The sequence below is a fragment of the Heterocephalus glaber genome, unplaced genomic scaffold, assembly GCF_053883595.1.
Source record: "Heterocephalus glaber isolate CG9 unplaced genomic scaffold, H.glaber_assembly_v1.0 deba00001613, whole genome shotgun sequence".
Lineage (NCBI taxonomy): Eukaryota > Metazoa > Chordata > Mammalia > Rodentia > Bathyergidae > Heterocephalus > Heterocephalus glaber.
Window position 1 is genome coordinate 19021724 of NW_028258384.1, and position 288358 is coordinate 19310081.

At 35.7% G+C, this 288358-nt stretch overlaps 3 pseudogenes; 1 reads left to right on the plus strand and 2 right to left on the minus strand.

Annotated features, from left to right (window-relative positions):
- Nucleotides 1–1708: 1708 nt before the first annotated feature.
- LOC101710928 (eukaryotic translation initiation factor 5 pseudogene) lies at nt 1709–2974 on the minus strand (annotated as a pseudogene).
- Nucleotides 2975–27417: 24443 nt separating this feature from the next.
- LOC101717645 (N-terminal kinase-like protein pseudogene) lies at nt 27418–178530 on the minus strand (annotated as a pseudogene).
- On the plus strand, nt 178529–179382 carry LOC101717984 (cell cycle checkpoint protein RAD1 pseudogene; annotated as a pseudogene).
- Nucleotides 179383–288358: the final 108976 nt, after the last annotated feature.

The window sequence follows — 288358 nt, forward strand, 5'->3', positions numbered from 1 at the left end:
GGTGGGGTGGTGGATAATCACAGTATGTCTGTGCCTTTACTTCCACTGAAATTCAGACTGCTACTGGTTTCTGGCTGTGAGGCTGGGACATGAGTTGTTCACCCTACAACACTCCAGGTACTTCCTGCCAGTTTGAACTCAGCTTCCTGATTTCTGCTCCTTTGAACTTGGCAGCACCTCACCCTGACAGTGGGAGTCACTACATGCAGCCAACTCACAGCTGCTCTGAGTTCTGAGTTCAATTGGTCTCATTCCAAAATGGCAACTAGTCAATCACTCTCTCCTTGTGGACATCTGAACTGTAATAACTCATGAGCCCCTGCAGTACACAGTGTCCACTACTCTGTTCCATCAGTGCTTTTCTCTATGGAGGCCTCTTAGGTCACCAGTAGTCACTGTGCATCTGCTTCTTTGAGCCACCCATCCCATCCTGTAAGCCAGGGCTCAGAGAGAAAGTGATGCTTGTCATCAACCCCTTCTGTGTTGATGTCCCTCTCTTTGTTCTTCCTGTGGGCTCCAGTTATCACTTCAGATCCTTTCTGGGACCCAAGGACCCACTTCCCTCCTTTTACTCTTCCTCAGCATGCTATATTTCAGCATCTGCACTCCAATTCTCATATAGGCTGTTTCTGTGCTGCTCACCACTCCATCATCTTCCCGGAAGCTCCAAAACACAGAATTTTAAAAGCAACCAGAAAAAAATAAAGTATCAAATATAAAGATAAACCAATTTGAATCACAGAAGTCTTCTCAACACAAGCCCTAATGGCCAAAAGAGCTTTGAGTGAAGTATTTCAACCCTCAAAAGCAAATAATGTCCAACCTAGATGAACCTATCCAAGAAAGCTACCTTTGAAAATAGATGGGCATATAAGGTATTTCCATGAAAAAGTGCAGCTAAAAAAATATATACCTACAAAAGCAACTCTTCACATCATTCTCAATGGAAATAATGAAATGAATACACCTAAAAGCACAGAGGAATCTAGTGAGGTCAATGGATAAACAGCAAAACATAAACATCAGGGAAAGTAAAAAAAGGATTCAACAACAGATAAGGCAGTGATAGTAAATAACTAACATATCTCAGTAATATCTCTCAATGCAAATGATATCAATTCCCCTTTCAGAAGACACAGATTGGGAGACTGGATCAAAAAGCAGAATCTATTGATTTTTTTGTATTGTTCTCATAGTCTCCATCGCATTGATTTCTGCTCTGATCTTTATAATTTATAATATTTAACAAGTAGTGCTGGGAAAATTTGTTATTTGTTTGCAGAAAAATGAAACTGAACCATTATTACAACATAGCAAATTAAAATCAAAATTTCTTAAATATCTAAAATTTAAAACAGAAACATTAAAGCTACTGGAAGATAAATAGGTAACAATTTTTTTTGAAGAATGACAAAAATCAAATTTTTATTTTTTTATCTGTATAAATGTGATCCAAATATATCCACCACTAGTTTTTCCAAAAGAAACATGCTATAAATAAGCAAACTACATCTGGTCACTGATGTGTATGGACTCCCTAGATGTCTCACTGGGCTTAATTACAGATCACTCACAGTAATAGATTTTTAGTATAAAGTGCAGCATGATGTTAAGCCATTTTAGCTTCTGCACATACATGTTGCACTTCTGGCTGATAATGAAGAACAATTTGTAGCATTACACTGTTAGCTAGGTCACTTCTTTCCTTTTAAATGGCATCTATGTCAATGTCATCATCCTTGTTGTCAGACTTCACAGTTTCAACTTTCGGTACACTGGCAGTCTTCAAATAAACCACCTCACCAGAAGACTCTTCCTCTGCCTCCTTTAACCATTTTATAAATGGCTCTGCTTTGACAGGAATCTCTTTGGCAAGTTCTTTTGAAGTGCACTACTTATAGGCCTTTTCCAACCAGCTGATGATGACCTCCTCTTCCATAAGGTCTGCATCATACATCTCCTTCAAGGTATGCAGGATCTTGGAGCAGAGCTGAGCTTGATTTTTCACCACCACACATTCTAGACCATGAAGAAGATACCACTGAGTGTTTTTGTTGTTGTGACAGAATCATAGGAAATAGTGCCTGTATTTCTTAATTTCTTCTCTAATTTTCTCATTAAAAAGAACTTCAATCAGAACAAGAGGGCCCATGGCTTTTACATCTAGTCTTTCTGCATCAGCAACAATTTCTTTGTCAGATGTCAGATGAGTCAATAATGCCCTCTTCTATCTTTTTCTTAACAAAATCAAACAGGATATTCACACGCTCTTCTACAGTTCTTTTCAAATCATCACTGAGTGTCAGAATTTTTGCATGGTTGCTGATTTCATCTATTCTGTGCCTCTGAGCTTCCTCAGTTGTATCCTCCCCACAGTCTACATCTTCCTCCTCTTCCACAGCATGTTGGGGATGACTGATTTTGTTTGGGAGTGTTTAGGGTGGTGTCTCACTGCTGGATACAGAGCCATTTTCCTTGTCTTTGCCCTTTCTATTTTTCTTTCCTTTTCTTTCTTTCCTGTATCATTGTCACTATTCTCAGGTGGGTTTTTGAGACTGAAAGTGCAGAGTTTATTATGTGTGTCAAGCATGCCTCGAGAGCCACAAGCTTTACAAGAATTACCTATTTGCTTCTTCGGATTCATATGCAGATCTGTTTCAGGATTCTCACACTCAGGACAGAGAACACATTTTTTAATGAATCCATCCAACATGTCTTGCAGCTTATTCACCTCATGAGATCCATTGACAATGTAACGGTCATTCTTTACATCAAACTCGGTCTGTGCTCCCAGCTCACAACCAAAGTATTTGGTGGGATACATTGGAGGCCGATTAAGCGCCTTTGCAACATCAACCATGTTGACTACAACTGCCTTGATTCCATTTCCTTTGCCCTTAACCTTGGCAATCAGACGGGGCATCTTGTAGCAATAGAACTGGTCTGAAATGCTGCCATTGACGTTGACAGACATTTTTGCTTATTAGTGACTTTATCAATAAGATGAGATTTTTTATTGTAACTTTTTGGTATCCTCTGTCTGGAGAAGAAGGGATGACATAAACAACTGCAAGAGTTCTCGGTCTCTGACATGAAAATATTTTTGCCACTGAGGCTGTAAGCTTCTTTCCTGTATGCTGTTTCCCCAATACAGGTACCAATAGCTGCTCAACATCTTGTTTTCATCAAATAAAGACATAAACGCAATGCGGCTCACCCTGGACTGGGAGGAAGAGGTGCTAGAAACCTGTCTGGAGCAGCGGGGCGGGTGGCAAGCAGAGGGGCAGCCGCCGTCCGAGCAGCAGGAGGGGCTGTACCAGCGATGTCCATCCACACTGGCAGCCCAGAGCCTGGCAACCTCTGGAATGTTCTCGCTCTGACTGAACAATGCTACTGCCACACTCATGCTACACTCGTCGGTGGGCGCCCACCCGCCACGGTGGGCTGCGCTGCCTAAATAGGTAAAATTTTAAAGACATACATGTAGGAAAGGATTTTCAAAAAGTACCTCATTTGCACAAGAAATAACAAGAAGAATTAACAATGGGATTACATCAGACTAAAACGCTTCTACAACAAGAATCAGTCAGTACAGGGAAGAGACAGCCTACAGAATGGGAAAATCTTTTTTTCCAGCTACTACTTATACAGAGGACAATTATCTTGAATATATAAACTTCTCAAAAAAATTAAACCATCTAAAATTAATAACCCAGTCAAGAAATGGGCAATTAAGTGAATAGACTCTTCACAGAGGAAGAAATATAAATAGCAACAAATATATGAGAAAATATTGCACATCTCTGGCCATTAGAGTAATGCAAATTACAGCAATGCTGTGATTCCATTTTACTCCAAAAAGAATGATAATCATTAAAAAATCAGACAATAACAAATGCCAGCATGGCGTGGTGAAAAAGGAACCCTCTTTCACTGTTGGTGGGAATATAATCTAGTACAATCATTATGGAAATCACTACAGAGATTTCTTAAAGAACCACATTTTGTAATTCTATATGACTCAGCTAACCCCTTCCTAGCTATTTTCCCAAAGAGCTTAAGTCATCACACTACAGTAATACATAAATACCAATGCTTATAACAGCACTATTTGTAAATAGCTGAATCCTGGAAGCATCCTGTATAGCCACCAACAGATGATTGGTTGAAGAAAGTATGGTATCTATATATAATAGAAAACTATTTGGCTATAAGGAAGGACAGACTTGAGACATTTGTAGGAAAATGGATGCAACAGGAAAATATAATGTTCAGTGAGCTAAACCAGTCACAGAATTTTAAATATTGTGTGGCATCTCTCATTTGAGTGAGGCAAAGTACAAATGAAGAGAATGATAAAAGATGGACTGAAGGGAATAAGGGGATGAATCTGTTGCAATAGGGAAGTAGACCAAGGGAAAAAGTGTGAGGGGTGAGGAAGAAAGGAAGAACTATATCCCATAAGGTATGACATGTTCAGGAACCTAATAAACTCAATTATGGTAAACATTATATGCCATAATGCAAACATAATATATCATGCTCTTAATATCAGCAAAGTGAAAAATGAAATAATGGAACTGGAGGAGGATGGAGGGAAGTAGTGAAGGGGATTAAAAAAATCTGTAGTTTGAACCTACTCCCCAAGGCAATCGGGTTCATAAACAGCTAACATGTACTGATAAAAGAAACAAACAAACAAACATCTTAGGGATATTGTGAGCATTAAAATGGGTGAATACTATACATCAAAAGTGTTTAGAATGGTAGATGTCATGGTGTAAACACTCAGTACATATAAAATATTATTATTGGTATGAGTCTTCTATGAGCATTATATTAGAATTACCAATCTGGAAATTCATATACTTTATAGCTGACAAAAATTAACTAAAAAATTAGTTTTATAATTTTTCCTTTTTATGCTTCTCATTCTGTCTCTGTCTCTATTTCATTTGAACTAACCTCTAATTTCTTTATCATCTATTTATCATCTCTTTGTTTATTTCTCTCTTTTCTGGGATGCAGTCTAAATTTTATCTTCAGACCATTTATTTGAAGATTCTTTTTTGTTTTTTAGCTTGCTTGCTTTCATTTCTTACAATATAATTTTAATTTCATATACTTTTTAAATTTTTTCTGAAAGTTTTACTTTTACTCAATGTTCCTATAGCCTGGGTTTCAGTTTTCTTCTCTGTTCATGATCTTTGCCAAAGAATTTAGTTATTACTTAATTTTCTCTTTGCTTTTTTTCATCTCATGCTTCAACCTCTTTGGTTTCCTCAAATATCTGTCAATATATGCTTATATTTAAGAATGGGACACTTAGAAGTTGATTAGAAATTTTGTACACAAGATTAGAGATTTTATACTGTGTTCTTCAGCGATGGTCATCACTTTAAGCCAGGTATCTATAGGAAAATCCATTGTTAATAACAACAGGTCTCTTTTCTTTGTTGATCAAATCCTCCAGTGAGGAATTTTCAGTCTGTTTTGTACATATTTCCCTGGCTGATACGATTGTGGGGGAAGAAGTTGGAAGTCTCAGCAGTTAGTTAGTATACTGCTATTTGCATTGAAGATCCTGTGAATTAAACTATATTAAGTGCACCTCAGTCCAACTGCCTTTTATTTCATTTTTCCAAAGAATAAAATTTGAGTCTTTTTCTGTAAATGGGAAGAAAAAGTTTCTCCTTTTGAAGAATAGGGATGGGAATTTGAAATTTTTGTAGTATTTCAATCTACCTTTCTGTTATGGTTTAGACCTTAAATGTTCCCCCAAAAGTCTCACATTTGGAGGTGGAGACTCATCAGTAGTGGAGAGAAAGTTGGATGACTTGGAAAGGTGTGTTCTCATTCTATCTACTTCATTCCATCACTGCTTTCTGGTCCTCTTGGGTTCATCACTTTCCTCTGCCATGCCATACTTCCCTGCTGTTTCTGTCTTGGAACCAGCTGACCACAGATAGACTCCACTGAAACAGAGCCTAAATAAATCTCTCCTACTTTAATTTGTGATATCAGTGATTGTGTCCCAGCAATTGGAAAACTAGCTAATAGAGAAAATTGCTGCCAAGAGTGGGTTAATTACTGTGACTGTACCTGACCATGTGGTTCAGACACATTTGAAACTGGTTTGCAGGAGCATTTTAGAAACATTTGGAGATACAGGCTAGGGATGTCCTAAGCTGTTGTGAGCAGTTCTCAATGTGTGATACTGATCAAAACTCAGAAGACCAGAATGATGGTAGGAATTAAGATAGTAAAGGTCAGGCCCAAAAGTTTTCAGACAGGAATAAGGATTTTACTGTCAGACAAGAAGTAAAGTGTGTTACATTGTGGCAGAAAATTTTTGTATATTTTGCACTTATCCTGTGACATTGTAGCAGACTGAGATCACTGGTGGGAGACTAATAAATCTGGTGAGAAATTTCAAAGCATCCCATCATCCAGGCTGTGTCATGGTTACTGCTGGATGACTTTAGCCAGATCTATAGGAGAATCAGGAGCAAATGGCAGAGGTGAAAGATATGAAATTTTTGGTTTCACCAGAAATGAAACTGTCATAAAGTTGGAAAAAAAGGAGTGTGGTTGCTGAAAATGTTACCATGTCAAAGAAAAGAAATACTTTGTATAGAGCCAAGAAGAAATAAACTTTGAAGGCATCTCATAAATCAGTCAGAACCCAGCCAATACAGGCTCAAGGATATAAAAATGTAAACCTTTTATTTGAGAGGACATTCCCTTGAATGCCTGCATTCAGGGCTGCAGAAGGAAGTATATCCCTGAATTCAGCAATCTGGGCACAAAAACCATGATCCAGGGAGGTCCAGCTAATGTTCAGGATAGTAGATGATTTGGTATCATTCAACTTGAGCTAATTTTTTTTAGAAATGCAAAATTAAAGAGTTATTGGGTCATGGAGGCTTGAGACAGGCAAAACTATATGACAGGGTCCCAGTTCCTGCCAGGAGCCCACTAGATTATAGTGTGACAAGTGGTGACAGTGAAACTGAAGGATCACTGGAGACCAAAAAAAGTTGGAGATATCAGAAATGTAGAATGTCTGTTGATGAAAGCACAGGCAGTAATCAGAGCTGCCCAAAGAAAGGTCATGTCGATTACAACAAAGCCACAGGGGAAGTGTTGCCCAAACATTCTGGAGTTCATGTCTCAACAAGACCTGCTCCTGATGCTTCATAGTTTATGTTTGCCCTTCTGGTCTCCAGGCTTGCTTTGGTCAGATTCCTTTCTATCACCAAATTTCTCTCTTTAGGAATGACAATGTTTATCCTGTGGCATTGTATTTTGGAAGTGATTATTCTTCTTTTTGATTTTTTAAAAGAGACTTACAGCTAAGAGTTTGACCTCAGTTTTAGAGTAGGCTTTGGACTTGGACATTTGAGCACTGATGAAACTGTTAAGATTTTAATGACTCTTAGAGATAAACTAAATGCTTTTTGTATAATAACATATACATGAGCCATTTGGGGCACAGACATGGAATGTTATTATTTAGATTTAAAATTTCCCCCAAAGTCTGATTTGAAGCTAAGTCTTGCTTGGAAAAAGCAGATTACACAGGGCTTAACTATGAAAGATTTATTCTTATTGTTATCCCCTCCTTTCCCTCTCTGCTTCCTGACTTCCATGTGGTGAACAGCTTTCTTCACCATGCCATTCTGAAATGACACTTTGGCCCTGGAGGAAGTCAACTATCTGCTAAAACCACTGAAGGCATGAACCAAGATAAATTTCTCCTTAAGCTTTTGAGTATTGGATGTTTGGTCCAGCCATGGAAAAGCTGAACAATATGCCTCACTCTTCCCCCTAATGCCATGGGCAACTGGTCAACAATTTCATAGCTTTGGGAATATACCTCAAATTTTCTAATTTCCACCTTAATTCAATTTTCTTGTATTTGTTACAGTAGTTACCATAATCCATGTGATTTTCAGTTCCCAAAGTTACTTTTCAGTATTTTTGCTTCATCTATCTTTAACTATGAATGTGTGACATAAAAATTACCTTGTACATCTTTTTAGTGGGAATTTGGGAAGTAGTAAGTATAAATGGATATGTCCTGATTACCAGTTTCATTTTAAGACTCCTAATACAATTTTCACATAAAAATTTTATCTAAGAATTTTACTTTTTATTATATTCAATATGTGGAAAGACTTTAAGTACATGCTTCGGTAGAAATCTATAATAGAGTGTGCCATTTAAAACCTAGATTAGCCCATTTCCTGTGACGTGTATGGTAGATAAATGTTACCTTTTCACCTAAATAACATAGGTTATGAACTACATTGCTCAGAATTGAGAACTCTAATTCACAGTAACAATATTGTGGAGAACTATCTATATAGATTAAAAGAGTAGTACATTTACATGAATTAATTATATAATATTAGTATTAATTAGTTAATAAATTATACAATGCTCAAGAATCACTTTACTATTAATTCCTTGCAAGTGAAAATACTAGCACTTTTAAAGTTATATTTTATTTTTATTTTTATTATTATTTTTTAAATGTATTAAATTCTTTTATTGATACCTTGTAGGTATACAACACAATTACATTTCTCATTGGTAATTGTACCTTTACATAATGCATCTTGGTTCTTATTTTTTCCCCATTCCTAGCCCTCCCTTCACGCCTTCCACCCTTCCCTATTTACAAAGACTTTATTTCCATTTTTTCCATTTCTCATCATTTTTCCTTTCCCTTCTTTCCTTTCCCCTGCCCCTCCCACTACCCCTACCCCTTTGGACCTTTTCTTCCTATTTTACATTATTGATTTTTCATTCTAATCATTGGTACATTTTAGGTATACAATATAATGACATCCATCATTGGAAATTTGCACCTTTACATAGTCTCTCTTGGTTCTCATTTTTCACCCTTGCCCAGCCCTCCCTTCAATCTCTCCAGTCCTCCCTATTTACAAAGATTTTGTTCCTATTTTTCCATTTTCTCACATTAATCCCATTCCCTTCTATCCTTTCCCCTAGCCCTCCCACTTCCTTCCCCTTTGCCCCTTTTCTTCCTATTTCACATTACCTATTATACATTTAGTCCTTATTTACACTTTCAGTTTCTCACACCAGAGAAACTATTTGGTATTTATACATGTGTGTCCTATTTATTTCACTTAAGAGTATCACCTAAATGTGCATCCACTTAGCTATAAATGTCTCTAATTTCTCATTTTTTATGGCTGAGTAGTACTCCATTTTGTTAAAAAAAACATATTTTCTTTATCCAGTCTCTAGTTGACAGGCATTTGGGCTGTTTCCAAGTTTTAGCTATTACAAATTGTGCTGCTATGAACATGGGTGCACATATATCACTGTGGTATAATTCTTTTAGTTCTTTGGGGAAGATACCAAGCAGTGGAATAGTGGGGTCAAATGGTACTTCTAGTCCTAGTTCTTTGAGGTATCTCCATACTGATTTCCACAGTGGTTGCATCAGTCTACACTCCCACCAGCAGTGGAGCAGGGTTCCTCTTTCCCCACAGCCCCACCGGCATTTGTTATTGGTTGATTTCACGATAGCAGCCATTCGTTCTGGAGTGAAGTGGAATCTCAGCTTTGTTTTCATTTGCACCTCTCGAATGACTAGTGATGTTGAACATTTTTTCATGTATTTATTTGCTATTTCTACTTCTTTGTCTGAGAAATGTCTGTTCATTTCAGATGCCCATTTTTGGATTGGGTTTTTAAATTTGGGAGGTCTGGTCTTTTTAAGTTCTTTATAGATTCGAGATAGTAGACCTTTGTCTGAGGAAGAGCAGGTGAAGATTTTTTCCCACATTGTGGGTTGTCTCTTCACACTGCTGGTGGTTTCTCTTGCTGTGAAGAAGCCTTTTAATAAGAAGAGATTCCATTTGTTGATTGTTTGTGCTAGTTCATGGGCAACTGAGGTTTTGTTCATAAACTCTTTTCCTACACTGATGTCTTCAAGGGCTCTACCTAACCTCTGTTCCAACTGGTTCAGAGTTTCTATTTTAATATTTAGATCTTTAATCCATTTTGATTTTAGATTAGTGCATGGTGAGAGATATAGTTCTAGTTTTAATCTTTGGCAAGTTGAAGCCCAATTTTTCCAGCACCATTTATTAAAGAGGCTATCTTTCCTCCAGTGAGGGTGTTTGGCTCCTTTATTGAAGATGAGATGGCTGAGCATGTGTGGCGTTGTTTCTGCATCTTCTAATCTGTTCCACTGGTCCTCAAGTCTGTTTCTTTGGCAGTACCATGCTGTTTTTCTCACAGTACCTTTGTAGTATAGTTTCAGGTTGGGGATTGTGATACCCCCTGCCATGTCTCTGTTACCTAGAATTGCTTTTGCTATTCTGGGTCTCTTCTTGTTCCAAATAAATTTTTGGATTGTTTTCTCGAGGTCTATGAAGTATGCTGCTGGGATCTCAATTGGAATTGCATTAAATCTATATAGCAGTTTTGGAAGTATGGCCATTTTCACTATATTAATCCTTCCTACCCAGGAGCAGGGGATGTCTGTCCATTTTCTGATAGCATGTTCAATCTCTCTTTTCAGAGTGCCATAGGTTTCAGAGAAGAGGTCTTTGATTTCCTTCATTAGGATGATTCCTAGGTATTTCAGTTTTTTGGATGCTATTGTGAAAGGAATTATTTGCCCTATTTCTCTCTCAGTGAGTCTGTCATTTGTGTAGAGGAAAGCTCTTGATTTTTGTGTGTTGACCTTGTAACCAGCTACTTGCCTGAATTTGGTTATTAAGTCTAGAAGACTTTTGGTGGAGTTCTTGGGGTTTTCTATATAGAGTATCATGTCATCTGCAAATAATGACAATTTGACTTCTTCATTTCCTATCTTTATTCCTTTTATTTCTTTCTCTTGTCTAATTGCCATGGCTAATGTTTCCAGAACTATACTGAACAAGAGTGGTGATAGTGGACATCCTTGTCTTGTTCCTGATTTGAGTGTGAAGGATTTCAGTTTGTGACCATTTAGTATGATATTGGCTGTTGGTTTTTCATAGATGGCTTCTATCAGTTTGAGGTAGAGACCATCTATTCCAACTTTTTTTAGGGTTCTTATCATAAATGCATGTTGGATTTTGTCAAATGCTTTTTCTGCATCTGTGGAGATAATCATATGGTTTTTGTCCTTGGTTCTATTGATATAGTGTATTACATTGATTGATTTGTGTATATTGAACCATCCCTGCATCCCTGGGATGAATCCCACTTGATCAGGGTGTGTGATCTTCTTGATGATCTTCTGCATTCTGTTTGCCAGTATCTTATTATGGATTTTTGCATCTATGTTCATTAGTGAGATTGGCCTATAGTTCTCTTTTTCAGTTGGGTCTTTCTGTGCTTTGGGGATCAAGGTGATGCGTGCTTCCAGGAATGAATTTGGGAGTATTGCTTTCCTTTCAATTTCATTGAAGAGTTTAAGCAGTAGTGGCAGCAGTTCCTCTCTAAATGTCTTGTGGAATTCAGCAGTGAAGCCATCAGGGCCTGGGCTTTTCTTAGTTGTTAAGTTTTTAATTACATTTTCAATTTCATTGGTTGATATTGGGTTATTCAGAATTTTTAGGTCTTCTTCGTTCAATTTTGGTAATTCATATGTATCTAGGAATCTGTCCATTTCTTCTGTGTTGTCCATCTTATTGTCATATAGGTTCTGGAAATAGGTATTGATGATTCTCTGGATTTCTGCTGGGTCTGTTGTCATTTCACCCTTTTCATTCCTAATTGCATGGATTTGGGCCTTTTCTTTCCTTTTTTTGACAAGGTTGGCTAAAGGTTTGTCAATTTTGTTGATTCTTCGAAGAACCAACTCTTGGCTTCATTGATTTTTTGTATTGTTCTCTTAGTCTCCATTGCATTGATTTCTCCTCTGATCTTTATTATTTCCTCCCCTGTATGAGCTTTGGGGTTGTCCTGCTCTTCTTTTTCTAGAAGCTTGAGGTTCAGCATCAGGTTGTTTAATTGAGCTCATTTTGTTTTCCTAATATGCATATTCACTGCTATGAATTTCCCTTGTAAGACTGCTTTCATTGTGTCCCATAGATACCGATATGTTGTATTGTCATTGTCATTTAATTGAAGGAACTGCCTAATTACTTCTTTAATTTCCTCTGTGACACACTGGTTATTCAGAAGTGTGTTGTTCAATTTCCACATGTTTATGAAATTTTTTGAGTTTCTTTTGCTATGGATCTCCAATTTCATAGCACTTTGGTCTGATAATATACAGGGGATAACTTCAATTCCTTTGCACTTACTTAAACATGTTCTATGTGTGAGTATGTGATCTATTTTGGAGAATGACCCATGTGCAGCTGAGAAGAATGTGTATTCTGCTTTTGTGGGGTGGAAGACTCTGTAAACACCTGTTAAGTTCATTTGTTCAAGAGTTTGATTGAGTTCTTGTATTTCATTGCTTATTTTTAGTCTAGTTGATCTATCTATTTGTGACAGTGGGGTATTGAGGTCCCCCACTTCAATTGTATTAGTGCATATATGAGTTTTCATGTCTGTTAGTATTTGTTTTATATACTTGGGTGCACTAATGTTTGTTGCATAGATATTTATGATTGCCATCTCTTCCTCTTGGATTCTTCCCTTTACAAGGATATAGTGTCCTTCTTCATCTCTCTTAATCAGTGTTGGTTTGAAATCTACTTGATCTGCAAAGAGCATAGCTACTCCTGCTTTTTTTCAGATTCCTGTCACGTGGAGTATTGTTTTCCACCCTTTAACTTTCAATCTGTGAGTTTCCTTTTGAATGAAGTGTGTTTCTTTTATGAAGCATATTGTTGGATTTTGCTTCTTGACCCATTCTGCCAGTCTATTTCTTTTGATTGGTGAATTGAGACCATTAACATTGATGGTTATAACTGAAACGTATTGACTTGTCATTGCCATGACTTTTTCTTTTTGTTGGGTTCTCCCCCTTTACATTTAATTTCTTGTCATGCCAGATGGGTTCATTCTGCTTTGCTTCCTGGGGTTGTGATCCTCAATGTCTCTTAAATTGTGTAAAATTCTTTGGAGTGCTGGTTTGGTATTCACGAAGTTCCTAAGGTGCTCTTTGTCATGAAAGTATCTTATTTCTCCATCCTTCTTGAAAGATAGTTTTGCAGGGTACATCAATCTGGGTTGGAGGCTGTCTTCTTTTAGGGCTTGGAATATGTCACTCCAAGCTCTTCTTGCCTTGATGGTTTGTGTTGAGAAGTCTGCTGTGATTCTGATGGGCTTTCCTTTGTATGTGATTTGTTTCTTTTCTCTGACTGCTTGGAGAACTTTGTTCTTCTGTTGTGTTTCTGGAATCTTAACAATTATATGCCTATGTGTAGATTTTTTTATCAAGGCTATTTGGAGTCCTATATGCCTCACTTATCTGTATGTCAAGCTCTTTTCCCCTGCTTGGGAACTTTTCTGCCATTATTTCTGTGAAGAGATTTTTTATGTCATCTCCACTCTCTCCTGTTTCTTCATTGAGCCCAATCAGTCTTATGTTATTCTTTTTTGCATCATCTAGCAGCTGCTGGATTGATTTCTCATGCTCCCTTATAATTTTGAAGGAATTTTTCTTTTCCTGGTCACTAATTGCAATCTTATCTTCTATATGTGAAATTCTGTCCTCACATTGGTTCATTCTGCTGTGTAGACTTTCAATGGAGTTTTTCATGTCCTGGAAATCTATTTGCATCTGTTTTATGGATTCCATTTGTTTCTTATGTGGGGATTCCATCATGTTCCTCAGCTCCTCTCTAGATTTCTTAATTATGTCTTGCACTAGGGGCACAATTTCTCCTGCTATCTGAGAAATTATTTCTGATTTCATTTTTTCCAGATCCTCCCTTTTCGTTGCCAGTTCAGTGGGTCCAGTTGGTTGCGTATCAGAATGGTCCATCTCATTTCCCTTTGTGGTTGCTGTAGGTGATCTGGAAGTCTGGTTTTGAGACTTATTTACATGTTTTCTCATTTCGACTGGGGCGGGGGGCTGTTAGCACCTGCCCGGATTACCTCTTCTGAGCTGGGTGAGGTGGGACAGGGGCAGGGAGCAGCAGTAGGGATGGTAACCCTAAAGCCCTTTCCTATTGGCTGGGAGCAGCAGGAGTGCTGGTGGCTGGGAAACCCCTTCCTCTGAGCCAGGAGCAGTGGGATGGTGGCTCAGAACCCCTCCCTCTGTGCCGGGAGTGGTGGGAGGGATGGTGCCCTGGAAGCCCCTTCCTCTGGACCAGGAGCAGTGGGACAATGGCTCAGAAGCCCCTACCTCTGTGCCGGGAACAGCAGGACTCAGTACCTTGGTCTGGTGGTCTGGTGTCCTCTGTGTCTTTGTAGTGTGGAACCAGGTGGCTGCCTGTCTGCGGCGGGGTGACCCAGTGTCTTCCACATGACTCAGGACCTCGGCAGGGCATGCACAGACCTTCCTGTGTGCAGTGGGATGATTCGGCATGTTCTGTGTGACTCAGGACCTCGGTAGGGCATGGGGTAAAGTTATATTTTAACCTGCATATTACAGCTTTCAGATTAACTACAGTAATAATATTCCAAAATTATTGTCATGTTTTATGTTTTTGACAAGTAAAAGAAAATTATGGAAAGATTAATACAGTGCAGCAAAGGAGGCACTTGCAAAATTATGTATTGATATGAATAATGATGTTGTTTCTGAAAAATTTAAATGAAATGACTAGGTAAAGGTATCAGTTCTAAAAAATATAGAAAATATATTTCAATAAAAGTTATATTACCCTTCCACTATTTAATTTTAAGAAATCATATACATCTAACTCTTTGACATGTATTCCTCTAATTTTTAGATACTTCAAATGCTGTGAAAACTATAATATTAGTTCAAAATTTTTTGTAAATTAATCAAACTTTGAAACTAAAGTTTAAAAAATGTTATTTCTCCTTATTTTTTTTCCATTAAGTTTATTGGTACATTTTAGGTATACAATAAAGTTACATTCATCATTTGGATTTTGTACCTTTACATGATGTATCTTGGTTCTTATTTTTTACTCATTCCTGTGCCCTCACTTCACCCTCTCCACTCAAATTATTCCTAAAAGCAACCCAAGCAGATAGGTTTCTTTTTGCTGTTATGTAACAATGTTAAGCAAAGCAAAATGTATATCCAAGTCAAAATTATAAAAATTACTGGTATGGGGCCACAACAAATTCTATTCAACTGTTACATGCCATCACTATTAACTAAATATTAGCTATGCAGAAAATAATAATCTGTGTATATTTGCTATCAATATTAATGATAAAATCATTAACAAAGAGTAAAACTTTAAATATTTATTAATGTACAAGGAACGTATTAACTTGTTAACAACAAAAATTGTAAAGTTAATTTCCCATATATTGTACAAAATTATTTCTTTTAATCTCAATTTGGTTTGAAGATGCAATTTAATATTACAAGCTGTTAGAGGAATTGCTATTGTTCTATAACTAAATGTTGAAATATGTTGAAATACTGGTTATTAATTTCTCACTAATTTAGTCTTTTCTCATTGTAAAAAGTTAAACAACTTTTCACTTTTTTCTGTAAATACATATTTGGATGCTTATGGAAATCTTTTATGGCTTTGAATTCTATATTTTAAATTCAGTTTAAATAATATAAAAACTTAATTGTGACTTATAAATGAGTTGAGAACATTATATTTTATTTCAAAATTGAGGTGTATAGAATGAATCATTTATATCCTTTGAACATTTTGTCCTAAAGCCTAGTTTTGAGATATTTATAGTAGCATTATCTACTCTTCCTCTTCTGTGCATAAAGTTTCTTTAAGTATCTTCTATAAGGCTGGCTTAGAGGTCAATAATTTTTTTTTCTATTCAGGTTCTACTTATTATAGAAGTTCTTTGTATCTCAATCCTGAAGGGTAGCATGGCTGGATATAGAAACCTGAGCGGGCAATTATTTACTCTCAGGGCTTAAAATTCACCATTCCATGTCCTCACAGACTTTGAAGTTTCAACTGAAAAATCTGTTATACTGATAGACTTTATAAATAAATTTTTGTTTCTCTCTTGCAGCTTTCTATATTCTTTCTTTTTAGTACTTTTGGCAGTTTATAATATGGAGTGGAGAGGTCCCTTTCTAATCATATCTCCTGATGTTCTAAATGCCTCCAGCATCTGAAAACCCATTTATTTCCAAGATTTGGAAAATTTTCTGTTATCTTCTCATTTGTAGATTTTTTTGGAGATTCTGGCTTAATTCATGTAGTGCAATGTCCTCCAAGTTTATTCATGTTGTCAAGTCATTTTTTTTTCTTTTTAAAAGCTAAATTATATCTCACAGTTTATTTCTCCATCCATTAATGGCCAGTTGGCTGGATTCCACATGTTGGTTTTTATAAAAAGTGTTTTCTTTTGGGTACTGGGGATCAAACTTGGGTCCTTTCACTTGCTTAGCAGGCCGCGAAACCACTGAGCTAAATCCCTAGCCCCTGTAAATAATGTTGCAGTAAACATGGGACTGCAGATATCTGCTTGACATCTTGATCTTCATTTTTTTGATATATATTCAGAAGAGGGAATTCTGGGTCCTATTTTAGTTCTATTCTTTTATTTTTTGAAGAACATCCATACTGCTTTCCTCAAAGGCACCTGATTATACATTCCAATCAATGGCATAGAGCTGTTCCCTTTTATCTACATCCTCTTCAACTCATCATCTCATTTTTTTAATAATATAGCTGTTGGCCATTTATATGTTTTCTCTTTTAAACATCTTTTTAGGTCTATTGCCTATTTTACACTTGATCTTAGCCAAAAGGCCAAGAAGAAATGTCTATTGCCTATTTTAAATTTTTTTTTTTTTTGCAATTGAGTTGTTTGAATTCCTTGTATATTCTGAATGCTAACTCAAGGTGTATAGTTTCCAAATATTTTCTCTCAATCTGTAGGTTGTCTCTTCACTCTGTTTATTATTTTCTTTGCTATGCAGAAGTTTTTTAGTTTGATGAACTCCTATTTGTCTGTGTTGACTTTTGTTTCCTGTGCTTTGGGAGTCATATACAAAAATCTTTGCCCAGACCAATATCAAGAGGCTTTTCCTCAATGTTTTTATGTATTAATTTAAAAATTTCATGAGATTTTAAGTAATCCATTTTGTGTGTTGATTTTTGACATTTCTTTCTTTCGTTTTCTTTCTTTGTTTTTTGGTACCAGGGATCGAACTTGGAACCTTGCACTTGCAAGGCAGGTGGAGGAACCACTGAGCTGAACCCAGTGTGTTGATTTTTATATGTTGTGAAATAAGAATCCAATTTCATTATTATGTTAAAAATATCTAGTTTCCAAAAACCATTTTATTGAAGGAATTGTTCTTTTCCATTTGTGGTTCTTGCCAGATTTGTAGACTAAGCTATAGAATATGTGTGAATCAATTAATTAGCTCTTTATTCTGCTCCATTGGTTTATATTTGTATTGTTTTACCAGTATTGTGCTCTTTTGATTACTTAGGTTTATAGAAAAATGGAGCATAACATTCAGAATTACAATCTACTCCAATTCCCTTTACAATTTCTTCTATGATTGGTATCATACATTTGCTGAAATTGATAAAAAAACACACGCTATATTATTATTATTAACTAAAGTTAATAGTTTGTATAAGGGTTCAGTCTTCATGTTTTACAATTCCAAGTATTCTGGTAAATGTATTATATCACATATCCACCATAACAATATCATTCTGAAAAGATTCTCTGCCTGCCTTGGAAATTCCTAGTGTTCCACTAATTCATCCTTCCCTTTCTTTCTCCAAAATATGAACCTGAAGAAATGATTCTTTTTTTCTGCCTATATTTGTCTTTCCAGGATATAATATTATTTTAAATATAATGTGTAATCTTATCAGACTGAATTATTTTTGCTTAGAAATATGCATTTATGTTTCTTCCATTTCATTTTTGTGACTGAATAATTTTCTATTTTATGGCTGTAGCATGGTTTTCCATTAAAATATTGAAGCACTTTTTTGTGATTTGCATTGTTTGGCAATTTTGTGTGTGTGTGTGTGTTACTGGGCATTGAACTCAGGACCTTGCACTTGTGAGGCAGGTGCTGTGCCACTGAGCTAAATCCCCAGGCCTTCTTTGACAATTATGTCAACTTTCATGTGCAGTATATTCAATGGACACAAATTTTCAATACAGTTGGATAAATACCTAGGAGCATAACTTCAGGATTTGAGAGTAAGTCTTCAAGTAACACTGTAAAAAGGAGCTAATTATCTTCTCATGGTTCATTTTTGAACAAAGATAATTTCTCCCCCTATATGAGATGCACACCTTTTGTTTCTTCTTAATGCATTGGCTGAGGCATCCTGTTCAATGTTCAATACAAGTTGGTAGGAGGAGATATCCTTATTTTGTTTCCAATCCTAGGAGAAAGTCTCTGGTTTTCACCAATAAATATGTTATCTGAGGGAATTTTGTGGGTTTTTTTCTTCTTTCTTCTTTGGTTTTTTTGAGACAGGGTATCACTATGCAGTTCAGCTTGGCCCTAAACTCACTACGTAGCTCAGGCTGACCTCAAACTCATGGCGATTCTCTGCCTCAGCCTCCAGAGTACTGAGATTACAGTTGTGCACCACCAAGCCAAGGGAATTTGTAGGTATATTTGAAATGTCCTTTCTTAACAAATATCCTTTGTGAATGTTCTCTCTATTCCTAGTTTGCTGAGAGTTTTCTTTACTAATGGGTATTGTACTTTGTTAAATGTTTTATCTGCATAAGTTGGTGTAATTATGTGACTTTTCTTCTTTAGTTATTGATGTGAAGGATTCCACTAAATTATTTTAAAATGTTGAATCAGCATTTCATAGCAAGTATGAATCTACTTGCCTGTGATTTATAATTCATTTTACATATTTTTGAATTCAATGTTTGAATATTATGTTGAGGATTTTTTATTTACTTTTGTGTAGAATATTATTCTGTAATTTTCCTTTCTTGCATATCTTTATCTGTTTTTGACATGAAGATAATAGTTTTATTGTAGGAGCTAGGGAGTGTTCCATTTCCATCAGTTTTCAGGAATAGATTGAAAAGAATTAGTATCATTTCATTCTTAAATAATTGACAGAATGCACCATTATAACTAAATGACATTTGTGCTTTATTTTGGAAGAATATTAATTAGTGGATCAATTTATTTTGTAATATAGGCATTTCATATAGTCTATTTTTCCATGTTTTGATAGCATGTATCTTTTGATGTCCATTTTGTCTATGTTATGAAATTGGCAGTCATAAAGTTTGTAACAATATACCTTTATTTCCTTCTTAATATCTATGGGAGCAATGATGTTTCCTGTTTTAGTTCAAGTAATACTAATTTATACAGAGCTGTGTTGATACGGTCCTATAGACTCAGTCATTCAAGGTGCTAAGATATGAAGATCACCCATGCCCAGAAATTTGAGACAAGCCTAGGCAATATAGTCAGACCCTTTATCAAAAGAAAAAAAAAACTTTGTGGACCTCAGCATGGAGACATTCACCTGTATTCCCATCATGCAGGAAGCTGAGGGAAAGAATTGTGAATTTTAGGGCTAAGAGCAAGTTCAAGGCCATTCTGAACTATACAGTGAGGCTCTGTCTCAAAAAACCCATCAAAATCAAAAGAAGCAAGGAATAAAAAAGAAATAAAAGTGTGTAAGTTAATTTCCAAATATTGTGGTTTTCTTTCTTGGTAAATGCCTTGTGAGAGGTAGAGAAGAATAAGAATACTGTTGGATGCAGAATTTTATGAATGGTAATTAGATCTAGCTGATACCTAACAATAATACTGGAAATGTCTCCCTGTCCCTATATTTCACATACATTGATATTCTGTTACATTATAAATGACCAACGCATCCCTGATTATTTTCCTTGCTCTGAAGTCATCATTCTTAAAATGAAAGAAGGTTCCCCAGTGTTCTTCAATTAATGTCAATATGGTGTATTTTTCTCCATTTTTAAAAATTTTAATGGGTTACATCTATATTTAAAGTGGGATTCTTATACACAACCCATAATTATTTTGTTTCATTATTTACATTTGCAACCTGTGTTTTTTATTTATATCATTCAAGTTTAAAGTGTGTATTGTTTGATTTATATCTACCATATTTATAACTGCTCTTTATTCTTTGCATTTGTTCTGTTTCTTCACTTTCATTGTTGTTATTGTTACTCATATTTGGAAGATTTTGTTGTGTATTTCTACTAAGCTCTCTTTTTTCACTTCAAGGACTTTTATCAATACGTATTTGGAATACATCATGATTACAATCACCTTAGAGTGTGGGTACATGTATTGAAAAAGGTTGATTCTTTTTAATTCACTTTCCCTTCCCCATCCAGCTCCCTCCTTCTCTAGAACACCTTTTTCTATTTAAATTATGCTTATTGTTGTTACTATTTTTGATCATTTGTTCATGACATATACAGTCATTATGAGTAGTTGGTACATGTACATTATGCAACTTAAATTATTTACATGATTGGAGGAGCAGAGCTGGCTGCAGCTCAGAGGAGGTAAACTTTCCTGGCTGCTGTGCCACTGCCCCCAGTGCCTAGGAGGCAAGATGCACAGGCGCCACCAGCACACATCCCCCCTCCCCCTCCCAATTGAAATGAGAAGACATGAAAACAAGTCTCAGAACCAGACTTCAAGATCACTGAGAGCAACCCCAAGTGGAAACAAGATAGAACAATCTGATGCTCAATCACCTGGACTCCCCTAACTGGCAACAAAAGAAGATCTGGAAAAAATGAAATCAGAAATAATTTCTTATGTAACAGCAGAGATAGTGCCCATAGTGCAAGACATGATTAATAAATCTAGAGAGGACATAGATTAAAAAAAAATAGAGGAGATGAGGAACATGATGGAATCCTAACAGAGAAAACAAATGGAATCCATAGAACAGATACAAATAGATTTCCAGGTGATTAAAAACTCCACTGAAAGTTTAAGCAGCAGAATGAGCAAATGTGTGGACAGAAGTTCAGATATAGTGGATAAGATTGCAATTAGTGACCAGGAAAAGAAAAATTGCTTTAAAATAGTAAGGGAACATGAGAAATCAATCCAGGAGCTGCTAGACAATGCAAAGAAGAATAACATAAGACTGATTGGAGTCAATGAAGAAACAGGAGAGTGTGCAGATGACATAAAAAAACTTCACAGAAGGGATGGCAGAAAACTTCCCAAATAGGAGGAAAGAATTTGACATACAGATAAGTGAAGCATATAGGACTCCTACTAGCTTTGATAAAAAAATCTACAAATAGGCATATAGTAGTTAAGATTCCAGAAACCCAACAGAAGAACAAAGTTCTACAAGCAGTTAGAGAAAAGAAACAAATCACATACAAAGGAAAGCCCATCAGAATCACAGCAGACTTCTCAACACAAACCCTCAAGGCAAGAAGAGCTTGGAGTTATGAATTTCAAGCCCTAAAGGAAAACAGCCTCCAACTCAGATTGATGTACCCTGCAAAACTATATTTCAAAATTGATGGAGAAATAAGAAGTACTTTCATGACAAAAAGCACCTTAGAAACTTCCTGAATACAAAACCAGCACTGCAAACAATTTTAGACAATATCCTAGGAAAACACAAGGATCACAGCCCCAGGAAGCCCAGCAGAATGAATCCATTTGACATGACAAGAAATTAAATGCAAAGGAGGAGAATCCAAAAGAAAAAATTGTCATGACAATAATAAGCCAATATGTTTCAGTTATAACCATCAATGTCAACAGTGTCAATTTACCAGTCAAAAGAAATAACTGCCAGAGCTGGGGATTTAGCTCAGTGGTTTCATCACCTGCTACACAAGCACAAGGACCTGAGTTTGGTCCCTGGTACCAAAAAAATAAAATAAAAGAACTAACTGCCAGAATGGGTCCAGAAGCAAGATCCAACAATATGTTGGATACAAGAAACACACTTAATTCAAAAAGAAACTCATAGACTGAAAGTTAAAGGGTGGAAAACAATACTCTGTGTGACAGGAACCCAACAAAAAGCAGAAGTAGCTGTCCTCTTTGCAGATCAAATGGATTTCAAACCAACACTGATTAAGAGAGACAAAGAAGGACACTACATCCTTGTAAAGGGAATGATCCAAGAGGAAGAGATGACAATCCTAAATATATATGCACCAAAAACTAGTTTGCCCAACTATATAAAACAATTACTAATGGACATGAAAAATGAAATAAGGACTAATACAAGAGTAGTAGGGGACCTCAATACCTCACTGTCACAGATAGATCAACTAGAGAAAAAATAAGCAATGAAATACTAGAACTCTATAAAAATCTTGAACAAATGAACTTCACAGATATTTACAGAGTGTTCCACCCCACAATATCAGAATGCACATTCTTTCCAGCTGCACATGGGTTATTCTCCAAAATAGACCACTTACTCGCTCACAGAACATGTTTAAGTAAGTGCAAAGAAATTGAAGTTATTCCCTGTACATTATCAGACCAAAGTGCTATGAAATTGGAGATCAATAGCAAAAGCAACCCCAAGAATTTCATAACCAAATGGAAATTGAACAACACACTTCTGAATAAACAATGGGTCACAGAGAAAATTAAAGAAGAAATCAGACAGTTCTTTCAATTAAATTACAATGATAATACAACATATCATAATCTATGGGACAAAATGAAAGCAGTCTTATGAGGGAAATTCATAGCAGTGAATACTCATAAAAGGAAAACAGAGTTGAGCCCAATTAAACAACCTGATGCTGAACCTCAAGCTTCTGGAAATAGAGGAGTGTTACAAACCCAAAGCTCATATAAGGGAGGAAATTTAAAAGATCAGGGCATAAATCAATGCAATGGAGACTAAGAGAATGATACAAAAAATCAATGAAGCCAAGAGTTGGTTCTTCGAAAGAATCAACAAAATTGACAAACCCTTAGCCAACCTTATCAGAAAAAGGAAAGAAAAGGCCCAAATCCATTCAATTAGGAAGGAAAAGGATGAAGGTACAAGGGACCCAGCAGAAATCCACAGGATCATCAATACCTACTTCAAGAACCTATATGCCAATAGGAAGAAAAATACAGAAGAAATGGACAGATTCCTAGATAAGTATGAATTGCAAAAGATGAATGAAGAAGACCTAAAATTTCTAAACAACCCAACATCAATCACTGAAATTGAAAATGAATTAAAAATATACCAACTAAGAAACTCTGGTTCCTGATGGCTTCACTGCTGAATTCTACAAGACATTTAGAGAAGAACTGCTGCCACTACTGTTTAAACTCTTCAATGAAATTGAAAGGGAAGCAATACTCCCAAATTCATCCCTGGAAGCAAGCATCACCTTGATCCCCAAAGCAGAGAAAGACCCAACCGAAAAGGAGAACTATAGGCCAATTTCACTAATGAACACAGATGCCAAAATCCATAATGAGATACTGGCAAATAGAATACAGAAGATCATCAAGAAGATCACACACCCTGACCAAGTGGGATTCATCCCAGGGATGCAGGGACGGTTCAACATATGCAAATCAATCAATGTAATACACTATATTAATAGAGCCAAGGACAAAAAATATATGATCATCTCAGTAGATGCAGAAAAAGCATTTGACAAAATCCAACATGTATTTATGATTAAAACTCTACAAAAACTTAGAATAGATGGTCTCTACCTCAATCTGATAAAAATCATCTGTGAGAAACCAACAGGTACATCATGGTAAATGGTCAAAAACTAAAATCCTTCACACTGAAGTCAGAAACAAGACAAGCATGCCCACTATCACTACTCCTGTTCAATATTGTCTTGGAAATATTAGCCACAGCAATTAGATGAGAGAAAGAAATAAAAGGAACAAAGATAGGAAATGAAGAAGTCAAATTGTCATTATTTGCAGATGACAGGATACTCCATATTGAAGACACCAAGAACTCCACCAAAAGTTTTCTAGACTTAATAACTAAATTCAGTGAAGTGGTTGGATACAAGGTCAGCACACAAAAATCAATAGCTTTCATGTATATCAATAACAGACTCACAGAGAGAAACAGGGCAAATAATTCCTTTCACAATAACATCCAAAAAACTGAAATACCTAGGAATCAACCTAACAAAACAAATCAAAGGCCTCTTCTCTGAAAACTATATCACTGTGAAAAGAGAGATTGAAGATTATATCAGAAAATGGAAAGACATCCCTTGCTCCTGGGTAGGAAGAATCAACATAGTGAAAATGGTCATACTCCCAAAACTGCTATATAGATTCAATGCACTCCCAATTGAAATCCCATCAGCATACTTTATGGACCTTGAGAAAACAATCCAAAAATTCATTTGGAAAAAGAAGAGACCTAGAATAGCAAAAGCAATTTTAGGCAACAGAAACATGGCAGGGGGTATCACAACCCCCAACTTGAAATTACACTACAAACCTACTGTGATAAAAACACTATGGTACTGGCAAAGAAACAGACCAGAGGATCAGTGGAACAGATTAGAAGATGCAGAACCAACTCCAGATACACTCAGTACCTCATCTTTGACAAAGGAGCCAAACACCTTAACTAGAGGAAAGATAGCCTCTTCAACAAATGGTTCTGGAAAAACTGGGTTTCAACTTATCAATGATTAAAACTAGACCTATAATTCTCACCATGCACTAAACTGAAATTGAAATGGATTAAAGATCTAAATATTAAAACAGAAACTCTGAACTGGCTGGAAGAGAGGTTAGGTAGAACTCTTGAAGAAATTGGCATAGGAAAAGATTTTATGAACAAAACCTCAGTTGCCTATGAATTAGCACAAACAATCAACAAGTGGGATCTCTTCTCATTAAAAGCTTCTGCATAGCAAGCGAAACCACCAACAGTGTGAAGAAGAAATATTGTGGGAAATATTTTTCACCTGCTGTTTCTCAGACAAAGGTCTACTGTCTAGAATCTATAAAGAACTTAAAAAAAATCAGACCTCCCAAATTGAAAGACCCAATCAAAAAGCGGGCATGTGCAATGAACAGACATTTCTCAGACAAAGAAGTAGAAATAGCAAATAAACATATGAAAAAATGTTCAACATCACTGGTCATTTGACAGATGCAAATGAAAACAATGCTGAAATTTCACCTCACCACAGAAAGAATGGCTGCTATCATGAAATCAACCAATAACAAATGCTGCCAGGGCTGTGGGGAAAGAGGATCCCTGCTCCACTGCTGCTGGGAGTGTAGACTGGTGCAAGCACTGTGGAAATCAGTATGGCGATACCTCAACAACTAGGACTGGAGGTCCCATTTGACCCAGCTATTCCCCTGCTGGGTATCTTCCCCAAAGAATTAAAAGTATCATACAACAGTGATATATGTGCACCCATGTTCATAGAAGCACAACTTGCAATAGCTAAAACTTGGAAACAACCCAATTGCCCATCATCTGGAGACTGGATAAAGAAAATGTGGTTTTTAATAAAATGGAGTATTACTCAAACATAAAGAATGAGAAACTAGAGATATTTATAGCTAAATGGATGCACATTGAGGCGATAGTCATGTGAAATAAATAGGACACAAATGTGTAAATACTGAATAGTTTCTCTAGTGTGGGAAACTGAAAGTGTAAATAAGGACTAAAATGTGTATAGATAATGTGAAATAGGAAGAAAAGGCACAAAGCGAAAGGGGAAGTGGAAGGATGGGGAAAAGAAAGAAGTGAATGGAACTAATATGAGAAAATGAAAAAATGGAAACAAAGTCTTTGTAAATAGGGAGGGATGGAGGGCTTCAAGGGAGGGCAGGGGAATGGGGAAAAAATAAGAACCAAGATGGATTATGTAAAGATGCAAATATTCAATGGTTAATGTCATTATATTGTATACCTAAAATGTATCAATAAAAATAATTAAAAAACCAAATTATTTACATCATTTTCTCTGCCAACTCCCCCATCATTGTCTTTTTTTCTTTTTTTGTTCACTAATTTTATCAGTATATTTTAGGTATATAATATGATGACATTCATCATTTAGAATTTAAACCTTTACATGCTCTATCTTGGTGCTTATTTTTCCCCATTCCCTTCCCCTCCTTTCAACTACTTCACCCCCCTATTTACAAATGCTTTGTTTCCATTTTTTCCTTTTCTCGTATTTATTCCTTTTCCTTCTTTCTTTTCCACAACCCCTCCCACTCCCCCCTCCCCTTTGGACCTTTTCTTCCTATTTCACATTGTTTATTTTTCATTTTCATCCTTAGGTACACTTTCAGTTTCTCACACCAGAGAAACTATTTGGTATTAACACGTCTGTGTCCTATTTATTTCACTTAAGTGTATGGCCAAAATTTGCATCCATTTAGCTATAAATGTCTCTAGTTTCTAATTCTTTGTAGCTGAGTAGTACTCCATTTTATGAAAAACCCACGTACTCTTTATCTAGTCTCCAGTTGATGGGCAATTGAGCTGTTTCAAAGTTTTAGCTGTTACAAACTGTGAAGCTATTAACATGGGTCCACATATATCACTGTGGTATGATGTTTTTAATTCTTCTGGGAAGATACCCTGCAGGGGAATTCCTGGGTCAAGTGTGCCCTATAACCTACTTTTCTGATGTAGCTGCATACTGATTTCCACAGTGGTTGCACGAGCCCACCAACAGTGGTGAAGTGTTTCTTTTTTCCCACAACTCTGCTGGCATTTGTTATTGGTGGATTTCTTGATAGCAGCCATTCTTTCTGGAGTGAGGCGTAATCTGAGTGTTGTTTTCATCTGCATCTCTCAAATGACCAGTGATGTGGAACATTTTTTCATATGTTTATTTGCTATTTCTACTTCTTTGTCTGAGAAATGGCTGAGCATTTCAGATGCCCATTTTTGGATTGGGTCTTTAAATTTGGGAGGTCTGGTAAATATTTTTCCCACATTGTGTGGTTTCTCTTCACAGCATTGGTGGTTTCTCTTGCTGTGCAGAAGCTTTTTAATAAGAAGAGATCTCACTTGTTGATTCTTTGTGCAAGTTCATGTGCAACTGAGATTTTGTTCATGAAATCATTTCCTACCCCAATATCTTCAAGAGTTTTGTCTAACCTCTCTTCCAGACAGTTTAGTGTTTCTGTTAATATTTAGATCTTTGTTTCATTTTGATTTTAGTTTAGTGCGTGGTGAGAGATTAAGGTCTAGTTTTAATCTTTGGCAAATTGAAACCCAATTTTTCTATTACCATTTTTTTTTTGGTGAAATAGAATTTATTGTGGCTCTGATTATGTACATGTGAGGTATGCCTGGCAGGCTGGCAAGGCTCACATGGTTTGTACAATAAATACATTGCTGGGACTGGTTTCTGGCTGAAATGGCCCTCACCAAGTGTTCAGTCCAGCTTCTGGGCTCCCAGCTTCATGGGGACCTTTGCTGCCTTCTTTGCACATTTGGCCTCCATCTCCCACCTCCATTCCTCCCACTTTTTTCCTGGCAAGCTCATCCTTTGCCTGCTGGCTCTCAGTCTTCAGGCCCTTCCAATTGTCCTCAGACCATGAGTCCATAAGTCCATATCTGGCCTGGGCTGGGCACTGCAATGCACAAACAGGGAAGCAAAGGGGTCAACATTGTCACTGGGTTTGGGCCATCCCAATTATACTTATTGGCTAGCCTCATGCCTTCAGGGGCTGGCTCTGAGGAGACGGACTCTTACCAGCCCTGCTCCCAGGAGTCCTCAGCTTCCCAGGTGCTCCAGTATGATTCTGGGGAATTGTGCTCCAGGTGGCTGACCTGCCTAGTTCTGCTATCATGGCTCCTCAAATTCCAGTAATCCTGCTGGGCCTACACAGGCTCTGCCTTCTGCTCCAAGGTGCTCCACGCCTCATTATCCCATCTGTCAGCAGTGTTGCTGTTCTCTGCTTCATCTTTGTCCTTGTCCTCCTCCTGTGTCTCTGAATCCCTTGAGATGTATGGATAGCAGGGACAGTGGTGGAGGCCAGGGTAGGATGTCCCTCAGGTGGCAGTCTCTGGGTCACATGGGTCCCAGATGGTGTGGCAGTGGGATGTGCATGGATCAGCTTGGAGGTGAGTGAGGAGACTCTAGTCACAGCCCAGCCTGCCCAGCTGGCTGCAGCTCCTCCCATCCCAGGGCTGGAGGCCCACATGAATATCTTTCCTTACTTCTGCCAGCTGGGTGGGATCCTCTGACATGACACAGACTCCAGTTTGGACAAGAAGCTTCAAATGGCTTTGAAGGCCTGCACCTGCATGGATTTTTCAGGGTCTACAATGAGGCCACAGAGCACAGGCAGGATCTTGTGGGCTCAGTCACTCATTGAGAAGAGGTTTTGGGTGGCAGCAAAACACAGGACACTGGTGACCAGGGATGGGGCAAATGGGTCTTTTGTGGAGCAGCTGAAGGCAGAGATGATGACCCTGTGTCTGGTGCAGGCACTGAGGTAGGATCTGATTTTGCCCAAGCAGACCATGGTGTTGCAGTGGATGGGGCCCTGTTCATCCTTGGTCTGCAGCCATGTGAAGTGCTTCATCAGCTCCACATTGAGGTTGGTCTCCTTCAGCTTTGGGGCCAGGAGCAGCATGGACTTAACTGTCTGCTCCCAGATGGCAGAGTTGGCAGAAAGCCATACATGCTGTGGGGAAAGATCTGGGTGTTCACTGTTGGTTCATCAAGGTATTGGATGAACTGCTCCATCTGCTGCAGGAGGCGGATGTGAATGGCATGGTCAATGGATGAGGATATCTTGACCACCACAGGGATGATCTTTTGCTGATGCTCCTCAGCACTGAGGAACTTGATCACCTTGAAGAGCAGCATGAGGAACACAGCTCCGGCATTTATTAAAGAGACTATCCTCCAGTGAGGGTGTTTGGCTACCTAGTCAAAGATGACATCCTTGAGTATTTGTGGAGTTGTTTATGCATCTTCTAATCTGTCCAACTGACCCTCAGGTCTGTTTCTTTGCCAGTGCCATGCTGTTTTTACCATAGTAGCTTTGTGGAATTTTGGATTGTTTTCTCAAGTGCTGTGAAGTATGCTGTTGGAATTTCAACTGGGATTGCATTGAATCTCTATAGCAGTTTTGAAAATATGGCCATTTTCACTATATTGGTTTTTTCTACCCAGGAGCAAGGGATGTCTCCATTTTCTGAAACCATCCTTAATCTCTATTTTCAATGTGCTGTAGTTTTCAGAGTAGAGGACTTTGATTACTTTTGTTAGGTTGATTCCTAGGTATTTCATTTTTTTTGATGCTATTGTGAAGGGAGTTGTTTTTCAGTTCCTTTTTCAGTGAGTCTGTTCCTGTGTTTGACTTTTGTGTGTTGACCTTGGAACCAGCTATCTACTGAATTTGGTTATTAGGTCTAGAAGATTTTTGGTGGAGATTTTGGGGTCTTCTATATAGAGTACCATGTCATCTGCAAATAATGACAATTTAATTTCTTCATTTCCTATCTTTATTCAATTTATTTCTTTCTATTGTATAATTACCGTGGCTAATGTTACCAAAAACTGTATTGAACAGGAGTGCTGATAGTGGACATGCTTGTCTTGTTCCTAATTTTAGTGTGAAGGATTTCAGTTTTTGACCATTTAGTATGACATTACCTGTTGTTTTTTCATAGATGGCTTTTATCAGGTTGAGTTAGAGACTGTTTATTCCAATTTTCTGTATGGTTTTTATCATAAGTGGGTATTGGATTTTGTCAAATGCTTTTTCTGCATTTATTGAGATGATCATATGGCTTTTTTCCTTGGCTCTGTGAATGTAGTGCATTAGATTTATTGATTTGCATATGTGGAAACATCCTTGAATCCCTGGAAGGAATCCCACTTGGTTGGGTATATGACCTTCTTGATGATATTCTGCATTCTGTTTGCCAGTATCTTATTTAGGATTTTTGCATCTATATTCATTAGAGAGTTTGGTCTGTAGTTCTCTTTTTAGGTTGGATCCTTTTCTCCTTTTGGGATCAAGGCGATGTTTGCTTCCAGGAATGAATTTGGGAGTGTTGCTGCCTTTTCAATTTCATTGAAGATTTTTAACAGAAGTGGCAATAGTTCTTCTCTAAATGTCTTGTATAATTCAGCAGTGAAGATATCAGGACCTGGGTTTTTCTTTGTTGGTAAGTTTTTAATTATTTTTTTCAATTTTTTTGATTGATATTGGGTTGTTTAAAATTTTTATATCACCTTTGCTCAACTTTGGTAATTCATAGTTATTGAAATCTCTCCATTCCTTCCATGTTTATCATCTTATTGGTATATACATTCTCAAAGTAGGTATTGATGATCTGGATTTGTGCTGGATCTGTTACCATTTCACCTTTTTCATTCCTCATTGCATGGATTTTGGCTTTTCCTTTCCTTTTTGATGTTTGGCTAATGGTTTGTCAAGTTTGTTTATTCTTTTGAAGAACCAACTCTTTGCTTCATTGATTTTTTTTTTTTTATCATTCTCTTAGTCTCCATTGCACTGATTTTTACTCTGATCTTTATAACTTTCTCCCTTGTATGAGCTTTAGGTTTGTCCTGGTCTTCTTTTTCTAGAAGCTTGAGGTTCAGCATTAGGTTTTTTATTTGAGTTCTCTTTGTTTTCTTAATGTGATTATTCACTGCTATGAATTTCCCTTGTAAAACTACTTTCATTGTATCCCACAGATTCCAATACTTTGTATTGACATTTTAATTTTTTTGTAGAGACTGTGTGATTTCTTCTTTAATTTCATCTGTGACACATTGTTGTTCAATTTCTCTGTTTTTATGAAATTCTTGTGGTTTCTTTTGCTATTAATCTCAAATTTCATTGCATTATGATCTGATAATACACAGGTGATAACTTCAATTCCTTTGGACTTATTTAAATATGCTCTATGAGTGACTACGTGGTCTACTTTGGAGAATGATCCATGTGTAGATGAAAAGAATGTGTATTCTGATTTTATGGGGTGGAACACTCTTTAAACATCTGTTAAGTTCATTTGTTCAAGACATTGATGGAGTTCTAGTATTTCATTGTTTATTTTTTGTCTAGTTGATCTATCTGTTTGTGACAGTGGGTTATTGAAGTCCTCCACTACTATTATGTTAATGCTTGTTTGATTTTTCATTTCCATTAACATTTATTTTATATAATTGGTTGCACTAGTATTTGATGCATATTTATTTATGATCATCATCTTTTCCTCTTGGACTGTTCCCTTCACAAGGATACAGTGACCTTCTTTTTCTTTCTTAATTATCATTGGTTTGAAATCCATTTTATTTTGTATATAGGTTAGCTACTCCTGGTTTTTTGGGGTTCCTGTCTCTTCAAGTGTTGTTTTCAATCTTTTAACTTTCAGTCTGTTTCTTTTTGAATTAAGTGTTTTTCTTTTATGCAGCATATTATTGGATCTTGCTTCTTGACCCATTCTGCTCATCTATTTATTTAAATAGGTGAATTGGGGCCATTAACATTGATGGTTATAATGAACAGGTATTGACTTACCCTTGTCATGACTTTTTCTTGTTGTTGGATTCTCTGCCTTTGAACTTAATTTCTTGCCTTGCCTGATAGATTCATTCTGCTGGGTTTTGGGGTTGTGACACTCATTGTCTTTTCCTAGGATATTGTTTAAAATTTATTGTAGTGCTGGTTTGGTATTTGTGAAGTTCTTCAGGTGTTCTTTGTCATGAGAGTATCTTATTTCTCCATCAGTTTTAAAGATAATGTTGGAAGGTACATCAATCTGGGTTGGAGGTTGTTGTGTTTTAGTGCTTGAGATACTTCACTCCAGAATCTTCATTTCCTGAGGGTTTCTGTTGAGAATCCTGCTATGAATCTGATGTGCTTTCCTTTGTATGTGATTTGTTTCTTTTCTCTAACTGTTTGTAGTATTTTGTTCTTCCATCAGGTTTCTGGAATCTTGAGTGTTATATGCCTGGATGTAATTTTTTATCACAGCTAATAAGAGTCCTATATACCACACTTATCTGTATGTCAAATTCTTTTCCCCTACTTGGAAAGTTTTCTGCCATTACTTCTGTGAACAATTTTTAAATGTCATTTGTAGTATCTCCTGTTTCTTCATTGATTCCAATCAGTCTTATGTTATTCTTCTTTGTATCATCTAGGAGCTGCTGGATTGGTTTCTTGTTGTCTCTTACTATTTTTATGAAATCTTTCTTTTCCTAGTCACTAATTGCAATCCTGTCTTCTATATCTGATATTCTGTCCTCACATTGGCTCATTCTGCTACATAAACTTTCAATGGAGGTTTTACTTCCCCGGATATCTGTTTGCATCTGTTTTATGGATTCCCTTTATTTCTTATGCTGGGATTTCATCGTGTTCCTCAGTTCCTTTATTTCTTTATCTGTGTCTGCTCTAGAGTTATTAATCATGTCTTTCACTGCGGACACAATATTTGTTGTTATCTGAGTAATTACTTCTGATTTTATTTTTTCCAGATCCTCTTTTCTTGTCAATTCAGGGAGTCCAGGAGGTTGAGTATCAGATTGTTCCATCTCATTTCCCTCAGACTTACCTTTAGTGATCTGTAAGTGTGGGTTTCAGTCTTGTTTATATGTCTTCTCATTTCAACAGATGCAGTCTACTGTGCCTGTTAAGCTGATTTTTTCCTCATCTAGTGGGCTTCAATTATCAGCCATCTTCAGAGAGGCCTTTTCTCTGCTGCTCACCACTGGGACAATTCCTTGGATTCCCCAGCTGTGCTATTGTTCAGGCTGGCCACTGGGTTGGGCCTGGGAGCCTGTATAACTGTTGTCAAATGGACTTCTGACTGTGGTCCACATGCACTTAAAAATGGTATCTGGGCAGGGGTTTGGTTGTGGCTGTGTGTCTGAGCACCTGTTGTCCAAGTGAGCCTTTGGCTGGGGCCTGCATGCCCAAGCCACTGGTGTCTGGACAGGTACCTGGCTGAGGCTTGCACACCTGTGGTGCTGTTGTCAGGTGGGCTTCAGGCTGGGATCTGTGTGCACTTATGGATGATGTCTGGACTGGTGATTGGCTGGGGCCTGAGTGCCTTTACAACTGTTTTTCAGGCAGGTCTTTGGCTGGGACCTGAGTGCCCAAGACTCTGGTGTCTGGATGTGGCCTTGGCTGGGGCCTTTTCACCCACACTGCTGTTTTCAGATGGGCTTTGGCTGGGGTCTACATGCACTTGCTGATGGTATCTGGGCATGCATCTGGCTGGGTCCTGATTGCCTGTTCAACTGTTGTGCAGATGGTCCCCATCATTCTCTTAATCCCCTTTCTCTTTGCCAAAGATCTAACTCCCAGTTTACTTTTATCAATTATTTTATTCTTTGCTTGTACTTTAGATTACTCAAATGAAACAATATGATTTTTAAACTTGTGTGTCATTTATTTCACTTAACTTTATGTTTTGCAAGTGTCTCTGTTTTCCTAAAAATGTCTTATATTTATCCTGCTTTATAGTGCAGTAGAATTCCATTATGTATGTATACTACATTTTCTTCATCTTTCCATTCATTGATGAACATATAGGCTGCTTTCAAGATTTAACTATTATGAATTGTGCTGTTATAAACATTGGTGTGCATGTATTTCTGTCATATGATGTCTTTAGATCTTTTGGGAAAATTTGTAGAAGGACAATAGCTGGGTTAAATGGAATTCAAATTTTCAAGTTTTTAAAATCCTCCATATTGATTTCTATAATGGTTGTACCACAATGCATTCCTACTAGAAATATTCAAGTGTGCCTTTTTCACCAAAGTACACCAGCATTTATTCTTTTTTTTTTTCACCAGCATTTATTCTTATTTCATTACTTGGTGATTGTCATTCTGTCTAGAATAAGATGAAACTGTGTTTTTTAATACAATTTGTAATTTGTATTCCTCACTACCAGGCTGGTTTGATTTCAATTCTATTGACTGATAAATTTTAAGATTGCTTTTTCTAGTTTTGTGAGGATGCTGTTTCTATTGAGATTCCATTAAATCTATATACCTGTTTTGGAAGAATGACCATTTTGATAATATTTATACTATTTATCCAGGAAAAGGGAATATTTTTTCATTTTCTGATGTCCTGTTCAATCTCCTTTTACAGAGTATTGTAGTTTTCATTGAAGAATTCTTTCACCTCTTTGGTTAGGTTAATTCTCAGATATTTAATTTTTATTGATGCTATAATTAATGATATCATTTTCCTAATTTCTTTCTCAGTGAGTTAATTATTGTTGATAAGAGAGCTATTGATTTTTGTGTGCTGATTTTGTATTCTGCTACATTTTTTAATTTGGTTATTACCTCTAAGAGAATTTTGAAGGACATTTTTGTTCTGTGTAGTTAATCAAGTCATGTGCAAATAATAGTAATTTAACTTCTTCCTTTTCTATGTGCATCCCTTTTATTTCTTTCTTTTTCTGATGGCTCTAGCTAATATTTCTAGCAATGTGTTCAACAGAGGAGGAGATGAAAGCACCCTATTTTGCTCCTGATTTTAGAGAGAAAGATTTCAATTTTCCTCCATTTATATGATGTTGGTCATTGGTTTGTAGTAAATGGCTTTTATAACTTTTTTCCAGGTTATTTTAAAAAATCATGAATAGATGTTGAATTTTGTCAAATTCCTCTTCTGCATCAATTAATATGATCTTTTCACTCTTGTCTTTCTGATTATATGGCATATTATATTTACTGATTTTCATGTTTTTGACAATTCTTTTTTTTTTTTTTTTTTTTTTGGTACCAGGGATCTAACTCGGGTCCTTGTGCCTGCAAAGCAGGCAGTGGAACCACTGAGCTAAATCCCTGGCCCAACAATTCTTGTAAATCTGGAATGAAACTTACTTGTTCATGAGGTATGATCATTGTGATGATTTGTTGCATTCTATTTGCTGATATTTTATTAAGGATTTTTGTTTCTATGACCATAAAGGAGATTGGCTTGTAGTTTTATTTTGGGTCTTTGTCTGCTTTTGCCATAAGAATAATTTTGGTTTCCAAAAGAGAGTTTGGAAATACTTCTTTCCTCCAATTTCATTGAAGAGTTCGAGGAGTTTTCATGTTATTATGTCTTTAAAGGTCTCTTAGTGTTCAACAGTGAGTTCATCAAGTCCTGGACTTTCCTTAGTTGGTAGGTTTGTTACCACTGCCTCAATTTCATTGCTTATTATTGGATTGAACAGAACTTTTATGTGTTCTTGATTATTTTTAGTAATTTATATGAGTCTAGGATTCTGTCCATTTCTTCGATATATTGCAATATATTTTAATACTATTTTTTATAGTAGCTTCTGTCTTTTAAAATTTGATCAAGGATGGCAGGCAAGGACTGGCTGCAGGAAGCAGGTTTGCAGTGCATTCTCGTGGACTTAAGGCTGGGGTTTGGAACTTCTGTGGTAATAAATGAAACCAAGAGAGATTATAATGGCACTATAGCTACAGAAGACTTACCTCATGCCAAGAAAACTTGAAAAGGTCAGAGACAGAGAGTGAAAAAGGAGCCTGTGGCTGGAGGAAAGGCTGATAAGGGCAGGACAGAAGACACACAAGAATCTGTGAAGTCATTGCTATTAAATGGCAAAGCTCCTGTGTACCCAGAGAGTACAGCCATGGTGGGAAATGCTCATGTGTATTGTGAAGGAGATGATGTCTATGATGTCTTGCCAAATCAATGGCACAGTGTGACCAGCCAGAGCTAGGTGAGGACCCAGGCAGCTTGAAGCCCCTGCTCCATCCCAGGCTCTGCCCACCATGACCAGAAGGCACAGGGTGAGGACCATGGTGCAGCTCAGAGCCCCTGCTCTGTCCCCACACTCTGCACAATGCAACCAGCTTAGCCATGCAGGTGCCTGCAGGGCCAGGTTCCCCCCTACCTCCTAGTTCTGCTGCTAACTGGTTCCACACTACAGAGACTCAGGGGGTCATAAAGGCCATTGTCCTGTGCTCCACCAGAAAGAGCAGAAGTGAGCAACAGAAAGAGGGCCTCTCTCAGGCTCCTCAATGAAAACTGAAACCCAGTGGGCTAGTGAAGAGAATCTCTGCAATAAATGCACACCAGACCATGATACTTGCTAAGATGGAGGTATCATAACCTCTCATTGGAACCTGGACTATCTTCAGGGAAAGGTCAATGGGAACCTGCAGTAGAACCTTGCAGAGTTCAAACCTGCAGGAGGACAGGGAGCTCAAATTGGGACTAGCAGCTAGAAATCTTCCTGAATCCCACAGGTCTGCTAGTGGCTTGCTGAGACTCATTGACTTATATGTGCACACGGCTGCCCACAATATCTATTATGACAGCACAGACACACCCTGAAGTAGGCGCTACATTTTTATTTTTTATTTGAAAAAAATTTTTTTCTCTTATTTTTAATTCTTAATTTTTATTTTTTTCTACTCTATTTAATTTTTATTTTTCTCTCCTTTCTTTTTCTTTTCTCTTTTCTTTCTCTTGCTCTCTCTCACTCATTCTCTCACTGTCCCACATTGCTCTTCATCTCCCTTTTTGTTCCTTTCTGGACCTAATTCGTATTTCTCATTTATTTTCTTTTCTTCTCTTTTTCCTTCTCTCGAATATCATTAATTTTTTTTTAGTTATATTGGTACATTTTAGGTATACTATATAGTGACATTCATCATTGGATAGTTGCACCATTACATAATCTCTCTTGGTTCTTATTTTTTCCTCATTCCCCTGCCCTCCCTTCAATCCCTCCATCCCTCGCTATTTACAAAGACTGTTTCCATTTGTTCATTTTCTCATATTAATTCAATTCCCTTCTTTCCTTTCCCTTACCCTCCTACTTCCCCTTCCCCTTTGCCCCTTTTCTTCCTATTTCACATTATCTATTATACCTTTTAGTCCTCATTTACACTTTCAGTTTCTCACAAGGTTCTGTATATTTGGAAAAAGTAGTGTCACAACCTAGGCTACTTTGGAACAAATTATATCACATGACTTGATGATGTAGTTATAGGAAGGAGAGCAGGGAGAAATTAAAGCACACATTAGTAAAGAATGGAAACAAATGTTTTCTAATGAGAATTAAATTCAGATGGAATTAATGAAACAGAAAAGAGTTTGGATTGGCAAGAGTTCTCTGGCTAGTTACATGCCTCCTCAGGAAGATGGTAGGATAAGCTATAGATGTTGTAGGAGTCTGGCTCCAAAACTTTGCCTATAATTAAAAAAATAATTTTCTGTAATTATGAAATCATATGTACTTATTATAGAAAACTTGCAAAACAGATAATTAGGGAGATGAAAATGAAAAGCCACATATAAAAGTTCTACTCCCTAGAGTCTGCCATTCTTGACATTTTAGAATGTTCCCTAATGACCTTTAGAAATTTTTATTTTTTTTATTTTTAAATTAATTTTATCAGTACATTTTATTGGTGCATTTTAGGTATACAATTCATTTACATTTATCATTGGATGTTTGTACCTCTACATGATATAACTTGGAATCAATCTAACAAAGGAAGCAAAATACCTCTACACTGCAAACTACAGCACTCTGAAAAAAGAGATCAAAGAGGATACAAGAAAATGGAAAGATATCCCTAGCTCCTGGGTAGGAAGAACCAATATAGTGAAAATGGCCATACTTACAAAACTACTATATAGATTCAATGCAATGTCAATTGAAATTCCAGCAATATACTTCACAGAGCTAGAGAAAACAATCCAAAAATTCATTTGGAACCATAAGAGACCTACAATAGCTAAAGCAATTCTAAGCAACAGAGACATGGCTGGGGGTATCACAATCCCCAACTTGAAACTATACTACAAAGCTTCTGTGATAAAATCAGCATGGTACTGGCAAAGGAACAGACCTGAGGATCAGTGGAATAGATTAGAAGATCCAGAAACAACTCCAGCCATGCTCAGCCACCTCATCTTTGACAAAGGAACCAGCCATCATCACTGGAGGAAAGATAGCCTATTTAATAAATGGTGTTGGAAAAACTGGATTTCAACCTGCCAAAGATAGAAACTAGACCCATAACTATCACCATCCACTAAACTAAGATTGAAGTGGATTAAAGATATAAATATTAAGACAGAAACACTAAACATGCTGGAAGGTAAGTTAGGTAAAACTCTTGAAGACATTGGCATAGGAAAAGACTTCATGAACAAAACCTCAGCAGCATGGGAACTAGCAGAAAGAATCACCAACTGGGATCTCATCTAATTAAAAGGCTTCTGCACTGCGAAAGAAACCACCAACAGAGCTAACAGACAACCTACAATATGGGAAAAAAATTTTAGCAGCTGTACCTCAGACAAAGGACTACTATTAGAATATATAAATAATTGAAAAAAATCAGACCCCCCAAATTCAAAGATCCAATTCAAAAATGGGCATCTGAAATGAACATACATTTATCAGACAAAGAAGTAAAAGCAGCAAACAAATATATGAAAAAATGTTCAACATCACTCATCATTCAAGAGATGCAGATGAAAACAACCCTGAGATTCCACCTCACCCAAGAAAGAATGGCTGCTATCAAAAAATCAATAAATAATTGATTATCATTAGTTTTAAAGAAAAGTAAATACAGTATCAAGCCTCCCTAATGCTGTTAGGTTGTTCTGTTCACATCCTTGTCCTTTCATTCTGCCTTTTACTCTTGCCTTCAATAGTTTCTTAGAGTTTGCATGATCTTCCTGTGCCTTCTGGCCTCACTGCTAACCTTTCCTGATCCTTCTACCTATCTGTCCATCCCTCCCCCACACATTCTAACTCCCCATCTGGGAGGGAAGCCCAGGCAAGCTAAGACACTAAAGGGAAAGGGGGAAAAATAAGAAATAAAAGAGCCAACAAAAGTAAAACATCATGACAAGGATGAGTCAAGATCTATCAATTATAACTATCAATGTTAATGGCCTCAGTTCTAATTCAAAAAAATAGACTGACAGAATGGATTAAGAAACAAAACCCAGAAATATGCTGTATAGAAGAAACACATCTAACTCAAACGAAAATTCATAGACTGAAAGTAAAAGGATGGATAACATTTTTCCACATGACAGGAACCCAAGAAAAAAGCAGGCATAGCAATCTTATTTGCAGGCAAAGTAGATTTCAAAGCAAAACTAATTAAGAGAGACAAAGATGGTCACTACATCCTCATGAAGGGAACAATCCGTGAGGAAGGGATGGCAATCGTAAATATATATGCACCAAATATGAATGCCCCCAACTATACAAAACAAATATTAATGGACGTGAAAAACCAAATAAGCACTAATACAATTGTAGTGGGGGAACTTAGTGCCCCACTATCACAAATAGAAAGATCATATAGACAAAAAATTAACAACAAAATGCTAGAACTGAACCAAGCTATTGAACAAATGGACTTAATAGATTTTTACAGGGTGTTGCACCCCACAAAATCAGAATACACATTCTTTTCAGCTGCACACGTGTCATTCTCCAGAATAGACCACATGCTAGCTCATAGGACATGTCTAAGTAAATGTAAAAGAATTGAAGTTACCCCCTGTATATTATCAGACCATAGTGCAATAAAATTGGAGGTCAATAACATAAGACACCTCAAAACTCCCACAAACACATGGAAATTGAATAACACCCTCCTGAACAACCAATGGGTCACAGAGGAAATTAAAGAAGAAATTAGACAGTTTCTACAAGTAAGTGATAATGCCAGTAAAACACACAGGAATCTATGGGACACAATGAAAGCAGTTCTACGCAAGAAATACATAGCAGTGAATGACCATATTTGGAAAACTGAGAGAACTCAGATAAATAACCTATTGCAGAACATCAAGCTCCTAGAGAAAGAAGAGCACAACAAACCCAAAACTTGTACAACAGAGGAAATTATAAGGATCAGAGCATAAATTAATGCAATGGAGACTAAGAGGACTAAACAGAAAATTAATGAATCAAAGAGTTGGTTTTTTGAAAGAATAAATGAAATCAATAAACCTTTAGCCAACCTTACCAAAAAAAGGAAAGAAAAGGCTCAAATCTAAACAATTAAGAATGAAAAAGGTGAAGTCACAAAAGACCCAGCAGAAATCCAGGGGATCATCAATACCTACTTTGAGAACCTGTACTCTAATAAAATTGAAAACACAGAAGAAATGGACAGATTCCTAGATACACATGAATTGCCAAAGTTAAATGAAGAAGATACAGAAATTCTAAAAACCCCAATTCCAATGAGCGAGATTCAAAATATGATAAAAAAAATTTACCAAGAAAAGCCCAGGTATTGATGGCTTCATTACTGAATTCTACAAGACATTAAAGAAGAACTATCACTATTACTCTTTAAACTCATCAAGAATTTGAAAGGGAAGCAAGGCTTCCAAACTCATTCCTGGAAGTAAGTGTTACTTTGATTCCAAAACCAGGGAAAGACCCAACCGAAACAGAGAACTATAGGCTAATCTCCTGAATGAACATAGATGCAAAAATCTTCAACAAAATATTGGTAAACAGAATACAGAGGGTCATCAAGAAGATCATCCACTTTGACTATGTCGGATTTATCTCAGGTATGCAAGAATGGCTCAACATTCATAAATCAATAAATGTAATACACTATATTAATAGAATGAAGGAAAAAATCCACATGATCATCTCAATAGATGCAGAAAAGTCATTTGACAAAATCCAACACCGATTCATGATAAAAACACTACAGAAAATTGGAATAGAAAGTCTTTATTCTAACCTGGTTAAGGCTATCTATGAAAGACCAACAGCCAACATCATATTAATGGTCAAAAACTGAAAACTTTCACACTAAATTCAGGAACAAGACAAGGATGTCCACTATCACCACTCCTGTTCAATGTAGTTCTGGAAACATTAGCAGCAGCAATTAGAAAAGAAAAAGAAATAAAAGGAATAAAGATATGAAAGAAAGAAGTAAAACTGTCATTATTTGCTGATGATATGATACTTTACATAGAAGACCCAAAAAACTTGCCCAAAATACTTCTAGACTTAATTGACAGATTTAGTATAGTAGCTGGATATTAGGTCAACACTCAAAGAACAATAGCTTTCTTATACACAAATAGCAGACTCACTGAGAGAGAAATTAGGGAAACAATTCCTTTTACAATAGCATCCAAAAAAATGAAATACCAAGGAATCACTCTAACAAAGGAAGCAAAAGACTTCTTCACTGAAAACTACAGCACTCTAAAAAAGGAGATGATATAAGAAAATGGAAAGGCGTCCCTTGTTCCTGGGAAGAAAGAACAACTATAGTGAAAATGGCCATACTTCCAAAACTACTATATAGATTTAATGCAATGCTGATTGGAATTCCAAAAATATACTTCACAGAACTAGAGAAAACAATCCAAACATTCATGTGGAACCAGATGAGACCTAGAATATCAAAATCAATTCTAGGCAACAGAGACATGGCTGGGGGTATCGCAATCCCCAATTTTAAACTATACTACAAAGCTACTGTGATAAAAACAGCATTGTACTCACAAAGAAACAGACCCGAGGATCAGTGGAATAGATTAGAAGATGCAGAAACCACTCCAGACATACTTAGCCACCTCATCTTTGACAAAGGAGCCAACCACCCTCATTGGAGGAAAGATAGCTTCTTTAATAGTTTTGAAAAAACTGAATTTCAACCTGCCAATTATTAAAACTAGGCCCATTCATATCCTTATGCACTAAATTAAGATCAAAGTGGATTAAAGATCTAAATATTAAGACAGAAACACTAAACTTGCTAGAAGATAAACTAGGTAGAACTCTGGAAGTAATTGGCATAGGAAAAGACTTTATGAACAAAACCTCAATAGCAAGGGAAATACCACAAAGAATCAACCACTGGGATCTCCTCTTATTAAAAAGCTTCTGCACTGCAATAGAAACCACCAAAAGAGCTAAGAGACAACTACAATGTGGGAAAAAAATTTTAATAACTGTACCTTAAACAAAGGACTACTATCTAGAATATATAAAGAACTGAAAATAATCAGACCCCCCAAATTAAAACACCCAATTCCAAAATGGGCATCTGAAATTAACACACATTTCTCAGACAAAGAATTAAAAGCAGGAAATAAACATATGAAAAAATGTTCTACATCATTGGTCATTCAAGAAATGCAGATGAAAACAACACTGAGATTCCACCTCATCCCAGAAAGAATGGCCACTATCAAGAAATCAACCAATTACAAATGCTGGCGTGGGTGCGGGGAGAAAGGAAACCTTCTCCACTGTTGGTGGCAGTGCAGACTAGTGAAACCACTGTGGAAATCAGTATGGAGATACCTCAAAGAACTAGGGCCAGAGGTCCCATTTGACCCAGTTATTCCTCTGCTGGGGATCTTCCCAAAATAATTGAAAAGATCATAGCACAGCAATATTTGTGCACCCATGTTTATAGCAGCACACTTTGTAATAGCTAAAGCTTGGAATCAGCCCAAGTGCCCTCCAACTGGAAACTGGATAAAGCAGATATGGGTTTTTTTTTTTTTTATAAAACAGAGTACTACTCACCCATAAAGAACAAGAAACTAGAGACATTTATAGCTAAATGGATGCATATTGAGGCCATACTCACAAGTGAAATAGGACACACATGCGTAAATACCGAATAATTTCTCTAGTATGAGAAACTGAAAGTGTAAATAAGAATTAAAATGAATAAAACAAATAATCGATAATTTGCAATAGGAAAAAAAGGTCCAAAGGCGTAGGGGTGGTGGGAGGGGAAGGGGAAAGGAAAGGAGGGAAAGGAAAAATTGTGAGGAAAATAATGGAAACAAAGTCTATGTAAATAAGGAAGGTTGGAGGGGGTGAAGGGTGCACAGGTAATGGGGAAAAAATAAGAACCAAGATACATCATGTAGAGGTACAGGCACCCAATGATAAATGTAAATGTATTGTTTACCCACAATGTACCAATAAAAGAATTTAAGGAAAAAAAATTAAAGTTGATCAAGTTCGTTGTGATTTTGACTTATTCTTTTTTGTGCATTAAAGTGAGTCTTTTTTCTCTTTCATTTGATGAGTTTGGCTGATAATTTATTTATTTGTTTAATCTTTAAAATAACCAGCTCATTATTTTGTTGATTCTTTCCATTGTTTTCTTGTCTTTAACTCAGAATTTTTCTCTGTGTTTTGTATGATTTCTCCCAGTAAATTAGGTTTGCATTTGCATTGCTGTTGAATTTTGATTATTGTGGTTTATCATTACATTATTTGAGTTCACTCAGAGTTTTACTGTGAGCATTGGCTGTAATAAGCTTCTCTCTTAAGACTGCTTTCAGTATATCCCATATGTTATGATGTATTTTAGTGGCATTGTTGTTTGATTCCAGAGATTTTTTAGATTCTTCCTTGATTTCTTCTGTGACCCTCTGAGTGTTCAGGAATGTGCTATTACATTTCTAAATGTTGATAAATGTTCCGTGGTTTTTGTATGATTAATTTCCATTCTAAATGCACAATGATCTGACTGTAAACATGGAGTAATTTCAATTATTTGGTATTTATTTAGGCATGCTCTCTGGACTATTAAGTGTTGTATTTTGGAGAAAGTTTCATGTGCTGCTGAGAAGAATGTGTATTCCTCTGTGTGTGTGTGTGTGTGTGTGTGTGTGTGTGTGTGGTTTTATTTTAGGTGATGTAGGTTGAGGCCAAATATAGTGAGGAGAGTTTGTAGTTGATATGAAGATATTTGTATGCAATTATGCCTTCCAGTGATATGTTTTGGGCTTTATTTGTCCAGAAATAGTATCTGCTCCTTCAGCTATTTAACTACTGGTTAAATACTACTGGTTATAATAGCATCAACATATCAAATCATGGATCATGTATATGTGTTAAACCTTGCATTTTCACTTTCACCTTTCATCAATACCTTTACAGCCTATATTCTATTGTTATTTGCAGTCTGTGATACAAAAGAAGAAGAGTAGAAAAGAAATGGAGAAATGAGTGAAAGACAAGTGTAATTTAGTAGAAGATGTAGGTAGGACAAAAAATAATGGGCAAAAAAATCTAATAGGGAATCAGGTGGTATTGCACATATTTTATAGTTGGAGTGAAGGGTTATTGTGAAACATTTTCAGAAGATATTTGTGAAGGGAAGGACAAAATTTAGGAAAGGGGAAGTATAATTTGGAATTGAGGAAAGCTACGAGGTTGTCAGAACCTGTTGATATATGTATGTACTCATAATGTGGAGAAGAGACAAGGGAAGACACAGTGCTCAGTAAGATAAGAAGAGCAAAAAGTACAGAATAGAAAGAGTAGAATGTTAATATGAGAGAAAATAGGGCTGGCTGTAAGAAAGCAGCATACAGAGGGAAAAATGACAAGAAGAACTTAAAAAGTGGGAGAAATAAGTAAATAATAAGACAATAATATTGCTACCCATGCTAGAATTGAAGAAATGACATAGGAAAATGAGAAGAAAGAGAGAAAACAACAACTAAATCAAAGTTTAAAAATCTGGCAAGAACCCAAATCAAACACTCCAACTAGAGAATGTATATGCAATATCTATGTGACCTGTATGTCATAAAGCCTGAGGATCCATACATTTTTCTTCTTGTCTTACTTGTGTTCTGATTGCGGGCAGCCAAACCAATTTCCAGTTTTTCGCTTGTTCTCAAATCCCAAACTAACCTATACTCGAGAATTCTGCCTCCAGCCAACAGGCAGAATCTGATGCTATCCCTGGGCTTGGCTTAGGGATTCTTCTTCCCCAGTCTTGATGGCAGTGTCTGCATGTGCTGGTGGGAGTGGGCAGGAATTGATTGGTGTGGGCTCTGGCTCATGCCAGTGGGTGTCATTCATGTATTTATTTTCTCTCTGCCCAGAGTGGGGTTGGGAGGATTCCACTGTTCATAAAGAGCACTTGTGAGGATGCTGCTTGGCTGCAGTATTTCCCAGTGTTTGGTGGGTTAATGGAGGAAGGGTCCAGTGTTTGCAGAGCCTATCCCAAGTATCTAGCCTCTACAGTGCTCATAACTTCTTTCAGTCTATTTGGAATGTTTTCATGATGGCTGACCCTCAGAGGTCTGGGGGCTAGGGTGAAGCAAACAGCTATAGCAATGTTGTTTTCCTTTTCGACCATCCAGATATTTTGTTTTATCTATATGTATCATCTTTCCAATTAATTTTCCAAAATATGCCTATGTTTCAGGGTGTCAGTTCTTCCCTTACTTCAGAGAACCTATGTTATCAATGAATCTTCTCCGAATATATCTGACCTAACTCCTATTCATGTCAGCCATTTTGGATCTCCTTTTCCTTAACCTTTTATAGTGTCTGTTCTGATTTTGAAATTGTATATTATTTTTGACTCTTCTTTCAGCATATCAAATATACTAATTTTGAAAAACAGTAAAGGTTGCAATGGAATGTGTCATATTTTTCTTTTTATATCTATTTTGCTTTCTATTTAAACAGTCTCTCAAAATGAACCCAGGAAATTGCATATGCTAGGCAAGTGCTCTACCCATGAAATCTACCTCCAACCTTGATATGCATTTTCAACTAACATTTTTCCACTATTATGGAATAGAGGGAACATATGACAGAATAGTATTGTTGCTGGGGGGGGGGATTTTTCAAAAGCTTGAATCTGGGCTCTCACTATCTGCACTTGTCTACCTACATACCATCAAGTACACAAGAAAATCCCATAAAATGGGGAAACAAAGAATTAAACACAGTTTGTTCAAATTTAAAGGGGAGTTATTTCTTCCCCTTTGTATGCACAGAAGTACTCCAATTAGTAGAAAGGGTAGAACAAAAGGCAGGAAATATGTATATGTAGACTTATGTAGGCTTTGGTCCACCAGAGGGGCCTAAAGAATGCTGATTCCTTCTTGGTGTTGGGGCTGGAGTGTGGCAGTTTCCACTCACAGCATGAGGAAGCTGAAGAAATATTCTATCTTTAAAAAACAAATCCTAATTTTTAAAGATTTGTTTAACCTCTCAGTTTGTGATAATTAAGCTGAATAGTCAGCTGGATTAGCTTGGGAGCTGATCAGGGCATTAGGAAAGTAGCCTTCTGGGTGTGTCTGTGTGGGTTATGAATATGTGACTTTGGACTCTACATGTGGTCCCTTATCCCTTCCTCTCTGATGCCCCATTTTTGCTTTGCTCCCCAGTTGTTATGAACTGTACAGCTCTGTTACATGACAACTTTGTAACCATGATGTTTCTCCTTTGAAGTTAGCCTACCATAAACTAAATCTTGTAAAACCATGCACCAAGTATACACTTACTCCTCTAAGTTTTGGTTATTGGGTAATTTTCTCAAGCAACACAAAACCTGACTAATATAGTTACAACTTCCATGGTGGTTTAGTCCATCCAACAGTTTTGAGACACTAGATGTGTTGTGCCATGTACTTTTTTGATGCATAGGTTTCATCAAAGGCATTTCATCAAATGCACTACTTATCCATAAAAAGTTCTCAACCAAGGGGTCTCATGGTATCTCAGTTTCTCGGATCCCTCCAGACTACTTGAGCCTTTTTTCTTCTTATGTTTTCAATAAACACTTCCATTTTAATATCCTTTCTCTTCAGAATTTCATTCTTCAAATTTGTGAGACAATAGCTTGTTTCCAGTTTATAACTCTGTATAAAATATACAACTTTAAAAATATATTTCAGTGAAATCTTTGATACTGAATATATTTTGAGGTGAAAGTGAAAAACCAAATTGTTCCTTACCAACTAAGAGGACTGTGGCTCTTGACAGCTAAACTACTATAAGCAATACACAAAACAGTGACTCAACAATAAAATTTACTTAATTTGTAGCATTTTTTTATTCATTAAGTTTTTTAGTACATTTTAGGTATACAGTATGATGACATTTATCATTGGGAATTTGAACCTTTATATGATTTGTCTTGGTTCTTATTTATTTCCCCATTCCCCTGCCCTGCCTTCAACCCCTATACGTCTCCCAATTTACAAAGACTTTCTGTTTTTTTTTTTTTCTTTTATCATATTTATTCCTTTCTTTTCCCCAACCCCTACAAATTCCCCTTCTGCTTCCCTTTCCCCTTTGGGCCTTTTTTCCCCTATTTCACATTACCTGTTATACATTTTGACCCTGATTTGCACTTTCAGTTTCACACTCCAAAGAATTTGGAATTTACAGGTGTGTGTCCTATTTATTTCACTTAAGAGTATCACCTCAATATGCATCCATTTAGCTATAAATTCCTTTAACTTCTCATTCTTTATGGCTTAGTAGTACTACATTTTATTTGAAAAACCCACATTTTCTTTATCCAGTCTCCAGTTGATGGACAGTTGGGCAGTTTCCAAGTTTTAGAGATTACAAACTGTGCCACTATGAGCATGGGTGCATATATATCGCTGTGGTATGATTTTTAAAATTCTTTTGGTAAGAAAACCAGCAGGGGAATAGCTGGGTCAACTGTAACCTCTAATCCTAGTTTTTTGAGGTATCTCCATAGTGATTTCCACAGTGGTTGTAGCAGTCTGCATTCCCACCAACAGTGGAGATGGGTTCCTTTTTTCCCAACCCCACCAGCATTTGGTGTTGCTTGATCTCTTGATATCAGCCATTCTTTTTGGAGTGAGATGGAATCTCAGTGTTGTTTTCATCTGCAACTCTCGAATGTCCAGGGATGTTGAGCATTTTTTTTCATATGTTTATTTGCTGCTTCTACTTCTTCATCAGAGAAATATCTGTTCATTCCAGATGCCTATTTTTGAATTGGATCTTTAAATTTGGGGTTTCTGATTTTTTTAAAGTTCTTTACGTATTCTAGATAGTAGACCTTTGTTTGAGGAATAACTGCTTAAAATTTTTTCCCTCATTGTGAGTTGCCTGTTCATGCTGTTGGTGGATTCTCTTGCAGTGCAAAAGCTTTTAAATAAGATGAGATCCCAGATGTTGATTCTTTGTACTAGTTCCTGTGCTATGGAGAATTTGTTGATAAAGTCTTTTCCTATGTCAAAGTCTTCAAGAGTTGTACCTAACCTATCTTCCAGCAGGTTTAGTGTATCTGTTTTAATATTTAGATTTTGATCCACTTTGATTTTAGTTTAGTCCATGGTGAAAGATATGAGTCTTAATCTTTGGCAGGTTGAAATTCAGTTTTTTCAGCACCATTTATTAAAGAGGCTATCTTTCCTCCAGTGAGGGTGTTTGGCTCCTTTGTCACAGATGAGGTGCCTTAGTATGTCTGGTGTTTTTTCTGTTCCATTGATCCCTGGGTCTGTTTCTTTGACTGTATCATGCTATTTTTATCACAATGGCTTTGTAGTGTAGTTTCAAGTTGGGCATTGTGATACCCACTGTCATGTCTTTGTTGCCTAGAATTGCTTTTGCTTTTCTAGGTCCCTTCTGCTTCCAAATGAAATTTTGGATTGCTTTCTCTAGTTCTGTGAAATATACTGTTGGGATTTCAGTTGGAATTGCATTGAATTTATATAGCAGTTTTGGAAGTATGGCCATTTTCACTATATTGGTTCTTCCTAAACAGTAGCAAGGGATAACTTTCCATTTTATTATATCCTCTTTAATTCCATTTTTCAGAGTGCTGCAGTTTTCAAGGTAGAGGTCTTTTACTGACTTCCTTAGATTGATTTCATCATTTTGGATGCTATTCTGAAAGGAATTGACTCCCCAAATTCTCTCTCAGTGAGTGTGTTATTTGTGCACAAGAAGGCTACTGATTTTTGACTGTTGATTTTGTATCCAGCTACTACAGTGAATCTGGCAACTAATTCTAGATATCTTTTGCTGGAGATTTGGGGGTCTTTTATTTAGAGTATCATGTCATTCGCAAATAATGACAACTTAACTTCTTTGTTTCCTTCCTTTGTTTCTTTCTCTTGTCTAATTGCTGTGGCTAATGTTTCTAGAACTATATTGAACAGGAGTGGTGATAGTGAGCATCTTTGTCTTGTTCCTGATTTTAGCGTGAAAGAGTTCAGCTTTTGACTATTTAGTATGATGTTGGCTTTTGGTTTTTCATAGATAACTTTTGCCAGGTTGTGATAAAGACCATCTATTCCAAATTTTTGTAGGTTATTTTTTCATAACTGGGTGTTGGATTTTTTCAAAGGGATTTTACTGCATCTATTGAGATTATCATATGGTTATTGTCCTTGGGTCTGTTAATATAGTGTATACATTTATTGATTTGTATATGTTGAGCCATCCTTGCACAGCTGGAATGAATTCCACTTGGTCAGGGTGTATGACATTCTTTTTTTTTTTATTAAGTTCTTTTATTGGTACATTGTAGGTATACAATACAATTACATTTCTCATTGAGAATTGTACCTTTACATAATGCGTCTTGGTTCTTATTTTTTCCTCATTCCTAGCCCTCCCTTCTTTCCCTCCACCTTTCCCTAGAAACTGAAAGTGTAAATAAGGATTAAATGTATAATAGGTAATGTGAAATAGGAAGAAAAGGGGCAAAGGGGAAGGAAATGGGAGGGCTAGGGGAAAAGATAGAAGGGAATGGGATTAATATGTATGACATTCTTGATGACCCTCTGTATTTTGTTTGCCAGTATCATATTGAGGAGTTTTGCATCAATGTTCACTAGGGAGATTGGCCTGTAGTTCTCTTTTTTGTTGGGTCTTTCTATGCTTTTGGGATAAAAGTAATGCTTGTTTCCAGGAATGAATTTGAGAGTATTGCTTCCTTTTCAATTTCATTAAAGAGTTTGAGAATTAGTGGCATTAGCTATTCCCTTATAGTCTTGTGGAATTTATCAATGAAGCCATCAGGACATGGGCTTTTCTTTGTTGTTAAGTTTTTAGTTACCTTTTCAGTTTCAATGATTGATATTGTGGCTTTTAGAATTTTTGTAACTTTTTCATTCAACTTTGGTAATTCCTATGTCATTTGTACTTTCTCCTATTTTTTTGACTCTGACCAGTCTTATGTTATTCTTCTCTGTGTCATTTAGCAGCTGCTGGATTGATTTCTCATGATTCCTTACTCTTTTTAAGAAATCTCTCTTTTCATAGTCGCTAACCATAATACTATTTTCTACATTTGATATTCTGTGTTCACATGGGTTTATTCTGCCGAGATTACTTTCAATGGAGTTTTTAATCTCCTGTGTATCTGTTTGAATCTGTTTCATATATTACATTTTTTCCCTATGCTATCTTTCCCTATGTTCTCTATCTTATTGACCTACATTAGGTGTAATTTTACTTTGATGAAAGCATTCATTTCTAGATACTTTTTCTCCCTTTGAATAGTTATTCTCAAACTTAACAAAATGTCAGGTATCTCTCAACACTATTCTTATCATTTAGAAATGGCTCACTAATGAAACATATTCCAGGTCCTTTTTGCCTCAAAGAAAGTATTGAATGAGATAAGCAAAAAATTTATTTGCAAAGTTAGGGAGGAAGGTGTAAGGAAGAAACTGGCTCTCCAGAGCAAACTTGGGCCAAACAAAAGTAGAAAAAGAGCAAAAATAAAAATACATTCTGGTCTAGAGGACACAGCGTGTCCTTCCTTCCATGATGGAAGACTCCTCATGGTGTCTGGTCTCTTTTTGTGTCTTTCATACCTATTGGGAGACCATGAGAAGTTCTACATCGGGTGTCCTGAGAGTTATTTGGCACTGTCCTGGCATCTTATAATTGAAATTGACAGGTAATTCTTATTTCCCCAACCAGCTTTGCCTAACACTACCTCCTGTCTCATCACATCACAAAGCATATATATAATCCAAGAGTACCCAAATATACATTTAACAAATGATTTTAGTATTTTAGCTTAATTACAAATAATTAGATGTTTTACATATATCACATATATTTGTAACTTTCATTCAAACCCATCCAGTTTATTTTTTAACAGTTATCTCTAGGTTACCCACAAAATCTGAGGCAGCAGGCAAATACAAGTCTATGATCCAAAGAATTTCCTTTTCAAAAGGAAAAAAAAGAAAAACTCTGAAAATTGCTGTATTTAAGACATAAGAGGCATTAGATAATGCATGTCAAATGCCTAAAATACAATTCTGTTTGCCTAATAAATCAATTATAACAGTTTAATAATTCTGAAGGCAGCTTTATTTTCTTTGGGCAAGAAATTCAAATTCAATTATTTGTTTAAGATTTACCTAAGTAATGTTCACTAAAATGCTTTCAGGATGATTATATGAGCAGTTAAATAGAACTCTGGAGGATTTCTATCTTGTTGACATACATATAATTTGTACTCAAAGGTGGCACACAGAGACATATGTACATATTCATCAAGATCATATAAACTTTATGATACTAAACTTTAAAATTCTTACTTTCAGGTTTTGTGCAAGCTATGAGCCAAGTTGTTTTTTTTTTTTTACCTGAATTTAACACTCATCTCCTTCTTTTTAATTCTTATTTTAACCTTTGCCTTTTAGACCAGGAATGGATTTGATAATTTACAATCAACCATGAGTAACTACCTGGTTTTTACAATAATGACACCAGATTTTGTTAGAGGTTTATCTGTTGACTAGAGCCAGAGTTTCTGCAAGGGGAATATGTGGTGTTAAAATTTGCTACTTATGGGGATTTCCTTTCAGTGTCACTAATAGACTGGACATATCCTTTTACATTTCACTGAACCCCCAAACATGTAGGGGTGTTGGTTACCTCAAAATTTGGGGGAAGATTACCCTCCCTCATTTGCACCAATTGCAGGAAGATATTAGATTTCCTTGTAACCCAAGAATAAAATTTATTCTTGTTAAATTGAATTATATGACTGGACATCATGGTGTTAGTCACCACTAACACATCCATTAAGACATCAGTCATGGATAGAGGAAGCTTCCGGGTAGGCGTGCCACGGCTCTGAGCCCAGAGACCTCCAGACCAGTGCACCATGGCTCGAAGGTAGCAGGAGGCTTCTGGGTAGGCATGCTGTGGCTCCCAGCATAGAGGAAGCTTCTGGGTAGGCGTGCCATGGCTCCAAGTCCAGAGGAGGTAAGCCACGTGGGTGCCAGGAACACGGACCCACCCTACACCACCCCCACCCACCCCTCATGCATCAAAATGAGAAGACAGGTAAACAAGCCACAGAAACAGACTTCCAGATAACCTACAGCAACCCCAAAGGGAAATGAGATGGAACAATCTGATACTCAACCACCTGGACTCCCTGAACTAGCAACGAAAGAGGATCTGGAAAAAATGAAATCAGAAATAATTTCTCACATAACAGCAAAGATCATTGCCATAGTGCAAGACATGATTAATAAATTTAGACAGGATACAAATAAAAAAATAGCAGAGCTGAGGCACATGATGGAATCTCAACATAGGAAAGAAATTGAATCCATAAAGCAGATGCAAACAGATTTTCAGGAGATTAAAAACTCCACTGAAAGTCTATGCATCAGAATGAGCCAATGTGAAGACAGAATTTCAGATATAGAAGATAAGATTGCAATTAGTGACCAGGAAAAGAAAAAAATACTTTAAAATTGTAGGGGACCACAAGAAATCAATTCAGCAGCTGCTAGTTGATGCAAAGAAAAATAACATAAGACTGATTGGAGTCAATGAAGAAACAGGAGAGAGTGCAGATGACATAAAAAAAACTGTTCACAGAAGTGATGGCAGAAAACTTCCCAAACAGGGGGAAAGAATTTGACATAAAGATAAGTGAGGCATATAGGACTCCAACTAGCCTTGATCAAAAAAAAATCTATACATAGGCATATAATTGTTAAGATTCCAGAAATCCAACAGAAGAACAAAATTCTGCAGGTAGTTAGAGAAAAGAATCAAGTCACATACAAAGGAAAGCCCATCAGAATCACAGCAGACTTCTCAGTGCGAACCCTCAAGGGAAATCCTAGGAAAAAACAATGAGGATCACAACCCCAGGAAACCAAGCAGAATGAATCCACAGGGCAAGACAAGAAATTAAAAGCAAAGGGGGAGGATCTGACATCAGTCATGTAGGGCCACCTAGAGTAGACCAGAGGGAGGGAGCTGCTGCCTCTTCTTTTCAGAGTCTGTGGACCCTCAGGTACATGATTTAATGGAACTATAGCTTGCAGTCTTCAGACTTTTAGCCTTTATCAAGTCAGTTATAGAAAACATACAGTACACTAGAATTCTCCCTAGAAGGCAATGAAAATGAGTGTTTTTCATTCCTATGAAAATAAAGATGATTCACTCTTGCTTTTCTGTATCCTTTTGTCTCTTCCCTAACAGTTAACAACACAGAATATATAGGATTTAAGTTTTCCTGCCAAATGTTCTAGAGGAACAAATGTGAGCCCTAGCTTCTAAGAAGAAAAAGAGGAAGAAAAATAAAAAAGAATTTTATATGGGTAGAAAGGAAAGAAAGGGAGAAAATGGGAAAAATACTTTTAATAAAAGTAAAAACCAGTAGCTTCAGTGGTTGTAGTCTAGAAAACCTCATGAGGCCCCAGAGGACCTTATCATCTGTGATGCAATGTGCCTGTTGGATCTTTATGGCTTAAGGAGTTCCTCAGAATCCCTAAAAGTAGAGCTGTTGCAAGCCAGGTGGATCATATATATGCCTTCTTATTTTAGAAATAAAATATTTGTCATAGAGAGAGAAGAAGGAATGGATATTAAGGAGGAGAGAATGGAAAGGAGACAGAGAGGGAGAGAGAGAGACAGAGGAGAGAGAGAAGGAGGAGATATATATTTATATCATATATATGATATTTCTCATATATATACACATATATGTATATATATACATATATATACACATATATGTATATATATACATATATATATATATATATATGAGAAAGTAGAAGTAGAAGCAACATAATAAGGAGAGCTTGCCCTAGGGTTTAAACATTCCCCCTTTGCATCACAATCCAAATTTAAATATGGTTATAGAGAAGTTTTGACCATTTATCCGTTTCTCTATTGCCCAAGACTTCTAGTTTAGTTTATATTTTAAAAAATTAGAAATATGAATTGCTCACCATTAAGGGAAAAACAAGGCCACATCATCCTTAGTCAAATTTCCTTAGTTTTCTTAAATTCTTGTTAGCTGTGGTTAAGTCAGAAAATGGAGTAGTGTCAGGAGAATAAGTCCAATTGCTAGAAAACAAAGTTCAGACAAATAATTTTAAACAATGATAGGATTTTAAATACAATAATAAATTCAAATTAAAAAAAGGACTGCAAAATAAAGGGAAATTCAGACTAAGGAAGACTCACCAATATTTATTTAAACTCTTTATTTTGTCCCATAGTTTTGGTGGGTTAAGTCTGTATTTGGCTCATTCTAAGGCAGTAACAGCAGGCAGTGGAAGGATTTGCCATGGGAAAATTGTTCACATCATGGCAGAAAGGAAGCACAGAGAGAAAAGAGGAGCCTGGAACAAGAATGCACAATTCCAGTTTATGCTCCCAGTGATCTGCCTCCTCTGATCAGGCCCCAACTTCTAACAGCATGTTTAGCTATGAACTCATCAGTTTATTAATGCACTGATAAGTATTGCACCCTCATTATTCAATGACTTTCCAAATATGTAACACTTTTGCAAAGCATTTTAGATCCAAACTGTATCAAATTGGGTAACAGTAATATTTCACAATTGTTTTTCTTTCTGTAAGACAGAACTAATTAACAATGTCTAAATAGTATTTTTGCTCATCTCCTAATCAGTTTATGGACCATTTTACTTTTATTAATTATTTATTTTTATTAGTATGTGTTCATAATACATAATAATTACATTTATCATGGAGAATTGGTACATATACATATAGCATCCTGATCATTTTGCCTCTGGCCCACACCTCTATCTCCTTCTGCAGATCCCCTACCCAGGTTCACAATGTACACCTCCGTTTCCTACCATCTGTCTTTTATTTGCTGTTCAAATTATTTATATTTGGGGTCTCTCTCTCTCATGTTAGAGAAACTGTATAATATTTACCCTGTATTAGATTTATTTTTCTTAGAATTATGATCTCAAGGTCCTCACATTTTTCCTACAAATGACTCAAATTTATTCTTCTTCATGGCTGAGTATTAGTCCATTGTGTAGATATATCATGTTTCTTTATTTACCTGTTAATGGGAATATAGGCTGTTTACATAATTTACCCATTGTGGACTCAACAATATTCACCAAAGAAGGCTGCACAGTGAGCAGAAAAAGCTCGTGATGGTACCTGGTCCTGATGCTGGTGACTCCTTCAGTAAAGATGGATCATCTTTCAGGTAGCAAAACAAAATATATAATTTAATCACACTGTTGTAGTCTGGATTTGCAAGGGAATGGATTAAATATAGGACACATAATTTATATGATTATTTTATAATAGTCACCCTAAAACACAAATGAAGAATAGTGCAAGAAATTTGTCTGCATGTTACAGACCCAAAGAATCCAGCTGAGGGCCTGGATCCCATGACAATGTCCTATGCAAGTCTGTTTCAAGGATCTGCACTAAAGGCCAGTGGTGGAAGTTAGAAAGTCTGCACTAGTAGGATAAAGGATCTGTTTCACAAAGCTGAGGGATATGCACTGGAGCCAGGAAGCAGCACTCCAGGCAAAGACCAGAGCTCCCCTGAAGAGACTAGCAGCCATCCCCAGGAACAGCAAGACCCGCTCACCTCTAACTATGAGAACAGCCAACAACTGAGTTCATAGCAGAAAACCAGCCACCACAAACTCCTCCAGGAAAATCAACAGCATGCAATCTTCCCCTCCCATTCTACTTTTATATCATTTTTGTAACAATTCTTAGGTAGGTTTTCCACTCCCAGAACCATGCCGACTCAGTTTAGCTGGGCATTCAAAGTTTTTTGTTCCACATGAAAAAAAAAAAAAATGAATTCACTCTTAAAGACACATGAATTCAATAGGGAAGTAAATATTCAGAACAGTTACATTATATCAGAGTGCATTTTTCAGTTATGTAGCGCATATTGTACCATAATAGATTCATCTGTTCTTATGTCACAGGTAACCAAAAGTTGTCTAGGGAACTCCATGTTGGAATACACTTTTCATTGCCCAGCAAATAATGAAAGGATATCTCAAACACATTATCATTTCTCTGACCTCTTATTCTTTCTGAGCAAACTGCCCACAATCCAAATCCAAATTCATTGTCAGATAAATTGTTCATAAAATGTGGATCTCAAATTGCCCCATAAAAAGCCCCAGATTAGCTCATAAGAAGCTCAAAGATGATTGAAAAGAAGGATGAGTCTTCCCATGCACTGGCAGTGAGAGTACCAGGAGTCTGCAAACCTTAGGGCAATAGATGCCTAAAAATGTATATTTTTTACTTTTCTAAAAGCACCAAAGTACAGCTGACACTGGCTCTTTCAAAGAGCCTTGGTTTAAACCACAGCATCACTAAGTGGCATCGATTTCTTTCTGATTGCCATTTTTTTGTATTTTAGAAGGCTCAGTCAAAGGCTTGAATTTGGGTTACAATCAGGATTCACCATTTATCACAATCAGAAGTATAGAAAAAAAAAAAAAAAAGGAAAACAGTGAGTTTATTCTCACTTTGACTAAATTGGGAGTACACCAAGTCTATCCTCCTCAAGGACTTAGAAGTTTTCCAATTTATAGAAGGAATAGAACAAAATACAGAACACATGCATATGTAGATTTAGCCAGACAATGGCTTACCAGAGGTTCCCAGAAAATGTTGAATCTTCCTTGGCACCAGAGTTAGAGGTGGTGTTTACTGTTCATAGCATAAGGAAGGTGGAAAAAAATGCTTATTTAAAAAAAAATCCTAATTTCTAAAGATACATTTTTATGTTTCATTTACAGCTCCATGAAATAAATGTGAAAAAGTGCCCATCAAAAAAATTCTTCATTTCTCATACAATTTTTATTTCCAGAATTTTTTTCACATTTGTCTTAGTGTTTTCTTCTCAATATTTATATTATCCATGTGTTCTGTCATGAATGTCACATTTTATTAAAACATATAGCATAATTGAACAAATTATGTTATTGAAAACGTTTTTAGAATTTTACTGTTGTATAATTGGCAAAGAAAAGTAGCATGTACCAGGGGATTTAGCTCAGTGGTTCCGCCTCCTGCCTCACAAGTGCAAGGTCCCGAGTTTGATCCCAGAACCAAAAAAAAAAAAAAAAAGAAAAGAAAAGTAGCATGTACCTAAGGTAATATGATATTTTGTTATACATATAAATGGTGAAATAATCACCACAGTGAAGGTAATTTATATATATCACCCCACATAGTTACTTTTTTTTTGGTTTTATGGTGATAACACAAGATAAATTTTCTTAGGAAATTTCAATATATTGTTATTAAATATAGTCATCATGCTGTACATTAGATTTCTAGATTGTGTTTATTCTGTATACAGAATGAATGTTTCTACACTTTGTCCAATAACTCTATTTTTTCTACTTCTGAGACCATGTCAAACACTATTCAGTTCTTTGCTTTTATGAATTCAACTCTTTTAGATTCAAGATATAAGATATATCATGCAATATTTTTCTCTCTTTGGCTTATTTTACCTAGTATAATATTTATGACAAATTGATAATCCTAGAGCACATTATAATGATGGACATCATAGTTAATTTAAATTCTCAATATCATCATTAGAAATGTTTACCAAATGTGAATCTGGTAGTGATGCTTTCTCCACTGCAATTTTTACCCTTACAATGCTTTGTAAGTTTCTGTTGGAAGCTGGATACTATGTATTGGATAAAAGTAACTGAGGTAGATAAAACTTCAGTGTAAAGCTTTGTGAATATGACTAGGAGTTATGTAGTGTTTAGTGGTTTTGCTAGCTTGATATCCAAAGCTAGAATTCCTCTAGTTTTCCTAGTTTTTCATTTTCTTTTGCCTATAAAGTCTGACAATTGTAGTTCTTTTAATTGTAATCGCAGTTACTATAAAACATTCCTATTAGTATAGAGAGGAAGAATATATTATATAGTCACATGATTGGGTCTCAGTCTTTTAAGGAGCCTAAAGTTTTGTAGAGATGGTCCCTGACTCTCAATGTATCAATTTATGATGTTTTGTCTTTATAATGGTGTGAAAATAATATGTATGTAGGAGAAACCATAATTTCAACTGTCAATTTTAATTTTTATAGGCTAAATATATGTAATATGTTATAGCAAGTCACAACTTCCAGTCGGCCAGACAATCAAAACAATAAATAACTGCTATTGTATAATATTCTATATTGCTAAGCTATGATGTTAGGTAAGTTATCAGAATATATCTCCATCTTAAGCCATGAAGGATCTATATCCCCCTATCCCAATTTAAAGGCCCTAAGTAGGGTTGTGCTGGGTAATTCGTTTCCTTCAATTTGTTAAACTTAGGGAAAATTTCATTTACAAAATCTATTACCTGAACTGACTAAAACAGTTCTCTATCGTACACTAATTTTAGCTCCAAACTTCACCTCAGGTTTAATTAAGTATTATCCTCATTAGCCATTGCTACTTGAACCCTTAGTATCCTTTCATTTACAAGTCAGAATATTATCTCAGTCCATGATACTTTATGTGACATAAATAGTACGGATGTAGGAAGAATGTGGTTTATTAATTCAGCAGCTTGCCAATATCAGGGCTACACATTGGTTTCTCTGCAGTGATATTAGCTATTTTATCATGGTTTAATGATGACAATTTCACCTAACTCATTGCATTTTAAAACATCAACACCAAAAGAATGAGACAACAGTAGAAGTTTTATTTGAATTTTTTTTTTATCCTGGAAGAAAATATTTTCTTGAACAGTCCACCCTACAATATTTCCCCAATATTTCCTTTAAGTATAATTTTATCATATATTCTATAAGGGAAACTAGATAAGTACCTGGCATTTTAAAACTTTAGCATAATAGGTAGTCTCTGCCAAAAAATAAATAAAATTGAGACAATGGTTGTTGGGTAAGCACAATAGAATGCCTTGGTTTAGCTACATAGCCTTCCTATACAACATGCCTCTCACTTAAAAACTTTTAAAAGTGATTTTATCTATATGCAATGTACTTACTGCCTCCTTGAAAGCTGATTCAGGTAGACAGGGTTGAAATATTATTTCCTTAGAAAAGTCACGTTGGTGCTTCAGAAATTTATATTCACTTTTTGTTTAAAGTTTATTCTGTTTTTATTTAGTTTTTCTTAATTCCTTTCATGTCTTTCCAAATCTTTGATGAACAATGGCTTTAATAGGAAAACTAAGGAATTGTGACATGTATTAATCAGGAAGTCTGAACAAGTGTTTCCCATTTTTTATTATGAACTGTGAAATAGCAAGGTGCAAATTTATGGAATTCTAATATAGTCTGAGTTTTATGATGTCTTCAAAGTAAAGTCATTTCTTTGCATATATATATATATATATATATATATGCATAATAACTGAGACTTTGGTTTAATGGAAAGTTAGCCTTTATACGCATTATCTTATATCTTGCTATGTGATAGATGTGACTCCTTTTAAATTTCAAATGCTTTTTAGTATGTTTCCCTAAAGAGCCCCTTATAAAAGCCCTATTTGTTTCTAAGACAATGAGAAAAATTCTAGAAAATATTTAAGCAAGAGAGTACTTCTCACAGGGGCCATTAAATACATACCCACTAGTCTCGGGTATTTCCTTTAAAAATTGGTAGCCAGTCAAAAGTATTCCAGTTCCTTCTTATCTCAAACAAAGAATTGGAAGAGACAAGCCAAAAATGGTAACATAAGTTTATTTGAAAGGTGTGGGTTGAGGGAGTAAGGGAAGAACTAGCTCTGCAGGGAGAATTTAGGCCTAACAAAAGAAAGAATATAAGGTTTCGCCACCTGCTGTGCAGGCGCAAGGACCCAAATTTGATCCCAGGTACCAACCCTCCCCCGCAAAAAATAAATAAATAAAATAAAAGTGCACTCTGTGTCACAGAGTGAGCTATTGTGAAGAGTCATGATAGTGAGTTCCTTGTGGCAAATGCATCTTTATATGCAATCCACATCTCATGGGAACCCATGAGAAATTCCACATATTTGTGTCCTGAGAATTATTTGGCACTATTCTGCGATCTTTTAATTTACAAGTCTCACTTATTTCCCAGAATCAGCTTTGTCACACCCTATCTTTATGTAGTGCTGAAGGAGTGTTGGTCTCTGTCTTCTAGAGCTTCTCCAAGCTGCAAGGGACCATAGACCCTACCTATTATGGATTATGTACTCTGAACTACCTTGGAGTGTTTTGGCTTGTGGATGGGTTGAAGGAAGAAAATCTGTCATAAAATAACAAGAAGAGAGTTAGTGACTACTGAGATTCCTTTTTGAAAAAGAAATTTTACTATTAGCCCAGACTTGAGAAGCAGGTCAGACTTGCACACTTCCTGTAGAGAAGAATGTATGTTAGAGAGATATGTCCTATAAATTATCAAGAGTCTGAAAGCCATAGTCTTATTGAGGTCTCATTTACTTATCTTTAGCAGCACTGGAGGTTTGCTTTTTTTGAAAAAATTTCAAGACTTTGAGAGCCTCAGAGGAGTAACTTTTTCCTTTTTGGTGATCTTGTTCTTTAGACAGTTCAGATGGGACTAGCTTTAATCTAGAAAGATGAATCCAATTATTTATTTCTGTCACCTTACTGCAGTGGGTGTTGCAAGGATCTCTGAAAATAGGCTTTTTCTTTTTGGCTTTAACTTGTCTGTCAGTGTTTCCTCTCTCCATGAATTTACAAGCTCTTGGTCTCCAGAGGAGACACTAGGTTGTTCAACCTGGGACAGGAGCTGGCAGGACTCTGTTCTGGTATATTTGGAGAGCCTCATGTACTTGATCAAGATTGATGAGATATTGTAAGAATTTCAAAGTCTGTGGGTCTACTATCATATCAGATCCTAAAAATGGCCTTCTATATAACATCTCAAATGGGCTCAAACTTATCCCAGTTTTGGGCATGTTAGGAACCCTTACAAGTGTGATTGGTAGCAATCAGAACCAGGACTCAGATGTCTCTTAGCAAAGTTTTCTCTGAGCTCACTTTGGGGTCTGGTTGGCTCTCTACCTTTCCAGAAGATTGAGGCCACCAAGTGGAATGAATGTGGTACTTTATTTCTAAAGGCTTTTTTACTTCCTGAGTTATTTGAGGGGCTAAAAAGGTCCACTGTCACTCTGGAGAGATTGGCATAGTCCAAATATGGGGATTATTTCTTTAAGAAGCACCTTGATTACTTCAGTAGCCTTTTCTGAATAGATAGAAAAGGGTTCAATCCAACCTGTAAAGGTGTCAATTAGGACTAGCATCTGTTTAAATCTCCACATGTGAGTAAAGTCTAATTATCTATTCTTCCCAGGATATGTTCCTTTCCTCTGTACAGGTTCTAACAAAGATGGAAGTTTGGGCTTACAGAATTGTTGTAGGCACAAAGTAGGCAATCTTTGCAGACCTGTTGGGTAGTTGTTGCTAGTCCTAGTCATGTGAAAATTTGAGTAACAATTTCCAGTGTATCATAGCATCTCTTACCATATGAAAGGAATCATGGAGTGTTTTTATAGCTTTCCACTGTATCCCTTGAGGAAAAACCAGTCTGTTTCCTAAAGACCACCAGATTCCCCTTTTAATTCCTGCTTGTACTAAAGATCATTTATTTTCCTGATGGGTATAGACTAGTTTTAGGAGTTTCTCAAGAACTGGAAATAAGGCTATGTTCTTAAGGGGCTATCCATTAGGAATGTCCCTTTTGCCTCTCTATCTTTTGATTTTCCAAGGAGACTTCAGACATGTCTATTTGGTGTTCTTTACAGTGCATGACTGTGACCTGCCCTGGAAGATGGACTGCCTCTAGGAGTTGTAGATTTCCTTCCTGTGCTTTATAAATGATTGTTTATTTGTCAGTAAGTACTTTTCCTTCCAGATTTCTGCCCAGGTTTGTAGCAAGAGAAAGGTATATCTGGAATCTGTATAGATGTTTAACCTTCTGTCTTTTCCTCATATCAATTCCTAAGTAATGGCTGTTAGCTCTGAGCTATTATTTTATATAATAGCTTTGCTATATATTTTGAGCAAAGGTTCCTAGAAGAAGAGATTTAGCTTCAGTGAGCTGCTGTGAACTGACAACTACATAACCTGCCTTTTGATATTCTTCTTGGACAAAGCTAGTTCCATCAGTGAAGCACACCCCTACAGTATCTTGGAGGGGAAGGTCACTGCTGTCCTAACTAATAGCATAGGTCTGAGAGATGACTTGTTCACAAGAGAAGCTAAGTTCTGGGCCTGTAGGCATCAAAGAAGCAGGGCTAATAGTAGTACAAATTTTTATAGTAACCATGGGTTTGTCTAACAGCATGGCCTGGTACTTAGTGAGCCATTCTCCTGTTAACCACAAGTAAACTTTTGTTTCCAGAATAGTTCTGACCTGATGCCGAGTCAGGACTTGTAGTCTCTCTCACAAAGTCAACTTGGCAACTTCTTCTGTTAGTACAGCAGTAGCTGCTACTGCTACCAGCAGGGTGATCATCCAGCAGCCATTCCATCTTACTTTTTGAAAAGTATGTCACCAGATGGAGTTTATGTTGTAGACTTTGGGTCAAGATCCCCAAAGTGATTCCTCTCTTTTCTGATGCATAGAGAAGGGAAGGTTTTCTTAAATTAGGTATTCCCAGTGCTGGATCTTGAGTAAATGAGTGCTTTATTTTTCTAAAGTCATTGTCAGTCACTTTTGTTCATCCTAGGGGTACAGATTCAGGGCCTTTGACAGATTCACATAAAGGTTTTTCCATTAGTCCAAAATTAGGTACCAAGATCCTACCAAAGCCTGCCATTCCCAGGAAGGAACAAAGCTGTTGTTTGGTGACAAAAAGCCAAAGATCACAGATAGCCTGGATCCAGTCCCTAGACAACTGTTGTTTTCCAAATGTAAGAATATATCCTAGATACTGAACTGTTATGAGGAACACCTGAGCCTTTTCTTTGTAGATTTCATATCTCTTCCTAGTTAGAAAGAGTTTGTACAGTGTTATGGTTAGATAGTTCCTGAATTGGACTGCAAATTAGAATATCATCTATACACTGTAGTATGGCTCTTTATTCTAGTTTTAAGTCTCTCAAGTCATTTTCTAGTCCTGGAGCAAAAAATGAAGGCTGTCTCTAAATACCTATAAGAAAACCATTCAAGTATATTTTTACTTTTCTCTTGTAATGGGATTTTCTCATGCAAAGGCAAACAGAATCTGAGTGTGGATGCAGTGTGATGGAGATGAATAAATCTTTAAATCTAAGGACTGAGTACCAATTAGTATCCCCTGGAATATTGATAGAGCAATACTATACGATAAGACAGGCCCTTGCCTTGCCTCCATGTTTTTTCTCCACAGAATGCTTTGTTCCAGAAATGTAACTGTTAGTGCTGCTGGGCAGTGCTCCTGCCCAATGTATCAAAATGTTTTGTAACTGTTTGAACTTTGTGACCTCTCAGGAATGTTCTGGTATCTCCACTCCTCTCATGAATCCTCTGTTAGCTCCACCCCTTTCAGGAATATTCTGTCAATACACCCCTTAGCTGTGACCATGCTCACCCACTAAGCCTTTCAGTAACGTTCTGTAACTCTGCCCTCTTCCTTCAGTGACCATGTTCACCTACCCAGTAGACCACTATATAAGGAGGTTCCCATTTCTAGTCAAGCACTCAGACTTTGAGAACAAACTCCACTGAGCCTGCTGGCATAATAAAGGTTTTTCTCGACCTCTTCAAGTGATTCTCAGATTCTTGAATCTTCGAATTATGGGAGCTGTAACACTGAGCTGTAACATTTGGCGGTGTCTCAGAGCTGTAAGACTTGGCTATAGCACTGAACTGTTCCACTTTGCCACAACAATATGAGAGAGAATTGTATATATATCTGCCACTAGAGGATGGATTGGAATAACAGTCTTGTTAATGAGTCAGAGGTCCTTTACCATCCTGTATTCTCCTGAGGGCTTTGTTACAGGGAGAATGGAAGTATTCCAATGGGACTAAAAAGGTTTCAAAAGGCTGTATTTGAGAAATTTCTCTATAAGAGGCCGGAGGCCTTTACATTTATATTCCTTGATTGGATACTATTTTCAATTAGGAAATTATCTGGGGTCATTTAATCTTAAAATTACTGGCATAGCTGAATTTGCCCTACCAGGTATTCCCTTATACCATGAAGCAGGATTTACTTCTTGGTTAATTTGGTCAAGGAGATTTGTTTTAGTCCCAGTGAGTATGTTCTGCTTTGGCCTTAGCCAGAATTTGAGAAGTGCTTGTTAATAAATCTCTTCTAGAAAGGGAGTAGGACACTGTGGGACAATTAGAAACTTATAGTTTAATTTTTGACATTTAAAGACTCTTCCATTGGAGGAAGAGTGAAGAATTTCTGACTAGGGGTTCCTTTGATCCAAACTATAGCTATAGACTTAGAGGAGAGTTTTCTTTCCAGAGATGGAAATCAAAACAGAATGAGCTGCCTCTGTATCTCTAAGGAGTTGAATTGGCTCACCTATGATGTCCAGGATTACCCAGGTTCCTCAGTGGAGATAGTGATGGCCTTGGACAGTGCATTGCAGGTTCCCCTGGACCTCCCCATTCTTCAGAGCAGGAAATGAGGTTTGTAGCTGGCCTAACCCCTATAGGGGAACAGGGACAGTCAAACCTCCAGTGCCAGAAGTCAGGCACATTAGCTGCCTCACATACAGAACAGGTCCCAGGTGGAGGTTTGGTGCAATCTCATGTCCAGTGTCCAGTTCTTTTACACTTGAAATAGGACCCCTTTCCTTGTTTGTCCCTGGGTTTTTTCTTAGATGGCCTGGGTGGGTTTAAAGCATTAACATTTGCAACAGCTATAATCTTAGGCTTTCTCTTTTGTCTCTCCTCTAGGTTTAAACTGTTCCACACAGAAAAGGCTATGATCAGCAAAGGAACCATAGATTCTGTAGCCCCATCTAATGATTTTGTAACTTATGCTGGATATCTAGGGATGATTGAGAGATGAAATATTGTCACATTAGTGCCTCTTTCTCCCTGGAAGATGGATCTATATTAGTATACTTGTGGAAAGGCTCTACTGATTAAAAGCTGGATATTCCTCTGCACCCTGTATGACTCCTCTCACTTTATCATAATTAACAGACTTTTCAGTGTACCTTTTCTTCCCCATAATAAGAGCAGCTAGCACACTAGATATCATTTCTAGCCCATTTTGAATATTATAGTCCTAGTTTGGCCCTGTGGAAGAGAGAATAGATGTTTTAGGATGGGCTCCTTTTCTTTTTTAAAGCATATTATCCATCTGCACAGTTTCTAGCCTCTTGTAGAATTCTGTCTTTTATCTGAGGTTCAGGAAGTGGCCAAGATGAATTGAGAATCTCACCATGATAAGTCAAAAGGAAGCATCAAAGTTTGGAATCCATCAGCAAACTTACTAGGGTCTTCTGACAGTTGGCCTAATCATTCCTTGCACTATTTAACAACTGCAATTAAAAAAGGAACATTTACTTGAGTATTTCTTTCTACCTCTGAGATTTCTCTTAGGGACAATACAAATTGTGAGTCAGAGTATTAAGAAGCATCACTTTGGGCTTGATCTACAGAACATAGAGCTGTCTGTGTGTGTGCTGTTGGACTTAGGGATGTCTGAGGAGGCTGCTGAGAGAGCTGAAGAATATTGAGTTCCTTTGGGGCACTAGGCTTTAATGGAGTCCCTTGTTTACTTGGAGGTGATAGACCTGATTTATGATCTGAATATTATAAGGAGGAGGTCTTGGATAACCCCCAGTGTGGTTACATTCCCTAAATAGATCAGCAAGACAAAGATCTCCTTAAGAGACAAACTGGAGTATTAGAACAGGGTCATCCAGGATATCTGTCTTCCTCAGGGCCTGCACTAAGTATCATATTCCTTGAGCATTTCCTTTGATAAAGAGTCACAAAAGCCTGAACATAAGGCATTTCACCCCCCACTTTTATGTTCCAAGCAGAAGCACTGTAACAGGAGAATAGTCTCATAGTTTAAAGTTCTATCCCTTATCCATCTTCTGCCACCTCCCAGTTTATATTGAATATAGACTGCATTGCAAAAGTAGATAAACTGTTCTTTTTTTAAAATGTCATGATCAAACATACCCCATTTATCAAGCATATGTCCTAGTGGTAAAGTTGATGGAATATGCTGTGATGAGATCCCATAGATTTCCCATTTGCTTGTTTTGGGGCCTATAGAGAGAAGAAACAGCTAGGTCTGCACTCCTTAAGATGGCATCCATTACATAACAAGGAGACCTGAAGTCCACAAGGATGATTTTACACAACTCGGGCAGACATTGCTATCCAAACCTTAGGGTGATGGCAGTATAATTTACTACAGAAGAAAGTATTTGTCTCCATATTGCAACCCTTTAGCTCCTTAAGGACATGGAGGTTGGGCCATTTGTTGGCCTGCCTAGTCCAAACTCCCATGAGATACTGGCAGAACTTTCTCAAGCAAAGTTCTTTTAACCATCAAGTCAGACTCCTTGATGGCTCACCTTATGTTTATTCTAAGCCTCTTGATGGCTTAGCTGGTATTTCAAGTCACTTATGACTCTACTTAACTAGAGTGAAACCATGTGGGAAAACATCTCTTGCATTTATGCTCATGGAAAAAAGGTACTAAGAACTGGGATGGCTATTTTCATGTATTCAGTCACTTTAATTAGTTTTTAAATACTAAATGCTTTTCTCTTCAGGCATCAGGCATAGGTCTTTACCTTATCTACATTTAAACAGGGAAGCACAAAAGCCACATGGTGATGGCCTCCAATAGGCTCTTGGATCTTCCAGTGCAATGTTATTGGCACTGGCTTCTGCCCAAAAGCCTTGGGCATTTTAAAATGGACAAGTTATTTCCTCTAACATTTACATTTAACCCTAGAGCCAGGTAAGATTAGTTATGACAATACATATGATTCATGGTTTTTTATGCATATATATTCATGCCTGGCTTTTTAATGTATCATTGTTTCAACAGGATAAAATATAAGAGACCCATGATTTCATGAGTTTTTTATTCTGTGGAGACAAAGGTTCACACTCCCAAATTAGGAGAATATAATAATGCAGCACATTTCTAATTTGGTCAGGCAAAGTCTTTTGAAAATATCAAAAACTGTACCAAGAAAGAATATTTTTAAAGAACTTAGGAAAATTAAATACAGTAATAAAAAGTTATTTATACTTTAATATTTAGTACAGAAAATTTCAAAGTTATCCATAAGTGGAGAAAACATAATGAATCCTCCTGTATCCATACCAAACTAAAATAGTTAGCAACTAATAGATAATACTGTTTCATCTATATCATTAACAATGAATCCATTCCTCATTTTAATGAATTGTTTTTAATAAGATACTAGACAGCATACCATTTAATAAAAATATTTTAGTACATACATCTAAAAGATAGGTGTCTTTTTAAAGCCTACTCTATTACAATAAATTCACCAAAAATATCAATTCCTTACTATTACGAATAATCCAGTCAGTGTTCAAATTTCTACACTTGATCCTAGCCAAAAGGCCCAGAAGTGATTCAAATTTCTTCTATTGTTTGTAGTTTTTTTTTCCTGCACTGTTTATTCAAATCAGATGTTAAAGATTAGAAAGACCTTATCTCAATCTGATAAAAGTCATTTATGACAAATCTATTGCCAATGTCATACATGGGAAAAAATTGAATGCTTTCTTTCTAAAAATCAGGAACAAGACAATGATTTCCACTATCACCATTCTTGTTCAATATATTACCCAAAATTTAAGCCAGAAAAATTGTACATGAGAAGGAAACAAAACAAATATATATGGGATAAGAAGAAACCAACTACCCTTATTCAGAGATGACATGATTCTTTACATACAAAAAACAAAAATTTCCATAGACCTAATAAACAAATTTAGCAAGATAGCAGAATCCAAAATCAACAAACAAAAATTGATAGCATTTCTGTACATTTTTAATGAACACATTGAGAAATTAGGAAAACACCTTTCACAATAGCTTCAACAAAATTAAATACTTTGGAACAAACCTAACAAAAAAAGTTTTTGTTCTACAATAAAAACAACACTACTCTGAAAAAGAAGATAAAAAAGACATCAGAAAGTTAAAAAATATCCCTTTTTTCCTGAATAGGCAGCACCTATATTGTCAAAAGTCCATACTGCCAAAACTAGTATATAGATTTATTGCAATCTCAATCAAAATAGAAACAGTATTCCTCACAGAACTAGAAAAAAATTAGAAAATTTACATAGACCCAAAAGAAATCCAGAGCACTAAAGCAAGCCTCAGGGAAAAAAAAAAAAGATATCACAACCCCAGATTTCAAGTTATATGACAAAGCTACATTGATAAAGAAAAACAGGGTAATACTGACACAAACTCAGATATAGAGATAACTGGAACTGAATAGTTTCCAGAAACAAGCCCAGGTACATTCAGCCATCTGATCTTTTACAAAAGGGCCAAAAATACACTGGAATAAAGATCATATTTATAAATTAGGGTGCGGTTCTGGGTTAAAATGGCTATCCACATGCAGAAGATTTAGATCTAGACCCATATCTCTTGCCATGTAATAAACTAAAATCAAAATGGATCAAAAATCTATTCTATTAAAACAGAAACAAAGTGATGGGAGATAAAATAGGTAAAACTTTTGAAAATATAGGTCTAAAGAAGTTCTTTCTGAGCAGAACTCCAATTGTACAAGAAATAACATCAAGGATCAACAAATGGAAATATATGAAACTAAGGTTCTGCACAGCAAAGGAAACAGCCAATGGGCAGAAGTGACAACCAACAGAATGGGAAAATAATTTTCCAAATAATCCTTGGGCGTAGAACTAATATCTAGAAGGTATAAAGAACTCAAGAAAATTATATCCCCAAAATAAAAGACCCAATCCAATAATGGGCAAGTGAATTGAACTGAATAGACACTTTTAAGAAGATGTACAAAAGGCCAATAAACATATGAAAAAAAGTTCAACATCTATGGTGATTAGAGAAATGTAAATTACAATAATATTGAAATTTTACTTTACTCAAGAAAGAATAGCTGCCATCAAGACATTAAATAATAAATACTGGTGAAGCTGGGGAGAAAAATCACTTCTATATTGTTGGGAATGTAAACTAGGACAATTACTATGGAAATCATTGTGAAGATTCCTCAGAAAACTAAAAACAAAAATTCCATTAGATCCAGATTTTTCCCTTCTTGGTATTTTTCTAAAAGAATTAAAGACATAATAATAGAGTGATACATCCATTTAAATATATATTACTGCATAACTCATAATAAATTTTCAAATTGGCACATAAGCCCAACAACAAACCAATATATAAAGACAATGTGTTATTTTTTATATAATGGAATACTACTTAGCTATAAAGAAGGATAAATTTGAGTAATTTATAAGAAAATAGGTACACTTTGAGACTATAATTTTAAATAAAATAAGTTACAGAAACTTAAATATCACTTGTTTTCTCTTGTATATGCAAAACTCAAAGTATAAATAATTTGAAGAGTAAAATAAAAGTTAGATAACAGGAAACAGGGAAACAGATCTGTAAATGAAAGGGATCCAAGAGATAGAGTCAGGGGAAGAAGGTTGTGGAATTAGAAGTAAAAAGGTTTAAGGTATATTATGTACATGTACCAACTAACTCTCTATTTGTTATTGATTGCAAACATATACAAATGAGAATAAGTAAACAAAATTAAATGTCTATGTTATAGTGCTTTATTATGTTTCTAGTATTTAAACTTGAGATACTCTATTCAATTTCATGCATCTTTGTAATTTCTACTTTGAAAAATCCCCTCATTTCCATATTAACCTCTTCCTTTAGGTATATTTCTGTCATTTAAAATGTCTCTATGTCCTTTATAATTACTACAAGGTATTAACTGAAACTAGAGAATTGCTTACATACAGGTTCAGGATTATGGCAAGAATACTTCCTACATGGAGAAGTGTATTTTCATTAAAAATTTTGCAATGATCAATGCCCCTGTTTTTCCATTGTTTCATACTAATTGTACACATTAGTGGACAATTATGTATATATTATATATAAAATATGTAAATATATAATGATAACTTTCAAAATCTTCTAGCTACCTTTAAATATAAAATGGATTGTTCTTTACTATATTCACTCCAATGTGCCCTAAAACACAAGACTATATTCTTTCTATTTAATTATAATATCACACCCATTGATCAACTTCTCCCAATTTCCCTTCTTCTACACTTTTTCCAGAATGTTAATATTCCACTTTCAGCTTTAATGAGATCATCATTTTTAAAGCCCACATATGAACAAAATATAGTGTTTGACTTGTTTCACCCTACTATAGGTAGTCATCTTTGTGTTGCTGTAACAACATAGCCAAAAGGCCGGGCCTGGTAGGACATGGCTGTATTCCCAGCACTCAAGAGGCTGAAGCAAGAAGAGCAGGCCCACCTGGACTACACAGTGGATTCAAAGCCAAACTGAACTACACAGCAAGATGCTGTCTCAGAAAAAAAAAATCCGAGGAAAACAACTTAAAGACATAAATATCTACTTATTTTGGCTCACACTTTTAGAAAATTTAATTAATGATTGATTGGCTCCATGGCTCTTAGACCTGTAGTGAGGCAGAATATCATGAAAAGGGTATAGTGAGGCAAAGCTATTTACCTCTTTGTGGTCAGAAAGCAGAGAGAAAGAAAGAAGCCAGGGACAAGATTTATCATTCAAAGGCACATGCCAAATGACCAACTAAGCCATACTTCCAAGTGGCCTCTTAATCTATGAAGTCAACAATAGGTTAATCCCTTGATGTGTTTAGCATCTTCACAATCCAGTCTCCTGTCTAGGCTCTATCTCTGAACAATGCTTTGTTGTGGATTAAGCCTTAAACATGTGATTCTTTAGTGGACTTTCCAGATCCAAATAAAAACACATAATGTTACCCAGTTTCATTTAGACTGTTGCAAAAGATAAGATTTCATCTATTTTTGTTGTTGAATCATATTCCATCACATTTATATATCACAATTTCATTATCCATTTATCCACTGCTGGTCAAAAAGGTTGATTCCATATCCTGCTTATAATAAATAATGTTGCAATAAATGTGAGAGTGCAAGTATATAGAGGAACATGTCATATGCAAATAATGACAATTTGACTTCTTCGTTTCCTACCTTTATTCCTTTTATTTGTTTCTCTTGTATAATTGCTGTGGGTAAAGTTTCCAAAACTATATTGAAAAGGAGTGGTGATAGTGAATATCCTTGTCTTGTTCCTGATTTTAGTGTGAAGGATTTCAGTTTTTGATCATTTAGTATGATATTAGCTGTTGGTTTTTCATAGATAGCTTTTATCAGACTGAAGTAGAGTTCATCTATTCCAATTTTTTATATTGTTTTATCATCAATGCATGTTGGATTTTGCCAAAAGCTTTTTCTGCACCTATTGAAATGATCATATGTTTTTGTCCTTAGTTCTATTAATATAGTGTATTATATTTATTGATTTGCATATGTTAAACCATCTCTGCATCCCTGGGATGAATACCACTTGATCAGGCCTTATGATCTTCTTGATGGTCTTCTGCATTCTGTTTGCCAGTATCTTATCACAGATTTTTGCATCTATGTTCATTAATGAGATTGGCCTATAGTTCTCTTTTTCAGAACTTCTCTTTTTTTTCGGTCTTCCTCTGCTTTGGGGATTAAGGTGATGCTTGCTTCCAGGAATTAACTTGGGAGTATTGCTTCCCATTCAATTTCATTGAAGAGTTTAAACAGTAGTGGCAGTAGTTCCTCTCTAAATGTCTTGTAGAATTCAGCAGTGAAACCATCAGAACCTGGGCTTTTCTTATTTGGTAAGTTTTAATTACATTTTTAATTTCATTGATTGATATGGGGTCGTTTAGAATTTTAAGGTCATCTTCTTTCAACTTTGATAATTCATACTTATCTAGGAATCTGTCCATTTCTTCTGCATTTTCCATCTTATGGGCATATAGGTTCTTGAAGTAGGTATTGAAGATCCTCTGGATTTCTGCTAGGTCCATTGCAATTTCACCCTTTTCATTCCTAATTGCATATATTTGGGCCTTTTCTTTCCTTTTACTGATAAGGTTGGCTAAGGGTTTGTCAATTTTGTTTATTCTTTTGAAGAACCAGCTCTTTGCTTGATTGATTTTTGGTATTGTTCTCTTAGTTTCCATTGCATTGATTTCTGTCCTGATGTTTATAATTTCCTCCCTTCTATGGGCTTTGGATTTGTCCTGCTCTTCATTTTCTACAAGCTTAAGGTCAGCATCAGGTTGTATAGTTCAGGTTGTATAATTCAGCTCGCTCTGTTTTCCTAATGTGAATATTCACTGCTATGAATTTCCCTCATAAGCCTGCTTTCATTGTGTCCCATAGATTCCAATATGTTGTATTGGCATTGTAATTTAGTTGTAGAAACTGTCTGATTTCTTTTTAATTTCCTGGTGACCCATTGCTTTTTAAGAAGTGTGTTGTGCAGTTTCCATGTTTTTATGAAATTCTTGCAGATTCTTTTTCTATTGATCTCTAATTTCATTGCACTATGGTCTGATAGTATACAGTGGATAACTTCAATTCCTTTGCACTTACTTAAACATGTTCTACAAGTGAGTATGTGGTCTATTTTGGAGAACAAACCATGTACAGCTGAAATGAATGTGTATTCTGATTTTCTGGGATGGAACATTCTATTAACATGTGTGAAGTTCATTTGTTCAAGAGTTTGAGTTCTAGTATTTCATTGCTAATTTTTTATCTAGTTGATCTGTTTGTAAGAATGAGATATTAAATTCTCCCACTACTATTGCATTAGTGCTTATATGATTTTTCATGTCCATTAGTATTTGTTTTATGTAGATGGGTGCACTATTGTTTGGTGCATATATGTTTATGATCGTCATCTCTTCCTCTTGGATTGTTCCCTTTACAAGGATGTAGTGTCATTCTTTGTCTCCCTTAATCAGTGTTGGTTTGAAATCCACTTGATCTGCAAAAATGATAGCTACTCCTGCTTTTTTTTTGGTTCCTGTTGCATGGAGTATCGTTTTCCACCCTTTAACTTTCAGTCTATGAGTTTCTTTTTGAATTAAGTGTGTTTTTTGTATGCAGCATATTGCTGGATCTTGCATCTTGACCCATTCTTCCAGTCTATTTCTTTCGATTGGTGAATTGAGACCATTAAAATTGATGGCTATAATTGATATGTATTGACTTATCCTTGTCATGACTTTTTCTTTTTGTTGGCTTCTCCCCCTTTGCATGTAATTCCTTGTGCCTGATGACTTCATTTGCTGGGCTTCCTGGGGTTGTGATCCTCATTGTCTTTTCCTAGGATATTGTTAAAAAAATTTTGGAGTGCTGGTTTGGCATTTGTGAATTTCCTAGGGTGCTCTTTGTCATGAAAGTATCTTATTTCTCCATCAATTTTGAAAGATATTTTTGCAGGTTACATCAGTCTGGGTTGGGGGTAGTTTTGCTTTAGGACTCCAAATACATCACTCCATGCTCTTCTTGCCTTCAGAGTTTGCATTGAGAAGTCTGCTGTCATTCTGATGGGCTTTCCATTGCATGTGATTTGATTCTTTTCTATATCTGCTTGTAGAATTTCGTTCTTCTGTTGAGTTTCTGGAATCTTAAATATTATATGCCTATGTGTAGTTTTTTTTTTTTTATCATGGCTAGATGGAGTCCTATATGCCTCACTTATCTCTATGTCAAGTTCTTTTCCCCTATTTGGTAAGTTTTCTGCCATTACTTCTGTGAAGTTTTTTTTATGTCATCTGCACTCTCTCCTCTTCTTTCCCTGATACCAATCACTCTGATGTTATTCTTTTTTCCTTCATCTAGCAGGTGCTGGATTTATTTCTTGTGGTCCCTTATTATTTTTAATGAATTTTTCTTTTCCTGGTCACTAATTGCAATCTTATTTTCTGTATCTGAAATTCTATCCTCACATTGGGTCATTCTGCTGAGTAAATTTTCAATGGAGGTTTTATTTTTATTTTTTTCCTTAAATTCTTTTATTGCTACATTTTAGGTATACAATACATTTACTTTTATCATTGAGTACTTCTACCTTCACATGATATATCTCGGTTCTCATTTTTTCTCCATTTTCTGTCCTACCTTCACCCACTGCACCCTTCCTTATTTACAAAGACTTTGTTTCCATTTTTTCTTCTTCTCATATTTTTTCCTTTTCCTTCTTAACTATCCCCCACCTCTCCCAATTCCCCTACCCCTTTGGACATTTTCTTCCTATTTCACATTATCAATTATTCATTTTAATCCTTACTTACATTTTCAGATTCTCACACCTGAGAAACTATTCGGTATTTACACATGTGTGTCCTATTTATTTCACTTAAGTGTATGTCCTCAGTATGCATCCATTTAGCTAAAAATGTCTCTTGTTTCTTGTTCTGTATGGCTGAGTAGTACTCCATTTTATAAAAAAAACACACTTATCTTCTTTATCCAGTTTCCAGTTGATGGGCACTTGGGCTGTTTCTAAATTTTTGGTATTACAAACTGTTACACTATAAACATGGGTGCACATGTATCACGTGGTATGATACTTTTAATTTTTGTTGGGAGATACCCAGTAGGGAAATGCCTCAGTCAAATGGGACCTCTAGTCCTAGTACTTTGAGTTATCTCCATACTGACTTCCACAGGGGTTGCACCAGTCTGTACCCCCACCAAAAATGGACAAGTTCCTTTCTGCCCACAAGCCTGCCAACATTTGTTATTGGTTGATTTTTTGACAGCACCATTCTTTCTGAAATGAGGTGGAATCTCAGTTTTGTTTTCATCTGCATCTATTGAATGACCTGTGATGTTGAACATTTTTACATATGTTTATTTGCTATTTCTGCTTCTTTGTTGGAGTAATGTCTGTTCATTTCAGATGTCCATTTTTGAATTGCATCTTTAAATTTTGGGGTCTGATGTTTTTAGTTCTTTATATATTCTAGATAGTAGTCCTTTGTCTGAGATACAGGTGTAAAAAATCATTTCCCTCATTGTAGTTTGTCTCGTATCTCTGTTGGTGGTTTCTCTTTCAGTGCTGAAGCTTTTTCACAAGATGAGAACTCAGTTGTTGATTCTTTGTGCTACTTCCGATGCTACTGAGGTTTTCTTCATAAAGTCTTTTCCTATGCCAATCACTTTGAGAATTCTACCTAAGTTATCTTCCAGCAAGTTTAGTGTTTCTGTTTTAATATTTACATCTTTAATCCACCTCTATCTTAGTTTAGTGTATGGTGAGGGATATGGGCCCAGTTTTAATCTTTGGCAGGTTGAAATCCAGTTTTTCCAACACCTTTTGATAAAGAGGCTATCTTTCTTCCAGTGAAGATGGTTGGCTCCTTTGTCAAAGATGAGATGTCTGAGTATGTCTGGAGTTTTTTCTGGATCTTCTAATGTATTCCTCTGATCCTCAGGTCTGTTTCTCTGCCAGTACCATGCTGTTTTTATCAAGTAGCTTTGTAGTATAGTTGGAACTTGTGATAACCCCTGCCATGTCTCTGTTGCCTAGAATTGCTTCTGGTATTCTAGGTCTCTTCTGGTTCAAAATAAATATTTTGATTATTTTCTCTAGTTCTGTGAAATATATTGTTGGAATTTCAATCAACATTGCATTAAATCTATACAGCAGTTTTGGATGTATGGCCATTTTCACTACATTTGTTCTTCCTACTAAGGAGCAAGGGAAGTTTTTAAATTTTCTTATATCCTTCTACCTCTTTTGTCAGAGTGTTATGGTTTTCTGTGTAGTGGTCTTTTGCTTCCTTCAGTAGACTGATTCCTAGATATTCCATTTTTTGGATGCTATTATAAAAGGAATTGATTCCATAATTTCTCTCTCAGTGAGTCTGTTATTTGTGTACAAGAAAGCATTTATTTTTTGAGTGTTGACCTTGTATCCAGCTACTAAACTGCATCTGTCAATTAAGTCTAGAAGTTTTTTGGCAGAGTTTTTGGGTCTTCTATATAGAGTATCATATCATCAGCAAATAATGATAGTTTAACTTCTTCCTTTCCTATCTTTACTCCTTCTATTTCTTTCTCTTTTCTAACTGCTCTTGCTAATGTTTCCAGAACTATGTTGAACAGGAGTGGTGATAGCGGACATCTTTATCTTGTTCTTGATATTAGCATGAAGGTTTTCAGTTTTTGACCAGTTAGTATGATGTTGGCTGTTGATTTTTCATATATAGCCTTAATCAGGTTGAGATAAAGACCTTCTATTCCAATATTCTGTAGTGTTTTATCATTAATGGGTGTCGGATTTTGTCAAATGGTTTTTCTACATCAATTGAGATGATCATATTGTTTTTTTTCCTTTGCTTTGTTTATATAGTATATTACATTTATTGATTTATGAATGTTGAACAACCCTTGCATCCTGGTGATATATCCAACTTGGTCCTGGTGTATGATCTTCTTGATGACCATCTGTATTCCTTTTCCCAGTATCTTGTTGATGGTTTTTGCATGTATGTTCAGTAGGGAGTTTGGCCTATAGTATTCTCTTTTGGTTGGGTATTTCCCTGGTTTTGGAATCAAAGTAACATTTCCTTCCAGGAATGAATTTGGAAAAATTGCTTTCCTTTCAATTTCACTGGAGAGTTTAAAGAGTAATGGCAATAGTTCATCTCTAAATGTCTTGTAGAATTCAGCAGTGAAAACATCAGGACCTGGGCTTTTCTTTGTGGTAAATTTTTAATTACATTTACAATTTCACTGATTGTAATTGGAGTGTTTAAAATATTTATATCTTATTCATTTTACTTTGCCAATTCATATGTATCTAGGAATATGTCCATTTCTTCTGTGTTTTCCATTTTATTATGGTGCAGGTTCTCAAAGTAGGCATTGATGATCATCTGGATTTCTGTTGGATCTTTTGTGACTTCCCCTTTTTTCTTCTTAATTGCATGGATTTGAGCCTTTTGATAAAGTTAGCTAAGGGTTTATTGATTTTATTTATACTTTAAAAAAACCAACACTTCAATTCATTGATTTTTTTGTATCATTCTCTTAGTCTCCATTGCATCAATTTCTGCTTTGATCTTTAAAATTTCCTCTCTTGTGTGAGCTTTTGATTTTTCATGCTCTTCTTTTTGTAGTAGCTTGAGGTTCAGCATTAGGTTGTTTATTTGAGCTCTCTCTGTTTTTCTATATGGGCATTTACTGCTATGAATTTCCTATGTAGAGCTGCTTTCATTGTGTCCCATAGATTACTGTATGTTGTACTGGCAATACCATTTACTTGTAGAAACTGTTTAATTTCTTCTTTAATTTCCTATGTGACCTATTGGTTTTTCGGGAGCATATTATTCAATTTTCATGGTTTTTGGGGGCTTTTGTAGTTTCTTTTGCTATCAATCTCCAATTTTATTGCACTATGGTCTGATAATATACAGGGGGTAACTTCAATTCTTTTACATTTACTTAAACATGCTCTATCAGCTAGCATGTTGTCTATTTTGGAGAATGACCCATGTGCATCCAAAAAGAATGTATATTCTGATTTTCTGGGATGAAACACTCTATAGCCATCTATTAAGTGCATTTGTTCAAAAGCTTATTTCAGTTCTAGAATTTCATCTTTGATTTTTTGTCTAGATGATCTGTCTATTTCTGACAGTGAGGGATTGAGGTCCCCCACTACAATTTTATTAGTTCTTATTTGGTTTTTCATGTCCATTAATATTTGTTTTGTATACTTGGGGGCATTTGTATTTGGTGCATATACATTTAGGATTATCATCTCTTCCTCTTGGATTGTTCCCTTCACAAGTGACCATCTTTTTCTCTCTTAATTAGTTTTGGTTTGAAATCTATTCTTTGTCTGTGAATAAAATTGCTACCCCTGCTTTTTTCCAGGCTCTATTTTCATGAAGAAGTGATTTCCATCCTTTTACTTTCAGTCTATGAATGTCTTTTTGAATTAGGTGTGTTTCTGGTATACAGAATACTGTTGGATTTTACTTCTTAATCCATTCCGCCAGTCTATTTCTTTTGATTGGTGAATTGAGGCCATTAACATTGATGTTTACAATTGATAAATACTGATGCATCCTTCTCATGATGTGTTGCTGTTTGGCTCTTTTATTGTTTATTTTTCCCCCTTTCCCTTTAGTTTCTTGCCTTGCCTTGTGACTTCACTCTGTTAGGCCTCAGGGAGTTGTGACTTTCATTGTCTTTTTCTAGGATGTTGTTTAGAATTGTTTGGAGTGCTGGTTTGATGTTCATGAAATTTCTCTGGTGTTCTTTGTCGTGGAATTATCTAATTTCCCCCATCGATTTTGAAAGATAGTTTTGCAGTATACAAGAGTCTAGGTTGGAAGTTATTTTCTTTTGCAGCTTGAAATACTTCACTCCAGGCTCTCCTTGACTTGAGGGTTTTTGTTGAGAAGTCTGCTGTGATTCTGATGGGCTTTCCTTTGTAGATGATTTGTTTCTTTTCTCTAAATGCTTGTAGGATTTTGCTCTTCTGTTGGGTTTCTGAGATCTTGACTATTATATGTCTATGTGTATCTTTTTTTTAATCGTGGCTATTTGGAGTTCTATATGCCTCTCTTATCTGTATATCAAATTCTCTACCTCTCTCTGGGAAGTTTTCTACTATTACTTCTGTGAACAGATTTTTTATGCCATTTGTACTTTCTTCTACTTTTTCGTGGACTCCTATCAGTCTTATGTTATTCTTGTTTGCATCATCTAGCAGCTGCTGGATTGATTTCTCAAGGTTCCTTACCATTTTGAAGAAATTTCTGTTTTCATGGTCACTAACTGCAATCCTGTCTTCTATATCTGATATTCTATCTTCCAATTCACTCAATCTGCTGTGGATACTTTCAATGGAGTTTTTAATCTCCTGAATATCTGTTTGAATCTGTTTCATGGATTCCATTTCTTTCCTATGTTGGGGGATCATAGTTTCCATTTCTTTCTTATGCTGGGCTTTCATGGCTTCTGGCATGGTTCTGAGCTCATCTATTTTTTTTATCTATTTCTGTTCTAGAGTCTCTAATCCTGTCTTTCACTCTGCTCACCACCTCTGTAGTTATCTGGGAAATTATTTCTCTTTTGAATTTTTCTAGAGCCTCATTCATTTGTTTTGTTACTTCCTGTGCTATCAGTTCAGGTTGTTCCGGTGGTTGATTATCATATTTTTCCACCTCCTTTCTCCCAGAATTTGCCTTTGGTGAGCTGGAAGTTGGTGTTTGTGTCCTTCCAAGTTTTCTTCTCATTTTTAATTCTGTTGTTGGTGCTGTTTTTTGCTTTCATTCCTGGGGTGATACTCCAATATTTCTTATTTTGAGTATCTTTATTACTGGTGTTTAGAGCCCCTATGGAGTGATTCCTTCTCACAGATATCTTCCAGGTATAGCTGGACATTTTAGGCTCTGAATCTGTAATGACTCTGAGGCCATCTGATTTTCGTACTACCAGCAAACACAACTGATTATATCACTCACAACACCTTACCCCAATTGACACAATCAGCATCAAACACAGCTTAGAAAATGACAATTTGTGGTAGCAGTTATTCTATCACCTTTAATCATGTGAGCTAGATCAAAATCTAGGGCCAGCCCAAAATATGTTTGTAGTGTGTAAACCCTTCAATATGGCAAATTTACCCTTTGGGATAAGGATTTAGCAGGGGTTTGGAAGGGAGGCATATAGAGATAGAGGGAGAGGGAATGGTTAGATGTGAGGCTAGAATGACGTTGCAAGATCACACAAATTGTGCGAATCTTTTGAAGATAGGAGGAAAAGACAGAGTGAAAGAACAGAGACAAGTGCAGAGCAAACTGACAATAGGGAAGCTAGAAATTTTATTCACTTTCCTATAAAAGTGACAGTTGAGAGGACAGAGAGAGAGAAAAATTCAGGATGGGACAGGAACAGGAACAAGTAGGGAGAGAAATATAGAGCCAGAAGGGATAGAGAGAGAGAGAGAGAGAAAACGAAAAGAAAAAGGAAAACAATAAAAAATAAAAAATATATAAAACACTACAAACAAACAAAAAAAGGTCTCCCTCAGAATATGTCTCTGCTGTCCTCATATGCAATGTGGGCCACAGTGTGCTTGTCTAAGTGGATAATTCTCAGCAAGCCAGCTGTAGTCTACCCAGATTAAGGCTGATTTCTGGCTGCAAGGTACAGTAGGTCCCTGACCTCCTGCAGGACTAAACTCTGAAAGGTTCTACTGCAGGTTCCAGCTGTCCTCCCCTCTATGTGAGTCTGGGTTTCTATGGGAGGTGCTTATCCTGCCAACTTACCAACCACAATGGTCATGTGTGCTTTTTTTGAATTTTTCTTCACTTTCCCAGTGGGCTTCAATTTTCATTAAGGAGCATCAGAAAGGCCCTCTCTGTTGTCCACTTTTGCTCTATCTTCTGGGGCATATAACTATGGCCTTTATGTTCCCCTTGGGCCTCTCCTGTGGGGATTCAGATGCTGTTTGGCACAGCGTCCATGCTGCATGGTCCGGTGGGGAGCAGCATCCACCTGACTCAGCTTGGGCAGTGAGGCATGGGCTGCTCTCAATGGAGTTTTAATCTCCTGGAAATCTGGCTGCATCTGTTTTATGGATTCCATTTGTTTCCTATGTTGGGATTTCATCATGTTCCTCAGCTCCTCTATTTTTTAAATCTGTTTTAACTCTAGATTTATTAATCATGTTTTGTACTATGGGCACAATCTCTGCTGATATCTGAGAAATTATTTCTGATTTCATTTTTTGCAGGTCCCCTTTCATTGCCACTTCAGGGAGACCAGGTAGTTGAGTATCATATTGTTCCATCTCATTTCCCTTTGGGGTTGCTTTAGGTGATCTGGAAGTCTGGTTTTGGGACTTATTTACATGTCTTCTCATTTCAAAAGATTCAGCTTGCTGTGTCTTTGTTGAGGAGACTTTTTGCTCACCCAGTAGTCTTGAATTCTCAGGAAACCACCAAGCAGCTTTTACTCTGCTGCTCAACGGTACACCAATTCCTCAGTTCAGAGTGGTGGTCTTCTAGATCCCTCAGTTGATCTGTTGTCTGGGCGGGCTTCTGGCTGGGGCCTGAGCACACTTGGGATGGTATCTAGGTATGCCTCTCACTGGGACTCCTATGTAGCTATTGTCTGGGAGGGCCTTTGATTGAGGGCTGTGCACCCCAGTTTCTGTTGTCTGTACAGGCTTTGACTAGGGTCTCCTTGAACTTATCAATGGTATTGGGGTAAGCCTCTGGGTATTGCTTGTGTGCCTGTAGAGCTCTTCTCCAGGTGGGTCCCTGGCTGTGGCCGATGGTATGCTGAGCCTCTGTCTGAAGCCAGTGTGCCCATGCAGCCCCTTTTTGGGCAGGCCTTTGCCTTGGGCAGGTATTCCCAAGCCTCTGGGGTTGGGGTGAAGCCCTGGCTGGGATCCACCCATAGTCATGCAGGTCTGGGCCTCACAGCTGCTTCCCAGGATCTGCCAGCACTTAGGGAAGGAATAGTGAGCCTCCACTGGGAGTCCACGTGCCTGTGCACCTCCTCTCTGGGCAGACTCCTGGACTGTGGGGGTGTGCCTGAGCCTCTGGTGTCCAAGTGGCACCCTGGCTGGGATCCACCTGCAGCCACACCGGTCTGAGCCACACAGGTGCTCCCCAGGATCTCCCCGCACTTAGGGATGGAACTGTGGGCCTCCAGCAGGAGCTCTTAGAAATTATTTCTGATTTCATTTTTCCAGGATCCTCTTTCATTGCCAGTTTAGGGAGTTCGTGAGGTTGAGTTTTGGATTTTTTCATCTCACCCCCTCGATTTCCTTTTGGTGATCTAGAAGTCTGGGTTTGCTTCTTGTTTAGGTGTCTTCTCATTTCAATTTTGTTTGTTGAGGTTTTTGATTTTATTTTCTGCTTTAAATTGCTTCTCTCAATTATCTTTATTGCTAGTATTTAGGGAATGAGTACTTCTTGGATTGTCTTCCTGGTATAGTTGTCCTTTGTGTTTTGAGTCTGTAATGGCCTTTAATCTATCTCAGTCTTATTATACCAGTAAAACAGCTGACTAGAGCAATCATGTTACTTTGGTCACAGTAATGCAATCAGCAATGACAACAGCATCAAACACAGCTTTAAAAATGACAAATTTTGGTAGCTATTATTCTGACACCTTTAACTAGATAAACTAAACTTGTGGTTACATGTTAATCTCAAGGACTAACCAGGAATATGTTTATAGTGTGTAAGCCCTTCAAAATAGCACCTTTACCCTCTAGGAAGAAGACTTAGAAGGAGTTGTGTGTGTGTGTGTGGGGGGGTGATAGAAAGATAGAAGGAGAGGTTAGAAGTAGGTGTAGAGGATAAAGGAGGGTCATGCAATCTTTGGGAAACTGGTGAAGACAGGAGGAAAAGAGAGAAGGAAGGACCAGAAACAAGAACAGAAGAAACTAACAGCAACAGGAAAACTAGAAACTGTATTCACACTACTCTAAGAATAAAAATAATCAAAAAATGAGAGAATGGGACAAAAACAAGAGTAAGAAAGGAGAGAAATTAAGAATAAAAAAGAAGTTAGAGAAAAGAAAATGGAAGAAACAGAAAGAAAGAAAGAAAGAAAGAAAGAAAGAAAGAAAGAAAGAAAGAAAGAAAGAAAGAAAGAAAGAAAGAAAGAGAAAGATCTCTTTTGAGGTGTGACTCTGCTATTGGTGGTATACAATGTGGGCAGCAGCAAGAAGAGCTGAATCTATTAATCTCAGCAAACTAGCTGTAGTCTAGTGAGATTCAGGCTGGTTTCTGGCTGAGGATCCAGAATTGAGCTTCCTGACTTCCTGTGGGTTAGAAGTGTACAAATTTTTACTGCAGGTTTGAGCTGCCCGTTCCCCACAGCAGGTCCAGTTTCTGTAGGAGGTGCTGGTCCCAGTAACTCATTAATTGTTGTAGTCTGCTCTATCTTTGCTCTCCCAGTGGACTTCAATTTTCAATAAAAACAAGCCTGGGAGAGACCCTCTCTGTGCTGAACACCACTGTGCCATCTTTCTGAGCTCATAGCAATGGCTCTCTGGCCACAGGTGCCTCTTCTGCATGGACCCAGATTGGACAGATCACCTCACAGGAGTGGGTAGATGCTCTCATGGGCACAGGGAGGCTGCATGTCTCTTGTTGTCTGGAAATGTGAGGCCTCACGTCTTGCAGGGTCTGGGATCCCACATGCAATATTTAAGGCTTCTCATTTCTCCACATCCTTGTCATTGTTTTTTATTTTGTTGCTTTGTGGTAATAGGCATTTTAGCTGTGATGAAATAATATCCCAAGGTGATTTTGATTTTCACTTTCCTGATGGTTAGTTATATTGAGCATTTTTTCCAACAATCTTAGGGTATACTGGACTAGAAGTATTAATTCCAGTGGGGGGAAAATTTCTACCAGGAGGCACAGAGATGATTTTAATGAAATGGGAGCTAAGTGTTCCCTTGTCGTTATGGGATCTTCTGAGTCAAGCTTACAAGTGGGTTAGGATGTTGGCAGTGGTGACTGATCCACTTGACAAAGGAGAAATTAGACTAATGCTCCATAATGTAGGTAAGGAAAAGTATATTTGGAGTGCAGATCCCTTAGAGCATGTCCTAGTAATTCCATGTCCTGTTATTAAGATCAATTAAAGCAAGCCAGTCCAGATTGGATTTACAAATGTCCCAGAACCTTTAGGAATTATGGTAGGGTCAACCCACAAGAACCAAAGCCTGCTAAGGAGGTTGCTGAAGGTAAGTGGAATACAGAATGCATAGAAGAAAGTAGTTATAAATACCAACCAAAAACGTGTCTAATTACAGAAATGGCAATTTGTAATTTTCATGAGTATTTCTTTCCCATTTTATTAATGTGATTATGCATATATACACATACGTTAAGCAAAACTCTGTTTTCTTTCTTTGTAACATAACATTGGTTGATTTAGTATCAGTACTTAAGCATTATTAAATCTACATAATATTTAAGTTAGGGAATGTGAGGGAAAGTGTAAGCATTACCAAGAGAAAAACTTTGCCTTTTATTCTGGGGAGTTAATTAGTAAATTACCATTCATACATAGGATATATGGATAATCAAGCATAATTATGAGTTTTTTATTGTATTTGGAGATTAAGGATGGTTTAAAGAGATGTGTCTGGTTGTCAGGTATACAAGGGGTAGATTGTGACCATTAATCATTATGTCTATTTAATTGCATTAAGACATGCCTAGAAGATTTGTAAAGCATGGTTATTAATTTGTCTGTTGATGATTGACATGTAGGCCAGCAAACTGAGGATGGAGGAGACCACATAGGGTGTGGGTAAAACCAACCAGCAGGATTATAGACTGGATGGTTTAAAAAGGGGAAGAAGAAGGAAGTGTTTATGTTTTGAAGAGATCCAGCCCTTGTTATTGCCTGTGCACATAGGTCTTCAAGTCTCTAGTTTCTTCAGCCTTCCAATGCAAACTCACACTAAGTTTGCAGACATTTGACTACAGACTGGCATTGCATCATTGACCTTTTCTGTTCTGCAGCTTACAGTTTCTTGGGATGAAAAGCTACTGGATCCTCTGGTTCTCCAGCATGCAGATAGTCACTGTGAAATTTCTCACCTCTGTTCCTGTAAGTCTAACTAATAAACCCATTTATATAACTGTACACATATGCCCATTGATTCTATTTCTCTAAAAATTCCTAATTAATACACATTCCTACTATCAATATTTAAGTGCTCCTCTTTCTTCATATGCTCACTAATTTTTTTAACCTTTCTGGTAATAGACATTTTAGCTGTGGTGAAGTACTATCTCATTTGGCTTTGATTTGCAATTCCCTGATAGTTACATTGAACAGTTTGCATATGCCAGTTGAAAATTTGAAATGTTTCTTCTGGTCTTTAACAAACCTATTAACTGGATTATTGGCCGAGGCCCCTGTAGTCCGGTTCCAGTACCCACCTGCCCAGTGTGTGATGCAGGCCCAAGAAAAAGAATACACTAAGAGACAGAACTAAGACAGAGAAAATAGGGTGCCAGGATGACCAATGCCGGTGCAACTGACAAAGGCACTGGACAGTCCGAGGCATTGACTTTTATTGGGAATCAATTGGGGTAAAGGCGATGTGTGGTTTCTATGGAAATTAATGTAAACAAGGCTCATAAAGGACAAGACAAATCATTCTCGAATTAGGAATAGAATAGACAAAATATATGATTGTAATTAGAACATTGTCCTTCTATCCAAAGGTTTTAATTGTAGGAACAGAATTTTGGTGTGAGTTACTCTGACCTTGGCATGTAGGCTTCAGCTAGATTCACTTCTATAAACTAGCCAATTGTGGGGTTAACTCTTTACGGCTGCCTTGTGTATAATCAATATTACAGTCATCTGCATCTCTCCCTTCTCTGTTTGAAAAAAGCAGCTGCATCAGGTCTGGTGATCTTTGTAGGTCCCTGGGCTGTCACAAGCAAGGGGAGTCACTCAGATGCAGCCTTCACATGGCTTTCAGCAGGGGTGTCACATCATGCTGCTTGTAGCAAATCTATCCTGTTTGTCCATGGTGGTATGTTCTGAGATGATGGCCACAGCATCTTTTTATTTTCTGTTGAAAAATAAACATAGCCTGGCCCCTATGTTATTAAATGCATTGAGCCATTTACCTTTCAGTTAGGACATACTTTGACAACACTAGCATCTAGGGCATGTCTGTAGATCTATCTTTGTATCAATGGAGTTTCAATGGGGTATATTTACCTTCCACAAGTGGATCTGAAAATGTTAAAATGAAAGTAACAAGATTTTATTGAGCTTGTGGAGGTAACTGTACTCCCCCTTTTTTGTTTATGTAATTTTGCCTCTAGGGAATGGTGAGTAGGTCCAACAATGGCTTGCTTGGCCCCATGAGTTATCCATTGCACCTATGTCACAAGGACTTATAATGTGACTAGATGACTTATCTGTCTATAATAATTCCCTTTATAAAGAGCTTCTCCTACTGTGGTTAGTGGAGAAAGGTCATAGTTTCAATCCAACTGCTTCGAGCTGAGAAGGGTCGATGTAGGGAAGACTGCAATTAGGGCCTCTCTTCAGGGAGCTAACTTGATAGGCCTTAAATAAAAATCATGTTGCAATTTAGCAATTAGAAACTCTCTATGTAAAGTCAATCTGGTGGATTTTGGTAAAAACATCTAGCACATTTGTTAAACTGCTTTTAAAGGACTAAAATATGATTGTAACCTGCTTGCTCTTAGACACTTTTACAAATGGAGTTTATCTATAAGTCTGATATTTTGTCATAATTTTTCTTTTTTAGCTGTAAAAAAGATTGAAAGTTTAATAATTTTTTTAAAATTTCAGCTAAAAAATTTGAAACCCTTGTTCAGGTATATAAATTTTACCAAGTTTCTTCTAATGACCCTTTATAGGGATGAGTCACCAGTGTAGTTGGAAACTGCCAGTAGGGGTCAGCAATTGGAGCTCCTTCTTCTTTTTTTTTTTTTTTTTTTTTTTTTGCACTTTATTAAATTCTTTTATTGGTACATTGTAGGTGTACAACACAATTACATTTCTCATTGGGAATTGTACCTTTACATAATGCATCTTGGTTCTTATTTTTTTCCCCATTCCTAGCCCTCCCTTCACCCCCTCTACCCTTCCCTATTTACAAAGACTTTATTTCCATTTTTTCCGTTTCTCATCATTTTTCCTTTCCCTTCTTTCCTTTCCCCTGCCCCTCCCACTACCCCTACCCCTTCAGACCATTTCTTCCTATTTTACATTATCAATTATTCATTCTAATCATTGGTACATTTTAGGTATACAATATAATGACATTCATCATTGGAAATTTGCACCTTTACATAATCTCTCTTGGTTCTTATTTTTCACCCTTGCCCAGCCCTCCCTTCCACCCCTCTATTCCTCCCTATTTACAAAGATTTTGTTCCTATTTTTCCATTTTCTCATATTAATCCCATTCCCTTCTATCCTTTCCCCTAGCCCTACCACTTCCTTCCCCTTTGCCCCTTTTCTTCCTATTTCACATTACCCATTATACATTTTGTACCAAATAGTTTCTCTGGTGTGAGAAACTGAAAGTGTAAATTTGAGCCCCTTCTTATACACAGCTTCATTACTATGGTCTTGACTTTATATATCTTTGGATTATACATTTCTCCGGGGTGTTTAAGAGCAAGTTAAGGTGAGACCTATATTAATTAAAATTAATCTCTTCATGTTCTGTTAAAAAAAAAAAACTTTAGTTTGCTCTAATCTCATTTGTCAACTTTGGTTTTTGTTTCCTATACAATTGGAGTCATTCCAAATGTATTATCCCTAGGACAATGTCCTGAAGTATTTCTCCTGTTTTCTTCCAGTATGTTTATAGTTTTGAGCCATATATTAATGAGGATTGATCAAACCACTGGTGAATATTTCAATTCAAAAATGTATTATGGTAAAAGGCACATTGCCATTCATCCTCCAAATAGTCTCCCTCAATTCAAACACACTTGTCCCATCAATCTTGTCACTTTCTGAAGAAGTTCTGTAAGTTTCTTTCATGAGAGTCTTTACAAGTTGTAATCACAATTATGGTGAAATCTGTTGTCAGGTGAGTCTAACAGAAAGGTCAGCTATTATAAATGGTGCAATTATAAATATGGGAATGCAAGTATTTCTTATAATATGCTCACTTTAAATCTTTGCATATAAACTAGAGAATATGATGTTAAGTGAAACAAGTCAAACACACAAGCTCAAATATTTCATTTTTTCCTTTATTTGAGAAACACAAAGAACAAAATAGAACAGACATAAATAGGAAATAAGGAGAAGTTCAAATAGTTACCCAAATTACAAATTTCATTGTTTTAAAAATATTTTAATATATATACTAGTTGGTTTCATTTATAATATTAGTTTATCTTAGTTCATTGAAAAGAAAGATTTGTGTTACTGTATGTTGGTTTCTTTTCTGGAAGAATTTTCTTTATGTTTTGCCTACTAAGTAATTACTTTGAAGATAACAATACATAGTGTAATAACTATTGTTATTTTCTTATTATTTGATCTTGAAATTTTGTTGCATTTATTTATTTTATTTATTTATTTATTTTTTGGTACAGGGGGTCGAACTAAAAATGATGCAAGTCACTTCTGTTCTCATCTGTACAGAAGAACAGAGTTTCATTTTTTTTTTTTGGTACCAGGGATTGAACTCGGGTCCTCACGCTAGTGCACTAGGTGGCGAAACCACTTGGCGAAACCACTTAGCTCAATCCCCGGCTGTTTTATTTTTCATAAAATAATTAAAAATAAACTAGTATATATATGCTATGAAGTGATAGAGCTGGATGGATCATACAGTAGTTCTGTTTTTGGAATTTTAAATCTCTACTGAATTCCAAAGTGACTGGAGTAATTTAAATTCTCACTAAACATTTATAAACATAGTGGTTTTTTTTTACCTGCATTCTCCACAACTTAAACATTTTTGTATTTGTAATGATAGCTATTCTGTTATTTAGTGGAATCTCATTGTGATTTTGATTTGCATTTTCCTAATGATTGAACATATTGATCATTTTTTAATTTATTGGCCATTTGTAATTCTTTTGAGAAGTGTCTTCAGTTCATTTTCCAATTTATGGATTGGGTTTTGGGTTAGTATTCATTTAGTTTTTGTCTTCTTTTTTAGTCTTTATGCATTCTTGATATTAATCCTTTGTCAGAAGAGTTGCTGGGAGAGATTATTTCCTATTCTGTAGGTGTCTCTTTACTTTGTTGGATTATTTCCTTTGATTTTTATATTTCCATGTATTTTGACTTATGTTGAAAATTGTAATTATTTATAATAGTAATATTGGTCATTGGGATTAACTTAATTCAGAACAAGAATTTCAATATTATTACTAATGTTATAATTACTAAAAATAAAGTATAATTTTGGCGTTTAACTTTGACCTCAGGATATATGTCATTGAACATTCATTGACAAGTTATTTAATTTAAATTTATTTTACATAAATTATTTTATGTCTTCAGGATACACTTCACTAGGGATGACCTGCTGAATAACAAGATTTTAAATCTGTTAGAAAATATTATTTTTACATAGGTGAAGAACCTAACAAAGATAATTTAATTTATTTCATTATAATTTCCAGTTTTACATTTTTCATTTTTTCAGACTTAATTAAAAGGTTTATGTGGCTTAAAAGACCAGTGTACAAAACAGATTCAAAATTGACTACCATTTATTTCTGATTCCCTATTTTCTCCTACAGAACATTTTAATTTTAATTTGTTCTTTCATGTTTTAAAACAAACAATTACACATATCTTATCTCCCCTTCTTAGTAAAACAGTAATGTGCTGTGCATAATTATCACCACCTTTCCTTCCATGCTTAACAATAAACCCTCCAGATTCTCTCATAGTAATAGGTATGCATAGATCATATTCTTTTTACAGCACCATTTACCTTCTGTGTGTGAATGAACCACAGTTTCTTTTCCCAGCCAAAAGTAGTCATTTAAATGAAACCAATTTTTACTTATAGAAAAGATGCTATGTTTTCCTTATTTTAAATTTCGAGGGAGAAACTTTGTCAGAGATGAGCAGGGCTTTGGGGAGCAGGATTTGAAAACTAGTGAGTAAGAATACCTTTTGATCTAGCTTAGGCTGCTAAATTTTGAGACTCAAACTGTTTGGTCAAATCTGAGTTTTTTAAATAGATGGTAGTACCCAACAGAAGAGTTTGCAAATGAGCAGGGAGTGAGGTAATGTATGAAGAATTGTGAATATCTAAATTTAGTGATAATATATTCTGGCACAATGTTTATTGTAGTAAAATTTATGTAACATTAATTTACCATTTTAACCACTTTAAGAGGCCAGTTCAGGGATATCCAATACATTCAAACCAGTGTATATCCCCTATCTATTTATAGAAGATTTACATCTTGAAAAACAGATCTTTATGCATTAAGCAATTCTCCATCCCACCGCCACACTCTGACAACTATTCATTTACTGCCTCTATCTGTGAATTTGACTACCTTACCTGCTTCATATAATTGAAATTATATCTTTGTCCTTTTGTGAAAGCTTTTTAATATTTCACTTAGTATAACATCTTTACAATTGCTTTTTTCTTGTATTGGACTGTGTATCTTTATGTCAATTATACACTGCCCTTAAGGCTATATCTTTATAATAAATTCAGTGTTGGAGTTATAACTCCTTTAGCTTGTTCTACTTCTTCAACATTACATTAGATTTTCTTTTTCTTTAATTGTCCTAAATATGTTAGAACTATTTCATCAATTTTCATGTAGAAATTAATGGAATTATATTGAACTTAGAGATCAAAATGGAGACATTTAATATTTGAAATATAACTTGTATAAGAATTGTATTTCTAAAACTATTTCTTTTGATATTGAACAGTTAATTATCTTAGCCTTTCTCTAAAATAGTAATAATAATAATAGTTTGTGACATCATAGCATTTCTGTGAGGATTAGATAACATGATTAATAAAATAAAGAACTTAGTGTAATATATGGTGCATATCAACTGCTCAAGAAATGGGCAAATTTAAGTTGAAACAAGCATAAGTATGTGAATATCTTTTGAAAATTCAAATGTGACTCTGAAAGAAATTTTGCACTATTGTTCACACTTATAAATTATGGATCATACTTGTGCATTTCAGCCATATTTAGGTACCAGTTTTATGTTATCAGATATTAAGTATCATATAGCATTTTCCTAAACTTCCTTAAAATAAAATCTTTTCAATATCTAGTTTCTACAATAATGAAAAAAGAGCTTCTGTGTACAAGAACAACTTCTCAATCATAGAAATTTTCCCCTAAGAGCAAATCATGAGTTCTCATATGATAAAAGAACAAATGTGGTAATTCTAATGTACTAGCTGAGGTTTTTGTATTAGATTGCTTACAAATAAACATTGCTGACTTGCTATTGAAGAGGAGGTATTCACATTTTGGATATTAATCATAATCATAATATTAAAGATTATACTTTTCTCAGCAATCCCTTGGTGACCTTAATCCATAATTCTTGTTGCTCAAATAAGTTTCAAAATATAAGAATCCTAATTTAAATTCCATGAATTGATTTCCTTCCAAAAAGCATCCTTGACATGGATGCTAATAAACCAGCCATATCTTTATACAAAAATTAGACAATACCAAAATCAAATTTCTATCTGGAAACCCATACCAGTTTAGGATACACTACATCCAAGGCTGATAATGTTATCAAAATTTATGTTCATTAAGTAGTTAATATTTATAAAGAAAGTTTAGGTTTTTAAGCTAAAATTTAGATTTTAAGTAAAAGCTTAGATTAGTTTAGGTTTTTAAGCTAACATAGTTTAATATGAAATATATAATATGAAATCCATGCTTTAAAACAAAATAAGGTTATTTAAAGGAGGAATTTTGGGGAAAAGTATATAAAATGGATTTCACTGTTCTATTATTTAAAATAATATTACAAATATCAAAAGAGCTAATTTTCAAAATTCTGAAAGCAAAAATGAATTTCCCTGTTTTGCCAGATTCTACAGTTCAAAAATATATGAAAATTAATTTAAAACTATTTTTTAGTTGAAAAAAATTGCTTCAATGTATCTAAGTATAGAAATCTAAAATAAGTAAATATAATCATATAACACTAAAATGACTTCAATTATAAGGCATTTTAATTACTACAGACTAGTATAGACTATACAAATTATATACATATGAGCTTTAATAATACATATAACTTTAAGAATAGGTGAGTTACTATACAAATCATAATAAAAGGGGAAAAATGGTTTCTCACAAGGCGAAATAAAACAAACTTGCCTGAACTAACCAAAGTGCAATGTTTGTAAATTCATTCTCTGAATAAAAAAATTATTCTATAAATTTTGAATAGCAGAGTTTCATTTTATCTATGAAACTTTTCTAGACAATTCCATCTATTTCTTCTTTAGATCTTTATAGCACTTAACTGTCAGTGAAACTCACTGTTGAACTAATTGTGTTTTCCTTGTATGTAATTTGTAAATTTCTCAGGTTTTTCTTAGTAGTTTGAATGTAGGGCACTTGCTTCTAAACTTTTGATGATTTTTATCAAAAAGGCTCAATTATAATCCTTTTCAACATAGTGACATTTTCAAAATATTCATTTTTATATTATTTCCATGGTTACATATTTGTCAAAGAAAATGTAAATATTAGAAAATTTTAGTATTACAAAGGGGTTCTTATCCTCATTTTTCTTTCTTTCCTAGCCCCTGCAATTTTCCCACCTTAAAGTTCAGTAGGAAGTACTTCCTTTCCCTCTGTTTCCTGCTAGAGATGATAAAAGTACTTGATGTGTAGACAAATATATAAATCAATATGTGATGTTTCATTATGCACATATATGCTTTTAAAATATATACATACTCATTCCTCCTCACATACATATATACCAGCACTTTGAATGCAAAGCATTGTATATTTTACATACCATTGTACATTTTAATATCTATGTTTCCTAAAACATACTCAAGAATGTATGTTGATTATCTTATTGATAGGAATACTGTTTGATAATTAGCTATTGTATTGGCCCTTGTTGAGTTGCAGCAACAAAATACTTGAGAGGGAAGCTTTATAAAAGTAAAGAGGTTAGTTTGGCTCACAATTCTGATGGATGAAAATGTCCAAACATCATATTGCAAGTGTGCTGATGAGGTGCCCCTTTGTTGCATCAGAACACAGCAGAGAAACATGAAATAAAACAGCCAGTGTTCACAGAAAAATCCAAGAACATGTAATGGCCTCATTTTATGACCACCCACTTTCATTAAAAGTCACTCCACTCCATAAGATGAGTATTAATCCCATAGAATGATGGTGCTCCCATGACTTAACTATCTTTCATGAGGCCACAGGTTTTCAAGGTCTTATTACTAACACCACCACATTAGGGATGAAGCTTCTAGAACATGAACCTTTGGTGACCAAATAACAACCAAATCATAGCATCTTATATAAGGGAAACATTTTTTAACTGAAGAACATGACATTTCCTCATTTTATTTGGTGCTTCAGAAGACTGCCTTTAATTTTTGGACCCCATTGCTAAGAAGTCATTGAAAAGGTAGTACACTTTGGAAATTCAGGAGAAGGGAACAAAAGTAAGTAATTGAGAAAATTCTTCCCCTTGAAATAGATGTATTGATCTCTGTAAAAAATCTAGAATGTGTTAATAATATAATAGAGGGCATTAAAGAAATGTGTTTATTTGTAAAGCAGATAGTGTTGGATGATTCTTTGGATTTGAGAGTTAATGAGACATGCAAGTGGGATTGTTCACAAAATAAAATTAATGAAGTAAATGCAAAAGGAGAGAAATTCTCACAGAATGAAGGGGAAAAGTCAATAGAAATCACAATAAGCAAAGGAGAAAAATAGAGAGATTTAGAGAATCAGTCCAGGAGATGTATGTATAATAGGAATACCTGAAACAGAGAACAAAGCAAATGAATTTGAAGCAATAATTAAGGAATTAATTGAAGAAAATTTTCCACAAAATGAAAAAATGTTCATAGGTACTATAAAATTCAGTGAAAAGAAAGCAACACATGGACATATCCTGGTGACTTTTTAAAATTTCAAATATTAAGAAAAAATATTTACAACTATCCAGACAGAGAAAGCAGGTTACTTAGAAAAGGGTAAATCTCATGATGACCTCAGATTTTTCTCTTCCAATTCTAAATACAAGGAGACAATAGAACTATATCTACAGTGTTTTAGTGGAAAATAATTTAAACCAAATTATGTACCTTGCCAACCTATTATTTCTGTATGATGGCACCAGGAAGGCATTCTCTATAACCAGAGATTATGAAAGTGTATAAACCAAAGACCTTCTCTGAAAAATTTGCTCAACATTTTAGTGTAGCCAACAGAGAACATGAATTAAAAATTACTACAGAGTAGGGAAGAAATTGCTTGGAAGTGTTAATGGTAAGAATTAAAACCAGTTAAGAAGCATGCAGTATAAAACTGTTACATATTGATTAATAAAACTAAAGGTAAAATAGATTTGTGAACTAAAATGTTTAGCTTATGTAGTTTTATTTTTTATTTACATATATTTAGAGTATATGATGTTTACATTCTTCTTAGTGGGTGGGTACATGTACTGAGTATATCTTGACTTTTCTTTTTCTGCTTCACTTCCCCACTCACCTCCTTCCCTCCATACCTAGATCCCCCTTCCTCATTTTCATTAGTATTGTTATTATCATTTTTAGTTCATGTTTATGCCATATAAAGTTTACATTCATTAAGTGTACTTGCTAAATGTATATGAACATCTGAAAACACTTTACATTCCTTTCCATTAACTCTTTCTGCACCCTCAGATTCTTAGTTTCCTTACCATTTACAAAAGATCTTTGCTCTATTTCTGTGTATTAATCCTTTGGTTTGCTCTTTGTATGTGCTTTGAGTTACTCAAATGAGAGAATGAGAGAATCCATATTAGGGTGGTAATTTGAATATTAACATTTGTGACTGATTTATTTCACTTAATATTCTGTTTTCAATGTGTATCCATTTTCCTATAAATGTCTCAAATTTATCCTTCTTTACAACCAAGTAGTATTCCATTATGTATAGATACCACATTTTCTTTATTTTTCATGTGTTGATGGACATATAGGCTGCTTTTAAGTTTTAGCTATTATAGATTGTGCTTCTATCAACATTGGTATGCAGATATGTTTGTAATATGATATCTTTAGCTCTTTTAAGAAGATACTTAGAAAGGAAATAGCTAGGTCAAATGGAATTTCTATTTTTAGTATTCTGAGAAATCGCCATACTAATTTCTATAATGATTGCATTAGTATACATATCCACCAACAATACAGAAGGGTTCCTTTGTCACTGAAGCAATGCCAGTGTTTGTTATTATCTGATACCTTTATGATTACCATTCTTCATTGAGTTGTGAACAAATATAGAATGTATATATTCTAAGATTTTAGAATTGAAAGGATATGAAAAACCAGAAAAAATAGCAAAAGAGAAAAGAAAAGAGGTATTAAAATTCACATAAATCAGATTGACAGGGCTAGAGGTGAATTATTACACATATAAACTGGTTAAGATTCCAATTAATGAGATCCAAATTGAGTCAAAAATCAATTTCTGAACCAAGATATCTTTATGTTTAAAAAACAAATTTTAAATGGGTTTAAAGGTAATAAAAACCCTTTAAGTCATACAAATAGCAACATTTTCATTAGGCAGAAATAAGGATTTACAAAGTATTTCCCATTTAAGATAATTTATGTGGAAAATAATATTCCATTCACATGAATAATCAATGTTCAGTATCTTGATGTGGGTGGTAGTTTTATTGCTGTAAACTAATATAGAAACTTATATTTTAAAATACATATTTTAAATTAGTGGATTTTATGTACTTAAAATTCATTAAGTATTCCTTTAATTAAAGAGAATATGCATTAAAACATGACTTTTTTTGTTTACGTGATTTATACTTACCATTTGAATCTTCTTAATTTTAATATTACACACAAAGAACTCTGTAGAATGGAAATTTTTCCAGCTACCATGCATTAGAGGCAATATAATTTGAAAGGTAATATTATGAAAGTAACATTATTTCTGTAAGACCTATTGGTCTTGCACACCATTAAGATCATATGCTCTCAATATGTAGTAATGCTTTCTGCCACAAATTTGTTGGTTTGTTATTTTGCTTTAGCAATCATTTACATATCTACATTTATAGGGAGAATTCAGACTAATGTTGTTGAAAAACAACAGGATTTAAAAATTTAAAGATATGGATTCTAGATTAGTGCTATAATTAGTTTTCTGCATGACCTTGGGTATGTCCTTTAAACTTGTATGTATTTCAAAGTTTTTTTTAAAAAATCACTCATTCAAGGACAATAAAATATGTCCTATCTCATGAGATTGATTGAACAAGTGAGATGATGTGTATAAAATTTTTTTGAGAGACTAAAACACGGTATAGTTTTTCTTTTCTCTTTTAGTATGAGTTGGCTTTATGGAAAACAGTATAATATACCCAAAATTAGCTTCAATGTAAAAATGGATTTTGGAAAAGAAAGATTAACTTTTTTGATAATTTTTCAAAAAGTACACAAATGAAATTTTCTCAGTAAACCAAATTTTAGCTTGATTATTGGTTTACATTGTTTAGAAATGGAGAGAAATGTGGTCTGTCTTCAATAAAATGTCATCATATGGAAACTAGATAAAGCTAATTTTTGTTGATTTCTCCTCAGGGACCCTAGGAGAGGTTTCTATATTGAATACATAAAATTTTACATAAAATTTTGGAGCAGACATAATTTTCTTTTTTTTTTCTTAAGTTCTTTTATTGGTACATATTAGGTATACAATTCATTTAGATTTATTATTGGGTGTTTGCACCTGTACAGGATGTATCTTGGTTCTTATTTTTTCCCAATTATCTGTGTGCCCTTCACCCCCCTCCACCCTTCCATAGTTACATAGACATCATTTCCATTTTTTTCTTTTCACATAATTTTTCATTTCCCTTATTTCCTTTCCCCTTACCCTCCCTTCACCTCTACATCTTTGGACATTTTTCCTATTTCAAATTATCAATTATTCATTTTAATCATTTTCATCCTTATTTACATGTTCAATTTCTCACACTAGAGAAACTATTCAGTATTTGCACATGTGTGTCCTATTTATTTCACTTAAGAGTATGGCGTCAATATGCAACCATTAAGCTATAAATGGAGTCCTCTGAAAAACACCAAATCAGCCTGCTGCAAGCAGGCAGGTCTGTGAACATGGTCCTGAGGTCGCCAGTCACAATGAAAACACTGAATCAGCCTGAGCCCCGGCAGCAATCCAATGGACCCCCACCACCACTCCTTTGGCCTCTTCTGTGTGCAGGCACCTGGTTCTACACCGCAAAGACACAGAGGACACTGGACCACCAGATCACTGTACTGGAGCTAATCAATTTCTCAGCATTTAAAGAATTCCTGCCAAGACGAAGGGGCTTCTGAGCAGCCATCCCACTGCTCCTAGTCCAGAGGAAGGGTCGTCCAGGCCGCCAAATGTCCCACCGCTCCCAACACAGAGAAAGAGGTTTTCAGGCCAACATCCATACTGCCGCTCCCGGCCCCTGGCCCACCTCTCCCAGCTCAGAGGAGGTGAGCAAAGCAGACACCAACAGCACTACCACTGCCCCCCAGTCAAAATGAGAAAACACAAAAGTAAGTCTCACAACCAGACTTCCACACTGCCTACACCAACCCCAAAGGGAAATGAGATGGAACACTCTGATACTCAACCACCTGGACCCACTGAAATGGCAACAAAAGGGGATCTGGAAAAAATGAAATCAGAAATAATTTCTCAGATAACAGGAGAAATTGTGCTCCTAGTGCAAGACATGATTAATAAAACTAGAGAGGAGCTCAGGAACATGATGGAATCCCAACATAGGGAGCAAATGGAATCCATAAAACAGATGCAAATAGATTTCCAAGAGATGAAAAACTCCATTGAAAGTCTACACAGCAGAATGAGCCAATGTGAGGACAGAATTTCAGATATAGAAGATAAGATTGCAATTAATGACCAGGAAAAGAAAAGTTGTTTCAAAATTATAGGGGAACATGAGAAATCAATTCAGCAGCTGCTAGATGATGCAAAGAATAATAACATAAGACTGATTGGAGTCAATGAAGAAACAGGAGAGAGTGCAGATGACATAAAAACACTCTTTGTAGAAGTAACACCAGAAAACTTCCCAAGGAGGGGAAAAGAATTGACATACAGATAAGTGAGGCATATAGGACTCCAAATAACCTTGATCAAAAAAAAATCTAGACATAGGCATACAATTGTTAAGATTCCAGAAATTCAAAAGAAGAACAAAGTTCTACAAGCACTTAGAGAAAAGAAACAAATCACATACAAAGCAAAGCCCATCAGAATCACAGCAGACTTCTCAACACAAACCATCAAGGCAAGAAGAGCTTGGAGTGACATATTCCAAGCCCTAAAAGAAAACAGCATGCAACTCAGATTGATGTACCCTGCAAAACTATTTTTCAAAATTGATGGAGAAATAAGATACTTTCATGACAAAGAGCACCTTAGGAACTTCATGAATACCAAACCAGCACTCCAAAGAATTTTACAAAATAGCCTAGGTACAGACATTGAGGTTCACAACCCCAGGAAGCAAAGCAGAATGAACCCATCTACCAAGACAAGAAATTAAATGTAAAGGGGGAGAACCCAACAAAAAGAAAAAGTCATGGCAATGATAAGTCAATATGTTTCAGTTATAACGATCAACATTAATGGTCTCAATTCACCAATCAAAAGAAATAGACTGGCAGAATGGGTCAAGAAGCAAAATCCAACAATATGCTGCATACAAGAAACACACTTAATTCAAAAGAAAACTCATAGGATGGAAGTTAAAGGGTGGAAAACAATACTCCATGTGACAGGAACCCGAAAAAAAGCAGGAGTAGCTATCCTCTTTGCAGATCAAGTAGATTTCAAACCAACACTGATTAAGAGAGACAGAGAAGGACACTACATCCTTGTAAAGGGAAGAATCCAAGAGGAAGTGGTGACAAACATAAATATCTATGCACCAAACACTAGTGCACCCAACTATATAAAACAAATACTAATGGACATGAAAAGTCATATATGCACTAATACAATTGTAGTGAGGGAACTCAACACCCCACTGTCTCAAATAGATAGATCAACTAGACGAAAAATAAGTGATGAAATACTAGAACTCAATCGAACTCCTGAACAAATGATTTTAACAGATGTTAACAGAGTCTTCAACCCCACAAAATCAGAAGACACATTCTTCTCAGCTGCACATGGGTCATTCTCCAAAATAGACCACATACTCACACATAGAACATGTTTAAGTAAGTGCAAAGGAATTGAAGTTGTCCCCTATATATTATCAGACCATAGTTGGATGAAATTGAAGATCAAGAGCAAAAGAAACTCGAAAAATTTCAAAAACAGGTGGAAATTGAACAACACACTTCTGAATAACCAATGGGTCACAGAGGAAATTAAAGAAGAAATCAGACAGTTCCTTCAATTAAATGAAAATGACAATAAAACATATCAGAGTCTATGGGAGACAATGAAAGCAATCTTATGAGGGAAATTCATAGCAGTGAATGCGCATATTAGGAAAACAGAATGAGCCCAATTAAACAACCTGATGCTGAACCTCAAGCTTCTAGAAGGAGAAGAGCAGGAGAATGGCAAAGCTCATACAAGGGAGGAAATAATAAAGATCAGAGGGGAAATCAATGCAATGGAGACTAAGAGAATGATACAAAAAAATCAATGAAGCCAAGAGTTGGTTCTTTGAAAGAATCAACAAAATTGACAAGCCCACAACCAATCTCATCAGAAAAAGGAAAGAAAAGGCCCAAATCCATGCAATTAGGAATGAAAAAGGTGAAATTACAACAGACACAGCAGAAATCCAGAGGATCATGAATACCTACTTCCAAAACCTATATGCCAATAAGATGGAAAACACAGAAGAAATGGACAGATTCCTAGATACATATGAATTACCAAAGTTGAATGAAGAAGACCTAAAAACTCTAAACAACCCAATATCAACCAATGAAATTGAAAATGTAATTAAAAACCTATCAACTAAGAAAAGCCCGGGCCCTGATGGCTTCACTGATGAATTCTACAAGACATTTACGGAGGAGCTACTGCCACTACTGTTTAAACTCTTCAGTGAAATTGAAAGGGAAGCAATACTCCCAAATTCATTCCTGGAAGCAAGCATCACCTTGATCCCCAAAGCAGAGAAAGACCCAAGTGAAAAAGAGAAACTATAGGCCAATCTCACTAATGAACATAGATGCAAAAATCCTTAATAAGATACTGGCAAATAGAATGCAGAAGATCATCGAAAGATCATACACCCTGATCAAGTGGGATTCATCCCAGGGATGCAAGGATGGTTCAACATATGAAAATCGATCAATGTAATACTCTATATCAATAGAGCCTAGGACAAAAACATATGATTATCTCCATAGATGCAGAAAAAGCATTTGACAAAATCCAACATGCATTTATGATAAAAAAACCCTATAAAAATTGGAAAAGATGATCTCTACTTCAAACTGATAGAAGCCATCTATGAAAAACCAACAGCCAATATCATAGTAAATGGTCAAAAACCGAAATCCTTCACACTAAAATCAGGAACAGGACAAGGATGTGCTCTATCACCACTCTTGTTCAATATTGTTCTGGAAACATTAGCCATGGCAATTAGACAAGAGAAAGAAATAAAAGGAATAAAGATAGGAAATGAAGAAGTCAAATTGTCATTATTTGCAGATGACATGATACTCTATATAGAAGACCCCAAGAACTCCACCAAAAGTCTTCTAGACTTAATAACCAAATTCAATCAAGTAGCTGGTTACAAGGTCAACACACAGAAATCAATCTTCTACATGAATGACAGACTCACTGCGAGAGAAATAGGACAAATAATTCCTTTACAGTAGCATCTAAAAAACTGAAATACCAAGGAATCATCCTAACAAAAGAAATCAAAGACCTCTTCTCTGAAAACTATGGCACTCTGAAAAGAGAGATTGAAGATGATATCAGAAAATGAACAGGCATCCCCTGCTCCTGGGTAGGTAGTATTAATATAGTGAAAATTGCCATACTTCTAAAACTGCTATATAGATTCAATGCAATTACAATTGAGATCCCAGCAGCATACTTCACGGACCTTGAGAATACAATCCAAAAATTCATTTGGAAGAAGAAGAGACCCAGAATAGCAAAAGCAATTCTAGTTAACAGAGACATGGCAGGGGACATCACAATCTCCAACCTGCAACTCTACTACAAAGCTACTGTGATAAAAACAGCATGCTACTGGCAAAGAAAGAAATTTAAGGACCAGTGGAACAGATTAGAAGATGCAGAAACAATGCTAGACACACTCAGCCATCTCATCTTTGATAAAGGAGCCAAACACCCTCACTGGAGGAATGATAGCCTCTTTAATAAATGGTGCTGGAAAAATTGGGTTTCAACTTGCCAAAGATTAAAACTAGACCTATATCTCTCACCATGCACTAAACTAAAATTCAAATGGTTTAAAAATCTAAATATTAAAATAGAAATGTTGCTCCGGCTGGAACAGAGGTTAGGTAGAACTCTTGAAGACATCAGTGTAGGAAAAGATTTTATGAACAAAACCTCAGTTACTCATGAACTAGCACAAACAATCAACAAATGGGATCTCTTTTTATTAAAAAGCTTCTGCACAGCAAGAAAAACCACCAGCAGTGTGAAGAGACAATCCACAATGTGGGAAAAAATCTTCACCTGCTCTTCCTCAGACAAAGGTCTAATATTTCAAATCTATAATGAACTTAAAAGATCAGCCCTCCCAAATTTAAAGACCCAATCTGAAAATGGGCATCTGAAATGAACAGACATTTCTCAGTCAAAGAAGTAGAAATAGCAAATAAATACATGAAAAAATGTTCAACATCAATGGTCATTCGAGAGATGCAAATGAAAGCAATGCTGAGATTCCACCTCACCCCAGAAAGAATGGCTGCTATCATGAAATCAACCAATAACAAATGCTGCCAGGTCTGTGGGGAAAGAGGATCCCTGCTCCACTGCTGGTGGGAGTGTAGACTGGTGCACACACTGTGGAAATCAGTATGGATATACCTCAAAGAACCAGGACTGGAAGTCCCATTTGACCTTGCTATTCCACTGCTGGGGATCTTCCCCAAAGAATTAAAAGAATCATACCACAGTGATATATGTACACCCATGTTCATAGCAGCACAGTTTGTGATAGCTAAAACTTGGAAACAGCCCAAATGCCCATCATCTGGAGACTGGATAAAGAAAATGTGTTTTTTAAAAATAAAATAGAGTACTACTCAGCCATAAAAAATGAGAAATTAGAGACATTTATAGCTAAATGGATACACATTGAGGAGATACTCTTAAGTGAAATAAATAGGACACACAGGTATAAATACTGAATAGTTTCTCTGGTGTGAGAAACTGAAAGTGTAAATAAGGACTGAAATGTATAATAGGTAATGTGAAATAGGAAGAAAAAGGACAAAGGGGAAGGAAGTGTGAGGGGTAGGGGAAAGGAAAGAAGGGTATTGAATTAATATGAGAAAACGGAAAAATAGAAACAAAATCTTTGTAAATAGGGAAGACTGGAGGGGTTGACGGGAGGGCTGGGCAAGGGTGAAAAATAACCAAGAGAGATTATGTAAATTGTTGTGCAAATTTCCAATGATGAATGTCATTATATTGTATAACTAAAATGTACCAATGATTAGAATGAATAATTAATAATGCAAAGTCAGAAGAAAATGTCCAAAGGGTAGAGGTAGTGGGAGGGGCAGGGGAAAGGAAAGAAGGGAAAGGAAAAATGATGAGAAATGGAAAAAATGGAAATAAAGTCTTTGTAACTAGGGAAGGGTGGAGGGGGTGAAGGGAGGGCTAGGAATGGGGAAAAAATAAGAACCAAGATGCATCATGTAAAGGTACAAGTTCCCAATGAGAAATGTAAATGTGTTGTATACCTAAAATGTACCAATAAAAGAACTTAAAAAAAAATCTTTAAATGACTCTAGTTTTTCATTCTTCATGGCTGAGTAGTACTCCATTTTATAAAAAACCTGCATCTTCTTTATTGAGTTTCCAGTTGGTGGGCACTTGGGCTGCTTCCAAGCTTTAGCTATTACAAACTGTGCTACTATGAACATGGATGCCCATATATCACTGTGGTATGATTCTTTTAATTCTTTGGGGAAGATCCCCATCAGAGGAATAGCTGGGTCAAATGAGACCTCTAGTCCTGGTTCTTTGAGGTATCTCCATACTGATTTCCACAGTGGTTGCACCAGTGGAGCAGACATAATTTTCTACCAACATAGTAGATCATCATTTGAGTTGTATTTCTACAATACTATTTGATGAAAACACTTGTTCCACATCAAAGTTCATAATAGCATATTCTTAATATGAGTTATAGTTGAAATAAAGAATGACTGTGTCATTCTTCACAATATTAACCTATTCGTAACAGTAGTCTTTTAAATAAAATAAACTGTAAGCTATGATCACTTTAATTAAATTATCCTTCTACACTTTCAGAAATAAAATGATCTCCTAAAACATACAATTTGAATCCTACCTTTAGCCAGAAATATATATAGTTTAAATTGAATTTACCTGTTTTTCTATACCTAACACTTTAACCTTGAAATAGAATGCTCCTGAATTATGATGCTTGGATTTTTAAATTTTTTAAAATTTTCTATTTTATTTGTATTATTTATTTAAAATACCTTTCTTTACAAGCATAATAAATTAAAATATCATATTTGGCTTGGTGAATGCTCACAGAAAGTAAGCTTATATGAATTTATGCCTTAATCTTGTGGAGAATGTGAAGACAAGTGCTGCAATGCTAATTATCTTCTTCACTAGTTAGTGATGCTGACTGTTTTAAACATATCATAGTCAGCCAAATGCTGACATAGGAGTGAGTGCTCTGGTTTCAGTGCAACAATAAAGAAGTTCTCAAAATGGAAAAATTATCCTAAGGCAATATTGCAGGATGTTTTCAAGCAACAAAAATATGTGATGAATGAGATATTTTAAAATGTCATCAAAGTTCTTTATATTTGTATTGTTCATTGATATAGTTTAGAAAAAGCATCAGTATTTACTGTTGAAAATCAGCAGAGAGAATTATGAGGTAGAAGGAAGGAAGTCATACCTGGGCTAAATCAATCATTCTGTATCTAGGAGGCTACAGAAGGACACTGATGATCATGATTCTTTGTAGTGGTGGTCACAAAATGTTTTAATTTATCACATCACTGACAAGGCATCTGTAAGTAAAAAAGAAACTTTTTTGTTGATTTTTGAGTTATATTTATATCCCTGTTTAGGGCAGTCTCCCATTTTCTGTGTTATAAATCCAATTGGTATTATTTAATAACTTAAAATAATATATGAACAATTTTAATGACATGAAAAATAACTAAAATACTATATTACTAATGGAAAAGCCTAAAAATAAAATTGGTACAATTGAAAAACATACACATGCATGTTACTTAATATATCTGCACATTGACTAAAATGAGCAAAACTGGGTAAATTATTGCCATTAATTGCTTTTCCATGGTGAGATGACATTCTATCTTTTCATTATACTTTTCTATGTTTTACAAATTTTCTACATAAAAATATACTACTTTAATAATCACAAATAAAGTATTAAAAATGGAAGCTGACAAGATTACAAACAAAATTTCCAACTTCTGAGCAGAATTCTGGAGATTCCTACAGAAATAAAATTAAGGTTTATGTATCATTGAGTTTATCATAAAATGTGGAAAAGCCTGGAAAGTTTAGGAAACTGAATCTTAGAGAATTTTTCTTAAAAATGGGCCTAAGGATGGAGAATAGGCTGAGTAGAGCTTTCTAATGTGATGTTTTTTCTCTGCAAATTTTTCATAAGTAGACCATACCCTGCAATAACATCATTCTGAACAACAGAAACTGGAAGGCCAGAAAAGCATCCATTGGATTCAGTGAGATTACATAAGAGCAGAACAAGAGGTACAGTGGGCATGTAAACAGATAACTAGGATGTGCTGGCATGAGGGCTAAGCAATGGGCACCCCTTCCTCCTTAATCTTCCATTCTTGTGCCACAGACTAAGTGATTACACCAAGATAGGCAAGGCAAAATGCAGGTTTCCAAAGTGGCATACTGAGAGACAGAAGGAGGGAAATTAAGCACTCTATATATGATTTCATAGCAATACACTTTCCCAGAAATCTCTAATCTAAAGTATATTTCTCACCTCTTCTTTTGATCTATCCATGCAGGAAGATACCTGAGGACATCTGAAGAAATATAACAATATGAATATATTCTAGAAATAGTAGAATTTGTTAGACCAGTGGTTAAAATAACTTAATAGCAAGTAATAATACTTTCACAAAAGTAGGGCAGAATATTAGAAAATGAAGAAAAAATAAAATTAATAAAAATGAAAAAAAGGGAAGGGTGGTGGGAGTGAAGGGTGCATAGGTAATGGGAAAAAAATAAGAACTAAGATACATCATGTTCAGGTACAAACACCCAATGATGAATGTAAATGTATTATATACCTAAAATGTACCAATTAATGTATAAATTTTTTTAAAAGTTGGAGTTTGTAGGTATGATAAAAATATATAGTTTTGGACACAAACTTAAAGGGTTGAATAGCAGAATGGATACAGCTCAGGGGGAAAAAAGAGAAATGTCAAATTATAAGATCAGGGTAAGGGAATATTCCAGAAGACATCACAAAGAAAAGGAAAATAAAAAAGGTACTTAAAAGACTTGAGAGATAGCAGCAGTAGTGTCTTCATTTACATAGTAGTAGTAAATAAAAGAGATATATAAATTACTAAGAATAAAAGATAAAAATATCAAATTAAAAGTGTATGTGGAGTCCCAAATATCAGAGATAAAACTTCTGTCTAATGCTTAGACATATCAAGTGCAAAGTTCTTAAACCTTCCAGAGGCTTATATCAGATCATTTACAAAAGACCAAAAAAATCAGGTACAGATCACATTTTATATGTGTATTTGAATTGCATACATAAAAGTCCATCACCATCACCACATGATGCCCTGTGTGTATTTCAAGGATACACAAAGAAATTTAAATATCAGACCCTTTGATACATAACAATCAGATAAATATCTGTACTCTGTCACACACAAAATATAAATATCAAAAGCACATACAGACAGAAACAATCCCCCACTAACATATATTGAACACATGAAAATAGTACCTATGGGAAACCAATGAAAGTGGGATTATGAGAAAAGCTTGGTGGAAAAGAAGATAAGAAAATGGTTACTTACAAAAGTATTCAGAATGAATTTAGAAAAATAAAGATAGCGATTTTGACCTCTTTGTTTGCAATTTAAAAATAGAGAAGGTCATGGTACACTCAATGTCTTTACTTGGCACTTTGAGATATTATCATAAAAGGCACCATAGAAAAAGATATTTAGGTTGAATAGAGGTCAAAATATTTATTTTGGGACTTTTCAGTAATCAAGCATTGTGACTCTCATCATTTTCACACCAAACCAAGAGCCCTTTAAGGTGCTGAAGGATAAGTGAGAATTCAAGTTTATCATCCAGGATACATATACGAGGTTTACAGGTTATAAATTCCTAGGTCATTTTGTCTCATTACTTTCTTTGTGTATTTATTCCTCTACTGTTACTTCATCTTCATTCCAATCATCTAGTTCTGCATTTTGGTTCTGAAATCCGTTTCTCTTTTATTACTTAGTAAGCTCACCTCAATTTTTTTCTTGATTGACTTATTTCAGTTCTCAAAACATGGCTCCACCTCCTTCCTTCCCAATCTTTCTAGCATGACATTTAAACCAAAACATGTGTTCTTTTTATAGACCTTTATTGTTCCTTCACTCTGAATCCAGATCCAGAAATAAATCAATACAATCTGAGAATAATTTTAAGTACATAGGTCTAAATCTTAGATTTAAGATCACGGGTGAAATACAGTCAAGAAAAAGACATTAAAAATATGGCTTTTGACAAGATAGATAGATAGATAGATAGATAGATAGATAGATAGTAACAAAGTACCTCTAAATAAATCAGACTATCAAAATTGAAGGGAGCATAAGATCAAACTCTTAATATACAGGGCATTTTCAAAATAATCAATAATTGCTATGGTGTAGATCTAAAATGTTCCTCTAAAATTTCAGATATTCAAAGATGGGTCTTTCAAAAGGAAATTGGATCATGGGGGTGCTATAATTATCAATAGATAAATCCATTGATGATTTTACAGCTGGATGTTCTGTTAGCAATGGGAACCTAATTGGCAGAGGTAGGGCACTGGGGCATGACCTAGATGGTTGTCTTCTTGTCCCTGGCTCTTCCCTTCTCTCTTTGCTTTTAACTTCCATGTGGTGAATAACTTTCCTTTACCATGCTCCTCCACTATGACATTTGTATCTTGAAACCAGGTAACCATGGACTGAACTCTCTGAAACAGTGAGGCAAAATAAGCCTTTCTGCCTTTAATTTGCAAGTGTGAGGTATTTTGTCCCAGTGACTAGAAAGTGACTAATACCATAGTCAATTTGAATGAAAAATCTATGAAAATCCATAAAACTCTCTTTAAATATTAATGCAAACAATCATAGATTTGATTGTTTGTGTTCTCAGATCCATTCTGAACATCTCTAATTCTTATCCATCCTATTATTAGGATAGATGACATCCATTCATAACAAATACTAGTTATTAATAAACAAATATTTGTGCATTTGGACCATCCAGCCAGTGATTCAGAATTTTTAATCACATTTCTGGAGAAATATCTAATCATTGTTGGAAATAATTGTGTTAAAGTCAATGTTTATATCCAAAGTAACATACATAGAATTCACTAAAATGAAACTTACTAAAAATAACATAGTATGTAATTAAATGCATGTGGCTATATGAGTAACTGATGAGTACACTTTTTAATGCATTAAAAACTTTGTTTCTTGTGAATATACCTTAAATTTGAGAAGTGATTGTTCTTTTAAAGTTGTAATTATGTCTATACCCACTCAAAACAGCCATGTCCACTGTTAAAGAAATTTAATTATTGGAAATTTCTTTCATATATACCAAGCCCAAATCTCTCTCTCTCTGCAATAATCATTCATTTATTCTAGTTCTGCTTTTTTATAAGTATACTAACAAATCTAATGCTTTTCTTGTATAAAATTTTTTGAAATATTTAAGTGCCATTTTCATGTCATTTTAAACTTTTTTGTGAGGTGAAACATCATTATTTTTAACTGTTCTTTCTTTAGTGTTTTAGTATATGTGCTGCCGAAGCGAGCACTCTTCCTTTAGTGTTTATCTGGTCTGAGGAACCAAAGGTATAAGTGTATACTCACTCCTTTTATCCTAAATGATGAATGCTCTATTTGTGTAGCCCATGGTAATAGGGGCTCTCCCTGATGCTGCCCTCATGTTATAAGTTGACACCAATTGACCAAACTTATTAAATGAAAGACCGTTTCAATTGGAATGACTATTATTATGGTCTAGTGTGCCCTGTGCTTGTACAATTGCATTTGTAATCTAATTGTAATACTTTACGTAAATTTCATTTACTATCACCTTCTGACCTGGAGTTCTTCATTCTAGCCTTAGAGTCTTATAGGAGGTTGATTTATTCTTCCAAATACATGACAACCCTATATTTAACAGGCTTGACTGCTTGATCCTCACATTTTTATTCCAATACACTTTTTTAAATGGCAAGTAGAACAGAATCAAAGACAAAGAACATGACTAGAAAAATCACTTGGTTGAAACTTATCTATTAATAAATGTCCTGGTGTCAGGAGCAATGCTACATAATTTTAGGGCTAGTTTTCCTGCCTACAGGCCAGCTATGGCATTTTGAGACATAATTCCATTTTGGCCCCCAGTCACAACTGGGACCTCAATGATCCGGTGATGCTGTGATGCTCCAGGACAAGATTACACCAGCTGAAGACATCCTGGGAGGAACAAAATCTTCATCTACTCGGTTCCTCATTGTTCTTGGATTGCTACACCTTGTTTACCCCAATGTACTGAACTCTGTGCAAGTCATTTGTTACACCTTGTTTATCAAAATATACTGAACTCTCTGCAAATCATTTGTTACATTTGCTTCTCCCGATGTACTGAATAAAATGTGCAGTAAACTGGGGGCTTTTGTCTTTGCTGCCCAGAGCAGCACTGATCAGATCCAAAGCTCAGCTTCTTTTCAAAGTCTCATTTTTCTACCTTCCCTGTATAATAAATTAATTCAACTTGTGCTGCCATGAATCACAGGAGACTAGGACTTACTGCGGAGGTCCTAGTAAAGGTCCCTTTCCCTGTTCCCTACATCCTGGGGCAGTGCTTCTTAGCATTGTTTGCACATTAGAATCATCCAGGGAGCTTCTTTGTTTCTTTGAGGTACCAGAGATCAAACTCAGGACCTTGTGCTTGCAAGGCAGAGGGGTGCCACTGAGCTAAATCCTGGCCCAAGAGGGCGCTTTTAAAAACAATTAATATGGATGCAAGGGACCCACTTCTGACAAATTATATGAGAATATCTGAGATTAGAGCCCTGCATTTAGTAATTATTTTCAAGGCTTCACACATAATTTTAATATCCAGCCTGGGTTGAGATGTTCTTATTAAGCTAATTTGTTCAGTTATTTTTTCACCATCCTTCCTTGAAAATTTATGTGTGAATTCTTTTCCTTTTTTCTTAGTATGATCATGTTTAAAGATTTTGATATGTCAAAAGAAAGTAGTTTAAAAATATCTAAATAGTTATTTCTTTACATTTATGTTCATGTATAGTAAATGTTTCCCTTTATACAATCTTATAGCTTGTATTATGGAACACAGTATCTGACAACCTCAACTTAATGGAGAAGTTTATTTTGGCTCATGTTTTCAGTCCCTGATCAGTTGACATCAAAACAGAAAGGGCATGGTGGTAGGGTCTGGCAGAGAAGAACTGCTCACATCACAGCCTCCAGGAGGAAGATAGGGCCGGGAGAAGATAAGAAGGGAGGTAATAATGTCCCAAGGCATGCCCCCAGTGACATGCCCTTCCTCCCATACCCCACCTCCTAAGTGCATATTCAGCTCTGAACTTCATAGTGGATTAATCCTCTGATGAGTATACCACTTCCATGGTCCAATCACATTGCAAAGCCCGACTTCTGAACACACAAGACTTTTGGTAGATATTCTAGATCTAAATCATAACAAGAAATATGCACACACATAGAGGCACATCAAGACACATATTAAACTCTCTTTCTACATAGCCCTCTAAACAGAGAACAGTGGAAAATGGAACTAACTATATAATAATTTATTGATGCTTAGTAAAATAAGAATGACTACAATTAGTGATGATAGTTATAGCTGCCATTTTCAGAGTCCTTACTACTTACCATGAACTCTCTCTCTCTCCACACACACACATACACACATACACACACACACACACACGAGTTATGATCAAAATATACAGCGAATGTAAGTTTTTTAAAATTTATAATTTATACAGTAAAACACACATTACCATTATCCCCCATCTTAGTTGTGCTGTCATGGCCATCTCAATGTCCTAAATGTCCTTAATTCATTCAAAATGTTTACCTTTCATGGTTATTTTGACTTTGTATAGTTCCAGATCTGGTGAATAAGGTGGATGAGGATCCACCATGTTTTTTTGAGCCTGCATTTCTTTTGTATGGCACTCAGAAGCAGACTCACCATATTTTGGATAGGACTTCCTGAAATGTTTTGTAAAGTGGCAGAAATGACTGGATGTGCATTTGAAGTGAGAAGGAATATTTTGAAGGGAATTAATAGCAATGTGTCTTGTACCATAATAAATTTTTAAAATTTAAAACTTTACCATATATTTTGATCACCCCGTGTGTATGTACATAGATAGATAGATGATAGATTGAGATAGATAGATGTAAGTAATAAGATAAGATCAAATGGGTAAATTATTTTCCTAACATTAAAGAAACAAATGAAATGGGACCAGGATGGGATCAGAGCATCCTACATTCTTAAAACCAAATAGTACCTCTTCTTATCATTTAAAGTAAGTAATCACTTATATTACTTATAATTTGTATATTTTAAATGATAAGAAGTGGTACTAATGAAGCAGAAATGCTTAAATTATTGTTTAATATGCTCAATTCCCTCAATAAGTCAAGTATATTCACATAGCAAAGTATAAGTAATATAAATACTTATTGAGATAATTGAGCATATTAAACAATAACTCAAGTATTTCTGCTTTGTTGCTTTTAATCTTCTCTAAGCATGATACATGAGATAAAAGTTAATTCCAATTATTATACTGATTTGAGAAGTAATTCAATCAAGAATACATGACAACTTAAAATATTAACACATGGAACTAACAATAAAGTATTTTAAATCAAGCATTCCTTTCTCTTTTTTTTGTACCAGGGATTGAACTTGGGACCTTGTGCTTCTGAGACAGGTGGTGGAACCACTGAGCTAAATACCCAGCCCAATCAAGCATTATTTTCAATTGAGTTAAATATTTTAAAAGCAAGCATCGATCTTACTGACCTGCTTAAATAGGAAATATGCACAATTTTTCCTTCATGATTTCATGTTGTCTCTCATGTAGACAACATTCTCAGACAAATTAAGAACATTATTTGTTAGCATATAATAATATATGTACTGCACTCCCAAAGCCACCTTATAAGTACCAAGATTTAAATTTTTATAAATCTATATGTTTCACATTGTTCTATATTTTCTGCATATATTTTTAATGGCCTTTTAAGCTTTGTAAAAATTTTAGTAAGTTCACAAAAAAGTAAAAGTGATAAACAGTATGACTTTATTATAGATTGCAATTATACTTTTGTAAAATATATAATTTTGTTATCTGCTTTTATTAAACCACTTTGTATTTTTTGGCAAACTGCATCAGACATCTAAAATAAAACAAATATGAAAGCATATCTCTGTATTTTAATGTGACAACCATTCTCTTTTTAAATTTCATTTGAGTTTTAGGAAAATGAGAGCATTTTCACTAATACTATGTTTGCTGCAGTGTGAAATCTTCAAGTATATGCAATTTCCATGGTTTTCTCTTACAGTCCTTGACTAAAATATTGGACACTTTAAAGAAAAAGAATATGTACTTTGGCATATGTGAGGATATGTAGTATGTAGAAGATTTCAGTACTCCACTTGAGTTCTAATTTTCTTACAGTAATTTGGCAAAGAATTTCTTTTCTTTGCATTCTTGATTGACTTAGCTCTTCACTCAAACCAAGACAAAGAGAAAGAATAGACACAATGTGTTTCAAAGCAGCTATTGATAAGAACAACGGAGAAGGATTGTTACTCTTATGCACTCTTAACAATAAAACCTACTCATCTATATAAACTGTAGTCATTAACTGATTCTTAATCAAAACTTGTATCTCCTGATGGTGATTCCTCAAAACAAGAGTGAAAATATGAATCTATACAAAATTATGAGACCTTATTTCCCTTTTTTAAAGATACCAGAATCAAATAAGTAAATCCTAAATTATTGCCTCTTTGGTAGTGAAATTTCATTTCACCATTGCTTCTTCCTTCTCTTCCACTTCGAAATATATACTTTCCTTGAAACCCAATCATACATGATACATAGTCCCCTTTCATTTCAAAGAAACAATGCATTTCATTTGTGTCCTGTATTTGAAATCTACATAATGAGCTTCATTTTCTAGCTACATTTTGACAGCGGTGTAGGAAGTGACTGCAGCTAGAAGTCAGTAAAGTGTCAAAATGTGAATACAAAAAAATGTACTTTGTGGTGCCCTCTTGATGCTCTCTGCATCGTTACTTTCACACATAATGTTACCACTATATGCACAAAATAATTTTTCATGGTTTTGTCAATCTCCATATGATTTATGAGAGTCCAGTTATAAGAATAAGTAAGCTTGTGATGAGTTCATTTAGGATCATAATATTACATTATATGACACAAAGGTTTGTTTTATATAAATAAAAATAGCAAAAATAATCTTCCACATTCCTGCCTCAGTTTGTGATAATAATGTTGCCCTTGCATGTTCCCTATGGATTCCAAAATTAAGCATCCAGTATAACTAAAAATATAAAAAATAAAGTTAGTTTTCTCATGAAATCTTCAATCTAGTCCACATGCAATCAATAACAGTATTTGTATAAGAATTTCATAGTGAAATCTATTATGGAAAAAGAGGTTCTAAGGTCTACACCCTTGCCAAAACATAATGCCCAAGAATATTTTAATAAGAAGTTGTATTTGTGCTATTATATGTTAAACAAGTGGGCTATGCATTGTCCTTACCTTTCTAGAGCTTACTTTACAGGGAACAGTTGACGTACATGGAACAATCCAAAGTGTTATGTTTAACTCTCATCATCAAATGCAGAGGAGCACCAAATATAAATGGACAAAGAGAAACCATTCTTGCTCCTACACTGTTCTCTTAGAAGTTGGAATATCAGCTCCCCACCTCCATCCCAGGCTCCTAGGGCACAGAAGCTCAGCCAGTCCCAGAACCCGGAAGGAAGCTCTCCCACCGCCATCCCAAGGTCCTAGGGCAGAGAAGCTGAGCTGGTCCCAGAACCAGGAAGGAAGCATCCCTGCCTCCATTCCACACTCCTACAGCAGAAAAGGTGACCTGAGCAGGTGCCAGAAGCACCCCCCCTCCATGGAAATGAGAAAACACATAAACAAGCCTCAAAAACAGAGTTCCAGATCACCTACAGCAACCCCAAAGGGAAATGAGATGGAACAATCTGATACTCAACCACCTGGACTCTCTGAACTGACAACAAAAGAGGATCTGGGGAAAATGAAATCAGAAATAATTACTCAGATAACAGAAAAGATTTTTCTCATGGTGGAAGACATGATTAATAAATCTAAAGAGGACACAGATAAAAAAATAGAGGATCTGAGGAACATGATGGAATCCCAACATAGGAAACAAATGGAATCCATAAAACAGATAAAAACAGATTTCCAAGAGATTAAAAACTCCATCGAAAGTCTGCACAGCAGAATGAACCAATGTGAGGATAGAATTTCACATATAGAAGATAAGATTGCAATTAGTGACCAGGAAAAGAAAAATTGCTTTAAAATTGTAAGGGAACATGAGAAATCAATCCAGCAGCTGCTAGATGATGCAAAGAAGAATAACATAAGACTGATTGGAGTCAATGAAGAAACAGGAGAGAGTGCAGATGACATAAAAAAACTGTTCACAGAAGTGATGTCAGAAAACTTCCCAAGGAGGGGAAAAGAACTTGACATACAGATAAGTGACACATATAGGACTCCAGCTAGCCTTAATCAAAAAAAAATCTACACATAGGCATATAATAGTTAGTATTCCAGAAATCCAACAGAAGAATAAAATTCTACAAGCAGTGAGAGAAAAGAAACAAATCACATACAAAGGAAAGCCCATCAGAATCACAGCAGACTTCTCAATGCAAACCCTCAAGGTAAGAAGAGCTTGGAGTGATGTATTTCAAGCCATAAAGGGAAACAGCCTCCAAACCATATTGATGGACCCTGCAAAACTATCTTTCAAAATTGATGGAGAAATGAGATACTCTCATGATAAAGAGCACCTCAGGACCTTCATGAATATCAAACCGGCACTCCAAAAAATTTTAGACAATACCCTAGGAAAAGACAATGAGGATCACAACCCCAGGAAACCCAGCAGAATGAATCCATTGGGCATGACAAATTAAACACAAAGAGGGAGAATCCAACAAAAAGAAAAAGTCATGACAAGGTTTTTAAAACTTTTGACTTCATCTCCCTAATGAGTTTATAATTCAATCTTGTTATTGTACTGATTAGTATTTTTCTGATTCTAGAGTTGTACACCATTCCTTGTGCTGTACTGGCTATTTATAATCTTCTTATGTCTGCATTTTAATTGGGTTGTCTATTAATGAGCTCTAAGAATTCTTTATATATTCTAGTCATAGGTAATATGCATTGTAAATATGGTCTGTTTAAGGACTACTTTTGTTAAACAAATTTCTGTCTATGTTCATACATTTTTCTTCTATTATCTTTATCCAGGTGTAGGATTAGCACAACGTTGAGTTACTAAAATGAGGGGAGAAGTGTTCCTTCCTTTTTCTGCTTTAATTGTTTGATATAATTTATCAGTTAAAATGTTTATGAGCCTGCTGTTGTCATATAGGTAGGTTTTCAAGCTAGGAATATACTTTCTTTAATAGGTGCTATTCAAATTTTCTATTTCCTCCAGAGTTAGTTTCATTAATTTGTCTTCCAAGTTACTTCTTAGAAGTTGTTGGGCTGGGGATTTAGCTCAGTGGTATCGCTGCCTGCTGCACAAGCACAAGGACCCAAGTTCGATTCCCGGTACAAAAAAAAAAAAAAAAAAAGTTGTCAAATTTATTTCAAAACAAATTTTTGAAATATGCTTTCTATATCCTTTTAAATTCTGTAAAATCTGTGGTAATGTCTCCTAGATCTTAATATTGTAAATTAAAATATGTATAACTGATATTGTGTAACAGGAAGAAATGGTCTAAAAGAGCAGGGGAATAGGGAGGGGTAGGGGAAGGAAAAAAGGGAAAGGAAAAAATATGAGAAGAGGAAAAAAAATGGAAACAAGGTCTTTGCAAATGGGGAAGGTTGGAGGGGGTGAGGGGAGGGCAAGGGAAGGGGAAAAAAAATAAGAACCAAGATACTCATGTAAAGGTACAAGATCCCAATGATGAACGTAACTGTATTTTATACCTAAAATGTACCAATAAAGTTAATGGGGAAAAAAAAGAAAAGAAAAAAAGAAAGAAGTTGCAGTATCATATATGGTTCCAGAAGACTATTTAGTATTTGTGGAAAAATTGGAAAAGTCTAGGAAGACCCTGTTTCACTGTATTTGCATCAGTTAGGATCTAAGTGCATCCTTAGTAGTTTAATTTTTTCTCCTATTTTCCTTAACTTCTTGTGGTAATCTCTTGTGTTCTAGGACAGAACTCATATTAGTGCTTTTTTTCATAGCACCCATATCTCAGATGTCTTAAACAAGGAAACTCATCAGTGAGATCTGCTAAACTCATCCAAAATTTAATGATTCTTTGAGGTGAATCTATGGCACTATGTGACTGAGTTTTCCATTTGTATGTCTCTCTAAAGAAGGAAATAGAACTACATTTTATTGGCTACCACAGATGGTTAGGCACTTCACATATTTCATTTTATCCTCACAGTCATACTGCAAGAAATGGACATAATTTTTTTTTAACTTTAGAAGGAGATAACCTGAAGTTCAGGAAAGTAAAACCATTTGCCAAGGTGTTGGAAGAGCAATAATTCAACCTCATCTAAACCTAGTATTACTAGTTTAATACTACTAATAATACTAGTATTACTAGTATTATTCAATCCATTGTCAATCAAATTGAAGATAATTTTTAAATTTCTATACTCCAATCCAAAAGTTTATATAGAATAGTTATATTCAATATCTTCCTGCTCTTACACACGTTTAAATGAAACGAACACTGGATTTAAATTTGAGAGTTAGACAAATAATTGACAAATTTTGAATCTCTCTTTACCTCTAAACTGGGGCCAGGTTAATTGCCCTACTTCCCTTATAGATGTATTGTGAAGCTAAAAGCAATGAATATGAAAATCCTTTGTTAATTATAAAATACTATCCAAATACAATCATGATCATAATCTTCATAATCATCATCACTGTAAACATCACCATTAGAGATGTTACACTGTTCTTTCCCAAATAAGAGAATTCCTTCACTCTCCCATGTTTACAATGTCCAAACCACAGAGACTAGATGACAAAAACGATAATGTTCTCACTTTTACTGAGTCCTTGCATTTCTTCAAACTGTAATAAACTTTTAGCAGAAAAGCCTTTGAAAGTATCTGATAACCTAGTTTCTCCCCCTGCAGTTAAGAACATAAGATTTTGTGGCATAAAAGCAAAATGAACTCACTTGAGATATTTTTCAAAAATATGTCTTTTAAATGAAGTTTTTATAAAGAGTTATCTGGGAGTTTATTGAGTCTCTTTTTTCTTTCTTTTTTTCTCTTTGTACTCTTGATCATACACTGCATTATTCTACACTTTCTGTAATAAAGAGCTAGTTCCTATTCCTTTCTTTTCTCTAGCTTTTTTACTAGATTATAAACACATGTGCAGAGAGGGCATATTAGCTTCTAAAGTAAATGTACATATTCTGTCATATTTTCTTTGAATTATAAATTACTTCTGGAATCCTGCTGCTCAACATAATGTGTAATGTAGACAGTATTAATAAACTCTGCAGTATATCTACATCTAAAAAAGAAAACTACTATAAATACTTATACTTGATTCAACTGCTTTCATTTTTCTTAGTATACTCAAAGCTCTAGGTATTCGTGCAAATCTCATAAACACAGAATAAAAGAAATATTTCTTTAATAAATGTTAACTAAACATTATATTATATATATATATTTGTATATGTAATATAGAGTATAATGCAGATGTTCCTCATTTAATGATCAAGTTTCTTTCCTGTGACTAGTTCGTTATGTGAATTCATAGCTAAATGAGGAATTGTGTGTAGTATGTAAATTAAAAAATCAGAAGAAAGAAATGATCAAAGGAAACTCCAACTTGATGAATTTACTTTTATTTGCATAGCTCATATGTTGTACTGTATTGTATAACAGAAAACAAAACTAAAGTACTGTACTGTACACTACAGTCTGCAAAGATTACAGTACTGTACTGTAGAAGAAGTCACCATAAGTTTGCACTGCCACTCACATTCCTTCAGCAAATGCTGGCCGTAAGTCTGAGAAGTGAGTTGAAATTCTGAAACGTCATTAAACAACTAGGTTGTTAAATGAGTTCCTAATCTTCTAGTGGTCTTACATATTCCAAAAATGCTAGGGGCAGAGTCTTCCAATTCTATTCATTATATTTTTTATAAGTGTGTACCAGTGAATTCATTTTTATAGAAAGAGCTATAGTTTTTCAACTTTTCAGTTTTATTTTTTATTGTTTAAAAGTAATGCATAGTTTTACACTTACATAAAACTGGTAAGTTTTGAGTTCAAATGTCAGAATTTCTTTCATGTTTACTAAAACAATACTAACTCTGTGGGTGTTACCAATATCCAAACAGTCCATTATTCCATTCAATGGCTTTTTTCCTGGAAAGGCTGTTTGATCAATACCATTCAATATATTAATTGAGACACTAATATGTAAATATAGTAGTAAATACTTCAGGGGATTCAAAATCTACCAAGTGAAACACAGTCCTGGTACACACAAAACTTCAACCACAATAGTGGTTTATAGATTTATAGATATAAAATATAAAAATAAACTAATTGTTTCAAGAATTCAATGTATTAAAAGGTGAGAAGATTTTGTAAATATACACAACTTTCCATAACAGCAAGAGAGATCTGAGCTAGTATATTTGCTGTGTCTCACCATGTAATATTATCTACATCATAAAGCAAGAATAAGGCCATTACTAGATTCTAAATAGATGTCAGTACCATGCTCTTGGAATGTTCCTCTTCAGAACCATAAGATAAATGTTATTTATAAATTTTATCATTTGGGAAAGAACAGTGTAACGTCTCTAATGGTGATGTTGACAGTGATGATGATTATGATCATGATTGTATTTGGGTAGTATTTTTTAATTAATAATATGAGTGAAAATAGATCAGTATGTATAACTACTTTATTGTCACTCAACATTAGCCTCTTTTTTAAATTTGCTCTTACAAATGTCAGTGTCATTAATATTCCTGCACATAAATATGAGTGCCTGTGACTATTTACTGAGCTTGAAGCAGTATATGTGATTTATGTGTCAAAAGGTGTCAGCAACTTTTTGATCCTTTATATCATGTCAAACTACTCTCTAGGTAAATTGTCTCAGCTCAGACTCCCCCCAACTCAAAATAAGTTGGTTCTATTGTGGATGAGTGAGTTAGAGCAACAGAGATGTGCCATATTCTGTGCTAGATTTGAGTTCATTTACTAAAACCAGTGGCTGAGGGGGCTATTGCCCAGAAAGTTCTCTTAACAACAGGAAGTGGTTTGATTTCTCCTTTTAAATCATGCTTTCAGTTGGGGAGGGCTCAGGGAACAGCAAGCAAAATCTTACAGAAGCAGAACCATGCCAGGTTAGTGTGTGTGTGTGGGGGGGGGGGGGGGTACAAGGAAGTTTCACACACTAGATAAGCTACAAAAAGTCTGCAACTGCAGCAAGTTTACTGTCAAACAGGATACAGGGGTTTGTGGTGCTTTTTTCAAGCACAAGCAATTTCTCCAAGCACAGGTACAAGCTGATGTCGAGGCTCAAGATGGAGTTGGATTGGCTATTACATTCCCAACTCCTCTAAACATGATGTCAAAGCATTGCCTCAATTAGAGCCTCTTGATTGGGCAGCACATTATACAAGGCATCTCATATACATCAGTTTAACATAGGTTATGTGCTGTTTTACAAAGTTGATTATTCAATGGAATTAATATGAGAAAATGAAAAAAAATAGAAACAAGGTTTTTGTAAATAGAGAGGGGTGGAGGGGATGGAGGGAGTGGAGAGGAATGGGGAAAAAATAAAAATCAAGATATATTATGTAAAAGTAAAAATCTCCAATGATGAATGTAATTGTATTGTATACTTTAAATGTACCAAAAATAATAATTTTAAAAAGTTGATTATCCAATGAAGAATACAGGGGCCAATTAAGAGCCTGAGAAAAAGCAAGATGAGGGGACCAGCCAGTCTGGTGATGAGGGTAGTTACCCAAGGGCTCCAATTGAACAGGTTATGATATCATGAGTTTTTATTTTTCCTCTCCTTCTGACATCTATCTAGGTTTTCCTTGACCTTTTGAAGGGTATCATGGATTACACCAGACTTGTTGGCATAGAAACAACATGCCTCTGCTAGAGCAGCACAGAATCCTCCTTGTGACAAGAGTACTAGATCAAGCCCCCTTCAACTCTAGAGGACCATCTCAGCTAGTGACTCTATTTGGGACTGAAGAGTCTCAAGGGCATATTACAGGCTTCCGAGGTTAGTGTCTACATGTTCTGCCAAAGCTGAGAGTCCAAGTTCCCCTATAGCCAATGAGGCAGTTCCAAGATCTACTGAGCCAGCTACCACCAATCCCAACAAAATTGGTATGACTATGGGGGTTGCTCACTTCTGTGTGTTTGGTAGTCCTGGGGGTGCTATGAAATCCCATCCCTGCCATCCTCCATACACACATTCTTGAGGAGGAAATTGGACCAGGATGCACAAGACTTCAAGCCTAGTATCTCCCCCAGGAGTTTTGACACACCTAGTGACCCCCGAGGTACAAGCTAGCCAAGTGCCATTAGGGGAAAAATAAGCCTTCAAGGTCTCCAGAGTCACAGTTTGGCTACACACAGCATGGAAAGGGGAGTTAGTCATATCATAAGAAGAAGTTTCCAGACAGGTAGCATTTCCATAAACCTCGGCAATTGTCAAGGGGGGCTTTGTAGAGGTGGACACTAAGGCAGTACTTAAGGCTTTGACTGGGCTCAAGGCTCCCACACCCACATAATAAGGAGGATTTGCTTTTAGAAAAAGCCAACAGTCCTGATCCAGGTCTGGTTGAGTCAGGTTTAACATAGTGTGGATGGCTCCCAGCATGGAGAATAGGGAGGGAGGTAGTACATGTGTGTGTGTGGGGGGGCTGCCTGCTTTATTAGTAGCTAAGTGCAGATTCTGTGAGGGAGGGATGATAGGGTGAGGCTCAAGTAAGGGGTTCTTTACCTTTATTAAGGGTTCTATTAGTTGCCTCAGTGCTTGGCTTAGCAACTGGGTTTGATAGGTAATGATTTCCCCTGGGTCAGCAGTTAGTCCTCCAGGGAGCCAAAAGTAGAAGCCCCAATTCCATCCCGCAGCCCATTTAGAGTCCTAGGGCCTTTGTATTAGAATCATGACTCTGCACCCATGTTTCCAAACTGTGATATCATTAGTGACATTTGGTCCCCAGCTATAGGAGGCAATCTTCACACAGCCTCAGTTAGAGCAGTAGAAATCAATCGGAGACCCACAACACTGCTGCCCAAATAGATTGAATCCTGGGGACGCCTAAAAAATCACCACATCCCAGGTTTATAAACTAATAGTTGTAGCTCCCCAATCTCTCCTAACTATTTTACAGAGATTGATCTCAGGCATCCTGAGAGGTTGTTGGGAGTGGATGGTACCAAAAGTAACATTAACTAGAACTTCTCCTGAGCTAAAGGAGGTGAGGAGAAAGGAGTACAACTCTCCTTGTTGCATTTCCCCAGAGTTCTGCCTCTTCAGCCCAAAGACAATAAGGACAAGCATCACAATCATGATCAGACTAATTTTAGCTTTAAAGGATTGAGTCCCAGTTTAGCAGCCCACTGTTTTGCCAGCTTGATGTACAAATGGTGAACCCATTTCTAGATTCCATCAACAGTAAGAGAGAAGGGCATCATGAGGATGACTGTGTAGGGTCCCTTCCAGGCTGGAGTCAGTCTTTCACTCTGAAAAGCCTTGATGAAGACAGTATCCCTGGGCTGGAACAGGTGGCATAGTGTAGAGCTGGGAAAGGGATGAGTAGCTCATATCTAGGAGTGAACAGATTTCTGTACCTGTTGGAGAGACTGGAGATATTTTAATAGGGACTGGTTAGAAAATTCTAGTACCTCACTTTTGACATTAGAGAGCAGGAGGGGGTCTTCCAAACATAATTTCATAGGGAGTAAAACCTGCTTTATAAGGGGTGCACCTAACTTTAAGGACAGCCAAAGACAGGAGACTGACCCACCCTTCACCAGTTTCCAACATCAATTTAGTCAGAGTAAATTTTAGGGTCTGATTCATCTGTTCCACTTGCTCTGAGCTTTGGATTCAGTAGGCACAGTGGAGTTTCCAATTTATACTCAGTGCCCTACTGACTAACTGAGTTATAGAGGCAACAAAAGCAGGGCCATGGTCAGATCCAATGGACACCAGTCATCCAAACCTGGGAATTAATTTCTGAAGAAGTTTCTTTGCCACCAAAGTGTCAGTCTCCTGCCAACCAGCATAGACCTCTGCCCTACCTGAGAAGTTATCTATGAAAACCAAGAGGTAGTGATAGCCACCCACTGGTGGTTTGATCTCTGTGAAATCCACCTCCCAGTATTCTCCAGGATTACTATCCTGGGATCTGACCCCAAGGGGTGTGGATGGGCCCTGGCAGGAATTTACTTGTACACAGGTTGAGCACCTAAGAGAGTTCTGCTGGGCCAGATCCTGCAGCTTTGAAAAGCAGTATTTTGGAGCTAGAAGCTTGGCCATCTTGGAGTCCCCAAGTTGTGTGACTGAATGCACCTGCTGGGTGAGCTGTCATCCTAATGCCTGGGAAGGGTAGATGTGACCATCTGGACATTTCTACCAGCCTTAGGGATATTTATTTGCTTGCAGCTGGCTTGCTCCTTTGTCTTCCTCTTCATTGCAATTGGGGCTAGTTGGGGCAAAAGGGGAGGAAGACTCACAGTAGGCAGGATTACTAAGGGTTCAGCTGGGCTCAGGACAGCCTCCCTGGCTGCATGATCTGGAAATTGATTTCACTTAGCCTCCAGTGTATTGTCATTTTGGTGGCCCTGAACATGAATGGCAGCCACTTTCTTGGGAAGCCATATGACCTCTAGGAGAGACAACATCTTCTCTTTGCTTTTGACAGTCTTTCCTGTGGCTTTCAGAAGCCCTCTCTCCTTGTAGATGTTCATGTGAACATGTAGAGTAGCAAAGGCATACCTACTGCCAGTGTATACATTTATCTTCCTTTTCTTTCCCCATCTCAAGGCCTGGGCCAAGGATATCAGCTCTGCCTTTTGGGACAAGGTCCCCTCAGGCAGAGGCTGGGCCCAAATGACTTGATCAACTGTAATCACTACAGCCCCTGCCCTCCAACCCCAGCTTCTGACCATGTGCTTCCATCTGTGATGAGGGGGCAATCCACCTCAACCAAGGGGCTGTTGTTAACTCTGATCATCCCCCTGCCTGGGTCTCATCCAGCACCTCCTCACAATCATAAATTGGGATGTTGAAGTCATCATCTGGCATCAGTGTAGCCTGACTGAGAACCTGTCCTGCTGAGATTATGCAAGGCTGGTTGAGCAAGGGTCTTTGATACTGAGGTGGGCATTTCACATCCATTTGTTAGTGCCCTCGCCATGGCAGAGCCTCTATCGAGTGAGGACCAGTTAGGACTAGGTCCTGTCTGAGGATCAACTTATCAGCCTCTTAGACCAATAAAGCTGTGGTAGCTACCATGAAGACAGGAACGCCATCCTGAGGCCACAGGATCTAATCTTTTAGAGAAGTACACCACAGTGTGCTTCCAGGGTCCCAAGGACTATGTTAGGACTCCCTTAGCAATTCCTCTTCCCTCATGTATGAATAGATGAAAAGGCTTAGTAACATCAGGTAGTGTCAGAGCCAGAGCTGACACCAGAGCACTTTTCAGATTCTGGAAGGCTTTTTCTTCATCTATTTCCCTTTCTAGGTGTTGATTTCCTCCTGTGTCAGAAAGGAGGGACCTCATGAGTTCAGCAAATACAGGTATCCATATGCGACAGTATCCAGCTGCACCTAGTAATTCTTATACTTTTTTCCTGGTAGTTGGTATGAGTATCTGGAGGATGGCCCTTTTCCTGGCCTGTAACAATGATCTTCTTAATTCTGAGATATCATACCCCAGGTACAATATTTTAGAGGCACAGAGTTGTGCCTTCTTGGGCTAGATGTGGTAACCCAACTCCTCTAGTACCCGAAGAAGCTCTCGAGTCCCCTGCAGGCATTCTGAATAGCTAGTAGCAGCTAATGACAAATCATCCACATATTGAAGCAGGGTGAGGTTAAGGTAGTGGAATGGAAAACTCACCAAGTCCTTCTGGAGGGCCTCACTGAACAGGGTGGGTTCATTTTTGAATCCCTGAGGCAGTTGAATCCAGGTGAGCTGGCAGGCATCAATGGAAACTGGGTCAGTCCACTCAAAGGTGAAGATAGGCTGGCTAGATGGGGCAAGGGGCACATTGAAAAAAGCATCCTTTAAATTTAGCCCAGTATACACTTGGTGCTCAAGAGACAGCAAACTTAAGAGGGTATATGGGTTGGGGAGAGTAGGATGCAGAGTTACCACTGGCCAGTTAACTTCCCTCAAGTCCTGAACCAGCCTGTAATCTGACATCCCTCCTTTCTGTACCAACAGGAAAGGGGTGTTCCATGGATACTTGCAGTGAATTAATATCCCAAAATCCAGTAACCTCTTGATGTGAGGGTCTATCCACTGTCTGAGAGATGTGGTATTATTGAGGTCTGAGAGATGTGGTATTGTTGAGGTCTCATCCCAGCAAGGGGAATGGACAGTCCAGTATGGCAGCTTTGGACTGCTCCCATGGATCACTTGTTGAGAATTGATTGTGATGAAAGCTCTCCCATAGGAGTTTTTAACACTGACCTCTTGGCATTAGTGTCCATCAGGAAATCGATCCATTGGCCCCCTACTTCAACATTTACCATGGACTCCCAGGGATCAAGAGAGAAGGAGCCATGGGACCTTCAATCAAAATCTTCCTTTCCCCTGGATGTGGGGAGGGATAGTACCTTGGCCGAGGGCCTGTGGGTGCATTCATTTTTCCAGTGCTCTTCCTCCTTGCTATAGGCACATTGATTTCTTCCCAATGATGGGCATCCTCCTGGCTTTCTAGGCCCCTGCCCTTTGGGCATCCCAGTGTTAGGTCCAGCAGGGTCCCCTCTTATGACTGGTGCCAAGATCTTTGTCTATTTCTTGGCTGATCTTTCTGCCATAGCTGTGGCCTATTTTTGTTTTTCTGAATCCCTATTGTCAAACAGGTTTTCAGCTACTTCTAATGGCTGAGATGTGTTCATTCCTGGGAATCCCTCCAATTTTTGTAATTTTCTCCTAATATTGGGTGCAGACTGAGTAACCTAAGCCAAATTTATAGCTCTGCTGTTCTCTGGAGAAAAGGGATCATATGGGGTGTAAATACGAAAGGCCTCTCTGATTTTCTCCAGGAATGCAGTGGGGGATTCTTCTGGTCCATGTGCTATTTCAGTGGTTTGTGACAGATTTATGGTTTCTGAGCTGCTGCTCAAATTTCATTCAACATATTCTGGTGAAAAGTGATCAAAGCCTATCCCCTGCCAAAGAATTTGGATCCCATTCAGGCTGCTCTGAGGGAAACCCTTGCTTCAACAATTTTTGGGCCTCCTCCACTAAACACCCCACCAATAAAACCTTTCTAGCCTCAAACATAATCCTGTCCCTCTCTTCAGCAGTGAACAGGGTCTATAACAACTGCTGATAGTCATCCCAGGTCGATAGATGAGTCCTAAAGATCGACTCAATGTGGGAAATCAGAACCTGGGGCTTCTCACAGAATGGTGGATTCTGGGCTTTCCAGTTATAGAAATCAGAAGTGGAAGAGGGAACACATACCAAGAGAATCTCTGGACTGCACCTTCCCAAGGTGGTGATCTCCTGCTAGGATCACAGATCCTCTTGTATGTGGGGTGAGGTGGCAGGAGTAGAGGAAGAAAGGAGGGAGTTGGAGTCATGTGGGTCAGGATGAATAGGAGAGGGGGGAAAACTAGGGTTAAATGGAGGTGGATGGAGGAGGACTGCCTCAGCATCTGACTGCTGCAGAACTGGTTTCTGTCTCTCCAGAGTTCACCCAAGAATAGGACAACAGCTTTTGGGAAAAAGCAACTTTGGATAGGCCTTTGGAGTACAGGCACTTAGCCATGGAGGAAGGTGCTGCACTAGAGTAAAACAGGAATCTATGTAAGGGAACTAATCAGGGTTTCCTGGTGACCCAGTAACAACTTTCCAAACTGCTTGAACAAAGGCAGGGTCAAGGAATCTCTCAGAGGGCCAGCCCACACCAAAAGAGGGTCACTTGAGCTCACAAAAAGTGTGGAGTTTGTCCTTTGACATTCTCACTCCATAATCACCAGAAATCTAAGCATGCAGACCAGGGGTGTAACAGGTTGTGAAGATGATGACCCCATGCATGAGAGACTTAGGACAGGCAGAAGATACCCAAGAATAGGAACAGCAAGAACAGATATAAAGAGAAGATGTCTGAACACAGAGAAAAAAGCCTTAGTGTTTATATGGTGCACCTTTGAACGATGTTGCAACAAAGAAAGGTAGTGTTCCTCTGTGGGGAGGAACCACTCAGTCAGTTGACTGGCCATGGCCCTCTCAGTCACTTTAAGGACTGTCCAGGCTTTAGGGTGTATTTACCTCATTGCAAGAGCACCAACTTGGTCTTTCTTAGACATGTCCATGGAATCACAATATGACCTCATTCAAACCCCATAACTCTGAGGGGGAAAATCCCCCCTCTTTATTGAGGTGCATGGATGGAACAGTCTATATCATACACTGCCCATTACTAGTCATTCACCCATTCAAACATCAGTCATTAAGAGGCCAAAATCATTCCACACCCATCCCTGGGGATTTACTAGATTGGCTGACTTGCAGCCAGACCAGATCAAAACAGACCAGAGGGCCACCTCAGTCAGCATCCTGACCTTAGGAGGGGCCTGGGGAGTGCCTTTATCAAGAACTATTGTTCCCCACCAGAACCAGAAGGATCCTTACCTGTAGACCAGACCAAATGGACTCCAGGAAATTTGGAGGGTGTCTCAGGTATTGTGGTAGTCCCCTCAGTATCAGCAGTGAGACTAAGGGGCCCTGGAACATTTCAGGGGGCCCCTCCCCTATAGTTTGCTGCTACAGATTGGAGAGACCACAGAGAGGCCAGTCCAACCATTGTGGCCATCTCACTGGGTCCTTCAGCTGTTATGGATGAGCAAGTTAGAACAATAGAGACGGGCCACACTCTGTGCCAGATTTGACTCTGCTTATTAAATCCAATGGCCAAGGGGGACTAGTGCTCAGAAAGTTCTTTTGGCAATGGGAAGTGGTTTGATTTCTCCTTTTAAATCATGCTTTCAGTTGGGGAGGGCTCAGGGGAGAGCAAGCAGAATCTTACAGAAGCAGAACCATGCCAGATTAGTGTGTGGGGGGGTGGCACAAGGCTGTTTCACACACTAGGTGAGCTACAAAACTTCCTGCCACTGCAGAAAGTTTACTTCCAAACATGATGTGGGGGGTTTGAGTGCTTTGTTCAAGCACAAACACTTTGTCCAAGCACTGGTACAAGCTGATGTTGAGGCTCAAGGTGGAGTTGGGTTTGCTATCACAGTTCATCTCGCAGTACACCATTCCACATAAGATAATTGTTTTTCTTTCTGTCAAAATGACAGTCAAAACAGAATTACTTCCTTATTTATAAAAATATAAAAAATATGTTGTCAAAAAACATCAGTTTTCAGAATAACAGAATATTACATGTTAAATTAAGATAAAATGTGTCTTTAATGTAGCCTTTCCTCTTTCTGCCACTTTCCCCCTTACATACAACCTTTCTTCCACTATTTTCCCCCACATAAATCAACTTATCTCATTATATTGTAGTCTTCCTACTCTCTTTATAAAGATAAATTTTGATGCACAATATCTAAGAATGCTGAACCTACTATAATAAATGTGAGGTAAAATATTTGGAAGGATGTTCCCTTGATGTTCCTCCAAATCACAGCTATCTAAGCTATCATTTCTTTGCTTTAAACAAAAAGCTACGTGGTAGATTTCTACATGCAGGTGTATCTACCACTTGCCAGCCATCATCCTTGGATCAATACATGTTACTTTACTTAATCCCTAGCATAATCCTTTGAAATTAGCAATATTTTCTTCATAATATGTAGATCTGGAAAGTGTGGCACAATCAGGTGAAGTAATTTGCTTAGGGTCACATAGTTCTTAGGAATAAATTCTTATCATACTGGAGAAAATATATCTATCTCATTTCCCTCTTTGCCCCCACCTCTCAAACCCCTAATGCTAAATCTAACCACAATTATGTTTTAATTTTCTCAATATTCATTAATGTTCTCTGTTGGCTTGACTATTTGCATTTGAAATTGCATCCATAGCTCTCAATATCTTCATTTGGATCTCTCAAACTCTTCATTCTACAGCTTGTATGTATTTATTTATGTTTGTATTTTTTGAGACAGAAACTGTTGTTGTATTTCTGGCTGGACTTGAACTCACTACGTAGCTCAGGCTGGCCTTAAACTCATGGCAATCCTCCTGCCACAGGCTCCTGAGTGTTGGGATTTCAGATATGTACCACCATATCAGGAAGCAGTTTAATTTTAAAATGCATTTGCTTTGGGGAAGCCTCTCATACTTTCCTCAATGTAGATTAAATAGTTTTCCCACATGGTCTTAGAAAACACTTATTTGGTCCCTACTAAAACAAACATTACTATGGATCTTTGATGAGATGTTGAACCTTCCAACTGCCCTTCACAACAAAAGCACCCATTTTTGCAGCTATTTCCAAATATTGCTAACTGAGCCTTTACCTAAAGGCTAAACTTTCTTTCCTGAAGTATGCTACATTCAAAGACTAATAAATGTGTGTACATAAAAACCCAGCATCTTTGCCTCAAGGCTTTTCTTGACATTTCTTCTCAGTGCTGCTCCTTTGGCTCAATCTTACTGACTTCACAGGTGTAGATCCTGAAAGTGTACTCCTTTCCCCTGAACAACAACAACAAGAACAATAGGACAGGTGGCCAGCAAATCTATTTTTTGCCAGAAAACCTATATCACAGTTTGTTCTTAACAAAAAAGCCTAAAAATCTACTATTATAATTGTTTGTTTTCTATTTTCCTCAATAAACTATGAATCCCAAGAAGGCAAGATATATTTTTCTCCTCTATTGTATCACCAGAATATGTGGGACGATATCTGTTTCAAGAAATACTAAATGAATGAATATGAAAAAAGATTTCAACTCAAACATGCTGGTCTCAAATGTCTGAGTTACTTCCCCTATAAAGTGTAACATGGCCCTCATAGGGGAATGAGATACAAACAGGGAGGGACTTCTGTCAAGACTATTCAGTCTCATATCATGTAAAGTTAGAGGAAAAAATAAAGAGCAGAAAATAAACCTTTCAGAAAACATAGAATATTTCATTGTTTAAGCAATAAAGTCTGTGTGTAAGTGAAACATATTATTTCTTTTTTAAGCCAACCAGTCAAATTGTATAGAATAAAAATGTTGTGCATTGTTATTTTAATTGAAGAACTCAATTATCTTTTAGGTATGTTAAACTATGCAAATTTTATTTTTCTTTTTAATTCAGTTTTGCTACACTCCTTGAACTGATGGTAATATTTGCCTAATATGAGTCTATAAAAATACTAAGCACAATAAACATCTTAATTTCAAACCCATGACACATTTCCTTAATAATGTCCAAATGAACCTCAAAAACATTAAACTGATTAGGATAAAATAAAGTAATACACTTTAAAATGGATTACCACAAACCTAGCACTAAATTTCAGAGAAAATGTAATGTAAAAATCTCTACTACATTATGGACCCAAAGTAGAAATACTACTAAAAGATACATAAACTCAGTAGTTTTTAAATACACATATTTATACAAATAAAATTAAATTTAACACATCAGATGAAATTTATTATTGAATAAACAATTTCACTAACACTCTGAAATTTAATGTTTCTATTCTATAACAATGTATATATGGTTATGTGTTAAAATGTATTCATTTATGTACATTTAGACTAACAAAGAATTCTGTTTTACACTCAAGCATCAAGTGGAATCACTCACAATTATCTTAGATACTGAAGCCCAGCACTAAGTACAAAAATCATGTTCTTAAGGACAACAATGGGTGACATAATTTAATCACACATTTTTGACAAAGAAATCAAGGACAGTGTAAAGCAATTTTCTGAAACTTCACTGTACAATATTAATTTCATGACTGACTAAAATTATAGGTACTATGAATACTTGAAATGAAATGGTAATTATTAAAAGGGAATCTAAATCTTGCATTATTATGAACAAGATTTATATAATATGTGCTTGCTATATTGAGAAACAAATGGAATTCATATTAATATGTCTGGATTTAACATAAGAACAAGTCTTAATTTTAGTATGTCATGTTTATAAATATATAGACCAAATGCATTTAGGTAGTTTTATGTGTAAGAAGTTTAGAAATGTTCAAGAAAAACAGAAGGCTTATAATATTGAATAAATCCAATAAGTTTTAATTTCTAGTAAAAAGATCATATAATAAAGAGAAGTAATTGCTAGGAACAAAATAACAACAAAAATATTTGTTGTGTCATTCCTTTTCAGGTTTGTCACTTCTAAAATCCAAATTGAGTAATAAATTAATTCCATATGTAAATCTATCATACTATTAAAAATACTGGAGGATATTAAATATTTAATTCTCTTTAAAAAGTGGTGATGGAGTAATATGCATAGGTTAACATACCACTAAAATCAGAGCATCTTACATATTTGAATCTAAGGAAAATGAAAAGAATGCATTCACCCAAAAGCACATGCAAATGACTGAACTAAGAAGCCACTCATACCATTTCACCCCAGAATAAAAGGATAAATACAAATATCAAGGAAAAGAATTAAACTACAAATTTATTCGATGACTCTAACATTTATTTTTCTTTATTTTAAGGAAGTACACTGGAGCTTTCAAAACCATGCAAATACTGCAAAGCCCATAGTATTTGTAAGAATCTTCCTGATGCATCCTTCAGTAAGGTCACAGGTCATGCTAGAACCTCCATTCCTGAATATAAGCTTTAAATTGTGAGCCTAAAAGGCAAAAAATATACAGTGGCTAAAGTTTTATTTATCCCCTTGCCTCCTAATCTCTAAGAAAACAATTCCTTCAAGGAGAATTAGAATGTTAAAAAATAATTAGTTTATTGATTAATTAAAGCTAGAATCCATTGCTGTAGCAATTCAAGAAACTGTTTATGGATGAATTCACTGATTATATTTTCATTTCTATATATTTACTCAAAACATCTGAGTATACTTAATAGTTGCATTTGAAAATTCCTTCCACTTCAGAAGGAAATTTTAAAGAAAATGTGAATCTTGGTTTCACACTACTTAACAGAGATTCAAAAACTCCTTGTGGGCACATTTAACATATAACAATATCTAGGTATACACTAAAATGGCTACTTGACTAGTGAATTTAATTAAATTCTAATTTGGATTAAAACCTTAACATAGACTGTATCGGAGTTCTTCAAACTTTCTAGTCTCAGGACATGCTGATAATCTGAACACTACTGAGAATCTTAAAGAGCCTTTGTTAATTTTACATATACTTGTTGATATAATGCATGGTATTAGAAATTTAAACTGAGGTGTTTTAAAAAATCTTTCTTTACTAATTTAAACTTATGAATGTATTATGCAGTACATAAAGAACAGGGTTTATGAAAATATTTTATACAAAAATAGAAAATGGCTTTGTACTATGTTTTCCAAAACTATATTGGGCTTAATAAATTTCAGCTGGGTTCTTTTATGTGCTTCTGCATTCAATCTGTTAGATTGCTTTGTTGAACACATGTAGGAAATGTGACATCATAAGTACTTTTATTTGAAAAAGAAAGGAGAATTTTAATGATCTTTTTCAGTGAGTATTCATCTCTGATTTTGTATCAAATCCACTAAGTAAAGAATCCTTACAATGTGAAAATAGGAACCACATGGTTACATTAAAGTTCATTATTCTATTTTTCAAATTTAAATGAATCTTTTACATGGACATTATCATGCAGTATCATGCATAGTTCATTTGGAAAATATTGGTTCAATCAGTTACACAGAACATCAAAATATTGACACATCATACAATATAAAAAAGTAATATTCATGAACACCATCACAGTTCATCAGAAAAGTCTCTAAGTATTGAGAAGCTGTCAAGCTCACAATGATGGATGAAAGTTTTCAAAAACTTCAATTTTCACTTGAAAGCTCAAATCTTATCATTGGCAACAAATAATTTATTTTCTTGAAAACCACAATCTTACTTTTTCCATTTTGGGGGGAAAATGTTTGCCAATACTCATGTATGAATAATCATAATTTTTCTGTCAGTTATTTTTTAAAATAAATGTGGTTTTCTCATAGAAAGTCACTAGCTGACATTAAAACAGCAAAAATAGCTATTGTATAATTACTTTCTCTCAAGACAACTATCTAATTTCCATATTGAAAAATAAGAGTTTTACTCAAACTTCAAAATTTTTCAGAGAATATTTAAAAGACCAGTCCTCAGTCAAGATTTAACAATATAAATAATTTTTATTGCTTCATCAAGAAAATTTTTAGTAAGATGTATTTTTATTTCTCCTCTTCATTTAGCCATATGTCTTCCTACTCTGTGTTAGCCATGTAAAACTAAGTATTTCTATGTCTTAGAAGAGAATTAACCCTTTTATAATTTTGTAGTGTCCTTCTTTACCCTAATAATTTGTTTTGAAATAGGCTTTGTCTGAAATTATTATGGCTACTCTAGCTTTTTAAAATTATGTTTGCTATTTTATATTTTTACAGTATTTGATTGAGTTCACTTTTTTGAGTGAAAGCGTTTGTTGTTGTCGTTTTCCTTCTATGCTTACATATGGACAACATTGCTTTTGCACTATTAGTGCAAATATTAAACCAGTGAAAACTGAAATAATATCTTAGTGTTATGCCACATGCAAACACATAGTTCATGTATTCATAAGCGAGGTTTTTGAAGGTGACAGGATCATGGGGACACTCTTCTGATAAGTGGATTAATCCATTAGTGAATCTATAGCAGAATATCCTGTTAGGACGTGAGGCCTAGTTGAAGGAGGTTGTTCCCTGAATTTGTAACCTGGAAGGGTATATTCTTATGCCTTGCTCTTCTCTTCACTCTACTTTTTGGTTGCCATGGGGTAAGCAGCATTCTTCCACAATGCCCTTTCACCATGCCATCCATTTCTGCCTTGGAGCCAGTAAACCCTAGACCAAACCCACTGAAACTATAAGCCAAAACAAACCCCTTCTAAGTTGTGGATATTAAATATATTGTTCCAGTGACAGATAAGTGACGTATACAGCATCTTAAAGTTTATATGTGCAGAAATCTGATAGGGCACAGATAGGCTCTTGTTGGAGAGTTTGACAATGCTAACATCAGTGTATGTACTACGTTTGTGTTCCTTTCTGAAGGATGTGAGGAATAATATACTTACAAGTCCATTAAGGCTGTTGGCAGAATGCAATGTCTTGTGTTCACAGGATTAAGGTCACAGTTTTCAGTTTATGTTCAGTGTTTGCTCCTAGCAACTGGTCACATTCATTTTCATCATACCTTCCCTGTGGCTTCCTCTAGTAATAGTCAAGTCCCTATTATATTTGAAGACCCTACAACTTCTTCTGCTGCCATATATCTCTGGCAGTAGCCAGAGAAATTTCTGTGCTTGTAAAAACTTATGTGATTATGTTGGACTTACTTGGATAAACCCAAAATTTCTCCCTAATTTAAGATCATAAACCTTAAATAACATCTGTAAAGACCCTGCTGCCATGTAAAATATTCAGTGGTTCTAAAGTTGAGAGTGTGAGAATCTTTGGGAGTCCATTCTGCCTAAATAGACCTCTCTCTGACCCCCAGATTAAAAACTTTCCAAGTTCAAAATATACTTACAGCGTGCTTAGATTCCTAAATGTTTGATATCATTACAGTATCAATTTAAAGTCCAGAACCTTATCAACTCAAAAGTCCCAAACATCATCATCCAAAGTATCTATATTAATTAATATTTCATCCTGAGGTGCAGTATCTTCTCCATTTATGAATCTATTTAAAGAAACAAGTTAATTTTCTTACAAAAACAAGGTATAGCATGTGTAGGTTAATAGTTATAGGTATTCTGATTCAAGATTTAAACAGGTAGAAAACAGAAGGTAAAGCAGAGTAACTTTTCCAAAAGCAATTTGAAATTTAGCTGTGCAAACTCCTTTTGATATGAAGGGCTTGGAATGATTTCTAGGAATGTATTTCTAGGTCATCTGAAACATGATCATAAAAGGAAGTATGTGTTTGCAGTTTATCTTACTTAACTGATTTCTTTAAGTAGGATTTGGAATATGAACATCATTTCTCATTTCTTCTGTCTACAGTGGACCCTTGACTTATGAACTCAATTCATTTGCTAGGGCTGCTTGTAACTCAAGTTGGCCATTTGAAGGCTCAGGCTCCTCTACACAGTCTTTAGTCACTCTCCTGTATACAGGCAGATCTCAGTGTCTTTAGAGAGACATTGGCCCAGGATTTCTCAATTAACCACACACAGGAAAGGATGTTGTAATGTACCTTCCAGAACTTTTAAAGAATTAAATCTGTATTTTAGACCATCTGGAAACACAAGCAGCCATCATTCAAGTCATAACTCAAGATTTTGTCATAAATTAAAACTAAAATTCTGGCCATAACACAAGTTTGTATGATGGGCAGTCATAACTCGAGGGTCCACTGTATTTTAGTCAAAGATGTCAGTGTTTCTGCTGATTTAAATTCTCAAGTACTTTGTTGGTCTCTCGTGTATATCTTATATCTTATCTTATATTTACTCCATTAAACCAAATTTTCTCTATAGATTTTTATAAGACAGCCCCTTCTCTTCATGGTTTCTGCTGACATGACAAAGCAGCAGCACTCTTCAGCTTTGTACAAGTCCTATCTCTGGTCTAGCTGAAAGGATTTGTGAGTCACAATCTTAATGTCTTTGTAGTGTCTTTATTCTGACTGAATTAATATATTTTATATTTTTGAAATTTCTACAAAGGTCTGTAGGTACACCCTCAGTCTATTTTTTTCAAACACATTCCTCTGACAGTTAATTTATTATATTTAATATTTTTTGCAATATGGTTAGGATCAGTCTTTCCCAATTCATTGAGTCCTTATTCCTTTTTGTTTAACAATTATTGCTTTAATTTATCTTTCTCCACTTCCATTTTACTGTAAGAAATAATAAACCAGGCCACATCTTCAGTACCCTTCTGGTTAGTTAAATGAACAGGTTTGCAATTTTAAGTTTCCCTTTTCACACAACTGCAGGAAAATATTTCATGAACTTCTTTGCCAATGCATAATCAATAGCACTTTCTTCTGTTCCATGACAATTAGTGTTTTTCAAGTCTATATTTTTAGTAACAGTCTTTTCAGAGCAAACTAGAATTTTTCTTCCTGCCTCTGGTCATTACCCATATTTTTACAGCAGCACCACAAGTGACACCTTGGGAGAAAACATAATGTTTCAGGTAAAACAAGTAAATAATTAAAAACAGAATGGAAAACAATAAAAATATCATCTATCTATGTATTCTCTACTACAGATTTTTATAGATACAATGACAAATATGTTAAAAGTAAAAATATGCAAAAAATGTCCCATACAGGGAGAAACCAACAGAACTATAGTAGCAATATTAATAACATATAGATACAAAGAGGAAATCTATAATAAGAGACAGAATAAGATTTCATATAGTTATAAAAGGCTGTACTCACCAGGAATATATTACAATTATAAGCACATGTTCATGTAATAACATAACCCAAAATATATGATGGAAAAATCAGAAGAAATTAAGTTAGACCTCTACTATGATAGTTCAAGGCTTCAATGCTTCATTTTCAATAATGAATAAAACAGCTAGAAAGATCAATAAGGAAAATGAACCTGAAAATATCTTATTAACAGATTAGATATAACAGACAAACACAGGATGCTAAAACATACTATAGCAAAATAGATATTGTTTTGTTTTTATTTTTTATTAGTACATGATTGCTGTACATAATGATTACATTCTTTGTGGGGAGTTGGTACATGTGCATAACAGATCCAAATTATTTTTTCATTCACTTCCTCTCTCTTCTGTCCCCTTTCCCACAATCTCTTGATTCCCTTCCAATTTGAGAAAAACTATCTCCCTACTTCCTATTTTATAACTTTTACTAAGATTTTTATTAATATTTTGCATTTCTCATATAAGGGAAACCACACAGTAATTTAGGTTGTGTGTCTAATCTATTTCACTCAACATTATGCTCTCAAGGCACATCCATTTTTCTACAAATGACTCTTTTATTTTTCTTTATGAAAGAGTAGTAATCAACATGCCCCTGACACTATCTCCATGACAAATCATATTTTAGGCTCACAAAGAAGTTTCAATAAATTTTGTTATGATTTGTACTTGCATGTCCCCTCAAAGCCTCATGAATTCATAGATGGGGCCTTTGGGAGTGACTGGATCATGGGTTGTGATACTGGCTCAGTGCACTGGTTGGTTTAGCATAATTCTGAATGTGAGTGAAAGATTTACTAAAAAGGGAACACCCATCCTAGGTGTGGGTGACAGGAACCAATAGGGTTGTAGGCTTAATGGAATAAAAAGGGAAAACAGAAAAAAAACTGCTGGCTCCTGCATGCCATGCCATGCACAGTTTCTCCTCTTCCATGCCCTTCTGCCATGCCACCCTGCCATGGAGCCTGCCAATCATAGACTGAAACCTCTACAAACTCTATGAAAATAAATCCCTCCTCTTTAATTGTGGGTGTCAAGTATTTTGTCCCAACAATGAGAAAGTAACTAAGGCAAAGTTAATATTATAAAGTATCTTTTCTAAACATAAATGGAATTAAACTAGAATTCAATTGCAATATAAACTCATACATATATGTAAATTAAATGACACACTCTTAATGTTTCAGTGCAGAAATCAAAAGGGAAATTAGCTAATATTTTGCAAGAATATTAGAACCAATTTTTCCAAAAGGTATGGGATGTAGTGAAAGGAGTGCTCAGAGAGAAACTGGCAGTTTTAAATTCTCATAACAAAAGAAAATGATCTCTAATCAAAAACATAAATTTATGTAATAAAAACTGCAAAAAGAAGAGCAGAATAAATATAAAGCTAATATAAAGAATAAATAAATAAAACTGACAAGGGAAAACAATAAAGAAAGTAAATAAAATCAAAAGTTTGGGTTTTGAATAGATTGACAAAATTGACAAATCTTCAATGAGAAATAGTAATGTAAGAAGAAAAAAAAACACATTGCTAAAACTAAAACTGAAAATGAGGTCTTTAAAGGACTATTATGAACAATTGTATGTTAGACAACTGAAATTAAATGAAATCCTAGAAAGATACAAACTACACAAATGGGCTTAAAGATATGGAATATCTGATGAAACCTATATGATATTAAGATATTGCATCAGCAACCAAATTTTAAAAAAAGAAAGTCCAAGGCAAGGCAATATCAATAGTAATTTCTCCCAAACATTTGAAGTAATATTAAGAATAACTCATCTAAAACTACTACAAAAGTACAAGAGGGGGAACTATATCCGACTTGTTTTTGAGGCCTGAATTATCCTGATAACATTGCCAACAGAAATTTTGAAAAAAATATTAACCCTTTTGAACAGAGATAAAAAATTCCTCAACAAAACACTTTAAACCTAAAGGAACATTATATTAAAAGGATTATTGACATGATCTTGTAGGATTTATCCCAAGATGCAAAGATCTTTCAATAATGCAAAAGTTGATAACTGCAATATGCCAACATAATTGAATAAAGGAGAAACCCACGCAAATATCTCAGTTGATGAGATAATGCACCTGCAAAAATCCAACATGCTTTAATTTCAAAAATATTTGATATACTAGGAATAGAGGAAAAGTTTCTCAAACTAATGCAAGGTTTTTATGAAAAACCCTACCTAATATACTTAATAATGGAAAAGTGAAAGCATTTACCCAAGATCAGGAAAAGTATCTTTGTCCATTTTATCACTTCTATTTGACATTGTACTGGAGTTCTTAGCTAGAAAAACTAGACAGTAATTTTTTAAACTATCTAAAATAGAAGGAAAGTAATAAAATTATCACTATTTTTGAGATGGCAAAATATCTGATCTTCTATACATGAAGTCTCAAGAAATTAGAAAAAAATACTGTATCAGAGCTTAAAATATATTTCAAAAGCCCTCCAGAGACCACACAGCATGGACACCACATGCTGTGCACCATCTGAATCCACACAGCAAAGGCACCAGGGGGAACAAAAAGGCCATGGTTAGGAGACCCAGAAGATAGAGAAGAAGTGAACAACAGAGAGGAGCTTTCTGAAGCTCCTCAATGAAAATTGAAGCCCACTGGGAAAGTGAAGAAAAACTCTCAATGAAAGCACACTGGACCATCGTGGATGGTAAGTTGTTGGGATCAGCACCTAACATAGAAACCCAGACTCGCATGGGGGAGGACAGCTGAAATCTGCAGTCGAACTTTGCAGAGTTTAATCCTGCAGGAGATCAGGGACCTCAACTTGGACCTTGCAGCCAGAAATCAGCCTGAATCTCAGTAGACTACAGCTGGCTTGCTGAGACTTATTGATTTAGACCCACACACTGCTGCCCACATTGCCTACCAGGACAACAGAAACATAACCTGAGGGAGACCATTTTGTTTGTTTGTTTTGTTTTATATATATATTTTTTCTTTTCTATTTCTCTCTATATATACCTTCTGACTCTATATTTCTCTCCCTCTTTGTTCCTATTCCTGTCTCATTCTGAATTTTTTCTCTCCCTCTGTTCTCTCCACTGTCACTTTTATAGGAAGGTGAATAAAATTTCTCTAGCTTCCCTATTGTTGTCAGTTTGTTCTGTACTTGTCTCTGTTCTTTTGCTCTGTCTTTTTCTCCTGTCTTCAAAAGATCCCCACAATTTGTGTGATCTTCTTGTATTCTCTAGCCTCGCCTCAAACCTTTCCTTCTCCCTCTGTCTCTCTATGACTCCCTCCCCAACCTCTGCTAAATCCTTATCCCAAAGGGTAAATTTGCCATATTGAAGGGTTTACTCACTACAAACATATTTTGGGCTCACCCAAGATTTTAATCTAGCTCACATGGTTAAAGGGGACAGATTAACTGCTACCAAAAATTGTCATTTTCTAAGACACATTTGATGCTGATTGTGTCAATTTGGCTAAGGTATTGTGATTGATCTAATCAATTGTCTTCTCTGATATATTGAAAACTAGATAAATGGATTCATTAGAGACTAAAAACCTAAAAAGTCCATCTATACCAGGAAGATATCTCTGAGAAGCAATTACTCCATAGGGGTTCTAAACACCAGTAACAATGATACTCAAAATAGAAATATTGGAGAATCAGCCCAGGAATTAAAAGCAAAAAACAGAACCAACAACAGAATTAAAAATGAGAAGACACCTTGGAAAGACACAAACACAAACTTCCAGCTCACTGAAGACAAATTCTGGGAGAAATGAGGTAGAAAAGTCTCATAATCAACCACCTGGACACCCTGAAGTGATAGCACAAGAAGTAACAAAAGAGATGAATGAGGCACTAGAAAAATTCAAAAGAGAAATAATTTTCCAGATAGCTAGAGAGATGGTGAGCTTAATGAAAACCATGATTAGAGGATTTAGAATAGAAACAGATTAAAAAAAAAAAAAAAAAAAAAAAAAAAGATGAGCTCTGAACCATACTGGAAGCCATGAATGCCCAGGATAAGAAAGAAATGGAAACCATGATCACCCAACATAGGAAAGAAATGGAATCCATGAAACAGATTCAAACAGATATGCAGGAGATTAAAAACTCCACTGAGAGTATCCACAGCAAATTGAGTGAATGCGAAGATAGAATATCAGTTATGGAAGGCGGGATTGTGGTTAGTGACAATGAAAACAAAGATTTTTTCAAAATGGTAAGGGACTTCTAGGAATCAATCCAGCAGATGCTAGATGATGCAAACAAGTATAACATAAGACAGATAGGAGCCCACTAAAAAGCAGGAGAAAGTACAAATTACATAAAAAAATTGTTCACAGAAGTAATAGTAGAAACTTCCCAGACAGAGGTAGAGAATTGGACATATAGATAAGTGAGGCATATAGAAGTCCAAATAGGAATGATCAAAAAAAAAAAAATCTACACCTAGACATATGATAGTCAAGATCATAGAAACCCAACAGAACAAAATCCTACAAGCAGAGAAAAGAAATAAATCATATGCAAAGGAAAGCCCATCAGAATCACAACAGACTTCTCAACACAAACCCTCAAATCAAGGAGAGCCTGGAGTGAAGTATTTCAAGCCCTAACAGAAAATAACTTCCAACCTAGGCTGTTATACCATGCAAAATTATCTTTCAAAATCAATGGGGAAATTAGATACTTCCATGACAAAGAACACCCGAGAAATTCATGAAAACCAAACTACCACTCTGAACAATTCTAAACAATTCCTAGAAAAAAACAAAAAAGGTCACAACTCCATGAGGCCCAACAGAGGAAAGCCACAAGGCAAGGCAAGAAACTAAAGGGAAAGGGGAAAAAATAAAAAATAAAAGAGCCAACAACACTAAAACATCATGACAAGGGTGAGTCAATATTTATCAATTATAATGATCAATGTTAATGGCCTCAGTTCACAAATCAGAAGAAATAGACTGGCCGAATGGATTAAGAAGCAAAATCCAACAATATGCTGTATATAAGAAACACATCTAATTAAAAGAAAAATTCACCTACTGAAAGTTAAATGATGGAAAACAGTTCTCCATGCAATAGGAACCCAGACAAAAGCAGGGTTAGCAATATTATTTGCAGAAAAAATAGATTTCAAACCAAAACTAAGAGAGACAAAGATGATCACTACATCCTTGTAAAGGGAACAATTCAAGAAGAAGAGATGACAACATTAATATGTATGTGCCAAATATGAATGCACCCAACTATACAAAACACATATTAATGGACATGAAAAACCAAATAAACACTTATACAATTGTAGTGGGGGACGTCAACATCCAACTGTCAGAAATAGACAGATCATCTAGACAAAATTCAACAATGAAATTCTAGAACTGAACCAAGCTATTGAACAAATGGACTTAATAGATGTCTAGAGTATTCCACACCAGAAAATCAGAATATAGCTTTGTTTTTGCTGCACGCAGATCATTCTCCAAAATAGGCCACATGCTAGCTCACAGAGGATGTTTAAGTAAATGTAAAAGAATTGAAGTTACCCCCTGTATATTATCAGATCATAGTGCAATAAAATTGGAGCTCAATAACATAAGAAAGTGCAAAATCCCCAAAAACACATGGAAATTGAATAACACTCTCCTGAACAAACAATAGGTCACAGCACAAATTAAAGAAGAAATTCAACAGTTTCTACAAGTAAATGATAATGCCAGTACAACATAGAGGAATCTATGGGACAAAATGAAAGCAGTTCTAAGCGGGAAATTCATAGCAGTGAATGCCCATATTAGGAAAAGAGAAACCTCAAATATACAATCTAATGCTGAACCTGAAGCCCCCAGAAAAAGAAGAGCATGACAAAGACAAAGCTCATACAAGAGAGGAAATTTTAAAGATCAGAGTAGAAATCAATGCAATGGATACTGAGAATGATACAAAAAATAAATGAATCAAAGCATTGGTTTTTGAAAGAATAAATAAAATTGATAAACCCATAGCCAACCTTACCAAAAAAAGTAAAGAAAAGGCTCAAGTCCATACAATTAAGAACAAAAAATGTGAAGTCACAACACATCCAGCAGAAATCCTGAGAATCATCAACATCTACTTTGAGAAACTGTACTCTAATAAAATGGAAAACACAGAAGAAATGGACAGATTCCTAGATACATACGAATTGCCCAAGTTAAATGAAGAAGATATAAAAATTCTAAACACTCCAATTACAATTAGTGAAACTGAAAATGTAATGAAACATTTACCAACAAAGAAAAGCCCAGGTCCTGTTGTTTTCACTGCTGAATTCTACAAGACATTTGGAAAACTACCATCATTACTCTTTAAACTCTTCAATGAAATTGAAAGGGAAAGCAATGCTTTCAAATTCATTCCTGGAAGCAAATGTTACTTTGATTCCAAAACAAGGGAAAGAGACCAAAAAAGAGAACTACAGACCAATCATCCGAATGAACATAGATGCAAAAATCCTCAAGAAGATACTGAGAAACAGAAAACAGAGGGTCAATCAAGAATATCATACACTCTGACCAAGTCGGATTTATCCCAGGGATGCAAGAATGGTTCAACATTCATAAGTCACTAAATGCAATACACTATATTAACAGAGCCAAGGACAAAAAAAATATGATCATCTTAATAGATGCAGAAAAAGCATTTGACAAAACCCAACACCCATTCATGATAAAAACCCTACAGAAAATTGGAAGAGAAGGTCTTTATCTCAAGCTGATTAAGGCTATCTATGAAAAACCACCAACCAACAGCACACTGAATGGTTAAAAACTGAAAACTTTCATGCTGAAACCAGGACCAAGACAAGGATGCCCACTATCACCACTCCGGTGCAACATAATTCTGGAAACATTAGCAGCAGCAATTAGAAAAGAGAAAGAAATAAAAATAATAAAGGGTAAGGACCCCCTGGGCAATCCCACCAGCAGCTCATAGAGCTGTGCTTGAAAAGCTGTGGGGGCAGAGCACCCAGGACTGACTGAGCCGAGCTCTGACAGGCTGGCTACACATACTTGTGACCAAGACCTGCTACCTGGTTCCACACTACAGAGGCACAAGGGGCATAAAGGCCATTGTCCTGAGCTGCAGAAGTGAACAAGAGAAAGAAGGCCTCTCTCTGGCTCCCTGATGATAACTGAAGTCCACTGGAAAAGTGAAGAGAATCTCTGCAATAAAGGCACACCAAACCACCATGCTTGGTAAGTTACAGGGATCATCACCTCCCATCAGAACCTGGACTATCTTCAGGGGAAAGGTAGCTGGAACCTGCAATAGAACCTTTCACAGTTCTACCCTGCAGGAGGACAGGGAGCTAAACTTGGGACTTTAAGCCAGAAATCTGCCTGAATCTCAAGGGTCTGTGACTGGCTTACTGAGATTCATGGACGTAACTGCACACTGCTGCCCACATTGTCTATTGTGGCAGAAGAGACATACACTAAAGAAGTTGGTTCATTTTTATCTCTTTATTTGTTATTTTCAAAATTAATACATTTTGCTCTTATTTTTAACTTTTTTCCTTATTTTTCTACTCTTTTATAATTTTTCTTTTTCTCTTTTTTCTTTCTTTTGCCTTTTCTTTCTTTCTCTCTCTCCCTTGCTCCCTTGCTGTCCCACATTGTTCTTCATCTCCCTTTGTGTTCTTGTTCTGACTCTAATTTGTATTTTTTCTTTATTTTTCTTTTCTACTCTCTCCTTCTCTCAACTGTGTCCTCTGGCCTCACTGCTAACCTTCCCCTATCCTTATACCTACCTATCCTTCCCTCCCCAACTCCATCTAACTCCCCATTCCAAAGGATAAAGTGGCTATATTGAAGAGTTTATTCACTATAAACATATGTTGGGTTGTTCCTTGATTTTGATTTAATTCACATTTAATAGTGATAGATTAATAACTACCACAAATTGTCTTTTTCTAAGAGGTACTTGATGCTATTGTGTTGCTAATTGCATCCCTTGCATGAAGATGCTGTGATTGATCTAATCAGATGTCCTTCCTGGTATAATGAAAATGAGACAGCCTCAGAGCCATTAGAGACTCAAAACCTATAGACCAGCTATATCTGGAAGACACATTTGAGAAGCAATCATTCCATAAGGTTTCTAAATACATCAATAAAGATACTTACAATAAAAAAATTCAAAGTATCAATCCAGGAACTAAACCAAGGACAGTACCAAAAACAAAAATGAGAAGACATTTAAGTAAGGCACAAACTCAGGCACAAACTCCACCCCAAAAAAGGCATATTCTGGAGGAAATGAGGTGGAAAAGTCCAATAATCAACCACCTGGACACCCTGAGCTGATATCACAGGAAGTAACAAAACAGATGAAGGAGGTTCTAGAAAAATTCAAAACAGAAATAATTTCCCAGATAACTACAGAGATGGTGAGCAGAGTGAAAGACATCATTAGGGGCTCTAGAACAGAAACAGAGAAAAAAAATAGATGAGATCAGAAATATGTTGGAATCTATGAATGCCCAGTGAGAGAAAGAAATGTAAACCATGATCACCCAACATAAGAAAGAAATGGAATCCATGAATCAGACTCAAACAGATATTTAGGAGATTAAAAACTCCATTGAAATCATGCAGAGCAGATTAAGGGAATCAGAGGATAGAATATCAGATATAGAAGACAGGATTGTGGTGAAGGGCCATGAAAACAGAGATTTCTTACAACTAGTAAGGGACCATAAAAAATCAATCCAGCAGCTGCTACAAGATGCAAAGAATAACATAAGACTGATAGGAGTCCATGAAAACACAGGAGAAAGTAGAATTGATATTAAAAAAACTTTTCACAGAAGTAGTAGTAGAGAACTTCCCAGCCAGAGGTGGAGAATTGGACAAACAAATAAGTGAGGTATATAGAACACAAACTAGCAATGATCAAAAAAAATCTACACCTGGACATATAATAGTCAAGATCCCAGAAACCCAACAGAAGAACAAAATCCTGCAAGAGTTAGAGAAAAGAAACAAATCACCTACAAAGAAAACCCCATCAGAATCACAGCAGACTTCTCAACAAAAACCCTCAAGTCAAGGACAACCTGAGGTAAAGTATTTCAAGCCCTAAAAGAAAATAAATTCCAACCTAGACTGTGACATCCTACAAAATTATATTTCAAAACCAATGGGGAAATTAGATACTACCACAACAAAGAACACCTGAGAAATTTCATGAACACCAAACCAGCTCTCCAAACAATTCTAAGCAATATCCTAGAAAAAAGACAATGAAGGTCTTAACTCCATGAGGCCTAACAGAGGGAAGCCACCAGGCAAGGTAACAAACTAAAGGGAAAGGGGGGAAAAATAAGAAATAAATGAGCCAATAACAGTAAAACATCATGACGAGTATGAGTCAATATATATCAATTATAATTATCAATGTTAATGTTCTAAATTCATCAATCAAAAGAAGTAGACTGGCAGACTGAATTAAGAAGGAAAATCCAGCAATATGCTGTATACAAGAAACACTCCTAACTCAAAAGTAAATTAATAGACTGAAAGTGAAAGTATGGAAAACAGTTCTCCACTGGACAGGAACCCTGAAAAAACGAGGCGTAGCACTCTTATTTGCAAAGTAAATTTCAAACCAAAACTAATTAAGAGAGACAAAGATGGTCACTACATCCTTGTGAAGGGAACAATCCAAGAGGAAGAGATGACAAACCTAAATATATATGCACCAAATACGAATGTCCACAACTATACAAAACAAATTTTAATAGACATGAAAAACCAAATAAGCACTAATACATTTGTAAGGAGGGACCACAATAACCCACTACAACAAATAGACAGATCATCTAGACAAAAAATTAACAACAAAATTCTAGAACTGAATCAACCTATTGAACAAATGGACTTAATAGATGTTTACAGAGTGTTCCATCCCACAAAATCAGAATACACATTCTTTTCACCTGCACACAGGTCATTCTCTGAAATAGACCACATGCTAGCTCATAGGATATGTCTAAGCAAATGTAAAAGAATTGAAGTTACCCCGTGTATATTATCAGATGTTAGTGCAATAAAATTGGAGGCCAATAACATAAGAAATTGCAAAACTTCCACAAACACATGGAAATAGAATAACACCCACCTGAAGAACCAATGGGTCACAGAGGAAATTAAAGAAGAAATTAGACAGATTCTACAAGTAAATTGTAAAGGCAGGACAACATAGAGCAATCTTTGGGACACAATGAAAGCAGTTCTACACAGGAAATTCATAGCATTGAATGCCCATATTAGGAAAACAGAGAGAACTCAGTGAAATAACGTAATGCAGAACCTCAAGCTCCCACAAAAAGGAGACCATAAAAAACCCAAAGTTCCTACAAGAAAAGAAATTACAAAGATCAGAGCAGAAATCACTGAAATAGAGACTAAGAGAACAATACAAAAAATTAATGAATCAATGAGTTGGTTTTTTGAAAGAAAAAATAAAATTAATAAACATTTAGCCAATCTTATCAAAAAAAGGAAATAAAAGGCTCAAGTCCATCCAATTAAGAACAAAAAAGGTGAAGTCACAACAGACCCAGCAGAAATCCAGAGGATCATCAATACCTACTTTGAGAATCTGCACTCTAATAAAATGGAATACACAGAAGAAATGGACAGATTCCTAGATACATAAGAATTGTCAAAGTTAAATGAAGATATAGAAATTCTAAACACACCAATTACAATGAGTGAAACTGAAAATGTAATAAAAATTTTACCAACAATAAAAACCCAGGTCCCGATGTTTTCACTGCTGAATTCTACAAGACATTTAAAGAAGGACTATTGCCATTACACATTAAACTCATCAAAGAAATTGAAAGGGAAGCAAGGCTTCCAAATTCATTCCTGGATGAAAGTGTTACTTTGATTCTAAAACCAGGTAAAGACACAACCCAAAAAGAGAACTACAGACCAAGCTCCCTAATGAGCATAGATGCAAAAATCCTCAACAAGATACTGGCAAACATAATACAGTGTCATCAAGAAGATCATACACCCTGACCAAGGCAGATTTATCCCAGGGATGCAATGATGTTTCAACATTCATAAATCAATAAATATAATACACTATATTAACTGAGTCAAGGACAAAAATCATGTGATCATCTCAATAGATGCAGAAAAGGCATTTGACAAAATCCAACACCCATTCATGATAAAAACCCTACAGAAAATTGGAATAGAAGGTTTTTATCTCAACCTAATTAAGGCTATCTATGAAAAACCAACAGCCAGCCTCATACTAAATGGTCAAAAACTGAAAACTTTCACCCTAAAATCAGGACCAAGACAAGGATGCCAATTATCACCACTCCTGTTCAATATTATCCTGGAAATATTAGCCAAGGCAATTACAAAGGAGAAAGAAACAAAAGGAATAAAGATAGGAAAGGAAGAAGTGAAACTATCATTATTTGCTGATGATATGATACTTTACAGAGAAGGCACAAAAAACTTGATCAAAAGTCTTCTAGACCTAATTGACAGATTCAGTATAGTAGCAGGATATAAGGTCAACCCTCAAAAAACAGTAGCCTTCTTATACACAAATAGCAGACTCATTGAGATAGAAATTCGGGAAACAATTCCTTTTACAATAGCATCCAAACAAATGAAATATCTAGGAATCAACCTAACAAAGGAACCAAAAGACCTTTACACTGAAAACTACAGCAACCTCAAGAAAGAGATCAAGGAAGATATAAGAAAATGGAAAGACATCCCTTGTTCATGGGTAGGAAGAATCAATATAGGGAAAATGGCCACACTTCCAAAACTACTATGTAGATTTAATGCAGTGCTGATTGAAATTCCAACAGTATACTTCACAGAACTAGAGAAAACAATCCAAAAATTCATTTGGAAACAACAGAGACCTAGAATTGCAAAATCAATTCTAGGCAATAGACATGGCTGGGGGTATCACAATCCCCAACTTGAAAATATACTAAAGAGCTACTGTGATAAAAACAACATGGTACTAGCAAAGAAACAGACCCAAGGATCACTGGAATAGAGTAGAAGATGCAGAAATAACTCCAGACATTCTCAGCCAGCTCATCTTTGACAAAGGAACCAATCACCATCATTGGAGGAGATAGCCTATTTAATAAATGGTGTTGGAAAAGCTGGATTTCAACCTACCAAAGATGAAATCTAGACTCATACCTATCACTGCACACTAAACTAAGATAGAAGTGGATTCAAGATCTAAATATTAAGACAGAAGCACTAAAATTGCTGGAAGATAAGTTAGGTAGAACTCTTGAAGACATTGGCATAGGAAAAGACTTTATGAACAAAACCTAAAAAGCACTGGAATTAGCACAAAGAATCAAAACTGAGATCTCATCTTATTAAAAAGCTTCTGCACTGCAAGAAAAACCAGCAAAAGAGCTAAGAGACAACCTAATGTGGGAAAAAAATTTTAGCAGCTGTGCCACAGACCAAGGAATACTATCTAGAATGTACAAAGAACTGAAAAAAATCAAACTCTCCAAATTCAGAGAACCAATTCAAAAATGGGCATCTAAAATGAACAGACATTTCTCAGACAAGGAAGCAGAAAGAGAAAATAAACATATGAAAAAATGTTCAACATCACTGGTCATTCAAGAGATGCAGATGAAAACAACACTGAGATTCCACCTCACCCCAGAAAGTATGGCTGCTATCAAGAATTTAACCAATGACAGATGTTGGTGGGGATGCAGACTGGTGCAACCCTGTGGAAATCAGTATGGAGATACCTTAAAGAACTAGTACTAGAGATCCCATTTTATGCAGCTATTCCCCTCCTAGGTGTCTTCTGAAAAGAAACAAAAGAATCATACCACAGTGATATATGTGTACCCATGTTTATAGTGGCACAATTGGTAATAGGGAAAGCTTGAAAACAGCCCAAGTTCCCATCAACTCGAAACTGGATAAAGATGTGGGTTTTTTATTAAATGGAGTACTACTCACCCATACAGGCTGAGAAACTACAGACATTTATAGCTAAATGGATGTATGTTGAGGCCATACTCTTAAGTGAAATAAATAGGACACACGTGTAAATACCAAATATTTGTTCTGGTGTGAGAAACTGAAAGTGTAAATAATGATGAAAAGGAATAATTGATAGTGGGAAATCAGAAGAAAAGGTCCAAAGGGTGGGGGAAGTGGGAGGGTTGAGGAAAGGAAAGAAGGGAAAGGAAAAATTATCCAGAAAAGGAAAAAATGGAAAAAAAGTCTTTGTAAATAGGGAAGGGTGCAGGGGGTGAAGGGAGCATAGGAAATGGGAAAAAATAAAAACCAAGATATATCATGTAAAGGTACAAGTAATCAATGATAAATATAAATGTATTGTATATCAAAAATGTACCAATAAAAGAATCTAAGGAAAAATATATTTCAGCCATGTTGCTGATCAACACACAAAGAATGTTGTATTTCTATATATTATTAGTAATGAACCATCTTAAAAATCAAGATAGCAGTTCCACTTAAAAAAGCAGCAAAATTAAAACAAAATACATGCAAATAAATTTAAACAAGGGCAAGGATTATATGCTAGAAACTGCAAAACATTGGTAAATTAAAGGAGACCTAAATAAAGAGAAATAGATTTTATATTCATTAAATGAAAAATTTATGTTGATAATATGGCATCAGTATCCAATGTAATCTAAAGATTCAAAGTCCTCCTTATCAAAATTTCACTGTCCTTTTAATTTACAGAAGTGAAAAACATCACTCCTCCAGCCAGTTTAGTATTTCTGTTTTAATATTTAGATCTTTAATCCATTTCAATTTTAATTTAGTGCATCATGAGAGATATAGGTCTAGTTTTAAACTTTGGCAAGTGGAAACCCAGTTTTTCCAGCACCATTTACTAAAGAGTCTATTTTTCCTCCAGTGAGGGTTTTTGGCTCCTTTGTCAAAAATGAGATGGCTGTGTATGTCTGGAGTTATTTCTGCATCATGTAATTTGTCCAACTGACCCGCAGGTCTGTTTCTTTGCCAGTACCATGCTATTTATATCACAGTAGCTTTGTAGTATGGTTTCAAGTTGGAGCTTTTGATACCTGCTACCTTATCTTTGTTGCCTAGAATTCCTTTTGATATTCTAGGTATCTTTTGTTCTGAATGAATTTTTGGGTTATTTTCTCAAGGACCATGAAGTATGATGCTGAAAGTTCAATTGGAATTGCATTGAATCTATAAGCAGCTTCAGCAGTATGGCCATTTCCAGTGTATTGGTTCTTCCTACCCAGGAGCCAGGGATGTCTTTCCATTTTCTGATATCCTCTTACATCTCTTTTTTTCAGAGTGCTATAGTTTTCTGAGTAGAGGTCTCTGATTTCTTTTGTTAGGTTGATTCCTAGGTATTTCAATTTTTTGATGCTATTGTGAAAGGAGTTGTTTCTCCAGTTCCTTATTCAGTGAGTCTGTTGTTCGTGTACAGGAAAGCTATTGATTTTTGTGTGCTGACCTTGTATCCAGCTACTCTACCCAATTTGGTTATTAAGTCTAGAAGACTTTTGTTGGAGTTCTTTGGGCCTTCTATTTGGAGTATCATTTCATTTGCAAATAATGACAATTTAAATTCTTTGTTTGCTTTCTTTATTGCTTTTATTTCTTTTTCTTGTCTAATTGTTGTGGCTAATGTTTCCAAAACTATATTGAACAGTAGTGCTGATAGTGGACATTCTTGTCTTCTTCCTAATTTTAGTGTGATTTCAGCTTTTGACTATGTAGTATGATATTGGCTGTTGGTTTTTCATAGATGGCTTTTATCAGATTGAGATAGAGACCGTCTATTCTAATTTTTTGTAGGCTTATTATCATAAATGTGTGTTGGATTTTGTCAAATATTTTTTCTGCATCTATTGAAATGATCATATGGATTTTTCCAGGGCTCTATTAATATAGTGTATTATATTTATTGATTTGCATATTTTGAACCATCCCTGAATCCCTGGGATGAATTCAACTTGGTCAGGGTGTGTGATCTTCTTGATGATCTTCTGCATTCTGTTTTTTAATATCTTATTGTGGATCTTTCATCTAGAACTCTTGAAGATATTGGCGTAGAAAAAGATTTCATGAACAAAACCTCAGTTGCAAGGGAACTAGCACAAAGAATAACAAGAAGGATCTCTTCTCATTATAATGCTGCTGCACAGCAAGCAAAACTACCAACAGAGTGAAGAGACAACCCAAAATGTGGGAAAAAATTTTTACCAGGTTTTCCTCAGAGAAAGGTCTACTATCTAGACTATATAAAAAAACTTAAAAAAAATCAAACATCCCAAATTCATAGACTCAACCTAAAATGGGCATCTGAAATGAACATTCATTCCTCACACAAAGAAGCAGAAATAGCAAATAAATATATGAAAAAATGTTCAACATCACTGGTATTTCTGGAGATGCAAATGAAAATAACACTGGGATTCCACCTCACTCCAGCTATCAAGAAATAAACCAATAACAAATGTTGATGAGTCTGTGGGGAGAAAGGAGCCCCGCTCCACTCTTGGTTGGAGTGTAGACTGGTGCAACCACTGTGGAAATCAGTATGGTGATGCCCCAAAAAACTAAGATTAAATGTCCCATTTGACCAAGATATCTACTAGGTATCTTCCCAAAAGAATTAAAAGAACCATACTACAGCAATATATGTGCACCCATATTCATAGCCACACAGTTTGTAATGGGCAAAGCTTGTAAAAATCCCAATTGCCTTTTGGGCCACCATCTGTCCCTTCACACCTGGCCCAGAGGAAAGGGGTTTGGGGGCATGGCCTGTACCAACACTCCCGGCCCAGAGGAAGGGGCTCAGGGGCGCTATCAGTCCCCCATTCCTGGCACAGTGGTACAGGCTTCTGAGCCACTGTCCCACTGCTCCTGGTCCAGAGGAAGGGGCTTCCCAACCACCATCCATCCCACCACTCCCAGGCCAGAGGAAAGGGCTTTTGGGCCACCAGCCTTCCTGCTGCTCTTGGCTGATATCACACCACTCCAGCTCAGAGGAGGTGAGCCACGCAAGCGCCAACAGCATCCCACCCAGTAGAAATGAGAAGACATGTAAAAAAGTCTGAAAACCACACTTCCAGATACCCTACAGCAACCCCAAAGTGAAATGAGATGAACATTGTGATACTGAACCACCTGGACCCACTGAACTGGGAACAAAAAGGGATCTGGAAAAAAATGAAATCAGAAATAATTTCTCAGATAACAGCAGAGATTGTGTTCATAGTGCAAGACATGATTAATAAATCTACAAAAAAGCTGGGGAACATGATGGAATCCTAACATAGGAAACAAATGGAATCCATAAAACAGATGCAAATAGATTTCCAGGAGATGAAAAACTCCACTGAAAGTGTACAGAGCAGAATGAGCCAATGTGAGGACAAAATTTCAGATATAGAAGATAAGATTGCAATTAATGACCAGGAAAAGAAAAATTGCTTCAAACTTATGAGGGAACATGAGAAATCAATCCAACAGCTGCTAGACAATGCAAAGAAGAATAACATAAGACTGATTAGAGTCAATGAAGAAACAGGAGAGAGTGTAGACAACATAAAAAAAGTGTTCACAGAAGTAATGGCAGAAAACTTCCCAAGCAGGGGAAAAGAACTTGACATACAGATAAGTGAGGCATGTAGGACTACAAATAGCCTTGATCAAAAAAAAATCTACACATAAGCATATAATTGTTAAGATTCCAGAAACTCAACAGAAGAACAAAGTTCTACAAGCAGAGAAAAGAAACAAATCACATACAAAGGAAAGCCCATCAGAATCACATCAGACTTCTCAACACAAGACAACAAGGCAAGAAGAGCTTGGAGTGACATATTCCAAGCCCTAAAAGAAAACAGCCTCCAACCCAGATTGATGTACCCTGTAAAATTATCTTTCAAAATGGATGGAGAAATAAGATACTTTCAAGACAAAGACCACCTTAGGAACTTCATGAATACCAAACCAGCACTCCAAAAAGTTTTACACAAAATCCTAGGAACAGGCAATGAGGATCACAACCCCAGGAAGCAAAGCAGAATGAACCCATCTGGCATGACAAGAAATTAAACGTAAAGGGGGAGAACCCAACAAAAAGAAAAAGTCATGGCAATGGTAAGTCAATACATTTCAGGTATAACCATCAATGTTAGTGGTCTCAATTCACCAATCAAAAGAAATAGACTGGCAGAATGGGTCAAGAAGCAAAATCCAACAATATGCTGCATACAAGAAAAACACTTCATTCAAAAGGAAACTCATAGACTGAAAGTTAAAAGGTGAAAAACAATACTCTATGTGATGGGAACCAGAAAAAAGGCAGAAGTAGCTATCCTCTTTGCAGATCAAGTAGATCTCAAAGCAACACTGAAGAAGAGAGACAAAGAAGGACACTACATTCTTGTAAAGGGAACAATCCAAGAGGAAGAGATGACAATCATAAATATCTATGCACCTAACACTAGTGCTCCCAACTATATAAAACAAATACTAATGGACATGAAAAGTCATATATGCACTAATACAATAGCAGTGGGGGACCTCAACACCCCACTGTCACAAATAGATAGATCAACTAGACTAAAAATAAGTACTGAAATACTAGAACTCAATCGAACTCTTGAACAAATGAGCTTATCAGATGTTTACAGAGTGTTCCACCTCACAAAAGAAGAATACACATTCTTCACAGCTGCACATGGGTCATTCTCCAAAATAGACCACATACTCACACATAGAACATGTTTAAGTAAGTGCAAAGGAATTGAAGTTATCCCCTGTATATTATCAGACCATAGTGTGATGAAATTGGAGATCCATAACAAAAGAAACTGGAAAAATTTCATAAACACTTGGAAATTGAACAACAGACTTCTGAATAACCAATGGGTCACAGAGGAAATTAAAGAAGAAATCAGACAGTTCCTTCAATTATATAACAATGACAATACAGAATATCGGAATCTATGGGACACAATGAAAGCAGTCTTATGAGGGAAATTCACAGCAGTGAATCCGCATATTAGGAAAACAGAGCGACCCCATTTAAACAACCTGATGCTGAACCTCAAGCTTCTAGAAGAAGAAGAGCAGGACAACCCCAAAGCTCATACAAGGGAGGAAATTATTAAGATCAGAGGAGAAATCAATGCAATGGAGACTAAGAGAAGGATACAAAAAATCAATGAAGCCAAGAGATGGTTCTTTGAAAGAATCAACAAAGTTGACAAACCTTTAGCCAACCATATCAGAAAAAGGAAAGAAAAAGCCTAAATCCATGCAATTAGGAATGAAAAGGGTGAAATTACAACAGACACAGCAGAAATCCAGAGGATCATCAATACCTACTTCCAGAACCTATATGCCAATAAGATGGACAACACAGAAGAAATGGACAAATTCCTAGATATATATGAATTACCAAAGTTGAACAACGAAGACCTAAAAATTCTAAACAACCCAATATTAACCTATGAAATTGAATATGTAATTAAAAACTTATAAACTAAGAAAATCCCTGGCCCTGATGGCTTCTCTGCTGAATTCTAAGACATTTAGAGATGAACTACTCCCACTATGATTTAAACTCTTCAGTGAAATTGAAAGGGGAGCAATACTCCCAAATTCATTACTGAAGCAAGCATTACCTTGATCCTCAAAGCAGAGAAAGACCCAACCAAAAAGGAAAACTATAGTCCAATCTCACTAATGAACATAGATGCAAAAATCCTTAATAAGATACTGGCAAATAGAATACAGAAGATCATCAAGAAGATTATACATCCTGATCAAGTGGGATTCATCCCAGAGATGCAGGGATGGTTCAACATATGCAAATCAATCAATGTAATACACTATATCAATAGAGCCAAGGACAAAAACCATATGATTATCTCCATAGATGCAGAAAAAGCATTTGACAAAATCCAACATGCATTTGTGATAAAAACCCTACAAAAATTTGGAATATATGACCTCTACCTCAAACTGATAAAAGCCATCTATGAAAAAACAACAGCCAATATGATACTAAATGGTCAAAAAGTGAAATCCTTCACACTAAAATCAGGAACAAGACAAGGATGTTCACTATCACCACTCTTGTTCAATCTAGTTTTGGAAACATTAGCCATGGCAATTAGACAAGAGAAAGAAATAAAAGGAATAAAGATAGGAAATGAAGAAGTCAAATTGTCATTATTTGCAGATGACATGATAATGTATATAGAAGACCCCAAGAACTCCACCAAATGTCTTCTAGACTTAATAACCAAATTCAGTCAAGTAGCTGGTTATAAGGTCAACACACAAAAATCAATAGCTTTCCTCTACACCAATGACAGACTCCCTGAGAGAGAAATAGGACAAATAATTCCTTTTACAATAGCAACCCCAAAACTGAAATACCTAGGAATCAACCTACTGAAAGAAATCAGGCCGTAGCAATGTCGCGAGTCATGCAGAATGTGCTGAATCAGCCCACTGCAGACAGGCAGGACTGGGGACGCCATAGCAATGTCAGGAGTCACATGGACTGTGCTGAAACAGCCCACTGCACACAGGCAGGTCTGCAGATGCCATAGCAATGTTGCGAGTCAAGCAGAATGTGCCGAATCAGCCCATGCACCAGCAGCAATCCACTGTACACCCCCCATTTGCTCCTCTGTACAGCCACCTGGTTCCCCACTACAAAGACGCAGAGGATGCCAGACCACCAGACCACTGTACTGGGTAAGTTGGAGTCACCTTCATCTCCCATCAGGACCAGGACTATCTTCAGGGGAAGGGCAGCTGGAACCTGAAATACCCCTCTGCAGAGTTCAACCCCATGGGAGGACAGGGAGCTCAACTTGGGACTGGCAGCCAGAAATCTGCCTGAAACTCATGGGTCTGTGACTATCTTGCTGAGACTCATTGACTTATAACTGCACACTGTAACCCACGTTGTCTATTGTGACAGCAGAGACAGACCCTGAAAGAGGCCCTTCATCTTCATCATTATTTTTTATTCCCAAAATTAGTTTTATTCTTTTGTTCATTTTCTCTTTTCTTTTCTCCTCTTATCTTTAATTTTTTCCCTACTCTTTGCAAATATTTGATTTTCTCTCCTTTCTTACTTTTCTTTTCTTCTTTCTTTTCTCTTTCCTTTCTCTCTCTTACATTCACTCTCTTGCTCTCCCACATTGTTCATCTTCCCTCTTTGTCCCTGTTTTGGTCCTTAGTCAGAGTTCTTTATTTTCCTATTATTCTCTTTTTCCTTCTCACCTGTGTCCTCTGGCCACAGTGCTAACCTTCCCCTATCTTTTTTTCCCATCTGTCCCTCACTCCCTAACCCCTTCTAACTCCACATCTCAAAGGGTAAAGTTGTTATATTGAAGAGTTTATTCACTATATGTTGGGTTGGTCCTCAATCTTGATTTAATTCACACAGCTAAAGGTGATAGATTAATAGCTACCACAAAATGTCATTTTCAAACATGTACTTGATGCAGTGGTGTTGCTAACTGTATCACTTGGGCTAAGGTGTGGGTATTGATCTAGTCAATGAACCTTCCTAGTATAAGGAAAATGAGGTAGCCTTAGAGTCATTAGAGACTCAAAACTTAAAGACCAGCTATATCTGGAAGACACCTCTGAGAAGCCATCATTCCATAAGGGTTCTAATTACAAGCAACAAAGATACCTACAATAAGCAATTTCAAACTATCAACCCAGGAGTTAAACCAAGGAGAGTACCAAAACCAAAACTGAGAAGACATTTAAGCAAGGCACAAACTCAGACTTCCATCCCAGCAAGGGTAAATCCTGGGAGAAATGAGATGGAAAAGTCCCATAACAAACCACCTGGATACCCTGAACTGATAGCACAGGAAGTAACAAAACAGATGAATGAGGCTCTAGAAAAATTCAAAGAAGAAATAATCTCCCAGATATCAACAGAGATGGTGAGCAGAGTGAAAGACATGATTAGAGGATCTAGAACAGAAACAGATAAAAAAATAGATGAGCTCAGAAACAGGCTGGAAGACATGAATGCCCATCATAAGAAAGAAATGGAAACCATGATCACACAACATAAGAAAAAAATGGAATCCATGAAACAGACTCAAACAGATATTCAGGAGATCAAAAACTCCTTTGAAAGTATCCACAGCAGATTAAGGGAATCTGAAGATAGAATATCAGATATAGAAGACAGGATCGTGGTTAGAGACCATGAAAATAGAGATTTCTTAAAACTAGTAAGGGACCATGAGAAATCAATCCAACAACTGCTAGATGATGCAAAGAAGAATAACATAAGACTGATAGGAGTCCATGAAAAAACAGGAGAAAGTACAATTGACATAAAAAAAACTGTTCACAGAAGTAACAGTGGAAAACTTCCCAGACAGAGGTAGAGAATTGGACATACAGATAAGTGAGGCATATAGAACTCCAACTAGCCATGATCAAAAAAAATCTACATCTAGACATATAGTAGTCAAGATCCCAGAAACCCAATGGAAAAACAAAATCCTACAAGCAGTTAGAGAAAAGAAACAAATCACTTACAAAGGAAAGCCCATCAGAATCACGGCAGACTTCTCAACACAAACCCTCAAATCAAGGACAGCCTGGAGTGAAGTATTTAAAGCCCTAAAAGAAAATAACTTCCAACCTAGACTGCTGTATCCTGCAAAATTATCTTTCAAAATTGATGGGGAAATTAGATACTTCCACAGCAAACAACACCTGAGAAATTTCATGAACACCAAATCAGCACTACAAGCAATTCTAAACAATATCCTAGAAAAGATTAATGAAGGTCCATGAGGCCCAACAGAGGGAAGCCACTAGGCAAGGTAAGACACTAAAAGGAAAGGGGGAAAAATAAGAAATAAAAGAGCCAACAAAAGTAAAACATCATGACAAGGATAAATCAATATGTATCAATTATAACCATCAATGTTAATGGCCTCAATTCACCAACCAAAAGAAATAGACTGGCAGAATGGATTAAAAAGGAAAATGAAACAATATGCTGTATACAAGAAACACATCTAACTCAAAAAGAAACTCATAGACTGAAAGTAAAAGAATGGATAAAAGTGCTCCACAACACAGGAACCCAGAAGATAGCAGGGGTAGCAATCTTATTTGCAGACAAAGTAGATTTCAAACCAAAACTAATTCAGAGAGACAAACATGGTCACTACATGCTTGTGAATGGAACAATCCAGGAGGAAGAGATGGCAACCCTAAATATATATGCACCAAATACAAATGCCCCCAACTATACAAACCAAATACTAATAGACATGAAAAATGAAATAAACACTAACACAATTGTAGTGGGGGACCTCAGTACCCCACTATCTCAAATAGACAGAGCATCTAGACAAAAAGTTAACAAGGAAATTCTAGAACTGAACCAAGCTATTGAACAAATGGACTTAATAGAAGTTTACAGAGTGTTCCACCCCACAAAATCAGAATACACATTATTTTCAGCTGCACACAGATCATTCTCGAGAATATACCACATGGTAGCTCATAGGACATATCTAAGTAAATGTAAAAAATTGAAGTTACCCCCTGTATATTATCAGATCATAGTGCAATACAATTGGAGGTCAAAAACATAAGAAACTGCAAAACTCCCACAAATACATGGAAATTGAACAACACCCTCCTGAAAAACCAATGGGCCACAGAGGAAATCAAAAAAGAAATTAGACAATTTCTACAAGTAAATGATAATGCCAGTACAACATACAGGAATCTGTGGGACACAATGAAAGCAGTTTTATGTGAGAAATTCATAGCAGTGAATGCCCATATTAGGAAAACAAAGAGAACTCAGATAAATAACCTATTTCAGAACATCAAGCTCCTAGAAAAAGAAGAACATAATGAATCCAAAGCTCGTACAAGAGAGGAAATTATAAAGATTAGGGCAGAAATCAATGCAATGGAGACTAAGAGAACAATACAAAAAATCAATGAATCAAAGAGATGTTTTTTTGAAAGAATAAATAAAATCGAAAAACCTTTAGCCAACCTCATCCAAAAAAGGAAAGAAAAGACACAAATACATGCAATTAAGAATGAAAAAGGTGAAGTCACAACAGATCCAACAGAAATCCAGAGGATCATCTATACCTACTTTGAGAACATCTTCTCCAATGAAATGGAAAACACAGAAGAAATGGGCAGATTTCTAGATACATACGAATTGCTAAAGTTAAATGAAGAAGTTATAGAAATTCTAAACACCCCAATTAAAATGAGTGAAATTGAAAACGTAATAAAATATTTACCAACAAAAAAAGCCCAGGTCTGGAAGGCTTCACTGCTGAATTCAATAAGGCATTTCAAGAAGAACTAATGCCATTACTCTTTAAATAGATCAAGGAAATTGAAAGGGAAGCAATACTTCCAAATTCATACCTGGAAACATGTGTTACTTTGATTCCAAAACCAGGGAAAGATCCAACCCAAAAAGAGAACTACAGACCAATCTCCCTAATGAATATAGATGCAAAAATCCTCAACAGGATACTGGCAAACAAAACACAGAGGGTCATCAAGAAGATCATGCACCCTGACCAAGTTGGATTTATCCCAGGGATGCAAGGATGGTTCAACATTCATAAATCAATAATTGTAATGCACCATATTAACGGAGTCAAGGACAAGAACCATATGATCATCTCAATAGATGCAGAAAAAGCATTTGACAAAATCCAGCACCCATTCATGATAAAAATCCTACAGAAAATTGGAATAGAAGGTCTTTATCCCAACCTGATTAAGGCTATCTATGAAAAACCAACAATTAACATCATACTAAATGGTCAAACATTGAAAACTTTCATGCTAAAATCAGGAACAAGATAAGGGTGCCCACTATCACCACTCCTGTTCAATATTGTTCTGGAAACATTAGCCACAGCAATTAGAAAAGAGAAAGAAATAAAAGGAAAAAAGATAGGAAAATAAGAAGTTAAACTCTCATTATTTGCTGGCGATATGGTACTTTACATAGAAGACCCAAAAAACTTGGCCAAAAGATTTCTAGACTTAATTGACAGATTCATTAGAGTAGCTGGATACAAGGTCAACACTCAAAAAACAATAGCCTTCTTGTACACAATAACAGACTCACTGAGAGAGAAATTAGGGAAACAATTCCTTTTACAATATCATCCAAAATAATGAAGTATCTAGGAATCAATCTAACAAAGGACGCAAAAGACCTCTACAGTGAAAACTACACCACTCTGAAAAAAGAGATCGAAGAGGATACAAGAAAATGGAAAGACATCCCTTGCTCCTGGGTAGGTAGAACCAATATAGTGAAAATTTCCATACTTCCAAAACTACTATATAAATTCAATGCAATGCCAATTGAAATTCCAACCATATACTTCATGGAACTAGAGAAAACAATCCAAAAATCCATTTGGAACCAGAAGAGACCTAGAATAGCTAAAGCAATTCTAAGCAACAGAGACATGGCAGGGGATATCACAATCCCCAACCTGCAACTATACTACAAAGCTACTGTGATAAAATCAGTATGGTACTGGCAAAGGAACAGACCTGAGGATCATTGGGATAGATTAGAAGATGAAGAAACAACTCCAGACATGCTCAGCCACCTCATCTTTGACAAAGGAACCAACAACCATCATTGGAGGAGCTAGCCTATTTAATAAATGGTGTTGGAAAAACTGGATTTCAACCTGCCAAAGATTGAAACTATACCCATACCTATCATCATGCACTAAACTAAGATCGAAGTGGATTAAAGATATAAATATTAAGACAGAAACACTAAACTTGCTGGAAGATAAGATAGGTCGAACACTTGAAGACATTGGCACAAGAAAAGACTTCATGAACCAAACCTCAGCATCACGGGAACTAGAAGAAAGAATCAACAACTGGGATCTCATCTTATTACAAAGCTTCTGAACTGCAAAAGAAACCACCAACAGAGCTAATAGACAACCTACAATATGGGAAAAAATTTCAGCAGCAGTACCTCAGCAAAGGACTACTATCTAGAATATGTAAAGAATTGAAAAAAAATCAGACCCCCCCAAATTCAAGGACCCAATTCAAAAATGGGGATCTGAAATGAACAGACATTTCTCAGACAAGGAAGTAAAAGCAGCAAACAAATATACGAAAAAATGTTCAACATCACTCATCATTTGCGAAATGCAGATGAAAACAACCCTGAGATTCCACCTCACCCCAGAAAGAATGGCTGCTCTCAAAAAATCAACAAACAACAAATGCTGGAGGGGTTGTGGGGAGAAAGGAACCCTTCTCCATTGCTGGTGGGAGTGCAGACTGGTTCAACCACTGTGGAAGTCAGTATGGAGATCCTCAAGAACTAGGATTAGAGGTCCAATTTGACCTAGTTATTCCCCTGCTGGGTATCTTCCCAAAAGAATTAAAATAATCATACCACAGTGGTATATGTGCACTCATGTTCATAGAGGCACAGTTTGTAATAGCTAAAGTTTGGAAGCAGCTCAAGTCCCTCTCAACTGGAAAGTGGATAAAGAAAATGTGGTTTTTCGATAAAATGGAGTAGCACTCAGCCATAAAGAATGAAAAACGAGAGTCATTTATAGCTAAATGGATGCATATGGAGGACATACTCAAGTGAAATAAATAGGACACACGTGTAAATACCGAATAGTTTCACTATTGTGAGAAACTGATAGTGTAAACAAGGTTTTTAAATGATTAAAATGAATAATTGATAATTTGAAATAGGAAAAAAGGTCCAAAGATGAAGGAGCAAAGGGAGGGGAAGGGGAAAGGAAAAGAGGGAAAGGAAAAACTATGAGGAAAGAAAGAAAAAATGGAAATGAAATCTACGTAAATAGGGAAGGGGGAGGGGGTGAAGGGTGCACAGCTAATGGGGGAAAAAAAATAAGAACCAAGATATATCATGTACAGGTACAAACACCCAATGATAAATGTAAAGAAATTGTACACCTAAAATGTACCAACAAAAGAAGTAAAATTAAAAAAAAAAAAAGAAATCAAAGACCTCTTCTCTGAAAACTATAAAACTCTTAAAAGAAATATTCAAGATGATATCAGAAAGTGGACAGACATCCCCTGCTCCTGGGGAGGAAGGATTAATATAGTGAAAATGGCCATATTTCCAAAACTGCAATATAGATTCAATCCAATTCCAATTGAGATCCCAGCAGCATCCTTCATGGACCTTGAGAAAACAATCCAAAAATTCATTTGGAACAAGAAGAGACCCAAAATAGCAAAAACAATTCTAGGTAACAGAGACATGGCAGGGGGTATCACAATCCCCAACCTGCAACTATACTACAAAGCTACTGTGATAAAAACAGCATGGTACTGGCAAAGAAACAGACTTGAGGACCAGTGGAACAGATTAGAAAAGTTGAAACAATGCCAGACACACTCAGCCATCTCATCTTCAATAAAGGAGCCAAACACCCTCACTGGAGGAAAGATAGCCTCTTTAATAAATGGTGCTGGAAAAATTGGATTTCAACTTGCTGAAGCCTAAAATTAGACCCATATCTCTTGCCATGCACTAAACTAAAATTGAAATGGATTAAAGATCTAAATATTAAACTAGAAATGCTGAACCAGTTGGAACAGAGGTTAGGTAGAATTGAAGACATCAGTGTAGGAAAAGATTTTATGAACAAAACCTCAGTTGCCTGTGAACTAGCACAAACAATCAACAAGTGGGATCTCTTCTTATTAAAAAGCTTCTTCACAGCAAGAGAAACCAACAGCAGTGTGAAGAGACAACCCACAATGTGGGAAAAAAACTTCACCTGTTGTTCCTGAGACAAAAGCCTACTATCTCGAATCTATAAAGAACTTAAAAAGATCAGATTTCCCAAATTTAAAGATCCAATCTGAAAATGGGCATCTGAAAGGAACAGACATTTCTCAGACAAAGAAGTAGAAATAACAAATAAGTACATGACAAAATGTTCAACATCACTGGTCATTTGAGAGATGCAAATGAAAACAGTGCTGAGATTCCACCTCACTCCAGAAAAAATGGCTGCTATCATGAAATCAACCAATAACAAATGCTAGCAGGACTGTGGGGAAAGAGGAACCCTGCTTCCTTGCTGGTGGGAGTGTAGACTGGTGCAAGCACTGTGGAAATCAGTATGGAGATACCTCAAAGAACTAGGACTGGAAGTCCCATTTGACCCCACTATTCCACTGCTGGGGATCTTCTCCAAAGAATTAAAAGAACCATACCACAGTGATATATGTGCACCCATGTTCATAGCAGCACGGTTTGTGATAGCTAAAATTGGAAACAGCTCAAATGCCCATCAACTGGAGACTGGATAAAGAAAATGTGGTTTTTTATAAAATGGAGTACTACTCAGTCATAAAAAATGAGAAATTGGAGACATTTATAGCTAAATGGATGTACATTGAGGTGATACTCTTAAGTGAAATAAATAGGACACACAGGTATAAACACCAAACTCTTTCTCTGGTGTCAGAAACTGAAAGTGTAAATAAGGACTAAACTCTTTAATAGGTAATGTGAAATAGGAAGAAAAGGGGCAAAGAGGAAGCATTTGCGAGGGGTAGGGGAAAGGATAGAAGGGAATGGGATTAATATGAGAAAATGGAAAAATAGGAACAAAATCTTTGTAAATAGGGAGGAATAGAGGGGTGGAAGGGAGGGCTTGGCAAGGGTGAAAAATATGGACCAAGAGAGATTATGTAAAGATGCACATTTCCAATGATGAATGTCATTATATTGTATACCTAAAATGTACCAATGATTAGAATGAATAATCGATAATGCAAAGTAGGAAGAAAATGTCCAAAGGGGTAGGGGTAGTGGAAGGGGCAGGGGAAAGGAAAGCAGGGAAAGGAAAAATGATGAGAAATGGAAAAAATGGAAATAAAGTCTTTGTAACTAGGGAAGTTTGGAGGGGGTGAAGGCAGGGCTGGAATGGGGAAAAAATAAGAACCAAGACACATCATGTAGTAGTACAAGTTCCCAATGAGAAATGTAAATGTGTTGTATACCTAAAATGTACCAATAAAAGAATTTAAGAAAAAAAATTCCCAATTGCCTATCAACTGTAGCGTGGATAAAGAAAATATTTTTATATGAATTGAAGTACTGCTCAGCCACAAAGAGCGGTAAATTAGAGAGGTTTATGGCTAAATGGATGCAGATTGAGGCGATACTCAAGTGAAATAAATGGGACTCACATGTGTAAATACTGAATATTTTCTCTAGTGTGAGAAAGTGGAAGTGCAAATAAGGGTTAAAAGGTATAATAGATAATGTGAAATATGAAGAAAATGTGCACAGGTGAAGGGGAATTGGGAGAGTTAGGGGAAAAGAAAGAAGGAACTGGAGTTAATATGCAAAAAATAAAAAATGGAAACAAAGTGTTTGTAGATAGGGAGTGGTAGAGGGTTTGAAGGGAGGGCAGGAGAATGGGAAAAAATAACGACCAATATATATTTTTAAAGGTACAAATTTCCACTGATGAATGTCCTTATATTGTATACCTAAAATATTCCAATAAAATTAATAAAAAAGTGAAAAACACCAGTTCTAAAATCTTAGAAATATCCAAGATATTCCAAATAGCCAAAACTTCTTTGAGAAATAAAAATAAAGTTGGGGGATGCATTTCTTCTTTTCAAACCTTATTCTAAATCTATATAATTTTAGATGTATAGTATTGACATAAGGATAGAAATATTATTGATGGAATAGTATTGAAAGTCCTCAAATGAATGCATTTATGTATGGTCCAATTGTTTTTCACAAGGGCATCAAGACATTAATGAAGAAAGAATCATCTTTGATGTATGATACTGGGACATCTAGACAGCCACATGCAAAATATAAAGTGAAATACATTCCTCTCATCATATAATAGGAAAAAACAACTATAGAAGTGAGAGTAGTAAAATGTCTGTATACTGAAAACTATACATTAGTGAAGAAATTCTAAAGACAAATAAATTGAGAGATGTTTATTTTCATGAGTTAAAATAAATAGAATTACTCAAATATCCATACTACCCAAAAGCAACGTACCAATTACGTGCAGATCCTAACATAATCTTAATGATATTTTTCATAGAAATAAAAAATACTAAAATTCAGATGAAACTAGAAAAAACTGAAATATTCAAAATAGTCTTGTGAAGAAAAAAAGCAATGATGATTGGTCAAAAGTAAATTGTATAATAGTCACATGTTATAGTTTTCAAAGTTGTTCTCATTAATTTCTAGCTTATACACATTGTGTTTGGCAAAGATATTTGATATGATTTCATGTTTTTCAAATTTGTTGAGACTTATCTTGTGTTTTCTGTGTTACAACATGTTCTCTCTTGGAGAATATTCCATGTGATGATAAAAAAAATATGTTTCTGGCAACTGTTGAATTGACTGTGTAAATGTATTTTGGCCCACTTGGCCTTGGTTATGAATTAACTCTTCAGCTTCCATTTTGATTTTCTGTCCAGATAATTTGTCAATTTGCTGAAAGTGGTACCTTTAAGTACTCAACTATTATATCTCTGGAAACTATCTCTCCCATCAGGTCTGTTAGTATTTCCCAAGCATATTTGAGTGCTGCTTATTGGGAACATACATATTTAAATTTATTTTCCCTTGCTAATTTGACACATTAATCATTATATAATGACCTTCCTTATAGCTTTCTATTGCTTTTGTTTTAAAGTCTATATTATCTGATAATAATATGGCTATACTTCATTTCTTTTCATCTTCAGCATGTAGAAAGGCAGATTTGCAGCACGATTTACTAAAGAGGCTGTTTTTCTTCTGATGATCATATTTGACCCCTTTGTCAAACATAAGGTGGCTGAGTGTATTTGGGGATGTTTCTGCAATTTTTAAACTATTCCACTGATCTTCCGGTCTGTTTTTTTTTTGGAGGGGGTTGTTTTGTTTTTTTGCAAGTACCATGCTGTTTTTTTTCACTGTATTTCTGTATTATAATTTCAAGTCATGGATTGTGATGGTCCTTGTCTTATGTTCATTGCCCAGAATTGTTTTTATTATTCTAGGTCTCTTCTGATTACAAATGAATTTAAGGAATTATTTCTCTAGTACTATGAGGTATGCTAATGCTATACTGATTGGGACTGCATTAAGTCTGTATAACAATTTTGAGAATATGGCCATTTTCAGTATGTTGGTTCTTCCTACTTACAAGTGAGGGGTATCTTTCCATTTTCTTATATCCACTTTGATTTCATTCTTCAAAGCCCTGTAATTTTCATTGTAAAGATCTCTTACTTCCTTTGTGAGATTAATACCTAAGTATTTCATTTTTGATGATATTGTGAAAGGTATTATTTCCTTAATTTCTCTCAGTGAGTTGTTATTTGTGTACAGGAATGCTCTTTATTTTTGAATGTACACTTTGTATCCAGCTATGCTACTGAATTTGGTTATCAAATCTAGAAGTGCTTTGGTAGAATTTTGGGGGTCTTCTATATAGAGTATCCTGTCATCCACAAATAATGATAATTTAACTTCTTCCTTTTCTATTTTTCATCATTTTATTTCTCTTTTCTTTTTTTTACATTTTTATTTATTTTATTTATTTATTTTTTGTTAAATTCTTTTACTGGTACATTTTAGGTATACAACACAATTACATTTCTCATTGGGAATTGTACCTTTATATAATGCATCTTGGTTCTTATTTTTCCCCATTCCTAGCCCTCCCTTCACCCCCTCCACCCTTCCCTATTTACAAAGACTTTATTTCCATTTTTTCCATTTCTCATCATTTTTCCTTTCCCTTCTTTCCTTTCCCCTGCCCTTCCCACTACCCCTGCCCCTTTTGACCTTTTCTTCCTATTTTACATTTTTGATTATTCATTCTAATCATTGGTACATTTTAGGTATACAATATAATGACATTCATCATTGAAAATTTGCATCTTTATATAATCTCTCTTGGTCCTTATTTTTCACCCTTGCCAAGCCCTCCCTTCCACCCCTCCATTCCTCCCTATTTACAAAGATTTTGTTCCTATTTTTCCATTTTCTCATATTAATCCCATTCCCTTCTATCCTTTCCCCTAGCCCTCCCACTTCCTTCCCCTTTGCTCCTTTTCTTCGTATTTCACATTACCTATTATACATTTTAGGGATCTCTTCTTATTAAAGAGCTTCTGCACAGCAAGAGAAACCACCAGCAGTCTGAAGAGACAACCCACAATGTGGGAAAAAATCTTCACCTGCTCTTCTTCAGACAAAGGTCTACTATCTCGAATCTATAAAGAACTTAAAAAGATCAGACCTCTTTCTCTTTTCTAATTGCTCTGGTTAATGTTTCCAGAACTGCATTCAATAGCAGTGATGATAGTGGATATTTTTGTCTTCTTCCTGATTTTAGAGTGAAAGTTTTCAGTTTTTACCATTTTGTATGATGTTGTCTGTTATTTTACCATAGATGGCTTTTATCAGATTCAGGTAAAGTTCATCTATTCATATTTTCTGTAGAATTTTGTCACTAATGAGTGTTGGACTTTCTCAAATGCTTTTTCTGCATCTATTGAGATGCTCGTGGTTTTTTGTCTTTGGCTCTGATGATATAATGTATTACATTTATTGATTGGCATATGTTGAAATATCACTGTATCCTTGGGATGACTCCTATTTGGTCATTATGTATAATCTTCTTGATAATTTGCTGTATTCTGTGTGCCAGTATCTTATTGAGGATTATTGCATCTATGTTCAATACAGTGATTGGCCTGTAGTTCTCTTTTTGGTTGGGTCTTTCTCTGGTATTGGTATTAGTATAACATTTGCTTCCAGGAATAATTTGGAGAGTATTGCTTTCTGTTCAATTCTATGAAAGAGTTTGAAGAGTTGTTGTATATATCTTCTCTAAATTTCTTGTAGAACTCAGCAGTAAAACCATCAGAACCTGGGCTTTTCTTTGTTGGTAAGTTTTTAATAACACTTTCAATTTCATTGGTTGATATTGAGTTTTTAAAGAAATTTTATATCTTCTTCATTCAGCTTCATTCATATGTTTCTAGGAATCTGTCCTTTTCTTCTGTATTTTCTCTCTTTCTTTTTAGAGTACAAGTTCTTGAAGTTTGTATTGATGATCTTCTGAATTTCTACAAGAGCCATTCTGATTCTCTCTTTTCATTCCTAATTGCATGAATTTATGTCTTTTATTTCCTTTTTTGATAAGGTTGGTTAAGGGTATGTTTATTTTATTTAATCTTTCAAAGAATGAATTCTTCAATTGATTGATTCTTTGTAATGTTTTCTTAGTCTCAATTGCATTAATTTCTGCTCCAATCTGTATAATTTCCTCCCTTGTATGGGCTTTGGGCTTGTTTGTTCTTTTTCTAAAAGTTTGAAGTTTAACACTAGGTTATTTATTTGAGCTTGTTCTATTTTCCTGATATGCAAATTTACCACTATAGGTTTCCCTCTTAGGATTGCTTTGTGTCCCATATGTTCCAGTATGTTGTATCAGCATTATCATTTAATTGCAGAAACTATCTAATTTCTTCTTTAATTTCATCTATGACCCATTGGTTGTTCAGGAGGGTATTATTCAATTTCTATTTGTTTATGAAATTTTTGTGGTTTCCTTTGCTGTTGATTTCCAGTTTCATTGCACTATGGTCACATAATATGCATGTTCTATGGACTAATATGTGTTCTATTTTGTAGAATGCCCCATGTGCTGCTAAGAAGAATGTTTATTCAGATGTGGAGTGAAACATTTGTACACATTCACTAAGTCAATTTATTCACAGATTTGGTTCAGTTCTGATATTTCTTTATTGATTTTTTTGGTCTAGTTGATCTATTTGTGACAATGGGGTATTGAGTTCTCTCATTAAAATTGTATTGATGCATATTTGATTTTTTCATGTCCATTTCATAGAGTTGGGTTTGCTGGTATTTGGTAGAGATGTATTTATGATTGATATTACTTCCTCTTGGATTATTCCCTTTACAAGGATGTAGTGACCTTTGTCTTTCTTTATCAGTCTTCATTTAAAATCCACTTTGGCTCAAATTAGAATAGCTACCCCTGCTTTTGTCTGGGTTCCTGTCACATGGAGTATTATTTTCCAGCCTTTGACATTCAGGCTATGACTTATTTATTGAGTTAAATGTGTTTCTTGTATGAAGCATATTGTTAGATCTTGTTTCTTGATCCATTCTGTCAGTCTATTTCTTTTGATTGCTGAGTTGAGGTCATTTACATTGGTGGTTATAATTGAAATATATTGGCTTATCCTTGTCATATTATGTTTCTGTTGTTGGATTTGGTTGCCCTGCCTAGTGGACTCTTTCTATTGATGTTCTTGTAATTGTGGTCTCTGTTATCTCATTATAAAATATCTTTCAGGGTATTTTGTAAAGCTGGTTTAGTGGTCATGAATTTCTTCCATTTTTCTTTGTCATGGAAGTATCTTATTTCTCCATTGAGTTTGCAAGATTGCTTTTCAGGGTAAATCAATCTGGGTTGGAGGCTCTTTTCTTTTAGAACCTGAAATACTTTAGTGCAAGCTCTCCTTGACTTAAAGGTTTGTATTGAGAAGTCTACTGTGATTCTGATGTGCTTTCTTTTATGGTTGATTTGTTTCTTTTCTCTAGCTGCTTTTAACATTCTGTTCTTGTGCAGAATTTCTGGGATCTTGATAATTATATACCTTGTTGTAGATTTACTTTTGTCAATGGCTAATTGGAGTTCTATATGTCTTACTTATTTTGTGTCAAATTATTTTTCCATGTTTGGGATGTCTTCTGCCATTACTTCTTTGAACAGGTTTTTTATGGTACTTGAACTATCTCTAGCTTTCTCATTGACTGTAATCAATCTTTTGTTATTTTTCTTTGTATATCATCTTGCAGCTGTTGTATTAATTTTTCATCATTCATTGCCATTTTTAAGATAGCTTTCTTTTCATGGCCATTAACTTAAATCTTGTCTTATAGAGCAGAAATTTTGTCCTCACTTTTGTTCAGTCTATTGGGTAAAGTTTTAATGGAATTTTTAATCTCCTGAATGTCTATTTGAATCTGTTTCATGGATTCCACTTCTATCTTATGTTGAGTATTCATGGTTTCCATAATTTTCCTAAGCTCATCTATTTTTTGTGTGTGTCTACTCTAGATTCATTGAACATGTCCTTCATTTTGATCATCATTTATTTTTTTACCCAAGAAATTATTTTCTCTGTTACCTTATCCAACTTTTTTTTAACCCCTGATATTATTATTTCCTAAATTTCAGGTGGGTGACTTCTGATTTTCTCTATCTCATCCTCTTCACTTGTCCTAGGTGGGGTGGAGGTGTGGTATTGCATTTTGATTCTTTGTCTTGTCATTTTCTATTTTGTTTTTTGTTTTGTTTTGTTTTCTGTGTTGATGCATGCAAATTTCTTATGGCAGATAGATTTATCACTAGTATTGAGGCTTCCCAAGGAAATATCTGTTCCTAAGAGATGTCTCTTGGGCATATGTGGTTCTTGGTCTCTGTGTCTGTCCCAAGGTCCTACCTTCAGATTCATAAAGATTGAAAATTGGTATATATTTCCCTTACCACCCCGTCCTTTTGAACTAGACTACAGTGATGGTTATGGCCCCAGACAGTCACCATTTTATCATACAATGGAGAACAAATGATTACAACAGGTATGACATCCTAAAGCAGTACAATCAGAAATTTCAATAGCATCAAGAACAGTCTAGAAACTGAAAAATTGTGGAAACTATTAATTTGGTACTGTGAGACCAAAAGTGATTCCATTTTGCTAATGTGAGACCAGAATGACTCCATTTTGTCCAAAATGGAGCAGTCTCCTTTGTTCTTTCAAATTAATGATTAAATGTGCTGAATCTGGGACAAAAGACATGATCTGTAACTCAAGATTCCTAAGCTCATTACTCAGCCATCTGTTTGCCCTAGAAACAAGTGTCCCGGGCCTACTATCTATAGGACAATCTGTTAACGTGCTGACTAGCCACACAAGGTGGTCATGACCATTAGTCAAGATGTCTGCTGACCATCAGTACGTAGACCACTAATCTTTGTCCCCATTTTTCTTGTAAAAACCTATACGTAATCCCCTTCAACCTCCAATGAGCCTAGCCAATCAAAATTCTACACTTCATACTTGCTAAATGTTAACCAATCATATGGCTGCTAATGACCAAAGCTTGCTGTAACCTCTATAAAAACCCTGCTAATTTGGAACTCGGGGCTCCCAATCTCAATCCACTGTGTCGGTGACAATTGAGAGTCCCTGCTTAAGCTTGAATAAATGACCCTAGTATGCTTACATCGGAAACGGCCTCCTGGTGGTCTTTGGGACTTCATAAACTGGGCACAACAGTACCTTTAACCATAGGAACAAGATCCATGGTTATATAACATAATCCAACATACATCAGGAATGTTATCCAATGATTATACCCTTAATGGAGTGATTTTACCCTTTGAGGGGGATTTAAGAGGGACAGGGGGTGAAACAGAGAGGTAAATGAAGTGATATGTAGTTGGGGCAAGACTGGAGGCAACAAATGATCACTCAAGCTTTGGGAAACTGGAGAAGAGGGCAAGAGAGAAAGAATGAAGGGTAAAGCAAAACATTATTGAACTGAATCAGAAAGACAAGAGATCATTTTCACTTACATGAAAATATCATAAACACAAGAGTGATAGTTGAGTAAAGAAAGAAGATGACTAGAACAAGTTAAAAGTAAAGGTAAAAATCTAAACAATGAAGAAAATTCCAGACAGAGGAGACAAAACCAACAAAGAAAAAAATAAAATTCCTCTGGAGTCCATAGTTCTGTGGTAGTGTCCAAGGCGGGTAATGTCCCAAAAGTGTGCTGTGTACCACCACCAAGTCTGCAGTAAAATTAGTGCTAGGTATGGGAGCTGGTACCAGTCTGCTATCAGCAGCTTTTTGGATGTCTCTCTCCACCCCCACCACACCTCCTTATCTTGGGTTTCTGTGGTGCCCTCAGGCAGGGACAGCCCAGGACTGCTCTCAGTCCCATGTACAGTTGGCTCCTCTTGGTCTTTGCACAGCCTCTTCTGTTTCATCTTCACTGGCATTTCTCTATACTGTCCCACTGCTTGTTGTAAGGTAGATGGTCGAGATTGGGGTGTTCTCACCACTGAATACAGCCCAAGGCTGCTAGGTTCTGCTTCAGTCTCCTCTCCAGTGGGTTGTGTGTTGATCCAGTTCTGTTTAAATCCCAAGTATATGTGTCTTTCTCTCAAGCCACTGGGCACCACTCCTTTCTCCACCTCCACTGCACTGCAGTCTTTAGCTATGCTGTTGCTAGACAGAGGAAAAATATGAAAAAAAATAAAAAGAAAAGGGGTTGATGGTCCATCCCTCAGGGAAGGAGCAGATTATTTATGGTCACTTGACTCTGTTTGCCAGATATTTGATGTCTTTTGTTTGGAGAAAGGCAAAAGATGCCAGAGGCCTTTTTTCAAAATCTATCCTCTGGGGGTTGAATTAGCTGCACTTTTCAATCCATCAGTTTCTTGGGGACTTCCCAGTATGGCGATTCTTGCTTGATGCTACCCAAACCACTGGTCATGCTGTGGGCTGATGTGCTGTTTTATGATGTCCTGTGCCTATGTTTTATTTGATCTATTAGTGTCTTATTTTAGATTGATTTTGGCATCAGGATGTATGTTCCTCCCTTTCTTCCAGTTACTGGTATTTTTAGTTGATTTCTCTCTGAGTAGGTCCAACATGACTCCTCCTCCATTCACCCATGTTAAATCCCTCTGGCTTTGTTTATGGTTGTCTTTAAAAAACTATTTCAGGCAGATCTTGGGTTGGAAGCCATTAAGATTTCCCTAGTTTTAGGTTTTGTCAGGCTGGCACTAATTTTCAGGTCAAAGTTTGGAGAATATTGGCTAGTCTTACCTCCAAGAAATAGAATCTTGCTCCACACTCTGCAACACAAGTCTGCCTTAGTGTTGGTGAAAGCAGTCCTTTGGCCACCTAAGCTAATACTAAGTAGAGTCAAAACTGAATCTCACAGGAGTAAGGACTTTTAAAATCTCAAGGGCACACTAACACTACACAAATGGTGACAGTGCTGTAAGCTGAAACATGAGTGCCTCTAACTGGGATATATGTCTCTGTTGCTGCTGGAAAGTTCTATCTGTGAGTACTGGCCTGACAATAGCTCTCTTTCTTGAGGTTGAGTTACAGATGGTAGAAACAGACCATTAGACACCAGTGATGGTGCTACCCTGAGGTTCACATCACAGCCACAGAGATCTGATTAATCTCAGAGATGGGTTATGTTTGTTCCTGGCCCACTTCAAGACAGAAAATAATGCAGTCTGAAACTTGAGTCGCTCTTATCAGTATGCAAGTCACTGCCTAGTTCTAGAGGCTTCATTTGTGAGTCCTGGCTTGTATACAGGGCCTTTGGTTTCTCCCTGGTGATGGATCTCAGTATGGTGTGTCTAGCACTGAGCTCCAAGACAAAAACTTATCTTTTCCTTTCCTGCTACTCAACAGGAAAAATCTTGCTTTCTACTTTAACACTTAAGGTTGAGAGAGGGGTGGTAGAGGCTATTTCTTTGCCATCTGGCTAATACAATCTTAGTAACTTTGTCCATAGGTATTGGCCTGTTTGTAGGGGTTAAATATTTCTACAAGGTGCTAGAGTTCACCATAGTGGATCTGATAGCTTGATATTAGATTTGAAGCCTGAGGCCTGCATTTTATTCTTTCTCCCTCTCTCAAGCCAGAGCCTCTGTCTATGCTATGCTGCTTGAAGTTGAAGGAGTGGTGATGTGGGAAACTCTTTCTTGTCTGCCTTTTTTAATGCATTTATTCTTTTACCATATTGAAAGCAGGCACTTTGGTATCTCATCTGGTTTCCTTAGCTTTTGTGAATGAACTTTCTAGTATATGTAGCCATTTAATTTGTGTCTATTCAGAGATTATCACTGGAGAACACTTCTTGCCATCTGGATCTACCTTCAAAATGACTGTTCCCCTATAAGGGATCAACAACAGACTTCTCATAGTAACAGTGGAACTTAAAATGCACTTGGATGATATTTTAAGTACAAGAGAAAAAAGATGTCATCCAAGATGCTTTATCCAAAACACTACCTTTATAAAATGAAAAGCAATATAAAGATATTGCAAGTTTTTTTAAAAAAGAAACTGAATAAATTTGTTGCTAGAAGTTCCACTTAAAAATAAATAATTTTTTCCTACTAAAAATAAGTGACATCAAAGAACTATCAATTACTCATGAATAAACAGATATCATTGGAAAAATTAATAATGAAATTATACCACACAATATAAAAATGTTTATTCCCTGTTCTTTTAATTGATTTTAAAATCATGGTTTTATAATGGAATGCTATTCAGTAATATAAAATAAAATGTGAGTCATTTGTAAGAAAAAGGATCCACCTTGGGACCATAATGCTAAATGACAAGAAAATATAATATTTAAATCAAACTATAAACTAAATGAATCAGATATCTATAAAATTTTCATCCAGTAGCTCTTGGAAACAGACCATATTACAGGCCATTAAAAAAGGTTATATATATATATATATATATATATATATATATATATATATAAACATTGAAATCTTATAAAGTCAATTCTGTAATAACATGAAGTAAAATGATAATTCAATAGCAAAGAGAAAATTTTAAGATTCATAGTTATGAGAAAATTAACTCACTCTTAATGAGTTCAACAAAAAACAGAATAGAAATTATAAAGTGCTTGGATAGGAACAAAAAAGAAGTGATAATATATCAAAATATATGGGAAATAACTAAAGTAGTTAAAAGATGTTAATTAACATCTGTAAATACATTAAAAGGGAAACAAAATATCAACCTAATCTAATTGTATAAAGCAGTTTAATGAAAAGAAAACTAAATATAAAGAAATTATAGGAAGAAACTGAAGTTTAAAACAGAAATTAATGAAAGAGAATATAGAAAAAATGGAAAAATTTTAACACAAGTTTGTTATTTGAAAATAACAAAATATAAAAATATTATCAAGATTGACCTAGGAATAAAAGAAGACTCAAATTACTGGAATCAGAAATTATAAATAAACTTTGCTATTGACATTATAGACATAAAAGTGATTATAATGAAATAGCAAGAACTATATGCTTGAAAATTAGGTAACCTAAATAAAATGAAAACACATGTATAAAGACATAAACTACTGATAGTGACTCCAGATAAAATAAAATCTCAAATGCCTATATCAAGTAAACAGATTGAATTTATCATTAGAATAGGCTCAATTCCAGATGGTTTTTTAGGATAAAGTATTCTCACAGTTTTAAAACGTTGAATATTAATCTTTCAGAAATTTTTCAAAAACATAGAAATTGAGGCAACATTTGCCACTTCCCAAATTATATTATGAGTCAATTTACCTCTTATATCAGAATGAAAACTGCATTTCAGTATCTCAAAGAGATAGATCAAAAATCCACAGCAAAATACTATTAAATTGTATCCAATTGTACATTGAATTAATTCTACAAAATAATAATGTAGGATTTATCACAAGTATACAAGTTTGTTTTAAAATATGCTAATCTATAAATGTAATATACCACAAGAACAGAATAAAGGTCAGTAGCCATGCCATCATTTAAGTGGACAAACACACACACACACACACACACACACACACACGAAAAAGCAAACTGATGAAATACTACATAAAGGGCATCTATAAAACAGTCATGGGTAGCATCATTTTTGGACTTTGAGATCTGGAAAAAAGACACTTTATAAGGAAGTTATATTAAACAAAATTAGGCAAAGAAGAAAGGTAAAATGGTTTCCAAATTAGAAAGAAAAAAGAAAAACTAGTTCCATTTATGGAAAAGGTATTTTTGTATATAGAAAATCCCAAGGCATCTACTAAATATATTAGAGCTATAAATTAGTCTCACAAAGTTTCAGGATAAAAGAAAAACAAAAAAAATCAATTATTTATATATGCTAAAAATTAATAATCCAAAAATGAAATTATGAAAACAATTTTATTACAAATATAATTTAAACAAATGAAGAAAATGCTTATATATACATGCTTTTGAACAACAGTGCAATCCAACATGACTGAATAGAGGAGGAATCACATTGGAGTCTTTACAGAAAAATCAACTAAAAACACAGGTAACTGGAAGAAAGGGAGGGACATACATCTTAATGCCAAAATCAATCTGAAATAAGAGACTTGTAGATTAAACAAAACATAGGCATAGGAATTTATAAAAAGGTGAACCAATACACAGGGCTGCCTGTGGGACTTCTGCCTGTGTGCAGAGCAGGAACTGCCATTCCAGGAAATTCCCCCAAATCAGATGGAGCCCCAATAGCATAGCAGAATCAAGCCACACAGGATAGACTTGGGGTATATGGCTTCTTGCCTCTTTTTCCTTTCTCCAAACACAGAATATTGCACCCTGGCAACCTTTCGCTGGCACACACAAGGTAAGTGACCAGGAAGCTGCTCTCTCCATGACTGTCTGCCCATTTGCTCTCAGACTTTGAGAGGATAAAAAGAAACCACTGAATGAGTTGGGAACCATCAATATTGAACCCACACACCCAGCTCATATGTAAGAAGACCATATTGAGAATTTGAGAGCTAGAGCCCTGCAGTGAGAAATACACCAGTAGCACAGAGCAGCAAATGCCACATGCAATAGAGGCTAATTAGAACTGGCGGCAGTGAAGGTAGTGAATCTGGCTGCAGTACTCCCCCCGACCCCTGCTCTCAATGGCATGAGAGAAGATTTCCCAGTGGAGCAGAACACAGGAGGCTCTGCAAGGGCCAGGAGAGGCCAAATGAATGTGTGACTTGGAGCAACCTTGGGCTGCCTTTGCCTAGGGGCTCCTAATTTCAAAGCCCACAGCAACTGGGTAAATGATGGTCTTGGAGACATACAGTATAAAGACACTCAGACAGGCCTCTGAGGGACATCCAGAGAGTTGCTTGCTAAAAAAAAACGGAGGCTCAGATCAGCCTGTAAGTCTTGTGGAGTTGAAAGACCAGCACAGATCTGGGCTCCGAGTTAGGCACTACCACAGAACTGTGGACATCAGAGGATATTTGTAGGATTGTGGTCAAAGAAATTTCATCTTTTTGTTGTTGTTGTTGTTTGGGTTTTAATTTTTGTTTGTTTTGTATTGTTTTCTTTTTCATATTTTCTATTTTCTTGAATGTCTTTATTTTTTCATCCGAGTGAACATTTTCTCATTTTTTTGGTTTGTTTTGATCTTCTTTTAGATTCTTCATCTTTTTTTCCTTCTTTTTTTTTCTCCAGTTTCTCAAAGCTTGGGTGATATTTCTTTGTCCTTCAGCCTTGCTTCTAATATCTTTCTCTTCATTTATTTCTCTATTTTCCCCTTAACTCTCTTAAATCTCCACCCCAGGTTAAAATCTCTCTACTAAGGGGAAATTCACTACAGACAAGTTCATGGTTTGACTTGTATTTTGATATATAACTATAGATTTTCTTCCTATGATTAATGGCACCAAATTAATAATTAACAGTTTGTCAGTTTCTAGGCAGTGCTTGATGCAACTGTTATTACTAATTGTATGACTTTATCCAGGATGTCATACCTGTTTTGATCAATAGTTCTTCCTTGTTTGACAACATTGTGATTATCTGGAGTCATAATCATTACCATTTTCCAGTACCAAAGGACTAGGTGCTGGACCAAATAGACAGCAACTTTTCATCCCTAGTAAGTTGGGAAAGTAGAATTTTGGAACAGACTAAAAGGCAAAGAGATAGCTACACCTAGAAGATATCTCTGAATTATAGTCATTTCCTAGAGCGGTCTCTGTACTGGTGATAAAGCCAACTACCAAAAGCAATTTATAAGCATCAACACAGGAAACAAATCTTAAAAAGAGCAGAAAATGACATGACACAGAAGCAAGGCAAATCCCCAGAACTCCAGCCCATAGATGGAAAATTCAGGAGACAACATAGTGAAAGAAATCAGAAGCTACCCACCTGAATTTTCAGAAATGGTAATGTTGGAGAAATAAAAACAGATAGAAGAGACTAAAAAAATAAGATAAGAAATAATTTCTCAGGTAAAAAAAAAAGAGATGATGATGATCATAAAGAAAGACTTGGCTAGTGAATCTAGAGTAGACCCAGAAAAAAATAGGGAAGCTTGGAAAAATGATGGAAACCATGACTGCTCAACATAGGAAAGAAATGGAATCCATGAAACAGATTCAAATAGATATCCAGGAGATTAAAAATTCTATTGAAAGTATATGCAGCAGAAAGAACCAATGTGAGGATAGGATATTAGAACTAGAAGACCAGATTGCAGCTAGCTATCATGAAAAGGAAGATTTCTTAAAAATAGCAAGGGACTATGAAAAATCATTCCAAAAGCTGCAAGATGATGGAAAAAAGAACAATGTAAGTTTTATCACAGTCAATGAAAGAGCAAGAGAAAGCTCAAATGACATAAGAAACCTGTTCACGGTGTGATTGCTGGTGGCCGAGGCGTTGGGTGGATCAGAAAAGAGTGACAGGATCTGCTCCACTTTCTCTGTGGTTTCCTGGGAGATGCAGGTGTTTCCTGATATGCAAGAGCAGCCCTTGGGAATGAAAGCACAGTACACCATGCCCCTCTTGACCCAGTACATCCAAGATGAGAATGATCAGTACCGCTTAGTGGCCAGCCTTGACAATGTTAGGAATCTCTCAACTATTTTGAAAGCTATTCTTTCCAAGAACATCTCATGTAATTCCCTACTAAAGATGGAATCAAGGTTATTGTGGAAAATGCAAAGTGTGTGCAAGCCAATGCTTTTATTCAGGCTGAAGTATTTCAAGAGTTTCTGGTTCAGGAAGAGCCTGTTACATTTTGAAATAATTTAACTGTCCTTTTAGACTGTTTATCTATTTTTGGATCAAACCCCATGCCAGGGACTTTAATTGCACTTTGGATGTGTTACCAAGGATATGGTGACCCTTTGATTATATTTCTGGAAGAAGGAGAAGTGGTGATGATCTGCAAAATCAATACTCAGGAGCCTCAGGAAACTTTGGATTTTGATTTCTGTACCACTAATCTTATCAATAAAATTATTCTGCAGTCAGAGGAGCTCCATGAAGCTTTTTCTGAATTGGATATGACAAATGAGGTCATATCGATCACCATATCTCCTGACAAGCCATATCTCAGGTTATCTACTTTTGGAAATGCAGGAAGCTCCAACCTTGACTATCACAAAGATTGTAATTTGATGGAAGCATTTCATGATTATCAGACCCAGGTCAACAAGTACAAGATTTCCTTACTGAAACCACCTACAGAGGCAGTAGTTTTATCATGTAAGGTATCTATCAGGACAGATAACTGAGGATTCCTCTCATTACAGTATATGATTAGAAATGAAGATGGGCAAGTATGTTTTGTGGACTATTACTGTTCCCCAGATGAAGACATTCCTGAACCTGAGTCCTCAGTATGAGAACTCACTGTAATATTTATGTACATTGATAATAGGCTGTATTCGCATTTTGAAAACAATACCCTCCAGGATTTCCTGTTGTATTTTCTATAGAGAAGGGGAATAGAGAAGATAAGAGCAAGGTCTCCATAGGCTAACAATTGCTATGTATTTTATAAATAAATGTTTCCTTGTAGTCATAGATTATCCAGTTTAATAGACTATCCTGTGGTTCTGTCTTTTCTATTCATGACAATCATTGTGAGTTAAGGTAGATAAATTATGTGTTCTATTTAAGTAGAACATTTTAAGAATCTAAAGGTTTCATGTTTGATGAAGTCATATCTGAAATGATCTTTTATTTATTTACTGTCAGAAAAAGCAAAGGCATATGAAAATGGCCTGTTAGTTTGAATTCTGGAGACTAGATCTTAAAATAGACTGGTTCACAAAGTGTCCTGCCCAGACCACTGTCAGAATCATCTGGAAACTTGTCAGAAACTCTGAGGGTGGCATCAGCAATCTAAGCTTTCTCAAGTAAATTCTGATGTGTTCTAGAGTTTGGGACCTATTGTTTTAATAGTATTTAATTACATTGAGGTGTTTACTTTCTTTTTGTTTGTTTGTTTTTGGTAGTAAGAGGTATTGAACCAAGAGCCTCACTGAGCTACATCACCATCACTTTTTGAGATAGGGTCTTGCTAAATTACCTAGGCTGGCCCTTAATTTTGGATCTTCCTGCCTCAGCCTCCCAACTGGCTGAAGTTAGAGGTACATACCAACCACACTCAGCTTAGAGGTGGGTGGGTGGTTTTACATGTTTTCCTCATAAACATTCTGAAGTTAAAGCATCAGCAAACAAATCTTTATAATTCTTTGATTTATTCTTAAAATGCACTTTTTGAAGAAGTTTGTGATAGGTTATAATAAATCTTCAGAGTTACAGATTTTCTTTTCAGAAATATTCAATGAAGTAAGTTCCTTCCATTTACCTATACCAGCTTCTTGCCAAACCAACATAGAGAAAACCAGTTATTACGTGATTTTCCACTCTCCTGGGTTTTCACTGAAATATTTTTGTGGAATACAAATATTCTTTGTATCTGGTAAAATATAATGCTCAAATTATCTGACATGTTCTCTAGTAGAAAAAATACATGACAAAATGAAGTTTTTATCTTTGTTACTATTCTAGGTGACAACAACTTAATGTCTCTTTTGAGGACTAGCACTGTTGGCCTTTTGGGCATAACAGCTCTTCACAGGAAAAGACTGTGATTATATTGTAGGATTCATTTAGCCTCCCAGGCCTTTACCCATTAATATCAGTCACAGTAACCATTTCTTTCCACAAATAAAAGTGGTCCAAACTGTAGAGAACACTTGACAAGTATTCAGTGATACCAAAATTTGATGGTACTTTGGGAATGCCCTACCTCAAAACAGGCCCCAGAGCCTTACAGGAAGTTGGCTTTGAGAGTATTGCAGCAGGTACCTCTCCTTGAGGAATGGATTCTCCAGAGCTGCTACAGGCCCTGCTTCCCAGGGACATGCACAGCTCTGTGTTGTAGCCCAGGGACAATCTCAGGATGCCCAGGTGCTTTACAAGAAGTTAGAATTTTAGAAAGTGTAGTATGTACTCATGAAGGAAATGGATAAAGCTACTAAATGTCAAAATATTTTTTGTTTAGTTAAACACCACCACCAATATATTGGAAATATAATTATAAAAATGGTATTTCAAGGATTATTTTTCCTTTTTAATGAATTTTATTGGTACATTTTAGGTATACAGTATAATGACATTCATCATGGGAGATTTGCACCTTCACATAATCTCTCTTGGTTCTTATTTTTCCCTCATTCCCCTGCCCTCCCTTCAACCCCTCCAACCTTCCCTAAGAATTATTTTTCCTTATATTTAAAATAAGGTAGTATTATGGTGCTTTTAAAATTTGTGTAACAGCTTTTACAAGAAACCTGCTATCTTGCTCACCCAACATGAATTTAAAATAAAGAAGAAATCTGTTCACAGAAGTAAATGTAGAAAAATTTCCAAAATACAAAAAGAATTTGACATAAAAATCAGTGAAGTGTATAGAACCTCAATTAGCCATGACAAAATAAATCTACACCACAGCCTATTATTATCAAGATTCTAGAAATTGTGAACAAGAACAGAATATTAAAAACTGTTAGAGAAAAGAAAGAAATTATCTATAAAGGAAAGCCCATCTGAATCAAGAAGTCTTCTCAACAAAACCTTTAAAAAGAGTTTAGAGTATTTCAAGTCCTAAAAGAAAAGATCTTCCAACCCAGATTGATGTATTACCCTGTAAAACTATCTTTCAAAATCAATTAAGAAATAAGATACTTCCATGACAAAGAAAAACTGAAGAAATTCATGGTCACAAAACCAGCTCTATAAAACGTTCTGAAGGATATTATAGAAAAAGATAAAGAAGACTATAATTTCATGTAAACTAATAGAATCTATCAGGTAAGGAAAGCAATTAAAATGAGTGGAAATAAGGGAACCAACAACAAGAAAATAATATGACAAGGGTAAGTCAATACATGTCAGTTATAACTATCAATGTAAATGATCTCAATTAACCAATCAGAAACAGATGAGTAGAATGGATCAGGAAATAAGATCCAACATATGCTGTATATAAGAAACACATTAGCTCAAAAAGAAATTCATAGACTGGAAGTCAAAAGATAGAAAGAAATACTTCATGTGATAGCAACCCAGAAAAAGCAAGGATAGCTATTCTATTTGTAGACAAAATTCATTTCAATCCAAGTCTGATTAAGAGACACAAAAAACGTGACTACATAATTGTTAAGGGAACACCTCAAGACAAAAGGTAACGATCATATACATATGCATCAAATACAGGTCCTCCTACATTTATAAAACAATTGTTAATGAACTTAAAAAATCAAATAATCACTAACCCAATTGTAATGGGAGATCTCAATACCCCACTGTCAGAAATAGATCAACTAGATAACAAAATCAACAAAAATTATCAGAACTGAACCACATCTGTGAACAAATGAACTTAGTAGATGTTTATAGAGTACTCCACCCCCTGAACATCAGAATACACATTCTTCTCAGCCACACATGGAACATTCTCCAAGTGGACCACATACTACCTCATAGAATATACTTAAGTAAATGCAAAGGAATAGAAATTATCTCATACATATTATCAGACCATAGTGTAATAAAATTGGAAATCAATGGCAAAAGAAACCACAAAAATTTCATAAACACATGGAAATTAAATAACACCCTTCTGAACAACAAGTGGATCACAGATAAAATTAAAGAAGTAATTAGTTTCTACAATCAAATGATAATGACAATAGAACATTTCAGAACTTATAGGATGCAATAAAAGCAGTCCTATAAGATAAATTTTTAGCAGTGAAATCTCACATCAGGAAAACAGAAAGAACTCAAACAACTAAATGTTGAATTTCAAACTTCTAGAAAAAGAACAAATCAAGCCCAAAGAATGTACAAGGGGAGAAATTATAGAGATTGGTGTAGGAATTAATGCAAATGGGACTAAGAAAACAATACAAAAATCAGTTAATAGAAGAGTTGTCTTCGAAAGATTAATTAAAATCGACAGACCCTTAGCCACCCTTATTACAAAAAGGAAAGAAAAGACTCAAATTCATGCAATTAAGAATGAAAAGGGTGAATCACAACTGATCCTGCAGAAATCCAGAGGATCATCAATATCTAATTCAAAAAGTATGGAAAACTCTGAAGAAATGGACAGATTTCTAGATGCTTATGAGTTACCAAAACTGAATCAAGAAGATATAAAAATTCTTAATAACTCAATATCAGTCAATGTTATTGAAGGAAATAAAAACTTATGAACAAAGAAAATCCCAGGTTCTGATGGATTCACTGTTGAATTCTACAAGAAATTTAGAGAATGTCTAATGCCACCAGTCCTCAACTATTTCATAAATTGAAAGGGAAGTAATACTTCCAAACTCATTCTTGGAAGGAAGCATTAACCTGATACCAAAACCAGAGAAATATCCAACCATAAAAGAGATGCCATGGAATGATCCAGTATGAAACCCCTCACCAGATGCCAAAGCCATGTCTATATTCTTGGACATCTTAACCTCCAGAATCATTACCCAAATAAATTTTTGTTCATTTTAAATTACTCAGGCTGTAATATTCAGTTATAGCAGCATAAAATGTGCTAAAATAGAATTAAAAATGTAAAAATACAACACAGAATGAAAAAAAAATATTGACAAATCATGCATCTAATATATTTGAGAAGAATATTTTACAAATATATATTAAAAGACAAAGAATTTTTAAATGACCAAAGGACATTAAAAGGCATTTCTCTAAAGAAGAGAAGATAAATAAATATTTAATAAGCATATGAAAATATGCCAAACATCATTAAATATCATGAAATTATAAATTAAAATGTAAACCATGAGATACCACTAGGATGTCTATAATAAAATACATACATAAAAGCAACTTTGAAGAGTATGTGGAGAAATTTAAAACGTCCCCATTGCTGAGAAGAATGTAAGATCGTACAGCCAATTTGGAAAATGGTCTGGTAGTTCCTTGACTTGTCAAACATAGAATTATTCTATGACTCAGCAGTTTCATGCATATATATATATATATGCGCATATATATGCATATATATATGAAATATGACAACATATGCTCACATAAAAATTGTACATCAATGATTTGACAGCAATATATATAAAATAAAAGCAAAAAATGGAAACAATTCAAATGCTGTCTTAATATTGAATGGATAAAGAAAATATGCAACCATTAAATGGAATATTTTCCTGTTGATACATGTAAATATACATAAACTTTGAAAAAATTGTTAACTGAAAAAAATCCAGTCCCAAATATGACATATATTATGATTACATTCACAAACTGTGATTAAAAATTATAGCGATCATTTCAATTTTAAATAAATTATAATAAAAGACACATTGCCATTAGGGCCCCTCAAAATATTCTCCTTCACTTTGAGCACATTTATGCCATCACTCATGCTGCTTTCTGAAGCAGTTCTGTACATTTTGTGTGTGTGTCTAGAGTTGTAGTGTCCTGGCCACCGTGAGGTCCTGAACAGATTCACAATGTTTATTTTTCATGGTTATTTTGACTTTGGGGATGGACCAGACCTTTTACAATGCTTGATCTAGTGAATAATGTGGATGAAAACACATTGCAATGTTTTTATAAGCCTGCCTTTCCATTTTATGGCACTTAGCATATGCATGCACTGTATTTTTTACACTATAACTTGTAAAAACACTCTTGAAAGATGTCCTGAATTACTTTTGAATGTGATAATAATTAGTGGAGTGTCACTGAAGTAAGACGGCGCAATTTGAGGAGGATTAATGACAATGTGTCTTTTGCAATAACATTTCTTAAAATTTAAATATTCAACATATTTTCTGATCACACCTTATTTTTTGAGGCAGGGTCTTGCTATGTAGTTCAAGCTGACCTTGAACATACTATGTAGCAAAGGCTTTCCTCAAAACTGTGGCAATCCTGGTGCCTCAGCCCCCTGAGTGCTGGGATCACAAGCATGCTCCATCATGCCCCTCTTGATCACACTTCATATATAAAATATACAGAATAGGCAAACATAGAAACAGCAAATGAGTAAGTAAAAAGGGAAAAATATTATTAATGTTGAAAACAGCTTAATATAAAACAAGAATAATGTGGAATGTCAGTTCACAATCATTTGCAAATATTTTTCCATAGATTGCACAAGGTGCTTAATTAAAAGACTGTGAACAGTAAACAAGGTAAGGGAAATCTTTCACCAGCCTGTAGCACACAGAAACCTTAATTTGGCCCACATCTGTCATCATTTTCTCAGACTAAAAAATTTAAAAAAACCCTTGATACACTAGAACAGGTACCCCAGCTACCATACAAAGATATATTTCTTCTTAGAAAAAAGTAGAAACAAAGTCTCTGCCTCTAGGAGAACTGGAGGAAAATCTATTTGGTTCCAGGATTTTGCACTAATAAAATCAGAGGTCTATTTTAACTTTTCACTGTCAGGAAAGACCCTTACCAAACCCTTACTCCCATATATTCAACGTTGAAGTTTTTTTGGGGGGGTCTTGGGAAGAAGAGAAGGAATTCCGAGAAATCCTGTTTAGTACCCTGTCAAACTGCATGTCACTAAGACTGAAGCTAGATCTCAGTAACCAGTATATGTCTCTGTACCATTATAAGCCTACCACCAAATGAGATAAAGAAGTCTACCATTGGGTTAGTGGTAAAAACATGGAGAGAAACTCACCACTGGGATGAAAACAGACTGATAATGGGTGACAAAGAAAGTATACCAAAATAATACTTCAGTGTTATCACTCAACTCAAAAGAAAAAATACAGAATACAAAATCAACATTAAGAAAACAATAACTTTTCTACACAACAATAATGAATTAGCTAAGAAAAAATTGGGGAAAAATCCATTCACAATAGCTTTAAAAAACACAACAAATCAAAGTAACCAAGGAGGTGAAAGACCTTTATAATGAAAATTACAGAATACTGAAGAAAGTAATTGAAAGCAACAATAGAAGATGGAAAGACCTCTTGTATTGTTGGATCAGCAGAATCAGTATTATTAAAATGTCCACATTACTAAAAATGATCTACAGATTCATTGCAATTCCCATCAAAATTCCAATGGCATTATTCACAGAACTAGAATAATAACCATAAACTTGTATGGAAATACGAAAGACTCAAAGCAGCCAAAGCAACACTAAGTGAAAAGAGCAAGGCTGGAAACATCAATACCCAATTAAAAATTATACCACAAAGTCATACTAACAAAAACAACATGATATTGTTACAGATACAGACAAAAAAGATTAATGGGGCAGAATAAAGGACACACAACATAAACCCATGTATCTAAAGCCATTTGATTCTTGACAAAGTAAACAGAAACATACACTGGAGAAAGGGCAGCCTCTTTTAAAAAATTTCCTAGGAAAATTTTAAAAGATTGAAACTATTTTTCTATCCCTCATGTTGTAAAAAAAATTGAGGCAAAATGAATCAAAGGCTGACGGAAACCACTCTGAGTGAGCTATAGATTCGTAAATTACCTTTTCTTCTTAAAAGTATGAGTCTGCCTATTTATTAGCCCGCATGGCTTGCCTGAAGAGCCAGCAGTTGGTGTGTGGGAACAGAATAACTCCCCATACCAGTGGTCAGAGCAGAAATCTCAATGATCCATGACACTGTGACTTCTTGGATGGCAAGACAATATTGTAGCTAAGGGCAACATGACTCATAATTATGTAGAAGCAAAAACTAATCTATAGGGAAAAAATTTCCCATTAATCAATGATCTGTTCCTGCTAGAATGTCTTGTTTCCTTGTTGCTAGGATCCTACTTTCATCAGTGCTCTCCACTTCAGTTCCCCACACTGTCCCTTACCCATTTGAGAAGCTGTGTGTTCAATAAATAGTGGCAAGCTCTAGGAGACAGCATCTTAGCCTGATAAGAGTTTTGACTATCTTAACCTAATTTATGCAGTAAAGATCTTGTCTTTTGTTATCCTGCTGCTGTACCCCCTTGGTCAGGTGGTTGCATGTATGATTAGCCTCCAATAACTGGCACCCGGCCCAGGAACTTATTGCCTGAACAAGAAAGGCCACCCAAAGTGGACGACACTGGAGAACAGATATGGTGTGGGGACTGCATGGTATGAAACAGAGTCCAGACCCAGAAACTACTTAAAGTTAGTTCTCACTACCATGAAAAAGTTTACCCAGGGATGAAAACATGAGGCAGAACATGTCAGCTGATGAAGAAAGATACATCCAATTGTTCCAATACCTCTAAAAAAGCAGGAGCTCATATTATGGCCAGTAGCCTATCAAGAATTTAAAAAAATTTGTAAGTTTAACCCCTGGTTTCCACAGATGAGCAGGTTACACCTAGAATATTGGGAATAGGTAGAAAATAATTTTTGGATAGCTCAGATTCATGGAGAGATAATGTTGCCAGAGACCCACTCTGCTTGGAGGTTAGTGAGATCAGTTCTTATCTCCTTACAATCAGTGTCTATATCAGAGAAACTGAAAGTAGAAGAGCCAGTTTCTAAGGCTGCAGAGCTTTCAGTCATGGCTGCTGCACTTTTCACCCAAAATATGCTCAACAAAGAGGAGAGTTTCCTTCAGGAGGAAAGATTTCTCCCACAGCTGCCACAAACTTTGACAGAAGATTTATGAGTGAGGCTAGCCCAGAGCACTATGACTAAATAACAACACATCTCTGGGAAATGGAAGCCCAGGGAAAAGCCTTTACTACAACAGTTGGTACTAAGCCAGATTCATATAATAAGAATAGAGAAGTTATTGTTAACATTTCTCTTGATTTTAAAATTCTAGAAGATCTTAGGCAGTGTTTCTAATAATGGGGTACAAAGTCCATTCCAAGCACAAAAACCACATATTGTGTTAGAGCTCCAATGCCAGCAGCTTCAGGCTGCATGCTCCATGGAGAAAAACAAAGAAACATGAGCTGGCCCCAGGCCAAAACAGCTCCAGCCTGGGATTAAATGACCAAAAAAAAAAAAAAAAAAAAAAAGCTACAACTATATCTTGCCATGTATAAAAGGGTTACAAGAAAAATTAAATTACAAATTTTAGCTAATTGATAAATGTACTTTCGTTTTCCAATTTGTATTGATGCTTAATTGGTGTGCTTAAAACATTTCTTATGCATTACAAGTTTTAAAATTGTATTTATAGAGTTAACTTTCTTTTTTTCTTTACTCTGCTATCAGGTTGCTTGAAAATCTATTGGCAGTCAGCCAAATTTAAAATGTAACAATCTAAAAGCCAAGTTTGTTATAGAAAATTTATAGTAAGTGAGACAAAAGAAAAGCCATTAGCCTAGGGATCACTTTCAAAACTGTTTTTACATTTACAAGTGTAAAAGGTTTTTATTCCTTTTTAATTACAAGAGATCTCTGTTAATTGATCTACAAAAAGATTTGACTCATCTTATTTACTTACAACCTAAAAATTGCAAAAGGGTTATTATAATCTAAGTTGATCAAATACATCTGAGTGCATTCTAATTTTATAAATAAGTAGTCATATATGTGTGCTTGTTCATCTATTTCTCTGCTCAATCTTACAGCTGTTTTGAGTCTACCAATTTTTTCTACTTTTTTTTCCTTTTCAGATTTTAAAAATATTTGCCTATAATTTAAATTGGCTTATAAATAAATATCATTAGAGTTAAAGACATGCTTCCCCCCCATGTTGCCATATGATTAAAATGATGTTAAGCTTGGTTTTACAAATGCAATTCATATGTTGTCTCATAGTTTATATAAAATTTTGTTGAGGTAATTAATTGGAGAAACTTAGACTTGGGGGAACTGCTAAAAGGGACTCCCCTTGGATAATAAAGGAGCAACTGCCTAGAAATATTTTCCAACCTTTGTTTGCTAGGGGTACATCAATAGTTTCCTTAGCCTTATAAGAGACATACCCCATTATACACTGCTAAACATTGTTGTGGTATGTTTACATTGGTCATCTTGAAAGTTTAAATTTTTTGAGGGAAAAACAAAAGGGTTTTATTAAAAAGATACTTTTGGCATAAAATTAAATTAAAGAATAAAGGGTTTCATATAATTTCGAATTCATTACTGCTCATTTTATGATGTACTAAATATATTCATGCTTTCTGTGTGTACAGGTTTTCTAAGATATTGTTTATCATAATAAGCTTTGTTTTGTTTTAGGAATCTGCCTTTTTCTTGCACTCCAGCTACTTATGATAAGAGGTACCTGTCAAGTCAACATAAAATTGTCAATTACATAATAGAGATTTTTCATGTGATGTGTATATGTGTCACTACACTTAGAGATGCTAGGCTCCAAACAGTTCAAACAATGGCATACATTAAAATTAGAAGCTAAATATTATAAACTTTTAAAGTAAATTTGTAGGCCAGTACATTTTTCTTAGATAGCATATTGTTAAAAGATAGCAATTTAGGTGAGAGTTTTTTGTGTTATTTAATATGTTGTGGTCAAATGGCGATGTTTGACTAAAAGGCCATTTTATACTAAGATGGACATTTAAGTGTGTTACAAAGATAATACCATAACTGTCATGATAAAATACTATGTATGGCTTTTGATTTGAAGTTTTTTCTATAAAACTATACAACTATTGTTTGTTATTATTTTGTAGAGATTCAACTATTAGGACAACTGTGGTTGATAAAAGTAATAGTTTTCTAACTATACTTTATATTTTAAAGTACTTGATATCCAGGTAAAATTATAATAGTTAAGCTCATTGCTCCTATTGCAATGCTAATGTTATTTATCTTCTCTTCTGGATGTTCAACAACTAAAGTTCAGAAACAAAATCTAGAAAGGTAACTGGGCTAATAAGACAGCCAATATTTTGGCCCTGGGCCTCCAAAGTCAATAAGGACCCAGAACATAAGAGAATCTTTTATAAAAGATCCTATAACTTTGGTAAGTCTCCAAACTCCTAAGCAAGGAGATTGCTGAAAACCAGAAAATAAAAATCAACGAATCTACAGTGGGCCAAAGGAGGGTCGTTTAGCGGGAAAAATCTTCCATGCTTTCCAGAAAGCAAGATTGTCAAGCAAGGCCATAACACATCCTGATGGCTGACACTGATAAGAGCTGAGAGGCTCCATACGTGGTTCCAAAGTAATGGCTGGGGAGACTTAACTGATCTTTTTTTCTTTTTTTTGTACTAAATTCTTTTATTGGTACATTGTAGGTATACAACACAATTACATTTCTCATTGGGAATTGTACCTTTACATAATACATCTTGGTTCTTATTTATTCCCCATTCCTAGCCCTCCCTTCACACCCTCCACCCTTCCCTATTTACAAAGACTTTATTTCCATTTTTTCCATTTCTCTTCATTTTTCCTTTCCATTCTTTCCTTTCCCCTGCCCCTCCCACTACCCCTACCCCTTTGGACATTTTCTTCCTATTTTACATTATCAATTATTCATTCTAATCATTGGTACATTTTAGGTATACAATATAATGACATTCATCATTGGAAATTTGCACCTTTACATATTCTCTCTTGGTTCTTATTTTTCACCCTTTCCCAGCCCTCCCCTCAACCCCTCCATTCCTCCCTATTTACAAAGATTTTGATCTTATTTTTCCATTTTCTCATATTAATCCCATTCCCTTCTATCCTTTCCCCTATCCCTCCCACTTCCTTGCCTTTGCCCCTTTTCTTCCTATTTCACATGACCTATTATACATTTAGTCCTTATATACACTTTCAGTTTCTCACACCAGAGAAACTATTCGGTATTGACACATGTGTGTCCTATTTCTTTCACTTAAGAGTATTGCTTCAATGTGCATCCACTTAGCTATAAATGTCTCTAATTTCTCATTTTTTATGGCTGAGTAGTACTCCATTTTATAAAAAAACCACATTTTCTTTATCCAGTCTCCAGTTGATGGGCATTTGGGCTGTTGCCAAGTTTTAGCTATTACAAACTGTGCTGCTATGAACATGAGTGCACATATATCACTGTGGTATGATTCTTTTAATTCTTTGGGGAAGATCCCCAGCAGTGGAATAGCAGGGTCAAATGGGACTTCGAGTCCTAGCACTCTGAAAAGAGATTGAAGATGATATCAGAAAATGGACAGACATCCCCTGCTCCTGGGTAGGAAGGATTAATATAGTGAAAATGGCCATACTTCCAAAACTGCTATATAGATTTAATGCAATTCCTATTGAGATGCCAGCAGCATACTTCATAGACCTTGAGAAAACAATCCAAAAATTCATTTGGAACAAGAAGATACCCAGAATAGCAAAAGCAATTCTAGGTAACAGAGACATGGCAGGGGGTATCACAATCCCCAACCTGCAACTATACTACAAAGCTATTGTGATAAAAACATCATGGTACTGGCAAAGAAACAGACCTGAGGACCAGTGGAACAGATTAGAAGATGCAGAAACAATGCCAGACACACTCAGCCATCTCATCTTTGATAAAGGAGCCAAACACCCTCACTGCAGGAAAGATAGCCTCTTTAATAAATGGTGCTGGAAAAATTGGGCTTCAACTTGCCAAAGATTAAAACTAGACCTGTATCTCTCACCATGCACTAAACTAAAATCAAAATGGATTAAAGATCTAAATATTAAAATAGAAACTCTGAACCAGTTGGAACAGAGGTTAGGTAGAACCCTTGAAGACATCAGTGTAGGAAAAGATTTTATGAACAAAACCTCAGTTGCCCATGAACTAGCACAAACAATCAACAAATGGGATCTCTTCTTATTGAAAGGCTTCTGCATAGAAAGAGAAACCACCAGCGGTGTGAAGAGACAACCCACAATGTGGGAAAAAGTCTTCACCTGCTCTTCCTCAGACAAAGGTCTACTATCTCGAATCTATAAAGAACTTAAAAAGATCAGATTTCCCAAATTTAAAGACCCAATCAAAAAATGGGTATCTGAAATGAACAGACATTTCTCAGACAAAGAAGTAGAAATAGCAAATAAATACATGAAAAAATGTTCAACATCACTGGTCATTCGCGAGATGCAAATGAAAACAACGCTGTGATTCCACTTCACTCCAGAAAGAATGGCTGCTGTCATGAAATCAACCAATAACAAATGCTGGCGGGGCTGTGGGGAAAGAGGAACCCTGCTCCACTGCTGGTAGGAGTGTAGACTGCTGCAACCACTGTGGAAATCAGTATGGAGATACCTCAATTAACTGATCTTGATAGATAGCAAAAGGTTAATTTTAATTAATGAAGGTCTCAGTTTAACTTGATCTTGAATACCCAGTAGAAAAGTATAACTAAAAGTTATTTAAAGTCAAGGCCATAGTAATAAAGCTAGATATGAGAAGGGGTTCCAATTAATGACCCCTTCGAACAGTTTTCAGCTACACTAGTGGCTAACCACTGTTATGAGTCACTAGAATAGACTATGATAACATCTCTGAGTGCAGCAAGAGTTTTAAATTTTTTATCTCAAATTATTTTTCAAAACTACCAAACTTCCCATTTTTCTACAGCAAAAACTAAAATACAATTATGACAAAATGTTAGACTTATAGATAACCTTCATCAATGGAGGGATCTAAGAGGCATCAGGTTACAGTTGCTGTTTTAGTCCCTTAAGAACAGTTTGTAAATGTGGCTCTTTCCCCAACCTGCTTTTCCATTCTAATGCTCACACTTTGATTATATATGCTCTAATTTAAAAAAGTTTATTATTGTCTAGAGGCTGCCAGACTTCAAGTGATTATACACATAAAACCAATGACAAATGTGCTAGATTTCTTTTATCAAGATCCATCAGATTGACTTTATAAAGAGAGTTGATAACTGCTAAACTACAACATGATTTTTATTTGAGAACTACTAAATTAGCTACCTGAAGAGGGTTCCTATCTGCAGTCTTTTCTACATTAGCTCTTCTCAGGTCTAAAGAGTTAGATAGAAACTATGGCCCTTCTCTCCTAATTGCAGTAGGGGATAGATTTTTAGAGAAGAAATATTACAGAGAGCTAAGTTAGTTAAATACATTATAGGTCCTTATAATCCATAGAGATGAGCCATTGTTAAGCATACTAATCTTTCCCTAAAAACACAATAACAAAAACAAAAAGGAGTACAGATACCTCTACAAGCTTAATTAGATCCTGTTACTTTCATTTAAAACTTTTTAAAAATCCACTTGCAAACTCTAATTATATTCCATCAGAACTCCACTAACACAAAGAGAAGTTTACTGACACATGTTAGGCACAAGTGTTATAAAAGGATAAACTAAACTAGCTATCTTTTAGTTTAGTTAAACTAACTAAAAGATAAAATGACTCAGCACAATTAATGATATAGGAAAGAGGTTGTGTTTTAACAGATAATGGGGAAATGCTGTGGCTGCCATCCAGGAAGCTTTGACTGCCTTTTGTCCAGGTCTGCCCTGGAGGAATTAGAACCAACCAATGCCTAGGAGACATCCATCCATGACTCACCTTTATCTAGTTTTTACAATTACAAAAACAAAAATAAGAACCGATGGAGACCACCCTGAGTGAGCTACAAATTCATAAATTGGTTTTTCATATTAAAAGTCTGAGTCTGCCTATTAGGACACAATGGCTTTCCTGAAGAGCCAACAGTTGGTGTTTGGGAACTGGTCAGAGCAGAGGTCTCAATGATCCATGACACTGTGACATTTTGGATGGGCAAGACAATATTGTAGCTAAGGGCAACATGACTCCCACACAAAACTTCTATAGAAGCAAAAATTAATCCATGGGGAAAAACAAATTCTCCATTCACCAATGAGCTGTTCTTGCAAGAATGTCTTGTTCCGTTGTGGCTAGGACCCTGCTAGGACAATGCTCTCCACTCCAATGTTCCCCACACTCTTTGTTACCCTTTCAAAAAGCTGTGTTCGATAGTGACAAGCTGCACGAGGCAGTTTCTTAGCCCAATAAGAGCTTTGAACATCCTGGGGCCCTTTATGCAATAAAGATTTTGTCTTGCTTTTGCTATATTGCTACCATACCCTTGGTCAGGTGGTTTGGGTTAAGGGGAAGCACTTGAAGGGATAGTTTAAGGCAAAGTTTTCCAAAATCAGACTCCAATAGCACAGGAAATGATAGCAAGAATCAAGAAATAGGATAATGTCAAAGCAAGGCAACAACCAACACAATCAACAAATAGCATACAGAATGGAGGAAAATCTTTTCCAGTTATTCTTATGGTGGAATATTAATATCTACAGTAGACAAAGAACGTGAAAAAATTAACAGCATATGAACAGATACTGAAATCAGTAAATGGATAAAAAATTGGACAAATGCTTCTCAATAAAAGTACAATTGGCCTATAATATGTAGAAGAAGTTCAATTTTAACCATTAAGGTAACACAAATCAGCACTACATTGGGATTCTACCTCATCCTAGTCAGAATGGCTATCATTAATATTACTCAATAAATAATTCCATAAATAAATAAGTATATAAATAAATAAATGCTGGTGAGGATGGTGGAAAATGAATTCTTATGTTCTGTTGGTGGGAATGTAAATTAATAGAGTCATTAAGGAAATTACTATGAAGTTTCTTCAGAAAATTAAAACTAGATCTACAATGTGATTCAGCTATACCACTTATGGTATATACCTAAAGGAATTAAAGTCAGCATGCTACAGAGATACCTGCATACCCATGTTTATTAAGGCACAATTTATAGGATTCAACATATTAAAATTGTGTACGTGCCCCCAAAACTGAGGAATAAGGAAAAAGTGATACACACATGCACACACTCACACACACACATGCACACACTCTTGCAGTACACACACACATGCACACACACCTACACCCCCCACACACACACACTGGAGTATTATTCAGCTGTAAGGAAGAGAAAAAATGCTGGGGACCACAATATTCATTATGCCCAAAGCACGCTGTAAGCAAAGCAGGCTGTAAAGAGTTAAATCCCTCATTTGGCTTATTTTAAGAAGTGAGTTTGACTGAAGCTATGCGACTCATGGAAGCACATCATGAGCACTGCAGGAATGTACAGTTTAGCATAATCTTCTTGCTAATGGCTATACCAAAGTCCAGAGAAATAGCCTACCAAACTATGGGGCTCAATCTGAGATAACATAGTAGCTGAGGTTGGAGTAGCTCACACCCAAATTCCATTCCCACACTTAAAACTTTATTAACTAAATGACAAAGTTATAATTATGAACATATATTTTGTCTATTCTATTCCTAATTCAAGAGTACTCTGTCTTTTTTCTTTACAAGTCTTGCCTGAAGTAGTTTCCATAGAAACCACATGACTGTATATCCTCACATGTAGCTCCATCCTCACACATAGCTCGCCTTTACCCCAATTGATTACTAATAAGAATGAATGGCTTGGACTGGCCAGTGCCTTTGGCTGAATTAGCAGCACTGGACATCCTAGCTTCCCAATTTTCTTTTTAATTCTGTCTTTGAGTTTTCCTTTAGCCTTGTGTTGTATACTGAGCAAGAGACTGGAACCTACTTCAGAAGTTGTCAGTAACTAAAAAATGTGTCAGTTGTAGGAAAATGGATAAAACTGGAGGTTATTGTATTAAGTAAAATAAATCAGACAAAAAAGTACTGCATACATTTCTAATTATGTGGAATTTTAAAAAGAGGACACAAAAGTAGAAAGGAGACTATTTCTAGACAAGAAGAGGGGAGGAATGAGGAAAAGAGAGAAGATTTAAGGTATAAAGAGAAATGAATCTGATTAAAATATATTACATGCATGTATAAAAATACCACATCAATGCCAAATACCTTGTACAATTAATAGGCACTGATAAAAATATACATTTAAAAAGGAAAAAAACTCACTTGTGAAGGAATAAGCCCACCCACTACTGAAGTTAAAAGAAACCCAAAGCCTAGGTAAAAAACAAGATTATTTTAACTATTTAAGTTGACAAGTTGAAAGAAAAAGCATTTCAACTTCTACAGATGAGTACTATTTACCTCAGTTCATATTTCTCTACTTTTAATATCTTCTGTTCCATAAAAAGTTATGAGACAAGAGAAAAACAAGCAAAATGAAAACTCCAGTGTGAAAATAATAATTAGAATCAGAACTAAAGGTAATTGATATGAAACTAAAAAATGAGTTTAGAAAGATAATAGTATACAAGGTCAGTATCTTAAAACTTCTATTGTATTTTTGTATACTAGCAATTAAAAATGAGAAATTGGAAAAATTTAATACCATGAAAAGTCAAGAAATTCTAAAAAATGAATCCAACAAAATATTTGCAATATTCATATATGCTAGGACAAAAACACCGCATCCTCCTCTCAAAATAAACAAGATCGTTGAATCTTGGGTCTGTGCCAAAGGATTATAATTAGTCATGCACAAAGTAAATCACTGAAAAGACACTAAAGAGATCTCTGTACTAGGAACAAAGTCTTTAGACTATAAGCATCCACAAACAGCACCAAACAAAAATTTGAAGAAAACAAAACGCCTCTTAAAACTAAAATCTCCCCTGAATCCAATTCAGGGGACATTGAGGGGAGAAATAATATAAGACACATGCCTGAATTTCCTGAAAAAATAGCAGAGGAGGTTAGAAATCAGTTCAAAGAGATACTCAAAATTAAAGAAGATATAACTAAACAGATAATGAAGTAGTAACAAAAAGATTCAGGTGCTCTCAGAAGTAATGAAAAAAAAAGCTAAATGAGCTTGGCAAAATAATGCAAAACATGAATTACCAAACATGTGCCAAATAATTAGAGTCCATGAAAAGGTTTCAATTACAAATCCAGGAGATTAATAATCATATTGAATATATGAGCAGCAGGACCAACCATTTTGAGGACAGAATTTTGGAACTAGATGATAACAATACTTGCAAAGATAAACTACCAAAAGTCACTTTAATAGCTGTATGAGAGTATTCAAAATAGATACAACAAATGCTAGGTGATACAAACGAGACTAATCTAAGAATAATTGGAAAAAAGTGAAAAAAAGCAATAGATAATGCAAAAGCATAAAATATCTGTTCACAGAAATAATGGCAGAAAAATTCCAAAATATAGGGAAAGAAAGAAACAAATAGATAAATGAGGTATGTAGAATACTAAATAACCTTAACCGAAAGAGAGCCTATCCACACCACATTATATGCAAAGTTCAAGTAGTCCATCAAAGGGACAAAATTTTACAAGTTATTAGGGAAAGGCAATGGATTGCATACAAAGGTAAACCCACTAGAATCACAGAGGACTTCACTACAAAAATGTTAAAGTCTAGGAAAGCATGGAGTGAAGTGTTTCAAGTCCTAAAAAATAATAATTTGCAGCCCCAATTTATATATCTTACAAAACTTTCCTTGGAACCTGGTGGAGAAATGAGGTATTTCTATGACAAGGAGCTCCTAAAAAAACTCTTGACCACCCAACCAGCATTAAATAAATTCTCAAGTATATCACGGAAATAGACAATGAAACCAACAATGCCAATAATTTAAAAGAAAGAATACTAGTGGTGAGGTGAGCAGCTAAGAAAAATGGAAAAAGCAGCAACAGAAAAATAATGCAATGACAAGAATGTCATTACCTTTCAGTAATAACTCTCATTAGGAATGGTCTCAATTTCTCAATCAAAAGACATAGATTGGCAGGATATATCAAGAAAGAAAACTTAAATATATGCAGGATACAAATATCACATTTAATTTAAAAACATACAGATTAAAAATAAGAGAATGGAAAATAATATCCATGCAACAGCAACCTGGAAAAAAGCAGGAGTTTCTACACAAGACAAAGTGGACTTCAAGCTTATACTGATCAGAAGAGACAAAAAAGGTCATGACATATTGTTTAATCATACAATTCAAAAGGAAGAGTTAAAAATTATATATGCACAAAGTACTCACACATTGAACTGCATAAAACAAACACTAACACGTGAAAAATTAGATAAGCACCAATACAATCTTAAAGGGGGCTCAATATCCCACTGTCAAAAATGAACAGATCAGGGTCAGGGATTTATCTCAGTGGTTCCGGAGCCTGCCTCGCAAGTGCAAAGTCCCGAGTTCAATCCCAGGTACCAAAACAACCACAAAAAAAACCAAAAAAAAAAAAAAATGAACAGATCAACTAGACAAAAAGGCAACAAAGAAATATAATAGTTGAACCAAATCTTGAAATAAGTGGATTTACTAGATATCTACAGAGTGTTTTATCAAACAACAACAGAATACACATTCTTCTTTGTAGCACATGGAATTTTCTCCAAAATACACCACATACTAGCCAATAAAGCATGCTTAAATAAATCCAAAATAATTGAAATTATTCCATGAATATTATTGAGCCACAGTGCCCTCAAACTAGAAATCGATGGAAAAAGATACCACAAAATACATGGACACATGGAAATTAAATAATGCCATCTTAAATAATCAGTGGGTCTCAGATGAAATTAAAGAAGAAATTAGTTTGTACCATCAAAAAATAATGCCAGAATGACATAATTGAACCTATGGGATACAATGGAAACAATCCTAAGAGGGAAGTTTATAGCAGTGAACTCCCATATCCCCTCCCCCCCAAAAATGAGCTCAATAAATAACCTAATGATATATAACCTAATGATGCACTTCAAGTTCCTAGAAAAGTGAGAACAATCCAAACCCAAATATGATACAAGAAAAAATTATAAAGACCAGGGCAGAAATTAATGAAATTGGGACTTAAATAATTAAAAAAAGAACCAGGGAATGAAAGAGTTAGCTCTTTGAAAGATCCAACAAGACAGACAAACTCCTATTAATATCCCACCTTATTAAAAAAAGGAAAAGACTGAAATCCATGTAATTAGAAATGAAAAAGGTAAAATCATGATGTATTCTGCCAAAGTACAGAAGAATATCAGAAAACTATTTTGAGAGCCTAATGAAGAAGGAAATTTCTAATAAAATGGAAATTTCAGAAAAAATGATAAATTCCTAGACACATATGAACTATCAAACCTGAACCAAGAAGATATAAAAATTCTTTATAAGAAAATATCATTTAGAGAAATTGAAGTAAAAATATTAAAAAATCTAGCAACTAAGAAAACCGATGGATACTCTGCTGAACTGTACAATAATTTTAGAGAAGATCAAATACCAATATACCTCAAAACTTTTCATAAAATCAGTAAGGAAGAAAGTAGTAATCCCATAGTCATCTCTTAGAGCTAGCATTACTGTGATTCCAAAAACAGAAAATGACCCCCCCCAAAAAAGAACTACAAGCCAATCTCTTTAATGAGCACATATGTAAAAATCTTCAATAAGATACTGGTAAAAAGAATGGAACAAATTTTCAAAAAAATTAAAGACAGATTGCTCTTGTGAGGCAGTCGGCGGTAACTCTGAACTACATCCCCAGCCCCCAAAAAGATTAAATATCATAAACAAATAGGATTCATTCCAGGGATGCACAGATGGTTCAATACACATAAATCCATAAATGCGATATACAACATAAAGAGAAGCAAGGGCAAAAATCACATGATCATCAGAGACAATGCAGAAAAAGCATTTGACAAAATCCAACATCCATTCATGATAAAAACCCTGAAAAAATAGGAATAGAAAGTTTATATCTTAATCTGGTAAAAGGCATTTATAAAAATTAATGGCCAACATCATACTTAATGGAGGGAAGCTGAATTCTTCCCTCTAAAATCAGGAACGAGACAGGAATGTCTACTCTCACAACTTTTGTTCAATAGAGTTCTCAAAACACAAGAGAAAGAAGTAAAATGGATAGATTAGGGAAGGAATGAGTTAAATCATTATTTTCTGATGACACGATGCTCTATATAGAAGACCTCAAAAACTCCACCAAAATACTTAAGAGTATTGAACTAATGCCCAATTTCAGTAGTGTATCAGGATACAAAGTCAACACTCAAAAATCAATATACCAATACCATATTCACCGAGACACAAATTAGTGAAACAATAACTTTCATAATATCATCAAGAAAAATGAAATACTTAGGAATACTAACCCAGGAAATCAAAGACCTCTACAATGAAAACTATAGTAAACTGAAATATTAAGTTGAATAGAATAAAAGAAAATGGAAGGATAGTCCATGTTCCTGGATAAGCAGTATCAAAATAGTCAAAATGGCCATATTTCCAAAATTGTTATATAGATTTAATGCAATCCCAATCAAACCAACAATAACATACTTTACAGAACTGGAGAAATCAATACTAAAATTAATACGGAACCAGAAGAGATCTAGAAAAGCAAAAACATTTCTGTGCTACAAGAGTAAGGCAGAGGGCATCATGAACGCAGACCTCAATTTATACTGCAATGCTATAGTGGTAAGAACACCGTATTTGCAAAACTGAACTTGTAGATCAATGGAACAGTGTAGAAGATACAGAAACAGATATACTCAGCTGTGTTATCTTTTGCAAAGGTGCCAAATCACTTTACTGGAGGAAAGAAAGCCTCTTTAACAAAGGATGCTGGGAAAACTGGCTGCCCACATGCCAAAGGTTGAATTTAGACCCATATCTCTCACCATGCACTAAACTAAAATCAAAATGGATAAAAATCTAAACATTATAACAAAAACACATAATCTTCTGTAAGACAAAAATAAGCAAAACTTTTGAAGACATAGGTGTAGTCAACAACTTTCTGAACAAAACCCCAGTTGCACAAGAATTAATACCAAGAGTCAAAAAATGAGATGACATCAAATTACAATGCTGCTGGACAGCAAAGGAAACCAACAGATTGAAAAGAAAATGTTCATAATGGGAAAAATTCTTGCCAGCTACTCCTTAGAAAAAGGATATCTAGGATATATAAAGAAGTAAAAAAAAAAAAGACTTCCCCAAATTTAAACACCCAATTAAAAATGGGCATCTGAAATTAATAGACCCTTCTCATATAAAGAAGTACAGAACCAAAAGTATATAAAAATATCCTACATTTTTTGTTCAAGAAATGTAAGTTAAAACAACATTGAGATTCCATCTCACTCCAGAAAGAATTGCTGGCTAGGATGTGGGGAGAAAGGAAGACTTCTTCATTGTTGGTGAGACTGTAAACTGATATAACCACTATGGAAATCAGCATAGAGATTCATCAAAAATCTTAAAATGGAAATTTTATTTGATCCAGCTGTTCCCCTTATAGATATCTTCCCAAAAGAGTTAAAAACATTATACCACAGTGATGTATGCATCCTCAGAGTAGTGGAATTCATAGTTGCTATATCTTAGAAAAAGACTAGATCTCCATCAATAGGTTAATGGATAAAAAATGTAGTATTTATACACAGTGGAGTATTACTCCTTCATGGAGAAGGATAAAGTTGAATCATTTGTAGTGAAATTGATGCACCTTGAGACAATAATATTAAATGAAGTCAAACACACAAGCTTAAATATTACGTGACTTCTCTTATATGAATATATATATATATATATATAACAAAGTAGAAGACAAATAATAGGAAAACAGTGAGAGAAACATAATTTTTGCACTCCAGCATGGACAATGCATTTACTATTGTACTTTTACTTAGTAGAATTATTTTACATGTTTTATATATTTTTTGGCCTATTAGTCTGGTTTTTAATCTGTATACAGATAAATGAAATTTGTAAAGATTTGTAACATAAATGAATCTGATGCTGAAAGCATAAAAGAATGGTGGACAGAAGGGGGAAAATAATGCTCTATAGTGAATATAATTGTTACATACTACAAACAATTACTAATAAAAGTCAAAATATTTCTAAAATATTAATGCAAATAAGAAGGTTCTAAATAAATGAAGAGCTATACTGTATTAATCTATCCAAATTTTCAATATCATTAATTCTCCTCTGAATTGTTCTTTACAGTCAATGCAAACCAAACTAAAATTCCAGCAAACATTTCCATGATAATTAATAAATGGATTCTAAATTTATTCAAAAAGCAAAATACCAAGAATAATCTGCTTTTTAAAAATAAGAATAAATTTAGAGAATAGATAGTAACTTTTTTAAAATTTACTGGTAAACTGAACTAATTCAAAAAAGTATAGTATTGGCATAAAAAAATCATTTTGACAAGTGTATCAGAGTAAATTAGTGGAAAGATAGTCATTTCAACTAATGAGCCAAATAATTGGGCAGTCACATAGAGAAAAGGATTCTAGATCCATGCCTCTTGCCATATACAAAAATTGATTGGGTCATTCATCTGCATATAAGTAAAACTACAAAAATTCTAGAAAAAAATACAGAAAAAATCTTTGAGATTTGGGATTAGATAAATATTTCTTAGGACAAAAAGAACAAACTAAAACCAGGAAACAAACGGTAAAGTAGGATCAAAAACATAAGCTTTCTAAAAGATGTTGTTTAAATAATAATACAAGTATTATAATGTGAATTCTGTTCAACAAGAGCAAAGCAGAAGACATTGCAAATCCCAGATTTCAGGTTGTATTACACAGACAGACATGTGTACCAATGGAACAGAATATAGCATGTAGAAATAACACCAGGCATATTCAGCTATCTAATCTTTGACCAAGGGCCCAAAAACATACATTGGAAGAAACACAGCCTCTTTAGGGAAAATTAGTTATTCACATTCATATTGAATCTAGACCCATATTTCTCACCATGTACTAACAAAACAGATCAAAGATCTAAAACTTAAAACAAAAACAATCTACTGGAAGATGAAATAGGTAAAACTCTTCAAGACCTGGAATAAGAAAGGATGTTTTGAACAGAAACTCAATTGCACAAGAAATAACATGAGGAATCAACAAATGTGACTATAACAAATTACAAAGCATTTGCACAGCAAAGGAAACAATCAACAGGATGAAGAGACAACCTAGAGAACAGGAAAAAAATTCCAGCTACAGAAGACTAATATCTAGAATATACAAAGAACTTCCAAATAAAGACCCCTTCAAAAAATGGGCAACTGGAGCAAATGGCCAATAAATATATGAAGGAATGTTGAACATCTTTGACACTTAGAGAAATGCAAATTAAACAACAGTGAGATTCTACCTTACTCTAGGAAGAATGTCCATCTTCAAGAAATCAAATAATAACAAATGCTGGTGAGGCTGCAGGGAAAAACAGAGCAATTCTACATTGCTGTTGGGGATGTAAATTAACACAACCACTATGAATTCCATGTGGAGGTACTTCAAAAAACTAAAAATGGAAATTTTGCTTGACTCACCTATTACCCTTCCAGATATCTTTCTTTATTTTGTATTAAATTCTTTTATTGGTACATTGTAGGTATACAACACAATTACATTTCTCATTGGGAATTGTACCTTTACATAATGAATCTTGGCTCTTATTTATTCCCCATTCCTAGCCCTCCCTTCACCCCCTCCACCCTTCCCTATTTACAAAGACTTTATTCCCATTTTTTCCATTTCTCATCATTTTTTCCTTTCCCTTCTTTGCTTTCCCCTGCCCCTCCCACTACCCCTATCCCTTTGGATCTTTTCTTCCTATTTTACATTTTCAATTATTCATTCTAATCATTGGTACATTTTAGGTATACAATATAATGACATTCATCATTGGAAAATTGCACCTTTAAATACTCTCTCTTGGTTCTCATTTTTCAGCCTTGCACAGCCCTCCCTTCAACCCCTCAATTCCTCCCTATTTACAAAGATTTTGTTCCTATTTTTCCATTTTCTCACATTAAACCCATTCCCTTCTATCATTTCCCCTAGCCCTCCCACTTCTTTCCCCTTTGCCCCTTGTCTTCCCATTTCAGATTACCTATTATACATTTAGTCCTTATTTACACTTTCAGTTTCTCACACCAGAGAAACTATTCGGTATTGACACATGTGTGTCCTATTTATTTCACCTAAGAGTATGGCCTCATTGTGCATCCACTTAGCTATAAATGTCTCTAATTTCTCATTTTTTATGGCTGAGTAGTACTCCATTTTATAAAAAACAACACATTTTCTTTATCCAGTCTCCAGGTGATGGGCATTTGGGCTGTTTCCAAGTTTTAGCTATTACAAACTGTGATGCTATGAACATGGGTGCACATATATCACTGTGGTATGATTGTTTAATTCATTGGGGAAGATCTCCAGCAGGGGAATAGCAGGGTCAAATGGGACTTCCAGTCCTAGTTCTTTGAGGTATCTCCATACTGATTTCCACAATGCTTGCACCAGTCTACACTCCCACCAGCAGTGGAGCAGGGTTCCTCTTTCCCCACAGACCTGGAAGCATTTGTTATTGGTTGATTTCATGATAGCAGCCATTCTTTCTGGAGTGAAGTGGAATCTCAGTATTGTTTTCATGTGCGTCTCTTGAATGACCAGTGATGCTGAACGTTTTTTCATGTATTTATTTGCTATTTCTACTTCTTTGTCTGAGAAATGTCTGTTCATTTCAGATGCCCGTTTTTTGATTGGGTCTTTAAATTTGGGAGGTCTGATCTTTTCAAGTTCTTTATAGATTCAAGATAGTAGACCTTCGTCTGAGGAAGAGCAGGTGAAGATTTTTTCCCACATTTTGGGTTGTCTCTTCACACTGCTGGTGGTTTCTCTTGATGTGCAGAGGCCTTTCAATAAGAAGAGGTCCCATTTGTTGATTGTTTGTGCTAGTTCATGGGCAACTGAGGTTTTCTTCATAAAATCTTTTCCTACACCGATGTCTTCAAGCGTTCTACCTAACATCTGTTCCAACTGATTCAGAGTTTCTATTTTAATATTTAGATCTTTAATCCATTTTGATTTTAGTTTAATGCATGGTGAGAGATATAGGTCTAGTTTTAATCTTTGGCAAGTTGAAGCCCAATTATTCCAGCACCATTTATTAAAGAGGCTATCTTTCCTCCAGGGAGGGTGTTTGGCTCCTTTATCAAAGATGAGATGGCTGAGTGTGTCTGGCGTTGCTTCTGCATCTTCTAATCTGTTCCACTGGTCCTCAAGTCTGTTTCTTTGCCAGTACCATGCTATTTTTATCACAGTAGCTTTGTAGTATAGTTGCAAGTTGGGGATTGTGATAGCCCCTGCCATGTCTCTGTTACCTAGAATTGCTTTTACTATTCTGGGTCTCTTCTTGCTCCAAATGAATTTTTGGATTGTTTTCTAGAGGTCTGTGAGGTATGCTGCTGGGATCTCTATTGGAATTGCATTAAATCTATATAGCAGTTTTGGAAGTATGGCCATTTTCACTATATTAATCCTTCCTCCCCAGCAGCAGGGGATGTTTGTCCATTTTCTGACATCATCATCAATCTCTCTTTTCAGAGTGCTATAGTTTTCAGAGAAGAGGTCTTTGATTTCTTTCATTAGGATGATTCCTAGGTATTTCAGTTTTTTGGATGCTATTGTGAAAGGAATTATTTGCCCTATTTCTCAGTGAGTCTGTCATTGGTGTAGAGGAAAGCTATTGATTTTTGTGTGTTGACCTTGTAACCAGCTACTTGACTGAATTTGGTTATTAAGTCTAGAAGACTTTTGGTGGAGTTCTTGGGATCTTCTATATAGAGTATCATGTCATCTGCAAATAATGACAATTTGACTTCTTCATTTCCTATCTTTATTCCTTTTATTTCTTTCTCTTGTCTAATTGCCATGGCTAATGTTTCCAAAACTAGATTGAACAAGAGTGGTGATAGTGAACATCCTTGTCTTGTTCCTGATTTGAGTGTGAAGGATTTCACTTTTTGACCATTTAGTATCATATTGGCTGTTGGTTTTTCATAGATGGCTTTAACAGTTTGAGGTAGAGGTCACATATTCCAATTTTTTGTAGGGTTTTTATCATAAATGCATGTTGGATTTTGGCAAATGCTTTTTCTGTGTCTATGGAGATAATCATATGGTTTTTGTCCTTGGCTCTATTGATATAGTGTATTACATTGATTGATTTGCATATGTTGAACCATCCCTGCATCCCTGGGATGAATCCCACTTGATCAGGGTGTATGATCTTCTTGATGATGTTCTGCATTCTGTTTGCCAGTATCTTATTAAAGATTTTTGCATCTATGTTCATTAGTGAGATTGACCTATAGTTCTCTTTTTTAGTTGGGTCTTTCTCTGCTTTGGGGATCAAGGTGATACTTGTTTCCAGGAATGAATTTGGGAGTATTGCTTCCCTTTCCATTTCATTGAAGAGTTTAAACAGTAGTGGCAGCAGTTCCTCTCTAAATGTCTTGTAGAATTCAGCAGTGAAGCCATCAGGGCCTGGGCTTTTCTTAGTTGATAAGTTTTTTATTACATTTTCAATTTCATTGGTTGATAATGGGTTGTTCAGAATTTTTAGGTCTTCTTCGTTCAACTTTGGTAATTCATATGTATCTAGGAATCTGTCCATTTCTTCTGTGTTATCCATCTTATTGACGTATAGGTTCTGGAAGTAGGTATTGATGATCATCTGGATTTCTGCTGGGTCTGCTGTAATTTCACCCTTTTCATTCCTAATTGCATGGATTTTGGCCTTTTCTTTCCTTTTTCTGACAAGGTTGGCTAAAGGTTTGTCAATTTTGTTGATTCTTTAGAAGAACCAACTCTTGGCTTCATTGATTTTTTGTATCGTTCTCTTAGTCTCCATTGCATTGATTTTTCCTCTGATCTTTATAATTTCCTCCCTTGTATGAGCTTTGGGGTTGTCCTGCTCTTCTTATTCTAGAAGCTTGAGGTTCAGCATCAGGTTGTTTAATTGGGCTCGTTCTTTTATCCTAATATGCCTATTCACTGCTATGAATTTCCCTCGTAAGACTGCTTTCATTGTGTCCCATAGATTCCGATATGTTGTATTGTCATTGTCATTTAATTGAAGGAACGGTCTGATTTCTTCTTTAATTTCCTCTGTGACCCATTGGTTATTCAAAAGTGTGTTGTTCAATTTCCATGTGTTTATGAAATTTTTTGAGTTTCTTTTGGTATGGATCTCCAATTTTATTGCACTATGGTCTGATAATATACAGGGGATAACTTCAATTCCTTTGCACTTACTTAAACATGTTCTATGTGTGAGTATGTCATCTATTTTGGAGAATGACCCATGTGTAGCTGAGAAGAATGTGTATTCTGATTTTGTGGGGTGGAAGACTCTGTAAACATATGATAAGCTCATTTGCTCAAGAGTTCGATTGAGTTCTAGTATTTCATTCCTTATTTTTAGTCTAGTTGATCTATCTATTTGTGACAGTGGGGTGTTGAGGTCCCCCACTACAATTGTATTAGTGCATATATGACTTTTCATGTCCATTAGTATTTGTTTTATATAGTTGGGTGCACTAGTGTTTGGTGCATAGATATTTATGATTGTCATCTCTTCCTCTTGGATTCTTCCCTTTACAAGGATGTAGTGTCCTTCTTCATCTCTCTTAATCAGTGGTGGTTTGAAATCTACTTGATCTGCAAAGAGGATAGCTACTCCTGCTTTTTTTCCAGTTCCTGTCACATGGAGTATTGTTTTCCACCCATTAACTTTCAGTCTATGAGTTTCCTTTTGAATTAAGTGTGTTCCTTGTATGCAGCATATTGTTGGATTTTGCTTGTTGACCCATTCTGCCAGTGTATTTCTTTTGATTGGTGAATTGAGACCATTAACATTGATGGTTATAACTGAAACGTATTGACTTGTCACTGCCATGACCTTTTCTTTTTGTTGGGTTCTCCCCCTTTACATTTAATTTCTTGTCATGCCAGATGGGTTCATTCTGCTTTGCTTCCTGGGGTTGTGATCCTCAGTGTCTGTTCCTAGGATATTTTGTAAAATTCTTTGGAGTGCTGATTTGGTATTCACGAAGTTCCTATGGTGCTCTTTATCATGAAAGTATCTTATTTTTCCATCAATTTTGAAAGATAGTTTTTCAGGGTACATCAATCTGGGTTGGAGGCTGTTTTCTTTTAGGGCTTGGAATATGTCACTCCAAGCTCTTCTTGCCTTGGTTGTTTGTGTTGAGAAGTCTGCTGTTATTCTGATGGGCTTTCCTTTGTATGTGATTTGTTTCTTTTCTCTGACTGCTTGGAGAACTTTGTTCTTCTGTTGTGTTTCTGGAATTTTCACAATTATATGCCTATGTGTAGATTTTTTTTGATCAAGGCTATTTGAAGTCCTATATGGCTCAGTTATCTGTATGTCAAGCTCTTTTCCCCTGTTTGGGAAGTTTTCTGCCATTATTTCTGTGAAGAGGTTTTTTATGTCATCTGCACTCTCTCCTGTTTCTTCATTGAGCCCAATCAGTCTTATGTTATTCTTTTTTGCATCATCTAGCAGCTGTTGGATTGATTTCTCATGTTCTCTTATAATTTTGAAGCAATTTTTCTTTTCCTGGTCACTAATTGCAATCTTATCTTCTATATCTGAAATTCTATCCTCACATTGGCTCATTCTGATGTATAGACTTTCAATGGAGTTTTTCATGTCCTGGAAACCTATTTGCATCTGTTTTATGGCTTACTTTTGTTTCTTATGTTGGGATTCCATCATGTTCCTGAGGTCCTCTCTAGATTTATTAATCATGTCTTGCACTAGGGGCACAATTTCTCCTGTTATCTGAAAAATTATTTCTGATTTCATTTTTTCCAGATCCCCCTCTGTTGCCAGTTCAGTGGGTCCAGGTGGTTGAGTATCAGAGTGTTCCATCTCATTTCCCTTTGTGGTTGCTGTAGGTGATCTGGAAGTCTGATTTTGAGACTTATTTATGTGTTTTCTCATTTTGACTGGGGCGGGGGGCTGTTAGCACCTGCACAGTTTACCTCCTCTGAGCTGGGTGAGGTGTGATAGGGTCCAGGAGCAGCGGTAGGAATGGTGACCCAAAAGCCCTTTCCTGTGGGTTGGGATCAGTGGGAGGGATGGTGGCCAGGAAACCCCTTCCTCTGGACCAGGAGCAGTGGGATGGTGGCTCCCATGCCCCTTCTTCTGGGCCAGGAGGAGTGGGACAGAAGGTGGCCCAAAAGCCCTTTCCTCTGGACTGGGAGCAGCGGGAGGGATGGTGACCTGGATGCCCCTTCCTCTGGATCAGGAGCAGTGAGAGGATGGATCAGAAGCCCCTACCTCTGGGCCGGGAACTGTGGGACTCAGTACCTTGGTCTGGTGGTCTGGTGTCCTCTGGGTCTTTGTAGTGTGGAATCAGGTGGCTGCCTGTCTGCAGCAGGGTGATTTGTTGTCTTCTGGATGACTCAGGACCTCGGTAGGATGTGCACAGACCTGCCTGTCTGCAGTGGGCTGATTTGGTGTGTGTTCTGTGGGACTGGGGACCTCAGTAGGGTGTGGGCAGACCTGCCTGTCTGCAGCTGGGTGATTTGGCATCTTCCATGTGACTCAGGACCTCGTTAGGGTGTGCACAGACCTGCCTGTCTGCAGCAGGCTCATTCAGCATGTTCTGTGCAACTCAGGACCTAGGTAGGGCATGGGCAGACCTGTCTGTCTGCAGTGGGGTGATTAGGCATCTTCTGCATGACTGAGGACCTTGGTAGGGAGTGCACAGACCTGCCTGTCTGCAGTGGGCTGATTCGGTATTTTCTGTGCGACTCAGGACCTCAGTAGGGCATGGGCCCTTCCAGATATCTTCCTGAGAGTTTTCAATGCATCATATTACAGTGATACATGCATACTCATATTTATATCAGCACAACTTTTAAAAACTTAAACCTTGGAAGTCACCTAAATCTCCATCATTAGATGAATGGACAAGGAAATTATGTTATTTATACACAATGGAATACTAGTCTGCCATAAACAAGGATAAATTTGAGTCATTTGTGGAAAATAGATGCTCCTTGAGACCATAATATTAAGTGAAATAAATCAGACACTCTTGGTTAAATATTTCATGGTTTCTCTTATATGAGAAACCCAAAGTCTAAATAAATTAAACAGCAAAATAAAATATAGATAGTAGAAACAGGGAGATAGACCTTTTGCAAATGTGAAGATGACCAAGAGATTGAGGAAGCAGGGTGGAAGGGGATAGGAAGGGGTTGAAAAAAATTAATTATATGCATGTATTAATTTTCCACAATGAACTTATTTATTATTTACTGCAAACATGTGCTAACAAAAATTTAAAAATTAAAAAAACTGTAATATCTTCTTAGAATACTTTTACAAACACATACCTGATGAACATGTGCTCAGAATATAAAAATAATTTTTACAACAGAATAATATGTTAAGAATTATTTCAATGGACAAATAATTTAAATAGGCACTTTACTAATGATGTCAGATACCATACACTATCTACGTAGGAGTTTATACCCAGTGAAAATATCTTTCCACTATGAAGATAAAATAAAATATTTTCAGCTACACACACACACACACACACACACACACACACGCACAAAAAGAATTACTTGCCAATCTCCACCCCAAATAATATACAGAAAATCTTCCAGGAAGTAGAAAATAACACCAGACTGAATGAATAACATCAGAAACAATAACTACATGTGTCAATATATGGATTTTTATTATTTGATTTCTAAAAGACAGTGAAAATTTTACAAATATAATAATATTTTACTGTACTTCTAATACATTAGAAGGGAGTAAGGAAAGATACTATTTTAAAGTTCTTATACCATAGGTTAAGTGATATAATATCACTAGAAGCTAGATTCTGTTAATTACAGTTTCAACCACAGTCCCTCAAACAACTAACCAAAATCATCCAAAAGAGGTCTGGATAGTAAATTAGCAAATGGGACAAATACAACCATAACAAGTACTTCAAAAGCATTATATTATATGTACTAAAAGTAGTAAATTGTTAGATGGGGGAATAAGACCAAAATATATGTTATCTATAAGAAATGCACTCTAAGTATAACAAACTTAATACATTAAAAGGAAAAGGATTCAGAATGACGTACCATGTTACCCCAAATGAAAAGAATTTATAACATCTACATTAATATAAAACAAATTGAATTTCAAAGTAAAGAATATTATTAGTGACAAAGATAAGTAATTTCATAATGATGAAGAGAGTTATTTACCCATGAGGATTTGTCATTTTTGTGTCTATGTACTTGATAAAAACACAGAACTTTGACATACAAAAAAATGAAAACTGCAAAATATTTCAATATTTGAATATCTTTCTCAAAATATTTGAGAAAACAAGGATATGGACATTGAAATTAGATATAGAAATCTTAGACAACACCATAAACCAGTTTGATTTATTGGACAATTAGAGAACATCACCAGGTAACAACAGAATACACAACTTTTCAAGTATCTATAGACCAGCAAACTCTGGGTTATAAAATTAGCCTCAATAAATTAAAAAGAATTCAAGTCATATATAAAATATCATCTCTGACAGCAATGGAATTACACTAGAAATTGATTAAAAATCTCTTAAAGTTTTTTCAAAGGTTATAAACTAAAATACACATTTCCCATTAGCCAATGAATCTCAGAATATATAAATAATGATGATATATGAATAATTTAAAAGTACCTGGAGATAAAAGCACAATATATCAAGACTTATAGCATGTCACTGTGACAATATTTGGGGACAATTTATAGCACACTAAAAAAGATGAATGAAATTAAAACATTGAAATAAATTTTCACTTTAAAACATCAAAGAAAGAAATTGAGACCAAAGTGGGGCAAATGAAGAAAACAATACATATTACAGCAAAAATCAAAAATAGAAAAAAATACAAAATTCAATGATACCAAGTTCTCCTTCTTTGAGATTGGTAAAACCAACAAATTTATAGACAGACTAGTTCAGAAAAAGACACAAGTGACCGACAGAGGTGATATACATATTCATCTAACATTAAAATAGTAATAAAGACATATTATGAAGAATTTTTGCTTACAAATGTGATATCTTAGTTGAAACAGCCAACATCCTTGAAAGACAGAAACCAAAGTATTTCTCTTGAGGACTTGCTTTCTATTTTCTTTGGCTGCATACTTTAAATTCTGCCTATAACAAAACCTTATGTCTCTGATGTGTACTGAAAATCCTTTTTCTGTGATGGAAGCCAGGAAATCTACATCTTGTTTCCTGGATGAGATGAGTTAAGGTTCTACACCTCTGCTTTGGTGACATCCTTGAACTCTGCCCAGTGACATTTGTTTGGGAAGCCAGTGGGAGGAGATAAAGGAGACACTGAAACTAAAACTTTGTAAGTACAACTGATTTGTTTTCATTTTTTTTTCCCCTCACTTTCCCAACTCTTCAGCCCCTTGCTCTCTGGCTTTCAATCTCTTTCCTCTTTCGCTCTCCTGCTGCTCCTCCCTCCTCCTCCCCAGATTCTCTTCTTCCTCCTCTTTCTGCTCCTTTTTCTCTCAGGCTCTCTCTCCTTTTTCCCCTCTCTTTCATCCCCCCCCATTCAGGTTGATTTTCCCATTCAGCAATTAGAGGTTCTTAAATCCCTAGAAAATGAGTGTTCAAATATAATAACATTGAGGATGGGGAAAAAATAAGAACTAAGATACATCATGTTCAGGTACAAACACCCAATGATAAATGTAAATCTATTGTATACCCAAAATGTACCAATTAATATATAAATTTTTTAAAAACATGGAAAAAAAAAACATTGAGGATATGAAACATTTGCTTCTAACCAGAAATGGAAAGAAGAGTCATTAGGTTAAAAAAAAAGACACAAACTAAAAAATTCATTTAAGATTCAATAGATTGCTTGAATAATATATTATATAAGTTAAAGATTTCTCCACAAGAAAACTCCAAGATCATATGACTTTTTTGGTGAATACTCAAAGCATAAAAGCAAGAAATAATACTAAGTCCACACAAACTCTTCCAGATAATTGTTGAGTAAGGAAAACTTTCAAACTTTTTCTCTGAGGCCTGCTTTACCAGCTTTTACCCTGATAGTAAAAACAAAGATATTACAAGGAAATAAAAGTACTGTCAAATGTTCTTCATAAATACAGATTACAAATTATCAGCATAATTCTATCAAATCAAATCCAACAATATATGTAAATAATTCTACATCATGAAGAGTTAATATCAGAAATCTATAGATGGTTTAACAGAAAATCAATCAATATAATTCACCATATCAAAAAATTTTAAAAGAATACCCTCAATTGGATCATCATAATAAATACGCTGAATTCAAATGACAAAATCAAATATTTTTTCTCGCAAAAAATCTCACTAAAGTAGAAAAAAGTCCTGAATCATTTAAAAAACGTGTAGAAAAATTTATACCTGACATTAATTTTCATTCCTTCTATTGAATTTGATCTGAAAATTTTATCCTTATTCAGATTGTAAAGGATGAAGTGAAGTGAAGCTTTCTTTCTTTTTAGAAAATTTGATATAAAAAATCAAATAAAATTTACTATATATATATATATATATATATATATATATATATAGTGCCAGGGATCGAACTCAGGTCCTTGCACTTGCGCAGCAGGTGGTGAAACCACTGAGCTAAATCCGCGGCCCTACACAAAATATGTTTACAACACACTTACAATCTGAGCACTCTGGGCATCTGATGCAGGAAGATATCAAGTTTGAGCCCATCCCAGACAATAAGGGAATTATCAAGACACTGTCTCAAAATTAAAAAGATAGGAAATTATGATTAATAAATGAGTTTAACTCAGTTTGCTATATACTAGAGTAATATACACATTCAATAACTATATTTCTATGCAATAACAACAAGCATTCAACATTGAAATAAATACATTAACATTTTAAATACCAACAACATAAAATATTTAGGATTGGAAGGAAGCTCTCCCGCCACCATCCCACAGTCCTAGGGCAGAGAAGCTGAGTGGGTCCCAGCTACTGGAAGCAAGCTCCCCTGCTGCCATTCCACACTCCTACAGCAGAAAAGGTGACCTGAGCAGGTGCCAGAAGCACCCCCCCCACCTCATGGAAATAAGAAGACATGTAAACAAGCCTCAAAAACAGAGTTCCAGATCACCTACAGCAAACCCAAAGGGAAAGGAGATGAAACAATCTGATACTCAACAACCTGGACTCTCTGAACTGGCAACAAATGAGGATCTGGGAAAAATGAAATGAGAAATATTTTCTCAGATAACAGTAAAGATTGTGCTCATAGTGCAAGACATGATTAATAAATCTAGAGAAGACACAGATAAACAAATAGAGGATCTGAGGAACATGATGGAATGACAACAGAGGAAACAAAAGGAATCCATAAAACAGATGCAAACAGATTTCCAGGAGACTAAAAACTCCATTGAAAGTCTGTGTAGCAGAATGAACCAATGTGAGGATAGAATTTCAGATATAGAAGATAAGATTGCAATTAGTGACCAGGAAAAGAAAAATTGCTTTAAAATTGTAAGGGAACATGAGAAATGAATCCAGCAGCCTCTAGATGATGCAAAGAAGAATAACATAAGACAGATCAGAGTCAATGAAGAAACAGGAGAGAGTGCAGATGACATAAAAAATCTGTTCACAGAAATGATAGCAGAAAACCTCCCAAGGAGGGGAAAAGAACTTGATATACAGATAAGTGAGGCATATAGGACTCCAGCTAGACTTGATCAAAAAAAATCTACACATAGGCATATAATAGTTAGGATTCCAGAAATCCGACAGAAGAACAAAATTCTACAAGCAGTGAGAGAAGAGAAACAAATCACATATAAAGGAAAGCCCATCAGAATAACAGCAGACTTCTCAATGCAAACCCTCAAGGCAAGAAGAGCTTGGAGTCATGTATTTCAAGCCCTAAAGGAAAACAGCCTCCAACCCAGGTTGATGTACCCTGCAAAACTATCTTTCAAAATTGATGGAGAAATAAGATACTTTCATGATAAAGAGCACCTCAGGAACTTCATGAATACCAAACTGGCACCCCCCAAAATTTTAGACAATACCCTAGGAAAAGACAATGAGGATCGGAAACCCAGCAGAATGAATCCAGTGGGTGTGACAAATTAAATGCAAAGGGGGAGAATCCAACAAAAAGAAAAAGTCATGACAAGGCTTTTAAAACTTTTAATTTCATCTCCCTAATGAGTGTATAATTCAATCTTGTTATTGTACTGATTAGTATTTTTCTGATTCTAGAGTTGTACACCTTTCCTTGTGCTATACTGGCTATTTATCATCTTCTTATGTCTACTTTTTTTTTTTTTTTTACCAGGGATTGAACTCGGGTCCTTGCGCTTGCGAGGCAGGTGCTGGAACCACTGAGCTAAATCCCCGGCCCCTCTTATGTCTACTTTTTAATTGGGTTGTATATTAATGAGCTGTAAGAGTTCTTTATATATTCTGGTCATAGGTTATAGGCATTGTAAATATGGTCTGTTTAAGGACTTTTCATTTTAATGATGTCATTTAAAGTTCTAAATTTTGATGGAATCTCATTTATCAATTTTTCTCTTTTATACATCATGTTTTTGTATCGTAGGTAGTGCTTGCCTACCCTGAATTCATATTTTCCCTTATGATTTCTTCTTAAAGTTTTATACTTTTAGGCTTTCTTATTTAGGTTCATAGATCCCTTCAAGTTATTTTCATGTATGGAAAAAAAGGGTTGAGGTTAATTTTTTATATATGGATACCAGGTGTTCTAGTGCTGTTTGCTGAAAACACTATCTCTTCCTCGGCTCTTGAATTGAATTTATATTCTATAAAATGCTAATGTTAAATAATCTTTCAAAACTCAGTGGACCATATATGTGAGGTTCTATTTCTAGATTCTCTGTTTTATTCCAATGATCTATATGTTTTTCCTTACAGCAACACTGCCTTGATTACTGTAGCTTTAGAAGAAGTCTTAAAATTAGGTACTAAATATCTTCCAACACTGTTTTTTTTTCTTTTTTTTTCTTTTGTATTAAATTCTTTTATTGGTACATTGTAGGTATACAACACAATTACATTTCTCATTGGGAATTGTACCTTTATATAATGCATCTTGGTTCTTATTTTTTCCCCATTCCTAGCCCTCCCTTCACACCCTCCACCCTTCCCTATTTACAAAGACTTTATTTCCATTTTTTCCATTTCTCATCATTTTTTCCTTCCCCTTCTTTCCTTTCCCCTGTGCCTCCCACTACCCCTACCCCTTTGGACCTTTTCTTCCTATTGGAGGGGTTGAAGGGAGGGCTGGGCAAAGGTGAAAAACTGTTTTTGTTTTTTTAAATTTTCTAGGTTCTTTGTACTCCTACATAACTTTTAAATTTCAATATCCAATCCCTCATTTACAACAAATATACACAGACCTGAATTTTTATATATACCTTGTGTTTTCTAATCCTGCTAAATTCAAATACAAGTTCTATTGGCTCCTAGAGATTTCTTAGTATTTTCTCTGTGATGATCATTTCATCTACATGTAAAGATTTTGCTTCTACCTTGCCAATCCTATCCTAATTTTGTCATTTTATTGCCAGACTATTTTGGTGGGGACTAGGTTTCAAAGTTTAATGGACAAATAAAGAGTAAGCATATCTGCCCTTGTTCCCCACCTTAAGGAGAAAGCATTGTATCTTCTCCATTCATATAAGGCATTCTCACTGGAAGCATGGAGTACATGTCTTTAATCTGTTGAGAAGGTTCTGTTCTACTTCTAGTCTCCTGATAGCTTTTACCATGAACAGCTGTAGAATTTAGTCCAGTACTTTTTCTCCAACTAGTGACAGGATAATATAGCTTTTTCCTTTCCTCTGTTAAAATGATGACTTTTGGGGGTAAATCTTCCAATGCTGAACCAATACTGCCATCCCTATAACAAAACCACTTTCTACATCCTGCCAGATCTGCCTTCTAATACTTTGTTTTGTTAAACAAATTTCTATCTATGTTCATACTTTTTTCTTCTATTATCTTTATCCAATTTTAGGATTAGCACAATGTTGAGTTCCTAAAATGAGGGGAGAAGTGTTCCTTTTGTTTTCTGCTTTGTTTGATATAATTTAACAATTGAAATGTATATGAGTCTGCTGTTGTCATATAGGTAGGTTTTCAAGCTAGGAATATACTTTCTTTTATAGGTGCTATTCAAATTTTATATTTCCTCCAGAGTTAGTTTCATTTATTTGTCTTCCAAGGTACTTCTTAGAAGTTGTCAAATTTATTTCAAAACATGCTTTCCATATCTTTTTAAATTCTGTAAAATCTGTGGTAATGTCGCCTAGATCTTGATATTGTAATTTTAAAAATGTATAATTGATATTGTGTAATAGGAAGAAAAGGTCTAAAGGAGCAGGGGAAGTGGGAGGGGTAGGGGAAAGGAAAGAAGGGAAAAGAAAAAATATGAGAAAAGGAAAAAATGGAAACAAAGTCTTTGCGAATAGGGAAGGGTGGAGGGGGTGAAGGGAAGGCAAGGGAAGGGGAAAAACATAAGAACCAAGATATTCATGTAATGGTACAAGATCCCAATGATGAATGTAACTCTATTTTATACCTAAAATGTACCAATAAATTTAATGGAAAAAAATTTTAAAAAATAAAATATTTAGGATCAATCTGACCAAAACAATCAAAGTTACTAGAAGGAAATAAAAGTACTGACAAATATCCTTTGTCAAACACTCGTACACTGAAAATTGGAAAATTTTTGAGAAATATTTTTCTATAAACCTAGATGGAAAAGTGCCCTTTGTTTTTAGATCAACAGACTCAATATTGTTATGATATAAATTTTTATATTAATCTATATATTCATCTATTACAATGGAAATAAAATTAATCAAACACAGCTGTATATATGAAAGAGATCAGAATATGCATTCTCCAATATGTCACTTTTGCATGAGGATAATTTTAAACAGAAGGCAATTGGAGAAAAAAATCAGATGTAGGAAGAACTCTGTGGCCTGCCCTTATCTGATTAAAAGCAGGGTATAATTTCCCCTTGTGAGTATGTCTCCTTGCCTCCATACCAGAAAGAGAACAGGCAATATTACAGAGATGAAAACAGTATATATAGACATTACTAAACAATCTTTATCTACCATTAACCTCTTCACAATTAGCTATGCTCATGCTTTCACCAAAAAACAACCATACAATGGCTGAAATAATCTTCTAGAATCTCTGCAAAATTGTCAGCATTCTATAGTAACCAAGTAAATGCCTAATCTCCCAATCAAGAAAATGCCCTACTTTAGACAGAAATTTTACTATTTTGTTTTGTTTTCCAGCACTGGGAATCAAACCCAAGGCCTCCTACCTTCTAGACAAAGCTTTAAGACATTGAGAACCCACTGACTTGTATTCAGCCTTGCTTCCAGACACACCTCAGTGCGTTGAAATGGTCCTGCTCCACAGGAGGCAGCATCCCAATTTTGCATTCTCTCCTTTAAACCAGATAGAAGACCAGCTCTCATTTGCAACATACTTACTAGTCTGGACTGACTGAAGGACTAGTCCCTATCTTGTCTATCTCCGTTTTCAGATGGAAAAAAGGGCATGACTTCTCGTGAAAGCTGCAGGAAAGCTACAGACCCAGAGATGCCTGAGTCAAACATTATGGATGAAGACATACAGTAGAACCTCTAACAAGGTCGTGTGAAGGTCTTTGGGAAATTAAGATATTCATAAACAATGATGCATACTCATTAGAATGACTTACTTTTTAAAGAAAGTAAGTAACCAATGATGGCAAGTGTTAAGAAATATGAACCCTGATGTATTGCTTGTGGGAATCTAATATAGTGATGCCACTTGTGAAAAACAGCATGGTGGTATCTCAAAGAAAGAAACATAGAATAGGCATATGATTCCATAACTACACTTCTAAGCGTATATACAAAGAAATTGAAAACAGGTTCTCAAAAAGATATTAACTTATCAATATTCATAGCAGCATTATTAATGATAGCCAAAAGGTGGAATAATTCCAATGTCCATAGATAGATAAATGAAAAAACAAAATGTTGTGTATTCACACCATGGAATATTATTCAACCAAAAAAACAGGAATGAATGTCTGATACTACATGCTACAATATGTATGACTCTTGAAAACATTATACTAGATTAAATAATTCAGATGCAAAAATATCAAAAATGTTTATGATTCCATTTATATGAGGCACAAAAAAGATTCATACAGAGGGGCAGAAAGTAGAAAAATTGGTACCAGAGTTTGGGAGAAGATTTATATGAGGATTTATTGCTTAATGATTATAGAGATAGGAATGATGAAAATGCTCTGGAGATGGATAGTGGCAGTGACTTCACAACAATCAAAATAAACTTAATGCCATGGAATGTTACACCTAAACATAGTTAAAATGGTAAAGTTTGTACTATGCATATTTTACCAAAATAAAACAATTTTTAAAACCCATCAGATACAAATGCACCACTTGTATCTTTTAAAAGATGAAAAAGAGAAAGAAGTGATCAAAGAAAATATGCACAAATTATGTTTCTGCTTATTTAAAGCTTGAGCACAGGCAGTAACATATGTTTTATTTAAAGAAATGATGCATGTCATTGGCTTAACTATAAAGAAAGTTAAGATAAGATTAATAAAAATTGATGGTGATTGGCTCTGGAGAAGTGCAATAGAATATTAATGAGTTACACAAGAAGATTTTTTTCTAAGAGATTGTTAAGGTACTATTTCTAAACTTAGGTTGTAGGAAGATAAATATTTGCTTTACATCATTCTTAAACTGTGTACATGTCATTCATTCACTCACATGGTACATATGATACATTTCACAAGAATGAAGTGGGAAGAAATGTGAAGATGTTATTAATTCAATGGCTAGGTAAGGGCCATATATTTGATAGCTAATGTTGCTCCTCAATGCTTAACACATGAAGAAAGTACTTATTGAAGAAAAATCTAAAATTAAACATCAATAGTTGATGATTTTTCAATTTCCTTTTACTAACTCTCCTCTGTAATTAATTAAGCCAACTGGTTCAACACCAAGCCAACACATGATTCATTTTACATACACTCCAAAAGTTGTAGTACTGAGCTAAACATTTTACTAACAAAAGCATTTAGTACAGTTAAATCAGAACATCTACATTATGTCCATTGGGCACTGACATTAGTTTCAATTTTGCCCTTTTCTGTGAAACTCTAAGAATTTTTTCAACTTAATGAAAAATGGTTAGGTAGGAAATATGGTTAAGGAAAAATCAATAGCAGCAAAAATTTGGAATTTCTGTCATTACCACTCCTTTGGACTTTTCCCTTGATGTAATTTGTCATCTGGAAGATAAATTTGACAGCATTTTTCTACCTCCCATGAAGATTGAATGGTTTAATAAATAGTTGTACAGTGTTTTCATATACAACTTGTCTTTATTAATATATTAATGCTGGTGTTGTGCATAATAGAAACTCAAATTTTATGCCATCTTTTAAAATCATCTTAGTCTTACCACCAACTTGGAAATAAATTAAAAATTGACATTTTTAAAACCTACCTCTTTTTTTTTAACTTGTCCAAAGGATCATTTTAAAAAGCACAAATAAAAAACATTAAATTATAGCTATATCATCCTAGCTGAGTTAAATTGATTGCTCTTGAATCTGTAGAGCAAGAGGGAGTGACAGCAGTGAGGATAAAATGTTTGCATGTAAATAAGATCTCCCCCTTTTCATTATGTATGAGAGCTTTCTTCCAGAGTGGAGAAAACTAAATCTATGTACTGAATAAATAAGTCTCCTGAGAAATAAAGCATCCTTGTCCTCAGTAAAATAAATGAGTTAACAACAATACTCAAAATTTGAAAAAAAACACACAAAATTTTAATAACATTGAAAACATGGCCAATGCTTAATGTCATCATTCAATCCACCAGAGCAATATAAATACATTAAGCATATAAAAATAAAAACAAAACTTTACATTTAATACTACTTGATTATTTACAGAGTGCTTCCACATACTTATCTCATTTTGTCCTCACAAAAAGCGTGTAGATTAATATTTTTCACAACTGATACGACATTTCAGAGGTGTTATGTGACTTGTCTAAAATCACACAGGTAATGAATGAGAGGCAATATTAAAGATAGTTGTTTTTATATTGAGACATAATATCTGTACATCTCTATAGTATATATTAAGATAATTAAATACATGTATACAATGTGTAATTAGCAAACCAGGGTAAAAAGCATTTCAATGTCTTCAAACAAGAATCCCTTTTATATGTATAGGTGACATAACATTCTAGTCATTTGGAAATATATCTTATATTGTTTTAACCAATATTTACCCAGCTGTGCCAAAGAAGAACCAGAATTGATTCCTCCACTCTGTATTTTGGTGCACCTTATTGAAAAATTTTCCACTTTTGTCCCCCACTGTTTCCAGTCTGTAGCAACCACAATGCAATTCATTTCTACAAGATTGACTGATTCAATTCCACAAATGAGTGAGGACATGTAATATTTGACTCCCTGTGTCTGGCTTATTTCACTTAACATCCATCACGATGGCCAATTCCACACACATTACTGCAAAAGACAAAATTTTATTCTTTTCCATGTCTGAAAAGTATTCAGTTGCACATTTTCCTTCTTTTAATTAATTTTATTGGTACATTTTAGTTATACAATATAATTACATTCATCAGTGGAAATTTGCACCTTTACATAATCTCTCTTAGTTCCTATTTTCCCCATTCCCCTGCCCTCCCTTCAACCACTCCATCCCTCTCTATTTACAATAATTTTGTTTCCATTTTAAAATTTTCTCATATTAATTCCAATCCCTTCTTTCCTTTCTCCTACCCATTACATTCCCATTCTACTTTGTCCCTTTTCTTCCTATTTCACATTATCTATTGTACCTTTTAGACCTTATTTAAACTTTCAGTTTCTTGCACTAGAGGAACTATTTGGTATTTGCACATGTGTGCCCTATTTATTTCATATAAAAGTATCGCCTCAAAGTGCATCTACTTAGCTATAAATGTCTCTAATTTCTCATTTTTTATGGCTGAGTAGTACTCCATTTTATTAAAGAAAAAACACATTTTCTTTATCCAGTCTCCACTTGAAAGGCAATTGGGCTGCTTCCAAGTTTTAGCTATTACAAATTGTGCTGTTATAAACATGGATGCACATATATGACTGTGGTATGATTCTTTTAATTCTTTGGAGAAGATACCCAGCAGGGAAATAACTGAGTCAAATGGGACTTCTAGTCCTAGTTCTTTGGTGTATTTTCATACAGATTTCCACAGTGGTTGCACCAGTCTACATTCCCACCAGCAGGGGGGCAGTGTTCCTCTTTCCCCACAGCCCTGCCAGCATTTGTTATTGGTTGATATCATGATAGCAGTCATTCTTTCTGGGGTGAGGTGAAATCTCAGCATGGTTTTCATTTGCATCTCTCAAATGACCAGTGATTTTGAACATTTTTTATATGTTTAATTTCTATTTCTAGTTCTTTGAGAAATGTCTCTTCATTTCAGATGCCCATTTTCAGATTGGATCTTTAAATTTGGGAGCTCTTATATTTTCAACTTAATTATAGATTCTAGATAGTAGACCTTTATCTGAGAAACAGCAGATGAAAATATTTTCCCACATTGTGAGTTGTCTCATCACACTATTGGTGGTGTCTGTTGCCATGCAGAAGCTTTTTAATAAGTAGACATACCACTTGTTGATTGTTTCTGGTAGTTCACGGGCAACTGAGGTTTTGTTCATAAAATCTTTTCCTACACCAATGTCTTCAAGAGTTCTATCTAACCTCTGTTTCAGCCGGTTCAGCATTTCTGTTTTAGTCTTTAATCTTTAATTCATTTCCAGTTTAGTTTAGTGCATGATGAGAGATATAGGTCTAGTTTTAATCTTTAGCAAGTTCAAACCGAATTTTTCCAGCACCATTTATTAAAGAGGCCATCTTTCCTCCAGTGAGGGTGTTTGGCTCCTTTGAGGAAGATGAGGTGCCTGAGTTTCTGTAACTTCTAATGTTTTCCACTGGTCCTCAGGTCTGTTTCTTTGCCAGTACCATGCTGTTTTTTTTATCACAGTAGCTTTGTAGTATCATTTTAAGTTGGGGGTTGTGATCCCCCCTGCCGTGTTTCTGTTGCCTATAATTTCTTTTGCTATTCTAGGTCTCTTCTGGTTCCAAATGAATTTTTCGATTGTTTTCTCAAGGTCCCTGTAGTATGATGCTGGAATTTAAATTGGGATTGCATTGAATATATATAGCAGTTTGGAAGTATGGCTATTTTCACTATGTTGATTCTTCCTACCCAGGAGCAAGGGATGTCTTTCCATTTTCTGATATCATCTTCAATCTCTCTTTTCAGAGTGCTATAGTTTTCAGAGAAGAGGTCTTTGATTTCTTTTGTTAGGTTGATTCCTAGGTATTTCAGTTTTTTGGATGCTCTTGTGAGAGGATTTCTTTCCCCCATTTCTCTTTCAGTGAGTCTGTTTTTCGTGTACAGAAAGGCTATTGATTTTTGTGTGTTGGCCATCTATCCAGCTACTTTACTGAATTTGGTTATTAACGCTGGAAGACTTTTGGTGGATTTCTTAGGGTCTTCTATATAGAGTATCAAGTCATCTGCAAATAATGATAATTTGATTCTTCCTTTCCTGTCTTTATTCCTTTTATTTCTTTCTCTTGTCTAATTGCTGTGGCTAATGTTGCCAAAACTATATTGAACAGGAGTGGTAAAAATGGACATCCTTTTCTTATTCCTGATTTCAGTGGGAAGGATTTCAGTTTTTGACCATTTAGTATGATACTGGCTGTTGGTTTTTCATAGATGGCTTCTATCAGTTTGAGGTAGAGACCATCTATTCAAATTTTTTGTAAGGTTTTTATAATAAAAGCACGTTTGATTTTGTCAAATGCATTTTCTGTATCTATTTAGATGATCAAATGGTTTTTGTCCTTGGTTCTATTGATATACCGTATTACATTTATTGATTTGAGTATGATGAACCATCCCTGGATCCCTGGGATGAATATGACTTGGTCAGGGTGTATAATCTTGATGATCTTCTGCATTCTATTTGCCTGTATCTTACTAAGGATTTTTGCATCTATGTTCATTAGTGAGATTGGCCTTTAGTTCTCTTCTTTGATTGTGTCTTTCTCTGCTTTGGGGATCAAGGTGATGCTTGCTTCCAGGAATGAATTTGGGAGTACTGCTTCCCTTTCAATTTCATTGAAGATTTTGAAACAGTAGTGACAGCAGTTCCTCTCTAAATATCTTGTAGAATTCAGCAGTGAAGCCATCAGGACCTGGCCTTTCCTTAGTTGGTAAGTTTTTTATTACATTTTCAATTTCATTGATTGATATTGTGTCATTTAGAATTTTTAGGTCTTCCTTGTTTAACTTTGGTAATTCATATGTATCTAGGAGTCTGTCCATTTCTTCTGTGTTTTCCATCTTATTGACACATAGATTCTCCAAGTAGGTATTGATAATTCTCTGGATTTCTGCTGAATCCATTGTAATTTCATCCTTTTCATTCCAAAATGCATGGATGTGGGGCTTTTCTTTCCTTTTTCTGATAAGGTTGGCTAAGGGTTTGTCAATTTTGTTTATTCTTTCGAAGAACCAACTCTTTGCTTCATTGATGTTTTGTATCATTCTCTTAGTCTCTACTGCATTGATTTTTGCTCTGATCTTTATAATTTCCTCCCTTGTACGAGCTGTGGGTTTGTCCTGCTCTTCCTTTTCTAGAAGCTTGAGGTTCAGCATCAGGTTGTTTAATTGGACTCACTTTGTTTTCCTTATATGAGTATTCACTGCTATGAATTTCTCTTGTAAGACTGCTTTCACTGTGTCCCATAGATTCTGATATGTTGTATTGTCATTGTCATTTAGTTGAAGGAACTGTCTGATTTTTTCTTTAATTTCCTCTGTGACCCACTGGTTATTCAGAAGTGTGTTGTTCAATTTCCATGTGTTTATGAAATTCTTGCAGTTTCTTTTGCTATTGATCTCCAGTTTTATTGCACTATGGTCTAATAATATACAGGGGATAACTTCAATTCCTTTGCACTTATTAAATATGTTCTATGAGTATGTGATGTGGTCTATTTTAGAGAAAGGCCCATGTGGAGCTGAAAAGAAAGTGTATTCTGATTTTGTGGGGTGGAACACTCTAAGCATCTGTTAAGTTCATTTATTCAAGAGTGAGTTCTAGTATTTCATTGCTTATTTTTTGTCTAGTTTGTTTATTTATGACAGTGGGGTATTGAGGTCCCCCACTACTATTGTATTAGTGCTTGTTTGATTTTTCATGTCTGTTAGTATTTGTTTTATATATTTGGGTCCACTTGTGTTTGGTGCATATGTATTAATGATTGTCATCTCTTCCTCTTGGATTGTTCCCTTTATAAGGATGTAATGTCCTTCTTTGTCTCTCTTAATCAGTGTTGGTTTGAAATCCACTTGATCTGCAAAGAGGATAGCTACTCCTGCTTTTTGGGGGGGGTTCCTGTCACATGGAGTATTGTTTTCCACCCTTTGACTTTCAGTCTATGAGTTTCTTTTTGAATTAAGTGTGTTTCTTGTATGCAGCATTATTGTTGGATCTTGCTTCTTGACCCATACTGCCAGTCAATTTCTTTTGATTGGTCAATTGAGACCATTAACATTGATGGTTATAATTGATATGTATTGACTTATCCTTGTCATGGCTTTTTCTTTTTGTTAGATTCTCCCCCTTTGCATTTATTTTCATTTTGTACCTGATGGATTCATTCTGCTGCGCTTCCTGGGGTTGTGATCCTCATTGTTTTTTCCTAGGATATTGTCTAAACTTTTGTGTATTGCTGGTTTGGTATTCATGAAGTTCCTATGGTGCTCTTTGTCATGAAAGTATCTTATTTCTCCATCAATTTTGAAAGATAGTTTTGCAGGATATGTCAATCTGGTTTGGAAGCTGTTTTCCTTTAGGGCATGGAGTAGTTCACTCAAAGGACTTCTTGCCTTGAGAGTTTGCTATGATTAATCTGCTGTGATTCTGATGGGCTTTCCTTTGTGATTTGTTTCTTTTCTGTGACCGCTTGTAGAATTTTGTTCTTTTGTTGGGTTTCTGGAATCTTAATTATTATATGCCTATGTGTAGATATTTTTTAATCAAGGCTAGTTGGAACCCTATATGCCTCACTTATCTATATGTCAAGTTCTTTTCCCCTGCTTTTGAAGTTTTCTTCCATCACTTCTGTGAGTTTTTTTATGTCATCTGCACTCTCTCCTCTTTCTTCATTGACTCTGATCTGTCTTATGTTATTCTTCTTTGCATCATCTAGCAGCTGCTAGATTGATTTCTCATGGTCCCTTACAATTTGAAAGCAATTTTTCTTTTCCTGGTCACTAATTGCATCTTTTCTTCTATATATGAAATTCTATCCTCACATTGGTTCATTCTGCTGTGTAAGTTTTCAATGGAGTTTTTCATCTCCTGGAAATCTGTTTGCATCTGTTTTATGGATCCCATTTGTTTCCTATTTGGGATTCCATCATGTTCCTCAGATGTCTATTTTTTTATCTATGTCCTCTGTAGATTTATTAATCATGTCATGCACTATGGGCACAATCTCTGCTGTCATGTGAGGAATTATTTCTGATTTAATTTTTTCCAGATCCTCTTTTGTTGTCAGTTCAGGAAGTCCTGATGGTTGTGTATCAGATTGTTCCATCCTGTTTCCCTTTTAGGTTACTTACATTATCTGGATGTCTGGTTTTGAGACTTGTTTTCATGTCTTCTCATTTCAAGGAAGGAGTGGTATGTGAGGGTGTGTGCTGCTGGAGTCTGTGTGGCTCACCTCCTGTGCACTGGTGGTGGCTCTTCTCCTGGGCCCCAGGGGCAGTGGTACAGCAGCCCAGAAGGCTCCTCCTCAGTGCTTGGTGTGACTCTGCTCCTTGGCACTGGAAGTGGTGGTATGGCAGTCCAGAAAGCTCTTCCTCATCACTGGGGGTGGCTCTACTCCTTGGCACTCGGGGGGGGGGGCTGGTATGGCAGCCCAGAAGGCTCAGTTCACAGAGGTTTCAGTCTATAATCATCCAACTCCAAGGCAGGGATGACAAACAGGCATAGCAAAGCAGAAACAACCACATTTTCTTTATCCATTCATCCACTGAAAGGCATTTGAGTTGATTTCACATTTTATCTATAATGACTAGTGTTGCAATAAACATGGGAGTGTAAATATCTTTTTGGTATAATGATTTCATCTCCTTTGAATATATATCCAAAAATAAGATTGCTGTATCATACAATATTTTCATTTTCATTTTTAGAAACTTTCATACTACTTCTCATACTTTCTACACTAATTTACATTCTCAGAAGCAGTGTATAACAGTTCCCTTTTATCTAAATCCTTACTAGCATTTTTGAAATCTTTGTGGTGATATCCATTCTAACATATACAAAATAATATCTTATTGTACTTTCTGCATTTCCTTGAATATTAGTGAGACTGAGAATTTTTCATGTGTTTTCTGGCTGTTTGTGTGCAGGGGGGATTTTGAGTATAACATTAGTGTCTTGTTTTATCACACCAATTACCTATCATCATCATCTTCCTACATATCAATCTTCAAAAAAGAATCAATGCAAGCACATCTTTAAACAAATAAACAATTTTCTAATCATGTATTCCCACAATAAGTAATGAAATCCAATATCTACATTACAATTAATGTGCTGAGAAAAGCACACTTTAAAATGGTTTGTATTTATGATTCAGTTGGAAATTTCCTAATATTTCGTGTATCTGTCATTTTTAGCCTTAAAATACAGAGATGCTCTCCAAGTATAATTTCATTAATTAATTCAGCACCAACATTAGTTCCAGAGTTAGATGCTCTTTTTATTTAAATGTCTTACTATAGCTGGCATACAAAAGGATTATTCTGTTTTACAACCATTAGAAGATTTAAAGCATTTTTTATAATATTCCTTTCATTTTGTCTATGGTTTAGTATATTCCCCTTGAGAAGTAGTATTTCTTGTTAAGAAAACTAAAGAAATACAAGGGAAAATTTCTCATAAATCATGGAAAAGTGACTAGGATCAGACACTATAAATCAAAGGTAATGAGAAATATATCCGTATTTACATATATGCATGTTCATAGAATAGGTCTAAGTTTAGAGACAAAAGTGATTGATGAGACAATAAAACAAGTTGCTATTGTCTTCTTGTGGTACAATCCTCTGCTCTTTCTACTCCAAATGGTACCGCTTCTATTTGTACTATAACAAAGGACTACATATGTCTTTTTCACCCTCCAAGATCTCCTAAATCATGAACGCATAAAGGGTGGACTTATCTTTTGTGCTCTTGTATCAATAGCTAGCTCAACTCTGCCATCTTGTCCTTTGTTGCTTTTGCTTAAGTCCCTTTATAGAAATGTGTGTCAATTTATCCCTTGTTCCTATTATGCCACTGTGTTCAAATCATTACTACAGACCCTTCCTTTCCTGCCATCCACCTGATTTTTGCCTAGTCATTCACTTCAAAACATCAGAAGACACTGAATGACACACAATCAGGAATGACACTTTTAAAACAGTCTTCAAGGTTGAGGTTGCAGGTGTATTCTTCAGAGTAATAAGGCACAACAGGAGGTAAACACTAGAGCCACAAGAAACTTTTCATTTATTAATGAATAACTAAATTTATTCAGGAAACCTGAAGGAAAGTCATCCTTTGATATGAAAAAGATTATTGTTTTGAAACACATAATTAATTTTAAATACACAATTAATAAAAAGATATGCCATGACCTTTAATATATTTGATGAAGAGGTTAAGAACCATAATCTCATTTAATGTATCCTCAGATTTATGTATATATGGTCTTTCTTGGGATCTTATTAATACTATGTGTTGAAGAGGGCAGAGAGAAAAGAACTTCAGCAATTTCCTTGAAGGATGATCAAGTTCAGATTATAGGCAATATGAAATCATTTCACATTTGAAATGCACATTGCTTCCAAATTCAGTTAAATTCACTATTTCCAAAGCATTTATTAATTTTTAATTCATTTATTCAGGCTATTTTTATACAAGAACATCAGTTTAGTTAGTGTGACTAAGTTTGACAATAGATTCTATTATTAAAATACTATTGAAACTTACTTATGAACTCACTCAAACTAATGAATCTAGATATGTCCTACACTCAGTTTTTAACTAGGATAGCAAACACTATCCTGATATTTCAGTATTTCCACTAGATGGCAAACTTTAGTCATAGATACAGAAGTCAATTTAAAAACAATCTAAGCTTTCTGTTATAATGCGACAAAAATGGTTAACAGAATGTTAACATTAATTTTTATCATAATCATCATTTTATCATGCTTAAAATAAAGGGATTAACAAGGTATTTGGAAAAGTCGTTCTAAAATACCAAATTTGAGAAAGTAAAAGAGGATAATCACCTAAGTAAGGTATAAAATAAAAGATGTGGCAATACCAAAAAAGCTTTCAAATCCTTGATATATCCAGCTCTCCTGGACCCCTCTTCTATGAGAAGATTGATCTTTTACACAGGGAATAGAAAGAAAACAAGAAAAGAAATTCTTTGTCTCATTTGACTTTTATTTCCATGATGCTTGCTATAACCTTCCTATTAGTGATCTTTGATTGCCAGAAACACAGGGAATTGATAATATGTTTAAAAGAAGGATATATTCTAAAGCTAAGCTTCAAGTTAAGTGAGAGACTTAAAATTACACCCATTTTTCTGGAGAATTTTAAGGTAAGATGTAACAGGGTTTTTTTTTTAATTGGGGGGAAAAACCTTTTGTAAGATATTCAGTGCAAATATCATAACTGAATAAATTTTGGAAATATCTTTTGCCATTAATGACAAAGCATATAAAAGCATACATGTTTTATATATTAGGTTCTGTTATGCTGTTTTGCAAGGCTTTCAAGTAGAGTTTTTCTATTACAGTCTGGCAGAGTCAAGAAAGGCAATACTTGTATGTGTTTATAAATCATATACTGATTTTCAACCAGATTGTCTATGGAAAATGATAAACTTTCACTCCAAGACTTGGTCTCACCAAACAAAAGTTAATATTCTGTGTTCAAATAAATTCTCCTTGATTTTCATTATGCAAATGTACACAGGATACATAGTAAATGAACTTTAATTTAATTGGTACTCAGAAAAGTCCAGTGACAAAGATGTTGGTGGGTGGTTTATAATATTTCCACTGCAAAGTAGTTTAACTTCTTACTTTGCAGCTTCAAGGCAATTGTGCTATCCAATCAGCCACTACATCTACAGTTTCTATTCAGCAGATACTGAAATCTTTAGTAAGAGAACATGTAAAGTATTACTGAAATTCACAATTTTTAATGGTCATAACTCAAAGACATACTGGGAATTCATGGCTTTTTACAACTTGAGTTATAATTTACAGGTTGGTCCACACTGATGTGTGTACCCAAGAGTTATATACAGGACATAAATCATAAGTGTTCCTGCCTTCTATAAGGACCTCGTCGACTACATGATCCCAGAAGATTTTCTTGAGAAAGGTGCACTCCTACTCACCATGCTCAACATGCACACATGCAGACTAGCATGCAAAATGTCAGACGTCCATGTTTATAGAAGTCTATGTTTTGTGTAGATTTATATTGTGTATTGATTAAAATATTAAATTGGACAATGTTTTATAAATATGATGTGTAACACATGAAAAATAGCTATTAAATAGTAAGAAATTTTATATCAGATTTACTTTATTATTAGAAGAGAACATAAAAAGTATTTTATTTTATCTATAGTTAAATTAACCATGTCACACACTAAAATATTTGTTAAATTAGGTGAACAGAAAATGCTGGTATGTTCACCTGCCTTTGTTGATTAAAAACATAGATTTCTAATTCTGCAATTGCAAAAGATACAAAACTTGTTTCACAACTTTAATTTAATTAAAATAAAATCAAATTTAGGAGTAAAGATTAATGATCCTGAGATCTTTATCTTCTCCCAATCTTCACATATTATTCACATGAATCAACTAAATACTACCTCCACACAGGAGTTTGTATAAATACTGAATTCTTTCTCAGGACCAAAGGCTGATTCATGATTGAAAAAGAAAGGTTGTGTTAGTTACTTTTCTCTCCTACTTAAGAAAATACCTGGCCCCCAAAGTTAAAGGGGAAAGGATTTATTTAGCTCATAGTTTCTAGAGGTTTCAGTCCATAATTGGCCGGCTCCAAGGCAGAGTAGTACATGGCAGACAGGAGTCACAGAGGAGAAACCGTTCATGGCTTCTACATGGTAGCAAAAGCAACAAGGCACCTTAGCATCTTTCTGCCTCTTTTATCTTATCCAGAATACTAGGGATTAAGGTTTTGGCAAACCAATCAGTGGACTGATTTAGTAATCACACACCCTTAATCCTAATGTCACACACTCTAAATTCAGCCAGGTCTGAAAAAGCTCTATGACCACATGAGGCTTTAGGGATACATCTAGACACAAACTGTAATAAATGTCTTCCCCCATTACATATTTATTCTTTCTAGACTTCAGCCATTGACAGAAAATTGTCTTCAACTTAACCTGCTCAAAAATTACTTCCATGAGTTTATTTCAATATTTTACCTGTGCAATTAATTGAAGATAATCTGCATTGTTACACATTTACTGCTCCAAGAAACAGAAAAATTGTTGGTGAACATTCAAAAGAAATGGAGTGACTTCTTGAGGGTCAGAGGATAGAGAGAAAATTGGGAGTCTTCTTATGGGTATTTGATGATCGATTTTGTTTCTTTCTGTTTATTCTATTCATAAGTTACTGTGTGGCTTATTTCTTCTTGGACTTAAATTTTTCTTATTTCTTTGAAGAAGTGGTATATTTTTCTCTCCCTGTTTTTTTTTTTTTTTTTTTTTTTTTGCTTTTTTGGACTCATTTTGTTTCACTGTTTTGTTTCAATACCTCTCCTTTTTACTTTTCATTAGAATTTGTAAAAATGAAGAATGCAACAATCAGTGAATCATCACACAAATCAGAGAAGTAAAGGGGCAAATATTTACAGTTTGATTTCTTCTTACATCTTTGGCCATTTGATATTCATTCCCATACATAAAAAATGCTTTTGAGAATTTGTTCCACTTTTACAAAAGCAGATACTTTGTTATTTGTTGGGAATACAAAAAAGACTCAAAATATACCATACATGTTCAAACATCACAAATCAGAATATTATTATAATTCTCCTCTTCACTGCATTTCCATAGTGATTGAAAAAATTTTAGAATGAATAAACTAAGTAATTTTCCACACAGTGCTAATAGAAGGCAAAATACCTTTTTGACTCCTAAGAAAAATGATAGTAATCTGAAAGTGCTAGGTTTAAGTCTATTTTGACCTATTTAAACCTCTTCCCTAATAAATACACATATTTCATGTAATATAGATATAATCCAAAGCATATCAGTGAAACATCTCTGTTTTGTAAAATCATAGATTCAGTGTCATACATACATATTGCATATAAAGCAACATATGAGAAGAAAAGCAAACCTTATATTTTGATGTGACGTAAGTAAACTAATTAGAATATTGACTAAGAATTTATGACTGCTGAGTTGTTATGATCTTCTGTAGACAAAAACCACAAATATATTATATATCAGGAGAGCTAACATCCCCAAGGATCCAATGTCTTGTTCCCTAGTATGACCTTTATATTATCCCCTTCTTTTCCATTTATTCTTCCTGATATTCATAAGGCAAAAGGATAATATCTTAATTTCAATTCACTCACTCCCAGTCTGGTTTTGAGAAATGAGAAGTAAGCCTCTCTTTTGCTTTTGAATGATAAGCCAAATTAGCTTGCAAAAACTAAAATTCATTTAATTTCATGAGTATTTCTATATTTTTTTTGTTTTTAATGCCCCAATTAAAAGGTCATTTACAAGATGTAATTCAGAATTCATAAATCAAGCACATTATAGCTGTAAACTCACAAAAAGAATCAAGAAATCCTTTATTTGCTGGAATAAAAGAGACTGAAAAATGCAGTCTCACTTTCCTGTCAGTGAGAGACAGTAAAGAATCTCCAGAAAGCAAAGCTCTCACAGGAATGCAGACATTCTCTGCTTATCACCAATTAAATTTGGAGGAGCACTCTCTTGGGAGTTTCAGCTGATCTCAATTACTATGGAGAGGTGAAGAGGTAATTAAAGATTGTATAAAATCCACACCCTATGGTTTAAAGAAATGAATAAACATGTACCTAATGAACGCATTGAGTATGATTATAGCCTCTTATATTGTCCCAGGTAGACTTATCAAATGGCTCTCAAGGATAGTGGGCATTCATCAGCTGCTACCTTATCTGACAGAATTGTATACATTGCTGTGAAAGACAGAAAGAGAAGGTTGTAACCTAAATCTCAACATAATTGGATGGCATCTTTTCACACATAACTCAAGTAACAGCTGTGAATCTAGGAATTCTCTGCGATGGTGATTTTCCATGCTAAGGGGGTACACTAGGCACTTCAATGAAGGGAGTACAGACCAAGGCTGTCATGGATTCTTGTCCCTCTTTTTCTCTCAGCATCACATATGTTTTCTGTATTATCCTTAAGGTCAGGTTACTGGGAAATTTTAAATGAATGAAATCCTAAGCAGTCTATTTTCCATCATATGTATTTTACATACAAAGTTGTACAAAAATTCAATATAATTTTTTGGTCAAAAAGCAAAATAATATTTTGCTGTGAATCACGTGCAAATGCCCAGGTTCCAAAGCATGCCAACATCACTTTGGAGTGTGGAGGATGTATTTTTAACTCACTCAGACTAAATACTATAATGTGAAATTTGTCATCTGCACATAGCAAAGGCCTATATTCCTAATCAGTTTTGGTTCATGGAACTCTGTGGAAATCTGATGAAAATGGAGGGTTTTTTTTTTTTCTGTAGGTAATATAGGTTTACATACTCTCAAAATATTAAATACAAATGTAAGTGCTTCTTATTTTCCCTGAATTCCATGGGTCATAGCAAGAACTGCTGCTCCCAAACACCAAGTGTATAAATGAAGAATTCAGGATTCAAAGAAATAATTTAACTTAAAATTGTTGGCTTTCTTTATCCAAATTATTCAGAGATGGTGGCTCTTTGACAATGGTTCTACAGTTAAAGTAAAAGCACATGTATAATCACACAATTCAAACCATACAGTTTGATAAATTCTTTGAAGAGAATATAAATTGAGTGATAAATCTTATCCAACAATTTACTTGAATCCAACACAACTAGAACAGATAAACAATTATTCTGTGGTTTAGAGCAATAATACATGTTCCAAAAATATTTTTAACATATATAATTACATACAGTGATAAACTTACTTCATAAAAGAATTAAAATCAGGAGAGCATACAATGAATGCATAGTATTGTTACCTTGGAAATTCAAGCTTCAACTTAAGAAAATTATTGTCTTCATCTTGGATTCCAGTGAAGACATTGATTTCACGTTCCCTCAAGCACCTCAAATCTGCATGGCAATGATAAAAGTTTGAATTCCTGAGGTTTTCAAAATAATTACATTTACTCAGTTTTACCAGTTTTAAAATTAAAACTTAGGGTTCCAACCAAACACTAGGTTTGATAAATATTTTTCTATGAACCATATTTTTCTAATATCATATATAGTGTTTAGATATTTTATTTAAAGTTTCCTTTAAATCAGTATTTAGTCACAAATAAAATTATGTTATGTACCTTAAAGAGTACCCTATCTAGAAATTCATACAGCCTCATAGTATTTGGGACAATATATTTCCTTTTTGATAGGTCTTTTGTAATATAATTCTATGGTCAAACATTCTCTGCTATGTCCAAAACCTACCCAATATAGAGCTGAGATAATTCCTAAGTTCTCTTTAGTTATTTCAAGTAAGTAAATAATTCACTGAATGAATCTTCACCTTCACTGAAACCTCTCTTTGATTTATACAACATATTCAGCTATGACCTAGAAAAATCAAATCTAATATGTTACTTAAATAAACTGTGGAAGAACTCCAAGAAACACGTATGTTTGAAGCTGATATTATCTCATGTAAAGATACTTACTATTTTGAAAAACAAGAAATTAGTGCTAGGCATAATTCCTTCCTTATTTAAATGATTAAGACTTGTATAGTATATAAGAAATGAAATTGAAACAAAATTGTTTACTTTGCTTCTATTTTTTCTGAGTGTTTGCACAGAATCTTGACTATTCTGTATTAAGTCAATAGAAGTAACCCATTTTAGTTCCTTCTCAATTTCTAAAGAACATGGTTCAACTCTTCTCACCCTGAATCATTGGGACCAGTCAAATGCAAGCATACAGAAAATTCCAGATAATTGAAAATTGACAACTTTAGCTGTTCTGTACCCCTGCCTTCTGATCATCAAGGCTATTAAATAAAGATTGGATGGTCTTAATTTGAGGAAATATGTATACCCATTATCCAGGTCAGTTCTGCTGCCTTTAATTACATTGACTTTTAGGCTAGAACTCATTTTTTTAAAATTTTGCGACCACAACACATGCTTTCCAATTGGATCACTTTATTATTGGATTCATTCATTGCCTGGACTTGAATTTTGTTTTAGATAACATTCTTTCAGTTTTGGTGAACTTGGTTGCAAAATAGAGCACCACACCTGCATAGTGACTTAAAAGATGCTTCATTGCACAACTGGTCTTTCAATTTCCACCTATAACAGAAATTTCTCCTTTTTCAATTGAAAAACAACAATAATTTCTGGTGGAACCTGCCTTGTGTAACACCCCCCTACACACACACACACACATCTATATTTAGATTATATCACTGGAATTCTATCTCAATTCAAACTAAATTGTGCTTTATTATACTATAGAGGCCATTTGCCCAGTGCACCAGGCAGAGACCTACAAGGGTTTGGGGCTCCCTATGCAAACCTAGGCTGCCCAAGATTGGTGCTGCATGTAAGACAGAGTGTCCGGCAAGTCTAGGGGTGGTTATAGGGCAGTGAATGCTGGTTGGTAACTAAAGCAATCTGAAGGTGCCAGGTACAGACTCAAAGGGGACCAATGTTAGTCCTCTGTGCTACCTGAAGGTCTTAGTTGGAGTGAGACAAATGTCAGATGTCCCACAGGGACTCAGATGTGCCTGGAGCCCAATACAGTATTGTTAACTCCAGGCACAAGGAGCTGGGTGGATTCCACATTTGCCATTCACTTGTTTATCCCCTACCTTCCCAAGGTTTTGCAGTTGGGGAGAGAGCTTCCTTTCCCTGGTGTGAGACACAGAATACTACAGGGCTCATTCTTTCTGGAGTGAGATGGAATCTCAGTGTTGTTTTAATTTGCATTTCTCAAATGGCCAGTGATGTTCAAAATTTTTTCATGTATGTTGGATGTTTTTACTTCTTCAAATGAGAAATGTCTATTCATTTCAGCCACCCATTTTTAACTGGGTCTTTATATTTTGGGGATCTAGTTTTTTTTTTTTTTTTTTTTTGAGTTCTTTATATAGTCTAGATATTAGTCCTCAGTCTAAGGCACAGCTGGCAAAAATTTTTCCCCATTCTGTAGGTTATCTTTACACCGTTAATGCTTTCCTTTGCTGTGCAGAAGATTTTTAATGTGATGTGGTCTCATTTGTTTTTTCTTTGCAATATTTCTTTTGCAACTAAGGTTTTGTTCAGAACATCATTGCCTACACCTGTATCTTCAACAGTTTTACCTGTTCTATCTTCCAACTGATTGTCTCTGTTTTAATATTTATATATTTGGATTCAGTTTGATTTTAGTTTAGTGTATGGAGAGATATATAAGTCTAGGTTTAATCTTCAGTGTATAAATAGCCACTTTTCCCAGCACTATTCGTTAAGGAGGTTATCATTCCTCTGGCAGTTTATGCTCCTTCGTCAAAGATAAGGTAGCTGAGTGTTCCTGGACCTGTTCATGCTTCCATTATTTTGTTCTATTGATCCACAAGTCTGTTTTATTGCCAATACCATGCTGGGTTTTTTGTTTGTTTGTTTGTTTGGTACCGGGGATCGAACTCGGGTCCTTGTGCTTGCGCAGCAGGCAGAGAAACCACTGAGCTAAATCCCCGGCCCCTTACCATGCTGTTTTTATCAGTGTAGATTCAAAGTATAATTTGAAATTCAGGATCATGATGCCCCCTCAGTTGCTCTTGTTGCCCATAACTGCTTTTGCTATTCTACATCACTTCTGATTCCATAGGAACTTTAGGACAGTTTTCACTAGGTCTGTGAGGAATGCTATTGTTATTTTGATTGCGATTGCATTAAATCTGTATAACATTTTTGGAAGTGTGGCCATTTTCAATATGTTTATTCTGCCTGTCCAGGATCAGGGGATACCTTTCCATTTTCTGGTGCCCTTTTATCTCCTTTTCCAGAGTGCTATAATTTTCGTTGCAGAGGTCTTTCACTTCCTTGCTGAGGTTAATTCCTATGTATTTCATTTTTCTTGATACTATTATGAAAGGTGTTGTTTCCCTAATTTCTCTCTCTGTGAGTTATTGGTGTACAGGTATTGATTTTGTGTGTTGACATTATCCTTCTATGCTATGAAATATGCTTATTAATTCTAGGAGTATTTTCACTGAATTTTGGGGGTCTTCTTTGTAGAGGATCATGCCATCAGCAAACAATAATTTAACTGCTTGCTTTCCTATCCACATTATTGTATTTCTTTCTCTTTTCTGATTATTTTGTTTAATATTTTGAGAACTATGTATATGGGACAAGAGTGATGATAGTGTGCATTCTTTCCTTTTTCCTGATTTTAGAGTGAAAGCTTTTAGCTCTTCTCCACTTAGTATGTTGCTGCCTTTTTTGGTTTGTAACAGTTGGTTTTTATCAGATTGTGATAAAGACCTTCCACTCTCATTTTCTTTGTTTATTTAATATCATGAATGGATGTTGGATCTTGTCCAATGCTTTTTCTGTATCTATTGAGATGATTATGTGGTTGTTTTTCCTTGCTTCTGTTAATGTGGTGTATTACATTTATTAATTTTTATATGCTGAATTGTCCCTACATCACTGGAAGGAATCCTACTTGGTCATATTTTACAAATAAGTAATCCTTTTCATTATTTACTGAATTCTGTTTGCCAGTATCTTATTGAGGGTTTTTTTCATCTATGTTCATTAAAGAGATTGGCCTTCCCTTTTAAGGGGAACTGGAAGGGGTAGGAGAAAGGAAATAAGGGAGAGGAAAAAATATGAGAAAAGGAAAAAATGGTAACAAAGTCTTTGTAAATAGGGAGGGGTGGAGGGGTTGAAGGGAGGGCAAAGAAATGGGGAAAAATAAGAAACAAGATATATCATGTAATGGTACAAATTCCCAATGATGAATGTCATCGTATTGTATACCTAAAATGTAGTGATAAACTTAATAAGTGAAAAAAAGCAAAAAAATAAAAAATAAATAAAAATCACATTGAGTTCAATAAAAAAAAAGAGAGAGATTGGCCTGATGTTCTCTTTTTTTGGTTGGGTCTTTTTATAGTTTTGGAATCACAGTAATACTTGCTTCCAGGAATGACTGGGAATACTGCTTCACTTTCAATATCATTGAAGAGTTTGAGGATAAATGGCATTAAATTTTCTCTAAATTTCTTGTAGAATTCAGCAGTAAATCCATTGGAACCTGGGATTTCCTCAGTTGGTGGGTTTTTACTCCTTTTATAATTTCACTGAGTGATATTGGATTATTCAAGATTTTTATATTTTCTTGGTTCTGCTTTGGTAGTTCATATATATCTAGGAATTTATCCATTTCTTCTGAATATTCCATTTTATTAGAGATCAGTTTCTCAAAACATTTAATGATGATCTTCTGGATTTACACAGAATCCTGTGTGATTTTACCCTTTTTGTTTCTAATTGCATGGATTTGGGTATTCACCTCCCTATTTTGATACGATTGGATAAGAGTTTATACATTTTGTTTAATCTTTCAGAGAACCAACTCTTTAATTTATTGATTCATTCTTTTGTTTTTTAGTCTCAAATGCATTGGTTTCTTCTTTGGTTTTTGTAATTTCCTCATGCTAGCTTTGGGTTTGGAATATACTTGTTTTTCTAGGAATTTGAGGTGCATTATTAAGTTATTTATTTGAGCTTGGTCTGTTTTTTCCGATATGTAAATTCACCACTATAAACTTCCATCTTAGAATTGCTTTCATTGTATCCCATAGGTTCCAGTATGTTGTACTGGAATTGTCATTTGATTATAGGAACTGTTTAATTTCTTCTGTGATTCATGGATTATTCAAGATGGTATTATTTAATTTTCATGTATATACATAATTTCTCTGGTATTTTTGCCATTGATTTCTAGTTTCCTTGTGCTATAATCTGAAAATATGCATGGGATAATTTCATTCCTTTGCATTTACTTAAGCATGCTCTATGGGCTAGTATGTGATCTATTTTTGGAGAAAGTCCTGTGTGATGCTAAGAAGAATATATATTTTGTTGTTGTTGGGTAGAACACTCTGTAGATATCTATTAAGTCTATTTGCTCAAGGTTTTGTTCAAATTTGATATTTCTTTATAATATTTTGTCTAGTTTATCTATATGTCTTTGACAGTAGGGTATTGAGATTCCTCATTACAATTGTATTGGTGCTTATCTAATTTTTTTATGTACATTAGTGTCTATTTTAAGAAGTTGGGTGTGCTGGTACATTGTGCATATATATTTATTATTATTATCTTTTCTTGTTGAATTGATGACAACTAGTATGTAGTGACATTCTTTGTCTCTTTTGATCAGTCTTGGCTTGAAATCCAATTTTTTCTGAAATTAGGATAGCAACTCCTACTTTTTTCTGGGTTCCTGTTGCATGGAATATTTTATTTCATCATTTAACTTTCAATCTATGAATTTCTTTTTGGGTTAAATATGTTCATTTTATGCAATATATTGTAAGATCATGTTTCTTGATCCATTCTTCTAATGTTTCCTTTGTTTGGTGAATTTAGACCATTTAAACTGATGGTTATAACTTATAGGTATTGACTTATCCTTGTCATTGTAATTTTTTCATTTTTGGTTCCCATTCTTTCCTTTCTATTTCATTACTTGGCTTGCCTGGTGGCTTCATCTTATTAGACATTTTGGCATTGTTATCTTCATTGTCTCTTTCTGGGATATCCTTTAGAATTTTTTTGAGTTCTGATTTCATGGTCATGAATTTCATTAGGTGCTCTTTATCATGGAAGCATCTTATTTCTCCATCAATTTTAAAAGTAATTCTGTGGGATATATCAACCTGGATTTGAAGGGGTTTTTTTATGGCTTGAAAAACTTTGCTCTAATCTCGCCTTGACTTTAGGGTTTGTGTTGAGAAGTCTACTATAATTCTGGTGGGTTTTTCTTTATAGGTGATTTGTTTCTATTCTCTAACAGCTTGTAAGACTCTGTTCCTGAGTTGAATTTCTGGAATCTTGACTACAATATGTCTTGGTGTAATTCTTTTGTGATAATGGCTATATGGGGTTCTATATGCCTCACTTATCTATGTGTTAATTTCTTTTTCTATGGTTGGAAAGTTTTCTATAAACAAGATTTTTGTGCCCTTTGTGCTATCTCATGATATTTTTCACTAATTTGAATTAATGATAGATTAGTCTTCTTTGCATCATCTAGCAGCTACTAGATCAATTTTTCATGATCTCTTACTTTTTTTTTTTTTTTTTTTTTTTTTTTTGGTACCACGGATTGAACTTGGTCCTTAGCTTGTGAGGCAGGCAGCAGAACCTCTGAGCTAAATCCCTGGCTCTCTTACTATTTTTAAGGTATCTCTGCTTAGTTTATCACCAAGTACAACTCTGGGTTCTAGGTCTGATGATTTGTTGTCACATTGGTTTATTCTACTGCCTATTTTTTTAATTAAATTCTTTTATTGGTACATTGTAGGTATACAACACAATTACATTTCTCATTGGGAATTGTACCTTTACATAATGCATCTTGGTTCTTATTTTTTCTCCATTCCTAACCCTCCTTTCATGCCCTCCACCCTTCCCTATTTACAAAGACTTTATTTCCATTTTTTCCATTTCTCAGCATTTTTCCTTTCCCTTCTTTCCTTTCCCCTGCCCCTCCCACTACCCCTACCCTTTTGGACCTTTTCTTCCTATTATGCATTATTGATTATTCATTCTAATCATTGGTACATTTTAGGTATACAATATAATGACATTCATCATTGGAAATTTGCACCTTTACATAGTCTCTCTTGGTTCTTATTTTTCACCCTTGCCCAGCCCTCCCTTCAACCCCTCCATTCCTCCCTATTTACAAAGATTTTGTTCCTATTTTTCCATTTTCTCATATTAATCCCATTCCCTTCTATCCTTTCCCCTATCCCTCGCACTTCCTTCCCCTTTGCCCCCTTTTTTCCTATTTCACATTACCTATTATACTGCCTATATTTTCAATAAAGTTTTTAATATCTTGGATTTCTGTGTAAAACTGATTTATTGACTCAAATTCTTTTCAATGCTGTGCATTCATGGTTTGGCTTTCTTTCTTTAGCTCTTTTACTTTTTGTTAGTATCTTCTTTAAAAGTGCTAATCACTTGCTTTATTAAGATGATTATTTCTTTATTATTTCTGCTTTGAGTACTCCAATGATCTTATTTATCTGTTTTGTCACCTCTACTATCACCATTTCAGATATTTGGGCTGTGTGGCTTTTGATTTTCTTTCTTTCAATGCCCCTTAGAATTGCTTTGGGAGAGTTGGGAGCCTTTGGGAGAATTTTGCTTCTGTGCCGTCTCATTTTCTATTTCTTTATTTGTATTCTGTACTGAAGCTTACAGATTACTTATGTAGATAGTTTTATTGCTAGTATTGGGACCTCTTCAGGTAATATCTAGATGTCTTCTAGGTGTAGGAAGCTATTGACCTTTGAGTCTGCCCCAGTATTCAACCTCCTCAATTTATAAGGGAGGAAGGTTGCAGCCTATTTAGCCCAGTACCCAGTTCTTTGAGAATGGGTTGCAGTAATGTCTATTATGCTCAAGCGATCTATATATTGACATACAGTGAAAACCATTTGATAGCAACAATTATTCCACCTTGGTTAAATTAGTAAAATCAAAAGAAGAATCAAGATATATCATGTACAGAAACAAATTCCCTATGATTAATGTGACAGACACTTTGGTATATCAAAGGAGTACCAATACAATTAATTTTAAAAAAGACAATAGGATCAAATATAAACTGGAAATGATAAACCATAACAATCAATATGGTATACTTTTAACCATAGAAATGAGGTCCAAAGTTAGAATAAAAGCTCTAAGACAGAATATATATTGATATATAATAAACTTTTACTCAATTGAGGAATTTTCTCTTCATTCATGTTAGAACAGTGTTCAAACATAGTAAGATATATCTGTCTACACATTCATAAGGGCAAATGTTTATACTAATAAGGACAGGATGTGTGCATGGGAGCATAAAAAATAGAGTTTGAAAAATTAAGCAATGAAAGATGGAAAAAATGTGCTGAAATTGAAATAAAAGATCCTATTAAGGAATAAGAAAATTAGTAATATTAGATAACAATAACAGAAAAACCAATAAGGATACAGTTAAATAATGAAATATAGTGATAAAACAAGAGGAAAAATAAGAAAAGAATACTATGGAAAGAATTTGAAAAATAGCATGAAAAGGAGAGGAGGAGGAGAGAGAGAGAGAAGAGAGAGAGAGAGAGGAGGACCTATTCAAACAAATAAACCAAAGTAATACTAAAAAGAGAGGAAGAGGAAAATTGGTGCAAAATCTCTAAACTCCACCCAAAACCATAAAATATAATAAAAGTATACCGATAGAGGAAAAAAAATGAGTCAAAAGAAGGAAGGAAAAAATACTTCCTACATATTTCCAGAAGAGTGTTTTTCTTCCAGAGCCTGTAGTCTTTTTTTTTTTTTTTTGCACTTTATTAAATTCTTTTATTGGTACATTGTAGGTATACAACACAATTACATTTCTCATTGGGAATTGTACCTTTACATAATGCATTTTGGTTCTTATTTTTTCCCCATTCCTAGCCCTTCTTTCACGCCCTCCACCCTTCCCTATTTACAAAGAATTTATTTCCATTTTTTCAATTTCTCATCATTTTTCCTTTCCCTTCTTTCCTTTCCCCTGCCCCTCCCACTACCCCTACCCCTTTGGACCTTTTCTTCCTATTTTGCATTATCGATTATTCATTCTAGTCATTGATACATTTTAGGTATACAATATAATGCCATTCATCACTGGAAATTTGCACCTTTACATAGTCTCTCTTGGTTCTTATTTTTCACCTTGCCCAGCCCTCCCTTCAACCCCTCCATTCCTCCCTATTTACAAAGATTTTGATCCTATTTTTTCCATTTTCTCATATTAAACCCATTCCTTTCTATCCTTTCCCCTAGCCCTCCCACTTCTCTCACCTTTGCCCCTTTTCTTCCTATTTCACATTACCTAGTATACATTTTAGTCCTGATTTACACTTTCAGTTTCTCACAACAGAGAAACTATTTGGTATTTATTCATGCATGTCCTATTTATTTCACTTGAGAGTATCGCCTCAATGTGCATCCACTTAGCTATAAACGTCTCTAATTTCTCATTTTTTATGGCTGAGTAGTATTCCATTTTATAAAAAAACCCCACATTTTCTTTATCCAGTCTCCAGTTGATGAGCATTTGGGCTGTTTCCAAGTTTTAGCTATTACAAACTGTGCTGCTATGAAGATGGGTGCACATATATGACTGTGGTATGATTCTTTAATTCTTTGGGGAAGATCCCCAGCAGTGGAATAGCAGGGTCAAATGGGACCTGTAGTCCTAGTTCTTTGAGGTATCTCCATACTGATTTCCACAGTGGTTGCACCAGTCTACACTCCCACCAGCAGTGGAGCAGGGTTCCTCTTTCCCCACACCCCTGCCAGCATTTGTTATTGGTTGATTGCATGATAGCAGCCATTCTTTCTGGAGTGAAGGGGAATCTCAGCATTGTTTTCATTTGCATCTCTCAAATGACCAGTGATGTTGAACATTTTTTCATATATATATTTGGTATTTCTACTTCTTTGCCTGAGAAATATCTGTTCATTTCAGATGCTCATTTTCAGATTGGGTCTTTAAATTTAGGAAGTCTGATCTTTTTTAATTCTTTATAGATTCGAGATAGTAGACATTTGTCTGAGGAAGAGCAGGTGAAGATTTTTTCCCACATTGTGGGTTGTGTCTTCACACTGCTGGTGGTTTCTCTTGCTGTGAAGAAGCTTTTTAATAAGAAGAGATCCCACTTGTTGATTGTTTGTGCTAGTTCATGGGCAACTGAGGTTTTGTTCATAAAATCTTTTCCTACACCGATGTCTTCAAGGGTTCTACCTAACCTCTGTTCCAGCTGGTTCAGAATTTCTATTTTAATATTTAGATCTTTCATCCATTTTGATTTTAGTTTAGTGCATGGTGAGAGATACAGGTCTAGTTTTAATCTTTGGCAAGTTGAAGCCCAATTTTTCCAGCACCATTTATTAAAGAGGCTATCTTTCCTCCAGGGAGGGTGTTTGGCTCCTTTATCGAAGATGAGATGGCTGAGTGTGTCTGGCATTGCTTCTGCATCTTCTAATCTGTTCCACTGGTCCTCAGGTCTGTTTCTTTGCCAGTACCATGCTATTTTTATCACAGTAGCTTTGTAGTATAGTTGCAGGTTGGGGATTGTGATACCCCCTGCCATGTCTCTGTTACCTAGAATTGCTTTTGCTATTCTGGGTCTCTTTTTGTTCCAAATGAATTTTTGGATTGTTTTCTCGAGGTATATGAAGTATACTGCTGGGATCTCAATTGGAATTGCATTAAATCTACATAGCAGTTTTGGAAGTATGGCCATTTTCACTATATTAATCCTTCCTACCCAGGAACAGGGGATGTCTGTCCATTTTCTGATATCATCTTCAATCTCTCTTTTCAGGGTGCCATAGATTTCAGAGAAGAGGTCTTTGATATCTTTCATTAGGATGCTTCCTAGGTATTTCAGTTTTTTGGATGCTATTGTGAGAGGAATTATTTGCCCTATTTCTCAGTGAGTCTGTCATTGGTGTAGAGGAAAGTTATTGATTTTTGTGTGTTGACCTTGTAACCAGCCACTTGACTGAATTTGGTTATTAAGTCTAGAAGACTTTTAGTGGAGTTCTTGGGGTCTTCTATATAGAGTATCATGTCATCTGCAAATAATGACAATTTGACTTCTTCATTTCCTATCTATATTCCTTTTATTTCTTTCCTTTGTCTAATTGCCATGGCTAATGTTTCCAGAACTATATTGAACAAGAGTGATGATAGTGGACATCCTTGTCTTGTTCCTGATTTGAGTGTGAAGGATTTCAGTTTTTGAGCATTTAGTATGATATTGGCTGTTGGTTTTTCATAGATGGCTTCTGTCAGATTGAGGTAGAGACCATCGATTCCAATTTTTTATAGGGTTTTTATCATAATGCATGTTGGATTTTGTCAAATGCTTTTTCTGCGTCTATGGAGATAATCATATGGATTTTGTCCTTGGCTCTATTGATATAGTGTATTACATTGATTGATTTGCATGTATTGAACCATCCCTGCATCCTTGAGATGAATCCCACTTGATCAGGGTGTGTGATCCTCTTGATGATTTTCTGCATTCTATTTCCTAGTATCTTATTAAGGATTTTTGCATCTATGTTCATTAGTGAGACTGGCCTATAGTTCTCCTTTTCGGTTGGGTCTTTCTCTGCTTTGAGGATCAAGGTGATGCTTGCTTGCAGGAATGAATTTGGGAGTATTGCTTCCCTTTCAATTTCATTGAAGAGTTTAAACAGTAGTGGCAGGAGTTCCTCTGTAAATGTCTTGTAGAATTCAACAGTAAAGACATCAGGGCCCAGGCTTTTCTTAGTTGATAAGTTTTTAATTACATTTTCAATTTCATTGGTTGATATTGGGTTGCTCAGAATTTTAAGGTCTCCTTCGTTCCACTTTGGTAATTCATATGTATCTAGGAATCTGTCCATTTCTTCTGTGTTGTCCATCTTATTGGCGTATAGGTTCTGGAAGTAGGTATTGATGATCATCTGGATTTCTGCTGGGTCAATTGTAATTTCACCCTTTTCATTCCTAATTGCATGGATTTGGGCCTTTTTTTTCCTTTTCCTGACAAGGCTGGCTAAAGGTTTGTCAATTTTGTTGATTCTTTTGAAAAACCAACTCTTGGCTTCACTGATTTTTTGTGTCGTTCTCTTAGTCTCCATTGCATTGATTTCTCCTCTGATCTTTGTAATTTCCTCCCTTCTGTGAGCTCTCAGTTGTCCTGTTCTTCTTTTACTAGAAGTTTGAGGTTCAGCATCAGGTTATTTAATTGGGGTCATTCTGTTTTCCTAATATGCTTATTCACTGCTATGAATTTCCTTCGTAAGACTGCTTTCATTGTGTCCCATAGATTCTGATATGTTGTATTGTCATTGTCATTTAATTGAAAGAACTGTCTGATTTCTTCTTTAATTTCCTCTGTGACCCATTGGTTATTCAGAAGTGTGTTGTTCAATTTCCACTTGTTTAAGAAATTTCTTGAGTTTCTTTTGGTTTGGATCTTCAATTTCATTGCACAGTGGTCTGATAATATACAGGGAATAACTTCAATTCCTTTGCACTTACTTAAACATGTTCTATGTGTGAATATGTGATCTATTTTTGAGAATGATCCATGTGCAGCTGAGAAGAATGTGTATTCTGATTTTGTGGGGTGGAAGACTCTGTAAACATCTGTTAAGCTCATTTGTTCAAGAGTTCGATTGAGTTCTAGTATTTCATTACTTATTTCTTGTCTAGTTGATCTATCTATTTGTGACAGTGGGGTGTTGAGGTCCCCCACTACAATTGCATTAGAGCATATATGACTTTTCATGTCTGTTAGTATTTGTTTTATATAGTTGGTTGCACTAGTGTTTGGTGCATAGATATTTATGATTGTCATCTCTTCCTCTTGGATTCTTCCCTTTACAAGGATGTAGTGTCCTTCTCTGTCTTTCTTAATCAGTGTTGGTTTGAAATCTACTTGATCTGCCAAGAGGATAGCTACTCCTGCTTTTTTCAGGTTCCTGTCGCATGCACTATTGTTTTCCACCCTTTAGCTTTCAGTCTATGAGTTTCCTTTTGAATTAAGTGTGTTTGTTGTATACAGCATGCTGTTGGATTTTGCTTCTTGACCCATTCTGCCAGTCTATTTCTTTTGATTGGTGAATTGAGACCATTAATGTTGATCGTTATAACTGAAACATATTGACTTGTCATTGCCATGACTTTTTCTTTTTGTTGGGTTCTCCTCCTTTACATTTAATTTCTTGTCATGCCAGATGGGTTCATTCTGCTTTGCTTCCTGGGGTTGTGATCCTCAAAGTCTGTTCCTGGAATATTTTGTAAAATTCTTCAGAGTGCTGGTTTGCTATTCATGAATTTCCTAAGGTGCTCTTTGTCATGAAAGTATCTTATTTCTCCATCAATTTTAAAAGATAGTTTTACAGGGTACATCAATCTGGGCTGGAAGCTGTTTTCTTTTAGGGCTTGGAATATGTCACTCCAAGCTCTTCTTGCCTTGATGGTTTGTGTTGAGAAGTCTGCTGTGATTCTGATGAGCTTTTCTTTGTATGTGATTTGTTTCTTTTCTCTAACTGCTTGTAGAACTTTGTTCTTCTGTTGTGTTTCTGAAATCTTAACAATTATATGCCTATGTGTAGATATTTTTTTTGATCAAGGCTATTTGGAGTCCTATATGCCTCACTTATCTGTATGTCAAGCTCTTTTCCCCTGCTTGGGAAGTTTTCTGCCATTATTTCTGGGAAGAGATTTTTTATGTCATCTGCACTCTCTCTGGTTTCTTCATTGACTCTAATCAGTCTTATGTTACTCTTCTTTGCATTATCTAGCAGCTGCTGGATTGATTTCTCATGTTCCCTTATAATTTTGAAGCAATTTTTCTTTTCCTGGCCACTACTTGCAATCTTATCTTCTATATCTGACATTCTGTCTTCACATTGGCTCATTATGCTGTATAGACTTTCAATGGGGTTTTTCATGTCCTGAAAATCTATTTGCATCTCTTTTATTGGTTCCATTTGTTTCCTATGTTGGGATTCCATGATGTTCCTGTGCTCCTCTCTAGATTTATTAATCATGTCTTGTACTAGGGGCACAGTTGCGTGGAACACACGGAATCAGCCCGCTGCAGACAGGCAGGTCTGCGCAAGCCCCACCAAGGTCCCAAGTTGAGTGGAACATGCCGAATCAGCCCATGCCCTGGCAACAATCCACTGGACCCCTGCACCCTGCTCCTCTGCACAGCCACCTGGTTCCACACTACAAATACACAGAGGACACCAGACCACCAGACCATGGTACTGAGTCCCACTGCTCCCGCCACAGAGGTAGGGGCTTCTGAGCCACTGTCCCACTGCTCCTGCTCCAGAGGAAGGGGCTTCCCAGCCACCATCTCTCCTGCTGCTCCCAGCCCAGAGGAAAGGGCTTTTGGGCCACCTTCTGTCCCACCGCTCCTGGACCAGACTAAGGGGCTTCCCAGCCACCATCCCTCCCACTGCTCCCAGCCCACAGGCAAGGGCTTTTGCGCCACCATTCCTACCGCTGCTCCTGGCCCCTGTCCCACCTCTCCCAGCTCAGAGGAGGTAATCTGTGCAGGCGCCAAGAGCACCCCCCAAGTTGAAATGAGAAAACATGTAAATAAGGCTCAAAACCAGACTTCCAGATCACCTACACCAACCCCAAAGGGAAATGAGATGGAACACTCTGATACTCAGCCACCTGAACCCACTGAACTGGCAACAAAAGAGGATCTGGAAAAAATGAAATCAGAAATGATTCCTCAGATAACAGGAGAAACTGTGCCCCCAGAGCCTGTAGTCTTTAATCCAACAAGTCACATTCCTCTCTTTTTAGCCTGTAGCTTTGTTTGGAGACTTCTCTGTTCCAGGGATCACCTGTGTGTAAATTCCTGGCTTTAGCAACTGTAAAAGCCTAGACATGAGCCCAAGAATAGTGTGAGGTGTTGGATTCTGTGGATACTCATGTGGGCTCCAGGCACTTGGTGTGAGTTCCTGATGGTTACAGACCAACACTGGGTACCTGGTGTGTATTCTGCTGTTTGTGTGACCAGATCACAACACAGATGGAGGCTTGTGCAAACCTGGGACATCAAGTGGAGACCCAGGTATGCAATAGGATGTGGGGGATAATTCCCATGCCCCCAGGGAGGGCACTAGCTACTGGGTGGAGTCCCACATGGGCCTGTGCCACTAAGCAAGTCAGGTAGATCTTTAATCTGTGGTGCAATCCTGGGAGAGTAATTGTACCACAGATTGTTGGACAGAGGCTCTGCCAGGGACTGCAGTGAGGTGCAGAATGGAGAGTCCAAAGCTCTCAGGGTGGGGGCAGGATGCCTGGTGCTGAGTGGAGGGCACTGGCAGAAATGGTATACCAGAGACTCACAAGGGACTAGGACTCCCCATGGAGACCCAGGCTGCTGAGGATTGGTGTTGGATGGCAGAAAGATTGTTTAGCAGATTTAAAGGTAGTGGTGGGGCAGTGAGTGCTGGATGGGAATTTAAGCAATACCAAAGTGCCAGGTACAAACTCAAACAGAACACCGTCAGCTCTGTGTGCAAGATAAAGTCCTAGTTGGCATGAGACAAACTTGACACTTCTGGTCATGACTCAGGTGTACATAAGGCCCCATATTGATAACTCCAGGCCCAAGCAGCTAGGTGGACTCCGCAATCACTGTTCATTAGTTTATCCTCTGGCTGCCTGAAGTTGGGCAATTGGCAAGGACTGCTACTGGTGTGTGCCACCAGAATAGATGCTGCATGGCTGTATCTTCCTTAGTTTTTGGAGAGAGGATGATGGAAGAAAGAGTCCATATACCTCAAATCTATCATGGGAGGGTAGAATCTGCCATGCCCTTAATTCTCTCTGAGTATTTGAGAAGTTCTCAAAATGGATGATCCCAGGGTGGGTGAGGGTGGGAGCCCTGTGGACAAAACCTGGCAGATAGCTTCCCTGCTTTTTAAATCCTATGCCTATATGATGTTTGATCTTTGAGAATATTCTTTCAAATTGAATTTCTACATTAGGGTGTGTGTCCGTTTCCTACTTCTAGTTGCCTGTGTTTTTAGTTGATCTTCTCTGAGTCCTCCCAGTGTGACTCCTCCTATATTCAGCCATATTGGATCCTAGTATTACTATTATTATTATTATTATTGTTTTGTTATTGAACAATGTGAATTACTCAAGCTAATATTTGATGATTGATAAAAACAATTCTATAAATGTTCTAGGTGGCAATTGTCTCAGAAATAGTCATACTTCCCTTTTTCAAGTAAAGGATTTTTGAGAATTGATAAATACCAGCAGTTGACAAGAAAGCATAAAGAAAAAATAATTTTAGAAAACCAAAGACAATTGATCTGCTTCATAATATTCTAAAAGGAAAAGTAGACATAGAAATAAATATTTTTATAAAGTCTGGAGGTAAGTGTTTTATTTTTTGTTGTTAGGTTTTGGTTGTGATGAGTATCAACCCAGGGACCCATGCACAGTAAGAAAGAGGTACACCACTAAGTCACACTCCCAGCCTGAAAAATAAGACTTCTCTCACTTATACCATTTATTATAACATGAAAAATGACAAATATCGAGTCTTCATATCTATAGATTAAAGGGAAAACTTGTTTTCAGGATTCTTTATTGAATGGCAACCATCTTAATAACTTTTCTCCATACTACAACATTCTTTTTTTTCTCAATTGTCCAAGTATTTCACAAGTTTGAAGAAGAAAATTGAGCTGACAAAATCACTCAAGTAAGTGCTTACAGTATGAATAATCTTTAAAAATGTTAAATGTTAAAATTAAAATATCACTCAAATGACCATTGATGTTGAATATTTTTTCATATATTTATTGTGGGGAAAGAGGAACCCTGTTCCACTGCTGGTGGAAGTGTAGACTGGTACAACCACTGTGGAAATCAGTATGGAGATACCTCAGAGATCTAGGATTGGAACTCCCATTTGACCCAGCCATTCCCCTGCTGGGTATCTTCCCCAAAAGAATTAAAAGAATCATACCACAGTGATATATGTGCACCCATGTTCATAGAAGCACAACTTGCAATAGCTAAAACTTGGAAACAACCCAATTGCCCATCAAACGGAGAATGGATAAAGAAAATGTGGGGATTTTTTTCTAAAATGGAGTGTTACTCAGCCATAAAGAATGAAAAACTAAAGACATTTATGGCTAAATGCTTGCACATTGAAGTGATACTCTTAAGTGAAATAAATAGGACACACATGTGTAAATACTGAATAGTTTCTCCAGTGTGAGAAACTGAAAGTGTAAGTAAGAACTAAAAGGTATAATAGGTAATGTGAAATAGGAAGAAGAGGTGCAAAGGGGAAGAGGAAATGTGAGGGGTAGGGGAAAAGAAAGAAGGGAATGGAATTAATATGAGAAAAACAAAAAATGGAAACAAAGTCTTTGTAGATAGGGAGGAGTGGAGGTATTGAAGGGAGGGCAGGGAAATGGGAAAAAAATAAGAACAAGATGGATTATCTAAAGGTGCAAATTTCCAATGATGAATGCCATTATGTTTTATACATTAAATTGCCAATATAATTAATAAAAAAGAGATTTTAAAAGTCAAAAAACAAATTAAAATATCAGGTGAAGAAAATGTTTAGTAGAAAGAAAAGAATGCTTAAGGGTGGCATTCTCTTCAGATGGGGGTGTAATTTGAGTAGGGAGCATTTCTAGTATGCCTTGAGCATTTGAATTCCCTTCTGCAAGTGATTTAAGAGATCTTCATCCAAAGACCACCAACCCTCTATTGTTTTGTTTAAGCCAGGAAACATGAAAAGATCACTTCTATACTTTGTCTCAATGTCCAGAATTTAAAACAGTAATATATTCTGAGTTTAGAGAAATTAAAACTTTTCTAAGTGTTTTAATTGTTTTTAAATTAACACAATAGTATGTGAATTTAAAGAGATGTAAAAATGATTTCATCAAAGGAAATAATAAAACATGAAAAAATATACTAATCTTAAAACCAAGAATAAAAGAATATAACTGGAAGCCTTTATTTAAAAGTTTTCTTCTCTTTGTTAAAATACTAAAAATATCCTAATTCTAAGTTGTAAGATAACCAAAAATGTGTAAATACTTGAAAATAAACATTAAAATTAATAGAAGCATTTTGATGTTTTATCTGTAAGTGAAATTGAATATATAGGGCATTTTTGAATCAGAAAGTATTAAATCTCCAAGGAATACTTGGAGTTAATAAGTATGCTTTGTGGAAGCAGAGACTGTGAATTGCATTCCATTCAAATCCTCTATGGGATTGACTTGGCACTGGTTGAAAGTTATCCATCTAACACTGTATAATAAAATATATTTCTTTCAACAGACACAACACAACGTCTTCTTATCCTGTCCTACCAAATGAATAAACTTCACTTTTTGCAAATACTGGTTTAAAACTGCTGAAGTTTGCATATGTAAATTGCTAAAGTTTGCATATGAGAATTCCTGGCCTATTGGTTGCTGGAATTTTATCTGAGGATAACCTGTGGCCATTTTAGTTGTTTGTTTATACAGTTATAGCTGTCACTCAGCCAGAAGTGATATTTCCATATTTACTTTTCTTTCAAATAAAAAGTACTGCATGGAATATGAGAACATCATTCAACACTCATCGACTCTCCTTGGAAATATTATTGTTTAGTAAAGGGCATTCCAAGCTAAAATGACTTCTTTGAAGAGCCAAAGTGCAATAATCAGTTAAGCAGTCAATGATAGCTTTCTACAAATTAAGTTCACATATTTGAATGGCCAAGAGGCAAATATCATTTATCTTACCCATAGTGACTGCATCTCTGAGATAATTGATTACAACTATGATAAACTATGAACACTATATTTCAGAGTTATATAAACAATGTAGAAGTAGTTTTAATAAAGATTACCTTTGCAAATATTCCATTTTCACTGACCTTTTAATCAATGTGCAGAAACAAATGCAATATGTACAATCAATATTATAAATTGCTCAAATTAGCTTTGAAGGTGATAAACATTGAAAATAAATAGATGGTTAATTACACAATTGTAGACTATCAATAGCCACCTTGGCAATTTAAAAAATTTTAATTTTAGGGCTGGGGATTTAGCTCAGTGGTTCCAGAGCCTGCTTTGAAAGCTCAAGGTCCCGAGTTCGATCCCCGGTACCAAAAAAAAAAAAATTTTAATTTTATTGGTACAATTTAGATATATAAAATGATTACATTAATCATAGGAAATTTGTACCTGTACCCAATATATTTTGATACCTCCTTTTTTCCCATTCCCCTCTTCTCCCTTCAAATCCTCTTCCTTTCCCTATTTGCAAAAGCCCTATTTCCAGTTTTTCCTTATTTTCTCATTTTTTTCTTTTTCCTTCCTTCCTTTCCCCCTGTCTAGTTTCCCCTTCTTTTTGCACATTTTCTCCCTATTTCACATTGTCTATTGTACATTTTGGTACCTATTTGCACTTTCACTTTCTTACACTAGTGAGACAATGAGATATTTACATGTGTGTCTGATTTATTTCACTTAAGAATATAGCTTCAAGGTGCATCCATTTACCTAGAAATGTCTCATATATTTTTTTTCTCTATGGCTGAGTAATACTCCATTGTATAGAAAAACCACATCTTAGCATTGGTTAAGCCATTTGGTTGATGGGCATTTGGGTTGCTTCTGATATTACAAACTGTGATGAAATAAACATGGTGCACATATATTGCTCTGGTATGATGTTTTTAATTCTTTTGGGAAGATATCCAAAAGGAAGATAGCTTAGCGAAATGGATCCTCTAGTCCTTGTTTTTTTGAGGAATCTCCACACTGATTTTCACAATAGTTGCACTAGTCTGCACTCCCACCACATCCCTGACCCACATCCCCTTTTCCCCACATCCCTGCCAGTATTTGTTGTTGATTTCTTGATACTAGCAATTTTTTCTGGAGATCTTATCTCAGTGTTTTAATTTGCATTTCTCAAATGACCAGTGATGTTGTTTTTTTATATTTATTTTTTATTTGTTATTCTTCATCTGAGAAGTGTCTATTCATTTCAGATGCCCGTTTTTAGACTGGGGCTTTAAATTTGGAGGGTCTGATTTTTTTTCAATAATTTATATGGTCCAGATATTAGTCCTTTCTCTAAGGGACAACTGGCTACCTTTTTTCCACTCTGTCTGTTGTCTTTCCACTCTGTTGGTGATTTCTTTCACTGTGTAAAAACTTTTTAGTAGGATGAGATCCCACTTGTTGATTATTTGTATTATTTTCCACACAATGAGAGTTTTGTTCATGATGTCTTTGGCTACACCTAAGCCCTCAAGAGTTCTACCTATTCTCCTTTCCAGCAGATTTAGTGTTTCTGTTTTAATATTTAGATTTTTGATCCATTTTGATTTTCATTTAGTGCAGGGTGAGAGACATGGGTCTAATTATAGCCTTTGGCACGTGGAAAGCCACTTAGAGGCTATCTTTCTTTAAGTGAATGTGTTTGTCCCCTTTGTAAAAGAAAATGTGGCTGAATGTTTTGGGGGTTGTTTCTGCATATTCTAGTCTATTCCATTGATCCTCAGGTCTAGTTTTTTTTGTTCCAGTACTATGCTGTTTTTATCATAGTAGGTCTGTAGTATAATTTCAAATCAGATATTGTGATGCCCCCTGCCTTCCCTTTGTTGCCGAGAATTGCCTTTGCTATTCCAGGTCTCTTCTGGTTCCAAATGAATTTTAGGATTGTTTTCTTTAATTCTGTAAGATATGCTGTTGGAATTTTGATCAGTATTGCATTAAATCTGTATAACAATTTTGGGAGTATGGCCATTTTCACTATGTTGGTTCTTCCTGCCAAGAACAGAGGATATCTTTCCATCGTCTGATATCATCTTTGATAAGCTTTTTCATAATACTGTAGTTTTAAAGGTAGAGGTATTTTACTTCCTTTGTTAGACTGATTCATAGGTATTTCTCTTTTTGGATGCTATTGTGAAAGGTGATGTTTCCCTAATTTCTCTCACAGTGAATTTATTATTCATGTACAGGAACGCTTTTGATTTTTGAGTGTTGATTTTGTATACAGCTACTCTACTGAGTTTGGTTATTAAATCTACAAGTCTTTTGGTAGAGTTTGGGGGTTTCTATGTAAACTATTATGTCATCTGCAAATAATGATAATTTAACTTCTTCCTTTCCTGTTCTTATTCCTTTTATTTCTTTTTCTTGTTTAATTGCTGTTGCTAATATTTCTAGAACTATATCGAACAAGAATGGTGACAATGGGAATTATTTTCATGTTTCTGACTTTGGAGTGAAACCTTTCAGTTTTTGTTCATTTATATGATGTTGGCTGTTGGTTTTTCATAGATGGTTTTATCAGTTTGATATAAAGACCACTAAAACAAATTCCTGTATAGATTTTTTCTTATTATGAATGAGTGTCAAATGGTTTCACTGTATCTACTGAGATGATCATGAGATTTTTGTCTTTGGCTCTGTTGATATGGTGTATTTTATTTATTGATTTGCATATATGGAACTATCCCTGCATTTCTGAGATAAATCCTACTTGGTCACAGTGTATAGTCCTCTTGATGATTTGTTGCATTCTTTTTGCCAATATTATATTGAGGATTTTTGCAACTATGTTCATTAGGAAAATTGGCCTCCAACTCTCTTTTTTGACTGGGTCTTTCTCTGGTTTTGGTATCAGGGTAATATCTGTTTCTAGGAATGATTTTGAGAGTACTGCTTCTTTTCCTATGTCATTAAAGAGTTTGAAGAGAAGTGGCACTAGATCTTCTCTAAATTTCTTGTGGAATTCAGAAGCGAAGTCATTAGGATTTCTTTATTGGTGTGTTTTTAATTATATTTTCAATGACTGTTATTGGGTTATTTAGAATTTTAATATATTCTTGTTTCAGCTTTGGTAATTCATATGTGTCCAGGAATCTGTCCATTTCTTCTGTGTTTCACATCTTATTAGAGTCTAAGTTCTCAAAGTAGATATTGAAGATCTTCTGGATTTCCATAGGCTCTGTTGTGATTTCACCCTTTTCATATTTAATTGCATGAATTTGAGTATTTTCTTTGCTTTTTTTGATAAGGTTAGCTAAAGGTTTATTGATATTATTTAATCTTTCAAAGAACTAACTCTTCAATTCATTGATTCTTTATATTGTTTCCCTAGGCCAAATTGGATTAATTTCTGCTCTGATCCTTATAATTTCCTCCCTCATAGAAGCTTTGGGCATAACTTGTTCTTTTTCTAGAAGCTTGAGATTCAACATTAGGTTATTTATTTGAGCTTCTTCTGTTTTCCTGATGTGAGAATTCACTGCTTTAAATTTCCCTCTTAGCAATGCTTTCATTGTGTCCCATAAGTTGTGCTACATTATGTCAGTATTATCATTTAAATATAGATACTGCCTAATTTATTCTTTAATGTAATCTGTGACCCATTGGTTATTCAGGAGGTTGTTACTCAATTCCCATGTGCTTATGGGTTTTTGTTGTTTCTTTTGCCATTTTTTAGAATTTCATTGCACTATGGCCAGATAATTTGAATGGGATAATTTCAGTTCCTTTGAATTTACTTGAGCATATTTTATGGGCTAATATATGGTTTATTTTGGAGAACATCCCATGTGCAGCTGAGAAACATGTGTATTCTGAAATTTTGGGGTGGAACACTCTGTAGACATCTACTAAGTTAATCTTTTCACAAATTTCGTTCAGTTCTGACATTTTGTTGTTGATTCTTTGTCTAGTTGATCTGCCAATTTGTGACAGTGGGGTATTAAGGTCCCCCATTAAATTGTGTTAGTTCTTATTAGATTTTTTTGTCCATTAATATGTGTTTTATATAATTGGGTGAAGTGGTATTTGGCACATATATTTATTTATAATTGTTACCTCTTCTTCTTGAACTATTTCCTTAGTGAGTATATAGTGACCTTCTTTGTCTTCTCTTAGTAGAGTGATTTTACTCTGAGTTGGAATCTAAGAGGGATAAGGGACAAAACAGAGAGATAAGTGAAAAGAAATATAGTAGAGGCAAGGCTGGAGGGCATAGGATGTACACTCAGGCTTTGCAAGACTGGAGGAAAGGGAAGGAGAAACAGAGCAAAAAACAAAGCAAAAGAATATTGAGATGAACCAGAAAGACATGAGAATAAAAATAAAAATGATATTTTCATATATAAATATAAAATCAAGAGAGATATTTGGGGAAAGAGAGAAAGAGGATCAGTACAACAGATCAAAGATTAAGGTAAAAAAAACCTAAACAAACAAATACACACAAACCAAAATGTTGCACCCAGTGAGAAAGAACCAACCAGAGTCCGATATTAAATCCACACAGGAGTTTATTACCGGCCGCCCGGGACATCTACTCCAGTCCAGACTGGGGGAGATTAACATATGTTATATACCTTTGAGGCCAGCAGTTTCTAGGCCCCCTATGGGATAGAACTAGCAAAGCAAGCAAAAGGTACAGAAGTGGAACGCCCTGTCATTAGAACATTTGTAAAACAATAGTTGATTAATTGTTGCTTCTAAGAGACTCTCTAAGGGGAGGAGGTTTCTAAGCTTCCTCCTTCTGAGTTCATCTAAAGGCCAGGCAGGTGGGTCAAGGAGCAATTCACAAAACAAAACAACAACAACATCAAAAAAACCCTGACAGATTGTGGAAAGCAAATCAAGCAAACAAGGTAAAAGGAAAATAATAAAATTCCTCTGGTATCCACAGTTCTGTTATTTTCCCCCACAGAGTCCAAAAGAGCCTGAAACTGTGCTTTGTAACTCCACCAAGACTGCATTTAGTGCTGAGTACGGGTCTGATTTTGGCCTTCAAATGTGGGGTTGTGGTCATTCTTCAGCCTGGATAGGCTGAAGATATCCAAGTTCTGGATAACTTTCCAGATATTGCTCCTGCGAGTTGCACGTCTCTCCACTGAGGCTATTTCCACACTGCTATATCAGCTTGAGGCTGCTCCCAGGTCAGTGCACAGTCCCTCCCAGACCCTGTGGCTTCCTCAGTTCCACTCTGTTTCACGTATTTGTTGTAGGGGCCAGAGGCACGCTTGCCCAAAGGCTCTTGCCTACTTGTGCTGCCTGTCACAGGAGAGGGTGGGAGTGTCCGCTTCCCATCGTCAGCCAAAAACCTTGCCCATCCTGCACCTCTGATTGCAGAGCAAGGGGACACCTCTAGACCTTAGTAGCTAGGGCTAATCTGGGTAGTCCCAGTCCCTGCTTCTCAGCAGCATTTCTCTCAAACTCCTGTCCAGCTGCGGCAGTCTACTGTGAGGGAGCTCTTCCCTCTTCCACTCTGGGGCACTGACAGTGAAGTGGCCATGGGGCTTTTTGGAGTTCATACCTGGAGCTTTTTGAACTAAGATGGCAACCTCCAAGTGCTGCTGCTCTGTGTAGGGACTCTGTTCCCCCTCACCAATTGTTGACTCTGGGAGGGGCCACTCTGGAAGCAGTGTCGCATATTCTCACTGCTGTCTCAGATTAGATAAAATTCTTGCAATCCTAGTGAAGTCTGTTTTGTAGTGTACAGCAAAATTGTTTTTGCTGCCTACTCACCTGTGGTGTGGCTACGCCGCTCTGCCCAGTCTCTCTGCGCTTGTGAGCGCTTTCTTCTGTAGTAATGGATCCTATTTTCTTCTTTTCCTCTGTCAATTTCCTCATTGTTCTGTGTGCCCTTCATTTACTCTGTTTCCTCTCTGGGCTGTTGTTTTCAAGACTGGGCACTTTGTCTTGGAGAAGCTCTGTTGCTGGCACTCATTCCTCTGCCATCTTGTTCTACCCTCTCCACCATAGCATTTATAAGATACTTAATTTCTTCTTTTACTTTTACTGTCTGAAATCTACCTGTCGTAAGAGCAAAAAAAAAAAAAAAAAAAAAAAAAAAGGCTGTTACTGCGTTTTTAATAGAAGGATTTTGACTACTTTCTAAAAATAAAGCAAAGAAGAAAAGATGAAGAGAATAAAGAGTTGGAAACTGAGTCACTTCATGACTATTGTCATCAGAAGGATTAGTACAATTGAAATTGTTTACTATTTTACAATGTAGAAGCAAGTTGGAATAAATTTAATAAAGTTTTGATTAAATGTATATGTGGGTGATTATTTTAGATTATGAGCAAGCACTTTATTTTTTTCTATTTTCTGGAGGAGCTAACTACCATATGTCTACTACATCCCCAAAAGGACAAAAAGACTAAAATTTGAACTCCACATTTAGCCAGGTGAAGCTTCATTTCCTTTCATCTCAGTAATTTCACATTTATCCTCTCCACCTCTTCTCCATCACTCTGAAAATAATATTGTATTAATTTTTTATTACTATGTAGCAAATCACTACAAACTCACTGGCTTCGAATAACATCCCTTTATCAGCCCTTAGTGATATAGATTAGAAATTTGGCACAGATTTACTGAGTTCACTATTTAGAGTGTCACAATGCTGGAATCAAGGCATCTTCAGGTTGAATTTTTGTCTGGAGTGTTTGCAAAAAAATCCACTTCCATTTTCTATTCAGGTTCCTAGCAAAATTCAGTCCATGCACTTCTATGATTGAAGTTCATATTTTTTTTTCGACTGTGATGAAGAGACATCTCCTAGCTCATAAAACATCCTCCATTCTTTGCTATGTGCCCCTCTGTACCTTCAAATCCAACAATGTACATATATTACTCTATCTCTCTGATGTGCAGACTCAGATTTAAAGAATTGATGACTAAATCAGACCTACCCAGATTATCTCCCTTTTGATCAACTCAATTTGAATTCATTAGTAGCTGTAATTATATCTGCAATATCATTTTTGTAGTGTAAATGCAAAAACTTCATGATGTCATATTTACAGTATCTGGTCACATTTAATGTGAAAAACATACTTAATATGAGAAGGCTACACATGGAGGTGAGTTCTTGAGGGTTATCTTAGAATCCTACTTACTAATCAGCTCTCTGGTCCACCATGACTCAATTCCTTTCCAAAATCAGTGTAGATCCACCCAAGGTTTCCAAGGTTTTCCTTTTATTGTAATATCAGCTCAAACACCAGAATCTCATATTCACATTTCCTAAATTAGGTGTTTATTGTTCTCCTGGGCACAACCTATCTAAAGACCTGGAAAAATAAAAGTGCAAGTTGTCTATCCCCAATATTTCAAGTATACAATGCTGAGATCATCATAATAGTTGTAGACATTCCAATAAAAGAAGTGAGAGAGGGCTGGGGATTTAGCTCACTGGTTCCTCCACCTGCCTCAAGAGCTCAGGGTCCCTAGTTTGATCCCGGTACCGTAAAAAGAAAAAAGAAAAAAGAAGTGAGAGAATGAAAGATAAAGTAAGACTCATTAGTCCATGACAATTTTGAAATCCAACAGGGAAAATGTAAGTTTTTCTATGATTAGTTTTAAAGATCTTTGGATAAATTTCCTTGGCTCTCAGTTCTGCTAATGGGCTCTAGGCTTCCTTGTCTGGATTCTTGGCTTATCTTCTGGGTTCTCGGCTATCATCTCTGGGAATCATCCATTCATTTCATGAAAGGTATGAGCTTGCTTCTGAGTTGTGTTATCATCTTACATTCTTTTAGTATTATTATGGGGGTTCAGGTCTCTTTTCATTTTATATTCCATCTCTGTTTTTCAGTATAAGATGATAGCATTTGTCCAGATATAAATTTCCCTAGTACCTATGGTGCCTTCATGGATAAAAGGAGATTTTCTGCATTAGACAAAAAATATGCCAGTCTTTAACATTCACATTTTAATTCAGTCTTTTGAAAGAAATGTAGGCTTTCTCTATCATGCTCACAAACTATCTTCCCATATCTAGTTTTCACTCAATACTTGGTTCCTAAGTCACTTACCTATTTGTAAGTCACTTACTTATTAGTCCATTTACAGATACCAAAATCTGCATCATTTCTCTATTGCTGCCAAGAAAATGACCATTGTAATAGTCAGCTTTTTCTGTCACTGGACAGAATACTTGACACAGACAACCTAAAGAAGGAAAAAAAATATTTTGACCCAGTTTTCAGGATTCAGTCTATGATCTGTTAGCTTCAAGACAGAAAGAGAATCGTTGAGGTCCCCAGTGAAGCAAAGGTGATCAACCCATAGAAACCAGAAAGTAGAAAGAGAAGAAAAGAGTCAAAGCAAGAAATATATCCCTCAAAAAAACAACAACAACAAAAAAGGAGATAAATCCCTCAAAGACATCCCCCAGGGGCACATCTCCTCCAGCTGGACTCTACTTCTTGATAGCACGTTAAACTATAAATTCATCAATGGACTAATCAACTGAAAAGTATGGCGCCTCCATGATGTGTTATTTTGCAAAACCCCTACCTCTGAGCATGTGAGACTGTGGGGGGACATTTTAGATTTAAAATCGTAACAGTCTCAAAGAGGAGTTTAAATCAATATCCACTTATTAGTACCTTTGGAGTTTAAAAGTCTGTCACTCCTGGCTCATAAAGGCCAATATCATGCAGATTTCAAAATTTCATCTGGTAGCAAGCAACAAATGGACTAATAGGTGCATGTATCTTTGGAGCTACAATTTCTGAAGCTGTGGGATTCATGTACAAGCAACATCATAGGGACCTAATACTGGCACTTCCCTCACACTCAACTAATGTACATGATATACTACATGAAATAAAATGTAAAATACATACAACGATTTTAAAAAATAAAGTTAAATTGATAAAAATTTTAAACCTAGAACAGGAACTTAAACCTATAATAATAAGCCCATAAAATGGCTATGAAGCAGTTCAGTAGCTATTAGATATAATAAGGCCCTAATTCCTAAGGGCCAGGATGTCCAATGCTCATATCAGTTCAAAAGCTATAGTACTGATCTTGCAACAGGGAGAAAGAAAATAAGGATTTCATGCCAGACATGGTGGCACACACTTCTAATCTCAGAATTCTGGAAGGCTGAGGAAGGAAGATCACAAGTTCAAGACCAGGCTGACCACTTTAGTGATTTCAGGAGACCCAGTGTAAAAATAAAAAAGAAAGATCTTTATTTACACTTTCAGTTTTTCACACCAGAGGAACTATTCGGTATTTACATGTGTTTCCTATTTATTTCACTTAAGAGTATTGCCTCAGTGTGCATCCATTTAAGGGGTAAAGTGGAAGGGGAAATGGGAGGGGTAGGGGAAAGGAAAGAAGGGAATGGAATTGATATGAAAAAATGGAAACAAAGTCTTTTTAAATAGAGAAAGGTGAAAGGGTTGAAGGGAGGGCAAGGGAATGGGGAAAAATAAGAACCAAGATATATTATGTAAAGGTACAAATTTCCAATGATGAATTTTATTATATTGTATACCTAAAATGTACCAATAAAATTAATTTAAAAATAAATAAAAAGGAAAGAAAAGAAAAGTCTGGGCATACAGCTCAGTGTGAAGAACCTGGGTTATGAAAGTATAATTAAAATAATTATTGTGAAAGTATTCAAGAAAATTGTTATCCACATGCAAAGATTTCTTATAAAAATCAAAACATCATACATTTTCCATATAAAAGGCTGAAATCTAAATTTACACTATCCATGAAGTATATACGTTGCCAAACTGAGAAAATAACATATAAAACAGATTGATGTTGCCCTTCTGTGCCCCCTCAAAAACAAAAGCTGATGTGAAACCCTTCTTTAGGGTCAAATATACAAGAAGACATAAGATACCTATAGAGGGGGCAATGTCTTCAAAAGTTTAACTCAAAAACCAAAAATACAAACATAAAGTTAACAGAAATCTACCATGAAGGAAAGTCAGCACACAAGAAGTGCTAAATATTTAAACAGTCAGAGAGATAAAAGAAGAAATAGAATCTGCAGTGACAATAAAGAATGTCATAAATACCATATCTCCAAAAGAACTAAAACTTGGAAAAAAACCAAGTGTTCAAAAATAGGATTATAATTAATGAACTGTGGCAGGTTTGTTTGCACAATAAAATACCATTTTATAGTTACAATAAACCAGATGTATATTTTCAGTAATTAATAATTTTTTTAATATTAAATGATGAAAGACAAGTTGCTCAAGATGACAAGTTAATATTATGTATATAAATTATAGACTTTAGAAACATATGGTTAAAACTATAGAGAGAAATATTAACATATTTGTAATAAAAATACTAAAACGTATATTGGTAGTACACACAAAATTCATGAAAGTACTTTTCTGTTTGAGGTGGGGAGGAAAGGGAAGATGTGGCTTTTCTAAATTTATTTGTAATATTTTATTTATGTTTATTAATACATGTCTGCTGGACATAATATTTACATTCATCTCAGGGAGAGTAAGGACAAGTACTTAACATATCTTGATTCTTTTGATTCCCTTTCCTCCCCCACCCTCTATTTCTAGATCCATTTTCCTCATTTTCATTATTATTTTTAGTTCATGTTTGGAACATATAATGATTACATTCACTGCATGTAATTGACACATGTACATCACACATCTAAAATCATTTTAGGTCCCCTTTCCATCTACCTCTCCTATCCTAGTCTTTTGACCTAGTCCCATTTTCATAAGATCCATCTCCTTGTTTCCTTTCATCTATCTTTTATTTTGCTATTGTTTTACTGTTATTTTACTATTATTTTTGCTATTTATTTTACTTTATTTGTGCTTTGGATTATTTAACTGAGGGAAACCATATGGTATTTTAACTTGTATGCCTGATTGATTTCACTTAGCATTATATTTTCAACAGTAGTGTTTAGTTAAACAAAACTGAAAGGACACATACTCAATGACATTGACACTTATTAATTATGTAGGTATATTTTATGGGTTTAATCATTTTCTGTAATTTTATGGGCAGCAGCATTTTCTTAACATTAAAATATAATTTTAGATATAAAGAAAAACTCAGAGGATTATTTAGTATAATAAACATAACCAATATCAACAACAACAAGCTACTAAATCTAATGTAACTTCTAAAACTCATATTAAATGTAAATATTTATGATAAAGGAAAATCTAATTTCTACTGCAGAAATGTTATTAGTACAGGACTCTTGGTTTTTTGTAAAATGTTGATGGAATAATCTGTACGTGAGCTTTGAAATATGATATTGAGCATGACATAATCTGAGTCTTACTTCCTTCATCAGAAATTTTGGCTATGCTGGGTATGGTGGCCACATCTATAATCCCAGCACTCAGAGGTAGAGATCAGAGGACTTTAAGTCCAAGCCCAGTTTGTACAACTTAGTAATATCGTAAGATCATGTCTAAAAAAGAAAAGTTAAATTGGCTGGGAATGTAGCTCAGTGTAAAATCCTTAATTTCAATCTCCAGGATTGCTAAAAATGAAAAAAAAAGAGTAAAATCTATAGAATCTGTGTTCAGAAATTTCCTCCTTCTCCTCCTCCTCCTCCTCCTCCTCCTCCTCCTCCTCCTCCTCCTTCCTTTCTTTGTTTTGAGGCAGATTTTTGCTATGTAGTTCATGATGATCTTGAACTCGCTAAGTAGCACAAACTTGCCTCAATCTCGTGATCATGTTACCTCAGTCTCCCAACTGCTAGGATAACAGGCACTCTTTTGCCCAGATCCAGGTTGTGTTCACAACTTTCTGAGAATTGCCAGGACTCTGAGAGCCTGAAGAAAGAGGATTGCAAGTTCAAGTCCAGAGAGAGAAATTTAGTGACTTAGTAAGACTCTGTTTCTAAATTTTGTAAAAAGGACGGTGGGAGTGGTAGAGATGTAGCTCAGTGCCAAGGCCCTGTGTTCAATTCCCAGTCTGGAAAAAATTCTGAAGTTTAAATGAGATAACTTGAAAAGTAATTAATGCAATTTAATTTTTAATATTGTTATGATTGAAAGATTGTCCAAAGATAATACATTCAAATGTATATAATTTTTGTGAGCAGATATGGTTTTAATAATCAGTGACTTCATTCATGCCTTCATCACATTATTCTTTTCAAAACATTAGGGAAGTAACTGGCACAAGCTTTGAGATGTCAATTTGAAATAATTAGACATTATTGCTTTTGTCTTTATTTGGGATAAAATTATAAATGTGCTGTTTGAGGGATTTTATTATTACTTTTAATAACTTATTGGTCACTGTGAACGCAATCAGATTTGACACTATCTTTTAAGTAACTTACCATTTTACATTTGCCCGTTCATTCCTAAAACTGTTCATTTAGTGTTGTAGGTATTTCTATCATCATTAATACCCTTTGTTTCTAATATTCTTGTGGAAATCATACTTTACTATGGATGCAAGGAGCTCTAGTATTTCATCAGCTCTTCAACCTTACAATATCCAGCCAGCATGGATGATTCACTAAGCTATGTAGCAAAAATAAGTCTTTTGTTCTGTTCAAGAGTCAGGTAGGACATTCAAGTATGGATTTTTTCAGTTATTTCATTTTTTATTTGATCTTTGTGGGTTTTCTATCCTATAATACATTATAAAGAAGTAGTTCAACAAAAACTCATCTCAAAAGCCTCTTTGAAAAAGTTACTATTGACTAGCCACTTCATTAGTGAGCTCTGCTTAGCTCTCTCATGATCCATGTGACATATACCATTTGGGGTTTCAGAGTTACTAACTGAAATGTTTTAATAGATTTTCTTTTGCAGGCAAAAGATTTGAGAACAAATTTATAGATTTTGTTAGTGAAAAGTTTGACAGTAATGATACCAGCTATTTGATCTTTGAACATAGTTTCTGGCTGCAGATTATTGGGGCGGTGGTCACAATTTACAAAGTGCTTTTATATTGACTATTAAATTTGACCACCAGAAACATTGGTAAATATTCATTCTGTACTCATTTTGCAAATTAGGAAACTATGTGTATTACAGGACTAATGACTTCCTAATTGTCAAATAATATATAGTATCTATGACTCAAATGATATATAGTATATGTAACACAAAAATCTTACATTATCTACTATATCTTAAAAGTTTTGTTCCTAGGTTTCATCATTATATTTATCTGGTTTCACTTAATAGATAGTAAGTTTGAAATATAAGGACAGAGAGTTAAAAACAATGTTTCACTATTAATATAACTGAATTCTCCATTTATGTATAAGGAGAGGGAAAAAACTGGTAGAGTCTGGCAGACCTAGTGTTATCAGGCAGTTCCTTTAGAAATGGCTCACCAATCAAGAGTATTAAAGGTCCTTCTTGCCTTAAGCAAAGGATTGGACAAGACAAGACAAAAATAGTGCCAAAAGTTTGTTTGAAAAGTGAATAGTGAATGGGCATTGGAGAAACCAGCTCTGCAGAGTGAACTCGGGCATAACAAGAGATAAAGGTAAAATAAAAGTAAGAATAATAGTACACACTATGTTGGGGAAATTCGTCATGGGCTATCATTTGAAGTCACAATAGCAAGCTCTTCATGGCATCCAGTCTTCTTTTCTGCCATCAACATCTCATAGGAGCCTGTGATAAATTCCACATATGGTGTCCTGAGAATTATTTGGCACTGTCCTGGGATCTTGTAATTGACAGGTCCTCCTCATTTTCCCAGCCTACTTTCCCATGCTCTATCTCCTATATCACTGCTTAAGTTTAAAATGGAATATTAAGCATCTTGATAAAAGGAAAATTCACCAATATCCTGAAACCCATTCACCCATATCCTCAGGTTGTAAAGGACTAAATATTCATGTTAAATGGTTACTAAATATAAAGTGTTTAATACTGTTATCACATTGATGTCAATACCTTTCATGTATTTTTACCCTATTCCCACCCACACTCTTACACACACAAACCATGACTCTGTTAAGTACAAAGCTTGTATCAATCATACCAGTTTACCATCTTGTAACAATAGCACAAAAAGTATCCAAAGCAAAAAAGAAGGAAAGTTCCTCAATGAATAATAAATTTAAAGATGAAAAATAAATGCTGCCATTTTACTGAATTTCATTTGCTAAAGACAACCTTGGGTGAAAGTACATAAATAAAATATTGACTTAGTTGCCCAATCAATAGTGGTTACTAGTACCTAAAATATTTCTACCTTCCTGTATTAGCACCACAACTGACTACATATTGAAATAAATGACAGAAAAATGTAAAGAAATATATTTGTCTTTAAAATAGTCATAGTGTTCCAGAATAGCAGAAAGAAATACATGGAGACACAGAATTCAGGTAAAATAATAAAAGTTTACTTGTAAGCAGGCAGAACAGCCAGAAACTGGTCTGGTCAGAGTCCATGCCATCCTTTATTTTAACATTTTCTTTTATATCTTTTTAAAGCCATTACCTCGTTCCTGGTGGTCTTAGTCAGTAAAATTTGTTTCCCTTTTACAACTAGTTTGGTTAATGGTTATAGTCACAGACATATAACAAACAGATGGCACTTAAAATATATACATTGTAAACTACCTAAACATTTCTACTTTGTTTTTCTCCAGGTTAAATGTTATCTACATCTAGGTTACAGGTCAAAAGGTCAGTTAGCCATCACTGTTAACAACAAGAGTGAAGGGAAAGGTAAATCTTAAAGGAATGCATTACTTATTTTACTTTAGCTCCCATAATAACTAAACTATAGTTTAAATTTTCTCTATCATTCCTCCCTTTGTCTGCTTCGGGATGATTCTTCTATCCATAATATGTTTTATCTAATTTATTTACATTTTTATTAGCATCATTTGATAATGTTAAGCAGCAGCAATATGCTGCTGTGTAAATCTTGAGATCCATTGAATAACACAAGGACCAAACATTAATACTAATGTTATAACAAGAAAGGGACTCAGAAGAGGTCCTATCCAAGTTTCCCATCCTGCGCAAGTAAAATTAATCCCATAGGATGTCTCTCCCATACCAAATTCCTCACCAAGAGCCTTGATACGATCTTTCAGTTTGTCTAGTGATTCTTGTACTGCACCAGATTTATTAGCATAATAACAACATTCTTCACCACGGAATAAGTACGTCCCTCCTTTCTGGGCTGTTAGCAAATTGAGAGCATGCCTATTCTGTAGCATAACGTTGGCTAAAGAATCTAACTGTGTTTCTAAAGCCTGAAGTGCATCTTGGATTTCCTCAACATCTTTTTTTAATCTCTTGCTCTAAGGAAATATACTGTTTTTGTCCTAGGCCAATGGCTGTTGCTCCTAGAGTGACATTCCCCACAATTGCAAGACCAGCTAGGATGGGCAGCACCACTGGGTCTCTCTTTGCCCAAGTTAATTGCATTGGGGAGGTGATTTGTAAAGGTATCCTCCTCATGGCTGTTGGAGTGTAAACAGATAAATTTGGGATTAGAATTCCCAGAGCACATATTGTGGTGATTTTTCCTGAGATCACCTTATACACTCAATCCTTACAGATGGAAAAGGTCCCATTCAATGCCACATAATTATTTTTTTAACAGGACTAAATTTGGACAAGCATTATTTATCTTACTAATTCTTTGTCCCCCAAGAAAACATGTTCCATTTCCAATAACCCTGGAAGGATATTTCAAAAGTGAATGCATAGCTGTCCTAGTGGTATTGAGAGTCAAATTGGTATAGGTATCTATAGCTTCATAAGTCATCAAATTTAAAGGGGCACACAACCAACAGTCTGATGCCAACTTCTCATCTGCCTGCATGAGCAATGTATGGGTACTATTAATTAAATTTATTATATCTATTCTTGTGTAATTTTAGGGATGCCCTTTTAGCATGGCTTGGATTTCTTAGAGAGCAGGGTTTTTTTCTGTTTCAGGGGGAAGAGTTTCCCATATCTTTTTAATTTGCAATATCCACCATTTTATCTTTTGGGGCCCATGTCTAGTGGTGGACTGATACCCTATATAAACCTGATACACTACTCCTTGTGTCCAAATAGGATTCCATGGGGCTGACAGATATATAGATATAGGATTACATTGACCTTGTTTACAATTATTACAATTACCAGTGGCTCATCCAACAAGGGAGCTGTTGATCCCAACTTGTGTTTTTTCTTTGAAATATAATTTCTCATTAGAATAGCCCCCACAGTCAGAAGTTACCCCAGGTCCCACATAATGTTCCTTTGGGCAGGCATCAAAGAGCCTCATAAAAGGATAACCCTCATGTTCCCATTTTACCATTTTAAAAGTTACATATTTTTCATCAAACTTTTCATCACTAGGCTTAAACACCTGCAGTTTGAAAACAAAGAAACTCAGAGTAGTAGTGATCTGGCATACCACAAGGGTCCATGCTGCCTTTCCCAGTGCTCCCATTCTTCAGCCATGTGTTGACTCACCAGCCTCCGGAGTGGTGAGAGCAGGGCTTTGAGTGTGTTGTCTCTTGGCTTTCAGCATCAGCTTTATTGTTACTTTGTGCAATGAAGTTTTTGCCCTTCTGATGTCCTGAATAATGTATTACTGCAACTTTGCTAGGTTCCCACACTGTCTCTAGCAGCTGTACAATTTCCTGTCTATCTTTGATTTGCTTCCCTTCTGCTGTGAGAAGACCTTGCTCTTGATGAATCATGCCATGGAGCAACTGCATAGTGAGAGTCTGTATATATATTTACCTTTTTACCCTTTGCCCATCAGAGTGCCTGTATGAGTGCCCAGAGCCCAGCCCATTGTGCCAACTGGCCAAAAGGAAAGGGCCCCAGCTAGGATCACTGCATCCTTTTTGGTTACTGCATATCCAGCATGACGAACCCCATCTTCCACAAAGCTGCTCCCATCCATGAACAGAACGAGGTCAGAATTGGACAAGGGTGCCATTTGCAAGTCAGAATGGCTAGAAAAGAGCTCATTGGTGACACTCAAGCAGTCATGATTGGGAGGGCCTGTCTCCATGGGCAAAATGGTAGCAGGATTTAAATTTTTTTTTTTTTTTTTTTTTTTAGGATTTAAAGTTTTTACAGGAATAAACCACAAACAGGGTTTCTCATAGAGAAGGGCTTGATACTGAGTAACCCAATTATTTGAGAGCCAACAATGCCCCCTTGTGTTTAGCAGTTATAGGACCACATGTGGAACCTGCACAGTCAGTTTCTGACCTAAAGTCAGCTTGTCTGCTTCTTGGATCAACAGAACTGAAGATGCTAAGACCCAAAGACAAGGAGGCTATCCTTTTGTTAATAGATCTAAAGTTTTAGAAAAATATGCCACCGGTTGATTCCATGGGTCTACTTCTTGGGTCAACACTCCAAGGGCCACATGGTTTTACTCAGTCACATATAGAGTAAAAGGCTGCTTTACATCTGGTATGCCTAGGGTTGGGGCAGGTGCCAAAGTCAATTTTAATTTCTTAAAAGTTTCCTTCTGTTCTACAGTCCAATGCAGATGATTCTCCTCCTGTCCCTTTAGGGCTTCATACAGGGGTTTAGAGATTTTTGGAAAACCCAGAATCCAAATTCTACAGATGCCTGCCACTCCAAGAAATTCTCTCAGCTGATTCTTTGTTTGGGGTTCAGGGATGGCACTAATAACCTATTTTTTTCATTTCCTAGGCAATGCATGCCCTGTGTTATTTGAAATCCTAAATATTTAACATGCTGTACACAAATCTGGGCTTTTTTCCATGATACCTTATATCCAGTTTTTTGTAAGTGCAGCAACAACTTTTTGGTGCCTTTCCAGCACCTCTCTTGGGTTGGGCTGCATAAATAGTAAATCATCTACATACCGCAGTAGGAAACAGATATATCATTCTGTGGGGAAGGCAAGCAAGTCCTTAGCTAGGGCTTCCCCAAAAAGCATGGGTGAGTTTTTAAATCTCTGTGGCAATCTGGTCCAAGTAAACTGAGTATTTTCCCATCATCTGGCTCCTCCCATTCAAATTCATAGATGGGTTGACTAAGGGGAGTGATGAGAAGGCAAAAGAAGGCATCTTTTATGTCCAAAAAGTAAACAATGCTGCCTCTGGGTGTATTAGACCCAGAAAAGTATAAGGGTTAGGGACCACTGGGTGCAGTGTCACTGCTCTGTCATTTAGAGCCTATAGATCTTGCACTAGTCTATAGTCCCTATTGGGTTTTTGAATAGGCAGCAAAGGGATATTCCACAGTGACTTACATTCTCTAATAAGTCCAAATTCCTTTAATCTCATGATATGTGGTTTAATTCCAATTCAGGCTTGCCTGGACATCAGGTACTGTTTTATAGCAATGGGGGATGAATTGTCTTTTAATTCTATAACTATGGGTGGATGATTCTTAGTTAAGCCTGGGGGGGACTCTTCTGCCCATATTACAGGAAATGTACCTCTTAATTTTTGAGGAGCCTGGCAAACATCATCCACATTGTAACACTGCTATTCATCCTCTCTTAGTTGTTACCATCATGATGAGACCTTTTCCTGAGACTAAATGCAAGGATGCATTTCCATATTGGGTGAAAGTTATTGTAGCTCCCAATTTAGATAACAAATGTCCATTCCACTGCTCACAGCCCAGAGGTAGGGGCTTCCGGGATGCCATTCAACCTCTCCTAGCTAAGAGGTAGGGGCTTCCAGGCCACCATTCCACCACTCCCAGACCAGAGGAAGGTGCTTCTGGCCCACCATTCCACCTCTAACAGACAAGAGGAAGGTGCTTCCTGGCTGCCATTCCACCGCTCACAGCCCAGAGGTAGGAACTTCTGTGCCACTGTTCCAATGATCCCAGACCAGAGGAGGTGAGCCACATGGGAGCCAATAACACCCCACCCTGCGTTGAAATGAAAAGACATGTAAACAAGTCTTGAAACCAAATTTTCATATAGCATACAACAACCCCAAAGGGAAATGAAATGGAACACTCTGATACTCAACCACCTGGACTCCCTGAACTGGCAACAAAAGAGGATCTGGAAAAAAGGAAATCAGAAATAATTTATCAGATAACAGCTGACATTGTGCTCATAATGCAAGACATGATTAATAAATTTAAAGAGGACACAGATAAAAAAAGAGAGGATCTGAGGAACATGATGGAATTCCAACATAGGAAACAAATGAGATCCATAAAACAGATGCAAACAGATTTCCAGGAGATCAAAAACTCCACTGAAAGTCTACACAGAAGAATGAGGCAATGTGAGAACAGAATTTCAGATATAGAAGATAAGATTGCAATTAGTGACCAGGAAAAGAAAATTTGCTTTGAAATTGTAAGGGATCATGAGAAATCAATCCACCAGCTGCTAGATGGTGAAAAGAAGAATAACATAAGTCTGATTGGAGTCAGCAAAGAAACAGGAGAGACTACAGATGACATAAAAAAATCTTCAAAGAAGTAATGGCAGAAAACTTCCCAAGCAGGGGAAAAGAACTTGACATACAGATAAGTGAGGCATATAGGACTCCAAATAGCCTTGATCAAAAAAAATTTACACATAAAAATATAATTGTTAAGATTCCAGAAACCCAACAGAAAAACAAACTTCTACAAGCAGTCAGAGAAAAGAAACAAATCACATACAAAGGAAAGCCCATCAGAATCAGAGCAGACTTCCCAATGCAAACCCTCAAGGCAAGAAGAGCTTGGAGTGATGTATTTCAAGCCCTAAAGGAAAACAGCATGCAACCCAGATTGATGTACCCTGCAAAATTATCTTTGAAAATTGATGGAGAAATAAGATACTTTCATGACAAAGAGCACCTTTGAAACTTCATGAATACCAAACCAGCACTAGAAAAATTTTTAGACAATATCCTAGAAACAGACAATGAGGATCACAAACCCAGGAAGCACAGCAGAATGAACCCATCTAGCATGACAAGAAATTAAATGTAAAGGGGGAGAATTCAATAAAAAGAAAAAGTCATGACAATGATAACTCATTATGTATTAGTTATAGCCATCAATGTTAATGGTCTCAATTCACCTATCAAAAGAAACAGACTGGCAGAATGGGTCAAGAAGCAAAATCCAACAATATGCTACATACAAGAAACACACTTAATTCAAAATAAATCAAAGAGACTGAAAGTTAAAGGGTGAAAAACAATACTCCATGTGACAGGAACCTGAAAAAAGGGAGGAGAAGCTATCCTCTTTGCAGATCAAGTAGATGTCAAACCAACACTGATAAAGACAGACAAAGGACACTACAACCTTGTAAAGGGAACAATCCAACAGGAAGAGATGACAATCATAAATATCTATGCACCAAAAACAGGTGTGCCCAACTATATAAAACAAATACTAACAGACATGAAAAGTCACATATGCACAAATATAATAGTAGTGGGGGAACTCAATACCCCACTGTCACAAATAGATGAACTAGACAAAAATAAGTAATGAAATACTAGAACTCAATTGGACTCATGGACAAATGAATTTAACAGATGTTTACTGAGTGTTCCACCCCACAAAATCAGAATACACATTCTTCTCAGCTGCACATGGATCATTCTCCAAAATAGAACACATACTCACTCATAGAACATGTTTAAGTAAAGGCAAAGGAATTGAAGTTATTCCCTGAATATTATCACACCATTCTGTGATGAAATTGGAGATCCATAGCAAAAGAAACTGCAAAAGTTTCATAAACATACTGAAATTGAACAACAAACTTCTGAATAACCAATGGGTCACAGAGGAAATTAAAGAAGAAATCAGAAAGTTCCTCCAATTAAATGACAATGACAACAGAATGTATCAGAATCTATGAGACACAATGAAAGCAGTCTTATGAGGGAAATTCATAGTAGTGAATACACATATTAGGAAAACAGAGTGAGCCCATTTAAGCAACCTGATGCTGAACTTCAAACTTCTAGAAAAAGAACAGCAGGACATACCCAAAGCTCATACAAGGGAGGAAATTATAAAGGTCAGAGCAGAAATCAATTCAATAGAGAATAAGAGAATGATACAAAAAATTAATGAAGACAAGAGTTGGTTATTCAAAGGAATAAACAAAATTGACAAACTCTAAGCCAAACTTATCAGAAAAAGGAAAGAAAAGACCCAAGTCATTACAATTGGGAATGAAAAGGGTGAAATTACAACAGACCCAGGAGAAATCCAGAGAGTCATCAATACCTATTTCAGAACCTATATGCCAATAACATGGAAAGCACAGAAGAAATGGGCAGACTCCTAGATACATATGAATTACCAAAGTTGAACGAAGAAGACCTAAAATTCTAAACAACTCAATATCAGTCAATGAAATTGAAAACATAATTAAAAACTTACCAACAAAGAAAAGCCCAGGTCCTGATGGCTTCACTGCTGAATTCTACAAGACATTTAGAGAGGAACTACTGCCACTACTACTTAAACTCTTCAACGAAATTGAAAGGGAAGCAATACTCCTGAATTCATTCCTGGAAGCAAGCATCACCTTGATCCCCAAAGCAGAGAAAGACCCAACTGAAAAAGAGAACTACAGGCCAATCTCACTAATGAATATAGATGCAAAAATCCTTAATAAGATACTGGCAAATAGAATGCAGAAGATCACCAAGAAGATCATACACCCTGATCAAGTGGGATTCATCCCAGAGATGCAGGGATGTTTCAAAATATGCAAATCAGTCAACATAATGCACTATATCAACAGAGTCAAGGACAAAAACCATATGATTATCTCCATAGATGCAGAAAAAAGCATTTGACAAAATCCAACAAGCATTTATGATAAAAACATACAAAAAATTGGAATAAATGGTCTCTACCTCAAACTAATAAAAATCATCTATGAAAAACCAACAGCCAGTATCATACTAAATGATCAAAAACTGAAATCCTTAACACTAAAATCAGGAGAAAGACAAGGATGTCCACTATCACCACCCCTGTGTAATATAGTTTTGGAAACATTAGCCATGGCAATTAGACAAGAGAAAGAAATAAAAGGAATAAAGATAGGAAATGAAGAAGTCAATTTGTCATTATTTGCAGATGACATGATACTATAAGCAGAAGACACCAAAAACTCCACCAAAAGTTTTCTGGACTTAATAACCAAATTCAGTAATGTAGCTGGATACATGATCAACATAAATAAAATCAATAGCTTTCCTCTACAAAAACAACAGACTCACTGAGAGAGAAACAGGGCAAATAATTCCTTTCACAATAGCATCAAAAAACTGAAATACATAGAAATCAACCTAATAAAATAAATCAAGACCTCTTCTCAGAAAACTATAGCACTCTGAAAAGAGAGATTGAAGTTGATATCAGAAAACAGACATCGCCTGCTCCTGGGCTGGAAGGATCAATGTAGTGAAAATAGCCATACTTCCAAAACTGCTATATAGATTCAATGCAATCTCAATTGAAATCCCAGCAGCATATTTCATGGATCTTGAGAAAACAATCCAAAGTTTCATTTGGAACAAAAAGAGATTCAGAATAGCAAAAGCAATTCTAGGTAACAGAGACATGACGGGGGTACCAAAATCCCCAACTTGCAACTATACTACAAAGCTATTGTTATAAAAAGAGCATGGTACTGGCAACAAAACAGACCTGAGAAGCAGTGGAACAGATTACAAGATGCAGAAACAACACCAGACACACTCAGCCATCTCATTTTCGATAAAGGAGCCAAACACCCTCACTGGAGAAAAGATAGCCTCTTTAATAAATGGGGCTGGAAAAATTGGGCTTCAACTTGCCAAAGATTAAAACTAGACCTGTATCTCTTGCCTTGCATTAAACTAAAATAGAAATGGATTTAGGATCTAAATATTAAATTAGAAAAGCTGAACTGGCTGGAACAGAGGTAAAGTAGAACTCTTGAAGAGATTGGTGTAGGAAAAGATTTTATAACAAAACCTCAGTTGCCCATGAACTAGAACAAACAATCAACAGGTGGGATCTCTGCTTATTAGAAAGCTTCTGCACAGCAAGAGAAACCACCAGCAGTGTGCAGAGAGAACCTATAATGTGGGAAAAAATCTTCACCTCCTCTTCCTCAGACAAAGTCCTACTATCTCAAATCTATAAAGAACTTAAAAAGATCAGACCTCCCAAATTTAAAGACCCAATCCAAAAATGGGCATCTGAAAGGAACAGACATTTCTCAGACAAAGAAGTAGAAATATCAAAAAAGAAAAATATGAAAAAATATTCAACATCACTGGTCATTCAAGAGATGCAAATAAAAACAACCCTGAGATTCCACCTCAGCCCAGAATGAATGGCTGCTATCATGAAATCAACCAATAACAAATGGTGCCAGGGCTTTGGGGAAAGAAGAACCCTGCTCCACTGCTGGTGGGAGTGTAGAGTGGTGCAACCACTGTGGAAATCAGTATGGAGATACCTCAAAGAACAAGGGCTGGAAGTCCCATTTGACCCCGCTATTCCACTGATGGGGATCTTCCCCAAAGAATTAAAAAAATCATACCACAGTGATATATGTGCTCCCATGTTCATAGCAGCACAATTTATAATAGCTAAAACTTGGAAGCAGCTCAAATGCCCATCAACTGGAGACTGGATAAAGAAAATATGGTTGTTTTAAGAAATAGAGTACTACTCAGCCATAAATAATGAGAAATTAGGGACATTTATAGCTAAATCGAGGCACATTGAGGTGATACTCTTAAGTAAACTAAATAGGATGCTCATGTGGAAATATCAAATAGTTTCCCTAGTGTGAAAAAGTGCAAGTGTAAATAACGACTAAAAGGTTTAATAGATAATGTGAAATAGGAAAAAAGGGGGCAAAGGGGAAGGGGAAGTGGGAGGGGGAGGGGAAAAGAAAAAAGATATTGGTATTAATATGAGAAAATGGAAAAATGGAAACAAAGTCTTTGCAAATCGGGAGGGATGGAGGGGTTGAAGGGAGAGTAGGGGAAGGGGGAAAAATAAGAACCAAGAGAGATTATGTAAAGGTGCAAATTTCCAATGATGAATGTTATTATATTGTATACCTAAAATGTACCAATGATTAAAATGAATAATTGATAATGTGAAATAGGAAAAAAGGTCCAAAGGGTTAGAGAAAGTGGGGGGGGGGGTAGGGGAAAGGAAAGAAGGGAAAGGAAAAATCATGAGAAATGAAAAAAATGAAAACAAAGTATTTGTAAATAGGGAAGGGTAGAGGGGTGAAGGGAGTGCAGGGAATGGGGAAAAAATAAGAACCAAGATACATCATGTAAAGGTACATGTTCCTAATGAGAAATGTAAATGTACTGTATACCTAAAATGTGCCAATACAAGAATACGAAAAAATCTCTTCCTCATAAAGGAATAGGGCACTCTGGCATATAGAAGAATTCATGCTTTAATTCATGTCTTCCAATTTCACATTTCCTCTCATAGCAGAACTGGAGCTTTTCTGAAGTTTCAGTGGCACCAATTACTTGGATGCACTTTCTGCTCAGAGGGGCAACTGGAGCTGTTACTGCTGAATGGTCTATGCCACTATCTACCATAAAGGACATGTTCTGGCCCCCTATTTTTACACTGACCATGGGCTTGTGGGGGCCTAACTGCATTGAGCCCACTCGGTCTCAGTCACTGTGCTCCATCATGAGCATTAGCATGCTAACCTCTTTCCTCTCTTTCAGGTCCTGTTTTCTCTTTTCTTTGAGCTTGGGGGACATTTTTTATAGTGTCATTTTTCTCTGCAATATGCTCACTGGTCAAACTCTAAGTCCTCGTGCCGAAAAACTTTCTTTTGTCTTCCTTCTACTTTTGTTCATTGTCTTTCTTGTTTTTTTCCCCTTGGCTCCCATAGCTACTGCTATATAATGAGGTATCCTCTGGTCCTGCTCATTTTCCTTTCTGGCTCTCTCTTTCTCTTTCACTGTTTCTCTATTCACATATACTTTCCTAGCTAATTGCAACAATTGTGTTATATTCCTGCCTTCCCAAGTCTCCTGCCTCTGGATTTTCCTTCTAATGTCTCATCCTGACTGGGTTACAAAATTTGTATTAATGAGCTGATGGTTTTCTGGAACTGCCAGGTCAAATGGTGTGTACATTTTGTAGACTTTGCAATGCCACTCATAAAATTTTTCAGGACTCTCATTCAGCTCCTGCTGGCTATCTGACACTTTAATCATATTAGTAGGTCTTTTACTTGCAGCCCACATTCCTGCTAAAAGGGCTGTCTGATAATTTCTCAGGTTTTCCTGGCATGCTTTGGTATTGGGATCCCAATCAGGCAGCGTATTGACTGGGAATTGCTGTTCATGCCAAGTGTATGGATTCTGCATATCACCCAGCATTCTAGGGGCATTGATCTTTTTAATTTCTCCTAGAGTCCTTTCCATTTCCTTAGCAGTTAAAAAGGCTCTACAAAGTTCTTTAGGATCCTCCCAATTACAACGATGGGTTGCAAAAATGGAATCAAATAATTGTAACATTTGAGATGGATCCTCTTTAAAAGTAGGAGTGCTTCTCTTCCAATTCAACAAATCAGAGGAACTAAAAGGTTGGTGTAGATGAATAATGCCTCCTTCCAATGGGTATTCTCTTAATGGCATCTGGAAGGATGTTACCAGTTCTGCTGATCTAGTTCTGTGAGCTATCAGGGTGACGATGCTATCCCAGGGAGCTGAGATGGGACATTCCCTGCCTCTAATGGTGGTGGAGCATTAACCTCAGTTGACCTTCCTCTATAGAAAGGCAGAGAGTCTAACATATTTTCCTGATCTAGTTCCTCTCCTTCTTTCTTTAATACAAAGCAAGGTGATGTTTCCTAAGGCATAGACCTGGAGCCTAGGTGATGACCTTCCACATAGGTCCAACCAAGTGTCTATATATGGAAATTCATTCATTCAGCTCTGTCTGGTCACTTTATTCCATACCCATCTGACTTTCTTTAGGTCTATAGTTCACTTGATGGCCATTCAGATATCAATTGTGGCCATGACAATTCACAAAATTTCTTTAAGATTTTGGTCACAATTTTACCCCATAATTGACACAGAGGACACTGGACCACCAGACCATGGTACTGAGTCCCACCACTCCCAACCCAGAGGTAGGGGCTTCTGAGCTGCCATCCCACTGCTCTTTGTCCAGAGGTAGGGGATTTCTGGCCACCATCCCTCCTGCTGCTCCCAGCCCAGAGGAAAGGGCTTTTGGGCAACCATTGTTACTGCTTCTCCCTGCCCCTGGCCCACCTCTCCCAGCTCAGAGGACTTAATCTGTGCAGGTGCCAACAGACCCCCCCCCCAGTCAAAATGAGAAAACACATAAATAAGTCTCAAAACCAGACTTCCAGATCACCTACAGCAACCCCAAAGGGAAATGAGATGGAACCCTCTGATACTCAACCACCCAGACCCACTGAACTGGCAACAAAAGGGGATCTGAAAAAAATGAAATAGAAATAATTTCTCAGATAATAGGAGAAATTGTGCCCCTAGTGCAAGACATGATTAATAAATCTAGAGAGGAGTTCAGGAACATGATGGAATCCCAACATAGGAAACAAATGGAATCCATTAAACAGATGCAAATAGATTTGCAGGAGATGAAAAACTCCACTGAAAGTTGACAAAGCAGAATAAGCCAATGTGAGGACAGAATTTCAGATATAGAAAATAAGATTGCAAATAATGACCAGGAAAAGAAAAATTGCTTCAAAATTATGAGGGAACATGAGAAATCAATCTAGCAGCTGCTAGATGATGCAAAGAAGAATAACATAAGACTGATTGGAGTCAATGAGGAAACAGGAGAAAGTGCAGATGACATAAAAAAAACTCTTCACAGAAATAATGGCAGAAAACTTCCCAAACAGGGGAAAAGAACTTGACATACAGATAAGTGAGGCATATAGGACTCCAAATAGCCTTGATCAAAAAAAATCTACACATAGGCATATAATAGTTAGGATTCCAGAAGTCCAGCAGAAGAACAAAATTCTACAAGCAGTGAGAGAAAAGAAACAAATCACATACAAAGGGAAGCCCATCAGAATCACAGCAGACTTCTCAACACAAACCACCAATGCAAGAAGAGCTTAGAGTGACATATTCCAAGCCCTAAAAGAAAACAGCCTCCAACCCAGATTGATGTACCCTGCAAAACTATCTTGCAAAATAGGTGGAGAAATAAGATACTTTCATGACAAAGAGCACCTTAGGGACTTCGTGAATACCAAACCAGCACGCCAAAGAATTTTACACAATATCCTAGGAACAGACACTGAGGATCACAACCCCAGGAAGCAAAGCAGAATGAACCCATCTGGCAGGACAAGAAATTAAAGGTAAAGGGAGAGAACCCAACAAAAAGAAAAAGTCATGGCAATGATAAGTAAATATGTTTCAGTGATAGCCATCAATGTTAATGGTCTCAGTTAAGCAATCAAAAGAAATAGACTGGCAGAATGGGTCAAGAAGCAAAATCCAATAATATGCTGCATACAAGAAACACACTTCATTCAAAATGAATCTCATAGACTGAAAGTTAAAGGGTGGAAAACAATACTCCATGGGACGGGAACCCAACAAAAGGAGGAGTAGCTATCCTCTTTGCAGATCAAGTAGATTTCAAACCAACACTGATTAAGAGAAATCAAGAAGGACACTACATCCTTGTAAAGGGAAGAATCCAAGAGGAAGAGATGACAATCATAAATATCTATGCACCAAACACTAGTGCACCCAACTATATATAACAAATACTAACAGACAAGAAAAGTCATACACTAATGCAATTGTAGTGGGTGACCTCAACACCCCACTGTCACAAATAGATAGATCAACTAGACAAAATAAGTAATGAAATTCTAGAACACAATTGAACTCTTGAACAAATGAACTTAACAGATGTTTGCAGAGTCTTCCACCCCACAAAATCAAAATACACAATCTTCTCAGCTGCACATGGGTCATTCTCCAAAATAGACCACATACTCACACATAGAACATGTTTAAGTAAGTGAAAAAGAATTGAAGTTATCCCCTGTATATTATCAGATCATAGTGCAATGAAATTGGAGATCCATAGCAAAAGAAACTGCAAAAGTTTCATAAACAAGTGGAAATTGAACAACACACTTCTGAATAACCAATGGGTCACAGAGGAAATTAAAGAAGAAATCAGACAATTCCTTCAATTAAATGACAATGACAATACAACATATTGGAATCTATGGGACACAATGAAAGCAATCTTATGAGGAAAATTCATAGCAGTGAATACACATATTAGGAAAACAGAACAAGCCCAATTAAACAACCTGATGCTGAACCACAAGCTTCTAGAAAAAGAAGAGCAGGACAACTCCAGAGCTCATACAAGGGAGGAAATTATAAAGATCAGAGGAGAAATCATTTCAAAGGAGACTAAGAGAACAATACAAAAAAATCAATGAAGCCAAGAGTTGGTTCTTCAAAAGATTCAACATAATTGAAAAACCCTTAGCAAACCTTGTCAGGAAAAGGAAAGAAAAGGCCCAAGTCCACGCAATTAGGAATGAAGAGGGTGAAATTACAACAGACCCAGCAGAAATCCAGAGGATCATCAATACCTACTTCCAGAACCTATACGCCAATAAGATGGACAACACAGAAGGAATGGACAGATTCCTAGATACATATGAATTACCAAAGTTAAACAAAGAAGACCTAAAAATTCTGAACAACCCATTATCAACCAATGAAATTGAAAACTTAATTAAAAACTTATCAACTAAGTAAAGCCCGGGCCCTGATGTGCTTCACTGCTGAATTCTACAAAACATTTAGAGAGGAACTGATGCCACTACTGTTTAAACACTTCAATGAAATTGAAAGTGAAGCAATACTCCCAAATTCATTCCTGGAAGCAAGCATCACCTTGATCCCCAAAGCAAAGAAAGGCCTAACCGAAAAGGAGAACTATAGTCTAATCTCATTAATGAACATAGTTGCAAAAATCCTTAATAAGATAATGGCAAACAGAATGCAGAAGATCATCAAGAAGATCATACACACTGACCAAGTGAGATTCATCCCAGGGATGCAGGGATGTTTCAATATACACAAATCAATCAATGTAATACACTATATCAATAGAGTCAAGGGCAAAAACCATATGATTATCTCCATAGACACAGAAAAAGTATTTGACAAAATCCAAGATGCATTTATGATAAATCCCTACAAAAAATTGGAATAGATGGTCTCTACCTCAAACTGATAAAGTCCATCTATAAAAAAACCAACAGCCAATATCATACTAAATGGTCAAAAAATGAAATCCTTCACAATAAAATCAGGAACAAGACAAGGATGCCCACTATCACCACTCTTGTTCAATATAGTTCTGGAAACATTAGCCATGGCAATTAGACAAGAGAAAGAAATAAAAGGAATAAAGATAGGAAATGAAGAAGTCAAATTGTCATTATTTGCAGTTGACATGATAACTCTATATAGAAGACCCCAAGAACTCCACTAAAAGTCTTCTAGACTTAATAACCAAATTCAATCAAGTAGCTGGTTACAAGGTCAACACACAAAAATCAATACCTTTCCTCTACACGAATGACAGACTCACTGAGAGAGAAATAGGGCAAATAATTCCTTTCACAATAACATCCAAAAAAACTGAAATACCTAGGAATCAACCTAACAAAAGAAATCAAAGACCTCTTCTCTGAAAACTATGGCACTCTGAAAAGAGAGACTGAAGATGATATCAGAAAAAGGACAGATATCCCCTGCTCCTGGGTAGGAAGGATTAATAGAGTGAAAATGGCCATACTTCCAAAACTGCTATATAGATTTAATGCAATTCCAATTGAGATCCCAGCAGCATACTTCATAGACCTCGAGAAAACAATCCAAAAATTCCCTTGGAACAAGAAGAGACCCAGAATAGCAAAAGCAATTCTAGGTAACAGAGACATGGCAGGGGGTATCACAATCCCCAACCTGCAACTCTACTACAAAGCTACTGTGATAAAAACAGCATGGTACTGGCAAAGAAACAGACCTGAGGACCAGTGGAACAGATTATAAGATGCAGAAACAACTCCAGACACACTCAGCCATCTCATCTTCGACAAAGGAGCCAAACACCCTCCCTGGAGGAAAGATAGCCTCTTTAATAAATGGTGCTGGAAAAATTGGGCTTCAACTTGCCAAAGATTAAAACTAGACTTATATCTTGCACCATGCACTAAATTAAAATCTAAATGGATTAAAGATCTAAATATTAAAATAGAAACTCTGAACCAGTTGGAACAGCGGTTAGGTAGAACTCTTGAAGACATTGGTGTAGGAAAAGATTTTATGAACAAAATCTCAGTTGCCCGTGAATTAGTATAAACAATCAACAAGTGGGATCTCTTCTTATTAAAAGGCTTCTGCACAGCAAGAGAAACCACCAGCAGTGTGAAGAGACAACCCACAGTGTGGGAAAAAATCTTCACCTGCTCTTCCTCAGACAAAGGTCTACTATCTAGAATCTATAAAGAACTTAGAAAGATCAGACCTCCCAAATTTAAAGACCCAATTCGAATATGGGCATCTGAAATGAACAGATATTTCTCAGACAAAGAAGTAGAAATAGCAAATAAATACATAAAAAAATGTTCAACATCACTGGTCATTCAAGAGATGCAAATGAAAACAATGCTGAGATTCCACCTCACCCCAGAAAGAATGGCTGCTGTCATGAAATCAACCAGTAACAAATGCTGGCAGGGGTGTGGGGAAAGAGGAACCCTGCTCCACTGCTGGTGGAAGTGTAGACTGGTGCAACCACTGTGGAAATCAGTATGGAGATACCTCAAAGAACTAGGACTGGAAGTCCCATTTTACCCCACTATTCCACTGCTGGGGATCTTCCCCAAAGTATTAAAAGAATTCTACTGTAGTGATATATTTGTGCCCATGTTCATAGCAGCACAGTTTGTGATAGCTAAATCTTGTGATAGCTAAAACATCCCAAATGCCCATCAACTGGAGACTGGATATAGAAAATATGTTTTTCTTTTATAAAATGGATTACTACTCAGCCATAAAAAATGAGAAATTAGAGACATTTATAGCTAAGTGGATGCACATTGAGGCAATACACTTAAGTGAAATAAATAGGACACACAGGTATAAATACCAAAGAGTTTTTCTGGTGTTAGAAACTGAAAGTATAAATAAGGACTAAATCCTTTAATAGGTAATGTGAAATAGGAAGAAAAGGGGCAAAGAGAAAGGATCTGTGAGGGGTAGGGGAAAAGATAGAAAGGAGTGGGATTAATATGAGAAAATGGAAAAATAGGAACAAAATCTTTGTACATAGGGACGAATGGAGGGGTTGAAGAGAGGGCTGGGCAAGGGTGAAAAATAAGAGCCAATAGAAATTATGTAAAGGTGCAAATTTCCAATGATGAATGTCATTATATTGTATACCTAAAATGTACCAATGATTAAAATGAATAGCTGATAATGCAAAATATGAAGAAAAGGTCCAATGGGGTAGGGGTAGTGGGAGGTGCAGGGGAAAGGAAATAAGGGAAAGGAAAAATGATGAGAAATGGAAAAAATGGAAATAAAGTCTTTGTAAATATGGAAGGTTTGAGGTGGTGAAGGGAGGGCTAGGAATAGGGAAAAAATAAGAAACAAGATGCATTATGTAAAGGTACAATTCCCAATGAGAAATGTAATTGTGTTGTATACCTAAAATGTACCAATAAAAGAAGTAAAAAAAAATTTACCCCATAATCTCCCACAAATCCTTTATCAAAATTCTGAATGATACAATCCAATACAGTTGGTTTGGTATTTGTGTTTCCCTTGATCACAGACAATTATTCCCACCCTTGTACAGTGACACAAGATAAACAAAGGGGGGAATCAATCACTCGCATGCATGCCCAGCTACGGGCCTCTCGTTCACTTTAAGGTCCATTCAGGCCAAGGTGTAGTGTTGCTTAAGCCCACCATTGTGCTTTTTGTTAAACGCGACCACAGAACCACAGGACTGACCACACACAAGCTCCATGATGCAGGGAGGGCTTTTAAAGCATACGAGCCCCCTCTCTTTGTCTTGGTGCACAGACAAGACTGCCTATAAAGTTTTGGGGCTTATTACTCTCACTCTCTTAATGAAAGACTCTTTCCCTCATCCATTCATTCAGAAGTTATTACATTCCCTCCCAGTGGCCCCCTAACTGTATTCAGAACCAATAGAAGGAGCTACCTTCCCAAATGGCAAAGCACAAGGGGTGATCAGGACCCTGCACTGTACTTGCCCAAAGTTACAGAACACCAAATAAAATAAAAATGAAACCAAAAGTTAATGACTGGGGGTTTCCCATGGTTTCTCACCCAGCAAAATAAAGAGACAGACAAGACACCAACAGCAGCAGCCCTCCTTCTGTCATCTTCTGTGTTCAGGTTCAGGCAATCTACAACTGGTGAGTGGGTCTCTGTGTCCTGTTGGGGAGCCTAGGATATTAGTCCCAGGGGCATGCCATTCCGCTCGATGAAGTGGAGAGACACTCCCTCCTGTAGAATTCAGGCTGATGCCCAAAAGGGCCACTTCTTTCCCAATTCCCGATCAGGGAACCAAATGTTCCAGAATCGCAGAAAGAAATACATGGAGACACAGAATTTGGATAAAATAATAAAAGTTTACTTGCTAGTACTCAGGACCACCTGAAACTGCTCTGGTCAGAGTCTGCACTGTCCTTTGTTTTAACATTTCCTTTTATATCTTCTTTTAGCCATTACCTCATTCCTGGTGGTCTTAGTAAAATTTCTATTTCCCTTTTACAACTAGTTCCTGTTAATGGTTATAGTCACAGACATATAACGAACAGATGGCACTTAAAATACATACATTGTAAACTACCCAAACATTTCTACTTTGCTTTTCTCCAGGTTAAATGTTATCTACAGTTAGGTTACAGGTCAATGGGTCAGTTAGGCATCACCTTAAAAAACAAGAGTTATGGGAACAGTAAATCTCAAAGGAATGCATTACTTATTTTGCTTTAGCTACCTTAATAACTAACCTATAGTTTAAATTTTCTCTATCATTAGCATATATTAAGATTTCAATTCAGTGTTCTTTGAGTCTTTCATTTTCAAAAGTTTAACTGTTTTCACTTCATAAATATGCCAATAGGAAAACTCCTGTCATTCATAGGATGAATTAAATATGCAGAAAAAAAGAAATCAACATATCAATGCCTAAAGTTCCATGGCATCTGTATGATTAAAGATAGAAAGGACATGAAAAAATATTTCAGTAACTTTCATTAAAAGAAAAGTTTATGGTGCAGGCATAACTCATTGGTAGAGAGGTTGTTTAGAATGTACAATGCCCTGGTTTTGACACTTAGAAACCTATACGAAAATTAAAGCAAAAAAGAAAAATTTTCTGGTATATGTCAAGATATTGGAGGGGGAAAAAGGACCCTAGTAATTAAAAAGTTATTTCACATACATGTCTAGGGAATAATAATAGTAACTTCACTGGGAATGAAAGTAAAAGTAAATGAGATCCTTAAAGTGACATATGAGTACATTGCCACATTACTTACACTTGTAGTCATTTCTGTCCATAGTTAAATGTAAAAATATACATTTAAAAAATGAAATCTGGCATAAAAGTAGCTTAGTTTGTGAGAACATTGTTATCATAAATATTAATTGGTAACTCTAACAGATTAAAGATCACCTCAAATCCTTTGAGACTTGTGAACTTTTGTCTATTCCCTTTCTTCTCCTTGAGTCTCCTCGGCTATGTGATTGTATGATTAGTAGAATAATGACAGATCTGACAGTGTCGGTCTCCTTCCTCACATTTTAAAAAACATATCTTCTATTTCTATTACTTGAAATACATACTCTTAGAGATCTGAGCCATCATATAAGAAGTCTGAATGCAATGTAGGGGAGGCTTTGACACTTCATTGAGAGAAAAGAGCCAAGGTAAGTCCAGCTACCCACACAAAATATGCCAGTCTTGTAATCAAAGCCATAATTAACCTTTCAAAGCAAACAAGTCACCACATGTATATCATTAAAGACTCAATGACACTATAAGCAAAAAATAATAACTAAACCTCACCTAAACCCTTGACATATAAAACTTTGAGATATTAATAATAAAAGGTCTGTCATTTTATTCTGTTAAATATGGATGTAATTATTACATGGTAGTAAATAATCAAGGCATAGTAAATACCATATGTATTAGTCACTTCCTTGTTGTTAGACAAAATACCAGCCACCCACAACTTAAAAGAGGAGAGGTTTATTTTGGCTCACTGCTACAAGACAGAAACAGCATGTTAGAAGAGCCTGGATGGAGGAAAGGTGCTCACACTAAGTGTTTCCTGAGGCAGAGTGAGGAAAGAAAAATCTTGGGGAGAGATGTACCCTAAAAGATTATCCCTCTGTCCCCCCACCAATGAACTGCCTCTCCCAACTAGGTCCCACCTTCTAAAAGTACATTCAGCTATAGATTCCTCAGTGGCCTAATTCAATTTTGAGTATACCACCCCCATGATTCATTCAATCACTTTCCAGAAAGTCCACATCTGAGTGCATGAGAGTTTTAGGGAACATTATGGATTTAAACCATAACACCATGTGAACTCAGCATTTTATTTCAATATTGTCTCTAAAAGTCTTTAGACAAAAATAAAATGAGATTTATTTTCCAAGATTTGCTGTCTTAGGATTTTCTACTTTAAAAATTAAAGTATGTTCCTAATCAATAGTTTCTGTGGAAAGAAAGGATACTCAGTAGTGTCTGTATTGGTTGCAATATGTTTTATAAATAAGATATGTGGCCTGAGTCACATGGAAATCATAAAGTTAGGAGTTAAGTTTAAAAATATACTAGTACATCTGCTATTATTCATGCTTACTTAGGTAAATAACATCATGCTTTGTGGCTGAAATTATCTTTGCTAGTCACATATAGTCATTTCTATTCATAAAAAAGGCAAAAGGCTTGTACTGAAATGGGGTTGATTCCATTGAGCAATTTACTACATCCTTTTATGACCAAGCAAGGATATTCTTGGGGAAGATCAAAGACAAAATGCAGTGTATACAAAAGGGAAAAAAGTATATTAACCATATAACATGATTTCTAAAAATGTGAAAGTTCATTTTTGGAGCTATGAGATTAAAAAAGTAAAACAAACAAAAAGACAATCACATGTTCCATTAAAAGTCTGTAAACA